We start from the raw sequence: 286,916 nt of genomic DNA on the forward strand, positions 1-286,916 counted from the left end.
GCGGTTTTCCTTACACGCGCAAAAAAAAACTGGCGGGTGTGGCCAGAAACACCCCCTCCCCCCCCCCCCCACTTGGGCGAAGGCTGATCCTGAAATATAATATTTGGTCTTCGCGGCCCTCCATGTGGTCCCCAGTAACTTCAGAATCGTGGTTACGCGCCTGTATTTGCATGATTCACTAAGCTCATTACAAGTACTAGGAGATGGAAATACTGATTATCGAGGGCCTTGAGTCAGCTGGAAATGTTTTGAGGAGGCTGTGGGTGCTTTAAGGAGGCAGGGGGTGCTGAGCTCAGGATTGGGGGTGCTTGAGCACCCACAAAGAGATATAAAGTTACACTTATGGCTCCGATCATGCAAATGTATATAAAAAAGTTTCAATGCCGATTTCATAGTCATCCCTCGGCTCGAACCGCGTTAGAATTAAACGTTCTTCAAATGTTTTATTCTTGGCGGTTCAGAATAAAACGTCTTTATCATGGATGCGTTTCTATCCTATCCCGCCTCACTTTCATTCATCGCATTCCTCATGCGCTTTAAGAATATCGGTAAGTAGATATTGACTCGTTTCGACTTTTATCGATGTTCGAATCTCGCAAAAACACATCAATAGGTTTCAAAATACGAGGCGGCACAAGTGTTCTTCATCCACATCACCGTCTTCACGTCTCTGCCGTCTTTTTCGGTCGTCGGCCGTCGCCGTCGCTATCGTCGTATGCCGTGTCCGGCGGCAGCTGGGCGAGTTTCCGCCCTGTTCAGCTAACGAGCCGCCCGGCCCGGTCCGCCACAGACTCCCATCCATGTTTAATGCGCCGCGATCGTCGGTGACACGCCACCAGCGCCACAGCCGCCGCCGGCGCCGCCACAGTCGGCTACCAACGTCCCATCGCGCCGGACTCAGAACGGGATGCACGCCTCTGAACAGGAGACACATAACCCGCGCCCTGATGGGGGGGCCATTTTGCCCCCCCCCCCGTGGTTTTTCTTAAATAGCGAGAAAACGGCGGCGCGCAGCGCCGCCAAATTCTGGGTACCTTACCGGGCATCAATTTGACACCTTCACACAAAATTTCAAGTCACAGGTCACCTCGGGTCAGGAGTTATTGAGGTCAAACTGAGGTCATGTTCGAGTAAAAATGAGCAAAAAACATGACATCTTAAAACGCTCCCCAATTCTACAGTTAATAAGCAATTTTAAAGTTCTTTAAGTGGTTGTGTAGAGAAAAGACGGCGATACAAAACTGCCATCTCGGAGTTTTGAATTTTTGGATTTTTGGCCCCCAAAAATAAAAAAATTGATTTTTTAGAAAAACTCAAAAAATTTCCGCATTTTTTTTTCGAATTTCGAAAAAAACGGAATATATGTGGTAGTCCCTATGATCTTCGATATACCGGGTGGCCCAGAAAAAACGTTCCCAATTTTAAATCAATATTTCTCAGAAAGTGATGAAGATACAACATTGAAACTTCCAGTAGTCAATGCGACATATGTTTTCAGTGAATGGTACGATTTTTATGTTATTCGGTCAATTACTTTTTGAACGGTTCGTGTTTCTAGCATGCCATGTAAAAATCACTTTTTTGCTCTGATGTTTACCAAAAATGTGAGTGAACGGGCCACTTCCATCTCGGCACCACGGCCTACAGCCATGACTGCTACTGGCAGCTAGTCTCATTGGTGGTTCAGGCCTCAGGGTGACACATTCCATCTAGCTTTTTTCCTTATTCGGTCGATTTATTATTTGATCTTCTTGAAGGGAGGGCGATCAGCAGTAACCCATGCACCGTGCCACTCCTTCGCCTCGAAACAGGACTTGTGTTGAAACGAATGGCATCCATTAACACAACTTTGGCTTAGTATTTGAATATTTGGCACATAAGTGTGACAAAAATATATAAAATAGCAACACACGTGCTGGTATCATTCAAACCGTTTTTTTTTTATTTTTTTTCTAACATGGTACGTCTAAGTCAATAATTACTTCCGTTCAACAACGGCAAAAAAAGCAAAAACGTCTTACTTGATTCAACATAAGATTGCTGGCTTGAAAATGATGGTACAGTGTTATAATTTGGCATACCAATGCGCAAAGAAGTGACGCAAACTTGATGAAAATTTTGCCTCGTTATTTGCACTCGAATTTGAGATATTGGCCTCCAAAGTTCGGAACGTTTTTTTTGGGCCACCCGGTACATACCAAATTTCAGATCGATATCTCTTTTTTTGGCCAAGTTATAGCGAAAAAACTGTTAAAAATTGATGACGTCAAATTTTTTTAACTCAATTTTTAGCAATTCTAGACCACGTAGCGCAAAACGGAGACCACCATTGAACTCCCCGTGACGAGCTGCGTCGAATCGATACCCATTTTATGCAAAAATATCAACTTTAAAATTTGACCTCATTTGACCTGACCTTGACCTGACCTTAACCAAAACATAATCTGAACCGACCCCGAGGGCTGTCTATCCCTCATAATCGCATTTGGCATATAAAATGGACCATAAAACATGCATCACATAATATTTTTAACCCTCGCCGGCACAGGCCATTTTGAGTCCTTCGACGGCACAAGGGTACTTGTACTAGTTGGTACGACCCCCCCCCTCGCGTTTGGCCCCTGATCGAGCTAGAGCTTCGCGGAAAAAAACGAGCGTGTTGCCCGTCACGAGAGGAAGCCGATGATACCCAAGTTTAAGGTCCTAGGTCATCGGGTGACCTTCCAGGTCAGGTCAATGACCCGAAAACCGGGAAAATCGGGAACAGTTAGAAAGTCGTAAAGTGTGGCTGCTATATGTTTTTTCGGGGTGCTGATCACGAATATCGTGTTAGTTTTGATCAGAGATGATGTCTTTAAGCATTTAGACCAGGTCGGGTCAGGTCAGGTCAGGTCAACCAGTACCCAGCCAGCAATTCGCTTGGGCTAAACTATGGCAAACGTCGGGCAGCTTGGGCTTAGCTTGGGTTTTCCCACTTAGATAAAAACCAATGCATTTTTTACTTGGGCTGAGCTTGGGCATGCCGCAGCTATGCCCCAGTGTGACCAGCTGCAGCTCAGCCCGTCATCCGCCCGCGCATCCAAAGCAGGCTCAACTTGGGCGGAGCGCGGGCTGATTAAGCTGGCTGTCTCCTTTGGCTAACTGCAGTAAAGCCAGAGTTTAGCCATGCTTGATCGGCTGTTCACGCATGCGCATTTCTACGCCAGTCACGTTTTGGTCGGGCTTACATCGGGCTACCGCCAATGGTCGCTCAACTAGGGCTTAACTACGGTTGTCCGGAGCTCGCAGAGCGGGCATACCTCCGGCAGAGCATGGGCTTTAGTCGGCGTTTTTGTGTCATACGCCGACTTTAGCCCAAGCCCTAGCCGACTTTAGCCCGACTAAAATCTCGGGCAAGCCGCACTTTAGCCTGCTTGGGCCCGGAGTGAAATTGCTGGCTGGGTAGGGGTTGTGACGGGTATTCGTAATACGTGTCAACCGCCTCGGACAGCTTCGTAACATGTTACGAAGGCACCAAAACTACTTCGTAAATGTTCAAATGGTTGCTAAATTCGAATTCAGCTCCAAAAACTAGCCTAGAAACATGTAAAACTCGAAAAAGTGAACCGAGGTCACCCGAGGTCACCAAAGGTCAGTGACCTGACCTGACCTTCAGGTGACCTTGACACCCACCCTAATGTATGGGAGCAACATCAAATCACATGTTTGAACGTTAGAAACCACGAAAAGCTTGCAAACGCGCGGCTAATGCGAGCCGACATGCGCCGAACCGCGATTTCGGCCAAACATGGTCACAGAAAAGAGGTCACAGGTCAAAGGTCATTGGGGTCAGGGTCATGAAATTTTCAGGGTAGGTGTAAAATTGATCAATGCGAGGGTACTGAAAGTTTCGTCGCGATCGGCCGCTTTTTACGCGAGTTATTCGCGAAAAAACCTTAGGGGGGGGGGTTGCATCAACCCCCACCCTGTGCCGGCGAGGGTTAATTTGTGACCCTCAGTGACCTGACCTCTGTGACCTGACCTGGTATCAGTGACCTCAAATAGCAAAATATGTGTTTGACAAACATTTCCCCATCGATGATTTTCAATGAAATGCATTTTACTCGATTTTACAACGCATTTCTTGAAATGCCTGTAAACGGTGAAAATTCGACCTTTGACCTGACCTGTGACGTCATCGGTTTGACCTAGGTCAATGAAATTCGGTCACAAGGTAGTTCCCCAATGGGGCTATCCAACGCCGTTTGCCGCTTGTCGCTATCTTGCGTGGTTCTCGAGATCTTAGGGGGGGGGCCAAAATCTCCCCCCCCACCCCATCAGACCGCGCGTTGCTCGGCAGACCCCATCAGGGCGCGGGGTAACTCAGAACCGGGATGCATGCGTTCCTCTGAACCGCGATACACAACTTGGAACCGCGACACATGTCTCTGAACTGGGACAGAAGTCAGAAGTCGGAATCGGGATAAATGACTTGGAGCCGGGACACAGATCTTCCTCTGAACCAAGAAGGATAGGTAACTTGGAGTCTGGAGATATAACTCTGAACCGAGAAGCATTCTTCTGAATCGGGACGCGTTCTTCTGGACCGGGAATGGGATACATAACTTTATACTAGGACACATTCTCGAAACCGGGACACAACTCGAAACCAGTTAACACATCTAAACCAGGGTATACCTACTTATATTGGAACCGAAACATATGGCTCGGAACGGCAGCACGTACTTCGGAACCGGGGCATGTACTCGTATGTATGTATGTACAGTCAGTCTTATAAGTACTATTGAGCGCAGAATCCGCGCTCATACCGGGACCGAAGCGGGACAGGTCTGGTGTATCAGAGAGTGTACCGATAGTGCGCTGCGGAACAGTATTCCATCCAGGCGGCTGCTGTCTGGTGAACTTGGGTCAGCCGCCGCACGGAAGGCAGCCGCCCCGGCCTCCCTCCCCCCGAGTGGGGGAGGGAGGCCGGGGAAGCGGCGCGATTCATGCAGTCGCAGCCCGCGCGGAGTTAGTGCGGCAGTGTGTACTGTGTATATTGGGATTATTTCTCCAGCAAAATTTTGGGCTTGCTTGAAGTCCACTGATCACGGTGGCTGTTTACGGGGAGCGGGCCCGGGCGGTGTCAGTAGATAGCTGTTCCCCTACACAGGCAGGCCACAGGTATGGTGAAACGGTGCATTACTGTAATGCGGCCGACCAGCCGGGGAAAGACCCCTTTCTGTAGGAATGCGATTAAAGAGGCTTCTGCGTTTTAAGGTGTGCCGTTGTAGTTTCGGATCGTCCTTAAATTCCGCGCCCTCTTTGCTCTCACCGCAACGTTTTATAGAAAAACTCCTGATGCTTTTGGCCCTGCTCCTTGCTCTTAACCTTGCTCTTCCAGACCATGAGCACACTGTTTATTAACTATAAATGGAAGTTTGCCATGTTTCTCAAAAATGCTCATCTCACCTAAGTAAAAAAAAAAATCCGTTCCTATCAAATAAGTACCGGAAGCACAAATCTCACCGGAAGTCTGAGCCGAACTATAAGCGAAAATGCCACAACTTCCCTATGGCCACCGCCATTCTGTCTGAACTACTTTTTGTTTCTCCAAACTATATGGTAACATAACGTCAATGTGACATAACAATTCACATTTATTGGGCATGCGTCACGAATGCGTGCCCCTCGGTATTACCGTTATGAAAGTTGCCCGAATCGGCGCTTAAGAACTTTGCAATTTAAAAATTTAACCCTCGCCCGTGGACGCCGGACGGCATTTCGCCATCCTTTCCAGTGGAGGGGGGGGGGATACGACCCCTTCTGCCGTTTCGAAACGCGTCGTCGTAGAGCTTAGCGGAAAAGCAGCGTATTGCTCTCGACGAGAGCTCGTGATTGCGCATATTACTTTTGACCATAGGTCAATATTTGACCTAGGTTTGGCAGGTTAAAGATCAAAGTTCGGGAAAATCGGCATTTTTAACTTTGTGCGCCTGTAACGTCGCCGCTATGGCAGATATCATCATGGAATTTTCACTATCGTATTTCTGGATGAATTTGGTGCATTTTGGTGTATAGTTTGTCACATTTTACGCGATAACTTCCGGGGCAGAGCGCCCGGAAGCCGGCGGGGTCGCGTTCGCGCCCCGGGTGGTCGAAAATGCCGTCTGACAGTTGGGGTCGGAAATGTGATCTAACCTGTCGGCGACTTCTCCTTGGCCCTGAGACGCTCAATAAACCAAGAACCCGAGCTTTATTTGGCCGTCAGATTCGAATTCAGGGCCAAAAATTACCGCCGGAAAGTCAAACTTCAAGAGGTCACCAGAGGTCACTAACCTGAACTAGACCTGACCTGACCTTGACCCTACATAGGTCAATGGAGGGTGTGTCAGTGCCATGTCAGTCACTTTTGACCCAAACAATGCCAAAGTGTACCTAACCGATATCATCGTTAATAGCACGAAAAACTACGAGTTCGTGCAAAATCGGCCTGACCTTGTTACCTTTGTGACGTCATAGCTCTGTTACCTGACCTGACCCGGTCATTTTTTCGCCAAAAGTTGCGCAAAGGATGGTCCATAAGGTAGCCGGAAAGCTGGCGGCACTATACGTGCCGCCTTTTTTCGCTATTCGTGAAAAACCTCAGGAGGGTACGACCCTTTCCACGGGCAACAATTAAAATAAATATCACATAGTGCACCAATCTTCCTTTTCATCTTTTGCACAACCGTTTTAGGAATCCTCAATGCAAAAGATGTCGAAGCCGGAACCGTAGTCGGTCGGAGTGAACAGTTTTATTATGTAGTAGTCGGAGTCATTCAAAATTTGTAGAAGCCCTGGGTGCTGATAAAACTCTCGCTGTCAATGAATTAGAGTTGACTAATTCATTATTAGAGGAAATGACTGCAATAGAGGAATGACTGCATGCTATTTTTTTTTTTTATAGTAGCACCTACGTCTAAAAACGAAGCTTAACAGTTTTTCAAATAATAAAACAAGACATGCCAGGAGTGTCAGCTATATATTTCTTCAAGTGAAGTCCTGGGGTTTGTCGGATAAAAGGTTGAGTAATCAGGTCTATTCTCACTGCACATAATCCAGCGATGCTATATACAAGTGCTGCTGATCATAGCACTCCTAGCTCGCACTAATAGTTCAGACGTTTCAAGCCCCCTGAATATCACATCACGAAAAAAAATCAGGCATCAGCCTCTTGTCACTGAGTCACAAGTCACATTTGTACTAATATACATCTTGCACACTAATCACATGTAGGTAACATAAGTAAAATTTATAAACAAAACACTGTTCTTTAACATAAGATGACCAACAAACAGAACGGTTTAGTAGGAGGTGTGGCCGCCCGCTGCCTGGGAGCACTGCTCCAGCCGCTGCCTCATCGAGGCCACCAGGCTCCGGAAGTAGCCGGGGCGGCGGCGGAGCTCCTCCTATTTCGCCAAGACGGCGGCCCAGAGCTCGTCCTGGTTGAGCTGCCGGGCCGGCTGGCGCAGCTCCTCCTCCAGCTCATGAACCATTAGAGACCACACATTTTCGATAGGGTTCAGGTCTGAGCTCATTGAGGGCCAGAGGATGGCACGAACCTGCGAACAAAACCATGTTTGTTACTCACTGTAACGTGATATAGGTTGACACATCGGTCATGACTATGAAGCTGTATGGTGCAACGAATAACACCTGTTGGAAAGTGCTTGATCATTACTGAGCAATTTTGTAAGGCATCTTAAGAACTTTTTAAATAATTGTTTAAGTTATCTCGATAAGTTTATAACAGGCGGGGACGAGGCGATCAGGGGCAAAGCGGCCTTTCGCACATAGCCGTAGGCCTCGCCTCCTCTAATTGGGATGCATTGCTGTTGGGGTGAAAATGAATAAACAGATAAATAAATAAACAGCATCTCAAGATTTTTTTTTTTTTAATAATGCCATCAGGTCACCGGTCACCTAGCTAAACCATACCACAACTTAAGGCCGCCCCACACTGGACCTCGCATGCGGGTTTTGAGTTTGCGGGCATAATTACGAGCGAGCGAGCGCAGCGAGCGAAGCGAAGTCTTTTCAATATAACGGAAAAATCTCAGTATGAGCGGCCCGGCCCGGCCCGGCCTGTAACGCTTTTGAAAGGCTTATTTCTCAGCAACCGCTGGACCGATTGGCCTGCGGTCTTTTTTGCTGGGTAGCCCCATCCCTTCTACCCCGTAATTGACATACTTTTGATACATCTCAGTGACCGTCGTGGCACGTGCCACGTGAATAGTCAGGGGTGTTCAAGTTGTTTTGCAAAAGCAGTGATTTTGAGAGGCTCATATCTCAGCAGCCGCTTGGGCGATTGTCTTGCGGTACTTTTTGTAGGGTATAGCTGCATCCCTTCTACCAAAGGTCGGATACTCTTGATCTATGTGATCACTGCACGTGCAAAATACAAAAAGAAGAGGTGCCACATTTGTTCCCATTTCAATAACACGGTAATTACTGGGGCGATTTCGCTGAAACTTGGCATACCTACTAGGCACCCACCAGGCAATGCATTCCCATGTGTTGCGGTTAGGGTGATACCGCACGTGCGCACGTGCAGGGGCGCTCCCAGATCTCGAGAACGGCTGGGCCGATTACGCTCAAATTTGGTACACGGTTGGGGACCGGTTAGTAGGGTGCCGTGCAAAAGTCAGTTTGGACCCCGGTTGCACGTGCGCACGTGCAGAATGCCGCTTCCAGATCTAAGGAACGGCTGCGCCGATTGCGTTCAAATTTGGCACACGGCTAGCGACCGGTTAGAAGGGTGCTTTGAACAAGCCCGTCTTGCACGCTCGTCTTGACCTAGAAATGCAGAGACAACAGCAACAAATAATAAAAGAAAAGTACGAACCTCCACCATGCGCCTGTCTTCCTCCTCCGTCGTCTTCCGTTTTCTTCCACACTTATCATAGCGCGCTTTCAAACCCCTTTCCCCTTCCTGCTCATAATGGTGTTTCCACCGTCTGGCAGTAGTTAGAGCTACACCGAGAATCTCTGCCGCCTGCTTGACAGAGTGACCTTGAACGAAAGGCAAGATGAGCCTGCCCTTGTCAAGATCACTGAGGTGTGCTATCACGCTCACGTTAACGTCTAGCCGCACACACTCCACGCGGGCTGCGGCCGCATACTGCGGCTCTCCTTCCCCGGCTTTCCGCCCCACTCGGAACAGAAATAGCCAGGTCATGTCATTCCGTGACCCTCAAAGGATACTGTGCCGCATCACACTAATCGGTACACTCTCTGACACACCAGGCCTGCCCCGCCGTGGCCCAGCCTCGGTCCCGGTATGAGCGCGGATTCTGCGCTCAATAGTACCTCGCATCATTCCGGTGGATCCATCAGGCCCGACTGAGGAAGGGCTGCTAAATTTGAGAGTCACCGAACCAATTGACGTCCTCATCCATCCCCCAGGTCAATTGGTTCGGTGACTTAAATTCAGCAGCCCTTCCTTAGTCGGGCTTGATGGATCCACCGCACTTTCAAGACTGACTGTGACTGTCGTGAATAACTCTGAGCCGCGATACATTCCCACTTCTGAAATCAGGACTTATTCCTCCGAACCGATTGCATGCCTCGGAGCTGGAAGTTAAAACACCTCGGTAAAAATGTAATATTCCAATGGAATATCGAATCAAAATATGCAGACCAACAATAAAATCTGCTCATCAAAGCGAAGCTGATCTGTGTGCTCTTTTGTTTATGAGTTCAGTCGTTGATCCATTACAATGCTCTTAGTCACTGCCATATTTCCCAGTCCCACTTTAAAAGCATGAACGAGAGCGTCTAATAAACATTAAACACACTGAAGGGCTGAAGGTAAACAAAGCTGTTACGTCTGATCGCATAAAATCTGTATGACTCATTGGAACACGAACCTTAGTTTAGGTAATCAAACGGCGATAATGGATGTTAAAAGGCTGTCTTATACTCCTGTAATGACCACTTTTAAGAACCTTTACGTCAGATTTTTTGTCACTTTGTGGGATTTCTTTGAACGATGCTGGGAAATTCACATGACTACCAATCGAGCCGCACCAGAGCAAAGCTCGTGTGCAAAGTTTTTTTTTAGATGCCGGGACCAAAAAAAAAAACAACTTCAAAACGAAGTATATATAGTGTGGCTGATTTGCGGATTGGCAGTTGCGGATTGGCCTTTGCAATCGCGCAGCCAAGTTGGGTCCTTCCTCCTTACGGCCAAGTGTACGTGATTTCTTAACAAATTTGTTTTTTGGCAACCTTACAAAATTAAGTGGCCGAACTCCGGGTGAAAATGGATTTGGAGATAGGTTAGGTTCTGCCGGACCCATCCTAACGAAAAACCCAATGGGCAATTGATTGGCCCCACCTTTTAGATGCCCCCAGATCCACCCTTGTCTATAAATCGCACAGGCGCGTTTCACGACACGTGCAAGAGCAAAAGAGCTCACCGCTCTTTTAAGCGCTTACCGATCGCCGCAGAGCGGTCAACATAAGTTGGTAAATGCCATACATGAGCATTGAGCGTAGATACGATTGCGTGAGGGCCATATAAGAGACTACGGGGCTCCTACCCAATGTCTCGGTCCGTGACATATGCAGAGTGTTCCCGTTCATCACCCCACCGCCGCCGCTCCGGTCCCGGCGCGGCGTCAGCGTGGTCCCTCGCCCATTCACCCGTATCCCACCGCGCTGTATACGCCTCGGACACATTACCGCGACCCAGGTCCGTGGCAATACGACCATTACTGACCATTAATGGCGCGGACCCGTGCGGTACTGTAACTGGGCGGTAACGGGGTGTGACGGCCGTCGCGGCCGCCGCACTGAGCCGTACACAATGCGCCTCCGGTCCTTAGCGCTCGTGATACCCACTCGGCTCCATTCAGGGCCGCCGCAGCTGGATCGCCCACGCCCGCCGGCGCATCGGTCTCGTTAGTCAGCTGTGACAGCGTCGCGTGCGACGCCAAATCTGCACCCGTGCGCCGCGTTTGTCATCAACTATAGGGGAGAGTGGGGTGGGTTGTATCAGTTTTTACTCCGAGACCCATAACCTCGTATCTATCCGTGATAAACTCATTATTTCCATACTATCTCCTTCCTTGATTCTTCTGCTTTTTTGTGCCAAGTAACTTTTCCGCTACCTTTACCAGTTTTTCTTCTACGGTCTGCCGAATAGAACAATGTTTTTGATACAACTTGCCCCATGGCTTGGGTGAGTTGTATCACATGGTGGGGTAATTTGTATCACTATTTCACGTTTCAGGGAGTGTGCTTGCTACTGGTTTTGAACATAACAACAACATTAAATGTGGTCAATACAATGTATATGCTCAAAGGCTTCTCTTTTATTGGACCAAACCTAGGTCATGCAAACTGAACGAAACAACGAAACAATTGAAACACCAATTGACTAGAGGCAATACTCGTTCAGCCGAGCATTGCCAAACGCGAACACGAGCCAGAGCTGAGCTCTCGCGATCAAAAGCTCACTTAACCCACACACATCGCTAGTAGGTAAACTCCGAATCCACAGATTCAACAAACGCAAGCCAGGGCTTAGCTTTGCGGAAAAGCTCTCTTAACCCACACACGTCGCTAGTAGGTAAAGTCCGAATCCCCAGATTCACAGTTGTGACAGATGTATACAATGCCATCTGTATTGGTACACTGCGTGTGCGCCCAACGTTTGCACTCCTGACACCTGATCCATTTCTCACCTGGCCGACTATTACCCCACGGTTCAATACAAACCAAGCAGAATGCTTCTTCATCCTCGGACTCATCATCAGAGAAGTTCAGTTTCTTCTTCCCTTTTGTTTTCCGGCCTTTTTCTTGACCTTTACTGCGCGCATTCTTGGCCTTAGTATTTTTTGACATTCGTCTTTCTTTTGCAGCTCTTTGTTCGTCCTCTAGCATGTGTTTCACCGGTGTGTCTGTGAGTACCATCGCCTTTCTCTTCTTCCGTCCTCCCTTTCTCTTTCTAGGAGAAAGCTGGCGCCCCAGGATTGGACGCACGTCTTTCGGCGAAAAGTTGATGTCTTTGCTCGGGCCCGGCTGCTGCTGCAGCGGCTTGGAGCTCGGGCCCGGCTGCTGCAGCGGTGTGGAGCTCGGGCCCGGCTGGTGCTGCAGTGTGGAGCCAGGGTCCGGCTGCTGCAGCGGTGTGGAGCTCGGGCCCGGCTGCTGCAGCGGTGTGGAGCTCGGGCCCGGCTGCTGCAGCGGTGTGGAGCCAGGGTCCGGCTGCTGCAGCGGTGTGGAGCTCGGGCCCGGCTGCTGCAGCGGTGTGGAGCCAGGGTCCGGCTGCTGCAGCGGTGTGGAGCTCGGGCCCGGCTGCTGCAGCGGTGTGGAGCTCGGGTCCGGCTGCTGCAGCGGTGTGGAGCCAGGGTCCGGCTGCTGCAGCGGTGTGGAGCTCGGGCCCGGCTGCTGCAGCGTTGTGGAGCTCGGGTCCGGCTGCTGCTGCAGCGGTGTGGAGCTCGGGCCCGGCTGGTGCTGCAGTGTGGAGCCAGGGTCCGGCTGCTGCAGCGGTGTGGAGCCAGGGTCCGGCTGCTGCAGTGATGTAGAGCCAGAGTCCGGCTGCTGCGGCGGTGTGGAGCCAGGGTCCGGCTGCTGCAGTGATGTAGAGCCAGGGTCCGGCTGCTGCAGCGGTGTGGAGCCAGGGTCCGGCTGCTGCAGTGATGTAGAGCCAGGGTCCGGCTGCTGTAGGCGGTGTGGAGCTCTGGCCCGGCGGCTGCTGCTGTGGGCGGTGTTGTGGAGCTCGGGCCTGGATGCTGCAGCGCTGTGGAGCTCGGGCCCGGCTGCTGCAGCGGTGTGGAGCTCGGGCCCGGCTGGTGCTGCGGTGTGGAGCCAGGGTTCGGCTGCTGCAGTGATGTAGAGCCAGGGTCCGGCTGCTGCGGCGGTGTAGAGCCAGGACCCGACTGCTGCTTCTGTGCGCGGTTTGGAGCTCGGGCCCGCCTGCCGTTGCGATGTGGAGCTCGGGCCCGGCTGGTGCTGCTGCGGTCAGGAGCTCGGGCCCGGCTGCCGCTGCTGTAGGCGGTGTGGAGCTCTGGCCCGGCGGCTGCTGCTGTGGGCGGTGTTGTGGAGCTCGGGTCTGGATGCTGCAGCGCTGTGGAGCTCGGGCCCGGCTGCTGCAGCGGTGTGGAGCCAGGGTCCGGCTGCTGCAGCGGTGTGGAGCTCGGGCCCGGCTGCTGCAGCGGTGTGGAGCTCGGGCCCGGCTGCTGCAGCGCTGTGGAGCTCGGGCCCGGCTGCTGCAGCGGTGTGGAGCCAGGGTCCGGCTGCTGCTGCTGCTGTGGGCGGTCGGTCACCAGAGACGGACTGAAGTCGACATCAGTGAACACTAGGGTTGTTCAAAAAAACCGAATTTTGGAAAAGTATATGGGCTCATGGCTCATGTGGTGCGGTATTCTTTTCTGAGACCAATGATGCCCTTTTTACTGAAAAGTATTAACTGTTAGAGGCTCCTCAAACGGCTTAAAGAGGACCATGTTACGCCCGCCGACCGGCCGGTGTCAATAATGGCGAGAATTCGACGCCGCACGGCGGCGGCAGCGCCTTATCGGCACCGCGCGCCACGACATCTGCCGGGCGGCCGGCTGGGCGGTGGGAAGTTATAAGTGCGTGGTCTTATTGCACACGATCGGGGTGAGCTATCCCATGTTTTCGGGGTGGAAAGTTTCAGTGCAGCATCGGTGCGTCTGCCACGGTGGTCTGTGTCGATGGTATAGAAAATAACTCAAGCAGACTTCAGGAAAGAATGAATGATTCCGGGTAGTTGCCTCGAAATAATCCGTTTCAAGAATACAGCTGCCTTCTTAACGTACCGTATCACTTGTTAATTCTTCAAAAAGCAAACTCTGAGCAATAACACACCTCTTTGCATTGCTGTTGACAATCTACGTTAGTTTTTGACGGTGGCTCGCACCCCAATATGCTGCCGCGCAACTTTATTCCAACGGCGAAACGGCAACTTCGCGAGAATCGAAAATTCACGATATACGTACAGCAGGGGCTGGCAATGCAGTATGCACAAGGACAGAATATGGAGGAGACCCGACAGTCATCGGCCCAAGTTTGGGGGTGGCTTTGACGAGCATATGCGTCACCAATGTCATTACGGAGCGAGCGAAGCGAGCGGAGTCTTTCCTTAGATTAACGGAAATTTCTGAGTATGAGCGGCCGGCCGGCCGGCCGGCCGGCCGGCCGGCCGGCCGTGCGGACGCTTTTGCGAGGCTTATATCTCAGCAACCACTTGACCGATTTACATGCGGTAAATTTTGTAGGGTAGCTTCATTCCTTCTACCAAGTATTGGACTATTCCCGATGCATGTGGGTGACCCCTTATGCACGTGCCACGTGCAAAACGAAGAGGTGTCAGTTTTGTAATTGTTGCAATATCTCGGTAACTACTTGGCCGATTGCGCTGAAAGTTGGCATGTAGATAGGCACCCACTAGGCACTGCATATCCATGTGCCAGAGTTGGGGTGCTGCTGCACGTGCGCACGTGCAGGGGTCGTTTCCAGATCTCGAGAACGGCTGGACCGATGGCGCTCAAATTTGGTACACGATTAGGGACCAGTTAGTAGGGTGCCGTGCATAATTCAGTTGGGACCCATTTTGCACGTGCGCACGTGCAGGGTGCCGCTTCCAGATCTCGAGAACGGCTGGGCCGATTGTGCTCAAATTTGGCACATCGCTAGAGACCGGTTAGTAGGGTGCCGTGCACAAGTCAGTTGGAGGTACCCCCTCGAAATTTCGCACGTGCAAGGCTCACCCTCTCGCTCGCTCCGTTAGTCGCCCCATAAGGCGCTATACTGGTTATTCAGATACGTTGATGTCAGATGCTGGGGCAACAGAATCGACGCCAGGTGTAACTTAGATTAGCGGGTCGAAAGAAAACATAACATGTCTGGGAATGACAGAGTGGCCACCCTGACAGTGTGACGAAGTGAGACATGAGTAGAGACATTAGCCGGAGTACCTACTCATATAAATCAAGCGCCGTTTATCCAATCCTTCGAGCATAAGCGACGCCGGCAGTCCGGCCAGGGCGGCCGTGCCCACCGATGCCGATCAAGACCCGAATCCAGACCCGGCATAGAACACAGCTCTGCCCTGACGTGACACATTACCCCGGTGTGTCACTCATGACGGATAGACCAATGCAGGAGCCTTGCCAGCTCCTGTTGTACCTACTTCGTTAAATTTTCGATTCTCGCTAAGTTGCCGTTTCGTCGTTGGAATAGAGTTACGCGGCAGCATATTGGGGCTGCGAGCCACCGTCCAAAAACAACTTAAATTGTCAACAGCAATGCAAAGAAGTCTGTTATTGCTCAGAGCTTGCTTTTTGAAGAATTAACAAGTGATACAGTACGTTAAGAAGGCAGCTGTATTCTTGAAACGGATTATTTCGAGGCAACTACCCGGAATCATTCATTCTTTTCTGAGCTCTGCTTGAGTTATTTTCTATACCATCGACATAGACCACCGTGGCAGACGCACCGATGCTGCACTGAAACTTTCCGCCCCGAAAACATGGGATAGCTCACCCCGATCGTGTGCAATAAGACCACGCACTTATAACTTCCCATCGCCCAGCCGGCCGCCCGGCAGATGTCGTGGCGCGCGGTGCCGATAAGGCGCTGCCGCCGCCGTGCGGCGTCGAATTCTCGCCCTTATTGACACCGGCCGGTCGGCGGGCGTAACATGGTCCTCTTTAAGCCGTTTGAGCAGCGCCTAGCAGTAATACTTTTCGGAAAAAAGGGTATCATTGGACTCAGAAAAGAATACCGCACCACATGAGCCATGAGCCCATATACTTTTCCAAAATTCGGTTTTTCTGAACAACCCTAGTGAACACGTCAGGGTTGTATGGCACGATGCCTGCGACCTGGAACCCACTGGCTATGTTCTTCTCCGTGCACGCCAGGGGCCATATCTCCCTCAGTATTCCCGGGAGGTCGTGGACAGTCATCGTCCGGCCGCGGTTGTTCCGAAGCCAGTTGGACTGCGCTGATGCTGCGTAGGCCTTCAGGGGACCAAATACGCTTCGGTCCAGCGGCTGTAGCTGATGGCTGCAGTGAGGAGGAAATGAGAGCATCACAATGCCGTTATCCTTGGCGAACTGCACTCCCTCGATCGCCAGATGACTCTCATGATTGTCAAGTAGTAGGAGCGTAGGTCGCTCGGGAGAGCACTTCGTATGCTTAACGAAGTGCTCCAGGAAGGCCTTGAAATTCTCAGCCGTCATCCATCCTGACGGATATGATGCCCCAAGACATCCTGGCGGACCATCCCTCACGAAGTAGTCCTTGTATCGCGCTCTGGGGAAGATCATCATGGGAGGAACTTTGTTGCCGTAGGCGTTGACGGCTGCACAGATGGTTACCAATTCCCCCCTTTCCGCTGACGTCATCGAGCCCACTTGCCTGGTTCCCTTTGGCGCCACCACTTGTGGGGGTTTTTGCACTGTTGTCAAGCCTGTTTCATCGACATTCCATATATCACCTCCGTCAAATTTGTACTTGTCCATCACCTCTCCGAGCTTCTTGAAAAACTCGCCCACGTTCGACCTATTGAAACCGCTCGCTCGGCCCAAGCTTGTGGCTTCCGGTACTCGAATGGACAGTCGCCGTCTCTTTCGGAAGGATCTGAACCATTCTTCCCCAGCCATCTTGTTCTTGGTCCATGACTCCGGCACAGTGATGTCGTGGCGCATCGCACATTCGTATGCGAAAACTCTAACTTCTTTTGGCGTTAGCCCGAAGAAAACATCTGCCGATTCTTTAATATACGCTAACAACAGTTCTTCCTGTTCATCCGTAAACACTCTCGATCCTGAGTTTTGGTACCCCATGTTCGGATCCATACCTTCCTTCTTTTTCCTTACGAACCGGTTCAGAGTTTGGTAGTTTACTCCGTAGTCCTTTGCTGCGCTGCGGATAGAAGCTCCATCATTCATAACTGCGTTGCAAGCCCGCAGAAGGACATCTTTGGGGCTGTTCTTGCGCCTGTCTGATTTCCGGGTGTAGTTCCGCGGCATTTCGGCTTCTCAAACTGAAAACAAGGGCAAAGATACAGCTAGTTAGGTATGTTATGCACTGACTAAATGATTCGCTGAAAATGGTTAGGTGCATGATTGTAGGTGCTAGGTAGGTATTAAGAATAGAATGGATTGCCTGGACATCGAAAGGGGAGGTGGTGGTCGTAGTCGGGAGGGGGGGGGGGTGTCGGGACAGGCGGCGGAGCGGTCAACAGTACCTACTGTCCGCCCAGATGATCGCACAATTTCCAGGCCTATTATACATACCTAGATGCCTATAGGTACGTACACAATGCATATGACAAAACAATGGATAGGCTACTGATGTTCAGCGGTAGCCTATATTGGGGTGAGTTGTATCATATTGGGGTGAGTTGTATCACTGTTACAACATACCCCACCCGGCTCTGATACAACATGTACATCGCCGCCATCTTGGAAAAAACATCCTCGTGCTCAAAAACAGCGGACAGCTGGAGAAATCCATTTTCACTCACGCAGCCTCACAACCTACCCTCACCACCGCTACGGAGATCTTTCAAATTCGTGCACATCTAAATGCCCAAAACACACATTTTCTTGCAACCTATTTTTTTAGAATGACATTAAAAAAACATAAAATCGGCTCTCACCTCGAGACGCGTCCAGCCGGCCTCACGTCACAACATGGAAAGATGGCGCCCGGAAAACCTCGTCAGCTGGTCGTGTCACGAGCGCCATCTGTTGGATAAGTTTGGCACAATTCGCCCTGATACAACTCGGACATGATACAACTCTCCCCACTCTCCCCTACGACCGAGCGGCGATCGCGCCGCTCGCCTATTACCTGCGGCGCACGGCGCGGCCGAAATCGGCCAAAATCGACCGAAATCAGCGGACATCGGCTGGAATCAGTGGCAGATTCAGGGGTGATATCAGCGATAGCGCCGGCTGGCGGAACCGGGTTCGGCCTAAACGTAACGCGATCGGGCCATTTGGTCGGCGCAGCAGCGGCCGGCGCCGGCCATTGGACGCTCCGCCGCCGGCCGTTGATTGGCTGATGGGCCGCCGCGGCTCGCGCGCTGATTGGTCGGACCGTGAGAGCCTGGCGGCGATTGGCGAAGACAGGGGGCGGCGCAGAAAACACCGTGGGAGTTCCGCCGGGAATGGGGAGCGGAGTTTTGTGCGGACACGGGTCGGATTTCGACGCTGCCTGCTGCAGTGGAGAACTGCCGTAGCCATGCCGCACACAGGTAGGTTTACAGCTCTTTATGCAGCTAAGGTAACAAGCATGCTTACGATTTTGGTAGAAATAAAAACTTGATTACCTGATATGACTTTCATAGATATTCATAACCACGCGATCCGAATGCTGAACTCTAAAGCGAATATTTTTGTTCATCGTGTCAGTATGCACCGCTCTCACATTTAAAGGGACACTCCCACCTTAACCCTCGCCCTGGCAGGGGGGTTCGATGCGACCCCCCCTAAGGTTTTTCGAAGATAGCGTAAAAACGGCGGCGCGCAGCGCCGCCAAATTTGGCACAGCCTATGGGGCAACCTTTTTACATATGACCTGAAAATTTCAGGTCCGGGTGACCTTGGGTCAGGTCACCAGGTCAGAAAAACCGGTACAAGGTCATGGTCAAATTTCAATTTTCTTTTTCCACCTGTCCAACTCACAGTTTTGCACTGATTTCCTTCAAACTTTCAGGATGTGCTAAGTTCACCGAGGTGTATAACATATAGTTCGGGTTTTTTTAGGTCACTGACCTGAGGTCAGTTAGAGGTCATTACGTCGTAATGTTAAGCCTATGGGAAAATACTAAATTCGGAAAATACTGGAGATATTCGCTTCGTTCTATCACTTTTGTGCTTTGAAACCACAGTACTTAACAGCAGGTCACTTTGTGCTTCTTTGTTTGGTGTACTTATCCATGGGTCAGGTCAAATGAGGTCAACTGAGGTCAAATGACGTTTTTGCCAATAACTTGGCACATAATGACGCTAGAGCTTAAAAATGGTATCATTGTGTTCCTGGTGATCAGCCGAATCGAATGATATGCGATATGATGCAATTTGGTTAACTTGAACTTAATTTATAAATTTAAGTTTACTTAAAATTTAAGAAAAACTTTAAGTTCACTTAAGCAAGCTAAAAAGTATATCATTCGACGCGCGAAATAATAATATAAGCGATATAAGCGGCATAGCGGCATACCGGCATAATATAAGGGAAAAACTTTTGACCTGTTTTTCGCGAAATTTTTACATTTATACCCCCCAAAACCCCCCTAAATATTGACCTAGAGCAACCAAATTTGCACAGGGGGGAGAACTCCAGGGGGCCCACCTACCTACCAAATTTGGTGTTTCTATGTGCCATAGGAGCCAATCGCGAGGGGGGGGTCGCATCGACCCCCCCCCCCCCCCTGCCAGGCCGTGTTATGAAAAATGGCCTGCCAGGGCGAGGGTTAACATTAGTTTTGAGTTGAGATAGCCAAATTGGTGGCCATGACCTGCAAATACCGGTTTGGGCACTCACAACATCGAAAAATGCTTTAATTCGAAGATATGGAATTTCAAACTTGCAGTTTTCGGATTCTAAGGGGCTAATGTATTGGAATGCCCCCTTAGAATTTGTGACGTCAGCGGAGATCTAACGGTTTTTAAATCTTAGACTAAAACCATCGTTAACACGTGGTGGTATACGCTGCTTTGCGCGCAACGTCTGCCGCACCTTAAGGCTGCCAAATTATTGCTTCCAAATAAAGTCGCTAGTAACAGGGGAGATCCAAAAAAGTAAGCAAAAGTAAAAGCCTAATATCTTGAAAACCAGTGAATATTTTTCGGTGAAATTTGGTAGATATTCGTTTTCGCTCTTTTTGAACCAAGGGACATCACTTTCATGCCAATTCATTAACTTTTTTGAAGGTGGGAGGGTCCCTTTAAGTTCCCATGATGTTGGATGTTTGGATGTTTTCATGACGTAAAGTTTCATGACTACCTCAAAAAAGACAATCTAGTTTCAAGCGAAATGCAAATTAAAAACGTGAAAGGGCATACTTACCAGCATTAGTTCTTCAAAATGGCTATCTTGGATTTTCAAAAAATGTTTTGTTCACCATTTAATTACAAAAATGACCTTTGCTCTACGATCCCTAGCCTGGGGAAAACAAGCTACCCACACTGCCCCCCAACGGTTCCTGGGCCTATGAAAAGTTGTCGGGGCACCGCTCCCACGGCCCCAAAGTTGGGAGGCGGGCAAGCTGTCCCCAGTGCCCATCCGGTTCCCTCGCGTATGAAGGCAATAGATATAAGCCGTTTTCACGACGGCCATCTGGTACACATTTGGTGCACATCTGGTGCAGATTAGGTGCAGATTTGGTCAAATTAGGTTCAGTGTGTCTCTTAGTAGCTATCAGCTAGGGTTGCACTAATTGCTTATAAGCCTGCTTTGTCATATTATCAGAGAGTAGGTATCATCGATTAAAACACTGAAATAAATTTATAAAATAACGATATTCGCTGTAAAAGAGATTAGGTGCAGCAGCGGCGTATTTAGGAAATCGCGAAGGGCGGGGGGGGCAAGGATTTGGAGGGCGCCACCTCATTTAAGGAGGGCGCCATACGGTCGCGAGATAAAAATCCTTAACGATCGCTGACGGGGGTGAGGCGTTTTTTTTTACCACGCCACCAGTTTTTTTTTTGCGTAACTTGGTAAAGATTATGCTGCATTGATTTCGCATCGTGTATTTTTGTTTTTACTCCAGGTCACAAAAGGTCAAGTCACCAGCTCAGCTTAACCCTATTCCTGGCGGGGGGGGCCTCAGGAGCCCCCCCCCCCTGAGGTTTTTTGGTTATTTCTCCCAAACGCGTTGAGCTAGGAAGCTCAAATTTTCTGACTTTTCCTAAAAGGCTTCTACGCAACATGTCTGAAAATTTTGAGTTGATCTGACCTCAGGTCAGGTCACCAGAGGCGGTTTGGTGACCCTACCTCAGAAAAGTTTGCAATCACACCAGAGCTAGAGTTTTTGACCGATCAATTTCTTCTCTTCAGGGTTTAGTTAGGGTACCAGTATGTGCAATTTGTATATCTCGGAATTTTGATATCGGTGACCTAAGGTCAGGTCAATTTCGCGACCTCCCCATTATAAGTCAATGGGGGAAAAATCAACTCCCTGTTTTTACCACTAAAACGGGTCGGAATGGCCCCATATACCATACATGACTTCATATACGATCAACCTTCACTACCTTGAGGTCTGTTTTGCTGTTGGGCAGCTGTGAGGTCATGTGACGTCATCAAAGGTCACCAAAGGTTTTTGGCCAATAACTCCGTACAGGAACAAGATATAGACGCGTGGATGGTCTCATTGTGTTCAGCTCGTCAAGACACATCGAATGATATACATGATGACCTCGAGGTCACGTGACCTGAGGTCAACCTTTGACCTTGACCTTTCGAGGTCAACATATATATCATTCGATGCGGATTGACGAGAGGATCACGATGATGCCCTTAGTTTGTTCCTATCTTGACTAATTCGAAAGTTATTCGAGAAAAACTGTCTCCATATCTAGCGCCGCCATTTTGACTTTTTCGACCCCTGTGACGTCATCTTTGACCTGACCTGAAAATGACCTTAGTAAAAATTGTAGATCTTGGCCGTGCGTATCCGATGCCGTTTACCGCTTGTCGCTATCTTGCTTCGTTCTCGAGATCTCAGGGGGGGGCCGAATCGGCCCCCCCCCGCCAGTTTCTTGTCCCGGCGGAGCCCGCCAGGAATAGGGTTAAGTGACTATGCTTAGAGCTCCTTCTAAAGTTAGGTCACTTGACATGACCTGGTGACCTTGCTTTTAGCGACTATGGTTTGCATTTTTTAGAGCACGTGTAAGAGCAATGCACCAAAAGGTTTGCCCCTCCCGCTCACCCCCTTCCATCCCCCGCAAGAAAAAAAAACAGAAGCTCGTAGTGGCACATTTTTCGGATTTTTTTAACCGCATATCTGAAGAGACGTCCTGGCGCGGGTAAATCTCACACGTGACAAAAAGGTTGCAAGTGATTGGCATAGGTACTAAGTTCCTACTAAGGAAGTGTTCTTGAAATGCTGCGCCGAAGGCGCGCGAAATTTTTAAAACAATCTTTTCCTCCGCTTTTAGGCACATCTTTTATATGCTCACTGTTCAAAGCTCCTCTCGCTCTTTTACCAAATTTGAAGGTGTAAAAATATCTAAAAGGTTCGGTGGGGCCGCTGCCACAAAAACTGTATAGGAAGCTTCGCCCATGGGTGACAATGTAGACATCAGATACACATCAGATCACCGTATCGGATTGACACCGGATCGCGAGATGCGTAAAAACAAGGACAAGCGCACAACGAGAAGGCAGCAGCAACAGAAAGATACTCGTAAACCATAACAGGACTGTTCCTCATGAGATAGATTAGCCTCCTCGGGCTTCTCATCCAAATTACCTCAGACCAGCCCTCATGGCCTTCTCACAGATGCATACAATACATTGTTGAGTACCTACACAACCAGTTTCAATCACCGAAACTCCAGATGCCTGCTGTTGCGGCCGAACCTGTTGACAATACTTAACCCGCGCCCCGCTGGGCTATTCAGCCATACGCGCCCTGCTGGGGGGGGGGGGGGGGCAGATTCTGCCCCCCCTGTCTAACTTCCGAACCGATGGTCGTAGAAAGACGGGGAAAACGGCAATCGAAAGCTCTCAACAAGGCGGATCTTAAGAGCCCAAATTTTTTTGCTTAAGTAGGTCAGAGGTCAGGTCAAGGTCAGGTCAAGGGTACAAGGTGCAAGTTTCTACAGTATCGGCCGTGCACCGTAGTTGCCGAAGAATGGACTGAGACTGATTGCCCAAAACGTGTTCTTAGACTACCAAGACAATATTCGTTGCATACAATGGCATTCAAAGGTCAAGGTCAAGGTCAGGTCAGGTCATGTCAGGTCACCGAAAAACAAAATATAGAAAAGGGCATGTGCGACACATGTTTTATGGGTCATTTTACTCATAGAATTCAATAGGCACACTCAATAAGTGATATGGACTACCTCTGGATGAATTTCAGGTCGAGGTCAGGTCAAGGTCAGGTCAAGTGAGGTCAAATTTTGAAGTTGGTTGTTAAGGCCCAAAAAGGTGTCTATCTGATGCAGTTTTTCACGGCGAATCGAATGGTGCTATTTTTGTTTCCGTACGAGGTCTAGAACTTCCAAAAAATCATTTTTCAAAATTTTTGTGTGTCGTGACGTCATAAAAATTTGAATAACTTCCACATTTTTGAACCGATTCTTCTAAAAATTGGTATGTAGGTGCATATAGACCACTTCTTTGACATATATTCCGGTTTTTTCGATACACTCAAAATTTTGGATTTTATAAATATTTTCCCAAAAAAGTCAGTTTTTTGAAAAAATTTGGGCCAAAATCAAAAATTTTCAAAAAAACGAGATAGCCATTTAATAGACAAAGTAGAATGACGTATAACCTTTTTTGTTACGTCTTGATTCCTTTAAAAATGAAGATGTTAGCGGCGTTTGAAATTTTCCCATTTTTTAGGCGAAAATGGCGAACATGACGTCACTAAAACGTCATTTTCTCAAACATTTTCCGACGGATTTCGCTCAAATTTTCAGGGAACGTGTCAAATTGATGTATGATAAGGTACTGAAAGTTTGACGTCGCTGGCGTAACGCGTTTAGAAGTTATTGGCGAAAAACGGGAGGGGGGGCAGATTCTGCCCCCCCCCAGCGGGGCGCGGGTTAATCGTGATTCATATATTTAGATGTCATGATGCACGCAAAGTAAGCTCAATCCCTTAACCCTATTCCTGGCGGGGGGGGGCCTCCTAGGAGCCCCCCCCCCCCTGAGGTTTTTTGGTTATATCTCCCAAACGCGTTGAGCTAGGAAGCTCAAATTTTCTGACTTTTCCTAAAAGGCTTCTACGCAACATGTCTGAAAATTTTGAGTTGATCTGACCTCAGGTCAGGTCACCAGAGGCGGTTTGGTGACGCTACCTCAGAAAAGTTTGCAATCACGCCAGAGCTAGAGTTTTTGACCGATCAATTTCTTCTCTTCAGGGTTTAGTTAGGGTACCAGTATGTGCAATTTGTTTATCTCGGAATTTTGATATCGGTGACCTAAGGTCAGGTCAATTTCGCGACCTCCCCATTATAAGTCAATGGGGGAAAAATCAACTCCCTGTTTTTACCACTAAAACGGGTCGGAATGGCCCAATATACCATACATGACTTCATATACGATCAACCTTCACTACCTTGAGGTCTGTTTTGCTGTTGGGCAGCTGTGAGGTCATGTGACGTCATCAAAGGTCACCAAAGGTTTTTGGCCAATAACTCCGTACAGGAACAAGATACAGACGCGTGGATGGTCTCATTGTGTTCAGCTCGTCAAGACGCATCGAATGATATACATGATGACCTCGAGGTCACGTGACCTGAGGTCAACCTTTGACCTTGACCTTTCGAGGTCAACATATATATCATTCGATGCGGATTGACGAGAGGATCACGATGATGCCCTTAGTTTGTTCCTATCTTGACTAATTCGAAAGTTATTCGAGAAAAACTCTCTCCATATCTAGTGCCGCCATTTTGACTTTTTCGACCCCTGTGACGTCATCTTTGACCTGACCTGAAAATGACCTTGGTAAAAATTGTAGATCTTGGCCGTGCGTATCCGATGCCGTTTACTGCTTGTCGCTATCTTCCTTCGTTCTCGAGATCTCAGGGGGGGCCGAATCGGCCCCCCCCCCCCCCGCCAGTTTCTTGTCCCGGCGGAGCCCGCCAGGAATAGGGTTAAGACCAAAGACGTTTTTATGCATGGTAGAGCGTAGATAGTTTTGGTATGCTTCATTCATTGTGCTGAGCCTGAATGCACGTTCATTTGTGGCAATTTCCACAGGCAAGACATCAAATATGTGCAAGAGAACGGCTAAGTTGGGAAACATGCCAAAGGAGTAGATAAATGATAGGAGGGCAGCGATCAACGGAGGTCGCCAATAGGTAGAAGGGCTGCGATCGACAGGAGGGCGCTAATAGGCAAAGGAGAGCCCCGATCAACATCCCGAGTTTCGACAGGAGGGCACCGATAGGTAGGAGAGTGGCGAGCAGCAGGAGGGCGCCAATGGATAGAAGGGCGGCGATCAACAGGAGGGCGCCAATAGGACAGGTAGGAGGACTTTGATCAACAATCAACGGGAGGGTGCCACCAGGTAAGAGGGCGGCAAGGAACAGGAGAGCACCAATAGATAGGAAGGTGGCGATAAACAGCAGATCGCCGATAGGTAGGAGGGCGGTCATTAACAGGAACTCGCCAATGAGTAGAAGGGTGACGATTAACAGGAGTGTGGCAATGGTGAGGAGGGCGCCTTTGCCCAAGAGGGTGACAATGAACAGGAGGGCGCCTGTGAGAAGGGCGCCGATCAACAGGAAGGTGCCAGTGGTTAGGAGGGCGGCCCCGATTAACATTCAACAGGAGGGACTGGGGAACCAATAGGTAGGAGGGCGCCAATGGCTAGGAGGGCGGCAATCAACAAGATGGTGCCAAAGGGAAGAGGACGGCCATAAAAATTTCACATGAGGCGCAATAGGTAGGAGGGCACCAATAATTAGTAGGGCGCCGACCAGCAGAAGGGTAGAAATGTGTAGAAAGGTGGTGACCTACAGGAGGGTGCACCTTCGGGTGAGAGGGCGCCTATTTACTAGGAGAGCGCCAATAGGTAAAACTACGCCGATCAAATGAGGGCGCCAGAGTGGGCAGGAGGGTAGCGATCAACAGGCTTACATAGGCGACTACCGCTACGCTTAGACAGCTACAGCCTACAAATGCGGACGCGGTTGGAGGGCGCCCTCCAACCGTATTTTCCCTGTAAATACATTCGCGATTGGGGCGCCCTCCAGTCGCGATTGTTTTTTTTTTTATTCCATTTTATCACAATTGCATTTGCGATTGGAGGGCGCCTTCGGCGCCCTCCAATCGCAAAGGGCGCCTTCGGCGCCCAAGGGGGGGCATGGCCCAGTGCCCCCCCCTGCCTACGCCCCTGAGGTGCAGATTTGGTCAAATTAGGTGCACTCGCCGGATAGCCCGTCTTGAAAACGGCTGTATATTCCAGATACCTGGCTCTAATGTCTTACAGAATCATGGCCATTTTTTATCAGGTCACCATTGAGGTCACTGGAGGTCACCAAAAGTAAAACTGTCACGAACAATATTCCCAACTAGTTGACTATTGTTTTCGAATCGGCGACCTCGGGGACGAATAAAGCTACGGGGCCGTAGTAACGCGCATTCGATAGTTCAGTCATGGATGAGATAATAACAGTGTTATCTATCTCATCCATGGTTCAGTTCAAAGCTGTTTCCGAATAATGTTATCATAATTCAAATTCAACTAAGGATTAACGGTTTAGCCTCCAAGTCCAGACAAGATGTCAAAAACTCAAAATTTGACGTGTTTTGCCGAAAACGTTTTTACGCTGTTAGGTGCTTTTGACAATAAGCTTTATTACGTTGACTATACCGGTATCGTCTCTCGTTGAGACGCGTCAATGAGACGTTGACCTGGAAAGGTCAACTTAAACCACGCATGACTAGGGTATTTTCCATAACGTGGTTGGCGGGGGGGGACTCTACAAAGCCCCCTTCTATCTCCGAAACTACAAGGCCGATTGTCAAAATTCAAACGGCAGCTAATAGCCCTGGACAAACTTTCGAGCAAATCCAAATTTCATTGACCTCGAGGTCACCTATTACGTCACAGGTCAGGTCAAATTAAAAATCATCAACATTTTGGCTTGTTCACAATTTGGGCTCTGGCCGCCGGCTTTTAAGTCCGATCAGGCCCGTTTTTGAGTTACCCACTCGTTGATATATGCTTACGCAACCCTGTGATTACTGAACTTGTAATTCGAATTTTTCAGCTCAAGGCCAGGTCATCCTAGGTCACGGAAATGCTAGGTATATCATATAGGTATCGGTCACGTGACACATGTTTTATGGTTTATTTCAGCCACAAATTTCGTAAACAGTGGCGTCTGTGTCATTTTAGGTCATTTTCAGCTGAATTTAGCTGAGGTCAGGTCACTTCAGGTAAAAAATGTCAAATTTTTAAAATTTAAAATTTAAAATTTATTTTTTTTTTTCAGCTAAAAAGGTGTCTATCAGATGCAGTTTGAGCTCAGGAACACGATGGTGCGTGCTATTTATATTGCTGTACGACGTCGGAATCGCACCAAACATTGGATTTGAAAAATCTATAATTGTGAAATGTTGACTATGATACGTATAACTTGGCCATTTTTGAAGATATCAGGCTGTCTTTCTAGATTAGGTCAACGGTGAGCGTGCTTTTAACATATTCTGGTTTTTCGAAAAGGTAAAAACTTTAAAAAAAAATATATATTTTTGTTATTGTATATGTATATTTTTCCAAATGTTCCAAATTTGGAAAATCCGAGAGAGCAGTTTGAAAGCAACGTCTATTCTCAGTCCACTCATGCAAACAAAAAATCTAGCTTAAAGATTGAGCTCTGGACTTCTTGAGAGCGATTGCCGTACATAGTTCAATTTTAATTATGCTTCAAAATCGGCCGACATGACGTCACTCTGACGTCATTTTCGGCCGACCTCCGCTAGCTATAAATTTGAACTTTAGACACAAGTTGTCAAATTGATGCCGGTGAAGTTACTGCAAGTTTCGTGCCGATATGTCAATGGTTTGGAAGATATTGTCGAGAAACGGGAGGAGGCTCTGTAGAGCCCCCCCCCCCCCCACCAGTCATGCGCGGGTTAAATTCAGTACCTGACCTGACCTGATCTGCCGTGACCTCCCGCAGGTCAGGCCGCTGTGAACCAGCTGGGCGGTGTGTTCGTGACGTTACCTGACCTGCCTTGACCTCCCTTGCAGGTCAGGCCGGTGTAAACCACCTGGGCGGCGTGTCCGTGACCTGCCGTGACCTGCCGTGACCTGCTGTGACCTCCCCGCAGATCAGGCAGGTGTGAACCAGATGGGTGGTGTGTTCGTGACCTGACCTGCCGTGACCTCCCTTGCAGGTCAGGCCGGTGTGAATCAGCTGGGCGGCGTGTCCGCGACCTGCCGTGACCTGCCGTGTCCTCCCTTTCAGGTCAGGCCGGTGTGAATCAGCTGGGCGGCGTGTTCGTCAACGGCCGCCCGCTGCCCGAGTACGTGCGCCGGCGGATTGTCGAGCTGGCGTTGCTCGGCGTTCGGCCGTGCGACATCTCCCGACAGCTGCTCGTCAGCCACGGCTGCGTCTCAAAGATCCTCACCCGGTTCTACGAGACGGGCAGCATCAAGCCGGGCGCCATCGGAGGCAGCAAGGCCAAGGTAGGCCGAGGTCTGCTTAGTAGCCAAACTAACAAAGGCCGAAGTTTGCATGGTCGTGAGGCTAAGGTAGGCCGAGGTCCGGCTGTAGGGCCAATGTAGACCGAGATCTACATAATAGTGAGGCTTAGCTAGGCCGAGATTCGGCAGTAAGGCCAAACGGCGGGCCGAGGTCCGGTAGTGGGCTAAGGCCGGCCGAGTCGTTCTGGCTCTGGCAATACTTTCATTCAACCGTTCCACCCAAGTTTTATCTTAAAAAAGCAGATCAAAATAAGATAGTCAGATGTTATAGCTTTGGTCATTCGAATATCCAATTAGTATGGTATTTTGTATTCTTAGATTAATGAGGAGATGACTTAAGGCTGCAACAGCCCTGCCGTGACACCTTGCACTATGGCGTGCTGGCGCCGTTGATTGTCGCCGCTCGTTCGCAGCAAGTGGCCACTCCGACGGTGGTGAAGAAAATCCTGCGTATGAAGCAGGAGAACCCTGGCGTGTTCGCCTGGGAGATCCGTGACCAGCTGCTCAGCCAGCGGGTCTGCAACCCGAGCAGCATCCCGTCCGTCTCCAGCATCAACCGTATCCTGAGGAACAGCGGCGTCTGGACGCCAGGTCCCGGTCAGCCGGAGCCGGCCGCCGAGCCAGGTAAGTGACGTCATAACAGAGTAGGGACGTCATAGTGGAGCTAATACGAGTCAAGTGGGTGACCGCTGAGGTAGTGAAGATGTCATGAAACACTAAAAGAATTTGCACTTTAAAAACGACCTAAGGTCAGCTAGGGTCACAGCTCAGTGTCAGAGGCCGCAGTTCACAGACCAGCTCCTCGGCTGGTGTCACGGGGCAAAGTAGGGCGGTACTCGGATCCACCTGCCGTGTCAGCCGACCGTGCCTCCTTTGAACCCCGGCGTGGCCGGTCGGAGTGGACCGCCTCGCCGCGCTATCAGCGGGAGCCGCGGTGATTTTCTGAGGTCGCACCTGCCCTCCGTATGAATAGTTGAAGCGGTCCGCGTGGCATCGGTCGCACTTCTCACCTGGTTTGGTGACGGATACATTATTCACGGGCTCCGGCGGCGCTCCTTTGTATGGTAAACGACCTATAACCGCGGCGGCAACCACCTGCCGGCCGCCAGCGGAGCGACCGACGGTGGCACGCCGCGTGAAACAACAGTGCACCGGACCATCGGCCACGGCGGACATCGGCCAACGCAGCCGGGCAGCTAAATGGGGCGCTAATTGGCGCCCCTGTTTGTACTTCGTTATGATAAGGAATAGGGTCATTTGATGTTTAATTGAGGTACGCTGTAAGTTATGGGGTTAACAGTGTTTGAACTCTCACTGTTCCTCAGAGCATCAAATAAATCGATCGTCGGAATGTTCATGTTCATATCTTCGAAATGGGAATGAAGGACGGAAAAATCAACCCGAAGTCACGACGTATGATATAATGTAAATACGAATACTGACAAACCAAACTATGTGCAATATTTTTTGGACATAGCGTACACCAAGCATGAAGCTCTCTTGTCGATGGGTTGAACACGTTTATTACGAGCGAGCGAGCGCAGCGAGCGAAGTGAGCCTTTTCAATATAACGGAAAAATCTCTGTTCTGAGATTTTTCTCTCTAAAAAATCTCTGAAAAATCTCTGAGCGGCCCGGCCCGGCCCGGCCTGTAACGCTTTTGAGAGGCTTATATCTCAGCAACCGCTGGAACGATTGGCCTGCGGTCTTTTTTGTTGGGTAGCCCCATCCCTTCTACCCCGTAATTGACTACTTTTGATACATCTCAGTGACCGTCGTGGCACGTGCCACGTGAAAAGTCAAGGGTGTTCAAGCTGTTTTGCAAAAGTAGTGATTTTGAGAGGCTCATATCTCAGCAGCCGCTTGGGCGATTGACTTGCGGTAATTTTTGTAGGGTAGCAGCATCCCTTCTACCCAAAATAAGATACTCTCGATGTATGTGGGTCACCCCCAGTGCACGTGCAAAATACAACAATAAGAGGTGCCAAATTTGTTCCCATTTCAGTAACTCGGTAATTACTGGGGCGATTTCGCTGAAACTTGGCATACAGGTAGGCACCCACCAGGCAATGCATTTCCATGTGTTGCGGTTAGGGTGCTACTGCACGTGCGCACGTGCAGGGGGCGTTTCCAGATCTCGAGAATGGCTGGGCTGATTGCGCTCAAATTTGGTACACGGTTGGGGACCAGTTAGTAGGGTGCCGTGCAAAAGTCATTTTGGACCCCGTTTGCACGTGCGCACGTGCAGAATGCCGCTTCCAGATCTCAGGAACGGCTGGGCCGATTGCGTTCAAATTTGGCACACCGCTAGCGACCGGTTAGAAGGGTGCTTTGCACAAGCCCGTCGGAAGCACCCTCTCGCCCTTCCGCACGTGCAGGGCTCACTATCTCGCTCGCTCGTTCTTCGCCCAAAAGGCGTTTTACTGGTACATATCCTTAACTAACTGTTGCTTTGGATCGTTTCGCCGTGTCCTAATTCCTCAGCTCGCTAACCTTCCCCGCTCCCGGCAGGACCCAGCGGGTACTCAGAGTCCCCGATACCGTCTCTGTGGGCCGCCCCGTCATCCGCCGGCGGTCTCGGCTCACCCCTAGAGCCCGCCGGTGGACCGCTGGGACCCTCCCTGCACCCGGCCGCCTACTACCAGCTGGCCTCGCGGTGCTACTACACCTACGTGGCCACGCTGAACCAGTCGGCTGCCGCTGCTGCTGCTGCGGCGGCGGCTGCCTCAGCGGCTCTGGTGGGTACCGGGCCGGCCTCGACTGGGACGGACTCCGGCGCGGCGGCGGCCGTGCCGGCCAAACGGCGCTGCGCCTACTCCATCGAGGAGCTGCTCAGGGACACCCGGGAGGAACGGCCAGAGGAGGAGGAGGAGGAGCAGGAGGGAAGACGGGTGGTGAGGACTGAGCGGGAGGACGCCGTACAGGAGTGAGGGGAGTGGGGAGGATGGGTGAAAATTCACCCCCTCTGAGCCCTGGTGGGCCAGCACAGGTCATACAAATAGACTTCAGAGCCGAGAAGTGAGAACACTACAACAGAAAAGGCTTGGCAGTAGGTACCTACAATCAGTGATAGGTCAGTAGGGTTTTGCAGAACAAACTATTCAAGGAGACATGTAAACTTGCAAATGTGTAAAAAGTGCTCAAACATATATCACTAAGGGAGTATTCGTAATTGATTTGTCTGAAGTTGTGATAGTGAGGCGATTGGCTAGATTCTCTCGGATAAAGCTGATTGAAGTACACATGGTGTCATTTGTGTCGTCTTTTTCGTAAAGTTAGCTATGCCGTCATAGGTTAAACCACCGAGTTCCGCTCCGCTATGCTGTTGACAAATGCATGCAGTTCGTCTCTCGCGATATGATACGCAATATGCGTACCTAAGGAGTAACAATGCACTGCATGCGATGGAGGGAGTAACAACTGATGCTTAAATCCTTCAGTTAATGTTAGAGCTATTGATAGAAGTCATCTTGTCGTGACAAACAGTAGAGAAGTCACATTTGCTGATATTTGGTGTAAGTGTATGCGCATAATAATGTCCGTGTGAGTGTATTATGATACTGATGCTAGTCCTTACGTGATCGATACTCACGTAGTCTTGTCACAGCAATGTTGTTATCGATAACCGCTGATGATTAGGTATTGGTGGTCTCATTTCTCAATGCATTCTTTATCATTGCGGCTGTAACTAAATATTGTAAGCGAAAACAAATTGTTCGAGGCAGTACAATTTATATGTGTGCTGCATCTTGTCGGCATTCAATTGTTCTCATAGCACTTACCTCAAACTTGACTGTTATAAGATTAAATTTGTTTCGCGTAATATGCAATCCTCTCGAGGAATCTGACTGGTTTGGCAAGGGCTTTGAAAGTCACATGCTCACATTCAGACTTACTGAACGACGTATTACTGAAATATGGCAATCAATCGCATCGATGAACGAGTGAGTTGCCGTCTTTATTGTGTCTTGTCCAGATAAACCATTAGTTACCATTAGTGAGATAAACCAGTACGTGAATGATGATGTTAGTGATGCTTCAAAGATAATGATGCTAGTCAGCGTGAATTAAATGTAGAAACAAAATGCAGTCATGCTAGTAAAATGTAAATAAATATAAAACAAACACTGTTTCACTTTCAAGAGAATATTCTTTTTTTAAGGTCATAACGAAAAAAGTTTGTTGCCGAAGCGTCATTATTCTTTTCCTCAGGTTAATAAATCTCTAAAAAGTTGATTGTTTTCAAAACGGGCTTCGCTGAGGAAAACTAAATATTATAACCAAATATTTCGGCTTTATTGATCAGCCTTGTTCCAATGATGGAATTGTGATCCATTGATGGATAGAAATGGGCTGGTTCTGATGACAGTGAGGAGAGGAGATGAAATGAACAGCCAATAACTACTCACCTATAAAAAAAACGAGCAGCTGAGGCTCGAGACGACAGACGGCCTTCCAGATCGCTTGGAGACAGTGTGCGGCATTGTGAACGGCACAGGGCACAGCCGCGCTCCGAGCGCCCTCTGAACTGCGGTATCGCCGATTGTAGCGCTACCTAGGCCGGCTAGCCAGATGTGAGCTGGAGTCCAGCGTGACTACACTGTGTTCGGTGTTCCGGCGTTGCCCAGTTTATGTAGTGTGCGGTTGCAATGTGCAAGATCGTTACTTCATATGGCTTCAATTACTTTTTATTTTTATATTCCTCTTACCCACGCTCATGGAGTGCATACATCCTTTTTCTCAAGACCACAAACTTAGAAAGTAGAAACCCCTATCCCGGGCTGGTTGTATATAATTGATCCGACGTGAGAACTGAGGAGACCCGAGACTGGCATCAGGGTGATCAGGCATGGCTCACAATTCACGTGCAGTGGAGTGACTATCGGCCATTAGCACAGCTGGGTGATTTGTCTCTCGTGATAACCGCGCCAGTGCCAGTGCACCACGGTGGCCTCCGATGATCCCATCCGACCGAAAGAACCTAACCAACAGCAAAAATGACCCAGAATAATTGATAAACACATCACAAGCTCAAACGTGACGTATACCTACTCTACGTGGCTAGCGTGGCCCAGGTACCGAGTTAGTAAAGGATGCGTGTTTGAACACCTCCTCCCCCAGCAACAGGGCGTGGAAATCCGGGAACCCCATGGTAGGGCGAGGGTTATCATGAACTATATAAATAGGGGAGACCGAGGCAAAGTAATGCTTTTCTAATGCTAATGCTTTTCCTATGCCGGCGCCGACGCAACTATAAGACTATATTTACTATATTTATAAGAAAGATTCGTCCTATACCAAAATGATTGGTGTTAACCCGCGCCCCACTGGGGTCTGCGTATAACACGCCCTACTGGGGGGGGGGGGGGCTATTCATAGCCCCCCCCCCCTCCTAACTCCGAAACTACTGGGCCGATCGTCAAAATTCAAACGGGGTCTGATAGCCCCGGAAAAACTGTCGAGCGAAACCTAATTTCATTGACCTCGAGGTCACCGATGACGTCACAGGTCAGGTCAAAGTAAAAATTATTAGCATTTTGGCTTGTTCACGTTTTGGGCTCTGGCCGCCGACTTACAAGTCAGATCAGGCTCATTTTTGGTTCACACACTCGTGAACAGATGCTCTAGATACTCTGAGGGTACCAAACTTGTACTTTGATTTTCAGGTCAAGGTCAGGTCATCACAGGTCACGAAAATATTATATCATCCATCGGTCACGTAACACATGTTTTATGGTCCATTTAGGTCAGAGATTTCGAATTTGATGTCGTCTGTGTCATTCGAGGTCATTTTGAGTCAAATTTAGCTTAGGTCAGGTCACTTTCAGGTCAAAAAAGGTCAAATTTTGAAGTTAAAATTTTTCAACAAAAAGGGTATCTATTGGATGCAGTTTGAGCTCAGGAACACGATGGTGCTATTTATATTGGCGTACGATGTCAAATTCATGCTGAAAAATTGATTTGAAAAATTAATAATTGTTAATTTTTTGCAATAATGCGTATAACTTGGCCATTTTTGAAGATATTTAGTTAAAACTTGCTAGAGTTAGTCATAATAATGCGTTCTATAACATATATTCCGGTTTTTTTCGAAAAGTCAAAACATTTTCGAAAAAAAAATGTAAAAATATAAATTTTGAGTTTTATTATATGAAATTTTCGAAATTTTCAAAATTTTGAAAATCCGAGATAGCAGTTTGATAGCGCAGTCCATTCTGAGTCCTCCCATGCAAAGAAATTGGATCTAGCTTAAAAACTGAGCTCTTGGGAGCGATTGCCGCGGTTCAATGTTTTGCGTCGAAATCGGCCGAACATGACGTCACTCTGACGTCATTTACGGCCGACCTATGGTAGGTACGAAGTTCAAATTTTGACACAAGGTGTCAAATTGATGCAGCCGAAGGTACGAAAGTTTGGCGTTGATACGTCAAGCGGTTTGGAAGTTATTGCAGAAAAACGGGAGGGGGGGGCTATAAATAGCCCCCCCCCCCCAGTGGGGCGCGGGTTAAATTGCCTCTCAATTCAACTTTGCTTCGTTTCTAAGGGCGTTCACATGTACACTGATAAAAAATACTGTTCAAATGAAAGCGATCTGGTCTTTATCGTATTGATCTGGTCAAAGACTGCAGTCAAATTGGGTCACTAAAATTCGAAGTAAAATTAATTTCCTACAAGACCAAGTAAATTTCATTCCGTTACCACTACCAGAACTATAACTAGAGTGATAGCCATTTAAAAATCGATGCATCTCATTTTTAACTATATTCGATGCCCTATACCTATCTTAGGGATATGTTATCGAATTTCGAAAATACTTTACGTAAGTTAGTTTTGTTTATCTGTTTTTGAATGACCTCCTTGCTAAATGATAGTTTTCATTCATGTGTTTTTTGTTCCTATGTATTTGATATTTTCATGTATTTCATTCATTACCCATTTTTACACAAAAAATACATGAATGAAAAGTATAATTTTGTAAGGAGGTCATTCAAAAACGATTTAACGATTCAAATGCCTTACATTCGGCAAGCACTGAACTAGTGATGTCAATTACGGAAAATCGGAATACCGATACCAAACCAAATATCAACCAAAACCACGAGAAAATACCGAAACCAAAGCAACTTGGGAAACTGGGGGAAATACCATCTTTTAACCGATTTCTTAGCCTCTTATACATTAGTGAGGGCTTATGATACCAGCACTCAGCAGAATACCAAATACATTACGATTGAAATACCAAATACCAAGTTGGTATCGGTTTGGTATCGGTATACCAAAAAGTTGTTATCCGATTGACATCTCTACACTGAACGCATTAAGTTAGTTTTGAACCATCTCCACTCCTCAACCTACAAATTTTCAGAAAAATTGGAGGAGTTGACGGATTTCGGTGTGCGATTTGACGTGCAATGCCTCTATAGGATCACAAAGGATCATGACTCTCATGCCTGGGGTGAGCCTTCTCAGGCCTGAACTGGGCCCCCTCTCAGACCTGAATTGGGTCTCTCAGGCCTCAAACAGGTCTTCTAGGACCTGAAATGGGCCCTCTCAAGCTTGAAATGGCCCCCTCAGGCCTCAGGCCTGAAATGGGCCCTCTCAGGCCTGAAATGGGCCCTGCCCTCTTATGCCCTGAAACGGGCTTTCCTAGGCCTTGGATTGGTTCTTTTGGGCCTTGGATGTACCCTCATAAACATATAATGGGATGGGACTATAAATCCTGAAGGGGGAAGGGGCTATCAGGCCTGAAAATTGTTTTTCAGTCCTATGACGGACCTTTCGAAACCTGGCAAAATGTTTTTTTTTTAATAAACTGTTGTCAGGCTGCATAAAGTTACGGTTCGAATCGACGGTGGGCCCCAGGGTAAGAGACGGGGGTGATATCTTATCCCTCCCCCTTGCTGCGCCAATGCTGACCTGAAAATGTTGTTGGTGTCACAAGATCTGGCTTGAATAAAATGTCAGGTATGCCATTTTCAGCTCTCCGGTCGCCGGTTTGTTCCCAGCTATAACAAAAAAAAACTAAGGGGGGCATGGTGGCAGCGCCCGCCCCTCGGCAGGCGAGGAATAACCCTCGCCGGCACAGCGGGGTTGATGCAACCCCCCTAAAGTTTTTTCGCGAATAACTCATGTAAAAAGCGGTTGATCGCGACGAAACGTTCAGTACCCCCGCATTGATCAATTTTACACCTACCCTGAAAAATTCATGACCCTGACCCAAATGACCTTTGACCTGTGACCTCTTTTCCGAGACAATGTTTCGCCGGAATCGCGATTTGGCGTATGTCGGCTCGCATTAGCCGCGCGTTTGCAAGCTTTTCGTGGTTTCAAACGTTCAACCATGTGATTTGATGTTGCTCCCAAGTCCCATGCATTAGGGTGGGTGTCAAGGTTACCTGAAGGTCAGGTCATGTCATTGACCCTTGGTGACCTCGGTTCACTTCTTCGAGTTTTACATGTTTCTAGGCTAGTTTTTGGAACTGAATTTGAATTTAGCAACCATTTGAACATTTAAGAAGTAGTTTCGGTGCCTTCGTAATATGTTACGAAGCTGTCAGAGGCGGATGACAGGTATTACGAATACCCGTCACGACCCCTACCGGTTGACCTAACCTGACCTGACCCGACCTGGTCTAAACGCTTAAAGACATCATCTGTGATCAAAACTAACACGATATTCGTGATCAGCACCCCGGAAAACCCCTTAGCAGCCACACTTAACGACTTTCTAACAAGTCCCGATATTTGTTTATTGTTTATTATCACCAAGACACCCACAGGCACAAAGAGCCCAGTTACGGATGCAGTCACATAACTAAAAAGGCAATCGACAAAATGCACGAACACATGCATAAAACTGAAAACAGAGGCTGTAGTGTAGGTATTCAATCAGCCAATGTAGCTGCCCAGAGTACGGGCGTACTTCAAAGCCTCACTCCGAAATGATGCAGACGGGTGGTAAAAGTCTACGGAGGGACTATGCGTCAGGAATTCGTTGCACACAAGAGGGATGCGCGCGGTCAAGCTGTTCTTAACAGTGCTCACTCTCCCGAATGGAATGTGAAAAAGGCCGGTGCGACGGTTGCGCCTCCCCGGTACACTCAAACCAAACATGGAGACCAGGTGAGCACTGTCAATACGATGGTGAAGCACACTGTACAATAACATGATATCGGCATGAACGAGGCGAGCTTTAATGGAATCAGTGTTAAAATGCTGCAGTAAGGCACGATAGTCTAGAGAGGGACAGCGTCTCTGGGTCTTCGCCGCATAAGGAAGCGGTGCTGTAGCCGTTCCAATCGTGCAAGATGGGTTACGGCGGCCCCACTCCAAACCACGCTACCGTACTGGAGGACGGACCTGACATGCGCGTTAAAAACGCTCAACATCGCTTTGTACTCGAAGCGTGCCGCACGAGGACAGTCCGGCATCTGCATGCTCCTCATGAGAAGCCCAAGCATCCGATTAGCCTTTGACATGGTGTAATCGACATGATGACAAAACGTGAGCTTGGAGTCTAATATTACGCCTAGATCACGGATCTGACTACACCTTTCAAGCGAATGGCCATCCAAGTTGTACACAGCGTCAACAGGTGACGTACGAAGGGTAAAAGAAATGAATTTACACTTAGATGGGTTAAGACGAAGTCTCCACGTGTTCGACCAGAGGTGGAGGCGGTCAAGGTCAGCCTGCAGGGAAAGGACATCGGCGGGACTGCTGATGCGGTGGTAAAGCTTGAGATCATCAGCATAAGCAATGCAGTTGGTCTCAATGTGGTTAGGTATATCGGCCACATAGCACGCAAACAGTAAGGGGCCCAGGATGCTGCCCTCTGGGACGCCCGACTGGACAGGAATCCACTGTGAGCGTTTCCCATTGAGGACTACTCGCTGTGTCCGGTTCCTGAGATGGGAGCAGAGCCAGTCATAGGCGACACCAGATATGCCAAAGGAGTGATGCAGCTTGTGCAGGAGTAGGGTGTGGTTCACGCTTGTGAAAGCTGAAGAGTAGTCAGTATAGACTGCGTCAGTCTGCTTTCCTCTCGCAATCGAGGACCAGCAGTGATCAAGGAAACAGGATAGGTTGGAGACGCAGGATCGGTTTGGAAGGAAGCCGTGTTGGGAGGATGGCAGGGCAGGTATTTCCGATTTTTGGGTCATTGACCTGACCTGGAAGGTCAACCGATGACCTAGGACCTTAATATTAGGTATCATTAGCTTCCTCTCGTGACGGGCAACACGCTCGTTTTTCCGCGAAGCTCTAGCTCCATCAGGAGCCAAACGCGAGCGGGGTCGTACCCCCCCCCCCCTGTGCCGTCGAAGGACTCAAAATGGCCTGTGCCGGCGAGGGTTAAAACAATACCTTGTATGAAATGCCTTTCCGTGTGTCACGAAAAAATGGCGACGGCTGACGGGCCAGAATCATGCAGCGCTGCTCATTCGAACAACCGAGAATAAAATTATAGTTGGCAACCATAAACTGGAGCTGACGCCAGTTGTAAAGGGCTAAAAGTGCGGGGTGTCCACTTTGCCTTGGTTGGCCACTTTGCCCCGGTCTCCCCAAGATAATTCGCTCTTACCATATTGGGTACCTTGTTTATGTGCTACCTGCAGTGCACTATGTATAATCCTTCACTGATGCTCAGTAACCATGTGCGCTCAGCAATTAAAGGAAAGTGCATGCAGCTCTTCGCATTATCAGGAAGCAATGGCATACAACTGCCATGGGAATGCTAGATGCGGCCTGGGTCAGATTGTTTGACTGATATTCCGCCAGACAGAAACATTTCAGACATATGATAACGGTTCCAAACGGTTTTAAGCTGTTTTTCAGCTAATTCGTTTGCTCACTCGCTGAGAACTCTAAGTTTTTCAAACCTAAGAGCATGAAAAGAGATGGACCGGTTCACATGGTCGCAATTTCACCACAAAACTTACCAAAAACGCATATCGCACATCCCAATATAAATGTGAAGACAAGATGACCTTTTGTGACCTGACCTTTGTGACGTGGGCTGAACTGGTTACGGAGCGAGCGAAGCGAGCGGAGTCTTTCCTTAGATTAACGGAAATTTCTGAGTATGAGCGGCCGGCCGGCCGGCCGGCCGTGGTCACGCTTTTGCGAGGCTTATCCCGCGCCCTGGTGGGGGGGGGGGGCTATTTTTTGCCCCCCCCCTCCAGACTTTTCGATATATCTCCAGAACCGCTGCGCCGATCGCCACCAAACTTTCAGTACCCTCTCGGACATCAATTTTACACATCGTGACCAAAAAATTTTCCAAAGGCTATGATAGGTTGGCTGGAAATGACGTCAGAGTGACGTCATGTTCTGCCGTTTTCGACCAAAAAAAAGGGTTTCGCGGGAAGAGCTGTCAGGCCTATAGCTTTGCAAATACAGAAAACGATAAAGACATAAAAGATGTAAAATTGACAGGGCTACAAAACTGCTATCTCAGATTTTTGAAATTTTTGGATTTTGACCCCCAAAAATCAAAAAATAGATTTTTTGAATATAATTACCGAAAAATCCAAAAAGTTTTTGGAGTTTCGCAAAAACCGGAATATATATGATAGTCCTTACCGCCTTCTATCCACATACCAAATTTGAGATTGATACCTCATTTTTTGGCGAAGTTATAGCGAAAAAACTGTTCAAAATTGATGACGTCAAATTTTCAAACTCAATTTTTAGCAATTCTAGACCCCGTAGCGCAAAACAAAGACCACCATTAGACTCCCCGTGACGAGCTGCATCGAATCAATACCCATTTTATGCAAAACTATCAACTTTAAAATTTGACCTTTCTTGACCTGACCTTGACCTGACCTTCACCAGAAAGTGACCTAAGCCGTACCTGATAGTCTTATAACCAACACCATTGAGTTGGAAATGAAAAATTGGCCATAAATCATGCATCGCACAACCTAAGTACCTAATGTTAGGTTCATGTGACCTGACCTCTGGGCTCTGACCCTTGGTGACCTGACCTGTGACCTGACCTGGTATTGTCAGTGACCTCTTATAGCAACATATGTACTAGGTAACTGACGCCCTATCGCTGATTCTCGACAAAATGCGTTTTCTTCGGTGTTATAGCGCATTCCCTAGATGACCCGTGAACGGTGAAACATGTCATCTTTGACCTGACCTGTGACGTCATCGGTGACCCCGAGGTCAATGAAATTTGGTTTCCCTCGACAAATTTGACAGGCCTTTCGAACGCCGTTTGAATTTTGAGGATCCGTCAAGTAGTTTCGGAGATACGAGGGGGGGGGGCAAAAAATAGCCCCCCCACCAGGTCGCGTTATAAACAGACCCCACCAGGGCGCGGGTTAAATCTCAGCAACCACTTGACCGATTTACACGCGGTAATTTTTGTAGGGTAGCTTCATTCCTTCTACCAAGTATTGGACTATTTCTGATGCATGTGGGTGACCCCTTATGCACGTGCCACGTGCAAAACGAAGAGGTGTCCGTTTTGTAATTGTTGCAATATCTCGGTAACTACTTGGCCGATTGCGCTGAAAGTTGGCATGTAGGTAGGCACCCACTAGGCACTGCATATCTATGTGCCAGAGTTGGGGCGCTGCTGCACGTGCGCACGTGCAGGGGTCGTTTCCAGATCTCGAGAACGGCTCGACCGATTGCGCTCAAATTTGGTACACAGTTAGGGACCGGTTAGTAGGGTGCCGTGCACAAGTCAGTTGGGACCCATTTTGCACGTGCGCACGTGCAGGGTGCCGCTTCCAGATCTCGAGAACGGCTGGGCCAATTGTGCCCAAATTTGGCACATCGCTAGAGACCAGTTAGTAGGGTGCCGTGCACAAGTCAGTTGGAGGTACCCCCTCGCAATTTCGCACGTGCAAGGCCCACCCTCTCGCTCGCTCCGTTAGTCGCCCCAAAAGGCGTTATACTGGTAATATGAGCTTATAGAGCAGGGGTCGGCAAATGGTGGGGCATGCCCCCTTTGGGGGTAATGGCGCCCTTCGGCGGGGGGTAATGAGGGCCTCTGAGAAAGCCTCATCTTTTTTAGAATTAATGGCTCCCTTGATGGGACAAACATCGCAACTGTTGTGCCCCAGGATTCAAAGATTAGTCGAGGTCAAACGCACAAAGCATGAACTGATTAGCTGGCGCATGCCAATTTTCATGTAGCTGCTCACCATTCCGTACAGTCGTGGAAAGTAACTGTCATGTACCTACGAGGGGCGTTCAAAAAGTTCTCGGCCCGACCATGAAGGAGCAGAGATACGACGTCGACTTATTAGACCAAAAATGTTCATTTAGTCAAATAACCAGCGTTAAGACAAAAATATTTCGCGCAGCGCTTCGCGAGAGGCCTCTGGGTCTCCATAGCCAAGTGGGTTTTGGACGCATCTGGCACGTCCAAGACGGCTGCTTTTGTCTCCTTGCCGTCAGCGAAGTTGCCACTGCTAAGCAATTTCCTTATGTTGGGGAAGAGGTGGCAGCCTGAGGGTGCAAGGTACGAAGAAAAAAGTGGCTGTGACAATAACTCGAAGCCACAGCTCACTGCTTCGCTGATCGTCACCCTGCTCATGTGTGCTGGTGCTTGGTCCTGGATCAGGCGCACACTTTTAGTCAGCTTCCCTAGTCTCTCCTTGATATCTGCTGCTTGCTACTGTTATCGAAGGTAGTTGTAGCATTCATCATTAATTGTGCGCCCCTGTTTTAGAAAGCTGACGAGCAGAGCCCCGCCATCATCCAAAAATGCAACCACTGTCACCTTGCCGTCTGACTTTAACACGTCGCACTCATTTAGTGGCCTTTACTCAGTGTGCTTCCACTTGTGCAACTCGGTCACGCCCTGAGGGTCAATGTGTGACACCCACAATCCCTCCACGGTAACAAGTAGTTCAATGAACTCTTTTGGATCTTCGATATAGGGGCCAAAATTTTCGCGTTACGCCTCCTTTCGAGTTTGCCTTTCCTCTGGAGTCAGCAAACGGGGATGCATCTTGCAGAGATCTTAAACATATTAATACGCTGTCGAAGAATGGCTTTGAGGAACCTGATAGACACCTCCGCTTCTGCTGCGTTGTTTCAGACCAGAACGTTTGTCATTTTTCACAAAGAAGTGCTTATTTTTCATATTTTCTTGAGTCAATGCTGTTGATGGCTGGCCACTGCGGGGGTGACCATTAATGATCTGTTGACCAAAATTGAACAGAGATGCCCACTTTTTGACGCTACTGTAAGAACGACAAACCTCAACATGTGTTGGCACTAGCTTTTCGTGAATAACGTTTGGTGCATTTTTCTGCAATGCATGAACCAAGTCACTGTTCTATTCTGGGCGTCGCCCATTCTGACCGGGAATAGCAAACTATGTTACGATTAATTAGCAGCCTGAACTAATCACAGGGCAGATTGGTTAATGGCTACGTAAGTGGACATCCCAATAACACATCATTGAACTCACCGCGTTGCAGGCCGAAATTCCAACTCCTTCATGGTTGGGCCGAGAACTTTTTGAACGCCCCTCGTACTAGCCGGCGCTCGTCTCACATTGGCGTTTTCACAGTCACTAACGCGAGGGAGAGGAGTCGTCCATTACACCCTGACCTGAGCGTCTCGGTCTCTGAGCTGGAGCTTTGCAGAAAAATTGAGCGTGTTGCCCGTGAAGATAAGCAGCCGCTGCTACCCAATTTAAAGGTCGTTGGTCATTGGAAGACCTCCCATAGGTCAATAACAACTGCCGAGTTAATCGGGTCCTGCTGTAACTTCTTGAAGTGAGATTTTGTGGCCTGCCATGATCCCAAGAAAATCTCACAAATCAACGGTTATTTGGGTTAAGGTCATGCCATTTTCAGGACAGATAAAAATGATCGGCTCGATGGTACAGTTTTTTTCGTGATCCGACCCTTTTAACGTGATCTATTCTCGAAAAATACCCGCTACCCATATACGTATGGGGGTTAACCCGCGCCCTGCTGGGGCTCCTGGATTTCCACGCCCTGCTGGAGATGGAGGTAGAACACCCCCTATTAACTTGGCTCCTGGGTCACTAGCGAAACGCCGTAGTCGGCGATCGAAAGAGCGTAAGAAATGATGAAGAAAAAACTATGGTCACCTTTTAGGTCAAATCAAAGGTCAGGTCACCAGAGGTCATCGAACGTAAAATTTCGCCAATTTCCAGGTCAACCTTTGACAATTTTCGACAAACTGGCCTATAGCTCAGGAAAGGATAGAGCTACAGCGCTGCGGAAAAACGCATTCGATAGCTCTCTTAACGTTTTTTCTGATGCCTGCCCTCAGATTCAACCGAAGGTGGTTTAGCCTGCAGGAGACAAAAGCTACCAAAATGTACGATGCTTGCTGATAGTTTTTCTTAAATAACTTTTCACTCAAAACTTGCAAGAGCTCACTTTTATCAGCATCGTGATCCTCCCGTCGAGAAGCATCGAATGTTTTGTTGCACATCAGTCGATCCGTATCGTCGAGCTGAACACTTATATGGCATTTTCATCGCTCTGGGATGCCTTTATCAAAAGTTATTAGCGAATAGCTGTTAGATACCATTCATGACCTGAAATGACCTCAGGGACATACAGCGGGGTTACGGGTGCAATTTTCCGGTTCAGCGGTCATGTTTACTTGTAAATAAGAGTGTCACAGTGTTAGGAATGACACTGGTCCAAAAGAGGCGCCTTTCAATTTTGTACCATTGACTTTGCGCCCTCTCCGCTTTATAATGGGAGAGGGCGTGAAATTGACCTGAACTTTGGTCACCGACATCAAATCTCCGAGATACAAATTTTGTACATGTTGTTGCCTGTATCAATTCCTGAAAGTTTGAAAGAGATCTGTCACTCAATGCAGCTAAAGTAGGCGTTGCAGTCTTTACTGAGGTGAGGTCACTTGACGTGATCGATCTGGTGACCTGATTTTGAGTGACTCTGGTCTGAAATATTCACAACATGTGCAGAAACGATGTATGATAAAATGTTCCAAAATGGTGGCGCTCCGTGCCAACGTTTTTGAGATATTTGCGAGAAACCGCAGGGGAGGGGCCTGCGGTTTCTCGCAGATATGGTACCTACCCAAAGAGTCACGGAAAAGTATGGAATTTCAGTAACATTGGTTGTATCACCAATGGTGTCTGGTAGGGTGGGGGTAATGGCCCTGCCTGGCGCCAAAAAAGGGGGCACGACCCTGGAGGACCTGCCGACCACTGTTATAGAGGATAGGCTAATCTTTATAAAAAGCAATATCTAGTCGATGACGCATAGCAGAGAGAACGTGCCTTTCAAAATCCCGATAAGTGTAGGTAAGGTAAGGTAGGTAATATAACTGGGCTTATTAACCGGCTTTATTAATAAAGCCACTTGATGTTTCTATTTTATTTTGAGAATTAAAACAGTAGGTTTATGAATTACGGAGTCAGTAAATGCCCGCTGCTATGGCATCAACGGCTCGGGAGGAGTTCCATGGCCTGCAATTGGGAGCCCACGGGCCACGGCCAGGAATCCTCCCTACGGCCTGGAATTGCCCTCCCCGCGGCTCGGGAGGGGGAAGGGGCACGGCCAACGGTGCGCAGGCTATGCGAGAAGAAATAAATTTCCATTTTGTGTACCTTGTAGCACGTTTCAATGAATGTTTCATGGCACCACAAGTTTTGTTTAGCAGGAAACACCTGAAATGCACATTGAACACTACGTGCTAGGAAATGCGCTTTGTTTTATTTGCGTTTGATGACCTTCATTTACCTTTGAGTGTTGGAATAGTACAGTCCAATAGCTGATAACAGATATAAAACCTGTCTAGGAGTCGCTTTTTGTCTGGCTGATGCAATGACTGGTTTTCTCAGAATTAGCGACGACGCGGCATTGTAGGAAGCTCTACAGTGCACGTCATTGCAAAGTTTGGCGTCGATAGCAGGCGTAATCACAGATTCATTTGAAATTCCGATCAAATCGCGCGACCACAGTGACTTTGAAGAATTGATTATTTTTCATGTTTATTACCTATAAAAGATGTGCCATAAACCCGAAACATGTCCACTATGCTAAATATCGAATATAAATTTAATTTGAAAATGCTGTATTGTAGTGATAATTTGAGTTGACTTCGCACTTAAAGAAAAACTTCTGAAGTTTTAACAATAATCATCGCTCATTAGAGCACAACTACTAAGAAGACACCAGAAGAGTTAGACAATAAAACAATGATTCAGTGTTGTCAGCTAGGGTATGCAGATCAAAATGGGTGTCATATTGCATTGCATAATAATGATTGTAACTGAGTGATATACGACGAAACCCCAATGGTTCCCTGCCCCTTCCCATCTTGGAATCTGCAGTGATCTGGATGACGTTCCTTGCTTTCCAGCATTTTGCATTTCAAAAGAGATAATTAGTGTTTGTTAATATCCTAAAAGTCATGGACCATTTCTTCAACATATTTGATGACTCATGTAAACTTTTTATTTCAGCAACCTGTTTTAGAGTGATAAAGGCTATTTTGAGGATTAAGTACAGTCTTTCTCTTTAGGAATTTGCTCTTCCCTGTCTAAGAAACATCAAAATATTTTATAAGAGCAAAATATCTGCCAAATTAGATACCAGCACTTCCGAACACATCAGATACTTAAGATCCACCATGTTCAAAGGCTCTCCAAGGTCATTTGGGGTCATTTAGATTCAAATTTGTTCTAAGACGCTTCCCGGCAGAAGTGCATCATTCGACGCGTCTTCACAGGGTAAACGTGTCGTTACAGCCGCGTTTTGCCAAAGGATGCAGAATTGCTTATGCCGCTGCGGTCTGAAAAATATCACAAGCATGCCATCAACAGTGGTTTGCCTTATCAATCGATCACATTCGCTTCCCCACCCCTGGATTCTCGTGGATTGTGATTCGCGTCGCATCCACACACATGCACTTTTATACAATTGCCTATAACCTTATTGCTCAGTCCCTAGACGGATTCTAATGGTGCCGACTATACCATTGACAGATATCTACTACATCTTTTATCGACGTCATAGCTTTGCCGATGGGCGCTGCGTCATGCCGAGGAGCCGATTGGGAGAGTCCTCCTACGTCGCATCCACGGGATCACCAACAGCGGCGTCCCCCTACACTCTGCAGACACCGGATGCACTTCGCAGGTTAAGCGCATTTGCGCCGCAAACTGATAGCGTCATCAGTGAACTGAGAAGATTCTGAATTAAATATTTATAAACAAAAGTTTTCCTGTACCTGCATGGTAATGAAATATCAGTTGCGTCGTCAGAATTGTACGTTATATGCTTAAAAACTATAATTAAAACAGAAACAGCAACCTAACACATTTAGCATAATTAATATAAATTCTTTTAGCTGTACCTCTAAAAGCATGGTTTGTGCATACATACACACACCTAAGAATGATTCGTGGTGTACTAAAACTAAAACGTTGCGTCTGTGCTTTTGGGCATCTTTCACACAGTGACTTGGTGTACAGTGGGTCTATTTAAGATCTCCAGAGCCACCACGTGGCGCTACGGTCGGGGTAGGGCGAGTCCAAATCCCGAGGGAAGTGAGGTCACCGGTCATTGTGGGGGAAGGAGGGAGGGGGAGTGACGCGGTATCACGGCGCATGGTGCGTGCGTAGCGCCGGGAGTGGGCCGCCCAGGGCCGCCCGCCACTGCGCCGAGGCTGAGGGGAGGGGATGATGAGTGCGGGTGCGTTCACTCCGGTATGGTGGTATCCTGTTCATGTGGAACCAGAAAGAATGCGACTGAAGGGAATCATTATCTCAAACAAACGGACAAGCGAGAGACAGCGCCAGTTCCAGCCAAAATCTTGAACAATGATAATTGAAATCTAGGACGTATTAACAGCATGCAACTATTCAGTCGATAGTTGCATGATGTCTTAAGCCTTTCTTAACTGTTATTTGAGTTCGGTATTTTTTCATTTGGCGCGTTCAGTTTTGGTGGGTTTTATCGGGTCGAAAAGAATCCGAAAAGAAAGAGTTGAAGTGGCTCCAAACAAATGACCAAAAAATATTTTCTTTAAAAATGAAACTTAGCTAAACATGTATAAGCGATAATTTTGACCTTCTTTTAGAGGATATTGGGGAAAGATGTTGGCGAAAGATATCATCGCGCTGGTCTGTGTTGCAGTAGAAGGAAAGGTTTTGGTTCGTATCCAGATAAAACCAGACCCGAGAGTGGGGCTCGAACTCACGACATCGCGTTCAGCTCACAGGTTACCCAACCTTAACGCTACGAGCACCTATCGCTCTGCGCAGCTTGCTCAGTGCTACGGCTAAAGTTCGGCCAAAGTGTCTGACGTCTGTCAATGTCACGAGGCGAAACCCCTAAATAAATGTCCGTCCCGGTAGCTCGGTCGTTAGGGCGTTGGACTCCGTGTGGTGAGAGCGCACGTCCCGGTTGCAAAAGTCCGGGTTCGAAACGCGACGTGTGCTTGACGTTTTTGAGCTCCTGACGGGTCATAGTTGTGGTTGGTGGCAGGCCGCTGCCAGGCGAAGTCAGTAAGGGGACCGGCCGTGCGCGGCTACGTGCGCACGTTAAAATTTGGACTAGTTCTGCCATAGACCAGGAATTGCTTGATCGGAGGGCAGAGGGCAGGGTCAACGCAACAAGCTCAGCTTAGAGGGGACTCTTTCCTTGTGATTCCTTTCATTCAAAAGGTTCGGGCCAAATTTATATTAAAAAAGGGGGAGCCAAACCATGTTGGGTCGGGTTGAACCCGGTTGGACCTGTGTCTTACACGCAATCATGGTCAGAGAAAACAGAGGCCAATTTCGGGTCAAATATTTTTAATAACTGATCTTATTGTTTTCTTAGCTTACACGTATAATAACTTTAAGCTTTTTTTAATCTAGACTTCATGCACAAAAATGTGGCATTCGTCCGCATTTCCTCATCTTCTCTTAGCGACTTGATTTGACCTTAAGTCTTACCAGCAAAAAATAAATCACCTGCGTGATAATTATTTGCCCAAGGGCGCTCTACGCAAGAAACGCCAGCCGGTCAAAAACTGGCGAACGATACGACATTTCTAGTGCTTGAATTATATTCAATGAAAATTTCAGGAGACATAAATAATCTTAATCCTTAGCTACCGGGCGCTCGGAGCATTCGCTAGCATTCCATTGCCAGCTGCATTACCAACATCATACTTGCATTACTTTGGGTTCATCATAGTTGACAGTAGATGAACCGGCCACAGCAAACCCATGCCTCATTATCTTTTCCTTCCAAGCAGCCAAGCTAACCGGCCGCCCCCCGGCCCACCATCGCGATATGGAACAACACTGGAGTGCGCCATTTGCCTGCGGCAGCGCCCAGCTGCGCCGGGGCTGTTTGACAGGTCACCCGCACCGTGACCTCGCTCACCGCCCCCCCCCCCGCCCACCTCCCCGTCGGGCCCAGCTCCGTACTGACCTCCCCTTGAATATGACATGGACTCGACTGAGGCTCAACGCCATCTAGTAACGTCTGGAGATCCTTACTAGATCCACTGTACAGTCTGTCTTAAAAGTACCGCGCAAAGTGACGGTGGATCCATCAAGCCTGACCGAGGAAGGGCCTGCTATAATTTGAAAGTCACCGAACCAATGGAGCTGGGGAATGGACGAGGATGTCCATTGCTTCGGTGACTCAAATTTGGCAGTCCTTCATCGGCCAGGCTTGATGGATCCACCGTCACTTTGCGCGGTACTTTTAAGACAGACTGTACAAGGGAACCAATCTGACGGCAGTAAATGAATATGCTCATAAATCATGCGGAACACTGCAGGTCAAAAAGCAAAACAAATACAGACAGACAAGTAGGCAGTGGTGAGACGAACATAAGCATTTTCTTTTTTACTAGCTGCTCAGGTGCGCCTTCCCAATTGTGAGCGACTATTATAATGCAAAAACAAAAACAAAACGTTCTCTTATAAATGAAGAATAGCGTGTACTATGTAAATGAGAACAATGAAATAGACCCAAAAAATATACATGTATGATTATAGATATTTGTATTGCATTTGTGTCCTAGCCTTATGCATTGTCACTTTTCCCTATCGGTTGATGTCTAAATCATTTTATCATTTCATTTATTTTACATGATGCTATACCATTTTGACCTAACAGTACCACAATTATATTTGTTCTGCTTCCTTATTCTCAACATGGCTATCTTTATCTTGAATGTCTAATCTATAGGCATTAAAGACAGAAGGGACAAAGAAGGACTATAGTCAGCTTATTTTAGATGAAGGCAAATCCAAGACAGGTGATTAAAAAATTTATGAGACGTCTTGGATGATATTCCATGTCATTTTCTGTGGCCACAGTTTTCTGTGCTGACGAAAAAATATTTTGACAGTAAAAGAGACATCACCTTTAAACATACCAAAGTCCCTCGGCCGTCCCCTGTGACCCTCGCGGATGAATGCCTTTATATGAGGGCAATGCCCATGGTGCACTCACGTGTCACCTCGTGGTGCACACGTCACTAAGATGGGATAAGCTGCAGTGGGAACGTGACCGGTCTGTAGACATTGTGCAGTATCGTCTGATCTAGTAATAACTGCTCCTGCAACAAATCCCTCCGGCGGCGGGGCTCAGCCCGGGCTCATCATTCAACCGTCACTTAACGGCGTTACCAGGGATCAAATCGGAGTTTTTTTTTTGTCCCGATTAAATGCATTAAATAATAAGCAAATCTTAGTTGCTGAAAAACGTTGCAGTTGTTGACAGTAGTGATATTTCCATGATTATTTTGGTTATGTTGATTTTTACCAAAATGATCTAGCTATATAATAATTTGACCATGCCCTATTTTAAGCAGAGTGTTTTAAATTTAATTTAATTTAATTTAATTTGATTTAATTTAATTGTGAATGGAGATGATAGTGAGCCTTTACAATCTTTATTTAGATCACTGTAAGGCATCTGTCTCGTCATTCGATATATCCTTCTCCAGCTCACAGCTTACATCTAAACGCCCGCTGTAAGACAGAAAAAAAGCTGCACACGCATTTCTAAGTAAAGATTAGGATGTTCATGAAACCATCTTTAGATATTGCTCTTAGCAACAATCCATGGTGTGCCAGATCTTGCGAGATAGGACTTCAAATAATCTGACAGATCCTTCAACTCAAGCTTCGACAATTTTTAACAATTTTTTTACCATTCTGTTGCCGGATGTCACTAAATTTGGTCTCACAAAAGCCAGTACATCAAATGTTTTTGGCAGTAAACATGGCATTAGCTGGATGCGTTCACATGTGCGTCTCTTGATAATAAAAAAATCCGAGTCATTGTCCCTTGAACCCCTGATATCGGAGGAGTGTGACTGGTTTGTCAACGCAGTCTCGCCGAGGATGTTCCGGTCAGTCCACGTACTTACACCCAGCTAGTCCCGTTAAAAGACGACCCACGGCCAAAGGTCCCCTGGCTAGATTGTTCGCATTGAAACGCTACGCAGAGGTAAGTCGCGTTTAAGGTCATCTCGGCGAGATGTTCGGCGAAATGTCATGAACTTTCATTATCTCTAGCTTATGTGGCCAAGTCATTTTAGCATTGATGTTAGCTTGTAAGTGAAATATGCTTCAGTGAACTATGGTCCAGGCCCCTATGTTCCATTTCTGGATGAGCTAAGGTGTGTTGCACGTGCATGAATGTATGCTGTTAAATGCTCCTTTACCTAATCTTTTAGTTGTGTATATGTTACGGGCCAAGTGCGAAGGCTAGTCCGTTTGCGAACGGACTAGTCCATTCGCGAATGGACTAGGCCGTTTGCGAATGGCGGTCCGTTCGCAAACGGACTAGTCCGTTTGCGAATGGCCGGCCATTCGCGAATGGCCTAGGCCGTTTGCGAACGGACGGGTTTGTGGCGTTGCACTTAGCCGCCGGAAGCATGGATCCTCGGATTGGGGTACGATTCCGAATGAATGGGGGACCGCTGGTCGATGCAGGGGCGTCGCCGACGGGGGGGGGGGGGGGTCGGAGGGGTCCGGACCCCCCCCACACACACACATTCTTGAAAATATGCCGGTCCGACGCCCCCCCCCACACACACACACACTTTTGGCCACGAAAATCGATCAAGAATAAAATAAAATATTTTAAAAACGATTTTGGTGCATTCTCAAAATAAAATTGTCTAAATCCGAGGAGTTTTCAGTATTTGGTGGGGATTACTTTGACTGACCGTCCGACCAGATCCCCTAGTCGAAAATCCGTGGCGACGCCACTGCGTCTATATGTTTAGTTTGTTCTCCGGAGCAGATCTGCGAGCTGGCGCAACTCTAAGGTCTCCACACACCTGGTCCATTCGGGATGCGACTTTCCGCTGAACCCTGCACAACGCGGAAATTATAGCAACGTGTTGCCGCTGGCCAGGCTTCGGCCACCGATCTGGATCTGGGGAGGTCAAATATCCCCGTGACTTTCGAACAGCGGAGAGTCGCGTGGTGTGCGGAGACCATTAGTACCGTGCTCTGGGCTCCCCGCTGATGACCCGACCTGACCTTGGTCGAGTTTGTGGCGCTCGATTCATTCTGCTCTGGTGTGGTGTACCGGGACGGTGCGGCTTGTGTGCGGTGAGTGCGGTGCGGTGAGTGTTCGAAAAACTGTTGTGTTGCATTGCATTTAACCCTCGCCGGACCTATTGGTTTTCTACATACGCGCCGGCCGAGGGGGGGGGGGGCGGGTACGACCCCCCCTCGCCGTTTCGCCCCTGGTGGAGCTAGCGCGTCGCGGAAAAAACGAGCGTGTGCGCCGTTACGAGACGCAGAGATTGGTACCCGATTTTAAGGTCCTAGGTCAACCGGTGACCTCTGAGGTCAGGTCAAGTGCCCCAAGGTACGGTTCAGTTTTTGGTGAATAACTTCGCAAAAAACGGCCGCAGAGCGCCGATTTTGGCAGCATCGTGTTCGTCTCGCTCAGGCGCGTCGAATGATATACTTTTTGTCCGGGTCAGGTCAACTTGGGGTGTTGACCTCAGGTCAAGGTCAGGTCAGCACCCCCAGGTCACGAAGTTGGTCGAAAGAGGTCATGTCGCATATCATTCGATTCGGCAGGTCTTCCTGAGTCCATTGGTGGCTTTCCCGACTCGCTAGCTCAATTTGATCAAAAGTTATTGACGAAAAACTAATATGACCTTGATGACGTCATAAATGACGTCACGCAAGGTCAACATTGCAAAAGTGACACATCTAACCTTGCAAGGAGTGCATCAAATCACGATTCTGTGTGCTTGAGATAGTTGGAGATCGTTCCCGGCGCCAGAATAGCAGTTTTCATTTTTCCCCATTGACTTATAATGGTGAGGTCACGAAAATGACCTGACCTCATATGACCTTTAGGAAAAATCCGAGATATACAAGTTGTGGGACTCATAATGGATACTAGATCCTGCAAGTTTCATTTCCCTGTGACATCTCCTCTGGCAGTGAGGGCGTTGCGAAGTTGCGACATCTGAAGACCGTGCAGAGGTTCACTTATGACGTCATAGGTCAGTGACCTGACCTGACCCAAAAATGCGGTTGGTGTCAAAAGATCCGGCTTGGATCAAAGGTCAGGTATGCCAAGTTTCAGCTCTCTATCGCCAGCGTGTTCGGAGCTATCGCGAAAAAAACCCTATGGGGGGGGCGGCACCCGCCCCCCCCCCCTCGGCCGGCGAGGGTTAGCCCGCGCCCTGGTGTGGGTCTGAGCCACCTTCGCCCTGGTGGGGGGGGGGCCAAAATGACCCCCCCCGTCTAACTCGAAAACGAAGAGGGCTAGGAAGACGCGGAAAAAAGCAAACGAAAGCCCATAACAAGTACGTTCGAAAGTATTTCGGTCATTTTTTCGCTAAGGTCAATATTGAGGTCGCTAGAGGTCATCATAGGTCAAATTTCAGTGTTTTCGGTGTTGCCGGACATATTCCGCTGTAGCTCGGAAACTAGAAGAGCTAGAGAGCCGCGGAAAAAAGCAATCGATAGCTCTTTTCAAGCTCTTTCGCCAAGGTTCGTCAGATTTGACCTCAGCTCAACGGTTTGGCCTACAGAGGTCATGCAAGGTCAACTTGGCAAATTTCGTTGAAAATGTTTTTAACTATAGCATGCATTCACGAGAAAATAGAGAAACGATTCATGCACCATCGTGCTTGGCTCGTCGAGACGCGTCGAATGATATATAGTTTGACCTCGAAAGGTCATTTTGAAAATTTGACCTCAGGTCAAGGTCATGACCTTACCGAAATAGGTCATGCTGCATATCATTCGATCCGCATTGACGAGACAAACACGATAAACGTCGAACGGAGTCTCTATCTCTATTCAATAACAAGTAAGTGCAGAAAAACCGCTGGTGACCTCTGGTGACCAGGGAGATGACCTAGCGTGACCTCAGCGAGGTCACAAGCAAATGGTTTCACATGGGCTGTGATTTGCTGACCCAAGACACTTCAATAACGAAATATAGGAACAATCACGCCCGATTTAGCTGAAAAACAACTACTTTTCGATTCTCCCATTGACTTATAATGGGGAGCAGCGATGACCTGACCTGACCTTAGGTCACATTTATAAAAAATCCGAGATAGCCATTTTGTAGAGCTGGGTGACATCTTCAAGTACTGTAAATTTTACATCGATCGGATAAAAGCTGTGCCTTTGAGAGAGCTTTGAACTTTTTTAGAGGTGGTGTCAGTTTTGGTGACCTTGTGACCTGACCTGACCTGACCCGAACCCCCAAAAAAAGGACATGATGTAAAAATGTTGAATAAACAGCTATACAAAGTTTCAGGGCGCTAACTCAAGTGGTTTCTGAGTTATCGCTGAAAAACCACAGGGGGGGGCCAAAATGGCCCCCCCCCACCAGGGCGAAGGTTAACAATACGCGCACTGCAGGGGGGGGTTGCTTTCAACCCCCCTGTGGTTTTTCACAGATCACGAGAAAACGGCGGCGCGCAGCAAAGCCAAATTTTGTATACCTTTTCTCCCATATTCTGCGCACATTGTGTGAAAATGTTGACTCCAGATGACCTAAGGTCAGGTCACCAGGCCAGGTTAAGTGACGCCGGTTGAGTTACCAATACTTTGCACCAGGGATGCGGAGCCGTGGAAATTTCAGACGGCTCCGGCTCCGGCTCCGGCTCCGGAGAAAAAATCGGCTCCGGCTCCGGCTCCAGCTCCGGGTGAAATGCTATGGCGGCTCCGGCTCCGGCTCCGGCTCCGAGTAAAATGGTCCGGCTCCGGCGGCTCCGGCTCCGACTCAGTACATCCCCTATGCAATCAATTTAATACGGGTGGAAGAAAAAGAGACGTTGCTGGGAGTCGCAGTCCACTGCACTGGCTTCAAAACAATGGCCGTCACCTGATGACCGGTCCTCATGTTCTGGGGATGCAGTAGACGTGTGTGTGGGGGGGGGGGGGAGGAGCAGACAGGAAGTTGATTGCGTACTGTGGGATACTGGGGATATTCGGCTTTTTTCATTCACTTGATGGCCCATGACGTACTATTGGTCTCAAGATAAGGGCCCAGGCGACCTGTAGTTTTGATGCGATGGATACCCTTACCCTCGCCACAACTCGGGCCGAGTGCACCCCTCCTCCCAGCCAGCGCCACCCCCACTCGAGTTGTGGCGAGGGTGAGGGTATTCACCGCATCAAAACTACAGGTCGCCTGGGCCCTTATCCTGAGACCAATAGTACCATATGTTTTACTGCATTGTACTGTCAAACCGAGCTAGGTCAATTATTTTTTTCCTCTTCAAAAAATAAAAAGGAGCCGGAGTCGCCCCCTTTTTTGGCGGCTCCGGCTCCGGCTCCGGCTCCGGGCTATATTGTTTCACGGCTCCGGCTCCGGCTCCGGCTCCGGGCAAAATATGCCGGCTCCGGCGGCTCCGGCTCCGACTCCGGCTCCGGCTCCGCATCCCTGCTTTGCACGCATCATTTCGCACGGGACTTTGCACATGCGAAGTTGACTTGCCAAGTTGGCGTCACTTTGCTGGATATTTCGCACTTGGCCTGACTTCGCACTTGGACTGGGAGCATAAACGCCCGTCCATTCGCAAACGGCCTAGGCCAACTGCAATAACGCACATGGACTAGTCCATTCGCAAACGGCCTAGTCCAAGTGCGTTATCGCACTTGGACTAGGCCATTCGCGAATGGACTAGCCTTCGCACTTGGCCCGCAACATATATAATTTTTACTTTTACCAAATGTGTGACGTTACCAATGACATTTAAGTGAACAAAATTAAGCTTCCTGTGACACTTCTTACGAAGCTACCAAATACCTACCGTTTGAATTTCGAAAATCAGACCAGTAAATTCAAAAATATTTAGGTTTAGGTATTTAGGTATTTAGGTTCTGCATGTAGAGCTCCCCAGTCCCCACCCCTCCCCAGGCAGTCACTCGCGTTATGGAGCTTATACCCGTCCCAAGCCATGCTTTCAGTTTCAGCAGCCCATTCACGTTGTCGAGTTCCATCTTGGGGCTATACATAGTACTGTAAATTAGATAAATCATGATTCTCTTAACCCTCGCCGGACCTATTGGTTTTCTACATACGCGCCGGCCGAGGGGGGGGGGGGGCGGGTACGACCCCCCTCGCCGTTTCGCCCCTGGCCCTGGTAGAGCTAGCGCGTCGCGGAAAAAAAAAACGAGCGTGTGCGCCGTTACGAGACGCAGAGATTGGTACCCGATTTTAAGGTCCTAGGTCAACCGGTGACCTCTGAGGTCAGGTCAAGTGCCCCAAGGTACGTTTCAATTTTTGGTGAATAACTTCGCAAAAACGGTCACAAAGCCGCGATTTTGGCAGCATCGTATTCGCCTCGCTCAGGCGCATCGAATGATATACTTTTTTTTGGGTCAGGTCAACTTATGGTGTTGACCTCGGGTCACGGTCAGGTCAGCGCCCCCAGGTCACGAAGATAGTCGAAATAGGTCATGTCGCATATCATTCGATTTGGCAGGTCTTCCTGAGTCCATTGGTGGCTTTCCCGATTCGCTAGCTCAATTTGATGGGGGGGGGGGGGGTATTGACGAAAAACTAATATGACCTTGATGACGTCATAAATGACGTCACGCAAGGTCAACAATGCAAAAGTGACGCATCTAACCTTGCAAGGAGTGCATCAAATCACGATTATGTGTGCTTGAGATAGTTGAAGATCGTTCCCGGAGCCAGAATAGCAGTTTTCATTTTTTCCATTATTGACTTAGAATGGTTAGGTCACGAAAATAACCTGACCTCATATGACATTTAGGAAAAATCCGAGATATAAAAGTTGTGAGACTCTAAATGGATACTAGATCCTGCAAGTGTCATTTTCCTGTGAAAGCTCCTCTGGCAGTGAGGGCGTTGCGAAGTTGCGACATCTGAAGACCGTGCAGAGGTTCACTTATGACGTCATAGGTAACTATGACGTCATACCTGACCTGACCCGAAAATGCGGTTGGTGTCAAAAGATCCGGCTTGAATCAAAAGTCAGGTATGCCAAATTTCAGCTCTCTAACCCCATCGTGTTCGGAGGTATCGTGAAAAAAAAACCCTATGGGGGGCGGCCCCCGCCCCCCCCCCCCTCGGCCGGCGAGGGTTAAACTAAACTTTTCCACCAAGCTGCCCATTGAGACGACACTAAATGAATGATATTGAGACAACACTGTCTAAATAGGTACATTTTTCTATGGTGATCCTGTGTCCATTTCTGGCGAGCCCTCTCAAACATCTGAATCAAAAGCCACAGATAACTAAAATTGAATCAGCAATAAATCCCTCAACCAGTGATTTCGAGAAGGTTTTCTTGAGTATACCCAAGTGTGAAACATGGATGTTAAAGCGCCCTATTGGGCTGCACTTTGCCTGTCATATGTCGTGGAACTTCACACCCTCAAATTATAGTCACACCCAAGTGTTACAAGGCGTCCTGTATCTGACCTTCAGGCTTCTGGGAAAGATCTCTAACAGTGGTTGGTCATAAAACAGGCATAAGTTCACGGCCAGCCACAAATATGCATCGTCATATGATTTTGTTTGTCTGATGTATTGATATGATGAGAATAAACAATGTCATTCTATGAAAATAAACAAAACCATGTACCATGTAATGTATAGCTATATCAAACCACAGAGTATCCCACGAAATGATCAGACACTCCGGTGTTCACTAAGTTTTTGTCTGGCGATCTATTATGATAAAGGCGAGTATGCGTCCGTTGCCTGCAGGAGGTGGAAAACCACAAGTGTTTGTGTGGGATATGATATCTCCTTCCGGTATTAATGGTTTTGTTTCTTGCTTTATCCCGTATTTTCCTGACGGATGTGGGGAGATAGCAACGCTGCTACATCCAGCGACATAACTCAACTGACCAGCACTTAAAGGTGCAGTCATTTTCCACAAATAACGTCAATCGGACATAGCTTGGGCGTGAGAGAGTGCCACAAGTAACATTATATACACTTAGCCTTCAAAGTCTTCTAGTGAAGCCGTCTTCAGCTAACCCTTAGTCGTCCGGCTGTCCCCACACTGAAAAAAATAATGACACCTAAAAGGGGTGTTTTTTGAAGCGTACCAAAAACGCGCAGTTTTCTGGAGTCCGATTACACCCGGAATCAGACACTTTCTAGGGTATTATGACACTGGTTGAGGGTGTATTTTAACACCGTACGTCGTCAAATGATTCCCGGAATCATACGCCTTATGGAATAAAAATACACCCCAAATCAGAGTCATAATACTCTAGGAAGTGTCTAAAGTGTCTGATTCCGGGTGTAATCTGACTCCTGGAAACTGCGCGTTTTTGGTACGCTTCAAAAACACCCCTTTTAGGTGTCACTTCAGGGAGTAATCGGATCTTGAGGGTGTATTTTGATCCCACACGGTGTATGATTCCGGGAATCATTTGACGACATGTGGTATAAAATACACCCCAAATCAGAGTCATAATACTCTAGGAAGTGTCTGAAAAGTCTGATTCCGGGTGTAATCTGACTCCTGGAAACTGCGCGTTTTTGGTACGCTTCAAAAAACACCCCTTTTAGGTGTCACTTCAGGGAGTAATCGGATCTTGAGGGTGTATTTTGATCCCACACGGTGTATGATTCCGGGAATCATTTGACGACATGTGGTATAAAATACACCCCAAATCAGAGTCATAATACTCTAGGAAGTGTCCACGAACCCTAACTCTAGCCGTCTGTCCTGTCCAGTAACGACCGATAACATTGATATCGACTGTCGGTCCGTGTACAAGAGCAGCTGAGGTTTTCTGTGCGTGCCCTCTGACAGCTTTTCGTTGTTCCCTGTGAGGGTGCTGGGACAATTTACTCAGGGTCGCTGTACAGTAGCAACTGCGGGTCCCCGTACAACTAACCAACATACCCATGGGTATGTTCTGCTTCTGAAGCTTATAGGAACGATTAGCCAGACTGCAACGAGACTTTAAATGTAGCTTACATGTGTCTTCACCCTTGCAGCTACAATTTTATCTATTGACGATGACGTCTTCTTTTCAATCAGTCTTTATACCAGATATTGTCAAATGATTCTCGGAATCATACACCTTATGGGATCAAAATACACTCTCAAACAGAGTCATAATTGCAGTTGTTAACCACGTGACGCAAATAACAATACATGCATGTCATTCTTTATTTTATATGCAACAATAAATTCCAAAACATTTGGGCACGAAATGTATGGCGAAATCTAACGAAAACTTATCGTAAGGCTCATGGGTCCGTGACTCCATTCACCGTAAGGAATTACTCACATTTCAACAATGTCAATGTTCCATCAACCGGTGATTATTGCTACTTACTTAGGTAGAGTTATTCTGCTGCTTAATGACATAAAAACTTACCTCCGTCTCCATGGGGCGTTGCTATCTTGTCCTACTTCAAAATTTCGCCGAGTGCAGGGCGCCTCGTTATTTAAATACGCATGTTGAGCAAACTACAAATAAAATCTGAAGTCTATCGTTAAAGCACTATCACTTGAAGTAAATCTACACTTTAAACAACGTTTGGCGACATTACAAGCGCGTTAATTCAAATAAGTTCCTCTCCCCGCTCACACCACACGCACCCACGTGGGCACACTTCCGGCAACTGAAGTCAACGGCTCATGGGTGTAGGAGCGCCAAAAATATTGGTGAAGGATGCCACCTGAACCTTATGAAAAGGGACAGGACCGTGCCAACCAACACGCACAGTGCAAGCGGGGGGGGGGGGGGGCGAATTTCGCCAACCCCTTGTTTTTCGCAGATATCTTACGCCCTTATCATCCCATTAACGTCAAATTTTTAATGCCTGCCTAAAACTGAATTGTGCATCTTGCCATGACAGCAAGATGTAAATCAGGGCCTCGGCTAAGGAATTTTGACTACTGGGGCAAATGGTCAACGTGTGTTAACCCGCGCCCTGCTGGGAGGGGGGGGGGAGGTTTTTGAACACCCATCCCCCCCTGCGGTTTTTCGCGGATATCTGAAAAACGGCGGCACCTTATCATCTATCAATTTTATACATTTTGTGAAAATTTCAGACCAGGGTCCTTCAAGGTCAGGTCACCAGGTCGCTACAAGTGACCTCACCTCGTAAACACATCATAAAATGTTTCAATGTATGCCATAGCTACACCAAGTGACGGATCGCTTTGAAGCTTTCAGCAATTGATAAGTGAAACAGTATGTACAAAATTCGGAATTTTCATATCGGTGACCTAAGGTCGGGTCAATTTTGCGACCTCTCTAGGTATTATAAGTCAATGGGAGAAAATTCAAAACCTTCTTTTTCGGACGAAAGTCATTCTAAACACTCTCAAACACTAAATTACAAGTAACTTTGACACACTGAACATGAAAACGGCACCCGTGACCCCTGTTTATGCCCCTAAGGTCATCTCAGGTCACGAATGGTGTCTAACAGTTTTTTGCGACTAACTTTTGAAAGAGGCATGCTAGAGCGATGAAAACGCCTTATATATGTTCAGCTCGACGATACAGATCCACTAATATGCAACATGACAATGTCCGGTCAGGTCATGACCTTGACCTGAGGTCAAATTTTCAAGTTGACCTTTCAAGGTTAAGTTATAGTTCATTCGATGCGTCTTGACGAGAGGAACTCGATGCCGGTGACAATAAGCTCGTACAAGGCTTGAGTCAAAAGTTATTGCAGAAAAACTGTTTCCGAAAAAAAATCGGCTATTTTTGCAGTTTTTGCCCCCTGCAGGCAAAACCGTTGACGTTAGGTCAAATCTGAGAGAATCACTCAGAAAGGGCGTTAATAGGGCTATCGAATGCGCTTTTCCGTGGCGCTGTAGCTCTATTGGTTCCCGAGCTATGCGTTGGCTTCTTGGAAATTGTCGACATTCGACCTGGAAATCGGCGAAATTTTGCCTTCAATGACCTCTGGTGACCTGACCTTTGACCTGACCAAAAAAGTGACCGAAGTGATTTCGTCATTATTTTTGGCGCTCTTTCGAACGCCGCCTTCTGCGTATCGCTACGTGGCCCAGGAGCCGAGTTAGAAGGGGGTGTTCAAACACCCCCCCCCCCAGCAGGGCGTGGAAATCCAGGACCCCCAGCCGGGCGCGGGTTAAAAAACAGACATTTGATCAACCGTCGAATCCAGTAGTTCTAAGCATAGGTAGGTGAAGACCCTCCCTTGCATTGTCCAAGATTGGTGAAGGATCCTTCACCAATCTGAAACTTTGGTGAAAGGTATCCTTCACCAAAGAGATACGTTGCTACACCTATGCAACGGCTTTCCTAACGGTTTTCCTGCAAGGTCGAGCTATTTCATCTTCGTGGCGGACCGGCATGGCTAGAACACAAATGACGTCACACGACAATGCAGCTTGCTGATTGGCCGGCCATTGACTCAAACCACTGGACCTGAGCTGTGGTTCGCACCAGGGTTACAGAGTCAGAGTCAGAGTTGGGTGGAGTTGACAGTTGTGGCCGGAGTCAGAGTCGGAGTAGACTTTGGAAGCCGGTACTGGAGTCGGAGTCTGAGTCACCGAAAATCAATTGATACCGCAGCGTATCCGGACAAATCTTTGCATGGCATTTCTTCGTCGCGCAATTCTTCGTCCGCAAAACTTCGTCCTCTCATTTCTTCGTCTCCGCCTTTCTTCGTCTTGCATTTCTTCGTCTCGCATTTCTTCGTCTCGCATTTCTTCGTCTCGCATTTCTTCGTCTCGCATTTCTTCGTCTCCGCATTTCTTCGTCCGCGCATTTCTTTGTCTCGCATTTCTTCGTCTCGCATTTCTTCGTTTCGCATTTCTTCGTCTCGCATTTCTTCGTCTCGCATTTCTTCGTCTCGCATTTCTTCGCCTCGCATGTCTTCGTCTTGCATGTCTTCGTCTTGCATGTCTTCGTCTCGCATTTCTTCGTCTCGCATTTCTTTGTCTCCGTATTTTTTCGTCTCGCATTTCTTCGTCCGCACATTTCTTCGTCTCCGCATTTCTTCGTCTCGCATTTTTCCACAAATCTTCGTCCGCAAATTGACAGTGCAGCCTGCTGATGGGGCTATTGCCTATTTCATCTTCGTAGCGGACCAGCCATGGCTAGCACCAAACATGTGCATGGATCCGAGCGATGGATCTATGATCTCAGTGGATCTCGAAGCAAACTGCAGGTAACAGGTTAGAATCTATGATCCCATCGGATCCGTCGTGAAAAACTCATCTTGGATCTATGATCTCATACGATCTGACGATAAATCAAGAACATGGATCTATGATCTGAGTGGATCCCACCATGCACAACATTTGAAACCATGTTTTAAAGGGTTTCTGTATCAATAAGTGCCACAAAACTATGGATTATGACGTGCGAGCACATAAAATCACTCAAACAGAACGGTTATGCGTTGCACCAAGTGTTTTTTTTTTCTGTGCTGACAAAAAATAAGTGAGGATCTATGATCTCACAGGATCTCAAGCAAAAAATGAGACTCGAATCTGTGATCCCTACGGATCTCTCGATAAATTTGAGAGCTGGATCTATCGGTTCCCCCCCCCCCTTAATTGAAGATGTTCCGCCGCTATACTGCTATCATGAACCCTATGGGTGTCATTTCACTCAGTTGAGCGTTTTTGTAATCCGTGACTCGCTTATTAGGTGTAATTTGACCCTCAGTGGTGCCATAACATTTCCGGTGTCATTTGAACCCAATGGGGCTCAAATGACACCGGAATATTATGACACTACCCAGGGTCAAATTACACTCAATAAGTCATTTGTACGGAATATTATGACACCACTGAGGATCAAATTACACCTAATAAGGGAGTCGTGGATTGCGAAAACGCTCAACTGTGTGAAATGACACCTATAGGATATAAAAACTCCTCATGATAGCGTCAAAAACGCTTAGATGTGTCATTTTACACTGACACCTTGCAGGATCTTTTGACACGACACCTAAAATGGGAGTCAAAATTTTGGGAGTCAAATGACCCTTGGGTATGTGATTCTGACCGAGATCAATTTACACTAAAAAACGGTGTATGGACACCGTTTTTCAGAATCGGATTACACCATGGGTGTCAGTTGATTCCCAAATAGGGGATCGTGATTCCCGGGGGGAGTAGTTATTTTTCTCCGTGCAGTCTCAGCCATTCGAAGCCACGCATTCTGAACACCGAGCCAATCAGCACGCTAAATATTCTACCCACACCAATACCTGAAAGGCAGGACGCATCGACGAGGATCTCGGCAATATATTCCTGCCCGGGGCCGGGATGATTCAATAAATGTCACCGAGGTTTTTTTTAGCGAAAACTCCAAGGGCCGTTAGGCCCGAGGTGCTTTTCGCTAAAAAAGCGAGGTGACATTTATTGAATTCCCGGCCTTAGGGCTGGAAGGTGTTTCCCATACCTGCCAAAAAGCTCACAACTATAATTGATAGTGACGTCAGCAGCCGTGTGGTTCAACCAGGGGGAGGCACTCGCCTTGGCCGTATATGGGCCAGAATGTCTAACGATTTCCGCCATGTTGTGTATACCAAAGTCTTGAAAAGTTGATCACTGCAATCAAACTGCAAGCATGAAGCAGCAGCACTTTTGAGTAGTGTACCTCTCACTAAACTGCACCTCTGCTACCGTACATGCAATTTATATTTCTGGTATACACAACATGGCGGAAATCGATAGACAAAAACAAGTCACCAATGCTCCTTCCAGTATATATTAGAGTTCAGTGGGTTCAACGCGTTTAACCACACCCCTTGAACCACACGGCTGGCAATATTAAAGCACTGCATTAAACTTTGAAAAGTGTGGTACAGTGCACGTGCCATTAAAATGCCTGGATGTCTCGATTTAATCATGCAATGTAGCAGGTATGGGAAAGGGCGGATCCACGAGGCAAAGCTATCTATAATAATCCTGATATATAATAATCCTGATATATAATAATCCTGATATAATAATCCTGATATAATTATATCAGGATTTCGAACATTATAGGATGCACTATGTTGGTACCTATAAGAAAGCAAAAGAGTCATGCGCCGCAGGCTTCCGATGACTACGCGCTATAAAGTCATAGGGAACTGGCAGCAGTTATCTCTCAAAAATATTTTGTGTGGCTTTTAGCACTGTTTTTCAGGTTTCGATTTATTATCTTCGGTTTGGCTTGCTGAGGTGCTATGTTATATGTTTAAGGAGTAACACGAAATATAATTTTGGCAAACATTTACAAAAAGATGGCACCACTATGCAGCTACTGCTACAGGTAGGCACTTTTATAGTTTTTAGAGACGATGCCTAAAATGATACAAGAAATGCTAGTGAAATGTGAGCTAATGTAATGCTCGTTTTCATTTTTGTAAAGAAAATACGACAAAATACGATATGTGGCAGAGGAGCACTATTTCATTCACTCCAAGCACCTCGGTATTCAAGGCTAATTGCCGGTCCCGTAGCTCAGTCGGTGGAGCGTTGGACTCCGCGTGGTGAGAGCACGCGTCCCCGTTATAACAGTCCGGGTTCGAAGCGCGACGGGCGCTTGACGTTTATGGGCCTCCTGACAGGTATGGTTGCGGTTGGTGGCAGGCCGTAGCCAGGCGAAGTCAGTGAGGGGACCGGCCGTGCGCGGCTATGTGCTCACGTTAAACTTTGGACTCTAAATTCTGCAATAGAACCGGAATTGCGCGGTCAGAGGGTAGAGAGCAGGGTCAACGCAACAAGCTTTGCTTAGCGGGGGCTCTGTCTTCGGTGGACTTCACCGGCTTAGCGGGTGAATCCTTCCAATTAAAAGGTTCGGACTAAATTTGTATAAAAAAATCGATGTGGATGATAAAGCTATCAAAATGAAGAAATGGTATGCGGGTAGACTTCCAAATTTCTAGGTATATTATTATTACACTTTTAGAGCACCCAGTAAGCATCTGGCAACTCAACGCACGGCCATTTGATCACTGTAACAAGGCGGTATCACTAAAGTCGGATTTGCCTGATCGCCTGTCTGAACGCTTTAAGTGCACAAATAAGTGAGGCACGAGTCGAACTACTACAATGAATAGAGAGTGGAAAGAAAAATCGAGATTAAGATGAATTTTTCAGCTGACCCTAGGGTAGAGGGCCTTGAGCTGACCAGTGTGGTTGGTATGGAGGCTTCACGTGGGCTTTTCATAAGAGCGATCTAAACGATTAAACAGGCTTAAAAATCGGGCAATGGTTTGATCAGTTTTCTGCGAATTCTTCGGACCTTCAAAGCAGCTTTTTCGTCGTGTTCCCGATCGAAAGCGAGTCTGATGACCCACATCTTTTGCTGTCGATCGCACGCGCCGTGCTGCGTAGTGGTTTAGTAACCACATCGTGTGCCACGACAGCGTGTGTCGCGCCTCTTTTGGCCCGCCAGAGCCCCACTCCGCCGCTCCGCCGCCCGGCAGCCGCCCCGCGGCCTTCGAGTGTGTCGCGATGTCATGTCTTGGCGCGACTCCAGGCGGGCAGCGACCCATTAGCAATGCAGTGCCGCTGCCGGCCGGGGGAGGGGGTAGGGGCTCTGCTGTCTTCCCCACCGCCGTCTGCCCGTCCGCCCCGCGCTCTGAAATGAGCGCCACTCGTGCATCTGATGACTGACCGCTGCGGCCCGGCCGGCGCGGCCCCGTCAGATCCACCAGTCAATGGGCTCTGCAACTGAACTGACCGACACGCCAACTGGGTACAGAGTCAGAGGAAAATGAGGATTATCATGCATTCAAGAAAAACTAAAGGAGGAAGCTACAGCCTAGACGTACTGCTGAAGCTATTAGAGACGCTGAGGCCAGTGCTGATGTGCGTTCAGGCTCCAGACTCCAATGCTGATGTGCGTTTAGACTCCAGACTCCACACATATTTGGCTTCACGGTATCGATTGTTGTCTACTGAGAAGACAACAATACAATGTATGTCTATTGTCTACTGGTCCCAGCTCAGGAAACAAAAACTACGCTAGCACATCCATTGAAAAGGATGCTGTGGCATTGTGTCTTGATGCCTTCTGAGCGTATAGCTATGATATAACTACAACTATCCTTGAACTGCAGTACATATACGCTTTAAAAACATTTTAATGCACATTGCAAAAGCAAGGGCTGGGATAAAGGTTAGATGTAAAAGGAAATCCTAATTGTTGCACTTGTTTTGGCTGCATATTCCCAAGATCTTCCTACTTAGTTATGTAGTCTTCAATAGGTACCGTATTCAGCGGCATAATTTATTCAGCGATTGATCAACTCGAACGATATAATAGTTTAATGTAAACGAACAGATACTAAGTAGGATCACGCCACTTGGCATGGGAATACAATTTCATTGCTCAGTGTTCTTCTGCACGTTAATGCAATGTTCATGGATAGCACTTCTTAATCTGTTTGCCGAAAAATACAAAAAGCTCGCGTATCTTCGCGAGCATTGTGCAATATGAACAGAGATGGAATAGTGTGAACTGATATAAAGCTTGAAACTAGACTAAAAGAGATTATTTAGAAGGGTTTCGCAACTGCTTGTCAAATAATCATCTTATTTCGAAACAATGAAGGTATATAAGACCTGTCAGTTGTGTAATCCCGTTAGTTCAAGCATATAAATTCGTCATTCACGATTTAAAAAGCATCAAAACTCCCCTCAGGCGCGTGCATCTCACGGTATCCGTGGAGACCCAGTACTGCCCTCATTTGCCAACTGTCTCAGTCGCTGAAGGGCACACGACCCACGCGGATCCCACGCGCACGACGTGACCATGTTGCTTCATTGGGGAGCGTCGCTGTGTGATGAACTGACCCGCGCGCGGACACAGACAGAGCTGACACGTCTCAGTGCACCACCCCAGGCCTTATCCGCCCTGCAGGCATGTCCTGAGTTTCGCAAGGCACCAACCGCACCCCATCGTGTATTTCCCTGCATGAGTCGTGAGGGAGAGGCAAGCCGATGCCGCTGTGGGATTGTCGCTATGCGTTTTGGACAAATTGTCAAGGTTGGGTTTATCCCGAACCCCAGAGGAGGGTGATATGACACGGCACGACACGATTCACCTCTCTTTGTTTTCAGGAACATCCTGCCAGCCACCACCGCCCTCACCACCGTCCTGCCGTCACCTAACAACGGAAGCACATCTCCTCCTTCATCACTATATGCCCTCAATGACTCATGATGATTTGTGGGTTGCTGGTTTCAGTTGTTATCCTTTAAACATGATTAGGCTGCCTGTTATAAAACGCTGATGATATAAGATTATAGTTGTAGTACCTCCAAGAACTACATAAAAAAAACATTGAAACGTATGTCACTTTGAAACGCAACTGAACAACATGTCATCTCTAAATTTCAATATTACCAGAAGGCTCGGTATCTCAATGCCCATTCTTCACCCAAATTCTCCTAGTGGGCGATTCAAATGATTTTTTTGTAACTTGGCATTCTTTATTCATCTTCTACGTGTCTGATAATTGCATTCATGCAGGTGCCACCATCCGGTCAATGTTCTATTCAAAATTTAACCCGCGCCCCGTTGGGCTCTGCCGAGCAACGCGCCCGGTTGGGGGGGGCATTTTGGCCCCCCCCCTAAGATCTCGAGAACCACGCAACATAGCGACAAGCGGTAAACGGCGTTGGATAGCCCCAACGAGGAACTACCTTGTGACCCAATTTTATTGACCTAGGTCAAACCGATGACGTCACAGGTCAGGTCAAAGGTCCAATTTTCACCGTTTACAGGCACTTCAAGAAATGCGTTGTAAAATCGAGTAAAATGCATTTCATTGAAAATCATCGATGGGGAAATGTTCTTCAAACATATATTTTGCTATTTGAGGTCACTGATACCAGGTCAGGTCACAGAGGTCAGGTCACGGGGGGGTCACAACATGAAAGTGTCGTGTGATACATGTTTTATGGTCCATTTTACATGACAAATGCGATTATAGGGGTCAGGCAGCCTTTGGGGCCAGCTTAGATCACGTTTTGGTCAAGGTCAGGTCAAGGTCAGGTCAAGGTCAGGTCAAATTAGGTCAAATTTCAAAGTTAATATTTTTGCATAAAATGGGTATCGAATCGATGCAGCTCGTCACGGGGAGTTCAATGGTGGTCTTTGTTTTGCCGCACGTGGTCTAGAATCGCTAAAAATTGAGTTCAAAAATTTGACGTCATCATTTTTGAACAGTTTTTTCGCTATAACTTGGCCAAAAAACGAGATATCGATCTGAAATTTGGTATGTATATAGAAGAGCGCTGGGACTATCACATAAATTCCGGTTTTTTCGAAAATCGAAAATTTTTTGGATTTTTTCAAAGTTTTTCTAAAAAAAATCAATTTTTTGATTTTTTTTTTGGTCAAAAACCAAAAATTTTGAAAATCCGAGATAGCAGTTTTGTAGCGCCGCTTTTTGTCTACTAGACCATATAAAGAACTTTGAAATTGCTTGATAACTGTAGATTTGGTGAGCGTTTCAAGATTGCATGTTTTTTGCTCATTTTTGCTCGAACATGACCTCAGTTTGACCTCAATAACTCCTGACCTAAGGTGACCTAAGACTTGAAATTTGGTGTGAAGGTGTCAAATTGATGCCCGGGAAGGTACTGAAAATTTGGCGGCGCTGCGCGCCGCCGTTTTCTTGCTATTCAGGAAAAACCACAGGGGGGGCCAAAATGGCCCCCCCAACGGGGCGAGGGTTAAATATTTTTTCGTACAAGTTCTTACCAACGTTTTAATTCCAGCAATTAACCATGACATCTGAATGTCTATCCATTTAAATCTAGTATGAATGTCACTGAACATTTGATTTTCAAGGCAAGGAATCTAATCCTTGGCCGGTTTGATTGCGCAAATTCCGACGCACGGGTAAATCACCTGCTAGGAAATTCCGCGGACGCTCAAAATAAGAGCCAAAAGTCCATTCCATTTGGCCTGTAATGCGATCGCGACCATTTGGCCATGCCGGTCAGATGCCAATGAGAGTCATTTCGGCTCGAATCGGGCCCTCATCCTGACCTGACTGGCTCGCTCAACAGTCGTATGTCCTCAGAGCCGCTCGGGATGAAGCACAAAGCCCACTGGAAATAACTCGGCCTGACACACACCTTTTCTTTCTTCTCATCCAAAGGAAATACTCGGGAGACTGCTTGTGATTCATCCTTGTAGGTACACGCTGCAAGTGCACAGTGCACACTGCACATTGCACATGCACAGTGCACACCTGGCGCCGGCACGCCGGATGTCCTGGTGCGCTCATTCGCTCGTACCCCAGCGCCCGGGGCGGCCGGACGGAACGGAATGGAACGCGCTCCCCGCAGTCCGTCTTCGCGTTACGCAGTCGGACGTCCTTCTGACGCAATCGGCGGCTGGACGGGTGGCCCCGGCCACTGCAGACTGGTCCGTGGTGCAGCGTCCGCCGCCGCTGTCTCATCCTCTGGCCACTGTCACCCCACCAGCCACCGCCGCGCCGCGCCGCCGGGATAGAGTCCCGCTCTCCGCAACAGACAGCCATGCACCCGCCGACCCCAGGCAGTCACGTGTAACATCCGCGTGACGTCATGAAATCAGGCTGCGGGCGGGGTCAACCACCGGCCAATGGGAGGCCAGTGACCTTGGGCGCACGCACAGGACACGCACCTGCGTGGCCCCGGGCGCGGAGGGAGGCGAGACGGCGCGGCGGTCCATCCAGGAATCGGCTCCGCGGCAGTATTCAGTACGGCGGAGGGGCTAATTAGCCACGGCGGGTCGGTGGATGTCGGTAAGGAAATGGTCTTGGTACAGAACTGCTGCCAAAATAGCTACAGAGTCTGATTATATATTATAAGAGGAGAAATTTTGCGTTTGCGAACAAGATATTTGTGAATAAATGGTGTGAATTGAGACCAAACAGAGTTAAATAAAAGCTATTTTTACAACTCTCTCCTAAGATAAATTAAACAGATTTGGGTTAAAAAAACATTTAACATTGACCATTAACCCTCGCCCGCACATGGGGGGTGGTTGCCACCCCCCCCCCCCAGGTTGTCTTTCTGCTCTGCACTCAATATTTTTAGAGCTAGAAGGCTGATTTTTCGTATAGCTTCTCCTCTATCCTTTTTTGATGTCCACTGAAAATTTTAGGTTTCTGTGACTTTTGGTTTCGGAGATATGACCTTGTTTTTCAGGTCATGTCATGACCCAAATGGCCAATTCTCGAAATCTTACGTTGGCTATGGGCCTTGTGAGCTTTTGACACCTTGATTTCGGCCTTTTTTACCAGTCTTACCTCCCACCTATCATGGAACATGCATTGTTCGACGATGTACAGATATCAAGGTCAAGGTCAAGGTCAACCTAGGTCATCTAAGATAATTACGTTTTAGGCAAGCGGAATTTGCTTTTTGTGAATTTTTTTGACTGCATTTTTGGTAAAAGCTTCTCAGATCATGATTTCATGTAATATGGACACATAAACAATCGGTGCACACATCAGTATACACACAGACACACACAGACATACAAACACATATAATTGACCTTGACCTAACTTGACCTGAAATGACCTCAGCAGCAAAAATCTGGTCGGGTAGTGTGAGAAAGAGGTTCTAGCTGGCTTGGCACCAGAAAACGGCATCGTCATCGGTATATGATAAGCAGCGCACTTGATATCAAACGGTGACCCAAAACAGCAACATTTTTTAGTTTGACCTGACCTGGAAGGTCAATGACTGACCTGAGAAGGTAAAACTGGGTATCATTGGATTCGTTTCTTCCCAAAGAATCTTTTTGGTCTTTACCGCTAAGCTCTATCTCCAACAGGAACGAAATGGCGCGGGGGGGGTGGCAACCACCCCCCCCCCCCCCCCATGTGCGTTCTAGGATGGGAAAATGGCATGTGCGGGCGAGGGTTAAAATACATTGAATACTTATTACAGAACTTACTGCGCATTATAAGTTCCAACTGTCCAGTAGGTTGGCACTCTTCGTCTCCTCATCTCTTCTCTAATTAGTACCCAGCTCTTTAAATGACATTTTCTTTTATGTCCTTAGTCATACTGTCATCACATATTTAAGTCTGGGCGATTTAAGCAGCTTAAACGTTTCATAATGCTACTCTGCTGCTATGCCAGAATTCGGTCACCGTTGTACCCAGCGGCCGTGGGGACGATAACCTGTCTGCTCAATGCCACCGTCCTCTCTTGTGCCTTCGTCTCAACAAATCATCAGCAATTCTCTCCCGTACCCACGGCGTCGTTAGTTCCTAATGACCTCTTGGCTCCGTGCTTTGACCGACGTCTCTTTAGGCACCCACTCCGTTGTGGCGCAGTAGCATCCGTCAGGGCACATACATAAACACCACAGACATACCTATCGGAATGATCGAGAGCCCAGACTGTCTGACAAAAGAAATATAAAAGCTACAGGGACCGGTCGTAGAGCAGACGACATCCTGCGCTCCGGTTTGGTCAGTGCAGTTCATTTGGTCTGCACTACGTCGCAGCACCATTACGTGTAGCAGCACCCACCTTATTGATGATTTAATGCAATCCCTGATATAATCTGATGCAACAGTGAACTACCCGAATTGCGTCACTTTTATGTTTTTGGTCAGAAAACAGGTAAGATGACCGCTGCCAGAAAGCAAGTGCAACGTGCTTTGTACTTTTGCATTTGTAATGCACGTACGTATATATTTACAAAATCATTTCGAAAATCATGTTTCAGGGCAAGTCAAAAGTCACTAGCAAGGTCACTAAAGGTCAACAATTACTACCTTGCATCACCTTGGATACCTTGCTAACGATGCCACACGCGGCACTAAGCCACGAACCTGTCTGTGACGGTCCATAACTGTCTTGTCGAAAAAAATACTAGCCAGCCGTTTGATCTCAGACTGCGAACTTTTGAGCTTTGAGTGCACTGACCTTCAACGGTATATATTTTAATAAAAGTGAGGAGCATGTGGACGTGATGGGAAGCTGACCTAATCTGACATAGTGCGTGCTAAGCTATTCACGTCAACCATGGTAACATTTACCATGATACCAGCGTTGGCAAATGCGTATCCGAATCAACGGACGATTCCTGCGACCGTCCTACAATGGACTGAAACGCATTTAATTAATCTAAAACAAACATTCTTCATTTAATTGCCTTTTTCTGCAGCTAACTTCGGACAGTGCTGCCAAATCCATTATACGCCATTTATAAGATTGGACCTAGGAGACACAACGTAGCACTCGTGTTCACCGGGTTGGAGACGAACGGTCTAAATGCGCCTAATGCGCAGAGCTTTTTTCTAAGCTGTCTTTTCTACGCTGTCACCTATTGTATTTGGCTATCCGTGAACGCCTGGCTGCTTGATACAAATCTGTGGGACTTTTCCATTAGATGGAGAGTTGAACTTCTCAGCCGCGAAAGTCACGGCGTGTTGAGGTCGAGCATTGCGTTACGAGCTATATTTGGGCCATCTACGTTTGCATGCGTGGGTGCTTCGTTGTCACTTTCTGCGTGGGAGTGTCAGCTGCGTGACACAGTGACGTAGACACAGTGTGTCAGCTGACCTGTGACACAGTGGCGCAGACACAGCTGTGTCAGCTAACCGGTAACACAGTGACACAGACACGGTGTGTCAGCTAACCGGTGACACAGTGACGTAGACACAGCTGTGTGTCAGCTAACCGGTAACACAGTGACGCAGACACGGTGTGTCAGCTAACCGGTGACACAGTGACGCAGACACAGCTGTGTCAACTGACCTGTGACGCCGCGGCTCTCGACCGAGTCTCACTGTAACCAGGCGGCTCCCCGGTTCACAAATCTGTACTTACATCCCACCTATCCGGTGGTGGCCGCCGACCCGACCCCCGACCCCGCACAACCGGAGGAACCAGCCCGTGGCGGCGTCACAACGAAAGTGGAATGAAAGCGGCTCCTGGGCGGGCCCGCCACCGTGGAATCCCCATTCTAGTTAGCGCAGGAAGGCTTCCGCTGCTTCCGAGACGGCGAACAAAAGTTGTAGTACAACTAACGGCGTGGTTGGAGCGTCTTCAGTTTGGCTCTGGTGACCCGGGCGGGCAGACGGTGACACAGGGTGAGTGTCAGTGACACACAGGGGTCAGTGGCAAGGGTTAGTGACACGCAGCGACACGGGGTGATACGCAGTGACGCTTGGTAGCGCAAAGTGAGCGTCGGTTGTTAGTGCACAGTGCTCAGCAACAGCAGTCCGGAGATTGCGCTCGGCTGGCCTTGTTGAGACCCTTTGGGAGCCATTGGATCACCCGCCGGCGCTGGCGAGGTCTGAGGGCTCGGCTCCGTGACGTCAGTCCTAGGCCTCACTGACTTCCTGGTGACGTGCGAATATGACGTCACATTGAGGGGTCACCGCGTGCGGAATGGCGAGCATGAACCCCACCTCTAGGCCGTGACCATTGGCCGGCGTGACGTCACGGCCACGCAACTGACCGTGTTGTGTCATCATCGGTTCGGCCAGCGGCGCATGAAGCACGTGCAGCGGCTGGTGTAACTGCCCTCCGCCCGGGGAACCGTCCACGACCGATGAACTCGAGTGACTTAACCCGCCCGAACAATTCGAGCTGCCTGAGCTTCTGGACTCAACGGCATCCCGCTATGATTGAAAATCTACCTATTTCGAAGATATTCCGGTGAGATTTAGTAGACGATAGATGTTAGGGGTTCAATAGAACGCCTGTGCATCGGGACGAGATGTATAACATCCTAGGGTGTCTTCAGGTCTCCTATCAAAACAAGCATTTATTCAATATACATCCTGATGCTACACAGTAGTTAGTCAGACATGAATGATTTAGCAACTCAAAATGTCAAAATGTCAAAGTGTTCCAATAAAATGTCATTGCATATATTTCCATTTTCCAGGGCTCCTAAAGTGGCATATAAGTACCGTAACTGATCTGCAATCTGTTCCTCCTGCCTATATTAGATGCGAGACTATTTCAACCGGCAATTCAGCCGTTTCACTCCGAGCGGTAAAAGATCGACTGCAAAATGGAAATGCGACCATCAATCTCATCCAGAGAGCTGGATGTCGGCCGCTGTCCGGTCGAAGGTTCCCATCGTCCCATCCATTTAGGATTGCGCTGCTCGGTCAGGTGGCGAACAATCCTCTCTGTTATAGGCGCGTCAGCGGTTATTCTCTGCGGTTATTGCAGCTGCTGGAGCAAACCAGGTCAATCGGACACGGGTCGATCATGAAATACATCTCAACTAGTTTCGACGGGCTGGTGAGTTCACCTCGCCTCTCCAGCGCCTTTTCTAGCTTGCGGTCACTGACTACTCGGTTTTCCTCCACGCATCTCTGCAGAATTGCAGAGGAGTCGGTGGGTGTTCCATTTTCACCACCCGGACGTGGGGTGACGCGTCACCGGAACCTGGGTCATGTCGCGGCGTACCGGACAGGCGGCGGGACCTGTCTGACCGGACAGGGCGCCGCACTGCCTCGGAGGGTCCGGCCGGCGGCGGCGGCGTGCTCTTGACCTTGCCTGCGGCGCCGTGACCGCGCCAGAGCCACGGCCAGGCCCGAGTGAGCGGCCTATCGGCGGCGGCCGGCGCGCCAGGGTCAGCGGTGCCGAGAGGGCTCTGCCGGCCGGCCGGCGCCGCCAGCCGCCACAGACGCACGGCACGCCGCCGAGGCAGTGTCGCTCGCGCTCCCCGACGGGCGCACGTGCGTGAGACCGTGCACGAGTGACGCGGACCAGACGCAGACATGGAGTCGCTAATGTTCTGGAGCCCGCACACGCCGGGCCTGGATTTTCTGGCCAACCAGGGCCAGTGGGCGGAGGAGAGAAAGGAACTGGAAAAGTAAGTTTGCCCGTCTGTGGACGGTGTTGCAGAGGCACACAACAGGTCTGAGGCGCTCACTTTTCTTTGCAGCCTCCGCGCATGTTGCTAACTGTGAGTGCATTTTAGTCTATTAAATGTGTAGTTGTACTTATGGTATGTCCGTTTAACAAAACATCCAGAGCACTGTTTTCCGGATTACTTCTGGATAAATTTGTCATTATGGCTACTGTAGACATTTCTTTTAAAAATGTTGAGCTTTTAATTACATCTTGTCACAAAAATGGAGACAAATTATCATTCTTATGAAAAAATCACAACATTTTCATTTGCATGGCAGTTTTTCAAAACATGTCATTTGTTTGGACTCAATTATTTCACTTGCTGCTTTTTGCCATTTATTCAATCAACCGTAAGAAAATGATGGTAATCTAATTATTTTATTTCAATTTCTGGATCAAGCACATTTATATGGAAATTAACGTAGAGCATTTTGAAATAATATGTTTGAATACATAATCCAATGAAAGTGCAGGGAAAGTTTTGTTGCAACATATGACTTGCAAATGTTGTCACAGTCCAAGTCTTACGCAGAGATATCTTAGCATATCAATGACGCTAACCAATTCGTTGTAGCGACGTGAGCGGAGTGCTATTTAGTGGTCGTATCTGAATGTGCGCCTAAAATATGCAGCTTGAAATCCGGCACCCATTTATTTTTATTGACTCCGCATCGTCGATAAATTGGCCAATATGTAAGGGCCCTGCGCGTGTTCGCTCCGGACCGCCTATACCTTGGAGTGAGCCGGTCCGAAACGGGCGCCGGGTCCAGCGGCGGCTCGAACGCCTGAAGGATGCTGTGCCGCACCACACGGGCCGGCGCCGGGCGCTGACTCGTGCTGCGGCTCATGGAATCTTGTGTCCACCAGCTGGGAGACACTCCGGCCTTCCATACTTCTTGGAATTCGCCGGGAACAGGTTTGGAACTGGGGTAATACCTAATGCTTCATTGGGTGTGATACGGGTGCCTGTATAAATCTTCACCGACGTGGAATGGCTGCCAATGAAAAGCTGGCCACATTTATTATAGCATTTTCATGCTGAGTTTTGCATCAGGTGGGCTTAGCGATGTATGGACTGAACTTGATATTCTCAGAAAGTTCCCGTCACTGTTTGCAGACTCCCGTCAGTGTCAAAGTGAGATGGGTGGGGAGAGGAGTGCAAAGCGACGTCATCAGTTTACATTGCTGTTCAAAGTTCACTCGCCTCGCTTTGTTGAAGGGAATCGAATGTCTGGCTGAAGGGTGCGATTTAAGGCTGAGAAATATAGTACACTGTCCAAACACTGCAGCTTTTTGAAGAAGTATAGCTATTGCTCTAGTGCTTTTTTGAGCGGATATAAACTAAAGCGTTTATATGATCATCCATTACTAAAACGAATATCATCACTAAACTAAAAGCCATTCGATGAGCATTGAAATCAAGCACTCTAGCTTTGTTTTCCGTCTCAGGGCAAATTTTAACATTTGACAAGCTTGCATATTGTGATTTTTAACCCTCGCCGGACCTATTGGTTTTCTACATACGCGCCGGCCGAGGGGGGCGGGTACGAATCCCCTGATGGAGCTAGCGCGTCGCGGAAAAAACGAGCGTGTGTGCCCGTTACGAGACGCAGAGATTGGTACCCGATTTTAAGGTCCTAGGTCAACCCGTGACCTCTGAGGTCAGGTCAAGTGCCCCAAGGTACGGTTCAGTTCTTGGTGAATAACTTCGCAAAAAAACGCGCGGTTTTGGCAGCATCGTGTTCGCCTCGCTCAGGCGCGTCGAATGATATGCTTTTGTTTGGGTCAGGTCAACTTAGGGAGTTGAACTCAGGTCACGGTCAGGTCAGCGCCCCCAGGTCACGAAGTTGGTCGAAAAAGGTCATGTCCCATATCATTCGATTTGGAATGTCGTCCTGAGTCCATTGGTGGCTTTCGCGACTCGCTAGCTCAATTTGATCGGGAGTTATGGACGAAAAACTAATATGACCTTGATGACGTCATAAATGACGTCACACAAGGTCAACATTGCAGAAGTGCGCATCTAACCTTGCAAGGAGTACATTAAATCACGATTATGTGTGCTTGAGGTAGTTGGAAATCGTTCCCGGCGCCAGAATAGCAGTTTTCATTTTTCCCCATTGTCTTATAATGGTGAGGTCACGAAAATGACCTGACCTCATATGACCTTTAAGAAAAGTCCGAGATATATACGTTGTGAGACCCGTAATGTATACTAGATCCTGCAAGTTTCATTTCCCTGTGACATCTCCTCTGGCAGTGAGGGCGTTGCGAAGTTGCGAAATCTGAAGACCGTGCAGAGGTTCACTTATGACGTCATAGGTCAGTGACCTGACCTGACTCGAAAATGCGTTTGATGTCAAAAGATCCGTCTTGAATCAAAGATCAGGTATGCCAAGTTTCAGCTTTCTATCGCCAGCGTGTTCGGAGCTATCGCGAAAAATACTATGGGGGCGGCACCCACTCGGCCGGCGAGGGTTAAATCTCCCGACTGAAATAAAATACACAGTTTGATGGTGTGATCTCCACTGGGATGTTGTCCGTCAATTAGTTTGAAACTACGGAGAATGGGGGTGTCGATCCTTGCGAAAGAAATGGGATATCATTGCATTTGGGGGCCTTATTTAGACACTTTATATCAGTGCAAGCGCCTGACGTTTCCGGTTTTGCCTTTTCCCAAACATTCAAAGAAATCATTTCACAGCAAAAATGTTGCAATTACAGTTTAGCGACTAACTATAGTGCATTTATGCTGCTGTTATCAACGATGCTCTTTTTGGGGTAAAATGTAGCCATTTTCAAGTAAAGATCAAGTCAATATCAGCCTCAGTCAATTAAACAGAGAGAGTAGGCTACGTGACCAATGAATATGTAATTCATTTTATTTGATAAAAATAAAAACCATTTAGGCACCGAAGTGATTTCTTGTGATTTTTGATCGCAACGTTTGCATCATCAGGCATTACTGTTACAAGCATTCATACAACTTTGCAGACTATAAGAATTCTGTGCATACGTCATAGTGCATGCGTCATTTAACCGTATACCTAGCGTTTTGCATACACGTCACGGGCTTTCTCGAGTCATGTCAAATATCCTAATGCATGCACAAAGAAGCTAACGGTTGGATGCATTCGCCCTCTAGGTGACCTTTGAATTGCTGGCGCCTGAGCTGGCGCCTCCGTAAATTATCATGCATAAAATAAATTTACAGCTTCCATGGCTGACTGTGAGCATTTTAAACATTAACCCCTCCGCGACCCGTGTCCCATCAGGACATTATGCAGCCATTTGCGCCGCTTCCGGTGTCGATGCGCTGTGGCTTGCGCACCCACCCACGCAGTGGCCCGTGAAACCGCGACAGCCATTCTTGGAGCCGCGACCTTGCTCCTTTCTGAGGTCTCAGGGAGGACAAGAGAGTGCATTGAATTACATGTGAGGCGAGTGCTAACCTATTTTTGCACATTACTAAATAATGAAATGAATAAGGTACAGAACTATCACGGTAAAATGGAAACCATCAGATTTAAAAAATCAGCTTTTTTAGAACCTACCAAACTCATTGCAAAATAAATTGGTTTTGCTCGAAGACAGTTCTTTTGGGCACAGGTGTCTCGTCATTTTGCCATCTGTTGCAGTCATGGGCCATAAACAGCACACCTGCTGCTACACATGGCTGACTTGTTTCAGCGAATGGTGTAATGACCCGAGTAAGGCATGCATTCAGCATTGTGATTCAGCAAATCATTGCCTTTGCCTCGAATCAATGTCAAGTTAAAGTGAAAGGTGTCCACTCTGCAATATACAAACAGTACAAACAATATATAAAATACAAGTATGGGTATTGGAGCACTGAACAGAAATGGTAAGCTGCTGCTTAGAAAAGGAAATGAAGCAGTTTGCCATAGAGGTACATATATGGCCGTTTATGTCTATAATCCACGTATTTACAATGCACAATGCACGATGCGTGTACAATGTACATCCAAAAGAGTGCATACGAAAGAGGATTAAGCATCCTCATAATTCGTCTTCTGATTGGCCGGTATTCTGTACAAACAGGCCGCAGGTATGAACAAGAGAAAAACGAGCCATCCCGGTTTGTCCCGTTTCGTACATACATACGTCACTTGCTGTGAACATCCTCATCATTTATCATCAACTGTACAGTTAGAGCGATTTTGTCAGCAAATGAGAGAAAATGCATGCTTTAGATAAGGCATTTATTGTGGCTCTAGGACCAGGATAGCTTTCATGCAACACGTCAGGGAATTAAATGCCGTTTGTAAGTCGTGACTCTCTGTTCTTTGGTTTGAACTGTTAAAATTTGATGCAACTATAGATATGCATCTTTCGCTGGGTTTCAGAAATGCAAAAAATAATAGGAAACATGATCTGTCATTCGTTTAAGCATGAATCATTTCTTGATAGTAACGTCATAACTTTGGCGGGCATCAAACGTTTGCCCACCAGCCTATCGACGCATTGGGTGTATTTTTTCCGTCGGTGCGCAGTACGCGCGCCTTCTCTGTGACGCCTGTTTCTACACTGCACTGCGTGGGAGTGACGGCAGTGGACGCAGTATCAGCTCGTCAAACTGGCTCCGTCACTCTCGGAAGGACCGGCGAGGCGGGGTGCTCGCCGCGCAGCTATCCCGAGAGTTCGCTTGCCCTGCTGGTCAGTCTCGCGCCGCCGCGCCGTGTGTCGGTACTTTCTTGTGAGCCGGTGCAGTCTCCATCGGCCCGGCCGGCCGGTCGGATATTCTCTTATGCGGGGGTGCAGTCTCCGGCAGCCCCGAGCCGCCGCCCGCGCGCCGGTTGCCGAGGAAGTGATCACCGCTGTAAATGGTGTGGCCGGCGTGCCGTGCACGCCCCGGTCGCTCTCTGATCCCTGCCGGCAAGGAATCAGCGCAGCCATCCGCAGAAGCTCGGCACACCGCACATGGGCTGAGCCGGAGCATTTGAGCAGGCTCGGAGCGGTTCCGCATTGGGCCGCAAGGACTGCAGCTGCGCGTAGCAACGGCCACACGGCTGATCCCGGCTCCCAGCTGGATCAAATGTCGAATTTCTATACGAATACTCATATTGGTAGATGTCACAATGTGCTGCGGTAATTTAGAGACCTCTCACTTGTTTGCAGTGCATTGCAAACATGAGTATTTTTCCTGGAATTGGAGCATATGTATTATTTGCTACGCAACATGAAGCGATGCGAGCATATGCTTGTGATCCGGTTTGTTATCATTCATTTTCATACGGTTTTGGTTGTTGTATGAGACCTTGCTCTGCACCATGAATGCAATGTAACGCTTAAAACATTTTCAACACAGCTAAGCCACTTAGCTTGACAGTGTCTCATAACCTTCCTAGAAATAATTCACGTGCCATGTTCCGCAGCCAAGCTCCAAGCCATTACGTAACAGGCGCAGTTTTGGTGCTAAGCAAGGAATTTGTGTGGTATTAGGTTGAAGCTACAAGGTTTTTCCTATACAGCTAGATAAAGGCCGTCTATGAACCGGCTTTTAGTGGACGGTACAGTACCATAAATGTACGACAATTCACTCGTCCGTAAAATGGAACAGGAAGTCCTCGACCCAAATGTTCTTACACAAACTTAGGAGAGTGGGCATTTGATTAAATCATTTGCTCATCTGTAGCAGTTTGTTGCATGCCTGTTTATAACAGAATATTACCGTGTTTACTGTTTAACATGCACATAAAACAAACACAACTTAACGGGCATTTATTCAAATGATGTTTCGGCGTTTCGCTTAGTTGTACAATGCCATAACATAGCTATGTATGTCTCGGAGCAAAGGTGACTGGACTGCCAACCAGCAGCAAAAAAAAAAAATACCTTTTAAAAATTTAGAGCTGCTTAATGAATCAGCGTGGCGGAGCAAAAGTCTGAAGGGTTACTTGATTTTGTCAAAAAAAAAAAAACATATCAATACCCTGGGAATACACTGTCCAGCTCTGAACCGGTTATTATTTGTAATAAATCCTGCGAGTTCTTAATCGTTTGTCCTTATATACCTCTGGAAGTAAGTCCACCTTGCCTCATTTTCTGGTTTATTCATCATTCATTGCAGCTTGCCTCATAGTCAACGCTCGAAAGTGCTAAGGCTCCAACTCTCTCGGACTGTGCGTCTGCAGCCCCCAGAATTTCGGTCGCTCGTGGTGCGGTTCGGTCGCTCGCGGCCTCCCTGGAGGACACCATTGCGGCGGTCCTGGCGAGCGCATCTGCATAGGTGTGCAGTGTGCAGCGAGCTGGCGGGGCGCCGCTTTATCGAACCGTCTCCGGTCTGCACGGAGCCCGCTTATGCCGGCCCCCGCGGCGAGGTCACCGGTCAGACTCGACCGGATCGGCCCGGCGGGGTGCGGACGGAGGGGTGCAGATGAGCAGGCGGCGACGGACGGACGTACGGGCGGGGGACGGACGGGGGGAAAGACAGAGGAGACGCGCGGCGATACGCCCGACGCCCGATACGGGACGGCTGGGGGATGAACGAGGGGATGGGCTTGCGGCTCGGTGGAGCACGAACGGGTTGGGACGGTCGGATCGGGCCCAGCGGAGGACGGGGGATGGATGGACGGACGGGGACGGATGGGGGTCAGACGGGCTGGGCCGCAATACTATGGTCCGCCGCTGCGGCTGATGGCTGGCCAAAGGGCAGACTGGAGGGCAAATTGGAGAACAGGAGTTGGAGAACAGACCGGAGGGCAGACCGGAGGGCAGGCAAGTGTGCAGACTGTCACAACCCAGACTGCGGGGCAGGAGGGCCCTCCTAAAGGAATTTCGGCTGGCGGTTACCCTGTGCCACGCCACGGGGCCCGCAGGAGACGCACCCAGGATTAACTTCCAGTAACGCTGCATTCCCCTTCCTCCCCCTCTCAGCACCACGCGGTGAATGGGTCAGCCGGTGCGAGCGGCGGATCAAGCGTCTTCATGCGCAGAAAGGGAGGCAATGGGACGATATGAAACGGTCCGAACGGGCATCGACAGGAGAGTGATCTAAACGTCCTTGTCAGTAGCTTATTAAGTATCCTTTGGTCATCTTTGATGTCCAACTGCTCGTTATGGAAGGCTTACACTGATTTGTTTTTTGCCTTTTGCGCAGATAATTTGCGAGTAGAGTGTTCACTGTTCAGTCATTACACTGTTGAGAACAGAGAAATATAAGGCTGAATGCACCAAAGAGTCATTACTGTGAATCATTGTAGGTCCCACCAAAACCGTGAAATATGCAGCTTATCAGCCACTGTAAAGCTGCTTTCAGAAACCCAACTCAGGTAGCAAAAAGCGCGATAAGTTGAAAGAAGCACGCTTCAATTACATCATGCAGTAGTCACGCAAGCATGCACGGAGCACATTGCACATATAGATTTTGTTTTACATCCACCTTTGTTTACCAAGAATCCTTCAAATAAGCTGCTCAAGCGAGAGTAATGCAAGGTGATTAGATTATAGAGACTTACATATGTGTATGAATCATGCCATGCTTTTAAGTGCACGGTAGCATGAAGCAGGCAAGCTTAAGTAGCATGATCTGAACTCGTATGGTGTAGAGTAAGGTCATCAGACAATTATGATCAATCAGCGAAAAGACATTGTGCATTGAAATGATATCAAGGCAAGGTCTGCAAGATTGTTATCCCAATTTGAATGCCAAAGGCGAATCATTTCCTCTTAGGGTAATCGGCGCCCCTCAGTATATTGTCTAACAGGATAGTGTGTGCCTAGTGCCCACAAATGTAAGTGACCAAATTATGGAATGCCGGAAAAAGTTCAATAGCTATAGTAACTGAAAGCTGGTGTAAACAATGCTAAGCTTACTACCAAGCTTACTACCGGTATGAGCTTACCACCAAGCTTACTACCGGTATAATTCGCGGCATTTTATACCAGTGACTTCAGGTTATTTAATTATAAATTTATCAATTTAAAGATAAATAAAGTGAAACCTTGAAGAGATACGCTTAAACACTCATGGTATGTAAGGTTTGTATGTCTTGAGTGAAAGATGCTTAATAATCTCACTACTGTGGGCACCACATTTCCTCGTTCTTACGCTTAACTTCTGTTTGAGTGCCACAAATCTTACGTAATAAATCCATATAGGACCCATCTTCCTGATGCCTCTGGGCGTTCCACCAAGCCGTCGCGGAGGCTGGAACCTTGGTCACGTGTCTGTTCAGCAAAGCCTGGTGTGTTTGAGTGTCGGTCTCGTGGTGGACGATCAGACCAGTCGGCTTCCTTGGCGGCCGATTAGCGGCGACTTTGGAGGGCCGTCATCCGGCCGCTCGCCGCACCGGATTGAGTACATGGCCAACGGCGCGCGCTAACTACTGTTTGGCACTGGCGCCCCCCGGCCCATCGCCAGCATCGCCCGCTGATAACAGCCGCATCCAGGTCAACTGCACCCATGCTGTGACGTTGCCTTGGTCAAAATGTCCTGATTACATAAGAGCCGTCATATTCCAGAAATTGTGAGCGTCGTTGACTGCTTAGACATTGACCTAGCTCGAGCCAACAAGCTTATCATTACATCTAGACTATTCGATCTGTGTTATCTAGAAAATGAATAGTGTGCATGGCATCGAATGAAAGAAATTATTCCTTTTAACTACCTTTGAAATTGGCATGCAAAGTATGTTAAGTGACGGAAACTATGTATTAAGTGACGGAAACTATGTAAATGCAAGCAATTTAATTAATTTCACGGTAGCTGACCGCTGGCTCTTTTTTTGTACCAACCCTTACTTGTACGACTGAAGAAACAACCATTGATGCAGTGTTCTATTGCGAGCTTAATTGTTTGATGCGTTTCCTATTGCGAGCATATTGACTTTGAACATGCTGGTCTATTTACGAAAAACGTTAAATGCATGTGTGCACTGTGTAGGTATCCTATTTTATTGAACATTTTATGCACTAAACGAGTAACCAACATGTCCTTATATTTGAGCGCATCCACATTCAATTAAAAACAACAAATAGCTCTGCAGCCTTGCATGCATGCCGCTTTCATACAGTGAACCTGGACAAAAACTTAATTTGAGAGTTGTGGAGCAACGAGAAGGTCTTCGACTAGTTATCGCCGTGGCGCCGGGCTAAAAACTGCCCCCGGGGAAAAAGTAGCCCTCCTTGGCAGCGGGGGACGGCGGCGCGGCGGTGGCGGCTCAGAGCGCTGTCGGCCGCGGGAAGGTGCGTGTGCAGGAGGAACAGTGCAGCAAGGCCATCACCGGTACCCGCTGCCACCCATCTTGTCTGACGGACGACCGGTCACGTGATCAGCAGCCGGAAGAGCGCCACGCGCGCGGTCAACCGGTGTGCTGCTCTGCTTCCGCCCCCCCCCCCCGCTCCCCCAGCCGTCACCTGCAACTGCGAGATTGGGCTGCAAGTTTCAGGCCGACAGTTTCTGAAGTGCACATTCTGACCTTTGGAGATTGTATCTAACAGAAGATCATGACCCATGAACCCAGAACTACACGACCTGTGCTCTCAAGTCTCAGTCGTTGAGTTGTAAGCTTGATACTTTTCTTTTGAGAGACATCTGAGTTTATCGGAACTGTGCCAGAATCGATGTTACTACTCGTTGCAGCCACGACATTACATCTAACAGGAAGGACGAACTAAGTCCGGTACATGAAGGAAAGTGTGGGACTTGAATTCTGGTGACAAATTCTTGCCTTGCAACTTCAGCATCGAGTGAAGAGGGCCGTAGTAAAACTAGTCGCTACTTCGCTTCTGTTGGGCCTTCAATGCCAGCCAGCCAATATGAGCGGTTTGTGATTAGTGGTGTTGTGACAACAAACTATCTGGGGCAAACAACACATTACTGCAATCATACTTAACCAATTGGTTGACTCCCGAAGGCCGTTTCTGCATGAAAGAGCCTCTTGTGGTTACGCCGCAGTGATTTTTCAACCAGGCTCCGGTGTTGTGGTCGGTGCTAGGATGCTAAATATGGCATTGGCATGCACTCGCGTCATTGGTGTTTATTAGACAGTTTTAGCTTTGCAGTCACCCAGTTCATGATCAACTCTATTCTGCTAGCGTGGGACTGACGAGCTGCACTCCAAGCTGATCCGCACAGTATTGCCACGGATCATAGAACGGATAGGCAACTCCCCCCGGCGACCTGTCTCCCCTGCCACCTGGTGGGCATTTAGGTGAACTATCTTCACTAAGGACGCGGCCGGCCTTATGCATGTGGGGGGCGTCGTGTCGGAGCTAATTTGGTGATTTTTCTGCGGAATATGGTTTCTCAGCTAGTTTAGAAGATATCTATGATATAAATGAGAATGGCAAGAATCGTTAGAGACGGGTAAAAAATTCAGCTTGTATCCTTTGTCATGAAAATCGTTGTTTTTAAACCCAGGTGGGCGACCTAGCGTTCCTAGCAAACTTGGTACTTTTCCGATCGTTGAGGGCTCCAATGTATATTCCATGAATACATTTTTGATAGATTTTCATCTAAAGATGAAATTTAATCTCTAAATTCCACAAATATTCTTGCATAAAGCCATGCGGCGTGGGTTCTATGAATTAGCCGGCCGAGGGGGAGGGCGGGTGCCGCCCTTCTCATAGTATTTATTTTTTGCGATAGCTCTGAACGTGCCGGCGTTAGAAAGCTGAAACTTGGCATACCTGACCTTTGATTCAAGCTGCATCTTACGACTTTAGTCGCATTTTCAGGTCAGGTCAGGTCACTGACTTATGTCGTCATAAGTGAACCGCTGTACGGTCCTCAGATGTCGCAGCTTCGCAACGTCCTCAGTGCCAGAGGAACTTGCACAAATAGATGAAATTTAAAGGATATAGTATCCTCCAGAGGTCTCTGAACTTTTATATCTCGGATTTTTCCTTAAGTCACATGAGGTCAGGTCGGTCACGTGACCTCACCATTAGGTATGGGAAAAATAGGGAAAATAAAAACTTCTATTTTAGCACCGGGAACGATCTCAAACTATATCAAGCACACGGAATCGTAATTTCTTTAACTCCTTGCAAGGTCCGAAATTCACTTTTGCATTGTTGATGTGACTAAGGTCATAAGTTTTTCGTCGATAACTCCCGATCAAATTGAGCCAGCGAGTCGGTTAAGTCACCAATGAACTCAGAAAGACCTGCCGAAGTATGCGACATGACCTCTTTCGACCAGCTTTGTGACCTGGGGAGGCGCTGACCTGACTTTGACCCGAGGTCAACACCTCAAGTTGACCTCACCCGAACAAAAAAAAAATATACCATTGGGTCGTACCTCCCCCCCCCCCCTCGGCCGATGCGTGTGTAGACAACTTATAGGTCCGGCGAGGGTTAATCTGTATAGGTTATTTTGAAAATTTTACCTCAAAATTTCAGATCGGTCAAAATCAGGCCATGACCTAATCGGTACATAATTTACCTTCACCCTCGCCCGTATATGGGGGTCGAGGTCGAACGGACACCCCCCCCCCCCGAGGGTTAACAAGCCCCTATTCCAGGGCCACTGGATGAGAGGATAGCAGGGATACATTAGAATGACAAAAGGCGGTCCGTGGCTCAACCAGCCTCGGGGCCAAGCCCAAAACTAAGGGGCACGCTGCTACCCAATATCATAAGGTATGACCGCTTCCGTTCATATGGAAACGTAAGCATTAGCAAACTGTTCACAATGTTGCCGTTTTAATGGAAACCGGCTAAATGTCGATACCTTGTAGCGACGGGAAGGAGCGTCTCGTGAAACAGGACCCGTGGGCCACTGAGTCATGTTTATGGCCAGCAAATCCATAGCAGCCACCCTTTACGACGTTATAACAGGTCCCGATTTTCCCGACCTTTGGGTCATTGACCTGACCTGGAAGGTCAACCGATAACCTAGGACCTTAAAATTGGGTATCATCGGCTTCCTCTCGTCACGGGCAACACGCTCGTTTTTTCCGCGAAGCTCTAGCTCGATCAGTGGCCAAACGGCAAGGGGGGGGGGGTCCAACGGACCCCCCCCCCCCCCCGCTTATACGTTCGCGGCTGGAAAAACACCAATACGGCCGAGGGTTAACATTGACATGTTTTAGTAACATTTCAGCTGTTAAAGACTCTCTAATTTAATGGTTCCCACCCGTTTCCCCGTGCCCTTTACATTGGGTGCGGAGACCGGCCGGCTCCCCTCCTTAGTGAAGATATCCGCGCCGCTAGATGGCAGCCCGCTCCGCGGGTACACCGATAACAATGGGCAGCGGGGGGAGTTGCCTATCCGTTCTATGATCCGTGGTATTGCGCAACACTGACCGGTACTAATCCGCGTGACCCAGAAACAGCGGGCGGTACTGCGGAAACGGACCTGGAAGTTGCCGCCGCGCATGGTGCCCGGCCCGCCAAGACCGGACCCCTCGTCCAGCTAACGGTACCGCCACGTCCGGCGCGCCGCTCGAGAAAGCCCCGACCTGATGGCACGAAGAGCCCCTCAGTCGCAGCGTGCGCCCCCCGCCTGCGCAATGGTCCGGCCGGCTTCCGGGCCGCGGTCGTGCGGCGATGGAGGTGATTCGTCAGAGGCGGCAGGCCCTCTCTCTGTCGCTCGCCGGCGGGGCAGTGCCGACTCGCCGTCCGGCACAGTCGCCTGCTTCCCCGGCCGCCGCAGGACCCGGCTCGGCATGGCGTCTGGGACCCCGCTGCGCCTGTACTCGGCCTGTGGTCGCCGGCTGGCCGGCCCAGCGCTGCGGCTGGTCGGGTTGGGCCGGGAGCTGGTCAGCCTGGTGGGCTGCATGAACTACCGCCGGGCGCTGGTCGTGCTGGCCCGCTCGGCGGTGGTCAGCGGCCTGCTGGCGGCGGCGGCCGGCGCCGGCCCGCTGCTGGCGCTGGTGCTGCTGCTGGTGCTGCTGCTGGTGCTGGTGCTGGGCGCGGCGGCCGGCTGGCGCTGGCCCGGCCCGCTGGAGCGGCTGCGGCGGTGGCTGTGCGCTCCGGCCAGTGCTGCTGACACGGACCTCCCCAGGTGAGACGGACCCCCTGCTGGCGCGGCACCCAGCCAGCCGACTGGTCCGCGGAGACCGCTGCTGAGTTACAAACTGGCGAAACTGAACGCGCCAAATCCCCGTACGAGGGGAGCTGCCAACAAAAGTGAAAACTGAGATAATTTTACTAATTTGCTCATTGGAGGGATCCTATTTCTGCTATAAAACAGTGGTGTTCGCCGATTTTCTTTCGACACGAGTCCGCACGATCAACAGCTCATCTTCATACATCATTTTATTTCTCAAGGTTTGGTAGTAAAAAAACATTGAATCTCTTCTATGATCGTTGCATGCAGTTGTATCTTATCTGACCAATACCTACTAGACAAGTGAAAAATCATGATTAGAAAGTAGTCACACTCTTCTTTGTGTTGTGAGCTAGATGGATGTTTGATTACGAGATCAACCAGCATAGGTTCAAGCAAAAGTAAATAATAATAGTACTTCAAGACAGGAAATTATTCGACAACTTTCAGCTCAATATTTCCTGTTTGCGGCGAAAGTAGTCGGTGAAATTGGTCAATGAACCTGTTTGGGTTACAGCACCCTCAGTCGGTCGCTATGGTCAATGGTGACACACTCGCGGAACCAGTCTAAAAATCCAGGGAGCTCAACGCCGGTCTGTGAATAGGCCATAGCTACGGTTGCAAGGTCCGGTACTACTCAACCATTGTTGCAGGATGAATACATTTGTCTTCCCCTTCCTTTTAGCACCGATCGCCAATGGAAGGTTCTCCAGAAGTTCTCGTTGTTTTGTCACTTCACTTGCGCGATTGACATTGCAGAAAAATAATGATCCTATTCCTGGCCAATGACATTAACTAATTTATTTCGTTTGGTTCAAAACGCATTTTGTAGCTTTCGATGCGCATTGAAACATTCTAGCTTACCAGTAATACCTGCTACTTGTTTTACGTAATCTGCTCTCGAGTGATCTATTACATCCAGTCGCACGCAAGCGTAACCTGTACCGTATCAAAATGCACGCAAGCATATGATTCACGGCACTCATCCCGCATGTTTTATGATCATGATCAACATTATTTATTCTCTATCCATTCCTAAGGTATTTGGTGAGATGTATGTCTGTCCTGTTTCTCGAGTTCGGTAGTATTTCCAATTGCATGCACCATCGACAATGAGCGTTCAGTTGTCATAACAGATCCCTAAGCAGCCAAAACGCTGTCATGCCATGGACTGAGTGTCTGTTGCACAGCTACAGACCACAGCTCTACTGTCGTGATGACTGACATTTTCATCTCGCCGCAACGTCCTTGCTCGTTTCATAAGACCCCTGAGAAAGTTTGCGCTCCTCCGCTGCGCTACTCTCATGACGTCCGGTGTGAGGGATCCGTTATGGGTCACAGGTCTGAGGCCCGCTGAGCCGGCGGGTCGTCGGCGCCGCGTCCGTGTGCGTCTCGCAGCCGGTAATGGAAGCACGACCGGCCGGCATCAGTCTGGTTTTTGCCAGGGCGGCACGAGACAGCCTTGTCCCAGTTACCGAACGGTGCTCACCACTCTGCGAAACGCCCGCCATCGACAAGACGGATCTGTGTGATCGGTTGGGATCTGGTGGAAGCGCAGAGGTAGTTCCTATTCAAACGGCCTGTTATGCAGGCACTTATCCATATACGGACACGGGTTCTCCTGTCCGTAACGCTGCTCAAATGCACTCCTGCGTTCGTCGTGCAGGGGACGGTCCTCAATTTTGTAGGGAATTATCATATGCCACGGCCTTAGAAGCTTTGCTTACTGGGTGTGTGTGTGTGGGGGGGGGAGGGGGGGGGGCGACTCGGATTAGGCGATTTTATTAGGAAACGGAAGCACATGCTTATGGTGAACTTGAACAGCAATGCAAAGCTGCTTCAGTTGGTTGACCTCCTTAGCCCATCTATTTACGGTATACGTTAAATCCCCTTGCAATTACGCCTATTTTGAGCTGAAACAAGTAGGTAAGCGTCTTATACGTGTCTGACTCATGTTCAGAATAAAACTGTTGTTCTTGTCACCAGGTTTATCATTTTAAAGCATAATCACACAGCAAAAACAGTTTTACGTCTCAGATAACAGAGATAGTAAGACAGTCACTGTACTTATATGCACAAGGACGAAACTTTGAATCCACAAATACGTAACCATGGAATTTAAGCAGACTCCCAAGCTCCTCACCTTCCCTCTCGTCACAGCCCGTTCGTCTTCTGTTCCGAAAGCAGACCGGACGTCCCGCGAACGACCAACAGCACACTCGGATATCGGCGGTCACGCGTCACTAATTCCCAGCTCGTGGCAGGTTTCATCCCCGCACTGACCTGATTCCCGTGCAACGCTCAGCTTTCTGGAAAATCGGCCAGCTGAGGCATTATGGTTTGTCGAAAGTGAACGTCAGACCCATATAGCGCCTTGAACTGATTCGGGATAGCTCAGCCACCTTTTTGTGTTTTTGTTCGGTTATACCCACAAACATTCGAAGCTGGTCAACTCATCCGATGTTTTCCTATCCGACAATATGTAGACATATTGATGACATCCTTGTCAGCAATCTGTTTTCCCTGCAAAATTGGGTCAATTTTAGTGGTTGAGGTCTAGTTCTATCGCTTTGGGGGCAGGCAACAGACGAGGAAAAATGTTTAACGATGGTGAAACTTTGCCTTTGGCAGGAGACTGCACACCTGGAAAGCTCAAATGACCTAATTAACAAAACCATATGCAAGAGCATATGAGTGATAGCTGAAACAAGCTAAGACTCGGGCTGGAAGAAGCTAATATTAGATCACCGTAGTGTTCTGATTACGGAAAACTCCCGCGCCATTCATTGTGTCATCATAGTAAACGATAGAATCGCGCTGATGCAGACCAGCCATTCCGTTCCATTGTACAGTCTGTCTTAAAAGTACCGCGCAAAGTGACGGTGGATCCATCAAGCCTGACCAAGCAAGGGCCTGCTAAATTTGAGTCACCGAAGCAATAGGAATGCGTGTTTTACTGCTAGTTAATTGCTGTTGTCGTCATTATTGTCTTAGTTTAGTTTTTATGCCCGTTTTAGTTCATGTGCATATGGAAAGTGTGAATGTCTTTTTATAGCACTGCATTTCACAACTTGACTGATGGCAAGGAACAGCCACTATGAGTGGATTTTCCTGAATAAATTGGTATCGGTATTGGTATTGGCAATTGACATCCTCGTCCATTCCTCAGGTCAATTGGTTCGGTGACTTTACAATTATAGCAGGCCCTTCCTCGGTCAGGCTTGATGGATCCATCGCACTGTTGCGCGGTGCTTTTGAGACTGACTGAAAAAGGAGAACGTTATCTTGTTCCCCTTATAGCTGCTCACACTTTCAGATGCAGGGGCCAAGCAAGTACTTCGTCAGAGTCGATGCTGATGTCATAATCCAATGGATCGATTAGTGCATCCGGCTGCATCTGTTCTATTTACGAATGCATCCCCTGCTGTCATTCAGTGACATGTCATTTTGTATACAAGTGCCGCCTTGCAGTGCCGGTCCTGACGGTCACGCCTGGGCCTTTGTGCTGGCCATGCACTGTGTTTATGCACTGTGCACTCTGCAGACCCTGTCCGGTCGATGGGCCCGCCCTGGTCGCTGCTGCTGGCTGGCTCGGCACTAGCCATGAAAAGAGAGCAACGACTGCAGCTCGGTCAGATCTGATCGGCCAATGTCACGCATTGCGCAATGCGGCCCTGCCTCTCCCGACTCGAGGTGTGGCGTGGTGCAATCGGACCGACAGCCCACTGTCGTGGCTCGGCTCGTGGTCGCCGCCCTGCGCTCTCGTTGGGTAACGGCCCGTGTCGATGATCAGCCCTCCAAAGCGCACCTGTTGTCAGTACTGCGCACTGTGCAGCCTCCGCAACGAAAACAGCCTAGCGGCAGGTCAGACCCTCATGGGACCGGCGGCGAGTCTCACAGCGGCCGGCCCGCGGCGAGGGCGCCGAGAACATTAGGCCGACCATAACCAGCATCTATGTGTTGTGAGATGCTACACCGCGCCGGCCCGCGTCGGGTCGGGCCGGGTCGGCGCGCGGCCGGGCCGTCAGCTGCAGTTGATTGCACCGGCCCGGCCCGAGTGGCAAGCACCAATCGGCGTCGCTGGGTCAGTAGGACGTATTACTCCATCGCCGGCGCGACGGTGTAAAAACGCGGACCTTGGTATCGGAGACGGTGCGCGCGCGCGCGCCGCGCCGTGGCGGAGGAGCGGCTGCGGTCCCTTCTCCTGCCAGCGGGTGCGCGCAGTGCGAGCAGACAGGCCGGACGTCGCACGCCGGGAGAGGTGCCTTCGGCCCCTGAGATACGAGCCGGCACGTGGTCGGCGCGCATACCGGCACCGCTTAGCAGTCGGCTGCACCGTCGGACGATGTGGCAAGTGGGCGCTCCCCTGCACCTTTTCTGCACACTCCCCTCAGCCCCCTCTGTCGGGGGGGGGGTCGCAGTGCCTCCAGCCGACCGTGACGCCTATCTGCTGCGTCAATGGTGACTATGACTGCAACTCCCTTGTGAAACGGAGCACTCGGCGTGATAATAGCGCCCGTCACGGTACACCGCTGCGCTCAGGTCCGGTGACCGTGAGAGTTCGTGACCGTGAGGCGGGGGACGGGCTGGTGTCGGGCGTCAGTTGCGGCCCCGGACAGAGGATGACGTCCAAAGGGTGACGTGAAAGGGGAGAAGTTCACCGAATAACGCCCGATCATCGGGAACGGCCGGAGCTATTGCCGCCGCCGGCCCGGGCCGTTTGAGGCAGCTCAGGGTCGCCCGTCGCCCGCAGCCGGTGTTAACCGTAAGACGAACAGGGGATAGAGTGCCAACGCTCCCCAATTATCGTGCAGTGGAGTAAATGGTACGTCAGGCTGTTGAATTTATGGGTATGAGAGGACATAAAAAGACTCAAACGGGGTGGGACTGTCACGGTCAAGGTTCATGAGGATGATGGAAGTTCTGCCTGAGCGTCGTTGGCCTCACGTCATGCGTGATGCAAGGTTTGCTTCGTTAACCATGCATCCGTTTCTGCGTCACAAAGCCAAGGTGAAGACAGGGAAATTTCATGAATTGAACGGAAGCAAAATGATATTAGTTTAAATTTTTACTAAAACATGCTTCACTGTCTCATCTCTCAGCATTTCTCGGGAATGTTGAGTATCCATGACAGATTGGATAATGATGTAAGAAATCTGCATTATCATTCATTTGTCTCAGTGCTTCGAAAGTCGGTTTCTGACATTAACACGGACTTTGCTTGTTTGCAGAGTTCAAAATGTAAATAATCTGAATGGAGAAATACCACTCCTTAAAGTAAACAAACAATATTGTTGACAGTTCAGAGGACATTGGCCTTGAATGTATAGTCAAAGGGAAGCTTATTTTGCCCTTTTTGCCGGTTGTTGTTGATGATGGCATGTCGGAGATGTGTATCAATTTCTTTGTTGGTAGGAATAGGGTACATTTGTGCAATAAATGCGGATTTCATATTTCTTTTTCTCCAAAATAATATCTTTTTTGTTTTAACCGCTACATCTGAGATGCCATAAGGTTATTTCTATCGTAAACCACTCACTTATCAGCCAAAAAAATATTTGAGGTCGATCTCCATAATTTTTCTTTAAACATAAGATGCATGAAAGGATGGAAGGATGCATGAAAGGATCACATGTCTCACCTCTAGCATTAAACGTTATAGTCGTCGGGCCGGTAGACTTTTACCAGCTCAACAACATTAAATCTTACAGGATGCTTATTCGGAAGTTACGATTTAAATGTGACGGTGGCTGAGCCGACCTCAGAATCAGATTGAGACCCGGCTGTCCTGTTGCTGTGTTTGCACTGAAGCTTGCTAAGATCAAAGCAAACAGGATGTCTTGTAATACAGCTGTGAACGACTGTAAAACATAGCCATTGTCCAGCACCAAGTGTTTTAAGCATACAATTGTTCCATCACGGCACATATGTGACTGAAGCCAAGCTGCTGAAATCAATAGAACACTGAGTGAACACATCAAAACACAATCGAGCACTTATTGAATGTATTTTAGCCTAGGCTCATCACTAATGCTGTGACTTGAACGAAAAAGAAGGCTCTTTCGTTTCCTTACGTTGTTCGCATTTGTTCTCATGTGATGGCAGTAATTTTTTTTATATAAATTTAGTCCGAACCTTTTGATGGGAAGGATTCACAAGGACAGAGCCACCGCTAAGCGAAGCTTGTTGCGGTGACCCTGCCCTCTACCCTCCGATCGCGCAATTCCAGTTCTATGGCAGAATTTAGAGTCCAAAGTTTAACGTGCGCACATAGCCGCGCACGGCCGGTCCCCTCACTGACATCGCCTGGCTACGGCCTGCCACCAACCGCATCCATACCTGTCAGGAGGCCCATAAATGTCAAGCGCCCGTCGCGCTTCGAACCCGGACTGTTGTAACCGGGAACGCGTGCTCTCACCACGCGGAGTCCAACGCTCTACCAACTGAGCTACGGGACCGGCGAAATTCAATACTCAAATTCAAACAAATTCGGCACTGCACCGCTTCGGCACTGCAAAAAAATTCAAACAAAATTCAATACTCAGTTACAAGTTACGGGTTACAACAGTTACGAGTGCCTAAAAGAGACCCGTCAATGATATTAAATTAAGAGCAAATACAAGTGCTTTTCGAAATTAGTAGAGCTATAACTGTGAAAAGCAAGTTTTCCGGAAGAGTTATTGGGATGCATCATGCACTTTCTCATTTGCCACATCGACGGGAGTATATGACATGTTCGTGATCAATTCATTGTCATTTTGAAGAAGTTTGTAAGCTTCTAACACGTTCCGTCTGACACACCATTGCGCCACGGAGCCATTTGCTCATGTGATTCAGTTTCGATTACATGAGGTGAATGGACCGCGAGAAATGTCAGCGCCGCAGCGGGACGATCGCGGTTCGACGTTCCGGTATGTCTTCCCCGTCACGCAGGTGTTTCAATACGTTTTCACCGGATCAGTTTGGTCATTGATCATGGATGAACGTGAGCTGTCTGCGTCTCTGCAGACCGCAATCTCACTTCGAACACCGACCAGCGCATACAGCTCTGTGGGAGTGCCATCAGAATGACTTTGCAGAATCTGCTGTCGCCGTCGCAGACTGCCCATCAAGGCCGCACCTCTAGAGATTGGCCACCTGTGGGACGCACCGCTATTCCATTAGCTGACCCTCCCCTGTGACAGATCAGCCACATATCTCTGTACAGTTCGTACCGGACAGTGCCCCGACCTGCCGGAATCCATTGAACGCTCCACTGACCCGGAGGTTCCGAGCGGACAGGTCAACTCTCCAGTCTACAGTCCCGTCGACCGCTCCGTCTGGGTTCATGGCGCTCGGGCGCCCGAGGCCGGCAGAGATGCGTCCGGCGGGCGCATTGATTTGCATGTTTAGGCTCCCGGTGCAGGTTGCAAGGGGACTGGCCAGGGTCGCCGTGTCGCCGGCCGGTGTCCGCACGACCCTGACATTCTTGTCGGGCCTGTCTGTCTCTGCCACCGCGGGGCGGTGCCGCGCCTGGGCTGGGCTCTTCGGACGGGTGCGTCCCAGGCAGGGATGAGGGCGCAGCGGAGAAGCCTGGGCTGGGTTTATTGGACGGGGGCGTGAGAGGCCGGCGGGCGTGGCGAAGCTGCCTGGGCTGGATTCGGTCCAGCCCAGGTCCTGGCCTTGCCTCCGAGACGCGCGGAGGCCAGACGGTGGCCAAACTCATGGCTGATGGGACGCTGGGCATATGAATCGTGTGGTATATCTGCAGCGAGCCATGATTCAATAAACATTGTTGAGATAATACCGTCTCACACCATGGTGTCTTAAATTTTAAAATTGAAATAGTTGATAGGAGCATAGTTGATGGAGCAAATAAAGTGCAGTGACACCTCTTGGCTAGCCTTGAGTTTAAGCTCGATATAGATATGAATACAGCCACGAGCTGGAAGGAGGCACTCACAACTGGCAGTCGGCACCCAGTTGAACAGGGACATGCACCTTGAACAATGGGAATCTGCATCGCAAGCGGAATTGAAGCAAATACGGCTGCATCGGCTGGCAAGTGGCATGTCTACATATATTCGCATCCAATTGCATGGAAGTAAAGTTCAAAGATCACCAGCCCGCTGCCACTGGCCCTAACAGAGGACGCATCTGGAGGCTGTGGAACCCCAGAGCTGAGCCCAGGATCCGCAGCTGGGTTTGGGGCCAGAACTTTGAACGACTGGAACGTCCCACCGGCATCGATTGTTTATAGGATTATGCTGTAGCTTTATGGTGAGTACAAATTGTTTAATTCAGTACTTAGCTAGCCTATATCACTTCTCTATGGCAGTACCATCAAGTCTGCTACTTCGTTTCAGCCTAAACAATCATCCATTCAAAGCATTTACGATGACTCCGGTGTGCTCTGTGACTTTGCCCCAGTCTCCCCCAGCCCCTGGTTTTAATATCTCAAGGGAGCCAGGTTTGGGCCGACCGGGCCCCCTTGCTGACCCGATCGCCGTGATAATAGGGACGCGTCGGCGACTGCTGGTCGGTAGTGACAGCTCGGACTTAGTCTCTGAATGCAGACACAGCACGTGCTCGAAACTGGGGTACACCCTAAAAAGGGCACAACGTTTAGCGGTGTCGCAAGCAGTCTTCTACTTCATAGTCATGGTGAATCAGTTATGTGGGACTGCTTCAATTAGACGAAACAGTCTCCTAGACACCTTAGCTAGTAAGTATTCTGATCGCTGTATTACCGACGTCAATAAACCCATTTGTCTGGGGTGTAACCGCTGCCTTCCCAGTCATGCCCCCCGCGGCACTCCTCCGTCCCCCCCCCCCCTCTGTGTCATCTGCAGTCCATGTGACGTCACAGTGACTAGGCAAGGTGCCTGGAGCCGCTAGCTGACTGGCCCGAGGCCTGTCAACAATGATGACTAGGCACTGCGGCAGGGGCATGAACAGTTTGAGCAAAGTCCGCACCTCGTCACTGCCCGGGATGCATGGGCAAGCTGGACCAGGCAAGACGGGCCCGGTTGGCAGCGCGCCGTTTTGGCTATTTTCTTCCATTATTATCGCATATTTTAGTGTCTACATTGTGCGTAGATACTTCTCTTCGCTCGCACTTCTTTTAAAGTGGAAAAATTCCATTAGCCTTAGTTAGACCAGATAGGCCTAGTCTTCCAGCAAATTTGCTAAGAAGACTAGGCTCTCACCTTGAGGTCATCCACGGAAGATACCCAGCACCTAGGTATACCATGTAACAGTCGACTGGAATGTAACGATAGCGAGTGTGCGCCATTAAACTGCATATAGCTTTAAAAACACATTTTGAATGCCATTCGGTGGACCACCAGCCCCGGCCACAAAAGGCTCACAGGCGCGCTGGCTTGTTAAATGGGGCATGGTAAGGCATCAGCGTTAGCGGTGAGGCCAACAAAAAGCGCCGTCAGGAGTCTCTTGCGACAACTGTGGCGCGTCTGTTGCAATACTGACACGTGACGTCATCTGTGGGCAATGGCAGGATGACGCATGGCTTTGGACCGGTCTGCTTTGTACAGACCGGTCAGCTGGTGGAAACGGATGGAAACCTGCCACTCTGCAGACCGGTCAGTGAGTGGGAAACAGACAGAAACCTGCCACTCTGCGGGAAGTTCAATGAGTACGGACGACCGGCGACGCCTGCTGCCTGGAGCTGACATTGCAAGGCTATCGGAATTTTATGCGCTATTGACCAAACTTTGACCGCTTACCGCTGGAATGGTTCAATATGGTGACAAATATTTCCGAATAAATACTTGAAAATACGAGTCGCATTATCGCTGTGCGGGCGCTACAGTGAACAATGCACATTAGACGTTGCACATTGCACATGCGTAAGATTCAGAGGCATATGACGCGGTAGTCATCCGCAAACTCCAGCGATGTCTGTCGCAACGGCTCCTACCTGCATTTGGTATGTGGATTTCTTCACATGTGCTGGCCTGCCGCCAGGTCTAGGTCCTTCCGGGAGAGGCAGGGAGGTAAGAGCTCACTCGCTCTCACCAGGTGCTGGTGTCAGTGACACCGGCCATATGGAACCGTGTTAGAAGCCGTCCTACTTGTTGAACCTAGACAGACTCGACCCGATATGAACTTACTGACCCGGACCGACCGAACTCGATGCAGCCTATAAACCCGCTACAGCCTGACCTGACGTGATCCAAACCGACCTGACCTGACCCGTCCTGATCGGATACGAGGTCCGATCAGACCTGATCCGTCCTGAGCTGACCTGACCTGGTTCTGACCTGACGACCTGTTTCAGTCTGACCTTCTTACCTGGCCTAACCCGACCCGACCCGACCCTTATACCCGACCCGACCCTACCCTTATACATACCCGACCCGATCTGACCCGATCCGACCTGACCTGACCTGATCCGACCTAACCCGACCTGACCTAACCTGGCACAATCCGACCCAACCTGACCTGACCCGACCTAATCCGACCTGACCCGACTTGACCCGACCTAACCCGACCTGACCCGACTTGACCTAACCCAACCCTACCTGTGTTTCGCCAGGAATGGAGACTCGACTCTGCTGCGGCCACTGGGTTTCATGGAGAGTGGCGTAGCCACGGCTCACACCTACGGCTCGTCCAACATCGTCTACGCCCTGAGGATGCACGGCCGGCAACCGGTGCAAGGAGACGACGTCCTCCGGGCGCTCACCATCATACAAAGGTGAGGAGCAAGCGGGGAAAGGGAAGGAGGGGAGTACAGTGGACAGTTCAGGCCTCGGTTCAGCTGGGGACAGGAGGGTATGGTATAGGCCTGGGCGCCAATGACTGCATTGGTTGGTGTGACCTGAAACCCTTCACTACATCCATCACGTTCTGCTCTGATCTAGTATCTACTCTGCTTTCTCTCTTTATTTCTCTCTTTCTTTCTCTCTCTCTCTTTCTCTCTCTCTCTCCTCTCTCTCTCTCTCTCTCTCTCTCTCTCTCTCTCTGTCTCTCTCTCTCTCTCTCTCTCTCTCTCTCTCTCTCTCTCTCTCTCTCTCTCTCTCTCTCTCTCTCTCTCTCTCTCTCTCTCTCTCTCTCTCTCTCTCTCTCTCTCTCTCTCTCTCTCTCTCTCTCTCTCTCTCTCTCTCTCTCTCCTCTATTTCGTCCGCAATGACGTAATATCTGTTGTTGTGAACTAGTTTATCAGGAAGGAACGTATCTATATGTAGAACTTAACCGATATGTCCGAAGTAAATTACATCCGTATATCCAACGTCAAATCCAATCCATAAATCCATTAGTGTTATGGATAAAAGTTTCGAATAACGGCTCGTTACTCTTAAGCCAAAACAACAACCTCAATGAGCTCCGCGAAATCTCGCCTGCTTGCCATATGACTACGAGAAGACTTGACCTGCCGCTGTAACGGTGCCCTGGCATTCTCTTCCTGGCATATATCTATCAACTTCTTCATTTCGCATATCGTGCTTCACATCGGTCGTTTCTGCATCATGCATTGAACCCACACATTTCCCCATGCACCTGCCCTCCTCAGAGGTGGGTCACAGGTGGTGGGTCACAGACCGACAGGAGGTGGGTCATAAGAGATGGGTCACAGATGCGACCCGATCCGCCGTCTTACCGCAGTCGCTCAATCTCCCTCTCCCCTCCCCGCCGTTGGTCCGGTCCACAGCGGTAAACATGTTTACACCGCCCACTCCCGGCGGCCGCTCCCGAGTGGTCTCGAGGCTACGCACCTCGGTCCGTCGCGGTCGCCCGGGTCACCTTGACGGGCCAGACGACTGACTGTGGGAATCCCTGCCCGATTCCCGACCGATCCGTATGCGGAGTGAGATCTCCGAGACAAAGAGGAGGAATGGAAATGAAGACGAGACAGTGCGGGTGCTCGAATAGGTGGTATTTGTGCAGCATTAACCTGCTGTCGATGAGTAGGTATGTGTTTTTGACTATCCGTAGGCAAATTGTAAGCATTTCTACTATTTATCTTTTTGGGGGGTGAATTCTAAAGTTTTTTTTTATTTTCAGGCAAATTTAACTGTTCGAGATATCCAAGATAATCAATCCTAGCACTCATGTTTAAAAACTTACACGATCAACAAGATAATCAATTGTATAACAGTGCCACTACTTTGCGCACCACTTATCACTTTTTCTACATTAAGCCATCCTTCTCGTCAACCATGGCTCAAACTTCCAGACCATGTATTTTCGTTTCAGCCCGCAGTCTTTTACCGAAGGCCAGCTGACCCAGAGTTGACCTTCCCAGTGCATATGTCTACAGCAGTGTGTGTTGCCCGATCTAATTGTATAGGCCTGCGGCCGGAAACCTTTGTTTGCTGATACCGTCTGAGGCCGGGGCCGTATAGGCGCGGTCGACACATCCGTTTGCCGCTCGGACCGAGCCCGGCTGACTGGTCAGGGTCACAGTCTTGGTGTGGGTCGCGCCCCGGCGGCATCGTATCCGGCTCAGGGGTATGAGGACGGAATGGAGGGAAAGGAAATAAAGCTGTGCTTTGGGTTTGCTAGTCTGATGAGCGCGACGAAATAAGAATTAGATGACCTCATGGGATAAGACAAAGAAGTTAAAACCTTAGTAATAGCCTCAAAGACATTACATAAATTTACAACCTTTCTACAGGGTGTCCCATAAGTTCGTTCTCACCTAAATTTTACGTTTTTAGGCTCTCTTGCTTAAAGGCACGCTGAAATTGGTTCGTAACTGAGCTTACGTGGTTGCCATGGCTGGTAGAAATATGCTCCACAGTAGCTAATTTCTGTAGACAAAATAGTTTTTGCTATAGAGCCCGCTTCCTACAGAGACGGCTAACGCCGCAACCTAGAGGTCTCCGATACGGGTACGTCTCAGTATTTAGTCAGCACGTGACCATTCGCGACGATTGAGGGTGATTGAGGCCTACCAGTCTGTAGCCAATGTCCATCGCTAACTGGACGCACAGTCAGCAAGTGACACCGATGATTTGTCGGGAGTCAGTCACTGCAAGTTTATCCTCTTTCCAGTCAGCCCTCAGGAGTGAGCCAAGTGGCCAAAACTGTGTGGCGCCAAAGTGGCCATCAAAAGGTCAAAGGGTTACAAAGTTGGTAAGCAGACTTTTCAGGATGGATTACCAGCTGTCTAAGAGTGTTCTTTCGGGGTACATAACTCAAGGTGACTTAAGCTTTGCTTACCGGAGGGCTCAAAACAGTCAAAAACGTCTTAAAATGGCCAAACATGAGTTTCGTTATGCCTGAGGCTAAACAAAACAGAGGGCTGATGACATCAACCAGGTCATCAGGACTAACTAGTCCACGTTCGAAAGGAAACACCCGTCCAAACCCCAAAACAACCCCATAAGGGCGAAGGAGGAGGCCTCCGTTTCGTCCCGTTATGTTCCTATGCAAAAGGTCAGGGTCACTGTGTTGTGGGATTATAGGCGTTCTGGAGTTGACCAAGTTGCAAGTGGCAACCCAGAAACATTTTTGGGAAGCAGAATGCTTTTCCAAGAACATCTAGGAGGAGTTTCAGCCCTCAAGCTGAACTCGCGCGAGTATGAACATATTTATAGAGGAGAAAATGGCATCCGGGAGGTCGTAGGCCCATCTTCAGGCAAGACAGTGCATCAGTGCACAGGTCAAGCAAAGCTTAAAAGCGGTGCAAGGAGACTGTGACAGGCATTTGTGGCAAGATCACATGCCAGGCACCTCATTGGATCAAAATTTCATAAAAATTTGTTGGTTATGCTGAAATTGAGGCTCGTCGAAGCGTAGCGCTGTTCCAGCCTCGAGGAGCTCACGGCGCATGTCAAGTCAGTCTGGGTTAACTTTAAGCCTACTATGCAGCCAAACATGCCGGTTGGCATGCTGCAGCATGTATTCATGTGTTTGCCTATTAAATGAGGAGCATATTGAGGGGTCATAAATATATTAAAACGCAATGTACTCTGTTTCACATGCAAACATAATGTGAGAACGAACTTATGGGACACCCTGTACATACTGTCGTTAATTGACGGCTGATCGCATCAAGGGAACAAATTTGATGAATCGAGATCGATATCGTAACCTGCCAATCATCCTGTCCCGTGGACTGACGTCGGCAGCTCCTAACAAAGCAAGGAGGAGTTTGGACTTTATAGAATGCCAATGAACAACAAAATCACATTCCATCTGTCAGTTTATTGCTGGGTGACTAATGCCCCTGTTCGGCATTCTCTGTGCGGGAGCAGTGTTTGTGTTGCAGCCGATGACCCTGGGCCGGAGCCGGCGGCCGACGCCCTGCCTCTGTCCTTGTTGAAGGCACAACAACCAGCTCCTATCCGCGCAGTGGCAAACAAAAGAACATTCCAGCCGGAGTAACCGGCCCCACCGGTGTGACGCTACTTAAATCAACGACAGAGAATACTCCAGTCGGGGGTATATAATCCCGCCAGTGCGCAATTAGGACCGGACTGAATCGGTCAACAGCCGACAGGCACCGGCAGAGCCGTGTGCCGCGCTCGGGTGATCAGATGTCACACTAGATTTGTGGCTATTTTCGTGAGGCCGGCTCTCACGAGTGTAACGGCACGGTGACCATATCCGTATGGCATGCGAGATGCTGACCGAAGCAGATGATGCGGTCTCTCTCTCTCTCTCTCTCTCTCTCTCTCTCTCTCTCTCTCTCTCTCTCTCTCTCTCTCTCTCTCTCTCTCTCTCTCTCTCTCTCTCTCTCTCTCTCCTTTTGTTGCTATTTTTATCATCCACACACATCCCACACACCCACACTCCGTCCCTCTCACAACAATTGACCTTGCCCTTGGGACAACCGACCCAGAGTTGTCTGTGCTGACCTCTGATCGGCGACCATGACCAAATGGCTGTTATTGGGGGTTATGTCACCACCAGCTGGTTTTCCAACCACGACGGCCCGACAGGTTGCGTTATCCACCCAGGACACGACATTCAACGCTCGTGTGACCGTACTGGGTCGGTGGGTAGGGGCATGGGCACCAACAGTCGAGACGGCAAGTCACGCCGATTTTCGCAAGCTTCGGGGCAATCGAGTCTGAACTCGGGAGTGAAGCTGGGTGGAGGTCACATTTAGGGGGTGTTATTGGGAGGATTGGCAGGCTGGGTTTTGTGAGATTGAGCAATCGGACAATTGGACATGGGAACGAGCCACGTGGTATGCATTGTGGATAGCTGACGAAGAGATGATTGGGCCGTTTCAACAAGGGGTACTGAGCTAATTGTGAAATGGTAATTGTGTTAAAATGCGGCGGTGGACCACTTTTCAAGGTCTATATAGACAATCTGAGGCACTCTGGCCCTACAATTTTATCTAAATTTGGGTGACATAAAAGTTGAACCTGTATAATTTTTTTGCCTTTCGTGCTTGCTTCCCTACTGCTTGTGTCCTCGGTAGACATGAGAATATAGTCTGTTTTTTTCCTGTTTCTAGCACAGCTTAATTTTGAAGAAAAAAGAATATTTCATTGAAAAAAATGAATGCAGCTCATCGTTGCATCAGCCACCCCCGGGCTGGCACCTGGCAAAGCGTGTCAGTTACATCAGCTAGTGGTTACCGATAGCCAATATCACTGCGTTGTGAATGCAAACTTCTAAGAATGCGCATTGACATTTTCCTTATTAATATTTGAACGTGTTGCTAGTAAATTAACGGTGCTGGTTGTTACGCCAGCGACTCAGCACTCAGCATCGGAAGGACCCTGGATTACGATTTACGACCCTCGAAAATGGTGCACTGATTCATTGCAGAGTATTTAAGCTGACCGGTATTGATCATGGAAACAGAAGAAACACGATATTTCACCTACGTAAACTATGTTATACAAAGACAGAAATATTACGCTAGCAAATTAGGTACATTAAAGGTCTAATATATCAAGAAATAGGCAATTAGTTCCGCGCTAAATGCTCATGCGATTTGCACTCGTCATTGGCTGTGAAACATTTTTTTTTTAGTTGAACGATCATAATATATGCCTCTCTAATTGAAGTGCAATGCAATGTTGAATATCGTTGGCGTCTTCATTATTATTCCTAGCATACTTATGAATGAAAGATGAAGCGATATGTCACTAGTCAGAAGTCAAACTTGCCGCCCATGTGTTGTCATTCTGACGATGCCGGAAGACCAGTCGTATCCACTGTGACCCAATGTGACTGTGACTGACTCTGACCCCTCTCTGTGTTCCAGTCGCATCCAGAACCTGCGGCTGTGCATCAGGGAGGCGTACGGCCGGCGCTACTTTGCCGAGATGCACCGGCCGCGAGTGCTGTTCACCGTGCGGGAGGCCGACGACTGGATGCAAGAGTACGAGAGCCAGCTGCAGGCCGTGTTCGACACGGCGCACGGCCCGCTCTGGTCAGCCTCACTGCTCACCCTGCCCGGCGTCAACAACGCCAACAGCGAGTCGCACGACGCCAACGAGCCGGGCCGAGAGCCGCGCCCCTACCCCTTCGTCGCCATGCTGGTGCTCACCTTCTGTCACGCCATCAGTGATGGATCGTCAAACGCCGTGTTCTGCAACCAGTTCCTGGACGTGCTGAACAAGGTGGTGGACAAGGCGGAGATCCCCGAGGTGCCGCAGATCATGCTGCGGGAGCCGCTGGAGGACATGCCGCTGGGGAAGGAGAAGCAGTACACGCCGTCCGACGTCGTCAGCCTGGCGTCACACCTCTGGGACCTGGTGTTCGCGCCCCGGAACCACTACCTGGCCACGCACCCGCCGCCGGCCGGCTGTAAGGAGATCCGGATGCGGACCTACTCGCTGGTGCTGAGTGCCGAGCAGACGCGCAGTGTCACCGACAGGTGTAAGGCCGAGGGCGTCACTGTGCACGCCGCGTTCACGGTGGCAGCCTCGCTGGCGCTGCACGAGCTGATCCGGAGGCGGCAGCCAGAGCTCAGTCAGCTGCGGGTGCGCAGCGGCCACGTGGTCAACTTCCGGCGCTTCCTGCAGAAGCAGCACCAGGACGCCTACGGCTGCTACATGGGCTTCTTCGAGGCGAGCGTGCCGTCGAGCCCGGACGGCCGGTCCCGGTTCTGGGAGCTGGCGCGCGACACAGTGCAGAGCATGAAGCACCGTCTGGACACGGAGATGCAGCCGGTGACGTACAGCCGCCTCCTGAAGACGTTCATCAGCACCGACCTCTGGGTTCACCGGCAGCACACCAAGGAGATGCCGCACGTCTCGCACTACTTTGGCACCTCCAACATGGGCAACCTTGACCGGCTGTTCGACGCCACCGGGAAGCACGTCGAGGTCACGCAGCTGGTGCGCACGACCAACATCGGACACGACCTGGGCATGGTGTTCGCGCACATGTTCCACACGCTGCGCGGGCGGCTCATGTACAACCTCGACTACCTGGTGGCGGCGATCGCCGAGCCGCAGGCGCGCGAGTACGCCGAGAAGACGCTGGAGGTGCTCACCACGGCCGCCGCCGCGCCGGTCGGCGCCGAGTGAGCCGGGAGCGCTCCGGAGGCGGAGATCCGGAGTCCGGAGGTCCGGAGAGTCGCCGGGCGCTGCTCCGGAGGTGGATGTTGAGGTTCTGCTGGGCGCCAGAAGCTCCAGAGATGCTCGGGACGGGATGGATGAATAGGCTCTCGCCAAGAGAATGGAAGAGGCGAGCATTGATGGCTAGAGAGGAGCGTCCGACCTACCGCCCGTGGAGTACGGGGGAGACGTTTGAGCCTCAACAATCCGAATATCCTGACATCAAGTAGTTCGGACATCACAGAAACGGTCCCGGACCCCGAGCAATTTCCACCCCGGAGTTCAGCGCCCAAGACGGACGAATGCGCGTGTTTTCAGGACAGAGCACGTGCTCACCGAGCCAGTGAAAGAGAGTGACACCGTTAACCAGGACAGGCACGGGCATCACATGTAGCGTTTAGGTGGGCGGCGCGGGGCGCGCGGATCGCGCCCGCTATGGTCGCGTGTTGCGGCGGGCTGAGTGTATCGCGCGGTCCATCCCAGCGGGGCTGGGCTTCTATATGCTCATGGAGCTCCGCAAGCTCTGCTTTTAATGCGATCCGTCGTATGTCTTCACTTTGTGCCCCTGAATCGGTGACGTTGAATTTGCATTCACTTATGGTTGTGACTTGTGACTTAGCGTGTAATCCTGTGTGCACAGCTCTGTTTTTGGGAAAATGCTGTCATGAGTGTACCGGTTCGGGGTGGGGAAAAAGCTGGTCTGTCATTCTCTGGACGAGTTACGTTTGATGAGGTAGTGGTAATATGTTAGCGTGCACTGGCTGCAGGCGTGTTTGATGCACATTTTGAGGGTGGTCGGGGTTAAATACGTTTGTAAATCGTGTGTATTGTGTACGCATGTCAAGGAAGGTAATTGCTCGCTCTTCCGGTAAATGATTGTATACTTGAAGTGTTCGTTTTTTTTCTTTTCGATCCACAACGAGCACATCGGACGAGTGCGCAACAATACCTCCCGAGTTACGCTGCTAAGGTACCTTTCTACCTCGCAAAACAAGAAAATTAACTGTTCAGGTTCCGTTCACATTGCGATAATGGCAAAATATCAAGTACCTATGTATGTATCTAGTTACCTGGCGTAAAATTTGACCGAAATACCCCACGACATTGAACTGTTTGTTGTGCCTTCGGCGATGTTTCTTCAAAGGTTGTTGTCCGTTAGGCAGTTACGTGCACTTTGAAATGATCCAAAGCCCAGTTCTACGATGTTATGATTAAAATGCACATAAGCGCACACTGTGAACTAGGCAATATGCATTTACTGTTCAGTGTTCTGGGTGAAAATACACGTATTTATAATATTGTGCTCTTTGAGGGAAGACGTATAACAATGAAAATATGATAAAACACTGAAATTGAAATTGATTATTGAAAGGAAATACCTATCACACCTAAGGATGAGCGAATCTGCTGAAGATCTGAGCCTCGAAGTTTGACACGCTCTGTCCCAGACAATAACTGAAGCGGGTGTAGCAGTTTGATATCTCTAACGACTCCGGGTGATCAACAGTCTCATCAAACTTGGCAATCCTTTCATGCGTTTCTCGACCCATACCATTGCCACGCTTGTATGTTGCACGACTTTATTACAGCCAATAAGAAAACAATCGTTGAGTGTAGAATGTAGATTGTAGGTATCAGATCGCTTCGACAGTTCGCCTGCGAGTCATCATCTCGCTGGGAACGTTTCGTGTATTTTAGAGTCCATGAAGCAAAAATATGAGCGTTCATGGTATTTCGCTCTGATGAGTGTTAGACATCCATGTCCTTCTTACCGACAGCTACCAGGGACATTCTGATCCTCCACTGTCCCCTCAGTTCGTGCAAGTCATCGCGGTAGGCAGCACCGGCAGACACATGTTTTGGTGTTTGCAGGTGAGGATAATAGGCTTGCCGCTTACTGTATTCAAGGGATATAGTTTGCTCAGCTTCCGGACTTTAGGACTGATCCTCTCAGGAATATTACCTGTGGTGGGCAGAAGTGACGCGATAAAAGTCCTGTTCTGCATAAAGCTGAGAAGGCTCGCGGAACTTCCCACGTGCGCAATATGTATGTATTTATCAATAGTTCAGCAAGGTGCGCCGTGAAAACTTAGGTAGGTATGTAGCCAGGAGCCTGCCACTAATAGGGTTAATAGATCCCAAAAGGTTATATGGCGTCATTTTACACACGTGGGTGAGCTGATGCACACGTAGTTGTTTCAGCTGCTCCACCGCAGACCCGAGACACAAGCACACAGAGAGGTATTTATACACGACCTGCCGCCCGCACCGACAGACCACAAGGCTGAGAGCACAGTACGGAGCGTAACCGGAGCCGACGGCTTGCCACCGCGATGGCACAAACCTACCGCAGCTTATGTTCAGCTCTCCTTTCACACACAGGCTACAAATACGGGCCCCAATGGACGCCTGCTCAGAAGATTTACGCCCGAGCACACTCAACAAAGTGGTCCACCACTCAGTCGACACTCGACACTGAGCAATGCACAGTTTCGTTCACCAGATCGCAGCCCCGGCCACAGTGCCGCCTCGGGTTACCATGTCTGTGATACCCGAGGACTTGTAATGTCGGGCCTGACGACACAGTTAATGGCGGCACAAGCTCTACTCTTCTGCTACTTCTCGCTTAGTGACGTGTTTTCAGTAAAACATGGTCAAAAGAGAGCCACAAGGCCAATAAGCTAGGTGATTTCTGGTCATTTTGCCGAATATAATACCTTTAAAAATAAAATATGCAATACATATTTGGTCGGCGATTGTAGAAGAAAGTGTGTAGGTATAACATTGAACAGTGGTATTCATCATTTGATGAACATAAACCATTTTCACGACGATCATCTGGTACACAATTGGTGCAGATTACTGATTAGATGCAAATTAGGTGCAGATTTGGTACAGATTTGGTCAAACTAAGTTCATTGTGCATTTCTAAAAAGTTATCAGTTTGGGCTTCATGGAGCTTATATACCTCATTTTTCAATTTATCAGAAATAATTTTCGATTAAAACACTGAAATGAATTCCTGATATAAGGATATTTATTGTAACAGAGATTTAGTGTAGATTTGGTCAAGTTAAGTGCATTCGCCAGATATTCCGTAGTGAAAAATATTACCTTCCTAAGTATGCTGGAAAATAAATGCTTGAGGGTTTCCTTTTCCGTAAAACACCACGATTAAATTATAAAAAATCAAAGAAGAAAAAACGTCAAACAACATTTGTGAAGCATCAACTGACAAACAACTTTTGTATCTTTGGATTCTACCTCATCTCTTCCATTGTTTTGTTGGGTTAGACTCTTTCGGTTTAACGAGACAATTTCAGAGCCGCGGAAGGATGAAAGGAATAAAGGGGAGACATTGGTCTGGGCGGGCACCCTGGTGAGTCGTCGGGGCTGAATCCATCACGTGGACAGGCCACTCATGGCCCCGAAAGCGGTCACTGCACCCGGCTATGCAGGCCTACTCTTGGGGTGGAGCTATACTCGCATGGGATAAAGGTGACCTTCCAGCCCGGATCAGGGGGCTGAGGTGTGGAGGAGAAGGATTTGACTATCCTGAGTATGGAACGATGGAACGGAGGAGGCCTCTATTTCAGCATGTAGGCACATCTATTATTCATGTAGCCTTTTCAGCCATGGGTAGGTATGTCGCACTTAGCAAGGAAAATAATTTGTAGCTTTCGTACCTCAGGGTTTATTTTATACCTACCAATGGACTTATTCTCCATCTCGTCAGCTTCCACTTCTTTATGACGACTGTTGAATGCCCGGGGCCTGGCAGTGCTTTGTTTTAGACTGATTGTGTCGTAGCGAAAGAACTCGAAAGCGCTGTCACCTAAGCGAAGCCACAAGCTAGCACTTGATTTTTCTCATCCAAGCTTGCAAGTGTCCTTGTTCTCGTCAGCAATATGTCTAGAAAAATTAAATGTGTGAGAAGAGAAGTCAGGCTGAAGGTGACCCGGAGCATGATAATAAATATTGGGTGCTGGAAATGACGAAATATTTGTCTGCGATGGACAATGAGTTCCACAGAGTGCCTGCTCGAAGAGGAGCTCCGGCCTCAGCTCACCGCCGAGCAGCGCTGTCGTAGCGCCGACAGGTGACGCTACGAGCCGGGCACCCGAGGAACGACAGTCTCCACGGAGATGGGCAATTTACGGCAGTTACCTCTTGACCGGCTCGTCTAACGTCTTACTTACGTCCTAGCTAAAGTTTGACCTCAGGTCAGCGGTTTGGCCAAGAGAAGACAAAAAAGCCTAAGTAGATGGAGCATAGGCGTCGCCAGAGATTTTCGGTTGGGGGGCAAAATCAGCTTTTGTGTTAAATCTTGCCTTCCTCCAGTCGTTACTCATTCATTTTACATATCATTCAACGCGCAATGGTGCGAGGAATACGATGGTGACAAGGTTTTCCTTGTAGCTATGACTTGCCATTTTTTTTACAGAATTTTTTTTTTAAATTTTTGAACAAAAAACGACCGGTAGAATCACAATGGCTGCGCTTGCCGACGCACTCTGGAGAGCCCCTGTGCAGACGCTCATCGCTCTCATGATCATAAAAAGGTTAAACGCTCAGCTTAAGCGAATCACCTTGCTGAAACTTTCATTCACGCATGCATGCAGAGGTTCTACGTAAAATGCATAGGGCTTATCCCAGCCGCCGATTGAAGCTAAGTAGGGCTTTCAGCGGAGAGTGAATGTCGGAAGTGTGAATCGGAAGTAATTCATCTTTGCTCCAGTGAGAGGAGGTGTAGTGTGAACAAAAAGTTTCTCGTTTTTCGTGTGTAGGGAAGCGCTACAAACGCGAAGAAAAGACGTTTAACGGAACCAAAATTTCGCACGGCATAGCGGCAAGGGATCCTTTAGCGATAGGCTTGGGACTTCCAGGCCATTTTAGGCCACTCAGGGTCAGTGTGGGCTCTCAGAAGCCTGCTTAGGATCCTGAAAATCGGCGCTGGTCACCCCAAATAGTTACGTGTACATACGTGGTGCTTTAGGGCTTTCCGAGCCCAAGGTGGGACCCTCAGAAGCCAGTGTGGGCGGCGCCGGCGGCGGGCGCTAAGAGACCAGGCCCAGGGTGAGCAGGGAGCCCTCAAATAGCAGTGTGAACCCTGGAGGTCTGTGTCGAATCCCTAAGGACCCTACATAGGGACATAAGAAACATGTGCTGGGACCCTCAGAGGCACACCCGAGTCGTGACCCCTAAACTGCAGGCTTAGGCTCAGCAAAATCTGTCGCCTCAAAAGCTCGGCTGAGCTATCAGAGGCCTAAGGTTCTCAGAAATATTTAAAAGTATCCTCAAAGATCCGTGTGGCCCTTCAGAGGTCTACGCATGTGTAAGGTCCTCAAAGATTCCTGTATGGGCCCTCAGAGAATATGAACACCAGTGGGACTCTCAGAGGCCGGTTTGGGCCCTCTGAAGGCTTCTTAGAGCTCAGTGGAGCTCCTTCGGAGCCTGTGTGAAAAGCAAGCAGTCATGAGCCCTGTGGCACTTGAACGGTACTTGAGTCTGTCGCAGACATTTGACGAGAGTTGAGAAAGGCCCGAAGATTCAGTGTCACGCTTTGAACGCAAATTTTGTATCAGCACTTCAAAACTTATGAAAATCAGCTATAAAATGTAATAAAAAACCAACGAGGAACATGAAATGAATCACAGTATTGACACTTCCGAGTCTGGAGTCGGTGTTTTGACGATGTTGGCGACTGCGACTCCGACTCTGGCTTGAACGAGTCTGACCTCACAGGCATTCTCAGAAAGGTACCCCCATTTTTTCCCGACTCCAAAATCTCATCGGATCTGTATCGATCTCAGGGGGTGCCCGGTCCGAGGTTGGGGGGCAAGCTGCCCCGCTTGCCCCCCCCCCCCCCCCCCCGTGGCGACGCTAATGAGATGGAGTGTACATACATACTAGAGATGTCAATCGGATACCAACTTTTTGGTATACCGATACCAAACCGATACCAACTTGGTATTTGGTATTTCAATCGTAATGTGCTTGGTATTTTGTTGGTATCATGAACCCTCACTAATGTATAAGAGGCTAAGAAATCGGTAAAAAGTTGGTATTCCCCTCATTTTCACAGGTTGGTTTGGTTTCGGTATTTCCCCACGGTTTTGTTTGGTATTTGGTTTGGTATCGGTATTACGATTTTCCGTAACTGACACCACTAGTACATACATAGGTACGGAAACAATTTACCAATATGACATTACAATTGTGTATGTGTGTAGGCAATATCTTTTGTATAATATACCTTCAGATTCTATGTGTAGCATTTGCTTCACCACCATCGTGTTTATCTCGTCGCGCCGAATGAATTATGATTTGACCTTAACATGTAAATTTGGATTTTAATCAGGTCAAGCTCATAATACTAACTGAAAAAAAAAAAATCATTTCAAATAGAAATCGACACGTAATGATTTGAACAATGAACACATTCAGGTCCCTTCATTACTGTAACATTTTCTAATAGTCAAGTTATATGATGCATTTTTAGAGGTTGTTTTAAAGGGCGATTTTACCCAGGTAAAATCGGTAAAAAGTATATATACTTATTTTACCCAGGTAAAATAAGTATATATACTTAAAACCAAGAACCTTTGATGTATGATTAGCTATGCAAAGTTTTGCATCGCTGCGTGTCGCATGTTTCTCTATCGGTGTCTATTGGTCCACGAAAGCAAAGCAAACGTTACTGTATCATGGTACTTACATATGGCTCTCGCGAGATTAAGTGGTAGGTTTTGCACTTTTACATTTCCGGTTATATCTCAGAAACTAATCGATCCATGATGAAGCCATTTTACACGATCATGGCCGGCTTGTTATACCCAACAAGTCGATCGCATCTTCAACATCTAAAAGCTTAAAGGGACCCTCCCACCTTCAAAAAAGTTAATGAATTGGCATGAAAGTGATGTCCCTTGGTTCAGAAAGAGCGAAAACGAATATCTACCAAATTTCACCGAAAAATATTCACTGGTTTTCAAGATATTAGGGTTTTACTTTTGTTTACTTTTTGGGATCTCCCCTGTTACTAGCGACTTTATTTGGAAGCAATAATTTGACAGCCCTAAAGTGCGGCAGACGTTGCGCGCAAAGCAGCGTATACCACCACGTGTTAACGATGGTTTTAGTCTAAGATTTAAAAATCGTTAGATCTCCGCTGACGTCACAAATTCTAAGGGGGCATTCCAATGCATTAGCCCCTTAGAATCCGAAAACTGCAAGTTTGAAATTCCATATCTTCGAATTAAAGCATTTTTCGATGTTGTGAGTGTCCAAACCGGTATTTGCAGGTCATGGCCACCAATTTGGCTATCTCAACTCAAAACTAATGTTAAGGTGGGAGGGTCCCTTTAACCCTCGCCCGTATAGGGGGGGGGGGGGTCGAACGGACCCCCTCCCCCTTTGGTTTTTCGCGAATAACTCGCGTAAAAAGCAGCCGATCGCGACGAAACTTTCAGTACCCTCGCGTTAATCAATTTTACACCTACTCTGAAATTTTCATGACCCTGACCCTAATGACCTTTGACCTTTGACCAACTTTTCGAGGCCATGTTTGGCCGGAATCGCGATTCGGCGATTCGCGATGTCGGCTCGCATTAGCCGCGCGTTTGCAGTCTTTTCGGTTTTAAGCGTTCAAACATGGGATATGATGTTGCTCCCATGCATTAGAGTGGGTGTCAAGGTCACCGGAAGGTCAGGTCAGGTCATTGACCTTTGATGACCTCGGTTCACTTTTTCGAGTTTTACATGTTTATGGGCCCGTTTATGGAGCTGAATTCGAATTTAGCAACCATATGAACATTTACGAAGTAGTTTTGGTACCTTCGTAACATGTTACGAAGCTGTCAGAGGCGGTTGCCACCTACAACGAATACCCTTACTGGTTGAGCTGACCTGACCTGACCCGACCTGGCCTAAATGCATGAAGGCATCATCTGTGATCAAAACTAACATGATATTCGTGATCAGCACCCCGAAAAACCCCATAGCAGCCACGCTTTACGACTTTCTAACATGTCCCGATTTTCCCGACTTTTGGGTCATTGACCTGACCTGGAAGGTCAACCGATGACCGAGGACCTTAGAATTGGGTACCATCAGCTTCCTCTCGTCACGGGCAACACGCTCGTTTTTTTTTTTCGCGAATCTCTACCTCGATCAGGAGCGAAACTGCAAGGGGGGTCCAACGGACCCCCCCCCCCCCTTATACGTTCGCGGCTGGAAAAACAATACGGGCGAGGGTTAAGACGGCGAAGATATACCCTGAAGTGTACTAAATTTTCTAGGTGCAAAACCTACCGCTAAAACCCGCGAGACCTCTACAAACGCTGCCGCTTCTCCCCTTTACGACCGGGTCTGTAGCTCTAAATCCGCCCACTCTACTCTGCCGTAGAACCGGTCCGGCCTCAGCACAGCCAGCTGTGTGTCGTCACTCGTCCGTGATTCAAAACAGCTCGCCACTCTGAGAGGGGCCCACCAGGCTGAGAGTCTCGCTTGCCAGCGTGCGTACTGCGTACCTACTGCGTGCCCTGTGTTGGTGAGCTGGCGATCACTTCATCTGGCCACTGAGTCGTCCCTATCGTTGATTTCTATTGTCGAGTGATTTAAAACCTGCAGTGCAGCGGATGCCACTGGTGTCAGGTGATTGTGACTCAAGCCCCGGCTGTCCCGGGTCATATGGCAGGGGATGCAGCTGCCGGCGGTGTCAGCGGCGCCAATCCCGACAGCGCTGAGGCAGACAAACATGCCGAACTCTCGGACGATGAGCTGCTGGACATCCTCCGGAGGCAGATGCGCGGGAGGAACGCCAGGTTCTCCAGCCCGGCGTTCAAACAGAAGCTAGCAGAAGACGCCATGGTGAGGAGAATCGGTAACTTCACGATTGGTGAACGGATTTTTGTTGGATTCTCAGATGCGGAGCTTGAAACTGAGTGCACTTGTGGTGCTCCTAGTCCCGAGCTTTGCAAGGAGGTGGCGTTTCCGATGCATTTTAGCGAGTGCTCCTGTCAGGACCTCAGCGGGCTGGTCATCCAGGGAATTCACCCGTCAGGCAGTAAACGGGAAGGGAACGATGTGAGACTGGGCGGCGGTGATGATTGGTCCGATATTGACGTCATGATACGACTGGGACCAATCAGCATCCTCGGAGATATGGCAGCTCTCCGGACGGCCAAAGGCGCTGAGAAGAAAGGACAAGACAAAATACCGGAGACTCTGCAAGCAGATCAGCCGGGGCAGGAAACGTCGCAACAGGACCAAGGAGCAGCCGAGTCGGCTCGCTTTTCAGAGGATGCTTTGGTCATACGACTGGAGCGGACGATGCAGCCGGGCTTTGTGTTGCTGCGCCACCAGCCCCGCTCCGGCTGCCAGCACGGCGACTGGCTGCTGTTCTCGGGGGAGGCCATCAAGCGCAACATACGCGTCATCGGCAACATCGGCAAAACGAAGCCGCTGAAGCGGCACCGGTTCGGAGCGCTGACGAGCGGCGGGCCGGCGCTGACCAGCTACGACGGTCAGACGGACGCCGACCTGGTGCCGTGCCTTGCCCTCCCTCGGTGGCCGTGTGACGAGTTCCGCCGCCGGCCGCGGCCCCTGCTCCAGCCGCCCCTGGCGCTGGTGGAGCGACTCTGCCGAACGCCCGCCATGCTGGTGCCGATCGGCTTCGAGGGCAGCGCCTCGCAGACTGACCAGTGGAGGTTGTCCTTCTCCCGGCACGAGCACATCATGCTGCAGTCGCTGACTGAGCTGCAGCGTGACTGTCTTGCCGTGCTCAAGCACTGCTGTGCAGTGCTGTTGGGGCCGCACGGCGATGTGAAGGGCGCCTACCTGAAGATGGCTCTCTTCTGGGAGTGTGAGGAGGCCAGTCCGGACACCTGGGAGGCGGAGGGTGTGCGGACGATGGCCCTCCGCGTCCTGTCCCGCCTGCAGGAGTTTGCCCGTCTCGGCCGCCTGCCGTGCTACTTCTGGTCCGAGATCAACATGCTGGCGACTCGGACTGACACAGAGCTGGTTCGTCTCGACCGGGCCGCACAGTGCATCAAGGTGCACCTTCTGACGGCCACGGCTGCTCTCGTGGCCCTCTTTGTAAGGTACAATGACAGCGGAGTGAGCGACCCGCGCCTACCGCGGCGCCGGTGGGACCTGCTGTGGGAGTTTGTGCTGCAGAGGGCGCAACCAGTGCGGCCCGAAGACCCCCTGCTCACGGAGACGTGGCTCAGGAAAGACAACTTCTCCATGCTCATGGGCAAGTCATCGTCCATGAATGCTGTGTACGAGAGAGTGTTCGAGTCGCTGGTCGCCAGCGGCGCAGTGAGCCCCACTGGAGTTGGTGAGGAGCTCACGGACGACTGGCTGGCAGAAGAGTGATATGTTTACGGGTTACGGGTGAATGTGACGCGTCACGTGTGCGAGGGAACATCTGGTGTTATGATATACCTAATATCAATTCCAGTATCAATGTTCGTGCTGTGCAGAGTCATACGTCATTCAGTTGCAATAACCGCGCTATAAAGCATCGGGTTCAATTATTATTGAATTGATGTGAATAAATGGTTATTTTACTCTGATTTCATGGTAATCTATTTTATCGAGCAAAGAGGTTGTTAAGCATCTCTTCAGGTTCTGGAAGAAAAAAAAAGTCTTCAATGCGGCGTATTTAATCACGGATGTTTGACATTTCGCTCGTGTCCCGCAAAGGCAACCATCTATTTATGTGACCGGTTGCCAGCATTTCTCCCATGCAACGAATAAACGGTTACTTAAATATGAATCAGTCATTAGGATTTTACATAAGCACCTCTGTCATATACATCGATCGCCAAGAAACAAGGGCGTTGTGGATGTTATTGAGCATCTGACTGTTTTGCTAATGGAGACATTTCCTCTCCCAGCGGACCCGTGCGCCGCGCCGGCTGGGGACCATCACCGTTTTATAGACGGATGGGCCACAACCGTAAACAATATGACTCGCCAATGAACTCGCAAATCGACTTACAGGCCCTCTGAACAAATTATGGCTGTTGACAGCTCAATTAAGGGAATGTGGGTGTCGCTGTCAGGGTATAACGGGAGTATAAGAATAGACTATAGTAATATGTGCGTTCAACACCGAGCTGGTTATGCCCATTTTTCACAGTGGTGTAACAGTCTTTTCGGTCAACTCTGGACGGCCTGCGCATGTGACGTGATCACACGGAGACGAACAAAGCCCTAGCAGCCGTTTTAGACTCATGACGTCATCGTCCAACGTCTACAGGGGCCCCTCCGCAGCTGCCAGACCTCACCGCGTGGTGTGGCGTGACCAAGGCGTGACGCCCAGTCAGGCCCTTCCGGACCCGGGGTCCGGACCGGACGGGTTCAGAGCAGAGGCGTGCCCAGGTCAACAGCAGCGACTGAGGTCAGGGGCGCGCTCAGAGGAGCCAGTGCCACTCGTGCTCTGCAGCCGACCCTCCCAGGTGTCTGGTGACGCCTCTGGCAGCGGCCGGCGGTGGCCTCAGGGCGGTTCGCACCGGTTTTGAGCCGCCGGCGACCATCGACCGCCGCCGGCAGTCGCGCGCCGGCCGCCGGGGGGTGCGTACTGTCGCCGACGGAAGGACTCGTCGGTCACTCACGGGGTGCTCAGAGGAGCGCCGCAGCTCCCAGAGGCGGGTTTAGACTCGCAGCTCACTGTGGCCCGTCTGAGCTGCCGCAGCTATGCTGACCGCCGGGGTGCGTGTGGCGGCCCGTCGCCGGCCGCGCCGCCTGCAGCAGCTCTGCCGAACCATGTCGGTGGGTCACGCGGGAACGTCCGATAAGTTTATACCGAAGAACCCCGACTTCCAGGCGCGTCACATCGGCCCCCGGGACGGCGACCAGCGGGATATGCTCCACTCGCTGGGATTCCAGGTACGGTGTCGACATATTTCTGTCGGTCATTTTTTTTTAATTTTAAAGTTTTGAATGTGGGGTCACTTGTTTTCTTTTATGGCAAACAAAATGATTGTTACCGATCAGAATTATGCTAAGGTTAAAGCGTGCCTTATGTTGACAGCTCTGGATGCATATGTTTCGTACGTTTTTTTCGATATAATGCGTTTTGTCTTCAATTTATTGATCAATTCCGGTTAAATTCTTAACGATTTTAACCGGTTCCCGTTTATTGGTCGATGCTGAAGATTATCATCTCCTCGCTATTGTGACGGTGAAAGATCTTATTTTTTGCACATATTATATGAGAGAAATCAATCGTTATTAGAAATTAAACCGTTAGCTTTGCCCTCGTGATGACCAGTTTTTGTCCGACGTGAGCTCCATATAACGATAACGTTTTCATGGTTCTTCGCAGACACTGGATGAGCTCATTAAGAACACCGTACCTCAGAATATTATGCTGAAAAATCCTCTCAACATTGAAGAACCCCAGAGTGAGTTCCTTCTGACGATTCTCGCTGATTAAGATCGCAGTTAATCGATCGACTGTCGTTAATTATATGCAACGTGTATGCTTTGTCCTGATGAGTGACGAGGTGGAATGGGAGTTACGTTTTCGAATATTTACTGTCTCATATTTTAACTTGACCTGATCTGACCTAACCTGACGCTGACCCGGCCCATTTCAGGTGAGCACGAGCTGCTGGAGCGGATCCAGAAGATTGCGCAGCGGAATCAGATCTGGCGCTCATACATCGGCATGGGCTACCACAACTGTCGCGTGCCCCACACCATAATGCGCAACATGTTCGAAAACCCCGGCTGGTGAGTAGCGAACCATTTGTTCAGCTGTTGCTTCCTGAATTAATTCCAAAACTTTGACAATGAACACACATTCCTGTTGGTAACAGCATAGAACTGCGTGTTTTGCGGAATGAGAATACGGACTTGCAGTACGGTCTGACCCGTTCTACTCCTTCAGGACCACGCAGTACACGCCCTACCAGCCGGAGGTGGCGCAGGGCCGGCTCGAGTCGCTTCTCAATTATCAGACGATGGTCAGCGACCTGACCGGTCTGAGCACGGCCAACGCCTCGCTGCTGGACGAAGGCACCGCCGCCGCCGAGGCCATCGCCATGTGCTTCAGGTGGGCGGCTCGGGGGAGGAGGGGTGGGGTGGGCGCTGAGCTATTGGAGGAAGGGGACAGAAGCGGTTGGGGATCGATGGTAGCCGATTAGATTTGGGCACAGTCGATCTGGACTGAAGATAAAATACAATGCCGCTTAACCCTATTCCTGGCGGGGGGGGGCCTCAGGAGCCCCCCCTGAGATTTTTTGGTTATTTCTCCCAAACGCGTTGAGCTAGGAAGCTCAAATTTTCTGACTTTTCCTAAAAGGCTTCTACGCAACATGTCTGAAAATTTTGAGTTGATCTGACCTCAGGTCAGGTCACCAGAGGCGGTTTGGTGACCCTACCTCAGAAAAGTTTGCAATCACGCCAGAGCTAGAGTTTTTGACCGATCAATTTCTTCTCTTCAGGGTTTAGTTAGGGTACCAGTATGTGCAATTTGTATATCTCGGAATTTTGATATCGGTGACCTAAGGTCAGGTCAATTTCGCGACCTCCCCATTATAAGTCAATGGGGGAAAAATCAACTCCCTGTTTTTACCACTAAAACGGGTCGGAATGGCCCCATATACCATACATGACTTCATATACGATCAACCTTCACTACCTTGAGGTCTGTTTTGCTGTTGGGCAGCTGTGAGGTCATGTGACGTCATCAAAGGTCACCAAAGGTTTTTGGCCAATAACTCCGTACAGGAACAAGATACAGACGCGTGGATGGTCTCATTGTGTTCAGCTCGTCAAGACGCATCGAATGATATACATGATGACCTCGAGGTCACGTGACCTGAGGTCAACCTTTGACCTTGACCTTTCGAGGTCAACATATATATCATTCGATGCGGATTGACGAGAGGATCACGATGATGCCCTTAGTTTGTTCCTATCTTGACTAATTCGAAAGTTATTCGAGAAAAACTCTCTCCATATCTAGCGCCGCCATTTTGACTTTTTCGACCCCTGTGACGTCATCTTTGACCTGACCTGAAAATGACCTTTGTAAAAATTGTAGATCTTGGCCGTGCGTATCCGATGCCGTTTACCGCTTGTCGCTATCTTGCTTCGTTCTCGAGATCTCAGGGGGGGACCGAATCGGCCCCCCCCCCCGCCAGTTTCTTGTCCCGGCGGAGCCCGCCAGGAATAGGGTTAATGGCTCAAACACTGGGGCTCAAGCGCAATTAACCACCTTCAAGTTAATTCACTGTAGTGTACTTGCATACATATATGTGTCTGGGCTGATTTAGCACATACTTACGCCGTACTTCACCAGTTGAGAGATGGTGGAGAAGAGGCACTGGAGATGGCGACGTCATAATGAGATCGGCTGTTTGTCTCGGCCCGCTCAGCTGTTTGTCTCGGCTCTCTCAGCTGTATGTCTCGGCCCGCTCAGCTGTTTGTCTCGGCTCGCTCAGCTGTTTGTCCCGGCCCGCTCAGCTGTTTGTCCCGGCCCGCTCAGCTGTTTGTCTCCACCGGCTCCGTTGGCAGCCACGCCGTCTCCATTGTGTCAGCAGCTCAGTTAGTTGGCAGCTGAGCTGACATTGGCAGGTGGACCGATTACCTGACCTACACCTGTGGAGAGGAAGTTACAGCGCGCACGGTTACCGAATTAGCCTGATCAGTTAACTACATTTACAGTTACATTGCAGCACATTACATTACAGCACAGCAGTTGCATTGCTATTCTTAAGCACTAGCATACAGAAACGCTTATAGTTTCTTCTTGATTTATCACAAAAAAAAAATATTTTCACCACGGCCCATGAGTTTCACCGAGCAAAAAAAAAAACATGTGCGAGTACCGCGGTAACGCAGAATGTCGATAGTGATGTAGAACAAACCTATCCTATCGTCCACAGAGTAAACAAGCGGCGCAGAGTGCTGGTCTCCGAGAAGCTGCACCCTCAGACCATCGCCGTGGTGAAGACCCGGTGCCAGCCGCTGGGTCTGCACATTGAAGTAGGCGACCTGGCCTCTATGGACCTGAGCGCCGGCGATGTGACCGGGATCCTGTTCCAGTATCCGGATACAGAGGGCTCCATCGAGGACCACTCGGAGCTGGTCAGGCGCGCACACGAAGCGGGGGTGAGTGATATAGCGAGACTGGCCAGAGTGGGGAAGGGGAAGGTGATAACAAACGGTTTCTTAGGTTGAATTTCGTGTCGAATAAGGCCACCCTATTACGTTAATTAAATAAGCGAATTTCAACAGAATAATCTTTCTTCTAAATGTAACCTGTGATAACGCCAAGGATAACGCCCTCATTGCATGGGCCTTCGCTTATCGGATCTTTTTATCTAGTATCGCCTATGACCTTTCACTTATCACATGACCCTGACCTTTGACCCGGCCGCAGACGCTGGTGTGCTGCGCCACGGACCTTATGGCACTGGCCATTTTGAAGCCCCCGAGAGAGTTCGGGGTCGACATCGCCCTGGGCACCAGCCAGCGGCTCGGCGTGCCCCCCGGCTACGGAGGACCCCACGCCGGCTTCTTCGCGTGTCAGGCACACCTGGTGCGCAACATGCCCGGCAGGATGATCGGGGTCACCAGGTCAGTGGGGGCGGGGTCACCAGGTCAGTGGGGACGGGGTCATCTGGTCAGTGGGGGCGGGGTCAGCAGGTCAGTGACGCTGAGGTTATGTCAGGTCAGGGTCACCAGAAAATAGGGGAAAGCTGGATCAAAAATGATATGTGAAGTTTATCAAGGCTACCACGCAAGATGTCGCCATATCTGTTAGCTCAGAGCATGGTGTCCCGACTTTTTAAGTCCATTAGTCGCGTGGGCCTGGTGTTAAAATGGACACCGCACCGGGCGGGGCCAGCTCTCGGGCGACTGACCAGGCCCCTTGGTTTGTTTGTGTCTGCTCAGCAGAACATAAACAGACGCCTCGGCTGACCACGCGTGGATAATGTAACGGTGATGTCCTTAGGTCCGCCGCAGTGCACTGCTGAGTCCTCCGTACAGGCTGCTTCGGAAAGAACCGGGTCTCTTAGAATCAATGACGCCTGGATAAACCATGGACGTCGCTTTGTGTGTCTGGTGTTTTCTTGAATTCGTCTTAATCAAGTCTATCTGCTTATACAACGGCTTATTTTTGTTTGTATTGCCATATCAGAAGGGGAACACCGGGGCACCGTTGGGCGTGCTCCTTGATTTTGCTGAACCATATTGGAGGTTGATGCATTGAAGAGGCGTGTCGGAGTGATGCCTTTTCAAAACTTCCGCTGTAAATGGCTCATGCTTGGTATTGGGAGTATTAATTGCTGTTGCAGCATTGTGAACCGTATTGCTAACCCGCAAACCTCTCCACCACAGGGACGCCGAGGGTAAGGTAGCCTACCGTCTGGCCCTTCAGACCCGGGAGCAGCACATAAAGCGGGACAAAGCGACCAGCAACATCTGCACGGCACAGGCGCTGCTGGCCAATATGTCTGCCATGTATGCCGTCTACCACGGACCGGCGGTGAGAGAGGGAGAGGGAGCGAAGGGAGGAGAGGGGGAGAGAGAGAGAGAGAGAGAGAGAGAGGGTGGAGGGAGGGGGAGGGTGGGAGGGAGAGCGTGGGAGACGCCATAATAGACGGAGCGTTATTTTGAACGGCAGTGGTGGCAACATCCAACGTTGCTGAGAAGTGAGAAGTCGTGAATAAGGTGGGCGGTGGGGGTGTTAACTGACGTGTTTATTCTCTGGAGATGGTATCCAGGCACCGGTTTTCCAAGCAAAGCCGGTTATTTGTACGAACAAATAACGTACATAATGATATAAATGCATTGTTATAATCACTTGAAGGCTTAGACGTTTTGCAAAAAAGGCTTATACAAAGTGACACATAACACTATAAGCTATATGTCACATGTGCTCATTTTTTATCATTTCACAGGGCATCGAGAAGATCTCAAAGAAAATTCACAACGCGACGCTGCTCCTCGCCAAGGGCCTTCGTGACGAGGGCCACGAGATTCTGAACCCCCTGTTCTACGACACGCTGAAGATCAAACCCAAGGTCTCCCACCAGGAGATCAGGGAGCGGGCCATCCAGAAGGAGATCAACCTTCGCTACTACGATGATGGATGTGTAAGTGAAACGGCGACCGAAATATAGCGTGAAGGCAGGGTTACGATGTAATGATTAGAAAATGCACTTTGCACAGCTCATAATTGATGTTTGATGGTTGACGATTGACTTTGACGGCCTAATTGACAGCCTGTGGGCACCCTAACTGTTATCACTCAAAAGTCGAAAGTAAGTCGCTGCTTTCTGGCTCATGAATCTTATTTCGGCACGAATAAAACATTACTTCCCATTTATATTGCGGACGCTGTCGCCAAAATACGCGCCTATCTCCCTTCATCAGGTGGGCCTGTCGATGGACGAGACGGTGGAGGCCCACGACATAGACGACCTTCTCTGGGTGTTCGAGTCGTCCAAGACGGCCGACGACGTAGCTGCCCTGGTGGAGACCGAGCACATCGAGGGGAGTCTGATGGACACCGAGTTCAGGCGCACGTCCACCTACCTGCAGCACCCAGTCTTCAGCGCGCACCAGTCGGAGACGCAGATCGTCCGCTACATGAAGAGCCTCGAGAACAAGGACGTGTCCCTGGTGCACTCGATGATCCCACTGGTAAGTGAGCGGTCTGGGTGTGTTTTGATCGATAGTGAATGACAACAATACTCATTTCAGACAGTACATAGTTGCGATATAAATTTGTGAACTTTCGACATCAGTGGAAGCCGTTTGGACCGTAAACATTGTGCTTACTTTTTGCTTCACCCATAAAAAGTAAAACGAATGAAACTCTCTCTCGGCTTACGCCCCAAACATCCCATGTTTAGATAAGATGCATTTAATAAGAATTTTTAATTCTTCCAGTGCGAACATGCGTACATTGTGCCACCGCTGACCGTCTGATGCCTTTCCCCTTTCCGTCGCCTTGCAGGGCTCGTGTACGATGAAGCTGAACAGCACGACAGAGATGCAGCCGTGCAGCTTCCCTCACTTCACCGAGCTGCACCCGTTCTGTCCTCAAGAGCAGGCGCAGGGCTACAAGGAGCTGTTCGAGGAGCTGGAGCACGATCTGTGCGAGATCACCGGCTACGATAAGATCTCCTTCCAGCCCAACAGGTGGGTGCGGGACGGATAAACTGAACGGGGAACGGGTAAATGTAGCGGAGCTCAGTCAGTGATGATTTGAGTCTGTTTGATGGTCTTCAATTTAACGTACGACATTAAATTGACCCGCTGTTTTTGCGTTGCTATCAATCAGTTACCCTCGTTAAATGACGTTAATTTAACAGCTCCTTGGAGAAATGTGTCCGGCTGCAGTTACCCGATTGTATTTAATTACTGTTTTTCCCACTGATACGAATGTCAAACGATAGATCGTACCCTCATTGAAAATTGAGACTTATAACGAAGGAAGCTCAACTACCGAAGAATAGCAATGGGACTAGAAGGTGGTGTACTGACCGTCTGCGCGTGTGCTCTGCAGCGGCGCCCAGGGCGAGTACGCCGGCCTGCGGGCCATCATGTCCTACCTCAAGGCCAAGGGCGAGGGCCACCGGAACGTCTGCCTGATCCCGACCTCCGCGCATGGCACCAATCCGGCCTCGGCGCAGATGGCCGGCATGAAGGTGCAGGCCGTCCAGGTACTGAAGGACGGCAGTGTCGACCTCAACCAGCTGAAGTCGAAGGTGAGTGAACCGAGAACATGAGCTGTCGAGGATTATTGCTACGTTTTTATCCAAGATTACACAAACCAAACCGCAATAATAACCTATGTAGGTATCCAAAAGTTACTAACAAAGAGTAAACATCGGCAAAGTTTGTCCCAGTCAACTGCGAAATATCGGGCTTTGCGTAACCTATTTACCTAGCTCAACCCGCCTCGATCTGCCACTGCAGTGATCGGTCCTGGTACCGACTGTCCCGAGGGACGCCCTGGTTTGGCTCCCTGTCCATCCGAACGGTGACCTTGGTCTGGCCCGTGTCACTGGGGTGGGATGTTTGTTTTTGGACCGGGCGCCTCGGCCGGACCTCTCTGTGGCCGAAGGACCCTGACAGACGTGGTACGAACGATGTCCAACGGTCAGAGGTGGAGTGACCAGGGGCAGAGTGGCCAGGGGAATGGAGAGAGGGGGTGGTGGTGTGATCGATCACCTAGGTCCTGGCGACAGGGAGGGGTGAAGTAGCGAGAACAGCTGCCTGGTAACAGATGCACAGTATCAATGAGCCGATGTAGCCGGGAAAGAACGATCTTCGTAATTTGTACCCATATTGTTGCCAAAAGGGTGCTATTTCACTTTAACTTGAAACTACAGGGTACCCACTACCCACTTTAAAAACATCTTGCTGACGTCACTACACATTTGTAACCCTGTCCAGTTTCGGTCTCATCCCGCTAACTCACCTTCCCTGCCTGTCCCCAGTTCGATAAGCACAAGGACGACCTGGCCTGTCTGATGATCACCTACCCGTCTACTAACGGCGTATTCGAGGAGTCGATCGCTGAGGTGTGCGCCGACGTACACGCGCACGGCGGCCAGGTGTACCTGGACGGTGCCAACATGAACGCCCAGGTGGGCCTGTGCCGGCCCGGCGACTACGGATCGGATGTCTCCCATCTGAACCTGCACAAGACGTTCTGCATTCCCCACGGCGGCGGCGGGCCCGGCATGGGACCCATTGGAGTGTGAGTGGAATTATTGAGCCCGGCATGGGCCCATCGGAGTGTGAGTGGGGGCATTGGCCATTGGGTCTGGTATGGGGTCCATCGGAGTGTGAGTGGGGGCATTTGGTCTGGAATGGGACCCATTGGAATGTGAGTGGGGGCATTCATGGGTCTGGTATTGGAACCATCGGAGTGTGAGTGGGGGCATTTGATTTTGGTCTGGTATTGGACCCATCGGAATGTGAGTGGGATGAGCCTGACATGGGGCCCATCGGGGTGGGAGTGCGTCAAGTATGGGATCAATTACTGTGTGAGCTTAGAGGTATGGGTCCACTCATGATGGGGACCGATGTCTAAAAGTGTACATTGTCATCGTATACTCGCATGTTATGATCATTCGAAGATGAAGTCTGATATTTAATATTTATTTTGGTGAAATATAAGTTATGCACTAGGACTAGTCCAACATTGACACAATATGCATAATAGAACCATCTGATCTTGTGGCAGCAACAAGTGTGCAGCAGCCAGCCCAGCCGATCGATAGCCGTCCGGGCCGCGTATTCGCCAATTGTATTACACGAATCGGCCGACCAATAGCGTGCCTCCTGAGTGACGTCAGCGTGGCGTCATACTTTCGGTCCTCACCCTTGGTGGCGTCTATTGAAGCTAACTTAATGACATTTAAGCTACCTGGACCATGTTGTCGCCGTGGTGAAGTGGTTAGGGTATCGGACTTGAGATTCAGAGGTAGGTGGTTCGAATCCACTCGGCGACTTCGATTTTCGTGTCATCTGTCATTGTGCGTTTTTTTTTATACATTTGCAACGGCGTGCACCTAAGAAATCAGCCGTAGTCATTCTTCTAATGAATATGTTGCATAAGATAGATATTTGCAGTCCAACCGATTGGTTCGGTTTCGGTATTTTCCAATGGTCTTTGTTTGTATTTGGTTTGGTAGCGGTGTTCTGATTTTCTGTGATTGACATCACTAATGCATAGTGCATACTATGCGAACGTAGCCAATGGAAAGACAAATGGTGCTGGGCGATGGCCATTCATTGATCAATATTTCTCACTGCCAAATGGGTGTTAGCACGCAGCATTGACAGGGGCGGCGCTGACATTTTGAAAGTAGGTGGGCACTTGGCAAGGTAAAGTACCTAAAAAAGTAGCGAAAACTAAGATGGAAAGTAAAAATCGCACGCTGGTAAGCAGGCTATTAGATAGCTTTTCGTGTAAGAATCACCATGCACAAAAAAGTTCGGCATAGCTGTTAGCGTAATCACGGGAAGAGATTATCAGTTTCCAGCCGTTAGAGCGTCATCTATAGGAGCTATGCCCTAACTATAACTTTTACATTTCAGCCGCCAGGGGGATACCTAAGTCCCCTTACTTGGAATCTAGTTAAAGTCAAAAAGATTTATATTAGACGTTTATGAAGATAACTTGGGACTGGTTGTTAAGTTGCATGCTCACGGCGGGCTGTCATCAATTTATCTCTATACATGCCTTATCTGATCGATGAAATCAGGAATCCGTTGTCATTCGAGTGTGTTACTTTCATAATAGCTCTTCCTACTTTGATGAATATCGACAGTGCCGTAACAAAATTGGTAGTTCAGGTATAGACTGCAACTGCAGTTCTTTTGCAACTTATTTCTTAATCAGATGAATACTTGTCAGAGATTTTTGGGCGTACGATATTGGTGTGCGAACGTAGGGGCAAAAAATGCGCGCCTACGACCGACTTCTTTTTAAGAGAAAAGAACCGCTAAAGCAAGATTCGATCCACCGACCTTTCGTCCATCACACCGAGACTCTAACCACTCGGCTACGGCGGCACACGCATGTTTGACAGCCATATACAATTGCAAAAAAAGTCCCAACTCAAATCTAGCCTCAATGCATGCATTGTCGCGGCGGATGGCTATGACGTCGCACTAGAGATGTCGCTAGTTGATGGGCCGATTCGTGTAATACAATTGGCGAATACGCGTCCGGGCCATTCCAGTTCAAGCTTTTCCTGTTTACCAGGTTATTTACAGCTCGTCGGGGGGTGTTGTCGGGCCAAGTCAAGGTCGCCGTGTCTGAATATACTCCCCGTGTTGCCAGGAAGGAGCACCTGGCACCGTTCCTGCCCTCGCACCCGGTCGTTGACCCCATGGCCGGGGTCAAGTACGCCCAGAGTTTCGGCGTGGTGTCGGCGGCGCCGTACGGCTCTGCCCTCATCCTACCCATCTCCTGGGCCTATATCAAGGTAAGGGTGACGGCAACCTGTCCAGGAAATACTGACAGATGTGGTTTGGCCATTAGTACCGGAAACAGTTTTACTTGAATGACTGTACATAAATGGTTACAGTCCATAACAGCATTGATAAAACAAGAGGCAGAAAAGATATCCACCCTCCCGCTTGAGTTATACATTACCAAACGAAAATAGATGAACGGTTCTATGTTTGATATATCGGCCTTCCTTAGCTAAGAGATAAATGTTGTTCTTGATTTACTAGAAGTCAACGCACCGAACTGACCACAGCCCAACTTGGACGCACTAGAGCGGAAAAATGACGGACGCACTGCCCTCCAGATGATGGGCTACATGGGTCTGCGGAAGGCCACCCAGGTCGCCATTCTGAACGCAAACTACATGAAGAAGCGGCTGGAGAACGACTACAAGATCTTGTTCACGGGGCCGACCGGCATGGTGGCCCACGAGTTCATCGTCGACTGCCGCGAGTTCAAAAAGTCGGCCGGCATCGAGGTGGTGGACATCGCCAAGCGCCTACAGGACTACGGTCAGTAAATCAAATGACGAGAGATTAATCAACGATGAATCGTTGCTGAACAATTATTGGTGCGCATTGACTGGTGCGCGCTTAGATGTTTTACTTTTTATCAGTCTTTTCTTGATGGTTAACGGCGATACATTTTACGTAATTTACAACGATATTTTTCGTGTAAATAATAGAAGACCTTCATCCGCGCGCCACGTTTGTCCTCCTGAGCTCCACAAAGCCGTCACAGCGTACACCGTCACGCCGTCACCGCTCATGAATGTTCCGTTGCAGGGTTCCACGCGCCGACCATGTCGTGGCCCGTGACCGGCTCCCTGATGATCGAGCCCACAGAGTCCGAGGACAAGGACGAGCTGGACAGATTCTGCGACGCCCTCCTATGTGAGTCACTCTCTCCCGCCCCCTGCCCTCTGCCCCGACCTCAAAACAGCCCCGCTGGCACCAACCGAATACAGGGCACCTTTGTGTGAGCGTTCATCGGTGATCGTTGTTGTTGCCAAGGCGACCTCGGCAAAAACAATGTTATTCGGAAACTAAGGTCGGTACGGCCAGGCCGCCATCCGATTCCCTAATTGCGTGACCCATATGTCGATCGATTGACGTACGTGAATAAGTAACCGCAAACGGGCGAATGTCATAAAAAACGTTTGTGTTTATACACACTGAGTCGGTAAATAAGTGCTAAGGCATGCACTGCGATAGGAAGCGTGGTTTGACACATTACTGGCACTGCTCGTCCAAAGCGTAGAAGGCAGAGTACTACGTAGATCGGTGATGAGGTGGGCTGGCGACGAGCCATTGGTGTTTGCGACGCGACAGAACGATCCCTGCGCAGGGGCGAGTCGAGATAAACAAGCTCGGGTAGGACCAGAAGTGATACTATTACTTCCCCACGACGCAACAGTTTCGGATAGTCTAACGTTTGTCACGTATCGCACAGGTATTCGCAAAGTTTATCCTTCCATTAAATTCGTATGTTTCATATATCTCTCATGGGATTCTCGTGTGTAAATTTGTCAGTTCGTGCACCAGACCTCTTAAGTTTCATCACTGTCGCGGCCAGTTTCTCGCGATTTTTCCGCCGGTGGTTGGCAGGCTGCCAGCGCCAGCTGTTTGCCCGGGGGTGTGGCTCGTCGTCGGCTGCTGCACCAAACCGTGACCAAACCATAACGACGGCCATTTCCAAGAGCAACATTCAGCCGGTCAGGACACACCCACCGCCCGGGCCGGCGGTGGTCGCTCGTGACAGTGACGTCACTTCGCTCACATGCTGCGTCAATAGCATAAGTAATTAAAATAGACGTACTTACACGATGAGATAACTGCTTCGTTCAAGTTATGAGTCGTTTCGACGGGGGCTGAAATATCACCAGAGCTAAGCCGATAAACGCGTTCTTTCGGCGATCGCGCGAGCTCGGTGCCTTGCGACACAGCATACCTCCAGGCGCTCACGCTGCCGTGCGGTACAGCATACCTTCAGGCGTCCGTCCGTGCTGCCATCTAGGGACGGGATAGTGTACGAACAGCAGCTGCCGGGCTACCGCAAAATTGTTTTTACTTTACTGCGGGCTACCGGACCATTGAGTTTCTCTTTATGATATTAACCCGGCACCGCCTGGGCTATTTCCGTACCCACGGCAGCCTGGGGGGGGGGGGGGGGGTTGGATCCGACCCCCCCTGTTATCTCGAGAACCAATGGTCGTTCGAAAGGTCTCTACGAGACCTTCCCAAAGCACTCTTAAGATTTTGGGATTGAGGTCAACTTTCGGGTCAAGGTCAGGTCAAAGGTCAAATTCAGGGGTTTTGCATGGTTTAGGCTTACGGACAGCGGAATCAATAGCTGCTGCTCGAAACTCACCAAAAATGACCCCAAAGGCCTAGTGAAGGTACCATGTGCGTATAGGGGTCATACTAAGTACGGGTCAAGGTCAGGTCAGGTCACGAAAGGTCACGGTTTTCACTTTCTGCTACATGGGCGTGCGCGGTGCGACACATGTTTTATGGCTTATTTTTCACGCCGAATCCGATGGTAGTGGTTATACGTGACCCCAAGTCACTGTGCTGGTGATAAGTGTGCATTGAAAGCATAAAAAATCGTTTATACCATACATAACTAAACGAGGCCAAGAAAAAGTCAATTTTTGAACTTTTTATTTTTGACATAAAAATGCACTTTTCTAGACGAGCTTTGTCCCAGGAATCTAGTGGTGCCATTTGTTTTCACATGCGATGTTCAGAAGTGCCTCTAAGTCACGAAAATGCTTATGACGTCACCATGCCCTATGCATGTTGGAGCTATTTTTTACAATTTGGGGGTCCAAAATCAAGATAGAAAGTTGAAATTTGGGACATCTAATGTTCTAATAGAGGTCTATAACATATATTCCTGTTTTTTTTTTTGGAAATTCCCAAAATTTTGGATTGTATTAGCTGTTTTCCAAAAAAATATAGTTTTTTGAATTTTTAGGGGTAAAAACGCATTTTATGGAAAATCCGAGACAGCCATTTTAAAGAACTCGTTGAGATGCGTCTATTCATGTCCTTAATTTGCAATTTGCTTGAAATCTCGATTTTTGGCGATTTTATAAACATTTACCATTTTTTGACTGAAAACGCCATGTACCCAGTAAACATGCCGACGTCGGCCCGACGTCGGGGTGACGTCGGCAACTCGGCATCAGCATGCCGACGTCGGCCCGACGTCGGTCCAACCTCGGCACGACGTCGGCTGGATGTCGGATATGCCCGCATGTTCCGACGTCCAGCCGAGGTCCAGCCGACGTCGGGCCGACGTCGGACCGAGATCAATTGCTGAGGTCCAGCCGACGTCGGGCCGACGTCGGGGCGACGTCGGACCGACATCGGCCGCTGTTTTGACCGTTAAAATAATATAAAATACATGTTTCATGTTTCATAAAGAGCTTCTGTATTCAAAATATCCTCAGGAAACTCAAATCTTCCTCCACGCCGCAACCCCCTGATCCGGACTGGACGGGAAACTTTATCCCATTTGCCAGTCGGGCGAGCCCGTAAGCCGAGCTCGCCCGTAGCCGGGTGCGGTGAGTGCTTGGGGGCTGCTCGGCCTATCCTTTGGTCAGGCTCAGCCCCGGCAACTCACCAGGGCCGGGCCCAGTTCATATAGAAAGGCCAGTCGGCAAGTGTCACTTTGCCAAAGTGCCACTTACCAAAGGGACACTTTGGGAAACGTTGGTGCAGGTGTGTAAGAGTGGCTATATGAATCCATTGTGGGGTCGCCCTTTCCAATAAGTGTCACGTAACAGCAATGCGACCAGGGACTATATGAACTGGACCCAGGGTGCTCGCCAAGAAGACCAATGTCTCCATCCTATGATCCTTCCGGCTCTGAAATGGTCTTGTCAGACCGAAAGGACATAAGCCAACAAAACAAACCAAATTCGTTAGCTGGCTGCGTGGTGTAGTGGTTAGCGCACTAACCTCGCATTCGAATGACACGGGGTTCGAATCCCATCGCCGGATGATGCTTTTGGCGTGTTGTCCCAGTAAACATGCCGACGTCGGCGACTGGGGGGCTCGAATCCCGCCGCCGGTTGATATTTTTGGCGCGTTGTCCCAATAAACATGCCGACGTCGGCCCCGTCGGTCCAACGACAAACGATCTCGTCAACCTCGGCAAACGATCTCGGCCCGACGTCGGTTCGACGTCGGCTGGACTTCGGCTGGACGTCGGAACATGCGGGCATATCCGACGTCCAGCCGATGTCGGGCCGAGGTTGATCCGACGCTGGGCCGACGTCGGGCCGAGCCTCGGCCCGACGTCGGGCCGACGTCGGCATGTTTACTGGGTAATTACATCACTAAAATCGATATATCTTAAAATAAATTGAATTTTTTCTTAAAAATTGCACAGAGGACGTCAAATTGATGGGGGAGAAGGTATGCCAAGTTTCAAGTAGATAGCGTAAGCGGTTCATGAGTTATTCAGGAAAAACGGAGGGGGGGGGGTCGGATCCGACCCCCCCCCAGGCGGTCGCGGGTTAAAAATGAAATCTATTTTATGTTTCAAATGCGGGTCGAGAAGATGGAATTGAGCGATAGGTGTATTTACAAAGCATATTGCCTATAACGGTGAAATGCAATGCATTTATAAATAGACTTGGCCTCATCGCCGCGAGCGCATCGCCCAGTCGGGCGCCAAGGGTCGTAGTGAACTGAGAGTAGTTCTCGGAGTTCGGTTAGTTTATAAATAACTGGCGATTCGCTTGATTTCGGCTCTGAACTGCGCAGCCCATGTCTGGTACACCGTGATCTATCTGGTAAAATATTCCATAGCAAAGCATCAACAGTTATGAGACATGTCAACCATATGACATATGACATATGACATAGGGCCGGTCAGGGATGCGGAGCCGTGGAATTTTCAGACGGCTCCGGAAAAAAAATCGGCTCCGGCTCCGGCTCCGGCTCCGGGTGAACTGCCTTGGCGGCTCCGGCTCCGGTTCCGGCTCCGAGTAAAATGGTCCGGCTCCGGCGGCTCCGGCTTCGGCTCCGGCTCCAATACTCAGCACATCCCCTATGCAATTAAATACGGGTGGAAGAAAAAAGACGATGTGATTGGCGCACGTTGCTTCTGTATTTGCATAACGAGGCTATTTTCATATTTTGAATACCGCAATGTTTTACTGCCTTGAACTGTCAAACGGAACTAGGTCAATAATTTTTCCTCTTCAAAAAAGGAGCCGGTGTCGCCCCCTTTTTTGACGGCTCAGGGTCCGGCTCCGGCTCCGGGCTATATTGTTTCACGGCTCCGGTTCCGGGCAAAATATGCCGGCTCCGGCTCCAGCTGTGGCTCTGCACCCTTGGGGCCGGTAATTTCAATACTTAGGTAGCCGTTGCGTTTTAGATAGCCCGAATGACATTACTTTGCGACGTCTTTTTGTAGAATGGAAAGAATTCTACGAGCAGAATTCTCTGCTCGTATTGTGCCATCGATAATGCTTCTTGTCTTCCCTGGGTCGTCTTGATCGCTGTGGTGTTTGCCAGCATCTCCTTCTGGCAAACATATGTCAATGTGTGACGTACCTAACAAACTCCTCTCTCTCCCCCCGACAGACATCCGTGAGGAGCTGCGCGACATCGAGCAGGGCCGGATCCCGGCGGCCGAGAGCGCCCTCAAACACTCTCCACACACCCAAGCGGCCGTGCTCAACGACCAGTGGTCGCGACCCTACCCGCGCCGCCAGGCCGCCTTCCCAGCGCCTTTCGTCCAGCCCGGCAACAAGATGTGGCCCACAGTGGCCCGCATTGATGACATCTACGGCGACCGTAACCTGGTCTGCACGTGCCCGCCCATGGAGGCGTACGACTCGCCGTTTGAGGGAGATGAGCCGGCCCGTGCCGCCGGCTGAGGGTGGAGAGGAGACGGAGGGAGAGACAGGAAGATGGAAGGGATGGGAAGATGGTGGGGAGACGAAGGAAGACGGCGAAGTGATGAGCACTTTGAACTTGCTGTCTGGCACCGTCGATATGATTTTCTGATACTGATGTCTGATATTGATGTTGAAATGGCCAATGAGACGTGCGACGGGCAAAGTCTTTGACTTACAGACTGTTTCAAAATATGCTTGAAGGTATGAGGGTACGATCGAGGGATATGTGCGCGGCGGATATTTTTTGTGGTGTTAGTTCTGAATGAACTACGGGACGATGTGCAATGGACTGATCTGAAATTAATGCAGAGACGTATCTTCAGACTTTTCATATGACCCCACCGAAAACGAGGTGCCCTGGGTTTTGTATGAGTGGTGTTACAGTTCGCTGCGCTCTGTGTCTTATATAACCGTCATACCGCTGCGACGCGATCAGAGTCGATTGTTTATTTCGTCCAGTCGAGTGACGCGTGTCAGTGGGTCATGGCCGACCCAGCACGCGGGTCTTTCGTGTCGGCCGGTCGGGGGTGAACCGCTATCGGCGTGCTTCTGTTTCCGAGGTCGCTTCTGTTTATCATATTGTGTACCATGACTTGTGAGCTGTAACAGTGCTTCAATACAACATTCATCTGACGGTCCACGCTCGAAGCAGGCGCCACCAAGGACCGACTCAACTTGAGCATCACCTCGAGCATCACCTCAAACGCACGGTCTAAATCAATGGGAACTTTATTAATATAACCACAATTTGATACAGTCGCGCGGCGCACAAGTGATGGTACATACCTCGTTCTACGGTCCATTCGACGTTTACACTGAAAGCCCCTCGCCTCACACAAAGAGGCGGAGACGGTCGTCGGCCGACGGCGGCGCCGCTGCGCTGGCCCGGGCGCAGTTCACTGAGAGACTGGGACGGCCCAGCGGCCCGGTCCGGCCCCCTCCGGCCAGTCAGCCACCGGCGCGCTCCGCAGCCCCCTGCACTGGCGCACACTGCGCTCGGCGCCCGGCAGCCCAACAAAAATACCACTGGATTCGGCCGCGGGTCGGCCGGCCGCCCGCGGTGTCCCGCCCCGCTCGGCTGGACGGGTGTCGACGGCGCCGGCTCAGGCGAAGCCGAATCCCTCCGAGCACTCCTGGACGGCCTTCAGAAGGTTTTCGCGCAGCTTGTCATACGTTTCGAACGCTGGCAGGTCCAGCTGGTTGAAGCTGAAACAGCAGAAAACAGGCAGTGAGCGGCTAACATCAGTGAGCATCCAAGCCATGAGTTTTGCCACATACAGCTGTGAATCCTGTATACTGTACTATCCGAATCAAGCCATGAGTTTTGCCACATACAGCTGTGAATCCTGTATACTGTACTATCCGAATGCTGGTCCATTGAATCCAGCTTCCCCAGCCCGGCCCGATCGCCGCCTCACCATGTATGCGCGGACGGCAGTCGGTCGGTAGACCGGTCGTCCCGGTGAATCTGGAACTTTTGCGCGCCGTTCATGCCCTGAAGCTCGGCGAAGCCCTGCAGCGGCACGCGCGATGTGCCCGTCACAAACTGGATGAACTTGGCGCGGTCCTCGTTTGAGAAGGAGCGCAGCGCCAGCCAGAACCACTGGATCTGTGGGAGAGCAGCATGTCAGCGGGTCAGAGGGTCACACATATTATGATCGTCTCTTCGTTCGGTAAAGCGGAACCAGTCTCGAGCCCAAAACCATGCTTTGCTTACTGGCATTATCAGTGTGCTACTTTTTCCGCATTGCTCATCTGGGGACACAAGACACAACCCTGTGCACAACAAAACGATCATCCACATCATGCACGCATAATAAAACGAAAATTTCATCTTCAAATTTACAATACGCCCAGCGGCACATGACAGAGGTCTGATAGCGATACACATTGGTGAGAACAGAGCCAAGCTGTCCTGGCCTCCCGTCACGGACCTGCAGTGAGTTGGGCTGGTACTTGTGGTACTCGGTGTTGGCCTTGAGGTCGTCCAGGTCGATGGTCGGCAGGCCCGACACCAGCAGCTCCAGCTCCTGTTCGTTGAACACCGAGATCAGGTGCTTGGGGATGATGTCGTAGAAGCCCTCCAGGAACGCCTTGAGCTGCTTCTGGATGGCGCCAGTCATCTTCATCTGGCACACCAGCCGCACGTACTCCATCTTATTCTCCTCAGTCACCTTGATGTGGCGGCCGCGCGGCTTCAGGTCGCGCACCTCGTTGACGCCAAACTCCTGGACGTCGGTGCTGAACGTCAGGTCGTAGCCCAGCTCGGAGATGTCGTTCTCGATCAGGTACACCAGACCTGCGAACGAGATGGTGGTACGTCAGAACAGGAAACGGTGCTGGATGGACAAAGTACAATGAGACTCACAAATATCCTTCACGAATTCAATATTCCTGCCGTAAAGCTGGAATATTGAACAACGAAAACCCGGCATTAACTGCGATAGCTATTGAAAATTACGCACTGTTACATCTATTCTATGAAAGACTCGAGATCCCGAAAACTATCAGCATGCAACTAATGCTACCTGCAACTAATGCTATCGACTGGATTTATCCTTCCTTTCTATCAACCCTTTGCATAAGTTGAGTTAGAGGTGCGTTAAGAACCGGATGCCATTAGCGTCAAACTCACCTTTGTAGAACTCGTAATCCTCGGCCTCCATGTCGGTGTACTTGACCGAGATGCCCAGGATGTGCTTGTAGAACGACCTGGTGAAGTAGCAGTCGAGCAGCTTGTTGTCGTAGATGGCCTTGGCGATCACCCGGCCGACGAACTTGAAGTAGCTGAGGTGGTTCGAGTTGCAGTGCGACATGTGATGGATCATGTAGGTCACCCTGTCACCGGGAGACGTGCAGAACAACGCGTACATCGGGTTGAAGATGTCCCTCGAGATGATGATGTACCACTCGCGCAGCAGGCCGCCGGCATCCTGGCCCTCCTCGCCCTCGAACACGATGTAGAACCGGTTCTTCCACTCCTCGGGAGTGCGTCGGTGCAGTTCGCGGTACGAGTCCTCGAACACGTGCGCGCGCCGCACGTGCACGGCCAGGTCCTCGCGGCGCAGGCCCTCGTCCAGTCGCTCCAGCTCCGTGCGGAAGAAGCGCCGTTTGATGTCGAAGTCGAGCACGCGCGTGTGGTTGACCAGTACGGAGAAGGGTCCGTCCGAGAGGTGGGTGCCGCTCTGGCGCAGGATCTGGTTCAGCACGGTGCGGTGCTGCTCGGCAAACTGGACAAACTTGCGCGTGTCGTCGTCCTCGTCTCGTTTGGCGCTGGCCTGCAGCTCCGAGGAGCTGGACGGCAGCGGCGACAGCGGCTGCGAGTCGGCGATGTGCGCCAGCTGCTCCTGGCGCGTCTGCGGCTGCCGCTTGGTGTGCTCCTCGGCGGCGGCGTGCACCAGGAAGAACGCCTCGACGGCCGGCTGCAGGATCAGCACGGCATGCTGGTCGGGCGTGTGCTCCAGGGCACGCAGACACTGGCTCAGCGTCTCCCAGAGCTGCGGCAGCTCCAGCAGCCGGCTCAGCGCCGGCAGCGGCTCCGGCTCCGGCTCCGCTTCCGGCTCCGGATCTCCGTCGTCCTCAGCGGCCGTGGACGCAGCGGCGGCGCCAGCCGTCGCACCTGGAGAGAACATAAGCCATTAACAACGTGGAATAATACAAACGCCACTCTAAATTGTAACAAAGATGCAATTTAGATGATGATGGCAGCATTACTAGTCCCAAGCCATAATTGTTCAATATAATTGTAATTAATTGTTATAATTAGCCATAATTAGCCATAATTGTTCACCATAATTGTAATTGAAAGATCTGACTCTGATAACAAGGAGAACCGGCCACAGATCCATATCTACCAAGTACCGATCTATCCTTAAATCCGTATGAGCTACTCAAATCAGCTGAAATTATACCATTCCCGCTTCATTATCACGCCATTCAGCCAGTCCCCACGTCCCCCTTCCCTCCCCACCAGCCCCGCTCTTTACTCACCGGTGTCGACCTCCATGGCGTTGGGACTGGCCTCGCTGACGGTGCTCTCGGAGCCGCCGTCGGCTGCCGGCTCCGACTCGGCCGCCCCCTCACTGGCCACGGCCACGTCACTGTGACTCTGACTGGCCGTGCCGGCTACCGCCTCAGTCGACTCGGCAGCGGCCGCCCTCGGCGCGCCGCCAGCCGCCGTCACCGGCTTCCCGGCCTTGGCGGCGGCTGAGTTGCGCAGCTGGATGATCACTTTGAGGATGCGCAAGAAGAACTGCTGCGATGAGCCCTTGCTGGTGAGCGCGTTCATGGAAGGCAGGCGCAGCTCCACAGCCGAAGACTTGAGTCGCTTCGATGGGTTGATGACGATGTTTTCGCTGGTGTAGCTGCCGGTGAAACGGAACCGTCACAATCGGCTCTCGGTGCACGTTCATGAATCTCCGTTCATGACAGCGCTCACTTTATAGTACTCATCAGTCATCAGATTCCAGCATCTACTCCCACCTAAACTCTCGCCAGAACTCGGTCAAATATCGACATCCCCCCCCCAACATACTCGAACGCTGCCCCGCATCACTGACCGATTCTGTATGACGCCGTGGTCCATCCTCTCCGCCGTCCGCGGCTCGGAAGTGGCCGCAGCCAGCTCCAGGTCCGTGGGCTCCTCGGCGATTGCCTCGAGCCACGGACACGTCGTGTCCAGCTCGCCCCGTAGCCGCTCGATGTGCTCACAAACGGTACGGCCCAGCGTGCGGGCGCCCTCCAGGAGGAGATCCATCACCTGGTGGGCGAAGAGAGACGGATGTTAGTAAGTGTGAGTCTAGTGTGGGGTCGACCACAAATATAAGTGGGTCTGAAGGGCGCGCGGACTACCTTTGGTGATTGGTCAGCCACCAAACTACGTTGGTTGGTCATTACTTATCGGCACATACCTACCAATTCTTACAAACATAGCCGGTGGTAACGACTGTAACGACTGAAATTTACAGCAATCAGTTATATCTCGTTGGAACTTTGTGATCAAGCGAATAACACAATCTTACTGAAGCGTTTTAGCCAGCCATGAACTCAGTAAGGAATAAACACAAAACAAGACAGGCATTACAAAAACAAGTCATGGGGGTCAAGCGCCGAAGCCCACATGACTCCCATTCGGCAAAGAGCGAGGCCGAGCGACACACCACTCACCATGTTGCTGATCTGGGGCGGCCCGCTGGAGATGTGCACCAGCAGCTTGGTGGCGTCGTCCATGCCCTCCTCAGAGCACGATTTGCTGGTGAGCACGCGCACGGCGCGGCCCAGCAGCGGCTCCATCTGGGACAGGTCGCCCAGCTGTTCGGGCCGGTCGGCCAGGTCACGCACGCCCGCCGACATGAAGCTTAGCAGCCGCAGCAGCAGGTCTGTTAGCTGGGACGACTTCTTTATCACAGGGTGGTCCAGCATGCCCAGCAGGTGGCCGAACGCGGAGGCGGCCAGCCCGGCCGGCGGGGACGCGTCGTCACCGTCGGCTGCCTGGCCGCTGTGCGTTCGCGCCAGGCTCTTGCCCTTGGAGGCGCGGCCGGCCTGGGCGTCCAGTTTCAGCAGCAGCTCCCAGAGATCGGCGTGCCGCCAGCCGGCCGGCCGCCGCTCGGGCCGCTCGGGACGCGCCGCCGGCAGGAAGTTGCTCGGGAAACTCTTGGCCAGAGAGATGAGCGCGTCGAGGGCGTGCCGGCAGACCACGGACGCCGCCTGCGGGTGCACGGTCATGTGTGTGGCGCGCTCCAGCCGTTTGACGGCGCCGCCGACGGGCGTGGCCGGGCCGCTGCGGTGCAGCTGGAAGACGTTGGCGCGGCAGCCCAGCGCCGCGTCCATGCTGATGTTGAGCCAGCTGGGCGCCGCGGCGCCGGTGGCGGCCGGCTCGCGCTGCGGCGTCACGCCCACCACGTCCACCACCTCTGGTGTGGAGGTCAGCTGGCGCCGCTTGGCCTGCCGGCCGGCCGCCGGAGGGGTGGCCGGGGCCGCGGCCGGCAGCGCCGCCGCCGGCGCCGACTGGCTGGCGTCGCTGCGGTCAAGCATGGAGAGCAGCGCCTTGACCACCCACTCGCGCGTGTGACAGTGGTAGGAGAGGTTGCGCAGCACCCGGTGCAGTCGGGACGTCTGCAGCTTGGGCTCATCGAGGAACAGTAACACTAGAAGGCAGGTAATGGACTCCTGGTCCAACAACTGGCGGCCGCGAAGGCTGAAAAATAGAGACATGGCGATTAGATAACAAAGCGGGGAGTCATGATATTAGGCATCATGTCACTAACACCGCGTCCGTAAAGAAAACCGATCACTCGAATCAAAAGAAAATGTAAAATATGTTTGCAAAACAATTAAGATGTACACAAGCCATCTGTCATGACGCTTGCCCTCTGTCGGTCTTGAACTCAATAACTTAAACGACTAGAGGAAGTTCAAAGCCTCCGCAGTAAAAGCAGGTGGGCAGTGAGCACTGACCGAATGAGGTGAGCCGACGAATCGGCGCGCGAGCCGGCGCCGCCGCCCGAGGCGAGCGTGCGCCAGCCGGAGGGCCGCATGCCCGGCAGCGGCATACTGGACGACAGGTGGAACGCATACCGCTGGTTCAGCCGCGCTGTGGGAAACGAGAGTGTCAGTGTGTGTGGGGGGGGGGGAGGGGGGGGCAGCTCACAGCGGCATACTGGACGACAGGTGGAAGGCATACCGCTGGTTCAGCCGCGCTGTGGGAAATCAGAGGCAGAGTGTCAGTGTGTGTAGGGTGGGGGGTGGGGGTGGGTGTGGGGGTGGAGGAACAGGACGAAAGGTGGTAGGCATAACGCTGGTTCAGCCGCGCTGTGGGGTCATAGAAAACACGGTTAAAACGGGGCGGGAAGATGGGGCGCTGGTCGGCAGTAATCAAACAAAGGAGCTGAGACAACAGCACAATACACTACAGGCAGAACGCCTTCAGGGTGAGAGCTGAGGGCCGTCGGGAGGTACTTACAGCGAACAGAGTAGTCGATGGGCTGGTACGGGGTCCTGCCAGTTGGAGGGAGGGACGGACGGAGGGAGGGAGGGTCGGGAGGTACTCACAGCGAACAGAGTAGTCGATGGGCTCGTACGGGTGCTGCCGGTTGCGCGCCTCCCACTCTCGGCGCAGCGTCTGCGCTTCCTCAGCCATACTGGGCGGCAGTACTCCGAGCTGGCTGTCCTCCAAGTCCGCCAGAATCTGAACACACAGCGAACGCGTAAGTCGGCAGTCTCACAAGAAGCAAATCAGTCAATATGGTACATGAGCGAGAGTGAAGATGAAAGGTAAAAATGTGTCAACAACGTTAGTTGAGTCGCGCAATTTATCGAATAGTTCACCCCAAGCACCCGGCTGCCGGACTCATATATCGACACTTTTTTTAAACCCCACATTTGTTCTCCCGTGAAGTTCAAACAAGTTGTTTAGAAACCTTCAAAAAAGGTACAGTCACTCGATTTTTCTCAAGTTTGTCCGTCTTGGCAGATCAAGTAATGCCAGAGCAAGCTTACGAACACACAAATTTGATCAGGATCGGACGATTGGACACTTCTAAAAAGAGGTCTTTCGTGCTTCCCGGAAATTCACCGGAGAACAGATGTGGGGTTTAAAAAAAAGGTGTCGATATGTACTGGTGCTAAAAGCTACGGCTACCATTCAAATTTTGTGGCTTTACCGTCCTGCAGTAAAGCCTTTCAATCACCCCTACCCCGTCCCTGCCGCGCCGTGTCTCACCGTCTGTCGCAGTGGCGGCGGCAGCGTCTGAAGAAAGTCTCCCGGGTCCACCGGGTCCTCAGGCAGTGCGCTGGCAGCCGCCGCTCGCTGCTGCTCCATCCGCTGCTGGGCCAGCACCTCCTCCTGAATGGCCGGCGGCAGCGCCTCCAGAAACTCGGGGCTCACCTGGCAGGGAAGAGCGGACAGAGGGAGGAGCGTCATACAACAGGAGGGAAACGGAGACATGCTTTGTTGTGCAAAGACAGTTGCTCGCAGTGTAAGTAGTGAGGCGAAAATGACTTCAAGGTGGACGCTACTAAGTAAGCGTGATGGCCCATGACTCAATAGTTAGAAGTCTAAAGAAGCGTAGCACCATTCATTTTTCTGCCATTGAGCCAATGCCGTTTTGATGTTTCACGGTCGCCGACGGCCCGCTTCACTCACCTCCATGGTAGGCTGCTGCTGCGAGGTCTGCGCCTGCCGGAACCGCTGGCGGATCCTCTGCAGTCGCAGCTGTTCGGCCACCACCTCCTGACGCATGTCGTCCGGCAGCGCCGCCAGGAACGACGGGTCCACGCCCTCGGGTATCTCCATGTCGCCCAGGATAGAGGAGAAGTCGGCGGCCGGGGCGGCTGTCTCTCCGCCGGCCGCAGGCGGCTCGGTCTCTGTACCGCCGGCCGCCGCCGACTGCTCGGTCTCGGAGGAGACGGCCGGACACGGCGGCTCGCCGGCGGCCGGCGCGGCCGGGGCAGCAGGTTCGGCGCCGTCGGCCGGCGGCTCCGGCACCTCCGGCCGCGCCGCCTCGCTCCCCTGTGTGTCCATGGCGGCCGGCGCGCCGGCGTCGGCCGGGGCACTGCTGGCGGGCGCTGCGGCGGCGGCAGGCGCGGCGGGGGCCGGCTGCGCGGCGGCGGCCGGGTCGGGCGGCGGCGGCGGCAGACTGGCGGCCGCCCCCGCCCCCGTCCGGATACCGGTGGCGCCAAACTCGGAGAGCAGCGTGTCCATGATGACCTCCGGTGACGACGAGGCCGGCAGCTGACCCACCGTGCTCTGCAGCCGTGACAGCGTGTCCAGCACGGACGCCGGCGGCGCCTGAGACGCCGACGACGTGAACGCCAGCATTGCCGGCGACAGGATCGACTCCACGTAGCGCGACACGGAGCTGAGGTGTGCCGGCACGGAGACGCGCAGCCCGCCGCTAGACGAGGCCGTGGTGGCCGGGGTGCGCGCGGTGGCAGTGGCGGTGGTGGTGGCGGCGGCGGCGGCGGTGGAGGCCAGGACGCCGACGTTAACCGCCGCCGCCGTCGTCGCTGCCGTCGCCACTGTTGATGCGGACGCCGTGGACGTGGCGGCGGTCGGCTGACCGGCGCCGGCGGTGGAGACGGCCGGGGTGCTCTGTGAGGCCGCCGGGCCGCCGGCACTCGACGCCGGCGCCGACGCTGAAAACGGAACACGCAAGGTGAATGTATAGTGCACCAACTCTAACCAAAGTATTAGAAAACGCAACAATCACCCAAAGCTAGGCAAAGATGATGCCCAGTGCCCACCCATCTCAACCGGGCCTACACCTACCACCTTCACGTCTCGGCGAGCTCCACATCCTCTACTAACCGGTCTCGGCGAGCTCCTCCTGTCTCCGTCGCTCCTCGTCCTGTTTCCGCCGCTCGGCCAGCTCCTGGTCGCGAGTCGTCTCCAGTAGGGCGAGCACCTCCGGTTTACAGGCGGTCACACAGTCGTACATGCCGACCGTGTCGAGCACGCGCGACTCCTCCGTCCAGCGGGCCAGCGCCGACGGAATGGAGGCCAGACTGCCGCCGGACGGCGCGCCCGACACCAGGCCACCCAGCGAACTCTGCCAGAGGAGCGAGTGCCGGGTCAGTTACAGGCAACAGGGAAGGGCGTGGTACAGATCATTGGGATTTTACTTGTTTTGACATGTCAGACGAAAGTATCTAAATATGCAGGGGTCACCGACTAGTCTCACGCTAATACGCGGCCCCCGCACAAACAGATTACTTCAAATGCGAGCACCCCGTTGACAGCCAAGAAGATACCGCAGATGCGCCTACCACTGACGCCAAGAAAGACGACTGCTTCTAAGTAAGTCTGCTGTAACACACTAGGTAGCTTGGGCGGCTTCATCAAACCCCCAATCTAGGACCCTCAAGACCCCCGCCCGCCCGCCACGTCTCCCACTAGCGTCCTGTTACGTACCGTGAGATCGAGCCAGTCCTCGTCGGAGCGGTGTGTGATGACGCGAAAGTCCTGCGGGTCGCTCAGCAGGAACGGAGGGTCGCGCAGAGAGCCAGAGTTCATCGTCAGCTGCAGCGCGTCGTGCGCGCTAGGACCCAGCAGCCTGGAGAGGAGTCAAAGGGAGCTTTATTAGTACAAGTAAGAGCTAAAACTGGTTATGATTTGGGGACATATTACGAATTTACGTACACAAAAACCATGAAGATCATCAGCATCGAAGGCAACGTCTTTTACACATTCCTCGCATGTCGCGGGTAGCAATTCACGAATATCGGACACTAAGATCTTAGATCAACATGCTCGATCTCGATCCCAATTGGTGCTTGCGATGAGTTGGGCACCGAGCAAATGACGCATGGCGCACTGAGCACATTCGGCACACGAGCAAATCAAGCTTTACTACATTACAGCAAAGATAATAATCAACCCTACATCCTTTCATTCCCACTCTACCACCTATTCACTCGCTCTCAACTGACCGCTGTAAGATGGCGGGCGACTGCTGACGCGTGTTGACCTGAATGTAGCGGTAGCCGCGCTGGTGGCCGGCGCGGCGCGACCGCTGTAGAGGCAGGACGGCGTCTGTACTGTTCCGTACCGTCAGCAGCGGGTGGACGGGCAGCACCTGGCCCGAGCCAGACGGAGCCGCAGGGGCTGCCGGGGAGAGGAGAGACGGTCAGAGAGCTTATGACAGTGCAAAGGAGACAGAAGGTTAGTCGGAGAGTGGATACACCGCAGAGGAGACAGACATATTTTGACAGTCAGAGGGGAGACATGAGGATAGCTGGTCAGTGGAGACACCACGAGGGGACAGTCTAGGAGAGGTCGAGGCGAGGACGGAGCGAGACATGACCGGTACAGCGTCATCAATCACCATACAGAATCGCATTTGGCAAAGTCAGAGTTAAGAGTAGACCACTGTCTTGCTGAAATGACTACAGTACTACACTCCATGTCTATCATGATCAGTTAGTCCTCAACTCAAATAAGACCATTGGCGGCTCCCAAATAAACAACTCTACGATGCATCTGCGAGCCTTCCCCGGCCGGGTATCTCATCCGCCGGCGTGCACCCACTGAATGAACAGTGAGCACCCACCCATCCCCCGTCCCCCTGACTGATCCCTTACCCGGGTCGGCGGCGGCGGCGGCGTCGTCGGCCACGGCCAGCCCTCCGACGGGAGCCATGGGGATGAAGCGCGCCGCGGCCGGCTGGTCGCTGCCGAACAGCACAGAGGCAGAGCCACTCGGCTCCGGGTGCACCATCCACAGGTCCTCCAGCTCCATCATACGGCCTAAAGACACGAGGAGGGACGGTCACACCGAGAGAGTGGCATCGAGCTTCCACTGGCCATACGGCTGGGATAAGCCATCAGATGGTCCGGGTGAGGTCAGAGATATAGGGCCACTATGACCGAGATGTGAGGTCCGATTAAAATAACCTCGGACGGAGTTGATCTCATAACACACTATGCTACCAATACAGCGATAAACCTAAAAAAGCCACGCACATAGACATTCACGCCAAAGCAACTAGCAGCTACTGACCACTGGTGCCGCCCTGGATCATCATCATCATTTCCTCCTCGAGATCGGCGTCGTCTCCGTCCTCGTCATAGTTGGAGCCCTCCTCGTCGTCCTCTTCCTCCTCCTCATCTGAAGAACGGGAGAAAAGACAGTGAAGAAATGCTCATACATATACGGAAACTATACCATCGTCTTCTTACACCACAGGAAGGAGGAGTAAATGTTCTAACTGGGAACGCCTTAAAAGAGCCGAGAGAACCAGGTGATACGCTACGCCACTAAACGCAGTAGGTATCAAAGTAATTAAATAAGTGGTTATCAGAGCTTGCACCGTGGTCCACAGCCAGCCATTTCAAATAATTTCAAATAAGCCAGTTTCGCCCGCAAAGCCCCTAGAAGAGTAATGCGATTCACTAGCAAAGAAAAGACAAATCAAAACCGGGCTGATCAGAGACAAAAAAGCTGTCCTTCAACATGTACCGAAACTAATCGCTTGTGTAACCACCCACCGTCCTCGTCCTCGTCCTCCTCCTCGTCCTCGTCCTGTTCGGGCTCCTCCTCCTCCTCGGCCTCCTCCTCGCCGGCGTCGGCGTCCTCCTCCGCGTCGCTGTCGCGCTGCTCGCCGCCGGCGGCCGACGGCTCGGCGGTGCGCGCGCCCTCCTCCGTCTCCATGCGCGCGCTGCCGCCGCCGCCGCTGCCGCCGCTGCCGTCCAGGATCAGCGCCTCGGCCAGGATCGTCTCACCGGGACCGTCAGGGTTCCTGAAGGGAGAGGGAGGGGGAAGGGAGGGGGGTTACGGGGTGTGGTGGAGGTCGCGACATGAAATGGAGAGGTGGCGTTTTATTCAGTGTGCGCAAACTGTTTACGATGCATGGGGAAATAAGTCAGGACCACAGATTCCATCGACAAATTAGTTTAGGGAGTTTGTAAACTGCTCATGTGCAAAGAATGACTGTATAGCAGCTTTGGGGATAAAACACAATCAAAATACAACAGGATAAACTCTATTGGTATCAAACACCAAACATAGTAGCGATTACGACACAAATTGCACCAAGCAGTAACATTTTTTTTTTCAAGTCAGTGCTGTAATGAAAGACACATGCGTGTGTGCCTGTTGTGGGTTCTCCACTCTTATTATGGATTTTCTAATTGCCATTGTGAAACTCAAGACGATGTCTGTGGCAGCCCCGGGACTCGATGGCAATCAAAACGGCTCATTGCATGCAATATGCATCCTAGGCAGGCGCAAAGCCTTCAATCGTTAATATGAACCCTGATCTTCATATGTGATATGAACCTGATCAATATGAACTTCAGTGCGTAAAACTAACAGTTTGGACCTCCCTCTGAATTGTGGACGGAAGGGGACGGCTCAGGACAGGCCAGGGCAGGGGAAAGGTCGGGATAGGACAGAAGAGTAAGGTGGGCTTACGATGAGTGCGCCCCTGCGCGAGCCTGGGCGGTCGGCCGCCGCGCCTCGGGCCGAACGTGAAACTGGATCTGTAGCGCCACCGCGGGACTGGGCAGGACATCGAGAAACAACAGAGAGAAAACCGAGAACAGGGAGTTAAAAGGAGGACCAAAACTGTTTGTCAAAACGATAGCTGAGCAAAATAATGAGAGCTGATTGTAAAGCAAGAAAACTGACACACCTATCTTGAACCCCAAAATATGAACATCGGACATTCAGGTATATATTTTACATCACATTGGACACAAAGTGGCTGTGGCAAAAAGGCAGCTGGTCACCTGAGAGCTGGTCAGTCCCAGTTAGATGTCCCATACGATCCATCTGCCCAGGCCAATTTCTCCCACCTTCACGCCAGTCAATAATAAGTCTAGACCTCCTCTCCCTCAGTAAACAACCAACCCTTCCAGTAGTATGATCCTGATCTCCATTCCTTATCCCTCACCTCCCCTTCCCGTGTCAGGACCGCCCCTCCCTGCCCCCTCTCCCGTCATAAGACGCACCTCTCGAGCAGCTGGTCCATGATCTCCTCTAAGACCTCGTCCTGGTCCTGATCGTCGGCGTCGGCGCCGTCGGCCGGGTGCGTCTCGGACGTCGCCTCTGTCACAGAGATGTCGTGCTCCGTGTTCTCCGGGTCTTCCAGCATTGACTCGCCCTGTGCGCGCGTCGCCTCAGAGTTGGACGTGGCTGAGGGAGCACAGAGAGTGGAGTCAGTTCCATGGTCGATTCACCACGGGAGAGCCAAGGTGGGTGGGGCTTAGATGGACATATATCTATGCTTCTAAAGAACACTCCCAAGAACTGTTAGAAGACAAAAAAGCGTTAAAACTATGAGTTATAAAAAAATAAAATTGAAATTGAAGTGATGTGTTTCAGCACGGCGATTACAGTAGCAAACATTACTTCGTCAAGTCGAAACCCAGGTGCATGAGAATGGATACATCCGACTTTCCATTATCTAACAGTTGCATGTTTCACTTTCAACAGCTGAAGTTCAGGTGACAGTGCTTCCCTTGCTAAACTTACGTTGACCGAAAACTTCTTCAAACACCACCTAACCGTTCCACTCTGCCCCGATCCCTCCGCGCCCCGCCACTCACGTTCGGTGGTCGGCTGGGTGGCCTCGTGGCTGGCCGAGGTCGTCTTGATCCGGCGCTGAGCCGGCGCGCCCGACGGAGAGTTGACCATTCGCGTCAGCAGCTCCAGAGGTTTCAGCACGGCGTTCACAGTGGCGGCCAGATGCGGCGACGACAGGTCGAGCGAGTGAGAGATGCGGGCCAGGTCCACCGGTAGGCCGCGGCGTACCATGATCTTGGCGATGTTGTTCATTCTGGTGGAGGGCGTGGCGAGTGGGGTCAGAGCCACAGGACGAGATGTGTGGAAGGGTGAAATGTGTTCTGGTGATTGGCGAAATGCGGATGCGTTTATTTTAATTAAACAAGCGAATATCTAAACGTTATTTCATTTTCATTTCATTTATCTGTCACCCTATGAATGCTATGAATATCAACAAAAAGGTGACTATAATTTGGATTGCATTTATACACTCGCAGCCCGTAGGTAACTAAGGGGAAAAGCGATTTTAACTATTGCAAACAAGTTGGCGCTGATTGGCGACTGCAGGGATTATGCCAGCCGCTGAATGAAAGTCCGCACCAGTACACGATTCGGGTATGTGCACTGTGACGCTGCACGCCACGCGGCCTCACCCGAGGTTGGTGGATCGCACGGCGGCCGGCAGGCCCTGTCGGACAGCGGCGGCCGACGGCGGCCCCGAGCTCGGACAGCTGTCCATCATGGTGAACACCAGGCCGGCCAGCGCCTGCAGCCGGCCGTGCTTCTCGGCGCCCTCGGGCAGCTGGAGAGCACGCAGCAGCGCCTGCCGAACCTGCACGGCACACACACGGACCGTCAGATAACGGATAGCGTCGCTCTGGGAACACCGCAGGAGTGGCACTGAAATATCTAGATGAGAAGATGGACTCAATGGTCTACCACGGCGCGCCATACCGAAGCACTAACTTCATTCATTTCACACTCACAGATACGCCACCAATTTAACGTAAGATCACCCAATACTCGCTACCCATGAAAACAATAACGGACAATAACCCAAAACAACATATAATCACTCAAACATCTTTGTAAACTGGTCCTCAATCCTTCAGTCTCATCCATTCGTGTCACCGGAGCTGCCACGGCACCTACCTCGGCCACGAGCATGGTCTGAGCGTCCGGCGAGTGGTTGCACGCGGCGATGGCGGCCACCAGAAGTCGGCAGCAGCTGGCACACTCCTTGTCGCCGCCCGGCTCCGAGGCCACCAGTCGGTCCAGGATGTAGGCCAGCGGCGGGCAGTCCTAGTGTCGGAGAAGGGGATGGTGAAACTCTGACAGAAAAAGGCTGAAAGGTCTACGTAGTACGGATCCTATGAGCTGCCAGATAAACCTCTGTATATTGAGGCACACAACGATGCATACTCGTATGATCCTAAAGATGAGAAATTATCGTAACAAGAAATGATAAAAGATCATGGTGTCCTATCCAGAGAAGTGGTTTCATTGAACTCCTCGAAGCACTCCCATTTACGTTCATCTCCCAGCATCAGACTGCGACAAAAAGTTCAATCCTTTATCTCCACGGAACGTGATGCGCCTCGCCCACCCTGTATCTACCAGAGCTACCTCTCCTCTTCCCTTTCCTCACTCTCACCTCCGTGACTTCCGAGTCAGGCCCGACCGTGTACGTGTACTCGGTGACGATCTTTGCTACGGTCGAATACGAGCGCACCAGCTCTGCCAGCAGCCGACACACAGACGACTTGGCCAGCAGCGGGCGGCGCCGCTTCTCCGCCTCCTCGGCGCGAGTCTGAGCGGCTGTCTTACCGTCCTTCCCTGCAGTGGCCGCAGAAGACGAGGGGCCCGCCTTGCTGGCGTCGGTACTCTGTAACGGGGTGGGAGAGTCCGTGAAATCCTGTTTCGATTGGTCAGCTTCGAACACCATATACTGTGCGTCAAGTATAAACTCCGACATGAACAAGTGTGCCAAGATAGGTCACGGGCTTTCAAGACCAGATGCGACTGAATACTCACAGATCGTTGATAACGGGAAAGCAGGCATACCACTTACCAGTAACCACATCTAATTCGAGCAACCATTGAGAGCCAGCTACCACGTCCTGGCGTTAAGCTCAACGAACGTAAAAGGCTAGGTTGAAAGGCTAGGGATTCTCACCTGATCTGACGGGCCAGCGGTCGCCGCGGCGGCGGTAGCGGTGGCTCCGGCGGCTCCTGCGGCCGGCTCGGATCCCGCCTCGGCTCCCGGCTCCGTCTCCGGCTCCGGTCGAGGTGTGGGCACCACCAGGGCGTCCAGTAGCGCCTCGACCACCGCCTGGGCGCAGGCCGAGGGCGGGGCGACGGCAGCCGCCGCCCGCGCCGGCACCGCCTTCATGATCAGCCGCTGGTCCTCCTCGCCGGCTGCGAGGCGACGGGGTGGGGGAGTTAAGCCAAGAATGGACTATACAGTAAGTATCAACATGTGGGCTGATCTGTGAACCTAATGTAGCCTAGTTTCACGATCTATTTGTGTTATCCTGTACCACAACGCCACAAGACATCGAGTGGCCAAGGAAAAGATCGCAAGAAAACCATCATCAACAGCAACTGAGGAACGCTCGACAGTGCAGTACAGACATTCTTGGCATCTATGTCGAAAGACGAACTTGATTGTAACGTTGTCCGAGCGACAGCGAGTGTCGGCCCCATATATTGCCCGCTGAAGTCCATCGGCCGAATATTGAGTCAGCACACAGAGACGGCCGAGGACGGGGCGGGGCACAACGGTGGCTGCCGCTCAGGTATACTGCTATCACACGGCAATGACTCATGCCCCAGCCATCGCCAACCGGTCAAGTTGGTGGACAAGCGTCCCGGCTGGAGGATCTAAGGACCGTGTACCGTCCGTCTTGGTCCCCGCGGGAACTCACCCCTGCGCGGCGGCACTCCGAGGTCCACGCGCAGTGTCTCCTTGGCCACCTCGATGAAGTCGTCGGGCGCGCGGCAGGCGGCCGGGGCCATGGTGCGCAGCATGTAGTGGAACTCGCGGTAGTTGGTGTTGTTGGCCATGGTGGCGGTGCGCAGAATCTGAGGGCGGTGGCAAAACAAACGACACGTTAGGTACGTTATAAGAAAAACATTTCCGCAGAGTAATGGCTAGAATGTAGGGCGTGCGAACTGACCAGTCATCTAAATATGCCTTTTCGAAGTTATTGGTAAGGTCAGCACACTGAACACTTAACAGACGTACTGTGATATTAACTCTTGTGTAATAAATATTTGGAAAGAAGCCATATTGAAATTGTCTGTAGATTTGTAAGTGCTGCCCCCCCCCCCTACACCCGTGCTATTACCAAATGGTCGCCATACGACAGACCAGCAGCTCCTGTTACACCACACCCAAATAGCCCAGCCGACCCACCTTCTCCATGGTGAAACGCAGCGTGGCCGAATCCTCCATGGTGTGTCTCACCAGGAACGTAGCCAGCGTGTTGAGGCCGGCGAAACTGGACGCCTGGCGGAGCGCCAGCAGATGTCGGATACCTCCCAGCTCAGCAAACCGCACCGCCAGGCTGTGCTGGCGCGTCAGTCGCAGACAGAGCCGCAGCACCGCCTGCAGGGTGTCGGCATCCACACCTGCCGCCAGCAGACCCACGCACGCCGAGAGGATCTCTGAGCACTGGCTGTCGGTCAGGCAGTCCACGGTGGCCGGCGCCGGCGCGTCCTGGCCCTGCTGCGTCTGAGCCGGAGCCGCCGCTGCCGCCGCCGGCTGCTGCTGCTGAGCCGGCGGTGCCGTGGAGCCGTCGGCGGAGGCGGTGGTGGTGGTGGTGGCAGACGAAGCAGTAGTAGCAGAGGTGGCGGTGGAGGTGGACGCAGGCCGGTCGGCCAGGCAGATCATCACTGGCCGACGGTTGTTGGTCTCCTCGTTCACCTGAGGTGCAAATAACAAGATGGCATTGTGGTTAAACATACGGCAAACATATTCAGCTACCCATCTCACCAAGGCGCAGTACCGTAGTCATAATACATACCTAACCCGCTAGCTAAGAGTAACTGCAGCAGGATGACATCTATATGTCAACATCCAGACGGACCGTCAATATTCTTCATAATGGTACCGCACTTTTTAACTCGTGTGTCGACAAGATAGCAAGTTCACCATCACCATCCACCGTCTCGCTCGCTCCACACTGATCGCTTCATACCTGGATCATGGTGTTGAAGATGATGTTGTACTTCCTGCGACCGGTGACGATCTGAACCTGGTTCTCGCCGGCCCAGTACGCGTCGTCGATAGTTTTGTTGTTGGCGGACGGGTAGCCGCACCATTTGCCCGAGCCCAGGTCGAACCAGCGCCACTGGTGGCCCGTGATCTGCAGGGCGGGGACAGAGGAAGGTCATGGGAGAATGAAACAGCGACAAAACCATTTCATGATGGAGGAAGAAATAAGCCATTCCTCAGCTAATGCAGGGGTTCTGTAAGGACGTAATCTATTTAAACCTTACACTGTAACAAGGCTGTTACAAGTGGAGAACCCCAAAGCGTATCGTATTAATTTCACTTCAGGGCGTTGGCAAAATGAACATGAGACGACGATTAATTCATTCACCAGACACCAAGAGCCCAAGACAAATTCACCCCGCGGTGTTACCCACCTGCGCAACGGCGGCGCGGCGCTGTGAGGCCACGGCGATCTTCTCGCAGAGGTCAACAAAGACGACCAGCGGCGCCAGCCAGCGCGGCGAGGCCAGCTGCTCGGCCTGGCGCGGGCAGCTGGCCAGCAGCAGCTCAGTGCGGCACAGCAGTTGGATGCAGAGCGGGATCAGCGGAGTGGAGGTGGCCACCAGAGCACACGGCATGTGCATCTCCTGCCGGGGAGGAGAGGGAGGCATTGTGAAACACTGAGCCAGAACAGTGATGATGGCATGTTACACTGGCGCGCGCAATATACAAACGCTATCCCAGAAATTAAGTTTTGTCGAATCGAATACTGTCTGTCCGAGCGACAGCGAGTGTCGGCCCCACGTGGCGCCCACTGGAGTCCATCGGCCGAATACTGAGTCAGCACACAGAGACGGCCGAGGACGGGGCGGGGCACAACGGCGGCTGCCGCTCAGGTATACTGCACTGCTGCTGTCACACGGCAATGACTCATGCTCCAGCCATCGCCAACCGGTCAAGTTGGTGGACAAGCGTCCCGGCTGGAGGATCTAAGGACCGTGCAATCAAGCGACTGACGAAGCATAAACCTTCTAATTTCTATGCTTCCGCAACATATCCGCAATAACAGCTACCATATAGCTATTGCTTAACGACGCGTCGCATCGTACTTAGCCTACCGCCCAGCAGATACTCATGAATACAACACCGACCATCCGTAATTCGGTTTCTACAAACCCTGACAACACTTCACAATTCTACGACGAGTGAAAGCTTCGTCCGTGCAGTCTCATGATGTCTGTCTCACCATTGCACGTCTTTCTCATCGCAGTGCGTCTCGCTCACCTCCGCACGTTAGCCTCGGAACGGTACGTATTTCTCACCGCGATCTGTCTATATTATTCTCACCTCAGCATGTTTTTTTCGCAGCAGTCTGCACGTGTCTCACATCAGCACGTATGTCTCACACCTGCAGACCTATCTCAGCGGGGTGCATATCTCTCACAAGGCACGTCGGTAACTCACCTCGAAGAGCAGGGAGAACAGGTGGATGCGCACGGCCGCCTTGGAGGCGCAGGGCAGAGTGGTGAGCTGCGTGAGCCGCTCCTCGGCCGGCGCAGCCAGCTCAGAGATCCGCAGCAGCTCCTCCAGGTAGTGGCACACCTGGCGGGCGAGCCGGCCGGTCAGCGCAGGGGAACGAAACGATACGTTCGGGGAACGCGCCAGATACATAGCTTTCGAACATCAAGTCAATTTATGATACTTAACAGGAGATAAACATAAAATGCGATATGTATTAGCCCAAGCGAAGGACAGCATGTTTATTGTGTACCACTCGCCCTAAAATAATTGCAGAGTTTGAATCAATTGTCCGAGCGACAGCGAGTGTCGGCCCCACATGGCGCCCACTGGAGTCCATCGGCCGAATATTGAGTCAGCACACAGAGACGGCCGAGGACGGGGCGGGGCACGACGGTGGCTGCCGCTCAGGTATACTGCTGTCACACGGCAATGACTCATGCTCCAGCCATCGCCAACCGGTCAAGTTGGTGGACAAGCGTCCCGGCTGGAGGATCTAAGGACCGTGTAAAACCACCATACGACTTATCACATATGACATGACATCCCTCAACCTTCCACCACCATCAGCTAACCTGCGAGGCGAGGTGCCTTAGCGTCTGGTCTCGCCACTCTGGCCCGTTGCGCTGGATGCAGGTGACGATGAGGTCGCAGGTGCGGTAGACGGTGTCGCTGAGCGCGTCCAGCAGCTTCAGGCAGCCGTCCAGCACGCTGCTGGTGAAGGTGTCCAGCTTGACGGCCGACAGCGGCTCGTCGTCCGTCACCTGGCGTAAGGGGCGGGGCGGGGTGAGTAACGGAATGAGATGGAATGACACGACGGCCACTCACAGGTCACTGCAATATCTAGTGCGAGTGCCATAGCCAGGAGCAGGCTACAAACCGCAAACGGTAGCAAAAAGGTATTAAAAATTAGCAAAACATCTGCTGAATTCAAACAGCCACTTTCGGAGCTGATGTCCGGTGAAAAAATATCTCCTTAACCTCCATAAAAAGATATAAAATAAAAAAGACAGATCTACAAGAATTAAAATGAGCTGTAAACAAAATGATTTTAGATGAATAGCAAAGCCTATCAAAGGTTAACAACGTTACTCGTTTAAGCAAGGCGACCTCCTCTACCCCGGAATCTCCCGACGCCAGTCCCCGCTCGCCCGTTCGTATCCCGCGCCCTCTGGTGGAGGTGCCCCCCGTTCCCCACCTGACGTGCCCCCCGTTCCCCACCTGACGCTGTTCGGCGGGCGCCGGGCGCTGCTCGCTGGTGTCCATTTTCTCGGCTGTGTCGCGCTCACAGCCGAGCGACATGTCGATACCGCGCCCCACCTGTCCGTCCTCCGGCCACTCGGGCATCACCTGGCGGCAGGACGGGATACGGGGCGGTGTTAGGAGACGGGAGGGGTGGATAGGCACACGCGGTGCCGGTAGGCGACTGTGAACTGTCATGAACGCCCAGCGTATCAGGATACTCAACCAAGATGACGATGATAATGTTTGAGTTTTAAGAGCGCTCGGGCGGTTTTGGTCATCACCGCGGTGATACTAACCAAGTAAACAAGCTCCCAGGTTAGAGCAAATTAAGGATTGAATCGGCGAGTATATATACTCAGCAGTAATATCTGAGCCATTAAGCATGCATTTGTCCGAGCGACAGCGAGTGTCGGCCCCACATAGCGCCCACTGGAGTCCATCGGCCGAATATTGAGTCAGCACACAGAGACGGCCGAGGACGGGGCGGGGCACAACGGTGGCTGCCGCTCAGGTATACTACTGTCACACGGCAATGACTCATGCTCCAGCCATCGCCAACCGGTCAAGTTGGTGGACAAGCGTCCCGGCTGGAGGATCTAAGGACCGTGTAAAACAACCACAAGGTCTACCCCATCAATCGATGAAATTCATAAGCGCATCTCAGTCCCAGCCTCTGCTCATTTCCCTGTCCAGTCGCTCCCGCGCAGTGTGTACTCACCCCGGCGATCTCCGGCAGCAGAGGCGGCGGGTGTGAGAGCAGGTAGTCGGTGGCCTGTTCCACGTTGTTGTTGGTCACCTGCAGTGCCTCGACGCACGCCTGCCGGCGGAATCCCATGTCCAGCAGCTGCTGTAGCTGGTCAGTGTTCACCATCACCACAGCCTCGCCGGCCGACGGGCCAGCTGCCGCGGCCGCCGCACCGTCCGCCGCCGCTCCCGACACCGCCGCGGGCGTCCTGCCGGCGGCGGCGGCGGCGTCCGTGGCAGCCGGGCCGGCGGCGGCCGAGTCCGGTCCACCTGAGGTACCGGCAGCGGCCGCCGCGTCCGCCGCCTGCCGCTCCTTGAGTATGACCTCGCCACGCAGCACGTGCCGTAGGATGGCCAGGATGGAGATGGAGAGCCGGTTACCGTAGCCGTCCAGCGGCTGCCGGTTCCACAGCAGCATCACCGACTGGAACGCCGACTGAAACGCGACAGGGGGGTGACGGACGTCAGACCGGGGCTAAGCGCAGGAATCATCCGTGGTATAATTGCCAATGATTTGATTGGTACGCTGATATCGGGTACATCGGGTAGAATCTATGACAGTCAAAAAGAGTAAAGACTGTAGAGGAACGACACATTTTGCAGCAATGCTTTTTCAACATCGATACGTCTATATTAGCTAAGCTCGGGCAGCCATTTCGAACTTATCATTCTACATTAGCCCTTCCCCTCAATCTTCGTCGCCAGCGCACTGCATCTGACAGCACCCCCACCTTGTGAATGCTGGCCATGAACTTGTGCGGGTCGAACGGCTCGGCGAAGGTGCCCTCGGTGGTGAGCTTGGGCAGCGTGTGCGGCGTCTCCAGCAGCTGTTTGGGACTGACGAGCCGTTCCAGCAGCACGAGCCACGAGTCGAGGAACTCGGCGGTGCCGTCCGGCAGCTCCGGGTGCTCCAGGCCCTGCTCGGCAGGCACCTTGCCGTCCATCGACAGCGCCCACTGGAACGTCCTGTGAGCGCGGCGAGCACCAGAGGTTAGACAGAGTGAGCAAGACAAGACGAACACAGCAGCTGTGCAGGTAGACACTGAACAGGCAGAGCCTAAGGGCTGCCGCGCGCTGCTCTTGGGAACGCACTACTAGAATATGAACAGTGAACAGGCCAGATCGTAGGGCGTACCCACTGCAGAGATAAAAAACATACCGGTAGTCATAAATACACTAGGCATTGTGAATGCAAAACTGAACCAAGTGTATTGCTTTGTCAAATACATGAACGAAAAAAAATACAGTCCATCATAATAAAAACAACCGCGGCGAGCCAATATGCGCTATCGCCTTGAACACCGTCCCGTTCGGTTACGTACTCGAAGAAGGCGTCCAGGCCACCGATGGACCTGAAGAGCTGCAGCATCAGGTGGTAGGGGAGCTTCTTCTCGTCAAACAGCATCGACGAGATGAACCCGACAGAGCATGTGTAGAACGTCAACCTGACGGCACAGAGAATAGTCAGTCAGCTCGGTATAGAAAGCAAACGTTAGTCATGAAGAAAAAATTTAGAGGACAATTTCAATTTAATAAAAAATACAAAAAAAAGATAATATATAAAACACAATGAAAATATTCATCTAAAAATGGCATGAGCAAATTCAGTTATTTGAGGTCTAAACGGTAGTTGTCCGAGCGGCAGCGAGTGTGTGCCCCACATGGCGCCCACTGGAGTCCATCGGCCGAATATTGAGTCAGCACACAGAGACGGCCGAGGACGGGGCGGGGCACAACGGTGGCTGCCGCTCAGGTATACTGCTGTCACACGGCAATGACTCATGCTCCAGCCATCGCCAACCGGTCAAGTTGGTGGACAAGCGTCCCGGCTGGAGGATCTAAGGACCGTGTAAAAACTATATAAGCTCCCAAGAATACTACCATACATCTTAAGCTAACTCTTTTCATTCCTTTCCATTATACATATCACAATCCTTTGCAAATCGATTGCATTACCTTATCACATACGACCACACTACCTGGCCATACGTCCTGCCCCCGTCCGCCACTGACCTCAGTTTGGGCGTGGGCACGCAGCACTTTGGTTTGAAGGCGATGGCATCCGTGAGCAGGCTGTTGATCTCACGCGCCACCTTGCGGGCCGCCGGTGAGACCATCTGGTTCATGTTGTTGAGCTGCTGCCCTCGGCGCTGCCGGATCGGGGAGCCCACACACAGCTGGAAGGGCCGGGGAGGGGTGGTTAGAAATGGTGAACAGCGGAGCACGCACGGTAGTAGGGGGAATGGGGTAATAGGGCAGAGTTCTGCGGCCACGGGGCTGATATCTCGAACCCGACTGAACTTAACGTCAAGCCGGCATACCTATCGATGCGTATACCAACTTGTAGATGGTCATAGGGAGGAAACGATATGCCTACCGATCGTGCAACTACTCCTTTTTCATCTTTGCATAAAACAGAATAGTTGTTTGAAGCAAGCATACTTTCCCAGCACCAAACTCAAAAGCACACAATCAGTGGTAATTATGCCATAAAAAGGCACAAAATCTACCCCGACACCTCCAGCAGCCCCGTCTTGTCGCTCACCTTGACCAGAAGGCCGAACAGGTCGGTCATGGCGCGACCCAGCTTGGAGGTGGATGCCAGGACCGGTTTGATGACCTTTATCTGGTACTGGAGACTGGGAGGCACCTTGGTGTCCTCCACCTCATCCATGGCCACGACATCCGTCTGCTGGGGAGGGACAGACCGGCGGCTGCGTCAACTGAGAACTCACCTCGCAACACGGTGATAATTAATAGTGCCACTAAAGAAACACTTAAAATTGGTGGCATCCTACAATGTCAATAAGAACGAATTCAAGATACGATATTTTGTCCGAGCGACAGCGAGTGTCGGCCCCACGTGGCGCCCACTAGAGTCCATCGGCCGAATATTGAGTCAGCACACAGAGACGGCCGAGGACGGGGCGGGGCACGACGGCGGCTGCGGCACAGGTATACTGCTGTCACACGGCAATGACTCATGCTCCCGCCATCGCCAACCGGTCAAGTTGGTGGACAAGCGTCCCGGCTGGAGGATCTAAGGACCGTGTTATTGAGAACACTCCGGAAAGAAAAAAGTAACCTATCGCCTCCCACCCGTGGTTAACCTTGACCGGGACCAGACCTCTCAAACACTTCCGTACACCATGGCATGCGCTACCGCAAACGACAGCCGACCGTTAGGACCAATTCGTCAGAAATAACCATGACTGCCACATATTCTCCACTATCCATAACAAACCGCTACCTGTCTACGTAAATATACAAACAAACTGACAAACAGCTGGCCGATCCAGCAGCACTCAGTCCCCCCTGCCCAGCCCAGCTACTGTCTCAGCCCTTCCCTGCCCCACTCCATCCTCACCTTGTGCTCGAGCAGTCGGTTCATGTCGTCCCGGGCGAACGCCGTGTCGGCTGGCAGTCCGTTGGGCGTGCACAGCGCCATCAGCACGGTGCTCTCCCAAACAATACTGGTGTAGAGCCGGGACAGGTCGCGCAGCACGGCCAGGCCGCGCTCCGACCCCCAGCTGCTGACACTGACCTGACGAATGTCCGTCTGTGTGGGAGAGAGGGGACGGGGGAGTGTCAGTGGTGGGTACAAAGCATCGCAGTTTTCAATGGGATAAGCCCGACGTGCGCTAGAAGTGTCGTGATATAATGCAACATGACGGAATCGATGCGTTGGAATGTATGTGTTTTACGTTAAACTCAGCATCGCCACTGAACTGCGAGAAAAACTGAAATAAGTTTTTAGAAGAAAGATAAGAATTGATACGCAATTCAGCAAGAACTACAAATAAATTGGTACAATGAGGAAACTTATGTCCGCACTAGCGTGTCCTTATTAGCATAGCAGCCCTCATTATCAAGTGATTGTTCTTCAAGACGCATTGCTCTAAAAAGGCAACAGATATATAATAAAAGTTCAAGCTACGTAAAGCCTTAATTAATGTTTGTCCGAGCGACAGCGATTGTCAGCCCCACAAGGCGCCCACTGGAGTCCATCGGCCGAATATTGAGTCAGCACACAGAGACGGCCGAGGACGGGGCGGGGCACAACGGTGGCTGCCGCTCAGGTATACTGCTGTCACACGGCAATGACTCATGCTCCAGCCATCGCCAACCGGTCAAGTTGGTGGACAAGCGTCCCGGCTGGAGGATCTAAGGACCGTGTAAGCCTCCAACCACTCCGATATCGGCTTTCTCCCAATTTCACCACCCTCCCTACCTGACCGGCTCAGCGGGCGTGTATGGAGGACCCCGTCATCCTATCTTCCCCCTTCCTGACTGGTCCGACAGATGAGTATGGACTGGCGCTTTATCTGTCCCCTACCTGACTGGTTCGGCAGATGTGTATGAAGGGCCCCTATTTCTCTCACCTGACTGGTCCGGCAGATGTGTATGAATGTAGCGATGTAGGCGTGCGCCGCACTCATGGCATGCAGCAGCGGCGTGGATCGGGGCGAGCTGGGTGCGCCCGGCGGCGAGGCCGCCAGCTCGCGCAGCAGTACAGAGGTGCCCGGCTCGGGCGGCGGTACGTGCAGCGGCTCCAGGGCCACCAGCACCTCGCCCAGTCGCAGCAGACCCTCGCGCAGCACCTGACCCTCGTGAGCCAGGTTCTGCGGGTAGAACGGAAAATGGAGTAAGAAGAAAGACCACCCAGCGAGGTTGACAAATCATAAGTAAATGTACAAAATAATGGTGCTTTATGCGAACGTGAGCAGATTATTTGACTATAAGCAGATCTAAAGACGCCCGAGTCGGGAACGAGCAAATGTCAAAGAAAACCGTTACCTACGCAAATCATTGACTTAATATTATGACGTTAGAGAATGACATTATGCTCATGATACAATGAAATAATCGTGAAATAAGTATAAAAAACATATAATATTATATACTATATAAAAATAAAATGTTTGGACTTATTTCACTATCATTTCATTGTATCATGAGCATAAGGTCATTTTCTATCATCATAATATTCATAATCATGTTCAAACTAGCCATAGCTCACCTTCAACGAATCAATGACTTCACCATAAGGAACAATTACTAATGCAATGAATCCAACATCGCATCATCCGATGTTAACAGAATATCAGCTCATGAAAACATCGAATGGAAGACACGACCCAGCAGCCACACATTCACCCATTCGGACAAATTTTAAAAAGCACGCGGAGATCCTTATGTGGCAGTACACCAAACAGCTTCAACAGTCACAACTCCCTCGGCTAGAGAGCTTGTGGAAATGCGGCTCGTTCTGCACAAAATGTTTACGACACGAGCCCACTCACCAGGATCGATTTACACACGGACGCGACTGCCTGGCAGGCCGCCGTCTGCGGAAAGTCAAGCGGCAAGTTGGGCAGTCCCAGAATGCCCAGCAGTGGCGCCAGGCCTTTCTGCGACACGAACTCTCGGCAGTGGTCGTCCGTCGAGTTGTTACTCAGGATGGCGTCCACAAACTTCATCTGAAACGAGACAGAAGCAAGGTAGACACGGGTCGAGGGGCGAGAGTCCAATTCGGCTGATTTACATATGAGCATGGCTAGAATTGTGGAAAAAGCACTTTTGGAAAGTTTCTCCTTTCTCTTTCCACCTAAAAGCATACGGAAATGCGATCATTCCGCGAGGCTACAGGCCAGGTGAAATTAGACGAATGGCCTGACAATTAACGCTAAAAGAATCAAGTTTATACCGGCTGCTATCATTAACACAGACTGCCGAGTTTAGGGCAAGTTAACGATTGCGATCGGCAACCGATTCGATTTACCACAAGGACGTACAAAATTATTACAACAAAACGTCACCTCTTCACCAAGATCCACGACATCCCGGGCACGTCACTACCATCATGCATTAATCACCAGCTGTAGTAAGCTGATAACAACCAGTAAAACGCCTTTTGGGCGAAGAACGAGCGAGCGAGATAGTGAGCCCTGCACGTGCGGAAGGGCGAGAGGGTACTACCAACGGGCTTGTGCAAAGCACCCTTCTAACCGGTCGCTAGCGGTGTGCCAAATTTGAACGCAATCGGCCCAGCCGTTCCTGAGATCTGGAAGCGGCATTCTGCACGTGCGCACGTGCAAACGGGGTCCAAAATGACTTTTGCACGGCACCCTACTAACCGGTCCCCAACCGTGTACCAACTTTGAGCGCAATCGGCCCAGCCGTTCTCGAGATCTGGAAACGCCCCCTGCACGTGCGCACGTGCAGTAGCACCCTAACCGCAACACATGGGAATGCATTGCCTGGTGGGTGCCTACCTGTATGCCAAGTTTCACCGAAATCGCCCCAGTAATTACCGAGTTACTGAAATGGGAACAAATTTGGCACCTCTTATTGTTGTATTTTGCACGTGCAGTGGGGGTCACTCACATAGATGAAGAGTATCCGACCTTTGGTAGAAAGGATGCAGCTACCCTATAAAAATGACCGCAAGACAATCGCTCTAGCCGCTGCTGAGATATGAGCCTCTCAAAATCATTACTTTTGCAAAACTGCTTGAACACCCTTGACTTTTCACGTGGCACGTGCCACGACGGTCACTGAGATGCATCAAAAGTAGTCAATTACGGGGTAGAAGGGATGGGGCTACCCAGCAAAAAAGACCGCAGGCCAATCGGTCCAGCGGTTGCTGAGATATAAGCCTCTCAAAAGCGTTACAGGCCGGGCCGGGCCGGGCCGGGCCGCTCATACTGAGATTTTTCCGTTATATTGAAAAGACTTCGCTTCGCTCGCTGCGCTCGCTCGTAACTACCCCACACCACCCCGCACCCCCACTCACCACATTATGCACATAGTCGATCAGCGGCACGTGCTGTTTCTCCACGTCGGCGGCGGCAGCGGGCGAGCTGACAGCCGTCTCGTCCTTATCGGCGGCGCCGCGCGCGGAGGGCTCCTCACCACCCTCGCCTCCCTCGCCGGCGTCTCCGGGGAGGTCCTCTTCATCGTCCTCTTCGTCCGAGGAGCCGCCCTCCTGACTCATGGAGCGGACGGAGGCGCCGGGCGCCGGCTCCGGTTTCCCGGCCGCCCGGCTGCACATGTACTGCGGGTCACGGCCCATCTCGCACAGTTTCTCCAGCACGCGGATGATGGAGGCCGTGGCGGCCACGCGTAGGCTCGGCTGGTGTCGCATCAGCTCGTCCATGGCGTTACCCAGTTTGGTAGCCGTATCACTCATGGGCTCTGAGCCGCGCCGCCGCCGCATGGCTGGCAGGTACTCGGGCGACAGGAGCACACGGAACAGCCGTTCGAACGGCTGCGCGGCCACGAAGGCCTCCAGTCCGCGCGTGTTGAGACACAGAGCACTGAACACGTTCGGCAGCGAGCTGAGCACCTCGCGCGTGGCCGGCACCTCCTTCACGATCAGCGCGTGAAGCACCACGTCCGTCAGACCATTGTCCTGGAGCGAGCTGAGCAGAGAGGGCTCCTGGAACGCGTACACCGTCACCACGTCGATCGCCAGCAGAAACAGCGACGCGCCGTAGTACTCGGCGTTGCTGATGATGTGCTTGAGCGAGTTGGGAAGGCTGCCCTCCATCAGGTGGCGGATGCTGTCACTGAACGACGGGTCCTGGATGGCCTTCTTCAGGAAGTTCAACATCGACTTGAGTAGCGCGCTCCGCTGAGGTAGGCACGTCACCTCTCCACACGGCGCTCCGGCGGCGGCGGCGGCGGCGGCGGCGGCGGCGGCGGCGGGGGCGGCGACGGGGGCGGGGGCGGCAGAGGGGCCGGGGGCAGTGGCGGGGGCGGCAGCGGCGGCGGCGGAGGGTCCGGCTGACGCCGCCGGGTCCACGTCCATGCTCTCGGGGCTGGCGGCCGGCGGCGCGGCAGCAGCGTCAGCGGCAGCGGCGCTGGAGCCGGCACCGTCCGCCGGGGCGGTGGAACGCGCCGGGATCTGGTACGGCTGCTCACGGCGGCAAATGTTCACCTCCGCCTGAGACAGAGAGGAAACGGGGGTCAGAGTGACAATTCGAATCAGCCACCTGCCTCAAACGATACACATACATAACACATGGGTATGTGATGCAAGATTTAAACCTACTGTCACTGAGAGCACAACAGATGTACGTCAATGTAACCTCGAAATAATCTAGTCTACACCAGCTCACTACATTTGCGTTCGAGACAACGACGGTAGCCGCCAGCGGTCAGCCTCTCTTGGACGAGTTAGTTTGCATTTGTAACTCTACACACAGTTTGCAGTTCTTTGACGCCGCATGATAACGCTGCATCGAGCTGACATATCACGTCGGTACAGTGAAGCGAGGCAGGAATTCTCAGAACCACCCCGCCAACTGCCGCTATTTATAGTCGCGTTACGTCATGATATGTCCGGAGTGTGACAATGGCGTCGGGAGGTAGCTTATGAAGGGGTATCGACGCCATCCTATCGGCCACAAGGGAACACGTAACTCAATGAAAACAATACTTTGGATATTGACATACACTATTGTATTACTGTATTGCCACTGTATCGATCATACGGAACATGACTGTTGATCAAGGACCCATTTCAATTGCTTACGATTCAAAATTTAGAGATGGCCAAAGGAAAAGGTAAGGCGACGTAATGCAAAGAACAAAGTGTCATGTGATTCAGGCAATAAGCAAAACTAATCGTCGAACGTTACTCGAGTTTTCAGGTTCCAAAAGGCAGAGTAAAGGAGGGTTCAGAGAAGCAAGGAACCAATGCACAGAAGACAGAGCAAATTTTGCTGACAGGCACTGGACAGCGGACATACCAATAAACCAACCAACTAATAGAGCCCAGGTGCCGAACAAAGACTAAAAGATTAGTTTCGGCATACACACCTAAAATGATACCACTGAGACATAAAACAAATACGCAAATGCAGCACCGTGCCATAACAAAGCCCCTTAATATGCCCTATCCCAATGTTAGGTATCTTTTCACTCTCATCCGGCACGCTATCAATAACTGCCGGTGCAGCGTCGTTTTCAATTACTAGCCCGCACTATGACTCATGGTTGCCGTCTCCTTTCCCTTCCCGGTGTCGCGCTATCACCCCCCCCCCCTCCCCCCTCAGTCGGAGACCGGGTCGGCGTCACGGACCCACGGCAGACGCTCAGTCGGTGGACGCACACCCCACCGTCCTGACTCAGCGCGTCGGGGAGACGCCGCCGGGGTTAGCCCGGCCGGTCCCGGGCCAACCCAAGTGGCCCGGTGATCTGACCGGAGGGACCACCCTGGGCCGTACCCGGGGTGACGTGTCACGTCCCCGCGCTGATAGTGCCGTCCAATGGCCAACAAAGACAAAGCTAGCGTGCTCCGCCACTGATAGATGTCTACAACAAAGGAACTACCGATGAGAAAGAAGTTAAGCTCGACACTCCTCGCTTCAGTCTCAGATGCTCAAAACAACGCATATCAGAAGCGAGCTACAATGACGACTTAAAATCAGAATGATTCTTGGGAGACTTCCTCAAACTCTAAGCTCTAACAAAACGTGCATAGGAACTCAGCACAAAACTGTGCCATGCCTAAGTCGTTAGTTCTTAATGTCGGCTATAACTTGTGTCACTTGAAAGCTCCTTTTTATTTATTGCGGCTTTAGGGCACAAGCCGAACTTTTGCTAGGAAACAGAATTGCTCAAGCGCCCTTCTCTCAACTTGATTCCGTCACGACTCCACAGCAATTAATACGACATCCACTCAATAATACCAAATCCCTACACAAAAACCGACCAACAGTATGCAATGTTAACAACGTGCTATGACCTACGGAGAATAACTATTCGATGAATGTCTTCAATCGGCAAGCACGTTTAATTTATAGCGCAGTGTATCGTGAGCTGCGGTGGTGATTTGGGTTTTCGGCTGGTTTAAATGCTCAAGCACCCAGTGCCTTACACGCAATAATTGTCAACACACTATGACGGCATATCGTAACACAGATGACTCATGCCTCGCCAGCGACGCGCCTGGAACACGGAACGGACGATCGATACTCGTATTCTCACCTCGAGGCGCTCGACGAACTTGTGAAGGCCGCTGTGAGCTTGGAAGGCTGTCATGTCGATGTTTGTGATGAGGTCAATCACTCGCACTGCCCGGGTCACGAACTGAAACGGAGGAGAGTGGCATGGTACGTCAAAGACAGGAACAATAGAAATGTACGACACGCGTTGAGACGAAACAGACGTCACGAAGAACGTGGCGTCGATTTTGTGGCAGGAAAGGAAAGGATGGTCCGATGAGAACAATGTCAAAATGAATCAGATAACAGAATCGTTCGCTGATTACATATATAGTGTAGATAGTGTACATTTTCTTGAATAAAAAATAACAGGCATCCGGCAAATAACAGCAATGTCAATAAAATGAGGGCGACAGCTCCTTTTTTACTGCAAGCACAAATCCTCAAGTCAAGTAATCAAGCCTAAAATCAAGCCAGAAACGTCAACATCAACCAACCTTGTGGGATCACTCTAAGGCAACTAACCGTGAACAACCACAACAGACTAAGACTTCCTCGTACCTCGTGTACAAAATCTCGAAGACGTCTACCGTTTGAGCACCGAACTCCAAACACTAAGCAGCAGATTCCCGGGACGGCGCGGCCAACGCAGACCAGTCCGGCCCGCCCGGCTCGCTGGAGCTCCGACCGCGAATGACGGGCGCGGGGCTGGCGGCGCCCATATCAGAGCCGTCGACACCGTCGTCTCCTCAGTCGCGGCGTACCGCGCGCGAGCCGACCCGCCCCCGCCGACCGGTGACTCATCACCTGTGCCGACCCACGGAGCCAATCGGGGGCCGCGGCCGGCACCGGGACACGCCCCGCCCGCGAGTTACCTAAGTGTGGAACTACAAGTCGATTCTAGGGCTCTGATTGGTGACTTTGGTCGGGGGATGACGCTTATAGCATGACGTCACTCGCGTACTTGGCCGGACCAACGGCGCGGCGCAGGCGCGCCGAGCCAACCCAGAGGCTCTCAAACTCAATTGTACAGATCCTGCGCATTGAATGGCGAAACTTCGGCGAGTTCGCTTGAGTTTGGAAGCCCCTGCCAGAGAACTGGAGACGGCCGGATTATTTGCTGGACAGTGGGCAGCGCAGATGGCGATTGACGGTGCCAAAAAGATGATAGGGAAAAAGGGGTTGAGACTTGAGCAGTGAATTATAAGCCTGTTGCATAGCTGAGTGGTAAATTGTAAAATACTTAAGGTTTGAAGAGATGCAGTGTAGTTTAGCCGACTCAGGGGCATTCTGCCGAGTTATGTAAGGCGGAAGGGTCGCAACTCGCAAGTCGTTTGTTTTAGATTGCCTGATTAAAATGTAAAGCGTACCTAATGTTTTAATTGATAATACAGCGAGCTTGGGCATCTGCTCAATCCATTTCTTCTCTGCAATAGTGCATTCGCCACTGTAATTCATTGTAAGAGGCACTGGGCTGCGCCGCCTGTTAATTATTCCGAAACCACCAGTGAATTGTCACAGTCACTCACAACAATACGAATCGTTCAGTCGTGCGCTGGGGGTCCGCCAAGTTTGAGTGTGCTGCAGAATGCAGACTGGACCGCCGAGAATATAACACTTCCGTCTCCCTGGGCGAGCGGCGCATTGGAGCCGAAGGAAACTGCTTCAGTTTTTTGTGGGGAAGATATCCATGTTTGAAAATTATGTTCTGAAATGATGCGATAAGGAAAAGGACGGTTTCTTGAATTGAGGGCTGTGGAGAAGAAGCAGATTTTCTCATTTGCTACCCGATACAACGCGAAAAGACGCAAATGTTGCACATTGGGCTTAATAAGTCTAATAAAAGATAAGGGTCAAGGGACTTCGTGAATCATGCCTAACTGACCGCGACCCAGTTATTTGCCACTGCAGGTAGGTACTAGGTAGGTAGATACTCATTTGTAAACAGAGCGTTCCACCAACCCTCGCCAGAAATTCAATCAGCAGTTGCTTATCTTAAAACGTTTGAGTGCACCTAACAACCTTTAAAAATGACGTCCTCCCTTTCAATGGTTCGTTCGAAGACACAAAGCCAGAATCAGCCAAGCAATATCGGAATCCATTGCGCAGTGTGTCGACTGTCGGATGTGCCCATCCACATAGCACACACTGCTAAATGCAGGTACGCTCACCTACACATTAGGTATTCGAAGGACTTGATAGCTCATACACATGGAAGAAACGCATGAAATGTGATTAATAGCTACAGCAGAAGTTTGGCGTCCGATGCCTCTTCGCCAAGTTAAGACCATGCCAATCTCGGCCAGTCTGCCGCCGCGCCGGCACTGGCCGTGGTGTGACGTCATCCGGCCGGCTCGGCGCTAGGTAGTTCCACACTTAGGTAACTCGCGCCCCGCCCTCCGCTGCCGGCCGGCGGCTTCCCTCCAGCGGTTTACTCTGCCGCGGCTGCGGCTGCGCACGTGCATGTGTCGTGTCGGCCCGCTCATAAGCCGGACACCATTCGCTGTTTCGACGGGCCGGTTAGCAGCGATCCGCGGCTATGGCCGATCATGTCTGGACAGGTCGGCCTGCAATTGGGTCAGGTGTCGGCTCCGGCCGTTCACCGGGAGTACCTCGGTGCGGAAACGAGCCACGGTCAGTGGTCACGCCCGGGCGCCGCGTGGTGCGGTGGGGAGACGGGACGACTTTCACTGGACGGCACCGACAGCCGACGGAAGCTGGGCTCCAGGCCGGCCGCTGGCTCCGGCTGCGGGTCCGGGTTCGAGGGGACGCGGGCCGCGCGCTGCCGGCGGGTCACAGCTCGCAGTCGGTAGCTCAACCCGGCTGTACACGCCTCCTTCCGTCGGGGGTCGATAAACAGTGATACGGAGGAGTCCCTCTGCGGCGCTCCCCTCCGGTAAGGAGGCCGCGCGACAGAAGCGGACCGGGGGACTGGCGAGCGTGGCCCTGACCTGTCCCTTCCATCCGCTTCCAGGCTATCTCCTGGCAGTACCGGATTCCACGAACCGCCGCACTAGCTGCAATGGCTGGGGTGCAGTGACCGAGACAGTGATATGCACAGTGGAACGCCACAAATAACGAGGCCATAGGAAAGGGGAAGTGTTTGGAGCAGAAATGCAATGAGGTTAGCCGCAGACCGACTCAAGATAGTAGCGATTGTTAAAGGTAGTGTGCCACCTTTGAAAGATTTCCCATTTTATTTTTCCTAGGATAAGAAGCTTCTGTTTTTACCTAATATCGCAAAAAAAAATCAAAAATGGGCCTGGAATAGTGCCTTTTTCGCCTAAAAGTTTTTCGGTTTTTAGATATGTATAACAACTGTAGTGGGCTCACCTGCAAACAGGCGTCGGGCAACAATCGCGAATGCGGCGCACTTGTGACAATAAGCAAAGGTCATTATAGTGTTACGACCATACGACGTACGGGAATGAGTTATCAGCTGTCTAATCGTAGACAACACAATGTCGAGCCTTGAAATATGATTTTATGTAAAATAATTGATATGAAAAAGCCGTCTTATAAGTTATGACCCCATTTCACCACACGCAAGTGGCAGAAATGACAATGATCAGCTGACGCATTTTTCTTGGCCGAAGTCAGAGCGCGCGGCCCGACGCACCACGCGTATTTGGAAATTCCGACCTCGACGAGCATCAGAAGCCACCTAACAGGCGTGTTCGAAACCGCAGGAGATGATGATGAACGGGTTTATCGAAACTTGATTGGATGAGCATATCGGTAATAGCGATTTCAGTGTGTGCATTTATTGTTCATAGTGGTGTGAAATGTGGTTGGGGTACGACCGACAACCCGTCGGGGCGAATTTCGCACTGGGGTACTCAAAATTTGAAGAATTTAAGACGTTTCCATGAGTTTTGAAGGTATGGATAAGTTCTAAAAATCCGGTTCTCCTTATCAGGGCCATTAACTCCATACGGTCCAAGAAAGCTGGCACACTACCTTTAATCGAACAGATACGTGGAATATCCCTGTAGTAAAACAAACTGACTCACATAATATCGACCGGACAGTTTACAGTAGAGATGTCAATCGGATACCAACTGTTTGGTATACCGATACCAAACCGATACCAACATGGTATTTGGTATTTCAAGGCAAGTGCATTTGGTATTTTGTTGGTATTATGAATCCTCACTAATGTAAAAGAGGCTGAGAACTTGGTAAAAAGTTGGTATTTTCCTCATATTCCCAAGTCGGTTTGGTTTCGGTATTTTTTCATGGATATTGTTGGCATTTGGTTTGGTATCGGTATCACGATTTTCCGTAATTGACATCACTAGTTTACAGCGTCGAATACTTTAAGAGTGAGACGATGAATTTGTACCCGATAAAAGGTTGCTTTTTTTGCAAAGCCACGCTTACAGAGCCGTATAATATGTAGTTGATGTGTATAATGACAATGCTGCATTTCTAATATTACACAGTGATTCCGATCAACAGCGGAAGTCGAGTTTACTGTCATTATGCCCGTAGCACAAAATGGGTTATGAACGTAGTAATGACGAGAATAGCAATCAGCAATCAGCGAACAGAAGAAAAAATCAACTGCTGCAAAAGCCCGCGATTCCACATATCTAACTTTTTCAACTACAAGATCACAGTGGTGGTCTTTTCCAAGATTGATGCAGAATTTGTGACCCGCACCTAAAGGGGAAATGCACGGAAGTTCGCCCATAATCAGCAGCATGTTCGGTAGCCTGGTGACAGACGCCACACTGTTAGGTTTGCGGGCCTGGACACCAGTGCAGAGCTCCGGTGGATCGGGCGGCGTCGGGGACCTGGAGCGTGCACACCAGAGGAACACCAGACGCCTGGCGGGACACCGGACCCCGTCACCCCGGCCACCGTACAGCGGGTTTGTCCACTGCACCCGTGCACACCAGGGAACACCGGACGCCTGGACCGGGCGGCCAGGACACCAGACGCCTGAACCGGACGGGACACCGGACTCCGTCACCCGAGCCTCCGTATCGCGGGCTCGTTCACTGCACCAGCAGACCTGCGGTTCCGCCACTCGTCTTCGTCTCGGGGCATCTTCGCCCTGGCCGTACCTGTTTTCTATATGTCCGGCCTCAATCAAGGATCTTTGGCCCTAACTGAACTAGACCTTCGCCAAAAAAAAACTTGTCAGGTTGTGATTTACAAGATGGAGCGATGGTTACTTCATGAAAAATGAACAAGATAGCGATGATAACTCGGAAGCTTACTGGTTCCGAAAGTTTCATTCCGCTGCTAGACGCACTCGGGCACTGAATACGTCACAAAGTCGCATGTTTCAACATACAGAAGTTCGCTTGTGGTTTATAGGCTAGTGACGAGACCTAACCGGAAAATATCAATGGTGCAATATCCCCAACTTAAATCAAACGTCCGATATACCAGACTTAATTCTCTTTCTGTATCGTACTCCCAGCAATCGCTAAGAAACAAGAACCTTCATGGGTAGCACCAACCCCTCCCTCAGTCGGGGTTCCGAAACGTCCACCACCTTCCCCCCACCAGAGTCCATGCCAGCCTGCAATCAGTCTCGTGACTGATGGCAGCCACAGCTACAGATCTCGGCCTCTGTCGCAGTCATTGGTCAGCTGGGCTGAATAGTGAATATCTCCCCTTGCCGTTGCTTATGTCCGCTCTCCGCGCGGAGGTCCTCCCACAAAGCTGCGTCTCCTTCCGTTCTGGCACGGGTCTTAAGTCGCCCGGCGCGACCGGTCGACAGGTCACGCCACCCCTGTAGGCGTGCTTGTGGTTGGTTCGCTGTGTGGCGTGACCGGGTAACCTGAGATGCGGATCGGGAAGATGTGATAACGAGTCCTGGGCCTCGTTTCATAAAGCGAGTCCGTAACTTACGCCGGTTTTTGGTCTTGCATTGCAAGTGCATGTGAAGCGATGACGATAGTTTGGATAGTGGAATTCATTTATTTTGCAAGCAAGAACAGAAGGGAGATGGGGAAACAAATTTATCGCTTCACATGCGCTTGCAATACAAGCCCAAAAACCGGCGTAAGTTACAGACTTGCTTTATGAAACGAGGCCCCGGTCGGTGCCGATGCTTCACTAGCAGCACGCTGGCTTCTGATTCACCTCCACATCTTCAGTCGCGCGCCTCAAAGATTCTCCCCCACAAACGTTTGTCCAACCATCTGCCCTGCACGTCTTCGTACACCAGGGACTCTTGCCTTTGCTACCATTGACCAATAAACATGCACGGAGTGAAGCCATGGGTGGTAATCCCATGGCATGTCTTCTGGTACAGCGGGACAAGTACGCGGCAGGTCGGTGTCACAAGATTGAATCCTGCGTACAGCAGCCCCGGAAATCGTTTGCGACTGCAAGCATGATACGCATGAGGAAAAAAAAATGTTGGACACAGTGCATGGTGAGAAGATTACTGGTAAGGTTGTGGGTCTGATCATTAGCTGATAATTTGTACCAGATACTTTATAGAAGTTGGTTAGGCATCGGGCTCGACATAAAATTGTCCGAGCGACAGCGAGTGTCGGCCCCACGTGGCGCCCACTGGAGTCCATCGGCCGAATATTGAGTCAGCACACAGAGACGGCCGAGGACGGGGCGGGGCACGACGGTGGCTGCCGCTCAGGTATACTGCTGTCACACGGCAATGACTCATGCTCCAGCCATCGCCAACCGGTCAAGTTGGTGGACAAGCGTCCCGGCTGGAGGATCTAAGGACCGTGTTATTGAGAAAATAATGGTTTAAGAGTAATTCTTTTAAACTCAATTTAAGCATGGCTGCACTTCACTGCAACGAGCCTAGCAAGGTCATATGCGTTACGAGGAATGACAGTCAATCGACATTGCAGTCATGGCAATGACCTTTACTTCAAAAGCGCTTGCATGAAATGAACAAGGAATTTCACAATAGTTAACGAAAGAAGATGAAACTTTCAGAATTTCGACGTTATCAACGATCTTGAGCATATCTCGCTAGGTGGCGACGCAGCGCACACAGCCCCATAACGCACGCCCAGCCGGCGCCAGCGGGCGGCTCTGCGCCACCGGCCACCCCCACTCCTCTCTCCCCTGCACACCATGAGTGACTCTCTCCTGTTCTTCCCTCGCCAGCACTCACCGTGACGTGGTCGGGCACCCTGCCGGCCCAGGAGACCACCGCCAGCAGGCTCTCCATCATGCCGCAGTGCACGAGCGCCTCGCCGCCCGTCTCGTAACTGGCCAGGTGGTAGAGGAACGAGAACAGCGCCGTCGTTAGCACCGACTGTGGGCGCAGAGACGAAGGGATAGGTCAGCGCAGGTCAGACCAGGTCAGGGTACAAAAGGACGAGAACAGCGCCGTCGTTAGCACCGACTGTGGGCGCAGAGAAGGGGACTGGTCAGGTCAGAGCGGTCAGAAGAATGGTTGGCGCCATGCGTCATGGGCAACTCGCGTACTGCTATTTACAAAGGGAATATAGTGAAGATCCATAAAAAAGAGTAGGGTTGATCTATCAAAACAGGTTCATCTCATTCAACCAATCACAACCATTCAGTCACACCATCTACAAGCAGAATCACACGAGAATCTCCACATATCTATGACGACCCGCGGCACTGCAGGTCAATCAGAGTCGCTCACTCAGGATGAACGGCCAATCGGGGTGGTAGGGCAAGCGAAGACACGCTACCAAAGGCGCCGCCGCTGTCCCACACTCACACTGCTGAGCGGGTGGTGATACATGAGCGAACCATACGTCCTACTACGACCGTACTTAGCTGATAGATGAGCGCACCATACGTCCCATACTCACACTGCTGAGCGGGTGGTCGACGCCCATGGTCAGGTAGCTGATACATGAGCGCACCATCTGCGGCAGGAAGCCGTGGAACGTGTTGGCGCCCGTGATCTCGATGATGGTGTTCAACCTGCCGAAGGGGAGGAGGCGGGTCAGATACTGGAGGGCGCTCAGGCAAGGGGAGGCGGGTAGGTGGCGCTGGGCGATAGTAGGAAGTGCCAGATGGCACACCACAGTCAACACAGTGCAACGCTTTACGCTGATTGTCTCAATTAGACGGCCAGACTGCCAGTTTGACGGAGCTTATTCATCTGAAAAGGCCTGTTGCCTTCGTCAAATACATTATCGACTGATGCAAAATCGCAATGGGAATGTTTTTCACGTGTGCAGTTTTATCGTTAAATTGCATACGATGCATTCGATCACCAAATCGATTATCCATGCACTCTTATTTTGTACAGGCACCAATGAAACACCACAGACCTCCAATTATTTCCCGCCCTCACTGACGTCTCCAATCCCTCTAACTGTCGGGTGACCGGACACTCACTTGGGCAGGTTAGGCGTGCGCTCCAGGTGGGTGATGGAGGTGAGGGTGCGCAGCGCGGCCGCCTTGATCTCGACCAGCTCCTTCTCCGGCATCTCGAGGATCTCGACCAGTTCCTCCAGCAACCCGGCGTACACCAGTGTGTGCACAGTGTCCTGGGGAAGACCACATCGGACGGGCGGTCAGAACTGGACCGCACGGCCACAGCTGAGAGAGGCGGTCACAGCTGAGAGAGGCGGTCACAGCGACCAGGTTAAGCCGGGAAGCACAGAAGAAGCCTAATACGATAGTGAGCCCCATGACTATTCTTCAGTACGATCTATGATAGTCATATCACCCGTCACTTTCTGTGTTTCCACAGTGTAAGGGCACACGCTTACCACCCACATCCCCTCCCAGTGTTTCCCTGCGCTCCTTCCTCGCTATATCGTCCTTCAGTTAACAGTCGGACGTTGCACCGCCCTCACCTACGTCCCACTCGCGCCGCCCTCACCTGGACCGTGTGCGAGTAGATGAGGATAGAGATGGCCTGTAGGCGCGCCTGCACGCAGCACAGTCGCGACTGATAGTCGGAGAACAGCTTGGCCAGCCGCAGGTACGTGAACACCATCACCTAGAGCACACAGAGGGATAATTACGGTCAGCGACAGCGAACAACTGCAGCTATTTAACAGAGCCGAGAACTAGCCAGCTTAATGTACACGGAGGGCGATCAACAGTGAACAGCCGCGACGCCACACAGCAGCTAATACAAGCCAATTAATCGATGAGCACAACACCGCGCCCGGGACTAAAAATGTCAACTGATGATGTCATTCGATCAATGTCATTGTTAATCAGTGTCAAATCATCCCATCAATTACTTCGATGGCTTCACAACAGGCCCTATTGTCTGTCGAACTGGTAAGTCTATAATTAGATAACCAAATAACCTGACGACGGCTTAATATTTAGTAGCCTTTATCATATGACTTAACACAACAGTTAACGCTCGCCAACAACTACCTTACCCATCCACAAACACACCAGACCACGCTCCCCGCCCACCCCAGCGCGTACCTGTTTGCTCTGCGGCACTTTGTGGGTGGTCAGCAGCCTCTCCATGACGTGCCCGGCCGTCTGGTCACTGTGCTGGTCCACGCTGGGCAGGTGGATCACCTGCAGGGCGGCGCCCGGCCGCGCGTCCCCCTCCTCCAGGTAGTACTCAAAGTGCAGCGTGGTGGCACTCGGCGACAGACTCTGCCGAGGCGAGAGCAGTGGGGTGTTAGGAATGGAGAGCATCTGAACAATGGGAAGCGTATGCCAGATCGACCGGATTTCAGGATGAATATAGCTATCATTCTCTAACGTTGTTCAGGAGGAGGTCCCACCTCAATGTTGGTTTAATCTGTTTAAACAGGTTTGACGCTGCTGTTGTTGTTGTTGTTGTTGTTGTTCCCTCCAGCCCCCTAGGGGGCGTAGCCGATGAGGCTCAATTGGGCGCGGTAGCCGGCGGCCAAGGCCGCCACCGCGCCGTCGTCCCTTGCCATAGACGCTTCCAGGTGAATATTACCCAGGCGCCGCAGGCGGCGTCCCGCCAGCGCCGGGCATCGGAGCAGGACGTGTCGTGGAGTGTCCGCCTCCTCGCGGCAGACGCGGCATCGTGCAGCAGGGCAGCCCATGTCATTGCACTGCGGGCAGTCGGCCTCGGGACGGCGGCCGATGCGGTGCAGGTACTGCGCCGAGCCGCTCCAGTGTCCTGCTCGGAGCTGGTGAATATCAACCGCGACGGCACGGTCGGCCTCCAGGACGGGGCCGGGACGGCGGTCGGCCCATATCGCCCGGTACCAGCCGTCCGGCCAGCTCTGCTGCCAGGCGCGCGCAGCGTCTCGTGCAACGGCCTTGCATATCGTGCCACCGTCGATCGGAGTGTCATGTTGGGGTAGGGCGCTGGCCTCGCGGGCGAGGGCGTCCGCTCGCTCATTACCGGGGAGCCCGCAGTGTGCAGGGACCCACTGCATGGTTACTGGCTGGCCCCCCTCGGTGAGCGCGGCCAGCAGCCTCCATATATCTGCGGCCAGCGGAGTCCTCTGGGCCGCCGGGCCGCTCCGCAGGAGGGCCAGCGCCGCCATCGAGTCGGTACAGACGACAGTCGGAAGGGAGGTGTCACGGCCATCCATGTTCAGGAGCTCCTCCAGCGCCGCTCTCAGGGCGAATAGCTCCGCGCGGGTGCTGGAGCAGAGGGCGCCTGCCGCGACACGCACCTCCCTGATGTCGCCGTTCGGGGAAATGATGGTGGCTCCTCCTCCTCCATTCAGCACCCCATCCGCGGCGGAGCCGTCTGACCATATCCAGGTCGCCTCGGCCGGAAGCTCCGCCAGACGGCTCTCCGCTGCCTCTCGTCTTGTGTCCGGGTGGCAGTCGCGGCGTCCCCCGGGACCCACCTCCAGGACGATGGTCACACCGGGGACATCGCGCCACGGCGGCCCGGCGGTTGCTAGCCGCGCTTCAAAGGTCAGCGGCGCGCCGCCGCGGCAGACCCGTGCTAGGGCCTCGCGACCGCGGTCCCTCCATCCGGTCGTCGTCTTGAGGCGGCGCGGCGGGGTCGACTCCGCCAGGGCTCGGAGAGGGTCGCCCTCTGGCAGGGACATCGCCAGGCCCAGTAGCCTGGCTGCCACCACCGAGCGGCGCGTGCATGCGGCGGGCATGCCCGCCTCCGACAGCAGGGCGAAGGCGGGTGTTGAGGCGGGGCAGCCGGTTATCACCCGGGCCGCCGCCCGCAGCTCCCTGTCGACCAGCTCCAGGTGTGAAGCGGAGGCCGCAGGCATCCACGCCCCCGCCGCGTACTCTAAGGCCCCCCTGATGTACCCGTTGGCCACCGACCTCAATTGGCGTTCGCCCAGTCCCCAGCTCCTCCCGGTCATGCGTCGCAGCTGGGCGACACGGGGGCGGACCTTCTTGCGCAGCTCGGCACAGTGGGCGCCGAAGTGAAGGAGGCGGTCAAAGGTCACGCCCAGGAGTCTGAGGGAGGGGCCGGCAGTCACCACGGCGCCAGACACCTTGATGCTCAAGCTCGACGCGTCGCGGGCCCATTGGGATAGGACGAGGGCCTGTGTTTTCTCGCCGGCGACCCGCATTTTCCATCTTGATGCCCAGCTGGCGATGATGTCCGCAGCTCGCTGGGCTCGGCGGCCGGCCTCTTCGACGGAGGCGCCGCTGCTGAGCGTCGCCGTGTCGTCGGCATACATGAAGATGTCTGTGCCTGGCACGGTCTTGAGCGCCGTGATCAGGTCGGCCGACCACAGCGTGTAAAGCGTTGGGGCCAGAACACTGCCTTGCGGGAGTCCGGCCCGGAACGGGCGCTCGCCTCCTCGGGCGCCGTTGACCTCGACCGCAGCTCTCCTGTCCCGGAGAAACGCCCATATCCATGCGGACATGCACTTGGGCACCCCCAGGCGGAGGAGCTTGAGGCGGAGCATCTTGTGATCGATGACATCATACGCCCGTGAGAAGTCGAAGGCGAGGAGTACAAACTTTTCCGCGGTCTTGCCCTCTTCCGGTCGTCCTCTCGGTTTCGGCTTGTTCCAGCCATCTTGGACCCGCTGCACCAGTCTTGCCAGGTTCTCTTCAGCCGATCTGCCTCGTCGGAAGCCGACCTGTTCGGGCGGCACGAGCCCATCGCGCTCTACCAGATGGTTGAGGCGGGCGGCGATTAGGCGCTCGGCCAGCTTCGCCAGGTGGCTAGTGAGCGCAATCGGCCTATGGCTGGCGATCATCTTTGGGTCCTTCCCAGCTTTGGGAACTGGGATAATGGTCGCCCGGCGCCACGCAGACGGCACCTGGCCTGTGGACCAGGACAGGTTCAGCAGTCGGAGGAGAGTGGTCTTGGCACCCGGGCCCAGGTGGCGCAGGTGCTCGGCGCAGATGTCGTCTGGGCCCGGCGCCTTCCCACACTTCATGTTGCGTAGCTGCGTGTCCAGTTCCTGAGGCGTAAACAAGGAACAGGCCTCGGTACGGGCATCGGAGCAGACGCAGGGCTCGGCGCGGAGCCTTGTCAGCTCGGACTTCGTCTTGCGGTCTTGGAGCTTATTCCGGACCTGTCGGCTGACACTGGCGTACTGTTTGGCGAACGCCGCGGCCTTGGTCCGGTCCTCCACGGCGCGACGTCCGTGGTCCCCGAGCGCTTGGCCGGGCGGAGCTTGTTCCGCCCCCTCCATCTTCCGGAGAATCTTGTGAACTCTGCCGATGTTGGCAGGCCGGTTCAGCTCCTCGGTCGCGAAGTTCCTGAAAGAGCGCGCCTTCGCCTCCTCCTCGATCTTCGCTGCGCGGCGTTTCGCCTCCACCCAGCGGTCTCTGGCATCTGTCGATCCGGGAGCGGCGTCCAGTGCTGCCCTCGCGCTACGGCGGTCGCGCACAGCCTCCTCCAGTTCAGGGTCCATGGCCCAGGGCTTGGGGTCGGATCTGGCCCCGCGGGGGACATGCAGCACGCTGCACTTCAGCAGCGCGGCAGTGAAGAGCTCGTTGAGTCTTTGACGCTGCTCGACAGGTAGATAGTTCGAACCAGTTGTGGTTATGTCGGAGGACTCAGCTGTGATGCATTTGAACTAAACGACATATTCTCGCGTAGCGTGCACAGTAACATGTCATTAACGTCCTCAGCAGTTGCAATGCGGGGGATTACACTGTGCCGTCCCCCCCCCCCCCCCCCCCCCTGGTGGACAGCCCGTGTCCGGGCGGGAGGCGTGTCGTGCCGTTACGTGACGCCCCGGCGCGGCTCTCCACGCGGCCGTCACGGTGGTGTCGGTGCGTGTTCACCAGTAGTCGGCCGACTCGGCAGATCAATGGCGGTGGGTCAGGGCGGGTCGGGACACGATAAATAGAGCATCGGGAAACCGCGGCACGACATCGCACGGACAGACTGCTCCTGACACAGAGAACACGCGGACAAACCAATACACACAGCGACAGGCACAACTGATAAAGACAGATGAAAAGTCGGTCGTTAGGGTAAAATGGGCAACAGCTGTGGGCCTGTGGCGTTTTGACATCAGATAGACTACAAATTGATAAACCTTGCCCCCCCCTCGCCACCTATATCGCACCCCTCCCCCATTTTCAGCTGTCATAACTCATAAATCAAAGAGGACAAGACACACTTGACACACCTGGCGCAAAGCAGTTTTGTCACACCACTATCAACACCCCTCCCTCCCCCCGCTGCCACTCCCCAGAGAAACCAAACAGTTCCCCGACACGTCAGACAGAGTCAGAGCGGATAGCGAGCGTCGTAGCCTGTCGTTCCGACTGTACGTACCGACACGGGGACGTCACGGCAGCAGTCGGCCAGGCCGAAGCCGTTCTCTCGGCCGCCCCAGCTCTGTGGGAAGACGGGGACGGAGAGCGGCGGTTACGACGGGTACCTACGCAGCAAGGGATATGGTCAGAGACGGGCGGCCCGGTGACAACGGGGATCCGATGGTGGCGCAGCCGCCGCAATGGGGCTCGTTTGTACATCCTATCGACAAGCCTAGAAATCGACCTGAGTGTACTGATATGTAAAAGCGTCGGGTCATCAGATTTCAACACTTATCAGAAGCAAGCCATCCAAACCACCTAAATTCCCACAGGGACCAGTGACTATATAATATCCACACAATTAGCCACATTTAGCTTAAATAGCAAACACGTCTCAGGCCGTTCGCTAAAACAGCGATTGGTTTCGGTCGGCAGTCGGTCTCCTGGAAGTGGACAATAGCCCACTGCTACTCGCGCGTCGGTGCATGGCAGATGAGGAATACTGACCTAATGGCAATGCCCCTAATACAGCCACACAACGTTTTGGTCACATGCCAGGAGTTGGTGCGGTAGACCGCGAGTCGGATGAAAGAGGGCTGGGTGGTATGTTTCAAATTAATGAAATCACCTAATGGAACTTGCAATAATCAGATGGAGAAACGATCACCAGCTAGCGATTAAATCGTAGGTTATGTAACACTTTATCGTACTATATTCTCAGGAACATTACCAGAGCATTTAGGAGCACGACTCAAGCTACCCCAATTAAGATATGGATCAGCTGTCGACGTCCCTAGACGAAATTCATCAACATTCGGGGCGTAGTACTGGCAAAAATAGCCTCCGCCGTGTCTATTTTAGCATAATGATGATGAACGGCGTGGTAATCAGACGGCCGTTTCAGACGGTCCGGGTGCCCGGGTGCGTAGCAAGTCCCCCTTCTGTGGAGCTCTGGAACGGAGGCCCGACGCCCGGGTGCGTGGAAAGTAAAGTACCTCTTCTATGGAGCTCTGGAACGGTCTTTACCGGTGACGTGCCGAGTGTAACTATTAGACGCACAGGCCGGCGAGTACCTATCGCATTACAGGTACGCGCTCATTTGAGCACAATTATGCGCATCGTACGCGGAAGACCCTGACGATTAATAGTCTCTAGGTCACCAGCGGCCTTGTGTGGTAATTTTTGCCAAACTGCGTTTTTGGCTAAGCTCCTGTAATGATTCCACCTGGTGCGACATACTACACGTGACCACAGCGTCACGTGTGTGCAGTCGCCAGTCAGCAACTATGATGCAATTACAGCAGCCCCAGTAGCTTCGTTCCGCGCCACTGGGTATCATTAGACACATTCAGGCACAAAACACGTCCCCAATCACACAGCCCATCCCGCCTGTTACCAGCTCGGTGGGTAGAATACTCCACGGTAACTGTGGGTTCGGTGATATGCGCCACTTCACTCTGTGGACCCGACCTACCTCGGCCAGGTGGTACAGGCGCACGACCAGCGCCTCCCGCCGGTCAGAGCTCAGTCGAGAGATGAAGTTACTCCTCTTGCTGAACATGTAGATGAGGTTGAGAACATGAAGAACCACCTGTGAAGCAGAAGCAACTGCCCAGTCAGAAAAGCACATATTCTATGGAGCGGAAGAAATTGCCCGGTTCGGATATCACGTCGATCTAAACGAGCTCAAGCTAGACAAATGAAAATCTACTAAAACAGACTGAACAATGAACAGGTTGAAGTGTTAACCAAACAAAGACAGTATATTAAAAGGAGCAAAACATCAGGCTTTGTCAATTCAGGCTCCTTCCATACTCAACAAGTATCCATGCTTCGCCAGGTGGAGCGCCGGTTGTATGAGTCACCTGCATATCGGAGGCCTCCAGCAGTTGGATGAGATGCTCCACTGAGTTGTACAGGTGACGTGAAAATGAATGTTCGATGAGGAGCGCGGTGAAATGAAGTGTCTGTAGGAGTAGCTCTCGCTTCTGGAAACGTAAGGTCAAAATAGAGGTGTAAACATAATTTTCCGATAGCACCTATGTATGTAGTACGCGATGTTAGCATATTCTACAAGAGCAAGCAAACTTTCAGATTGATTGATGTTTGAGATTTGTACTGGCATACTATCAATTACAATAAAAAAACAATACCAGCGGCAGCATCGTCCTGCTATACTGCTATAAACCAGCCACACTACGCATCAGACTGCCGAGAACAATAGTCAAATGGTACTATCACGTGAAGTGCGAGACCGGAGCACCAGTTGGTAAAATTGTACCCGGGAGTTGCCGATATTAGTCACGAGACTAGATCGCAGCCAGATCAACAGATACTGTGACCATTAAGAGCTATATGCTATTCGATCTGAACACGCTACGTCAGTGGAAATTATCATGCCATTATAGAGAGGCGCAGAGAGAACTGGTAATTCTATAGGCTGTTACAATACGCATCGTCGGAAAAATATAAATGATAACAATAAAGACATCATTAGACACCGCTGAACCTACTGCGAAAGGTTCATTACTGAGAGCGACCAGTAGTTAGCCGGACAGTGTGCTGGGTGGCGTCGCCGGCGTCGCGTGCACTCACCGGTGCATAGTCGGGCATGTCACAGGTCAGGAGCCAGCCGTCCGGCCGGACTCTGGAGGCCGCCTCCTCCAGCACCGTGTCCAGCACGTCCAGAGGCTCGATCCAGTGGAACAGCTCGCACTTGCCCAGGTTCCATGTCTCAAACTTTTTCAGCTCAGTGAGCAGCTCAGCCTCGCTACAGTTCTTCAGGCGCTCTATTACCGCCTTACAGTCCGGCGGCTGTGGGGAGACAGAGAGCAATCAGACAACACAGCTGCTGCAATCATGGTCAAAGGTGCTCTGGAACATGATGCATAAAACTGGCACAGGTAGGGTACACATTACTGATCTAATATTTACATAGGTATATTGGCTTCGCAGCTTTTATCAAAGCAGTGCCTTGTTGGTCTACAAATGAAATATATCCAAGAAAAATTCAAAGATGTCTAGCAGTTAAGCATGAATATTTGAAGGACGTTTAAATTGAATCAGAAACCATTAAGGGACAAACTGGATCAAACTGCATGCTTAAATTGATGTCCAGTATTTAGCTATTTAATGAGATGCAGACCCTTTTATACTGCAAGGAGGTTGCCTCCTTCCCACCCATAAAGTTATGGGATTCTGCTGCATATGAGAAATAGCATTTAAGAGCTGATACAAATAGGTGTGAAGTTTGACATATTGCAAAGTGCAAACAGGTACCAGATTATAAAAATGATATGGAAGACATCATGGTTGCTAAGACGTTGTTATGAGTTATGACTTATGATATTGTCTAAGCCATAGATTGTGTCAAATGACAGGATAAAAAAAAACTTTCAAAAGAATGCAAACAATGTCATAAAGAAGTGAATGTGCACTCAAGAACACTTGGCATAGGTGATTAAGCAGATTAAGCATTGGTATTTGCAGGCTGGCTTAGATGATGCTCAAGCTGCATAGCCTTTGATATCTGACTGAAGCATCCAAGTTTGAGCCAAGGTTGCTCTTCATAATTATAATACACAGTGACTAGACATTCATTGCTTTAGCACCAAGAATAAATTAAAACCACAGATGCTTTTTGGAAATGATATTAATTTAATGGTAACTGAACAGTACACTTAACTATTTAGATAGTTGAATAATGTTTCAGAAAGAAAAGACATCCTGCATGCAGCTCTATCAGTGCAAGACACATGTAAAAAAAAACAATCAAAATAACAATTGAAGCTTTTTTGATGTAGGTAGTCTTTAAACAATGAACAAACAAAAAATATTAAGCATGAAATGGTTGAAAATAACTGCAGTGATATAGAGAGCCAGGAAATTTTTACTCAGCATAGGACTCAATAGGGAATACTAACACAACATGACATAATTAAATAGAGGATAATGCAAGAACGATAGGTAATCAAATGGTGTAGGTATTATCAGAAAGCAGCCAAATGTAAAGAATCAAAACAGATAGGTAGAAGATAAATACATACCACTTGTGAGCTGCTTTTACGCAGCTTTGTCCTGTCAATCTTCATGGCTGAATAGTGCAGGTTATGTCATGTTTACTTTCTGTAAAAGAAAATAATCAATCATTTCCAGGTAATCTGAAGATAAATGCAGGGGTGCATACTTTTGCCAAGTTGGGTGACACCACTAAACACTACATAGGATCTAATATTTTTCATTATGCCAACTACCTAGGCACTTACAGCAGATCTTATGGGGTGGAATGGGTACAGCAAATCTGCTGTCACCCTAGTGGTAAACTTGACCTCAGCCATCTGTTGCGGCCCCAAAGCCAAGCTGGCATGGAATTGGGGGAAGAACTCGTGCTACCCAACTCAGCACAATTCCACACCACTGGATAAGTTAACATTACAATACAGGATCGTAGTGGGATGTTAAGCAAGAGTTCAGTCAATGACCCATTAGTCCATTGTTTTTGGCCGTCGCAAATTCGACCACGTCACTGACCTGCGCGAGAAACTCAACTGGATGCCGCCCGAATTTATGTACAAACTTCAAACCATGGCCACTGCACGTAAGGCGATACACTACGGCGAACCGGTAGCACTTGCCTCTATGTTTGCCAAAAACCGGGACTCCTCAACCAGGAATAGAAATACACGTCAGGATAACCTTCTCCAGCTCCAGCGTCCCAGACTAGAAACCGGTAAGCGGCGTTTCAGTTACCGTGCCGCCGAGCTCCTAAACGACCTACCTCCCGACCTCTCACAGCTGCCACCCTCTAAATTCGCACGCGCTGTCAAGTCTCTGTGGAAAAACGATAGACCTTCGTGATGGCCTGAATTAGGCACTCGTCTTGTATGTACATATATAAGTACCTACACGGTATGTTAGAAATCGTAGCATATAGAGTCTTCCTGTGTGTGCGTGTATGTGTGTGTGTGTGTGTTGTTGTTCGACTGGTCTCTGTTCCTGCATGCTTATACCCGACTCAGACTCTGGGCAGTAATCGCCACGCCATGTGTGGATCGCCCATGATCGTAAATACAATACAATACAATACAATACATTGACTTATTTCTGCCTTCTTCTTATACCATACAAACATCCCTTGCCCCTCTTTTGTGCTTATATTTGGTTTATTTCCACTTCTTAGCAGGGAGTGTCTCAACATTTATCTCCTCAGTTTTTCTGGTGTTAACGTAAGGGCTCTGTTGTCGCTGGGTTTGAGGGCCGGGGCGCTCCTCCTGGTCACCTGTTCATGGGTGGTGGTGTATAAAAAATGTCACTTTTGTTACCTTTGTTGGATGCAAGTAGAAATTAAACAAAAAATTCACCTTAACACTACATAGGATCTAATATTTTTTCATCATGCCAACTACCTAGGCACTTACAGCAGATCTTATCCAACCCTACCAAATGAATCAGTTCAGTAGTGACTAACAAGTTCTAAGAAGAAGAAGAAGAAACAGAAGAAACAGTGCAGTAGGTTTTCTGCATTGCATGGCATGATTCACTGTACTGGTACCAACATCCTGCTGAAACATAGGTGCACACAGCAAACTCAACTCATTCACAAATCACATGACACACAGGCATGAGGCAGCCCGCAGCAGTCAGCAGTGCTAAGGTATTGAGGCCTTTCTAAGGTAAAATATACCTTTACTTATTTTAAATATCACAGTCATCATCATCATGAAGCTGCAGATTGATATCAGTCAAGGTAAATTTATTATACGGCCCTCGACGAGACCCAGTTTCATCTTTGTACCATTTGTTTGATCAGCACAGCACTTACAAAACCAAACCAGTTGGGGGAGGTTTGGTCAATGGTTGTCATTTTTAGCACATGCCATTTTTGGCAACCATGTGCTAAAAATGACAACGCTATCAGCTATTTTTAGCAACGATGAAGCCGATTTCACTCCTCAGCGAGGAAATCACGATTTTGGAAATACAAGCACTGATTTTGGAAAAGAAGTGCTGCCACCTGGTGCAAGAAGAAGAAACCAGCTTTAATATGGCCGTTGTTTGTATGGTAGTCCAACGTTGAAGTATACCCTTTTTTGTGGCCCGAAGTTGGAACTTTAAATTGAAGCATCCGAAAATGATCGATATTGATCGAAATCATGATGTTGATGAAAAAAATAATATGTTAAGTTGAGAGAGGAGGCCATTTTATCCAGATGCGGTGGTTTACTTCTTGAAATTATTTTTGCTTACGACGACTGCCATGTAATGAGGGATAATTAGCAGCCGTCATTAGCAAAAATAATTTCAAGAAGTAAACTACTGCATCTGGATAAAATGGCCTCCTCTCTCAACTTAAAATATTATTTTTTCATCAACATCATGTTTTCGATCAATATCGATCATTTTCGGATGCTTCAATTTTAAGTTCCAACTTCAGGCCACAAAACAAACTACCATACAAATAACAGGCATATTAAAGCTGGATTCTTCGTCTTGCACCAGGTGGCAGCACTTCTTTTCCAAAATCAGTGTTTATCTTTCCAAAATCTGCATTTCCTCGCTGAGGAGTGAAATCGGCCTCATCGTTGTCAAAAATAGCAGAATCGTTGTCATTTTTAGCACGTGTGACAAAAATAGCACGTGCTAAAAATGACAACGATTGACCAAACCTCCCCCGACTGAAACAGACTTACAGAGTCACCACAAAATATAACTTAAATGTACATGAAGTGAAAATATACCTGCATGCTTTTAAATGGAACACGTAAAATATTACTAACCTAAGCACATGTGGGAGGTCAGCACTTTTTAACAGAGCATATTATGGCGCACTACCTCAACATTCTTTGTTTCAAACGGCACTGATAAATGGATGATAGAACTCACGGTATCGTAAAACTTGCTGATTTTAAAAACCGAATTGCAGGCTTATCCCTTCAAAATACAGTTATAACGAAAAACTAATCGAGAGATCTCCAATATTCACACAAACATCGCATGCATACACAAGAAGATGCAATGTATTTAGGGCCTTGATGCAATCATTCACATTTGTCTCGATAATTCGGTGTGGCAAGTGCTGCTTTTAGGTGAAATTGAACTATACTAGCTTCATTTTCTCAATTTTCAGAATCGGAGCAAAAACTCCTTTAGAAAAATCCTATCTTGTAAAATCTCAAAAAAATGCTCACTTCAAGTTAAAATCAACTGATAATATTGTTCTTTTTTCGTTTAAAACATAGTAGAGTCCATTTTGCACTACCAAAAATTTAATTGATTTTCGGCTTTTAAAAGGCTTTTAAGATCTATTATGCCTAGTTCATCGTTCAAAAATGTGTTTTGTTTTTTAAAAACATGAAATATATAATTTGAAAGAACATTCACTTACTTATGCACATGAAGTATCGGAAGGATAAACATTCCAGAATATATCCCAGAACAGCTGATAGGCTGCAGGTCACGTGACTTTGTGGGCAGTCAAGATGGCTGAGCCAGTGTTTTCAACAAATCATGATGTTAGAAATGGGTCGAGGAGGGGCGTGATGAATAGAAGTATGTCAAAATCTATAGACAAAGAAGATATCTACACCCTGAAGGATGAGGTCAGTCACTTGAAAAGGGTAGACGTAAGGCCTTGCTTTGGGAAATGTTGTGTGCGCTACGTTTGCCACGACTGTTTTTGTCAATAGTTAGGATGGATTCTGGCACAAAAATGTTTATTGTATTGCTGCTTTAATAAGAATGATATCATTGTTTATTAAATTGAGCTGTAGGCAAGGAATCAAGGGCTGCTTACCACCTATTTAGCAAGGCAGCACCAGATAAGATTTATGGTCAATCACTTGAATCATTTAAGTGATTGCCCATTTAATAAGGTTAAGCATAATGTTTTAGATTCTTTTCAGCCAATAAGCTCTTTTGATTTTACTTAATGTTGCTGTTATGTGATGCAGATCAGTATGTGTTCATGGACCAACATTTCCTGACTTGATTTGCTGAGGGCCAGGGCCAATCACAAGATGCCGCACTATTCAATCCAATCATCTAAAGAAGTTTTGTTTATTTGTTTTTAAGTGAGAGAAAGGCTTTTGATTTTTTACTATCCTGTAGTTTTAAGTCAAAGTGAGTCAAGCATATCAGGCATTGGTACAGTCAACTTGTTTCATGGATTGGATCCATGAAGATCCAATCCATGAAGTTTATGTCATGCTGTTTGGGTCCAATAGTTTATGCTTATTTGGGTAGGTTCATTGGCATTTAGTTTTTTAGTGTGACGTTCATTCAATGAACATCTATTCTATATGCATGCAGTAAATTTGAAAGTCATGTATGATGATATTCTCATGTCTTTGGTCTTGAAGAAAGAGTATTTGCTGTAAGTTATTTAGCAGTTAGCACCTTCATAGTTTTGTGATGTTTTGAAACTGATACCTACCTAGCTACTTACCTACTTAGGTAGCTTAGTGCCCCTTCATCAACTTTGAAATGATAAGGCCCATGGACTTGAGCCTAGTTCCTTATCTATTAAAGTTATAACTATTGTTGGTGCTTTTTATAGATAAGATCAAAACTTGTGAAAATGAAATTATGAACAGATGCAAGTGCAACACCTGTCAAAAGCAAGTGCTCTGCTAGATTTCATGTGAAGCTGTTTAATTTAACATATCAGTTCAAGGAACTTAGATTCAATTGCAGCATAAACCATTGAAAAATGATTTTGAGAATTAGGTAGATAAAAGTATAAAGATATAAGATGCAAGATGATTGAATCTAATCATCTTACACCAACTGATCAGAGGCTTGAAGGAAGATTGGTAGGTAATGTTGAAAAGAATTAGTTGAAAATATCAGCTATCAATGATTAATTTCAGTCAGTTTTACCACTCTGTCAATGCTGTCTTTTGGCCATGCTGTACTGTCCTTGATAACTTGTAAGGATTTTTTGGGTGTAGTCATGCTGATAACATGTGAGTGCTGTTAAACCCTTTGCTTTTCTTAACCTGCAGGTTTTGAAGTCATACAGCCGTTTTCTCCTTTTCATTTGTTTTGGTGTTGTGCCTTAACCCTCGCCGGACCTATCGGTTTTCTACATACGCGCCGGCCGAGGGGGGGGGGGGGGCGGGTACGACCCCCCTCGCCGTTTCGCCCCTGGTGGAGCTAGCGCGTCGCGGAAAAAACGAGCGTGTGCGCCGTTACGAGACGCAGAGATTGGTACCCGATTTTAAGGTCCTAGGTCAACCGGTGACCTCTGAGGTCAGGTCAAGTGCCCCAAGGTACGGTTCAGTTTTTGGTGAATAACTTCGCAAAAAACGACCGCAGAGCGCCGATTTTGGCAGCATCGTGTTCGTCTCGCTCAGGCGCGTCGAATGATATACTTTTTGTCCGGGTCAGGTCAACTTGGGGTGTTGACCTCAGGTCAAGGTCAGGTCAGCACCCCCAGGTCACGAAGTTGGTCGAAAGAGGTCATGTCGCATATCATTCGATTTGGCAGGTCTTCCTGAGTCCATTGGTGGCTTTCCCGACTCGCTAGCTCAATTTGATCAAGAGTTATTGACGAAAAACTAATATGACCTTGATGACGTCATAAATGACGTCATGCAAGGTCAACATTGCAAAAGTGACGCATCTAACCTTGCAAGGAGTGCATAAAATCACGATTCTGTGTGCTTGAGATAGTTGGAGATCGTTCCCGGCGCCAGAATAGCAGTTTTCATTTTTCCCCATTGACTTATAATGGTGAGGTCACGAAAATGACCTGACCTCATATGACCTTTAGGAAAATTCCGAGATATACAAGTTGTGGGACTCATAATGGATACTAGATCCTGCAAGTTTCATTTCCCTGTGACATCTCCTCTGGCAGTGAGGGCGTTGCGAAGTTGCGACATCTGAAGACCGTGCAGAGGTTCACTTATGACGTCATAGGTCAGTGACCTGACCTGACCCAAAAATGCGGTTGGTGTCAAAAGATGCGGCTTGGATCAAAGGTCAGGTATGCCAGGTTTCAGCTCTCTATCGCCAGCGTGTTCGGAGCTATCGCGAAAAAACCCTATGGGGGGGGGGGCGGCACCCGCCCCCCCCCCCCCTCGGCCGGCGAGGGTTAACCCTCGCCGGCACAGGCCATTTTGCGTCCTTCGACGGCACAAGGGGGTATGATGCAACAATGGTTTATGCTGCTATTGAATCTTAAGTTGGTACGACCCCCAACCCTCCCCCTCGCGTTTGGCCCCTGATCGAGTTAAACTTCGCGGAAAAAAACGAGCGTGCTGCTCGTCACGAGAGGAAGCCGATGATATCCAATTTTAAGGTCCTAGGTCATCGGGTGACCTTCAGGTCAGGTCAATGACTCGAAAATCGGGAAAATCGGGACCTGTTAGAAAGTCGTAAAGTGTGGCTGCTATGGGGTCTTCCGGGGTGCTGATCACGAATATCGTGTTAGTTTTGATCAGAGATGATGTCTTTAAGCATTTAGACCAGGTCGGGTCAGGTCAGGTCAACCGGTAGGGGTCGTGACGGGTATTCGTAATACGTGTCAGTCGCCTCTGACAGTTTCGTAACATGTTACGAAGGCACCAAAACTACTTCGTAAATGTTCAAACGGTTGCGAAATTCGAAATCAGCTCCAAAAACTAGCCTAGAAACATGTAAAACTCGAAAAAGTGAACCGAGGTCACCAAAGGTCAATGACCTGACGTGACCTTCAGGTGACCTTGACGTCCACCCTAATGCATGGGAGCAACATCAAATCACATGTTTGAACGTTTGAAACCACGAAAAGCTTGCAAACGCGCGGCTAATGCGAGCCGACATACGCCGAATTGCGATTCCGGCCAAACATGGTCTCGGAAAGTAGGTCATAGGTCAAAGGTCATTTGGGTCAGGGTCATGAAATTATCAGGATAGGTGTAAAATTGATCAATGCGAGGGTACTGAAAGTTTCGTCGCGATCGGCCGCTTTTTACGCGAGTTATTCGCGAAAAACCTTAGGGGGTTGCATCAACCCCCCTATGCCGGCGAGGGTTAATTTTAACCCTTGCCTGTGTGCGGCACTTTCCTACGCCCCGTTGGGCCCTCTGCCGCTCGGCCCCTGATCGAGTTAAAGCTTCGCAGAAAAAAAAACGAGCGTACTGCCCGTGAGGACAGGAAGTCGATGATACCCGGGTTTAAGATCCTTGGTCCTTGGTTGACCTTCCAGGTCAAGTCAATGACCCAAAAGTCGTGAAAATCGAGACCTGTCAGAACTCCGTAAAGTAAGGTTGTTATGGTTTGTCGGGCTGCTGATCGCGAGCTTCATGTAAGTTTTGATCACAGATGATGTATTTTTGCATTCAGGTCGGGTCAGGTTAGGTCAGGTCAATTAATAAGCACCCTGCCGGCTATTCATAGTATCTATGGGTTAACCACCACTAATGGCGTTGTAACATGTTACGAAGGCATTAAAACTACTTTGTAAATGTTGAAATGGATGCTAAATTGGAAGTCAGCTCCAAAAAACAACCTTAGTAATGTGTAAAACTAAAAAAAATGTGAAGCAAGTTCATCAAAGGTCAATGACCTTGATTGACAACGTGTCCTTGTCACCCACCATAATGCATTGGACCAACATCTTTTCACATGTTTGAACGTTTGCAATCACAAAAAGCTGGAAACGCATGGAAAATGTGAGCTGACATATGCCGAATCTTGATTCCGGCCAACCTTGGTCTCGAGATATATGTCAAAGGTCATTTAGGTCAGGGTCATGAAATTTTCAGAGTTGGCGTAACATTGATCAACTCGAGGGTACTGAACGCCTCGTCGTGATCGGCCTCTTTTTGCGCGAGTTTGCGAAAAAAGAAATCGAGAGGGGGTCGGATCGAGCCGATCGAGGAGGTCCATCCGACCCCCTTCCCCCTACAGGTGCGAGGGTTAAAGATGGCAATTAATGCTGTTGTACTATGTGCCATAACTATCAATCTGGAGACTGGGAACCTGAAACATGTCGAGTGCAGGCCACATTTCTTACATGATCTATATTATCAATTATCATGTCTTAATGCAAACAGTAAATGCACATTAGTGTTTTGTGGGGGGGGGGGAGGTGCCTGTCCTCTGCGGCTCGCTGGCTCACAGGGCAGCCCGCCGCAGCCTTTTTCTACCGTCCCTCTCCCCTCCCCACGGGGGCCCGCCCGCTGCAGCCCTCTCGTACTGTCGGCCCGCCCGGGAGTCCGGCGCAGTCTCCTATGACTGCCCCCCCCCCCCACGGGAGCCCGCCCGCCGGAGCCCCCTCCTACCCTCGGCCCGTTATCTGGCCCGCCGGCACCGACGGGCCGACTGACGGGCGCGCCTGTTGTCTGGCGCCCGTCTGCCACCGGCCCCGCGTGTGTATGTGTGGGTGCGGCGGCGCTGGGCGGCGGCCAGACTGTCGCACAGCTCGCCGACTGGCTGGCCAAGCTCTCTGTGTTGACACCGGGTACTGGCCGGTGGCCCACGGCCAGCTTGGCTCCGAGCTCCGCGGGCTCCGAGATTGCCGTCCGACATTGTGCGGAATCGGCGGGGAAGGAATGTTGAGGGTCAGCTTAGCTGTTTACACGTGTGTGCACTTGCAGTTTCGTCGGAACCGTGTGTAACTCTTATCAACAATATTCCGCATTAGATACCTCATTGGGCATTGCTAATACCGGACTCCATGGTATCGGATATCTTGTCGTTATTGATGATACCTGTCATTCGATATTCTCATTAATACGCCCGTTCCCAAGGATGGTTTCCACTGGTGTCTTGCCTAGTCTTCCAGCATTGTTAAACGTGACTCCAGTGGACGGGTGCCTGGAGTTACCTGTTCGCTCCCGTCCCTCTCCTTTGAAGCGGCTGCCCACGGTCGCTGTAGATGTAGCTGTTGCTGAGTGTCCTGAGGCTGACCAGCCAGGAAAGGCCAGTGTTTAGAGCAGGAATGGCCGCCGTCCGTCGGAAAACAGGCCTCGGGGAAATGTGAACCCGGCCGCAGTAAGGTCATGTGCCGACCCGTGTGCGCTATGCATTTGCACCGTAACGGTGACGAATTTATTTGTATCGTTTCTTTGTGCCTGCATCGTAGCTGGGCATGACGATAGAACTCTTCCGCATTACTGATTCATCGAGGTTGACGTGGTCGTAGGGTCCGTCAGTCGTCACTTGTTCCACTCCCAGAAGTCTAAAGCACATAATTGTACGGTGAACTATGACATTCCCCCGACGCCTCAGTGTCGATCAGGTGTTGTTCATTACGTCAGCCCCGCTCCGCGTCAATCAGTAACTGCCACAGACACTCTCCGTGGGCGGGTACTGTTCAGCGCCAACGTGCCGGTCCTTATCCAGCTCGGACTGAACACCTTGTTACGCTGGTACTGGACTGCGGCAATAGCCTGCGATGCTGTCACTAATGCGGTGGGCAACGACACGCAAAGCCATCAGTGTGTCCTCAAATTTGGTGTTTATGCGGGGTGTGGTAGGCGGTTTATCGACTAAACTGATTGTTATTGTAGGTGTTTCGGCATTTTATGAGATTTCCTGGTCTTAGGCCCCGGCGAGTGCTCAAAACTCAGTGAAGTTTGGACGAGTGAGGCGCAAGTGTGCAATGATTGTCCCTCCGGAGCGGGGCCATGTTCACCCGTGTCTCTGATCGGTGGAACCGTGCTGTTGTTTACACACGAGTAAGATACGGATGGGGATGAACTGTATACAACGCTCCATGGTCCGGCGAGGTTATCACCTCAGGTTTGGAGTTGCACTCCCGCCGCGCTAGCTGGTGACCGACCACCGTCAGGGGAGGATCAATCCTCTCCGGTACCCCGCTGCAGCTCACTGGACTCTCAGTCCGTCCGTCTGGTGACCGGGACTAGCCGCCCTCTGCGGCCGTCTCCCTCTCAGCCAAGTCCCTGACGATGTATCGCCGCTCCGACGCCGATCTGTCAGCGGTCATGATTTGGCTTACGTTACCCGGTCGGATGAGCTGTTTAACCAGCGCTGTTTGTCCCATGACCGACGATCGGGCGCCAGTGGGAGGGACTTGGGTCTCTGGTGGTCAGCAGCGCGACCCTGACCGGCCCAGAGTCGCTTCGTTCAGCCCCGGTCTTCAGGGTGGTCGCTTGTTCGGGTCATTTGATGTTTATGTGGACCTGACCGGCTCCGTCCTCCGATATGGTCGCTAGGTCCGCCCTGCTGGGTCTGGGAGGGTCGCTTGCTCTAGCAGCTCAAGTAAGGTCGCTTGTTTGGTCCTGCTGAGTCCGTTAGGGTCGCTCGGTCTGACATGCCCGAGCTGGTCGTGTTAGCCCCGTCCCGTAGCATCGCTCGGTTCGGCAGCTCTAGTAAGACCGCTCAGTCGACCTTGCCGAGTCCGACGGGTCGCTTGCTCGGCTCTGTCAGCTCGAGTAGGGTCTACTCACTACTCAGTCGGCCCTGTCGGCTCCGGTAGGATCGACTTGATCGACCTTGTGGCTTCGATGGGGCCCCCGGAGTCCACAAGGTCTCTTGGTCGACCTTGTGGCTGCTATGGGGTCTCTCGGGGTCCGCTAGGGTCTCTCAGTCGACCTTGTGACCCCGGTGGGGTCGCCTGGGGTTCGTCACGGCTGCTCTTTCGACCCTGCTGCGTCCGGGAGGGTGATTGTGCCAGTCCGACGCTCGGTCACAGCTGTGTCCTGTCTGATGACAGGCACGGTGACAGTGATGCCAGTGACGCTGGGGTCCGGGTTCTGATCAGTTTCTGACCTTCCCGAACCCGAACTAAGCTAGAGTGGCTGCAGCGGCTGCATTTGCTTTGCACTTACATACCAGCAAGAGATGTGATTACGGAGCGAGCGAAGCGAGCGTAGTCTTTCCTTAGATTAACGGAAATTTCTGAGTATGAGCGGCCGGCCGGCCGGCCGGCCGTGGTCACGCTTTTGCGAGGCTTATATCTCAGCAACCACTTGACCGATTTACACGCGGTAATTTTTGTAGGGTAGCTTCATTCCTTCTACCAAGTATTGGACTATTCCCGATGCATGTGGGTGACCCCTTATGCACGTGCCACGTGCAAAACGAAGAGGTGTCAGTTTTGTAATTGTTGCAATATCTCGGTAACTACTTGGCCGATTGCGCTGAAAGTTGGCATGTAGGTAGGCACCCACTAGGCACTGCATATACATGTGCCAGAGTTGGGGTGCTGCTGCACGTGCGCACGTGCAGGGGTCGTTTCCAGATCTCGGGAACGGCTGGACCGATTGCGCTCAAATTTGGTACACGGTTAGGGACCGGTTAGTAGAGTGCCGTGCACAAGTCAGTTGGGACCCATTTTGCACGTGCGCACGTGCAGGGTGCCGCTTCCAGATCTCGAGAACGGCTGGGCCGATTGTGCCCAAATTTGGCACATCGCTAGAGACCAGTTAGTAGGGTGCCGTGCACAAGTCAGTTGGAGGTACCCCCTCGCAATTTCGCACGTGCAAGGCCCACCCTCTCGCTCGCTCCGTTAGTCGCCCCAAAAGGCGTTATACTGGTATTTTATACATGGCTTCTTGCAAGCAGTATTGATGTTGGAGTTGGAGGGCATTGTCTTAAACTGAAGCAGTTTCATACCAACTAACACCGTTATATCATTATCGGGTTGACCAAATGGCGTGAATAACAAATTACGCCACTGAGCATACACGGAACTGTTCTGCCGGGCGTGTCGTGCCGCCTTGTGATATCCGTGGGGTGTCCGTGTCGCCCTGTGACACCTTCCGTGATAGCAGCGCGTGGCCGGGGCGCGCGCCTCTTTGATCTGTCTGTGACAGCCGCGGGTGGGCGAAATGAGGCGAAAATGCCGCACTGTTGGCGGTGAGCCGGTTCTCGGTCCGGCCGGCCGACCGGTCGGTCACGGAGCGCGTTTGCCGCCGGCCGAGCAGGCGTCAACAGTGATGAGTCAGACCATGAAACGGACGGCGAACCTCGCATTGACGAGCGCAATGAGCCATTGCCGTGAGCGATCGCCGGCTGCGTTTACATTAAAAAGCGGCTGCGGCTTATTTAACTGGACGTTTATGTTCAGCCTTGCATGCCGTGCCTTGTAGAGAAGGAACAAACGGTGCTTGGTGTGCTCGGCGGTGACCTTTGCTGGGTCCAGGTTGATGCAATATGAACAATTATTCAAGCAGCATAAACCGCAGGCCAAACTCGCCGATGATTTGTGGTGCTCATTATGGCATGTTCAGGCATTACTACAACATTATTTACTTCGCGCTTCCGTTATGTCGTTTTTTTATGTCGGTCAACGCCTCGCCATTTCCCTGTTATGCCGCTTTGGTTTGGTTGACGTAAAATGGCAAAAATTGACATTCATGAAATCGACCTCATTTTCTGACGTCCATGGCGATACAGATGGGGTTTATATTGCGCTAGTAAACGAAAGAGACTTGCAAATATGTTCTCACTTACTGATAACTCTGATATCGGGACTCCGGCGTCCAGTTTTTCCCCTGAGATATGTCCATCAAATTGAGTCACCGCTTCGTGGTTTGTTCTCAACGTTTGATAAAGACGTACACCGAACACTGCCCAAACACTCACAACATCGGCCAAACAGCGCATATTTGCTCAAACTCTCATGACATCAAGAGCACATCTTCCCAAACACTCAGCTCATCATCCCATGCAGCACATCTTCCCTTATACTCAGCACATTAAGCTACTGTGCGGGCTCGATTGTAAAAAACGGCTTTCTTTTTGTCCGCGGTGTAATCATGAGTCAGCCCTGGGACCACGACCTCCACGTGCGGTGACAAGGCGTCGGTCACAATTAGCGTTCGTTTCGTGACGGTATGAGGATGCGGCTTTGAAACCCACTGTAAAGGTCATGCAACTGCCCTCCGCCTCACGATAACTGAATCCATGTTTGTCTCCACGGTAATTGTGCCACGTGTGGTGACCGGCCACCCCGGCCTTTGGACTGGCTCCGTGCCGGCCCGTGGGCAGAAGGGCCCACGGCACGGCGGCCGGTTTGTTTTCGTTGGTCCGCGGCGGTCGGCGGGTTGGCGTCACAGGTCAACCGGTGACGTCCCAGGTCGGCCGATCGGACCGTCGCTGCCGATAGTCGGCCCGGCTGACGTCACGCCGTCGATGGGTGACGTCACCGGACGGCCGTTTGGTCGCTGATTGGGCGCCGGCCGGCCCCTGGTGCCACTAAGGCGTCGACGGTGGTCGGCCGACGGACTGCCGTGCTGGACAGGGACCTGTCGCCGCGCCGAGTTACACCAGCGGCGGTGTGATAACGGGCCGATGACGTCACCGGAGCGACGTACCCGGCGAACACGCGGTGATACTGGTTGACGAGCTCTCACTGGGTCCAACGTAACCCGATACGAGCCTACCGTAACCATGCCACCAGAACCTCGGCCGACCCGCCGGTGTAGCGGTAGCGAGTCGGACAAGGTCGGATCTGGCGGGTCGGCCGAGGTCGCCAGCCTTCCAGCGGCTGGCTCCCCGTGCACGCTTGGCTGCGTGACCGTCGGGAGGCGTCGGGCCGCCGCGCCGGCACCGTGTCGGTGGCCGTGGGCTGTTCGGGCCGGGGGAGAGCGTTATGGGCAGCGGGCGCCGCGAGCCGCGCCGCCGACCATGCATGGCGGACGGCCCAGCCCGGCCTGCTCCGTTCCGGCGGTAATCACCGCGACCCAGCGGTGGCGCTGGCTGCGTCTGAGAGTTCTGTCGGTCAGCGGCGAAGGGTAGCTTGAAGCTTCACAGTTCTGACATGATTTCGTCGTGCTTGTCCGGTTCCATATTTTGTTTGCCGTCGCGAGTCAATCGATTTACTTTGGCTGTTCTTTCGCTCTCCAGTCCGTGCCAATCGTTAATCGATGTCGTTTGCCAAGGTCCTGACTCCACGTATCAATCGTTATGGTTAACCGCTATTTGTCAATCAACATTGCTAGCACTGCTCAGTCTTCGCGTGTTTGAGTGTATACTCATGCCATATTTGCCGTGATCTATCATAGCCGTTTGACTAAGTTGATACTTGAGCGAGGTGAAATCCAGCTGGGGATTTGCCTCGCCAACAAAATGATTTCGACCAGCAAACTCACTTGAGTGCAATTTACAACAAACGTGAACAGCACTTATTGCAGCGAATATTGGCTAGTCCGCCGCGTCCCTGACTCCCTTTAGTCGTTTTACCTCAATGTACCCCTCCCTCGCTAACCGCCAGGATGGGTTCCAGAAGGGTGCAGCCAGTGACGCTTTGAATGTGTCACACTACGCCAACGGTGGACGATTAGTCTGTGTGTCCGTAGGCTTTCTTGGCTTTCCATAGGCTTTGCCTTTCTTGCCGAGAGTGTTTCTTCGCCATTGCTTGTACGTAGATTGACACATCCTGTGAGCCAGGGCAGCTCAGCGGCCCGGCCGGTATTTTTGCACAATCGGCTGCTTTATCCGTCTTGTACGGTGCAGGCGCACAGCCCAACTAGTGCAAAGTGACACCCAGTGGGCTTTTTGTCATTTCTTGTGGACATTTACTGAAGCAGCACCTTCGAAGAAACCGTAACGGATAGTTTATTATTGGGATTTTGTCCTGCAAAAGACACAGTTTAGCACGTGTCCATCCACCGAGAAGCGTTGCAAGGGTGTATAACTGGGAATTACATTTGCTGAATTCCGGTTGCATGTTGTTTTCGTATCGAGTGTAATGTAAATGCAAATTTCCTGTTATTGTGTGTGGCGAGTGTGGTCAATTTTCTGTCTCATCTGGCGGCACGTGCCGTTTGACGGTCGAGCGGTGCAGTGCCGTGACATGACTACACGGGCCGCTTAAAAGTCACGTGACATGATGCCCGAAGGTTGTATGGTATCCACATGACACGATGCCGGAGGGCAGGATGGGGTCACGTGACACCATGCCTCAGGGCAGGATTTGGTCAGTGGACGCGACATATCGTTATCATTTGGGACGAGCTACGGCTGCGCGTGGCGGCTGGGTGCCGGTGACGTGACGCGTGACGGTGGCGGCTCGTCAGTGGGTCGTCACGCTGCTCAGCTGTCTGGCGGCGCGCCGCTGTAACGGGTGTCGTTCTCCTATCCAGGCAGGCAGTCTGGATAAGAGAAAAGAGTCTAGTCTGCCCGCGACGACGCCAAACGTGAGGTGTCAACGCACCCTCACTTTTCCACTGCACGCCGTTTCATGGAGTGATGGTATAAGTGGTGTGTGGCGGTAAACACCCGCGCATGGCGCACATTAAAATGTAATTTGTAGTGGTGGAGCACCTGTAGAGGCGCCGGTACCGAGTCAATCTACCTATTACCGTCATCTTTAACCTGCCCCAAACTGGTCGGGATTCATCTTCGGCCGGCGACGGTGCACATCTTGATTGACATTGGCCTGAATTGGACACTGAGTGGACATTCCTTTCAGCTGGTCGGTCAGACACCGGCGGGCCAGTTCACCGGGGGGGGGGGGGGAGACTGCGGCACAGGCAGTGAGCCCTTTCGCAGGGGGCCGGCAGGGTGGCGGCGCCTCACAGACCGTACGGCTTCCTCACGGCTGTCGGCACTGAGCCAGGTTGACGAGCTGGCCGAGTGAGTGGTCTTTCCGCTCTGGGATCAGCTTGCACTCGGCCTGATAAGTGGTCAAACTGTCCCTGACTGATGGAAGAACAGTGAGGGGAATGACGGATCGCAGATGAGGATTGAAAATCCGAAAACCCGTGGAGTGTTTCATTTGCTGTGTTCGTGGAGTTAGAAATGTCGTGCGTCATCGCTAGATGAGCGTGTCCTGGTGTTTTGTGTCGTGGCATTATAGGGATGCTGCGTCCGTGTTTGCTGGGTCGGAAAGTTGCAATGGGATCAGTCAGTCCAGCCATCCTTCCATTATCACCAAACGTGTCATTAGTCCCGAGCCCAAGAGCTGTGCTCAAACAGAAAAGCCAGCAGATTTTGAAACCATCGCGGGCGTCCATATTCACTGATAATGTTTACACCAAAAGAGTATGCTCCCTTGCGGAGGTCAAACGGCATTATGTGTGATGGGCCGATCACCGTGATAGCCAATCGGTTGCCCATTTTCGAGTGGGAGGGGTCCTGATTGCAGTGAGATGGGTCCAGGGGCCTGCTAAAGCAAGGAACCGCGGAGAGATGACGACGGCCGACCCTCGGGCATCTGTGGCCGGCGCGGGGGACCGACAGGTATTTTACGTCTCTCTCCGGTTGCTCGGAGAGGACGGCTCGTGCCGGTCAGGGTGGTGCGAGCCCTGTCAGCGAGGTCTGGCGAGGACAGCTGACCCATGGGCACCTGGACAGCTGGCCGCCGGGCCGGGTCGCGCAGGGAGGCGGTGCAGGGTCAGGGAGGTGCCGAGAGGACTGTCTGCCGCCCCGCGGGGCACCTGTGGCTGGCCGCCGGACAGCTGGCCGCCGCCGCGCGCAGGTGCGCCAGCTGGCCGGTGCCGCCGGCGGCGGCGCCACGGCGCGTGCCACGGCGGCGGCAGTGGGGCGCCGGCCGGCCAGTGGACGGGGTCGGCGGGCGGCGGACGCTCGGTGCACCGGCCACCATGCAGATCCGAGACGCTCAGTTCGCCTGGCCGTCTGACATGGACGTCAAGGAGGCCATTGTGCAGGTGGGGCGGCCGGCGGGGCGGAGCCGTCATTGGCGGGGAGCTGCATTTGATAGATGAAGTTTTGAGGTCTGAAGGAATTTGCCATGCAGGTATTGGGCAGGACTAGTGGTGTTCATTGGCTTTCAGCATTTTCGGTTGAAACGATGCCAATTCGGTATTTGTACCTATTCCATCGAATAGTTTTGGCATTTCGCCGGTATTCTGATGCTCCTTTAATGCAGTGGGAGTCTGCCTAGAACGTTATTTTTGCTCATTTCTGCATGACTGCTCATGCCATTAATTCTTAGGCCAAGGTCTGCGTTCAGACAAGTCCCTACACATTGGAAACCACACTTTGCCTCCATATTCGCTCGTGGAGGAATTGGTCCATTAGGTTTCTAATTGAAATCCGGACGGTGCCTTACACTGACGTGTCCATTTGTGCGCATGCGAGCTTTGTAAATTGTAGGTGACGACTTATGATATTTAAATCATTTTTGGTTGACATTGATTTGATTCTGGCTTCAGCTTCCAAATGTCTTCACAAGAGCCGACACGTTGAGAACCCTGCAGTGGTCGACTGGTGGCACTTTCAAATGTCTGGCTATTTTGGCCCTGTGGCTCTAAATATCCGTAATATTGAGGCAGGCTCCTGGTTCTCGGATGGTGGATATGTGGCTATCATTGTCCATTTTCTTTCGGGAACATTCCCCTCTCATTTTACATGCTGAAAATAAGAGCAGAGATGAACGGGTATTTTCCTAAGTTGATTGCAAAAGCAAGTGACGATTGAACTCGGTGAAACTGGCAAAAGCGCCGATGAATTCTGAAGTCCGGGTGCCCTGAAAAGGATGAAAAAAAGATAACAAGGAAAAGATAATAAGAAAAAGATGATAACTAAAAGTGCGTAATTTTGTGCAATTATTGTTTTTTTACCAGCCTTTCCTACTAAGTTTTGGACGTTCTTTTTTCCATCAACTCTTAGTATTCATGTCACAAAGAAAAACGTTATACCTACGCAAATAATTTAACGCATTGCTGCCTGAAATGCTCATTTGGTTCTATCGCTTTGTGTTTAAAATATTGCAACTATATGTCGCAACATTCACAAAACAGCGCAGTATATAGGGACGACTTTTCCCCTCAACTTATTTAGGTATTCAGCATTCACTTTATTTCGCTGCGCATTCGCTTATTGTCTTCGGTGTAATTCTGACGCGCGTTCTGGCATACCTGTGGACTGATAGCAGCATTTTGTTGTGAATTGTGTCGTTAGTGGCCAAGGCCCGTGTGGTCTGGAACCTGGTACAGGGTGGAATGTGAAAAGTGGAGAGTGGCGCTGGAATACCCGTCCTAGCCGGATCTGTGGCGGTGCGGTCACCGCCGAGTAGGTACTGACCGGCTAGCGGTAACTACCCACCGATCGGAGCGAACGGTGCGGGGGAATGGACGGGGGACGCGCGTCCGCCGGCTTTTTTTTTATTAAAGTTCAATTGCAAGTCTGGCTATTTTCTTGCTTGCACTCCCTATGCCTAATGACGCTTATTCCGCGCTGCGGCGTACGTACTGCCCTGCCTTCACCTGCGGTGGTAGTATGGATTACCTAATGTGGATCGTCGTGTTGACGTCCCAGCACGGGTGTCCAAACGAGTGCTCACCGTGATAATATAGTGCGGCCGGTCAACAGTGGTGTGTCGGTTCCGCTGGCACGCGACGGTGCTGAAACTGCACCTTCACGCAATGGAAATAGCGCCCTATCTCCTCCCTTTTCGTTCTCGTGTGCCGCTCCGTTTCCATGTTGCGTGCTTCTATGTGTCCTGTTCCGTTCCCCATTTTGTCCCCGTACTCTCGGCCGTTTCCTCTACTGTTTCCGTGCCCAGTGCTGTCCATTTTTCTCGGGGCATTTGTCCTAATACGATAGCCAGTAAACACTGATGGGGCGTTCCACGACAAATCGACAAGTGCCCTGCACCCTCATATTTTATTTTTTGCTTAAAATTGGTCTAATGGGTTGTGATGGGCGGGGAAGCCAGCTGTGACAAGGATTTTTTTCTTCGAACAACGGTTTCCGAGATATAGCCTCGGGCAATTCCTGGAGGTCGCGCTGCAGCCCTATGTTTGGCGGCCTATAACTAAAAAACTATTCGTTTTCTACGATAAAAACTTTATATGGTTCAACTCACAATCAGCCAACAAACATTTTGGCTATCTCGGATTTTCAATTTTTGAAAATTTTGATCACGTGACCTTTTGACCTATTTTTCGAAAAGTGCTCTTGATATTTTCCCCACTGAAAGTTGCAATTTTGTCTGATGACGATTAAAGCCTTATCGATTGTCATTCATATGCGAAAATAAAAAAGTGGATATCGCCCTGCGTTGACCTCAGGTCAGGTCATTTTTATGACGTGTCCATTATTACGAGCGGGAGCGACAGCGAGATCTCGAGAATAAAGCAAGATAGCGACAAGCGGTAAACTGTGCAGGGTACACACGGATAAGGTCTATAATTTTTACTGAGGTCATTTTCAGGTCAGGTCAAAGATGACGTCACAGGAGCAAAAAGGAAGTCGAAATTGCGGCACTACATATATATGAAGTTTTTCTCGAATAACTTTCAAGGTATCCCAGCTAGGAACATACTAATAGCACCATCGTGATCCTCTCGTCGATCCGCATCGAAACATATGTATGTTGACCTCGAAAGGTTGAAAGGTCAAAAGTTGACCTTAGATCACGTGACCTGAGGTCAACTTTTGACCTTTCGACCTTTCGAGGTCAAAATACATATCATTCGATGCGGATCGACGAGAGGATCACGATGGTGCTATTAGTATGTTCCTAGCTGGGATACCTTGAAAGTTATTCGAGAAAAACTTCATATATATGTAGTGCCGCAATTTCGACTTCCTTTTTGCTCCTGTGACGTCATCTTTGACCTGACCTGAAAATGACCTCAGTAAAAATTATAGACCTTATCCGTGTGTACCCTGCACCGTTTACCGCCTGTCGCTATCTTGCTTTATTCTCGAGATCTCGCTGTCGCTCCCGCTCGTCACGTGACCTAAGGTCAACTTTTGACCTTTCGACCTTTCGAGGTCAACATACATATGTTTCGATGCGGATCGACGAGAGGATCACGATGGTGCTATTGGTTTGTTCCTAGCTGGGATACCTTGAAAGTTATTCGAGAAAAACTTCATATATATGTAGTGCCGCAATTTTGACTTCCTTTTTGCTCCTGTGACGTCATCTTTGACCTGACCTGAAAATGACCTCAGTAAAAATTATAGACCTTATCCGTTTGTACCCTGCAACGTTTACTGCTTGTCGCTATCTTGCTTTATTCTCGAGATCTCACTGTCGCTCCCGCTCGTAATAATGGACAGGTCATAAAAATGACCTGACCTGAGGTCAACGCAGGGCGATATCCACTTTTTTTTATTTTCGCATATGAATGACAATCGATAAGGCTTTAATCGTCATCAGACAAAATTGCAACTTTCAGTGGGGAAAATATCAAGGTCACTCTTCGAAAAATAGGTCAAAAGGTCACATGATCAAAATTTTCAAAAAATGAAAATCCGAGATAGCCAAAATGTTTGTTGTCTGATTGTGAGTTGAACCATATGAAGTTTTTATCGTAGAAAACCAATAGTTTTTTAGTTATAGGCCGCCAAACATAGGGCTGCAGCGCGACCTCCAGGAATTGCCCGAGGTTATATCTCGGAAACCGTTGTTCGGAGAAAAAAAATCCTTGCCACAGCTGGCTTCCCCGCCCATCACAACCCCTTACACCAGTTTTCAACGAAAAATAAAGTATGAGGGTGCAAATTTAATTTTTTATTTGTCGATTTGTCGTGGAACGCCCCTGATGACACTTTCCAGAGCTGTGTTGCACCGATGTGATGTCATATTGCACTGGCTCGACATCTAACGGGGGCTCGGGTGCGCTCCCGTTGAGTTTTCTGTCGGTATAGGGCGTTAGTTGAAATCATGGTCTGGTGGATTGAAAAATCTTTCTTTCTATAAAAAGGGTTCTGTAGAAACCTTTTTTTGCGAAAATATAATTTGCCTCAACCTTATGTCCCTACTTTGAAACACAGTGTCTTTTGTCTGGCACTGGCCGGCCATATTCGTGATACAAGCCAAATGATCAATATGTGTGTAAGATTGCATCAAGCATAGACCTCTGTCATCAAGCTAACTGTGATATTTTTACTAGCTTGGCAGATGTCTCCCGTCGAGGACTGACAAAGACTGGCTCGGTTTTCCACCAAGTTGGAGGTCTATTAGATGGCGAATAGATGCGTCTTTTTTCCATAGTAAGAGATCGCTGCCACAAAACAGGCGTTATCAGAATGCTGACATATAATGCCCACAAAAAAAGGCAGAGTATCGACATTAAGATATGTTTTGATCAATGAGGGATGAACAAGTTCCGCACCAATATAGCGTAAATGCCTTGAATTATTTCGCGTTGATTCTACGTTTATCCGTCCGCGGTATGATGACGTGCTGTGGTTTGACGTCATTATCGAGTGACGCCATACTTTGCCTTAGTCTATATCTGGTGGCGTACGCAACTCTAAGAAGTCGATGGCATTAAAAATAAGTCTGTATGTCACTGGCGTATTATGGCATCCCGACTAGATAGCCTTGATCCCGACTTTCATGTCCAGACATGATGCTTTGATGATTTATCCAATGATGCTTGTGTCGCACTAGCATCGCAGACCGTGTCTGTGCTGATATTATTTGTTGTATATTTCCTATTCAGAAAGGATTCTAAATGTAGTGTAATGCGTATTTATGCATTCAGACTGGGCATGGATAAGAGATAGGCACAAGCTGACATGAATGTCTCCCTCATCCATCTTCTGGGTTAATGAGTTGCGCAGCAATGTTTGTAACATCTTGTCCGTTCTGTGTTTCAGTTACAAAACATCCAGAATGTGATACGGTTGAAAAAGGAGAATGTAGACGCGCTGAACGCCAAGTTCGCCGGCTTCCAGCACCCGCCCAATATGTACCTGGATGTAAGTACCGCCACCGGCACTCGCTCGCAGTGGTGTCACCGGTATATACTGCCTTGGTGCCACCTTTAACTATGGTTGTTTCATGTTACCATTTTTGATGGTTTTACAAGCCGTCGGTTATTGTAAGATTTACACGTTGATGTTACGACTTACGAATGTAATGTGTCGTTCGCAATCGCAATTGGTACAAAATGTGTTTGTATTTATTGTAAGCTACCTTTGTCATTAAAATGTCAAAAATTTCTGTTATTTTTTGCAATTTCTCAATTTGTCTTTTTTCGTAGCAGTCATTGGTGTTACTACGAAGAGTCGTCCTGAAATATTTTGAAGCCGCGCAGATGTGCGTTATGCCCGTCCTGTCACCTATTCGGCTACCCTCCGGTCCTCCCAGTCACATCGCCTCCCTGAACGTGCCGCAGGAGTACAACGAGCTGACGCACAAGCTGCACGAGTTCGAGGCGCGCCGGCAGGAGCTGCAGGAGGCGATCGCGCGCGGCGCCAGCACCAACGGGGGCCTGGACGGCGCCGGTGCCGGCGGCGAGACCGTCGAGCGGCCGGTGCCCCACGTCTCCTCTGGTGAGTGACGGGCGCGGGGAGGGGTGCTGACCCGGAGAGGCTGGGGAGTGAGGAAAGAAGGCAGTGGATGTGGTAGTGGGTGGTGTGGAGATACCTTTAGAAGTTGTTCGTCCTACAGCTCGTACAATTCAGTTAGCCTATTTTGATGTAGTTTGTGCCGGGATGTTGAGTGTTGCTTGGTTTGTAGCGCCTGGTGCAGGACTGTGCTGTGGAGGACGACCCATGCCAGTTGGTGCTGAAGTGAATATGAATGTGATACTGTCCGAACTAGGTGGCGTTCGGGTGCTGTAGCACATCAGCTGTTCAGTTGCGGGTAGGTAGCGCTGGAGTCCTGCGGTGGAGTTCTCACGCACCGGCAGTGGACGAGTAATGCGGGCGATAGATGTCGCGGAGGTGGTTGGCTTTGGAGGTTGATTGGCGCAGATGCACTGGTTGCAATAGCTGCCCAATGTCTAGGTGCAACTCCACTGCGCCGGGCCAACAGCTTCGCTAGGCGGTGCCTCTGTTGGTCGTGGTCTCATGGATGTCATCTGTGAAGGCCTTGGAACTAAGGGCAGAAAGTTCCAGGGATTTGATGGTGGAGACACTGTTTTTTTCGGGAAGGGGGTCACGAATGTCATAAAAGGCTGACTGTCCCATTGCTAAGATCCTGCGGGACATGTTTTGCCATTCATAACGGTCCCATTTCGGGTTGACCTGTAGCCTTGACAAAAAAAAATTCGTGTCACCGAAACTTTGAAGCGGAATAGCATGTGCCACGAAGCACCGAGAGAACCGAGGCCAGCACCAAAAGTTTACCTCGCCGGAGACGAATCAAACGGTCCCACTTTCGTCCCGATCGGTCCACCCATTTTGACTCCAGGTCCAAAAAAGCTTGGACAAACTCACTCACATACTCACATACTCACTCACTCACTGACAAACAGGTTCAGCCGAACTTTTTTTCAGCGACCCACCAATGGGAATTTCCGGATGCAAAAGCATGCTATCGCATGCTTTTGATCCTCCAATCACGCTACTCTTGACAGGCAGATAGGGGCTTTCAAAAATATTTTCCCAATCCAGCAGCGAATTCTGGCGATGTTCAAGAGAATTCGCTGCTGGATTGGGAAAATATTTTTGAAAGCCCCTATCTGCCTGTCAAGAGTAGCGTGAATCTTGGTCAAAAACCTGCTCAAATGCAGTTTCAGCTCTCAGGAATTAACTTATCATTAGTCTCGCTCTAAGAACTCGGTGACACGGTCGAGTGGCGGTCACGTGGCATTCAGGGCTTCTGAATCGGGTGCATAAATTCGTTGCTGGTTCAAAAAGATCAGAAATGCTATGGATTCTTGTTATCGCCTTTCAGCATCATGGCGAATTTGATTGAACAAAGCCGAAAAAAATATTGCTCATGCCGAATATATAAGCACCCGACGAATTATGTGCACTATGTCTTATATGATTGAAGCTAAGGCACCCAGATGAAGCATTAAATGCCCTCTACCTTTTGCATCCAGAGCAGTGCAGCTGGCTACTTGACTTTTTTGCGTTGCTGACTGACTACGAGTGTCATTGGAGGCTCAGGTAGCGTGAAATGTCAAATAAAAATTGTTACTACTTATTTATGCAATGCCGTGTTACTGAACAGTGCCTAAATTACATGCGGGACCCCGAAATTGAAACGATCTGACGAATAATGTGCGATATGTCTAATATGCCTGAACCTGGGTCACTTTAAAGGTAGTGTGCCACCTTTGAAAGATTTCCCGTTTTATTTTTCCTAGGATAAGAAGCTTCTGTTTTTACCTAATATCGCAAAAAAAAATCAAAAATGGGCCTGGAATAGTGCCTTTTTCGCCTAAAAGTTTATCGGTTTTTAGATATGTATAACAACTGTAGTGGGCTCACCTGCAAACAGGCGTTGGGCAACAATCGCGAATGCGGCGCACTTGTGACAATAAGCAAAGGTCATTATAGTGTTACGACCATACGACGTACGGGAATGAGTTATCAGCTGTCTAATCGTAGACAACACAATGTCGAGCCTTAAACTGTAAGCCTGTATTGGTATTGTTTCTTAAATTTGGCTGTCGAACATTAATTTGTGGTTTGAAATATGATTTTATGTAAAATAATTGATATGAAACAGCCGTCTCTTAAGTTATGACCCCATTACACCACACGCAAGTGGCAGAAATGACAATGATCAGCTGACGCATTTTTCTTGGCCGAAGTCAGAGCGCGCGGCCCGACGCACCACGCGTATTTGGAAATTCCGACCTCGACGAGCATCAGAAGCCACCTAACAGGCGTGTTCGAAACCGCAGGAGATGATGATGAACGGGTTTACCGAAACTTGATTGGATGAGCCTATCGGTAATAGCGATTTTAGTGTGTGCATTTATTGTTCATAGTGGTGTGAAATGTGGTTGGGGTACGACCGACAACCCGTCGGGGCGAATTTCGCACTGGGGTACTCAAAATTTGAAGAATTTAAGACGTTTCCATAAGTTTTGAAGGTATGGATAAGTTCTAAAAATCCGGTTCTCCTTATCCGGGTCATTAACTCCATATGGTCCAAGAAAGCTGGCACACTACCTTTAAACCTGCACTATGACGAAATGGCTGCAATATGGCGAATATCGTGCCGCGATTCAATATATCAATGCACTATGCCGTGCTGTCGAAATCGCCTGCACTATTTTTGAAATGTGTGCACTGCCGCCTAAATTGGGCCTTTTCATTACATTCATTAAAATCTCGTTAATTTTTATTAGCAGTAAAATTTCAATAATTTAGTAAAATTTCATTAGCAGCTTGTTTGAACGGCACCACGCTACACTTGATGAACAGCAAGAGCGTTGTCAAAAATATTTTATAGATGGGGCACCGAATTCGCTTGAAGGTTAACTAAATTGCTTTGCGGTACGCCGAATACCAATGCATATGACGAAGCAATGCACTCTGGCGAAACTGAAATCGCAACTACTGAAAATGAATGCATTCTCCTTTAAATTGCTTGCACTGTTTCGGAGCCGTGTGCACTATTACTGAATTTCATGCACTCGGCTTAAGAAGCGGTGCACTATGCCGAACTGTCGAAATGGTTGCACTATTTCTGAACTGTGTGCACTATTTCTATATTTGGCCGTAAAAAGGTGTAGTTGAACAACGATAATTTGCTGCCTCTATCGCAAAGGGAACGCCGTCCGTTTTGCTTATTGAATTCATTCAAAGGCTCAGACTCAATAGTCGTTCAGATAACAGATTCACAAAAGCCTGACAACTGAGCAGCACTCATTGCCCAGGTTGATGCGTGTCGGATGCTTTTGAAAAGCGGAATCATTGAGCTTCGAGGCAACATTTGCCTTTCCAGGATTAGTTTGAATGTGCGGTACTTTCCCCAAAAACACATCGTCTCTGTATCCAAGTATCTCCTCCTCCTCCCCCCCCCCCCCACACACACACACACTCGCAACTACTGGTACTCGTGCCGGAAACCCGGCTGAAACTGAATGTCTGCGTGCTGGGTGCGAGTCGTCTCCAGATCCGGCTGCAGCCCTGCCGGTAATGACTCTGGGTTCTTTCTGCGCGCTGAAGACGTGCGCATCCCTCCGGTGACATCCGGGTGGCTGCGGTGTGTCGTGACGCCACTGCGGCTCCCGCGGCTCGGCCGGCACCTAATTAGTCGTATTGGCACCGGCTCGGGGACTATGGGCGGCCGCGCTGTCGCGACGAGCGTCCCCCTTTCAGCGGTATTGCGCCGTCGCTGGCGCCTTGGCTCACGGCGATTAATTTAAACCGGCCTAGTACGCCGCGGTGGGCCGGTGATCATTTCGGGCTCGGGAATGAATTTTACGGTGACGTAGGTCCTGTCCCCGCCGCGCCGGCTGACGGGCTGTCCGGGCGGTGTGGGGTCCGTCTCGGGCTGCACAGACCGTCTGTCTGACCGAGCAGAGCCCCGCTGCCGGACGGTGTTGGGGTAGGACGACCTCGGCTGGTCTGTTTGGTATGCGGGCGGCCGCCCGGAGCCGATATGTCAGCCGGCGGTCCGGCCGGCCCGCCTGTGCATGAGTGTCTGCCGGCGCGCGGCGTCTGTGTCTATTTCGGGCCGTGTTTGGAGCGTGCCGTCGGAGCTATCGATTTGCCGGTATTTGCCCGCGACCCGGCAGACCCGCCGCGTATGTGTGTGTGCCGGCGTGCGTGTGTGCTGATGCAACTGCTCCCGTTTCGGCTTGGCGCGTAAACGACCCGGAGCCACGTGCGTTGCTAACATTCACCGCTCGCAGTTAGCTCCGTGGTGACGCGGATGTGAAAAAATGACACGCAGTTGACTATGAGAGCGTCTCCGAGCTGCCGGAGAGACAAGTGTCCTACGTCATACTGTGATATTGTATAAGGCTTGTGGGTTTCACCAGTGTCTACTTCGTAGCATGTTGAGGGAATGCGGGGATTGTTCTTTCTGTGACCTGTTGCCGGACCTGGTGTCGGGGAACGTCTGTGGTGCTGATTGAGATAGTTGTTTGTTGCGCCTCCGACAACTTAGGTGGAAGTCTGTACCCGTGTGTGTACTGTATCCGCTTGGATAATCAATGTATCTGGAAAGACGCTCCGTTAGGTGGCTGTCCAAGCGGCGTGTCACTCGTCTGCCAATCATTTTTAATTATTCTGCCCTTGCCGTTTTGGACCGCACCGCCCGATCGGACATCCCATCCTCAGTCCCACTTGCCATCCTAGAACGCAACAAACTAGTCGACGCGCTTCTCGGCCCCATTTAACCTACCCCTCCTCTCTCTCTCTCTCTCTCCCAGGAGTCAGCGTGGGCAGCTGCGGCTCGCCGGCACCCGTACCGCCGTCACCTCTGAAGGCCTTCATCAGGGCGCACCTGCCCAACCAGCAGCGCACCAGCGTCACCGTCCGGTACGGCGTCACCGTGCGAGAGGCCCTCTCCAAGGCGATGAGCCTGCGCAAACTCACCCCAGAGACCTGCGTGGTGTATCAGTGCTCGAAACCCCAGGTGAGCGGTGGGTGGTGTACCAGTGCTCGAAACCCCAGGTGAGGGGGGGTACCAGTGCTCCAAACCCAGGTGAGGGGGGTACCAGTGCTCCAAACCCCAGGTGAGGGGGGGGGGGTACCAGTGCTCCAAACCCCAGGTGAGGGGGGGTACCAGTGCTCCAAACCCCAGGTAAGCGGTGGTGGAGGGCGGAGGGGAGAACAGGGGAAAGTAGTAAATAATAAAAAGTGAGTGCCCTGTGGAACCAACTGGGGTTTCGTGAAATCAAGTGTTCTGTTCGAAAGGTTCCTAATAGCGGAAACTTTAGATTGCATTTGTTTGAATTACTACGATGAACTGCAAATATGGCAGAAACTGCTGTTGTGTGCTCCTCAAAAGAAATGGATTCTGGTTTCGTTCTGTTCTGGTTCACTGCCCGATGTATGTCCCTGTTCTTAGGGGGCACTAAGTACATTCCCGTGCGTTTTCGTTTGACTGACTTCACCGTCCGTCAGATCCGGATACCGTGGGACGCGGACATTACGTCTCTGGATGTGGACGAGATTCGTGTGGAAGTGATCCACATGACCCCAGTCACCACCAGTATATCGCACAACTTTGTGAGTACCGCCGGAGGGCGGGGGATGGGAGGGGCGGCCGCGTTGAAACATGTGAAGAACGGGGGATGATAACGCAGCTGGTTTTTAGTTGTTTGATTCGATACTTTGTTGGTGGAACCACTTAATGATATGTACGACGGAATGATGTACAACGTGGCAAGCATAGCGGCAATGTATTTGCTGTTAAGTAAGGGAATAGAATATGGCTGTGATGACTAAATGGTTATATTGTACTTCACAAGCTTTGCATAGTGCCACCATGTAGTTTTTATTGTTAACTACCGGTTATTACACGGTTACTAGAAGTGGCCGTGACAGCTGTGATCAGCCAGTGTGCTGTGATAAGTGTTGCTGGCTGATGACACATGTGTCTCCCTTTAATCACCTGTGCTACACCGGCCGCCTCGCCTCCCCGAACTGTCCTCTGACCATGACCTCTGGACGTCCGCAGGTGCGCAAGACGTTTTTCCCGCTGGTGTTCTGCAGCTTCTGTCGGCGGGTGCTGTTCACGGGCTTTGTGTGTCGCACGTGCGACTACAAGTTCCACTCGAACTGCTCGGAGAAGCTGCCGCCGCTCTGTCAGTCTGTGGTCAACGTCAATGTCACCAACTACCAGCAGTGCGTGGCGGGATGGGATGGGAGGGGAGACGGAATGGAGGGTGGGAGAGAGACCGTAAAAGGAGGGAGACCGAACGGAGAGGGCTGGCAGACTATTAGTGGTCAGCTGCGGCACGCCTTGCAGTCTGTCCTGCAGGTGCATGCTAATAATGTACCCGAATTCCAGGTTATTTTGTTCTCACATGGTCTTTATTCCTCGATTGTTTGAGCGCTTTTTGGATAGGGATGTCAAGGTACGGCTATCAGCTCTGAATTAATATACCAGCTATCAGTAAAATCTACCCTTCATCGTCATTATCATAACAGCTCGCCCCATCACTGATCTTCTTGCCACAGTTGATCTCTTTCTTCCGACCCCTTTCACCCGAGCTCTCTACCTACTTGTGACCCTTCTTATCTCTTCCTTGTGACTTTTCTTGCTCTAATCCTTCCCTTTCTATCACTTTTCACCGCAGTTCCTCGCCCCTTTATCGCCTAGGTATCCCTTTAGCCGCAGCTTATTCCTTCCTTCTGAACGGTCCTTCTCGTCCCATCCCCCTTCCCTCAGACCCTGCTCACCCTGCTCGCTCCAGCTCACCCGGCCTTCTCTCTGACCCTGCAGCTTGTTGGCCAACAACTCCGCCGGCATCCTGTTGGCTCCGTCATACCTGCGCGGAGGTCGGCAGGGCGACCCGCGCCTGCCGGGAGCGGCGCCTCTGGCGGCCCGTGAGCGCAGCACCTCAGCACCCAACGTCAGCAACCACGTGGACCCGGCGGCACTGGGCATGGACCAGCTTCGGCGGGCCTACCCCGGTCAGTGGACGGGACAGGGAGAGAAGTGTGGGGGGGGAGAGAGCGACAGGGAGACGCGCAGGGAGGGGGTCAGCGGACTGGGGAGTGTAGCGATTTTCAGTGTCAATTAAGTCGTCAGGAAAGTAGTGAGGCCGGTGCTCGGTTTCCCGAATGTCTCCGTTGAGAGCGATAGTGAGCTCCCCGGGGGCGGTGCTGGGTTCCTGTTAGTGCTCGCTCTCCTCGCCGTGTCCCTGATAATCAATTCCCCGTGGTAGCGCAACCGCCGGCGCTGAAACTAATCACTCGCCGCCAGGGTTTTCCGCCTGGTAGTTGTTATGACGAGTTGTTCGGGACCAGTACGCGCGCCTCCGCCAATCAACAGGTGGTCCTTAGGTGGCTGCTCCGAGGCGGGTCTTGGTCAACTATCCAGGGGCGTTATTACGCACTAGTGCCGTCCGCGAGCGCCTGTGTCGCACACTAGGAGGGAAGGTCCTGCCACTCAGCAATCCTACTACAATATAGGAGCGGCCCTCCATCGTCCCGCCCCACTCCCCCGTCCCTGACCCGGGCCCCTGGCAGCCGACAACAGAAGCCGGCGCACGTGTTTGTGACTGGCGGCCCATTTAGGCCCGTGGCTGCCACAGCTGTCGGTGACGTCACTGGCGCACTGCGTGACGTCACCGGCGGCCGGCCGCAGCCGGCACCGGGTTGTTTTTAGACACCGCGCCGGTCGATGATGTTTTTCTGACGCCGTGTGTGCCGTCAACGTGCATGCCCGGCGTATGGGCCGGGGGAGGGGCGGACACAGATAGGACAGCAGCGCATTCCCGTGTAATTTGCGCCGGGAATGTTCCACGTTACGTAAAGCGTGCGCCGTTGAAATACCCGTGTGCCTGCCGATGACGATGTGACTCCGAGACGGACACTGTGTTCTGACGCACTCGCTGACGCTGCTCACGGTCGGCTGAGCCGCCTTATTGTGCGACACACACGCGCTCGCCGTGACGCCCGCGTGTCAACTGGCGTCACGGTAGTGCGTTGTCGGCGTACGCGTCCGCGACTACGATTGCTCGTAATTTCAGTCCTTCCCTGGCGAGCCTCGGCCGCCTGACTCCGACAAACGCCTCCAGCATGTTGTGTTCGGTCCTCACTGCCTCCCTCTACAGCTGGTGTTGGTTACTGGTTATGACTGTGGTGATTGGTTACAACCGACTAACCCCTGGTGGTGGTCTTACTCGCATGACCTTTAAAACAATGTGCACTTTGATGGTTATTTCTGTTTCGTTTGCGTATTTAAGCTTCTCTCGTAGTCTAGCAGCTACATATTTGATGTTTGATGTTTGATGTTTAAATGAATGTGTTAAATAATGAATGCATAGCTGATAACCACAATTAATCCCACTGAGCTGTGTATAGCACTGAAGTCCTGGTAGCTGCATGCAGTATCTGGTTTTGGTCTGACTGTGGCCTGTAGCCTCTGCTGACTAACCCGAGCCGTGTAGGTGTAGCGGCGGCGGTGGCGGCGGCGCCGGCGGCCGGCGGCGACTCACCGGACGGCTGGGGCCATCTGCTGGCCGGGCTACTCACCACACCACGACCTCTCCGGCGCTTCCGGCCCGGGCACGCCGCCACGCCCACTACGACCGCCACGCCGGCCACGTCCGCCACGCCCGGCCGGCGCCGCAAGTACGCCACTCTGGAGAGACCGCCGCGGCGCACGGCCAAAACGGCGGCGGCGCGACTGGCGGCGATCGCCGGTGGGTGAGCGCGTCCCGCCCTCCGTCCGTGCCTCTGTCCCGCCCTCCGTCTGTCTGTCCCTCTGCCCCTCCCTCCGTTCGTTTCTTCGTCCATCCATCTGTTCATCCATCCATCCGCCCGTCTGTCTCGGCCGTCCATCCGTCCCTCCTTCCCTCCGTTCGTCCATCCCTCCGTTCGTCCATCCTTCACTCTGTCCCTTCGTCCACCCTCTGCTGGAGGTCTGTGGAGGCCGGATGGACGGCGGAACAGAGAGACGGGTACCTACTGTACCGCGAGCAGACAGCCAGGAGGCGCGACCTGCTTGGTAAAATGGAAACAGCCTTGAGTTTGTCTTGCCCGATCGGCAAATGCAGTTACAGTGTATTATCTTCTTGCTGTTGATGATTTAGCATGCACTACATTTAGCATGGGAACTACGTGGCTGTTCAAAATATTTGCCTTTGGTGTTGGTTTTCTTTTGCTGCCTTTTCCACTGTTAGGCGTCGTTGCATGAAATGTACCAGCACACGTGTTGCATCTCATTCCTCTAAACCAACAACTAACTACGTGCCAACCGCCCATCCTGTGGGCGGAACTCTGACTGACCGAAAGCCACCGACTGACGTAAAACCAGAGTTCATCTCCCTGCAGACTTGACCCACCCGCCGAGGCTGACTCGCCCCTCTAATCAAACCCGTCCCGGTGTCTGACGCCGCGCGCTGCTACCCTCACCAACAGGTCCTGGCGCGGCGCTGGTGCCTCCCGGCTCTCAAGCACACTCGTCGCCCTCCTCCTCGCCGACCAAGCTGTCCCACTCACACTCAGCTCATGGCTCGCCGACCTCCATCCACCGCGGCACCCGGCCGCGCGCCCGCTCCGCAGACGAGTCCAGCAACAAGAAACTCGACAAGAGTCGCGTGCGAGAGTCGTTCGACGACTGGGAGATCTCCTGGGAGGAGATCCTCATGGGCAACAAGATCGGCTCGGGATCGTTCGGGACGGTGTATAAGGCGCACTGGCACGGCCCTGTGGCGGTGAAAATACTGAACGTGAACGACCCCAGTCCGGCGCAGCTGGCGGCCTTCAACAATGAGGTGGCCGCCCTCCGAAAGACCAGGTGGGTGATGAGTTAGGGCGGTGGAAAAGTCGGGAGGGGCTTTGGTTGGTTACGATTTCACATTGTTCATAGTTTCCTCTTTCTTTCTACTGAATTTCGCTTCTTACTGTACTTTGTATATATGTAGTATCGCCAAGCGCGAGTCTGAAGAATAAGATAACGTGTACCCACTTGACATAAGAATGCCGCCAGCTGTTGAACTCCTCTATTTGGAGCCCTTACGATATCGTAATGTTGACCTTACCTGGCCTTTCCGTCAGACATGTAAACATTCTGCTCTTTATGGGCTGCGTGCGGCGGCCAAACCTGGCTATCGTCACTCAGTGGTGCGAGGACTTTAGCCTATACAAGCACATCCACGTCTTCGAGACCAACTGGGACCTCGGACAGAAGCTGGACTTTGCGCGGCAAACCGCCTGTGGCATCGAGTAAGTGGCGGGGGATGTTCAGTTGTGGGTGGGAGCTTGAGGCTGGGGTGGGGAGATTGGGCAGAAGCGCGAACTAAGATACAAAGTTATGATGGTAAAAATTGGATGTTTGGTTGGTGTGATTTCCATGTTGAAATGGGGCATGTCCTTCATGTGAATTTAAAGCGAGTTTTTGATCATTTAGTTAGGCGCAAAGTTGAGGGGTCTCACTGTATTCAACAATACATGTTCGACCGTTCCCATAGAGGTCGTTAACTGATGTTCCCGTTGAGTCGAGCGGTACGCGCCTACCTATTGCAGGGCCTCACCAGGCGCGACAGATGACTGTACGATTATGCCGACTAAACGTCCACCTCCCTACTCGCAGGTACCTCCACTCGCGTGACATCATTCACCGGGACCTCAAGTCGAACAACATTTTCCTGCACAATGACTACACGGTGAAGATTGGCGACTTCGGACTGGCCACGGTGAAGACGCGGTGGTCGGGCAACCAGCAGGCCCAGCAGCCGACCGGTGGGTACCGACAGAGACGCTGGTCGTTGCTGGTAGCTAGCCACGTCTGGTTGCTAGCCACGTCTGGTCGCTGGTCGCGGACCGAGATGGCTGGATGGCACCTAGCGTTGATATGTCTACGGGAGACAGCGGTAGGGCTGCCAGATGGCGCCTCCTTCTGGGAACGTGGTGGCTGTTTTAGATACCGCTCTGATTTGGTCGGGGTTGAAGTGACTTCATATGCATCAATATTCAAGGTGTTTGATTATTTGGGATGAATTGGTGCGTCAGTTTTGGTGGCGACGCGAGATGTGAAGACTCAGCTTTGGGCGTGCTCATTGCGGATTTGGTCGCCATCCACTGTTGTCACGGTCTCAGCTACTGTGTATGTTTGTTTGTTTTGTTTGTTTTGTTGGGTTAGGCCCTTTCGGTCGACAAGACCATTGCAGAGCCGGAAGGATGATAGGAATTAGGGGGAGACATTGGTCTGGGCAGGCACCCTAGAGAGTCGCCGGGGCTGAGCCCGTCCATAGGACAGGCCGACCAGCCCCCCAAGCACTCTCTGCACCCGGCTACGGGGTACAGCTCCCTCGGGAGCAGCGGTGCCGCTCCAAGGGAGCAGCCCGCATGAGATAAAGTTGCCTGTCCAGCCCGGTAGGGGATTGTGGCGTGGAGGAGAAGGATTTCAGTATCCTGAGGATAGAAGCACGGATACTGTGCATGTTACACTGACGCCATTGTCGATATCGCCACCTTCGGAGTGCATCGGACCTGATGTAGCCGGATACGGGTCTAGTAGTGCCGTTTTGGACTGCGTTGACTGCCTGGCCTCCATCTGCAGTGAGCCCTTTTTGAGCCCTTTTGACCCCGCCCTTCGCTCGTTCCGTTGACAGGGAGTATTCTCTGGATGGCGCCCGAGATTATCCGCATGAAGCAGGAGAACCCGTACTCGTTCCAGAGCGACGTCTATGCCTTCGGTATCGTGCTGTACGAGCTCTTTGCCTTCCAGCTGCCGTACACGCACATCAACAACAAGGACCAGGTGAGGGGGGCTGCCGGCCGGCGGACTGGAGTGTAGGGGACTCGGGAACGGTCTGAGAAGGTGGGCTGTTTCCATGTCGGATTTTGTAGTGTGTACTCGTAGCTTGTTGGTATTTCGGTAGGGTCGTGTTCAAAATCGTATCAGCATTATAAATGGGAGCATTTGCCTACTTAAATGTCATACACATTGATTGTTGGCTGGACTTGGTAAATGGTAAGTCCATGCGATTTTGTCAACCACAATGCTCGCTGTATGTAATGAAGAGTGCCGACTTATTGTTTGGTGCTGAGATTCAGATGTGGCTGGGTGTCCACGCTTTTGACGCATTCTTGTCTCCGGCAGATTCTCTTTATGGTGGGCATGGGATTCCTGAAGCCCGATCTCTCCAACCTGACCGAGTGTCCAAAGCTGATGAAGAAACTCATCACAGAGTGTATCAGCTTCAAGGCCGATCTCCGTCCGCTCTTCAGACAGGTCAGTTCGGATCGGCAGTATACGGAAATAAGAATTTAGACCAACATCATTGCCTTCAGTATGGATTAGGTAGCTGCTCTTAATGGTCACTTCAGCTGGCAGTTTTTTTTTCAAATTTGAAGCTTCATGTGCACGGTCCATAAAGTAATTGAACTGAGCTTGTGACCAGCAATTTTGTAACCAATGATGCACTGTGGTTTGAAGTGAATATCGGTGCTTTGCATCCTAGTGCACCTGTCAATAATTACTCAGCTCATCACCACTACAACTCATTATCAGTATTTGATGTGCTTTGTCCGCTGACCGTTCCCTCCCCCTGTCCACAGATCGAGGACCGGATCGACTCGATCCTGCAGAACATTCCCAAGATCGCGCGCTCCCAGTCGGACTCGTACCTGCCCATAATGAGCCGGCAGTACGAGACCGACGAGTACTCGCTGTACCCGCCCTACGCGTGCCCGTCGCCGCGCACGCCCGGCCACGGCGGACTGGCCGCGTTCGCCTTCCACCACGCCGGCTAGTCCCGCCCGGCCGGCCCGCCCTGGCGCCCCTCTGCCCGCCGCCCCGTCCTCCGCCCTCTGCCCGATCCCGCCCGCTCCCTTCGCCCCGGCCCGTCCCGGTCCCTCTCCCCCATCCGCGAGCACCAAGATGGCAGGTGCTGCTGTTCGTTTGGACAGTCAGTCTCAAACTTGCAGACGCTGACGGCATTCGTAAGGTCAGCGGATGGTGCTTGTGATTTAGGTACCCCTCTCCCCAAAAGTGTGGGATTTGCATGTGATTTTCTAGAGGGTGGTATAGCCATACCGCATACGTCGTGTCTTTCTGTTGTCACTTGCATTTTGAGTCATTAAGTCTGAGCTGAAGTTGATCATGATTTTAGCAATAAGTGATTTCGTCGTAATGGCCTGTTTTGATTGTCTTTATGATGCCCAATCTCAATCAATTTGGCAAGCCAGGAGCTGATTTGCATATGATATCTCGATTTTATTATTGAACCGTCTCTAGCCATCGTTTGGTGGTTATCTCATTATCCGCCAGAAAGATGCTGATACAGAAGCGTTTCGATCTCTAAAAAGGTCGTCCAAAGTAGTGGACTTTGCCTCCCATCCTACCCCATTCCACTTGCTTTGTTGAGTAGGTACTAGTTTACCGCTGATATCACAAATCGATTACAAACCACTTCGGCCTACAGGGTGCTCTACGAATTCATCCTAGTTCCAACACCCGGCTGGGACGTGTCGTAGAAATTGTGGCTTCCCGCGGCGCGGCGCACCCCTGCCGGAGCCGTCCGCGCTCCCCAGACTCCGTCTTCCTGTCACCGCTGCTCCTGTGGGTACCGTCCATGCGCGACCTGTTCCGGCGCTGATCTCCCCTTCTTCCCGACATCTCTGCCCTGCTGCCGCCGACACGTCCTGCGCCCGGCGCCCCCTCCTGCCCCCTCCCCTCCCCCGCCCATCGGCGGCGGCGGCGCGCTCGGCCCGCCGGCCCCCTGCTCCCCCGACGTACATGTGATACAGCGAGCGGGCAGGCGGGTGCCAGCCGTTCAATCTTCTCTAGTCGGCGTCACGCGGTCTCCCAACGGTTGTGTTACGAAAGCTGCACTCATACGCGATTCTGTTGCACGCATTGTCATCGTCATTATGTTCTGTTGATGGTTTGATGGCGCAGCTGCGACCTCCCGGCTTGTGCGCGTATGTCTGTATATAGTACGAGCGAGACGAGGTAAGAATATGTGACATCATGACTGAAATAAATCCGATATTTGAACGAAATGTATCTAATTATTGTGAAGGAATATTTCAGCAGAGAACAGAGGCTGGTGCGCGGTTCCGTTGTAACGATTCAATGACGTACAATCTATCCCGAGGCGGGCTATAATGTGCTTCCATCGACCGTGCTTTCATTGGTAACTCAATGTACGAGAGGTAGGTTATCATGGAACATCCAGGCAAATGAATTGGGAATATATCGGATTTGAGCGGGTTCATGCATTCCCTGACGACATCAAATGATGGTCGTGGCCCCTTTTTAACGACCCAAAACAGCTGGGTTTGAGATTCCGATCAAACTTTGTCGGTGACTGAGAGAATTTCTCCAATATGAACGGTAATCCAATACGCGTCTCCGCCTACTTCAATTGACCGCCGGACTTTCCAACAAGCAGGTATCAGCTTATGCGAGCGATGTTGGCGAAACATTCTCAAAGGGGTGTTACTTGGCATTGTTTTGTCAGGAGAACAAGTTGGTTCCATGGCGCCTCTTGTTCTCTGGTTTGATGCACTGTTATCCAAGGACGTTTGTGTATCGATTATTCATTGGATCGGCGGTTGCCCCGGCTCCAAACTGAGCTGTTTGCCCTCCTGAACCATGTCCGCGGGGATAGAGAATGCCGGCCACGCTCCGGTCGAGTAACGACATTGAGCTTGGCAGCAGTAAACCCATGTAGTAAAAACATGTAGGGCCCGTCCCGCGGCCTCAGTAGGCGGTAAAGGCGCGTGGTGGCTGGTAGGGACGGCATGGCTTCGGTGCTCGTGTGTGTCCTGGTAGCGGTGCTGGGCGCGCTGGCAGTGGCTGAAGTGACTGACGAGGTAACGGTGATTGATGTTTTAGGAGGTCCCGTGTTGAGCAGACATGAACGGGACGGCAGTGAGCCAACCGAACGCAGATTCTACAATGAGACTATCTTTGGTGGTAAGCAGCCGGAGCTGACCTCAGCGTTGCCGGACCGTTTTGAGAAGGTACGGCTCAGTCATAAGGTGGCGGAGGGAGTGCGGCCGACCATCACCGACGACAGTCTGGGCGGCTGGCCGGAGGACGGCGACAGCAGCTTCATCTCGCTGCTGCAGCACCTGACTTCCCTCCAGGACGTGCTGGTGGTCCACCACCTCACCCAAGAGCCGTCTTTCCTGTGGCAGCGTCTCCACCAGTTCACCCGCACCCTGGAGATCAACCAGCTAGAGCTGCCTCCGGGTGCCGTCACCACCTTCCACCAGACCTCCAGCAAGGTGTGTCTGTACCTGGTGCACGGGTCTGGGTGGCGCGGCGCCGACACTCGCCGCTCCGTGCGGCTCCTGGATGCCTGGAGTGACCTGTGCACGCGGCTGCTGGTCGTGGAGCCCCTGCAGCCGGTGGAGCGGTCGCTGGCGGCACGACTGGTCCGACACGAGCAGACTCTCATGACGCTATCCATTATGATGGAGGAATACTATGGCTACAACGCTACCGAGAGCGGCAATGACACCGTCGGACAGAGCGGCTCCATTCAGCGAGTGTACGGCTTCGAGCTGGAGTGTTTCCAGCGCAGGGTGCGGCCAGAGCTGCTGTGGGACGCCGCGTGGAGCAGACACCGCGTGCGCCGCTCGCAGCGGGACGGCCAGGGGAATGCCACCTTCTTCCAGACGAACGTGCCGCACTTGGGCGGAGAACATCTGCGCATTAGTTCCACGGCAGCCGGAGACACCTACTACGCCTACTATCCCGACCCGAAAGACCGCTCCCACTTCGCTGGTGTCGAGAAGAACATGATAGACGCGGCGGCCCGCCACCTGGGCTTCACCTACACGCACACACCGCCGCTTAGTGACGAGGGTGTCTACGGCTCGCGGCTGGAGAACGGCTCGTGGACAGGCGTGGTGGGTATGGTGGCCCGCGGCGAGGCCGACATCGCCATCGGCGACATATCGGTGACGCTGGAGCGGCTGACGGCCGTCGACTTCACGTACCCGCACCAGGTGGAGCCCAACTCGTTCATGATGCTGCGGCCGGCGCCGGTGCCGCGCTGGCTGGCCGTGGCGGCTCCGTTCGACCCTCCCACTTGGCTGCTGCTGGCACTGGCGCTGGGCTGCGCCCTGCTGGCCGTCCAGCTGCCCGGCGTGCTGGTCGACACGGGCGCCGGCGGCTCGCGCGCCCACGCGCTGGTGCTGTTTGGTGCGCTGCTGCACCAGGCCGGCCAGCTGCCGGTGCGCGGCGCCGCCGGCCGTCTGCTGGCCGTGGCCTGGTGGCTGTTCGGGCTCACCATCGCCATCAGCTACCGCAGCCGGCTCATCTCACTGCTCTCCGTGTCCCGCTACCCGCCGGCCATCGACAGCCTGGACCAGCTGGCGCGCTCGCAGCTGGACATCAAGGCGTACCCCCAGGTGGCCGTCACCGAGTACCTGGAGAGTTTCAGCGGTACGGACTCGGCGCTGGCCGGCCTGGTGCAGCGGCTTTCCTTCCTCCCGGCCACACAGTCGCTGAATGACGTCGAGCTGCACCCGGACACGGCCTATGTGGAGGAACTGGCCCTAGTGCGGCGCGCTGCCAGCCACCGGCCCGACCGACACCTGCTTTACGTGTCACGCGCACGCTTCTACGCCACAGGCCTGGCGTGGCCGGTGCCGCACGGCGCCTGCTACAAGGGCCCGCTGAACACCATCGTCAAGCGCCTACTGCAGTCGGGCCTGGTCGAGTTCTGGCTGCACAACGAGGGCGGCCAGCCGCCGCCGCCGCGTCCGCCGCCCCCGCAGCGGGCGCTGCGACTGGCCGACCTGGCCGCCGCCTTCCTGGTCCTGGTGGCCGGATCGCTCGCCTCGGCCGTCTGTTTTCTGGCAGAGACGGTGGTGGCCGGCAGGCAGATCCGTCTGCCCGGCGCGGCGCACGCGTACCGAGCTCACGTGTGGTGTATGAGGTTTGTGGGTGGTATGCAGGGGTGATAGCTCTGGTCCTGCAAAGGGCTGGAGATGTGATATTGGTCGATGTGCCGGTCACCGAGGCGCATCCGCCACCGTCGGCTATTGCAACAGACACACCATGCTGCGTCACCTTGCACTTAAGACGTCACTGCCTCTATTTTTTTTTTCTATAAATTTAGTCCGAATGGTTGAATGGGTGGATTGAGGAATCAGAGCCCGCACTAAGCATAGCTTGTTGTGCTGACCCTGACCCCACCACCCGATCGCGCAATTCCAGTTGTATGGCAGAATTTTGTCCGAACGTTTAACGTGTCCTCACGACTGGACACGGCCCCCTCCGCTCACTCACGTTACCTGGCTTCTGTGCGGCCCCTGCCACAGACACGCACGCCATTACACGTAGGAGCTAAATGTGGCCGCCCGCACCGGGGCTTGAACCGGGCTCTCACTACCGGCTAAGCGTCGGATTCCGGCGCTTTAATCCACTCGGCCACGGAGGGGCCAACGGAACCCATCTTAAAATTATCTACGACACTGATAATGTCAGTGATCAGTGTCGTCCTTTCCCTGACTATGAAGTGCCGTGAAGGTCACTAAAGACGCTTGACGTGACGTAGTACAATTCACTTAACCCTCGCCCCGTTGGGGGGGGGCCATTTTGGCCCCCCCCCCCCTGTGGTTTTTCCTGAATAGCAAAAAAACGGCGGCGCGCAGCGCCGCCAAATTTTCATTACCTTCCCGGGCATCAATTTGACACCTTCACACCAAATTTCAAGTCTTAGGTCACCTTAGGTCAGGAGTTATTGAGGTCAAACTGAGGTCATGTTCGAGCAAAAATGAGCAAAAAACATGCAATCCTGAAACGCTCACCAAATCTACAGTTATCAAGCAATTTCAAAGTTCTTTATATGGTCTAGTAGACAAAAAGCGGCGCTACAAAACTGCTATCTCGGATTTTCAAAATTTTTGGTTTTTGACCAAAAAAAAATCAAAAAATTGATTTTTTTAGAAAAACTTTGAAAAAATCCAAAAGTTTTCCGAATTTCGAAAAAACCGGAATATATGTGATAGTTCCAGCGCTCTTCTATATACATACCAAATTTCAGATCGATATCTCGTTTTTTGGCCAAGTTATAGCGAAAAAACTGTTCAAAAATGATGACGTCAAATTTTTGAACTCAATTTTTAGCAATTCTAGACCACGTACGGCAAAACAAAGACCACCATTGAACTCCCCGTGACGAGCTGCATCGATTCGATACCCATTTTATGCAAAAATATTAACTTTGAAATTTGACCTAATTTGACCTGACCTTGACCTGACCTTGACCTGACCTTGACCAAAACGTGATCTAAGCTGGCCCCAAAGGCTGCCTGACCCATATAATCGCATTTGTCATGTAAAATGGACCATAAAACATGTATCACACGACACTTTCATATTGTGACCCCCCCGTGACCTGACCTCTGTGACCTGACCTGGTATCAGTGACCTCAAATAGCAAAATATGTGTTTGAAGAACATTTCCCCATCGATGATTTTCAATGAAATGCATTTTACTCGATTTTACAACGCATTTCTTGAAGTGCCTGTAAACGGTGAAAATTGGACCTTTGACCTGACCTGTGACGTCATCGGTTTGACCTAGGTCAATAAAATTGGGTCACAAGGTAGTTCCCCGTTGGGGCTATCCAACGCCGTTTACCGCTTGTCGCTATGTTGCGTGGTTCTCGAGATCTTAGGGGGGGGCCAAAATGGCCCCCCCCCCCAACCGGGCGCGTTGCTCGGCAGAGCCCAACGGGGCGCGGGTTAATGTACATTTATCACTAGTCCTTGGATGCATCCTCGCCCAACCACGGGCAGCCCTCGAGATGCTGGTTGGAAAGCTGATAACCCAGCAGTTTAAAGGCCGCCCCACACTGGAACTCGCATGCGGGTTGCGAGTTTTTGGGTTTTCGGGTTTATTCAAGTTCAAATCATACAATCTAAGCTGAGTGAAACACACTACCATCTAACAGGCGACTCTGCATGTTTTTAGCTTACGAGCCACCTTGCATCGCATTCCAAAAGTTTATTTTGAGTCAACTTTCGACTTTACTCGCTGCGAGGTCTGCGAGTTTTGCGGGTTTTTCGTTGGAGTCGAATTTTGGTTCTTTGCGCTGGTATTGCGACTATATGTAATTTTCTGAAGGTGTACCGGCTTCACTGCATTCATGAAGTTACCATAAAGGAACGGTCTAATCACTCTATGAATTAGTATTATGCCCGCAAACTCAAAACCCGCAAACTCGCAGCCCGCATGCGAGGTCCAGTGTGGGGCGGCCTTTAGGCAGAGACATTTTAGAATGACATTCGGCACTTAGTGCGAAAATATTCGCTAGTCTCCTAAACATCGCTCATATTGAATATGCTTTTCTAAACCCGCTTTACAACAATATGCGTGTATTATGTTCAAGTCATTCAATTTCGTGACAGAGTTGCAGTTCATATTATGCCTGGCCTAGTCGTTCCAGCCTATTAATGCAACAGCACCGAGATGCTAATTAGCGACTGGTCACTGGATACATTTAGGTAGGAAGCTTCAATCTCACAAGCTGTTAACATTAATGGCAAAACAGCTCATGGTCAAAATGCCCGTCAAAGTACAATTACTATCAAGACACATGGATAAACATTATCAAGCATTATTGTGAATCGTACGCTTGTAAGCGGTTGAGACAATCATGTAAATAAATATATAAAAAGAGGACGTTGCATGCTGTGCACTGTATGGTAAATACAATCGACACGTCAATGTTATGTTTGTTCACATGTTTGCTGGAACTACGATAAGAATACACAAAGCACACCTCGGCCACGCAAAATGGTCCCTTATCAAAACATCTGACTTCACAGACGTGCGTAAATTATATCATAACCCTGAGATCGCATACTTTGGAAGACTGGTTGATCGTGCCATAGCACAAAACGGCCTTTCCAAAAGGCACATTGTCTAAGAAACCATTGGCATTTGAGACTTGTCCTTCCACAAACATACAAGCAGAAGGCATTGTTGTCAATTTGCACGCATCTTACCTCCACTCACAGAATCATAGCAGACTGTACACAGCCCAACTAACCGCATCACGTACCCCTCATCTCTAACCCTTCAGATTCTCTCCCTCCCCTCCACTCTCTTCACCCCTGTCGGAGCATCCCTCACCGTCTCAGCGCCCGGCGGACCAGCACCTCCTGCTGTTCTGTCAGCGTGCTCAGACGCTGTGCGGCCCGAGACAGGCTGGCAGGGGACCGCAGCGGCGCCGGCGACCCTCCGCCCACCGGGCTCGGCCGCGTGCGGAGGTTGTACCGGCCCGGAGACGGCTGTGGACGAGAGGGGGTGTCAATGACAAGGGGTAGACGGCTGTGGATGAGGGAGGGGGTCAGTGACAGGGTTGTAGGCGGGGGGGGGCGAGAGGGGGAATACAACGACAGGGCAGACGGTTGTACTTGTGGACGAAGGGACCTCAGCGGCAGGGCTGAGGGTAGTGCTGCGGACTTGAGGACACTGATCCAGCAACTGATATATTTGAAGCTTGAACATGTAGTTCAGCAGTGTTGACGGTGGTGACCGAGGTTTGAACACTTGCGTTTTTCTGGGCTTGTAACTGATGTGTACTGTACAGTGAAACTTCAAGTTCAACATAAGGCTATAGGTAGTGGCAGAACAAAAATATAAACAGCACATTACTTAAAATCGTCATAAACTTAAGTTGCAAAGGACCGCAAAGAGAAAGCTTTGTACAAACTACAAACTCCCCGTCTCCCAACCATACCGACCCGTGAACGGTGGCCCACCTGAGGTGTCTCTGATGGTGAGCTGCTCCCCCGTGAGGAGGAGGCGGCCGACCTCAGGGCCGCTCCCAGCTCCAGCGAACTATCACCCCGCGATGCCGACCTCAGTGCCGCGCCCAGCTCCAGAGACCCGCTCAGTACATCCACCAGACTGGGCCGCCGCCTGCGGGGCGGGTCCTCGGCGGCCGGCACCGACACGGCCCGGCAGAGGGACGCGTCACTGGACAGAGAGACGGAGTCCGAGCCGCCCTCCTCGGCAGGCGGGGAGAGCTCTGCGGGAACGACACAGGCGGTTATTAGCATGGCAAGGATAGACAGGAACCAAAGACGATACAGTCAGCGTGGTAAAGGTGTCATATATTGACAGTATCACCAGAGCATGGCAGAGTTGCAAGCCATGCGCAATTGCATTCAGCGATTGCGAAGCCACTTTCACTTCATGGCATCGGCGAAGCCAACCGTGAAATAGATCCAGAAGCACGCATAAGCATTAAGCACCCAGTAACAATTAGCAATGACCTGTAGCTCCCAGCGGCAGCACACAGGACAAGGAGCACCCCCTCCCCCCATGACACCCCCCCCCCCCGCCAGCGGGCCGATCCTTACCGCGTAACACCGGCCCCGCCGAACCTCCTCCATCCGTGACGTCTCCGGCGGCGGACACCGCGTGCCGCGACCCCGACCTCTTCAGGTCAGCGGTCCTCTCCGAGCCTGACCCAGCCAGTCTCGGGGTCAGGTCAGGGAGGCCCGTTAGTGACCGCCTTGGCCACGGGGTGGCGCCACTCCGCAGGCCGGTGAAGACACCCGGTGAGGTGGTGGTGGCGCCATCTGTAACGTCGCTGACCGGCATCCCTGCTCGAGGGCGGCGGACAGACAGACAGGCGGACGGACGGACAGGCGTTATTTTTGGCTGGCGTTAGCGTTGTCATTCATTCAGCCATGGGATGGAGCGATTTAGTACGCAGCTGGACAAAAGCGGGCTGGTATTTAATGCATCCGTCAAAGCTGTGAGCTGCTGAGGCTGCCAGCCGGTGCCATTCTGTCCCATTTTCCGCAAAGCACTTTCATGACATCATGCAAAAGTGACAATCACAGTATAACTGGTTTATGGTATAGGCTCGTACATTAATAAGCGAATTAGCACGTTCATCATTTGAAAGCACAGAAAAGCTGCGGAAACATATCGTAACTAAGCTCGATAAAATTATGGACAACAACCAGTCACGGTTCTCACGGGAATAGGGACGCTCTGACAGAGGACAGTCCTTGTTCTGAAGGGGAACGGCTGCAGTTCCCACATGGGCAGTTCACAAAGTCAAAATTATCACAGGGAGAGCCGTGATTCTGACATCAGCTCACATCATTACTCATTACTACAAGGACATCCACAGTTCTCAAAGGGGCAGCTATGGTTCCTAATAATTTCATATGCACATCCAAGGTTCTCGCGGGGATAGCCACAGGCAGCCACAACTGGACAGTGGCATAGTTTTCACATGAACAACCACAGTTCTCACACGAACGGTTCCAACTCTCTCCACGGCTCTCACAGGGACAGGTCACTGTTCTCACGGCCACAGGCACGTCCCACTCACCCTTAGCGGCGAGGTAGGCGCGCAGCTCGCGGTGCTGCCGGTGCAGCTCCAGCAGCAGCTGGTTGTTGGCCGCGTTGAGGTCGCGGTAGCGGTACACGGTGCCGGCCAGGATGAGCAGACAGACGGAGACTGCCGCCCGGCGCAGCAGCCACACCGAGCTGTCCAGCAGCGCCTGAAAACGACGACAACGGTGGGCATGTCAGGGCGAAGGGCGCGGCATGTGGGTATGTATTGTACGGTGGATTGGTGTTAACTGTTACGTTTCACCGAGCTCCGTAGGCCCTGACCGTACATATTACCGTAGCTGCGTTTATGATACGGGCCCCACCATACGGCTGCGTCTGCGCATGCGGGAGCCGGGAGGGTAGGCTGACCCGCATATTGCCTGAGGCTCAATGTGGACGAGCGTGTCGTGTGGACTGGTCTGTGGCAGTGACTGACTGGCGAGCGACCAATACAGGTTGACCTCTGAGCACGAGCGGTCTCTACACTGGCGACGAGGATTTGAACCGGCGCGGCGGGGCGACTTCTACGGCCATGGATGGGGCAGCGTCGGCCACCCTGCAGCTGGAGCCCTTCAACCCGGCGACGGACTCCTGGAGCCAGTGGGAGGAGCGTCTGCACTACTTCATCGAATGTAACGGCATTCAAGGCGAGAGCAGGAAACGCGCCACGCTGTTGACGGTATGTGGGAAAGAGGCCTTTTCGCTTATTTGTAGCTTGATAGCACCGTCTAAGACGTCTGAGAAGTCGTTTGATGAGCTTTTGCAAGTAATAAGGGAGCACAAAGAACCCAAACCATCTGTCATTGTGTCGCGATTCAAGTTCAACTCGTGTCAACGAACGGCAGGCCAATCCGTTGCTGATTTTGTTTCTGTGCTAAGGAAGGCTACCGAGCACTGCTGTTTTGGAGCCACGCTTGATGACAGACTCACTGAGCAGTTTGTTTGCGGCATCAGGGATCCTCGGATGCAGCGGCGGTTGCTGTCAGAATCCAGCCTGGACTTCAGCTCAGCACAGAGGATCTGCCTGGCGATAGAGGCTTCCAGCAGAGACGCTCACCTGATCTCCGGCACACCGGGTACAGTGCCGGCAGAGGTATGTGAGGTAAGGGCGCAAGGCTTGCCGTCAGGTCAGTCAACTCGTCCAGGGGCTCGCTGTTGGCGTTGTGGCGGGAGGACCCACTCACCTGATGTGTGTCGTTTTGCGTCGTACAAGTGTCACAACTGTTCGAAAGCTGGACATTTGGCTAAAATGTGCACAGTCAGAAAGACGACAGTCAGACCTCGGAGGCAGCAGGGCAGAGCAAACGCCGTTGAAGCAGATGAAGAATGGGAGGCGGACTACACGACAGATGTTGGCCGTGCGGAACAGGATGAAGAGATCTGCAGAACGGAAGCGGTCCATCGGGTGAGTGTACCTCCCATTTCTTGTCTGGTTCAGTTTCAAGGTACAGATGTAGATATGGAGATTGACACTGGTTCTAGCGTATCGTTGATTGGGCAGGATACGTTTGAACAGTTGAACAGAAAACCTAAACTCAAAATGTGCTCATCTCGTTTGAAAACGTATACGGGTCAGTTCATACCATTGTTGGGAGAGTTTCAAACAGACGTGTGGTATGAAGGCAAACAGCACCGTGCCCTGACAGTTGTGGTGGTAAAAGATGCCAGGACTAACCTTCTAGGACGAGACTGGCTGGAGCACATCAACCTCAACTGGCGGGCAGTGCACGCCATTCGAACCAGTTCCTTGCAGGGCCTGAAGGAGAAGTATCGGCGCCTCTTTGAGCCTGGCCTGGGAGAGCTGAAGGGGGTAAAGGTACGTCTGGACATTGACCGTACTGTACCACCGAGGTTCTGCAAGGCCCGCTCTCTGCCCTATGTGTTCAAGGAGAAGGTGGAGGCCCAGCTCCAGAAGGACATCGACAGCGGCGTCCTGGAGGAAGTGCAGAACAGCAGCTGGGCGGCGCCCATTGTGCCGGTGCTGAAGAAGGACGGGAATGTCCGAGTCTGCGGCAACTTTAAGTTGACGGCCAACCGAGCGGTGAGGTTGGACAGATATCCATTGCCACAGGTCCCGGATCTGTTTGCAACGCTAGCGGGAGGTACCGTATTCTCGAAAATTGATCTGGCTTCGGCCTACAATCAGTTAGTTCTTCACGAGGACTCTCGAGACATCATGACCATCAACACCTCACGAGGTCTTCTCAGATTTTCGAGGCTCCCGTTCGGCATCAACAGTTCTGTGGGTATATTTCAGAGAGAGATTGAAAAGGTTCTCCAGGGCATACCCAACGTCATTGTTTTCCTGGATGACGTTCTGGTGAGTGGAAAGACACAGGCCGAACACCTGACCACGCTGGAGAAGGTGTTTTCTAGGCTTGAAGACGCGGGTCTAAAAGCCAGAGCAGATAAGTGTAAGTTTTTGGTTCAGCAGGTTGAGTACCTGGGTCACGTGGTCAACAGGCATGGAATTTCCCCGACTTCTGAGAAAACTGAAGCGATCAGGTCAGTGCCTGAACCTAGGAACGTGTCTGAGCTGAAAAGCTTTCTTGGGTTGTTGACTTACTACTCCAGGTACTTACCAGCGCGCGCTCAGAGGCTGGCTGCGCTGTACGACCTTCTCAAGAAGGACAAGGACTGGATATGGGGACCAGAACAGCGGAAAAGCTTCCACTGGGCCCAAAGTGTCCTTACCTCGGACTCTGTTCTAGCTCACTTCGATGCGGCGAAGGAGCAAGTGCTGGTCTGTGACGCATCGTCTCGAGGCATTGGAGCGGTACTGGCTCAGCGTGAAGTGGATGGAGCTGAGCGTCCTGTCGGGTACGTGTCAAGAAGTCTGACCTCTTCAGAGCAGAAGTATTCTCAGTTGGAGAGGGAAGCTCTCGCGATCGTTTTCGCGGTAGAAAAGTTCAATCAATACTTGCTGGGTAATAAGTTCATACTGGTCACGGATCACAAGCCGCTGGTAGTTTTGTTTGGAGAAAACAAAGACATTCCGGCTATGGCGTCTGCTCGCATTCGTAGGTGGGCATTGAAGTTGTCTGCGTACCAGTATGCCATCCAGTTTAGGCGCACGGAAGACATGGGTAACGCGGACGCCCTCAGCAGGCTTCCCCTGCCAGTTGCAGATGGCTCTGGCCAGGAAGATCTGGTGCTGCTGATTGAGGATGCTGTATTTGATGCTAAGCAAGTAGCACGTTTGACAGCTCGTGACCCCGTTCTTTCCAGAGTAATGAACCTGGTGCAGAAGGGCGGGTGGCCCGAGATAGCTGACCCGGCATTGAAACCGTTTTCAGAGAAACGCTGGGAGCTGTCTGTGTGTGCAGGCGTGCTGCTGTGGGGGCACAGGGTCGTGATACCACAGAAGGGCCGCCAGTCTGTGATTTCAGAGCTGCATTCTGCCCATCCAGGGATCGGCCGGATGAAATCACTGGCAAGGAGCTGCGTCTGGTGGCCCCAGATTGACGGTGACCTGGAAATGGCGGTCAGACGATGCTCTGCGTGTCAGGAGAGTCGTCCGACCCCTCATCGGGCTGACCTGAGTATGTGGCCCTGGCCGAGACGCCCATGGTCAAGGGTTCATGTGGATTTTGCGGAACCAATCAAAGGCAAGTACATTTTTGTGGTAGTGGACGCCTTTTCAAAGTGGGTTGAGGCTGAGCCGTGCTCAAGTGTGAGTTCGCAAGCAGCCATGGTCAAATTGCGACGTATGTTTGCAAGATGGGGCTTGCCTGACATGCTCTGCTCTGATAATGCTACGACGTTTACCTCACAGGATTTTCAGCAGTTCCTGGCGGCTAATGGGGTTCAACATAGAACGATAGAGCCACGTCACAGTCAAGGCAACGGGCTAGCAGAGCGGGCAGTTCGTGACGTTAAGCAGGCTCTTAAGCGCAGTGGAGATGGGAACTGGGAGACTGTGTTGGCTGAGTGGTTGCTGTATCAGAGGAAAATCCCTCACTCAACTACGTCTGTGTCACCCTCAGAGCTGATGCTGGGACGAGTGATCCGGAGCCGGCTAGACCTTCTTCATCCTGACCTGCAGAGCCGTGTTCAGCGGAAGCAGCTGCAGCAGAAGCTGAATCATGACCCTGCTGTACCCCGAGTGTTACAGCTGAACATCGGGGATGCGATATATGCTCGCAATTATGGTGTGGGACCCACGTGAATATCAGGTGTAGTTGTGGGTATAGATGGATCGCAGTCATATGTGGTCAAATTAGAGGATGGTAGGATCTGGCGTCGTCATCAGGATCAGTTGATGCGGAAAACTGACGCAAACTATCCCGTCACAGGACCTGCTGCTGATGTAGCTGCTCACGAGCAGCTCAGCCCGTCGGAGCAGCTGACGGCCGCACCGGCTGCCGAGGCCGTCTGCACTGGTCTGCCCACCGTACCGGAGACGGGGTCGCACCCGGCACCGTTCCCTGACACCGGTGGCTCGCTGACGGCTGCGGCGACGCAGCCGACGGGAGGGTCCTCGACGGTGCCCGGCACGAAGGATCTGCCCGCGATGCCTCTGCCAGCTGAGCCAGCTCTTCCGAAGTCTGTGCCTGCATCGGCTACGGAGATGGCTCCGCGAAGATCATCTCGCGTGCGGAAACAAACTGAGTTTTTCCAGGCGTAACGTGTGTTTTCGTTATCTAAACTTATTTGTTAAAGGGAGGAGAGTGTATTGTACGGTGGATTGGTGTTAACTGTTACGTTTCACCGAGCTCCGTAGGCCCTGACCGTACATATTACCGTAGCTGCGTTTATGATACGGGCCCCACCATACGGCTGCGTCTGCGCATGCGGGAGCCGGGAGGGTAGGCTGACCCGCATATTGCCTGAGGCTCAAAGTGGACGAGCGTGTCGTGTGGACTGGTCTGTGGCAGTGACTGACTGGCGAGCGACCAATACAGGTTGACCTCTGAGCACGAGCGGTCTCTACAGGGTACCACCGGACCGGGTTATCAGGTTAGGCTAAACTAAGCTGATAATGAAGCAAATGAGGGTGGATACTTCGCAGTTTCAAGTTATCCGCAATATACCTACTTCATAATCAAAGCAGCTGTCATAATTCGCAAACGACAGTAGAAAACAGAAGTAACCCCCAGCCTCACACATATGTAGAAACCTGAGCAGACAGCCCTGCCTGCCACCGTCGCTGGTGTCCAGAGCGCCACCTACCAACTGTCCCGGGCCCGGTCACCGAGACGCACCCTAGTCAGTAAGGAGGGAGCCGAGTCTGTCCCTGTAGCCCCGACCGAGTCTCAGCGCTATCTGCAGGGTCAGTGGGATAAACCGTCCCACATCCCAACCTACCAGTCTCATCCACGGTATACAGAGGGACAATGGGACAAACTGTCCCACCAGGGCCATCGCTCCTATCCCACAGAGTCTCACCCCCGTCTGCTGAGCTGTTCTGGCCTCCAGGGGCGACTCGGCCGATATGAAGTAAGCCGCCAGTAGCCGCTCCAGAGCCAGGTTGGTCGTCAGCACCAGAAACAGCCACAGTCTGGGAATGGTACAGGCATGAGAAGCAGTCAGCTTGGGAAGCACAAGTCTACAATCGTGAGAAGAAACAAACGCAGCGCCTAGCGAAGTGCGCAAGACGTACTTTTGAGTGCGCAAGACGTACTTTTGGTTTCCAGAGGTTGAAGAGTCGGTACAGCCCACCGCTAAAGTAATGTAGGGTTTTACCAATCTCAACGGTTGGCTTTGACTGGCGATTGTTTAATGCGGAGTGATCGAAAAGAAGATGTCAATAGCTAAAGTTGCAGCTGCAAGGGTGACGATACATATAAGCTACATTCAAAGTTTCACTGTAGTCTGGCTAATCGTTCCTAAGCTTCAGAACCAGAACATACCCATGACTGAAACCCCACATTACTTCTGCTGTGGACTGTACCTTTCTTATTTTGTAAGGGACCAACAGCTGCTAATAAATTTAGTAGACAACATCAGACAACATACAGTTAGCAAGGTGAAAATAAAACAATTATCCAACCCTCTCCTGACCTGGCGCCGGCGGTTCTCGCTGTGGACGTCAGCAGGTAGACGAGCAGCACACCCGCCACATAGTGCGCCAGCGAGTTGAACCAGCTGAAGCGGTCCAGCACCAGCTGTTGTAGAGACGTCAGGCGGTCAAACACCGTCAGGATCAGGTCGCGGTGCTCGGCCGTCTGCTCCCTGGGGGCGTGAGAGGAGCGTGAGTCAGCGCAGAGCAGAGCTTCCCTCACTTTTGTGACGAGGAGCTCATAGACGCATGATAATCCGATGACTAATTGCCAAGTGGAACTGGTAACACGCCGAAAACTTCACGCACGCATCTGGGTTTTGGTAAATAAAAATCTGAGCATCTTAGGTTCTTGGACATATTCTGGCCTTAAAGGCAATTTTGATCAACAATCAACTGCTGAATAATTTAGCCGCTGTCAAAGAAGCTTTGCCTACCAATGGGTTTTACGTTGCTATGAAAGGTTGGTGAGCAGTTTCCAGATATTTCCACTGGGACTTGCTTCAGCGGAACATTCCGTTCCACTGTGTTTGACCCGTCGCTCTGATGACGTCATGCAGACCACACACTTGATCATTGGAAACCGTTCAACACACCTATCCATCACCACTGCGGGTGCGTTGAAATGTAGCGAAACAATTCACATAAATCTGCTCGCCACTGAATATGATCGGTTGACCTGCATTACGTGACGTCACCGGTAATGACGTCACTGACCGCTGGGTATCGAATGTCGTGAGCAACACCGAGCAATGAGCTTCACTGCGCACCGATCAATGCGTCCTTAGATACAGCAAACTGGAGCGAGATGACACGTGACCGGGGCGCTATCCGTAGTTTCCAGGAAAGGACGCCGTAAAAAGTCGCAGTTGGGGCAACTAGACGAACGAACGGCTAGGTCAACGGCGGACGCCGCAAAATAATGGTCAGCAGTGAGCGGGTAGTAGGGCAATTGAATCGATACCTGAGCTTAGTTTATGAAATAAACGAAAGGGTGAGTTCACCACCAGGCTGCTGCAGATTAACAGAAATTTCCCGCAGCGACACAAAGATAATTGCAGCAGAGGTCACAAGAAACTGCTAACATTAATGAATGGCGACAACTGATCGGCATTAGGCTGCTACCTCGCGGTAACTTTGCGATAGGTGAGGAGAGTAGGCGGCCGAGGTTGGGGAATATCACGCACTGTGGTACATTGACCTCATTACCGACAGATACAGTATAACTGCAGAAAGGCGGATCAAGGCAAGCGCTGTCGCAACAACTGAAGATCACATGGCTATAAGTGAGAATGCCACATCCACATCAGTAAAGAACAGAGACTAGCTCAGCAAGTCTGATGTCCTTCCATCAAGCCGCTCACTCACCTGAAGTCCTGCACCATGAGCTGCATGTTCTCCCTCCACGTGTCCACGTCCCTGGACATCCTGTGGCCCTGGTCCATCAGCTGCTGCTGGTTGCCCAGTGCGCGCTCCTGAGCCCGAAGGATGTCCTCCTGAACGGTACCGGAGCGCTCCAGGCGCTCGGCCACGGCGGCCGCCTCCGAGCCCAGCCGGGAGATGAGACGACCCGTCTGACGGTTCCACACCTGGACCTGGAAGGGTGGGGAGAGTCAGAAAACATCTCGTGAGGAGAGGGTCAGAGATTGGACTTGGGGAGAACGACAGGGATGGGGTCACACATTTACAGGAAGGAACTGTTACATAGATTATGCAATTTCGTTGGCTTACCTAATAGACGCGCCCCCGAATGCATTTTCATCATCTGATGGTGCCATACTTGGACCTGGAGTTGGGATGGATTGACAAGGTTTGCTGGTGTCACATCTGCGCCTGTGGAGGGATGAGTGGACAAAGTTCATTGGTGATACACCCCCAGTTAATACCTAAGGCAGAAAGATGGCATAGGTTACACCGGAGGTTACATTGAACCATTGTCCCATGCATAATAACTAAAAGACAAAATGTGAGATGCTGGGCTTGATTCGTTGACAAACGACACACCGTGAGGCGTGAATAATCAAATAGACATGAAAGCTCATTTCGTAGCACACCTAGAAACACACATCTACATTTCAGAAGTGAAAGTCTCGTACCTGCAGAAACGAGCACATGTTCTGTGTGTGGGTGAAGAACTCGCGGTAGCTGTCAAACTGTCGGTCTGTCAGCCGCCGCAGGCACGGTCTGACGTCATCCATCTCCTGGCAGCTGATTGGCTGCAGGCCCGAGGTCTGCAGGAAGCAGGAGGCGAACCGCAGCGCCAGCCGCGCCTGGGTGACGTCATCCAAGTGTCGACAGTCCCGGCGCAGCTCCTCCAGTGCCGCCGTCCAGCACTCGCCTGAAGGGTCACAGCCGCTGATCAGTTACAGTTACAGATACAGATCAGTAAATTTTAACATAAGCAAGAAAATTGAGGTCCAAATGCCATCCATAGCATACATGGCATAAATGAGGACTAACAAAACAGAAATGCACAGGACAACTGGAAAACAGAAAAGTACAGTGTCAGTAATTCTCTCAGACCAGTTTTCTTAAAATGCTGGAATATGTATTTTGTATAAGTTATTTCAGAGTAAATAATGGCATATATGATAACCTATCACCAGAATTAAGAAATAAAAGATTTAAGTGGGCATATATAACAAACAACTATGTACTGAAATTACTGAAATGATCAAGTAGCTTCAGATAATAAAGGATCTGCTTTAGATGCTTTCTTTCTAAGAATGAATCTAACGATGAATTTCAACATTTATGCAGCAGTAAAAAGGAAACTTACCAAAATTAGGTATCTGAGCTTTCTGTGTTAGCATTTCATACTGTTGTTTTCCTTCTTCAATGCTTTGTTGGCTGGGTTCCATCTCAAGAGCAGCAAAAGTCACTGTGATTAGCCACAGCAAATCAGAAAGCAGCAGCTGCATGTTTTATATAGGTACTACTCTGAAATAGGTACACAACATGATGAATTGCACTTCACTGTCACATACCAATTAAATGGACACATTTTATATAGCTTAACAAAGGGCAAAATGCAAACGAGGTACCCACTTAACATGCTACTCAAAGCACAATTAATAAGTAAAGTACTGTTCTCACTTCTCTCCACAGACCACTGGCCACTGGGTACTTGCCACAACCGTGGGGCAAGTCAGATGCTCAAAGAGTATTAAGAATTATGCACAGATTTTAAGCCAAATCTTCATCTAGGATTTCCGGTATTTGTTCAGAAAAGGTTCAATCTACAACTGTGACACCCTTGATACATAAGTGCAACAAAAGAAATGTAAGGTTAGGTCAGGTTTGATTATGTTTTTTCCTTGTATTTGGGCCACATGTTAATGTACCTAAGTATCATATTTGGATTCAAGATGTCAAATAATGTAAAAATATGCAAAATTCACGCTTTGAAAATGAGTTGGGCTTTTTAACATTTACCTGATTTCCTTGTATGGCTATTATCAACCAGAATAACTGGAATGAATATACTAATCTAATATGACATAGCCTTTCCTGGCCTGACCTAGTTTACTCTAACCTTACCTATCATACCACATCATAGCCTAAGTTTGACCCAACATGATAATTTTAAAAATAAGTACCTTGGGATAACATAGTAACCTTGGGTGGGTGCGTCAAGAGTTGTACTCAAGATACCTATAAGAAACGTTGTGCTGGTTAATTTTTGTCTATTTATGTTGAGAAGGTAGATACTCAAACTGGTGGCAGGTGGGCTGTACTATTTTCTGGATTACAATTATTTGCCAGCTGGCGCCATATGGTGGCGTGAGCAGTGCTTGTTAAATATCATTGCTAGATTTTCATTTAAACGAATAAAAATCCATCCATCAATTTTCTATGAGTGCCATTTTACGTGTTCATGTCCATCTAATTCTACTACCCTGTTATATCAATAAAGGCCATAGCTATCACGTATGTCACCAGCTGGCCAGCGAGCTGATTTTATCCACTTGTTAGTCAGGCCCCAGATTTGGTAAGGCCCAAACAGGACAAGCTCAGCAAAAAAAAATGATATTGAAAAAGTTCATACCATGACACATTTTATTTAAGGAAGCAATTTGTGGTTACGAGTGGCTAAATTTGAGTAGGCAGCAGCAAACCTGAAAATTCTTTCAGTGAAGGCATCAACTGAATTTTTTACCTAAAAAACATCATTTATCACACACGGACCAACAAAACTTTATTTGCAACCACAATATTAATATGAACAGCCATTATGATTATGGCAAAACGTGCAGGAAACGCGAAACTCCAGCTCCAGTCTAACAGTAAAAATAATGTACCAAAAGGAAAGGTGTACTAGCCAGGCGCGGATCCAGGGGGGGGCGACGGGGGCGGCCGCCCCCCCCCCCCCGCCATCCGAAAAAGGCGCCCATATCCCGCGGCAGAGAGGGCGCCCCGAGCAGAAGAGCGGCGACACAGCAAAGGTTCAGCAGAAATAGGGCGCCTCCAGCAGAAGTTGGGCTCACCAAGCAGGAGAGTGACGCCCAATTGCCTATTCCCAGCAGATGAGAGTCACCCTAGCAGCAGATGGGCGCCCCCAGCAGAAGAGGGCGTCTCGTTACAAGAATATAAAATACCTTCTGTTCAAGAGGGGCGCCCCTGGCAGCGGAAGGGCACCCTTAGCAGGAGACGTGTCCCCCTGAAGAGGAGCGACGCCCCAGCAAAAGGAGAGAGGCGCCCCCATTCCGAGAAGAGGGGCGCCCTGACAGCAGCTGGGCGCCCCAGCAAAAAAGGACCCCCATAATAAGAAAATGGGTGCCACTGGCAGAAGAGGGGCGCCCCAGCAGAAGAGAGGGGTCTCCAGTAGGAGACGGGCGCCCCAAGCAGAAGAGGGGCGCCCCAGCAGAAGAGAGGCGCCACAGCAAAAGTTAATCAAAAATAGGCAGCCTCCAGCAGAGATTGGGCCCGCCAAACAGGATATGGGCGCCCCATTGACAATATCCGGCAGAAGTCAGACGCCCCAGCAGCAGATGGGCGCCCCCGGTAGAAGAGGGGCGCCCCATTACAAAAAGAAAAGGAGTATATTCTACCAAGAGGGGCGCCACTGACGACAGCGGAAGGACAACCCCAGCAGAGGGGCGGTGCCCCAGTAAAAGGAGAGGTGTGCCCCGTTCCGAGCAGCAGAGGGTCGCCTCGCCCCAGAAAAAAAAAACAGGAGCCCCATAAGAAGAAAAGGGGTGCCTCTGGCAGAAGAGAGACGTTCCCCGCAGTGGAAGGGCGCCCCCACAAGAGTGGCGTCTCCAGCAAAAGAGAAGTGCCCCCTGTAAGAGAGGGGCACCCCACCAAAATTTGGGCAGAAGTGGGGCGCCTCCAGCAGAATTTGGGGTCGCCAAACAGGAGAGGGCCATCCTATTCACAGTAGAAAAGACTCCTCAGCAGCAAAGGGGCGCCCTAACAGAAAAGGTGCACTCGTAGTAGAAGTGGGACGCATCAGGAAGAAGAGGGGCACTTCTAGCAGAAGATGGGCGTCCCAGATAAGTGGGCCGCCCACAGCAAATTGGTTGTTCTTAGAAGGAAGAAATGAGGCGACTTAAGCAAAGTGGGTCTCTCCATAATGGATTAGGCGATCCAAGCAGAGGTTGGGCGCCCCCGGGAAGTGAGGCATACCAGCATAAGTGAGACGCTTCCAGAAAAAGGAGGGGGCATCACCGGGAGAAGGAGGACTGCACCAGTAAATGGAGGTCACCTTTTTCCTAATATCTTTTGCTAGGGTAGCGGTGCCCATCTACGACTTTTAACCCGTGCCGTGCTGGTGGTCTGAGTTTTCCGTGTCCTGCTGGGGAGGGGGGGGGCACACTCCCTCGTCTAACTCGGCTCCTGGGCCGCGTAGTGACACGCGATAAGCGGCATTCGAAAGATCGTCAAAAAACAAGACGAAAACAAAACGGTCATTTTTTAGGTCAGGTCGAATGTCAGGTCACCAGAGGTCATCAAAGGTAAAATGTTGCCTGTTTCAACATTTTTCCGTTTTCGAAGCAGCGGCACATAACTCGGAAACCAATAGAGCTATAGCGCCGCAGAAAAGCGCATTCGATAGCCCTTTTAAAGGTGCTTCTGCGAGCTGCGCTCAGATTTGACCTCAGGTCAACGGTTTAGCCTTCAGAGGGCAAAAGACTCTAAAAATAGCCTTTTTACGAACAATGTTTTCCTGCAGTAACTTTTGACTCAAGAGAGTCTCGACATTACGTTTGCCAGCATTGCGTTTCTGTCGTCGAGACACGTCGAACAAACTAAAGGGTGACCTTATGAAGGGTAATTTTGAGAATTTGACCTCAGGTCAAGGTCATGACCTGACCGGGAAAGGTCATGCTGCATAGCAGTCGATGCGTATCGTCGAGCTGAACACAGCTGAGGTGTTTTTATCGCTCTAGCTTGAATCTATCAAAAGTTATTAAAAAAAAAACTGCTGCGGACCTTTCATGACATGGCATGACCTCTTGGACCTAATGAGTGGCCACACTAGGTGCAATGTTCTTATTCAGTGTGTTAATTTTATATGTATCCCAATGCTTGATATTGTCTAGAATGGCGCTCGTCCAAAAGAGATGCCTTTCAGTTTTCTCCCAAAGACTTAATTATACCTCCCTACCTAATGGAGACGTCGCACAGCTGACCTGACCTTGGGTCACAGATATCGAAATTCCGAGATATACATTTCATGAATAGTGTTGCTTTCATCAATCGCTGAAAGGTTCAAAGCAATCGTTCAGTCGGTATAGCAATGGTAAGCATTTGAACTTTTTCTTAGGCTAGGTCACTTGGCATAACCTGGTGACCTGACCTTCCATCACCCGCGTCAGACATTTTTACAACATGTGCAAAAAAAGATGCATGATAAGGTATGCTGAAAATGGCAGCGCTGCGCGCAGCCGTTTTTCAGATATTTGCGAAAAACCTGAGGTGGAGCACGATAACGCCCCATAGCACGGCGCGGGCTTTTGGCTCCCGATTTTGACGGTTTGGCGCCCCCTTTGTATGGAGCGCCCCCGGATTGCCAGGTCGCCCCTATTTCGACTTGCCGCCCCCCCTCCCGAAAATTCCTGGATCCGCCCCTGGTACTAGCATTGGCAGCCCCCACAAACACACGAAGTACCTACCTTTGAGTTGTGTTTTGATATAAAAGCAAAAGAATGCCCCAGATCAATGAAACAAACAAAAAAAGGACACAGACAAAAAAAAATCACACAATAGTGGTTGCGCCAGAATTGAAACGAAATTTCAAAAGCGCGCCATAAATTGCGCTGCTTTGAGACAAAACAGCTGCAACAAACGGACAACACCACCCGACCGCACTCTTGCAGCCACGTAGCGCAAATCAAAGACCACCATTAGACTCCCAGTGACCAGCTGCATCGAATCAATACCCATTTTACGCAAAAATTTTAAATTTGAAATTTGACCTTATTTTACCTGACCTTGACTCTGACCTTCCTGAGTAATGCAACCTAAACAGTGGCCCTAAAGGTCGCCTAACTCACACATTTGCATTTGTCATGTATAAGCACTAAAGTAAAATGGACCATAAAACTTGTAACACACGACACTTTCATATCATATTGTGACCCTCGATGACCTGACCTCTCTGACCTGACCTCTGTGAACTAACCTAGTACCGGGGTAGGTACTGGTGACCTAAAATAGCAAAATATGTGTTAGACTATCCATGCTCCATCGATGATTTTCAATAACATGCATTAGCATTTTACTCGATTTTACAACGCATTTCTTGGAATCCCTTTAGGTAAACGGTGAAAATGCGACCTTTGACCTGACCCGTGACGTCATCGGTTGGGCCGAGAGCAATGCAATTGGGTCACAAGGTTCGATAGCCCCAGTAGGGCTATCGGTATAGGGCTATCGGTAGGGCTCGATAGGGCTATCGAACGCCGTTTGAATTTTGTTTAACATTAATTTTACACTGTGTGGAACGGCCTATAGAAACGAGAACGACTTGGCGAGTCGGGCGACTTGCAGTCAGTTGGAGACCGTAAGAACGGTTTGTTGTTTGTTCAGGCCAGCCGACAGCAACTACTACTGGCGAAAGAGGATTTCTCGGACGGGCTACGCCGCGGCAGCTAGTGGTCGTCCAGGCCAATGCCCCCTTCCCCTCCCCCTGATCCTTTTTATCCCGTGGCTCTGAAATGATCGTAGTATACTCAAATGGCCTAGCCCACAAAAAAAGAAAAACCACCATTGCCTGATGCAAGTTTGTATGCAACGATGCCCGGATGGTAAAAAGACACGCAGAAAAAGAAGAAAGAAATAGGAGAAAACCAGGAAAACGGCCAACTATGAACGAAGTACCATTCGTACTAAATTTATGATAGCAATAGGAAGGCAACTATGGTTGTAGAGCTAGCCAATAGGTAATAATTAATAACACCCCGCTGGGCTATTCAGCCATACGCGCCCTGCAGGGGGGGGGGGGCAGATTCTGCCCCTCCCCCGTCTAACTTCCGAACCGATGGTCGTAGAAAGACGGGAAAAACGGCAATCAAAAGCTCTCAATAAGGCGGATCTTAGGAGCCCAATTTTTTTGCTTAAGTAGGTCAGAGGTCAGGTCAAGGTCAGGTCAAGGGTACAAAATGCAAGTTTCTTCAGTATCGGCCTTGCACCGTAATTGCCGAAGAATGGACGGAGACTGATTGCCCAAAACGTGTTCTTAGGCTACCAAAACAATATTCTTTGCATAAAATATCATTCAAAGGTCAAGGTCAAGGTCAGGTCAGGTCAGCTCAGGTCACCAAAAACAAAATATAGAAAAGGGCATGTGCGACACATGTTTTATGGGTCATTTTACTCATAGAATTCAATAGGCACACTTAATAAGTGATATGGACCACCTCTGGATGAATTTCAGGTCGAGGTCAGGTCAAGGTCAGGTCAAGTGAGGTCAAATTTTGAAGTTGGTTGTTAAGGCCTAAAAAGGTGTCTATCTGATGCAGTTTTTCACGGCAAATCGAATGGTGCTATTTTTGTTCCCATACGAGGTCTAGAACTTCCAAAAAATTCATTTTTCAAAATTTTTGTGTGTCGTGACGTCATAAAATTTTGAATATCTCCCACATTTTTAAACGATTTTTCTAAAAATTGGCATGTAGGTGCACATAGACCACTTCTCTGACATATATTCCGGTTTTTTCGATACACTCAAAATTTTGGATGTAATGATTATTTTCCCAAAAAACGTCATTTTTTAAGAAAAAATGGGCCAAAATCCAACATTTTCAAAAACCGAGGTAGCCATTTGATAGGCAAAGTAAAATCACGTATACCTAACCTTTTTGTTGCGTCTTGATTCCTTTAAAAATGAAGATGTTAGCGGCGTTTGAAATTTTGCCGTTTTTGAGGCAAAAATGGCGAACATGACGTCACTAAAACGTCATTTTCTCAAAAATTTCCGACGGATTTCGCTCAAATTTTCAAGGAACGTGTCAAATTGATGTATGATAAGGTACTCAAAGTTTGACGTCGCTGGCGTAACGCCTTTAGAAGTTATTGGCGAAAAACGGGAGGGGGGGGGGCGGATTAAAAAAGAACAAATAAATATATTAAATGAAAATTGTTACACCTACTGACCCCGAACTAATGCTGCTGGTCTCGGAAGGCTGGTTGCTTAGAGGACGGCATTCTTTATGTTTGCTTGCAATCCTACAGGAAGGTCTTTTCGCAATATAGGTACCTAATCGAGTCCAGTGCAGCCTCATCACTCATCATAGTTTTACGGTGACATCGGCAATAAGCGGCGGAACGGGGAGGGCACCGGGGCACCGTGCCCCCTTTGATTTTGGCATTTTAACATTAGCCCTATATGGGCGTTGCATGGAAAAAATGTGACCAAAAGTCGGCAGTGCCCCCCCCCCCTTAATTGAAGGTGTTCCGCCGCTACTGGGCAAGACCGCGGTTAGTAAACTTTGAAATTCACTTCAATAAACAGGAACGTTTACAATTTAGGTACCTACATACATCTATCTTGTAGTTATTCCTACCTACTCTATTAAAGTAACCATCCCACCTTGACATTAGTTTTGAGTTGAGATAGCCAAATTGGTGGCCATGGCCTGCAAATACCGGTTAGGGCACTCACAACATCGAAAAATGCTTTAATTCGGAGAAATGGAATTTCAAACTTGCAGTTTTCGGATTCTAAGGGGCTAATGCATTGGAATGCCCCCTTAGAATTTGTGACGTCAGCGGAGAGATCTAACGATTTTAAATCTTTGACTAAAACGTTTGGTAGCACGCGGTGGTATACGCTGCTTTCCGCGCAACAAATGCCGCACTTTGAAATAAATCGCTAGGAACAGCGGAGGCCGGAGATCCCAAAAAGTAAACAAAAATAAAAGTCGTAAGAAAATTAACCTCACTCTCATTCTATCTAAAAGTAAATTCCGGATTCGAAATAAAACAAACTTTTTGAGAAGCTTTCGGCATTGCGCCATAGAGAGCTGATGATGGCGCAATGCCGAATGCTTCTCAAAAAGTTTGTTTTATTTCGAATCCGGAATTTACTTTTAGATAGAATGAGAGTGAGGTTAATTTTCTTACTAGGTATTTGTTACAATGTCTCTCAAGTTAGCGTTGAAACATATTCAAAAATAAAAGTCTAATACCTACCTATCTTGAAAAACGGTGAATATTTTTCGATGAAATTTGGTAGATATTCGTTTTTGCTCTTTCTGAACCGAGTGACATCACTTTCATGCCAATTCATTAACTTTTTTGAAGGTGGGAGGGTCCGATGTAAAAGTCGATGAAAAGGACGGAAAACAGGGGGGCGCAGCCGGAGCTGGAGCTGGAGCCGGAGCCGCCGGAGCCAGCATATTTTGACCGGAGCCGGAGCTGGAGCCGGAGCCATGCAACAATAGGTACAGCCCGGAGCCGGAGCCGGAGCCGGAGCCGTCAAAAAAGGGGGCGACTCCGGCTGCTTTTTTGAAGAGGAAAAATTTATTGACCTAGTAGGTATGGTTTAACAGTACAAGGCAGTAAAACATGTGGTATTCAAAATATGAAAATACCCAAGGCCCTAAAAGCAAAAATAGCCATGTTATGCAAATACAGAGACAACGTGTACCAATCCCATCGTCTTTTTCGTCAACCCGTATTTAATTGCAATAGGGGATGTACTGAGCCAGCCGGAGCCGGAGCCGAAGCCGCCGGAGCCGGACCATTTTACTCGGATCCGGAGCCGGAGCCGGAGCCGCCATGACATTTCACCCGGATCCGGATCCGGAGCCGATTTTTTTTTATCCGGAGCCGGAGCCGGAGCCGGAACCGTCTGAAATTTCCACGGCTCCGCATCCCTGACGGAAAGAAAGACCTTCAGCTTTCAAACAAATCGTCATTCCTTTATAATATAGGCCTTGCCACCTTTGTAGGTTACTTACCTACCTATAGGTATCGAGCCGAGGTCTGTTATACCTACAGATTAGAGCTAGGTGCGTGTACATACCTACAGAGGTCAGAGAAGGTGACTATATAAGCATGGGTGTCGATTTGTATACATTTGGGGGTGCTGCAGCACCCCCAATGCTCAAATGAGCACCCCCAATGGTTTTCCGGGCACCCCCAATGGTTTTGTCCCTCAATAACTCCCACTAACTCTGCTTGAGGAAAATAATTGTTCTGCAGTCTTTCACTACAAAAAAAATAAAACAATTACGCAATTTACAAGGCATGAAATAAAGATGTAAAGAAAAGAAAAGTGAGTTTTAAGAAGAAGGGCGAAAAAAAGACGTTAAATTGCAAAGACACTTATTTGGGTCCGTCGTACACGGGTGTCGGACTCTTAGAGCTGCTGGTGCGTACCCTTTACAAGCCGGCAGGGGGCTCCAGAGACCGGCGACGGGCCCTCAGAGGCCGGCAAAGGGCCATCAGAGGCCGGTGGTACCTTCAGAAACCCTGTGGGGTCGTCTTTAGAGACCGGAACGGACTCAGACGCCGATGGGGCCCTCAGAGTCGCCGGTGTGGGGCCTTCAAATGTCACCGGTGGCAGGGTGGCCGTCACATGCGCCCTAGTGGGGCCTTCAGAAGCTACGATGCTGGGCCCTCAGAGCAGCCGATATAGGGCCTTAACCCGCGCCCCGTAGGGGGGGGGGCCGAAACGGCCCCTCCCTGTCCTTTTCGGTCGATATCTCCTAAACGGCTGGAGATATCGCCACCAAACTTTCAGGACCCCTCCGGGCATCAATTTTACACATTGTGACCAAAAATTTTTCCAGAGGCTATGATAGGTTGGCCACAAATGACGTCAGAGTGACGTCATGTTCTGTCATTTTCGACCGAAAAAAGACCTTCGCGAGAAGACCTGTCAGGACTACAGCTTTGAAGATACAGAAAAATGATCAAGACATAAAAGGTGTAGAATTGACAGGGCTACAAAACTGCTATCTCGAATTTTTGAAATTTTTGAGTTTTGACCCCCAAAAATCAAAAAAGCATTTTTTTGGATATATTCGCCAAAAAATCCAAAAAGTTTTTTGAGTTTCGAAAAAACCGGAATATATGTGATAGTGCCTACCGTCTTCTATCTACATACCAAATTTCAGATCGATACCTCGTTTTTTGGCCAAGTTATAGCGAAAAAACTGTTCAAAAATGATGACGTCAAATTTTCAAACTCAATTTTTGGCAATTCTAGAACTCGTAGAGCAAAACGAAGACCACCATTAGACTCCCCGTGACGAGCTGCATCGAATCGATACCCATTTTATGCAAAAATATCAACTTTGAAATTTGACCTAATTTGACCTGACCTTGACCTGACCTTCACAAAAACGTGACCTAGGCTGGCCCCAAAGGCTGCCTAACCCACATAATCGCATTTGTCATGTAAAATGGACCATAAAACATGTATCACACGACACATTCATATTGTGACCCCCGGTGACCTGACCTCGCTGTGACCTGACCTGGTATCAGTGACCTCAGATAGCAAAGTATGTGTTTGACGAACAATGTACCATCGATGGTTTTCAATAAATTACCAATTTACTCGCTTTCACAGCACATTTCTTGAATTGCCTGTGAACGGTGAAAATCTGACCTTTGACCTGACCTGTGACGTCATCGGTTTGACCTAGGTCAATGAAATTTGGTCACATGGTAGTTCCCGGGTGGGGCTATCGAACGCCGTTTGAATTTTGAAAATCGGCCGGTAACTTTCCGAGATCTTAGGGGGGGCCGAAACGCCCCCCCCCTACGGGTGGTAGGGTCCGCCGGTAGCCCTACGGGGCGCGGGTTAAGAAGCACTAGTGTGGGGCCCTCAGATATGACAATGTGGGGCCCTCGGACTGGAGGCGCCGGTGTGGGGGCTTCGCAGTCGCCGGTGACGGCCCTCACAGGCGCCGTTGTGGGGGCTCTCAGAGACACTGGTTTAGGGCCATCACAGGCGCGCGTGGGGCCCTCAGAACTGCTGTTACGGAACGGACCCTTCATAGGCCGACAAAAAGATATCAAGAGGTCACCGGTGCCTTCAGGAGCCTTGAGGGGTTCTCAGAGACTGGCATGGTGCGCTCAGACGCCGCTGGGACCCTCCGAGTCACCTGTGTGAGCCGTCAGGGTCGCTGGTAACTGACAATGGCCCTCAGAACCGCCCATGTAGGGTTTTTAAAGGCATTGGTGTAGGGCCTCAGAGTTAGGGGTGTGGGGCCCTCAGGGACGCCGGTGTGGCGCTCAGGGGCGCCGGTGAGGGCCCTTACAGTCGCCGTTATATGGGCCCTCAGAGAAATGGGTGTGGGGCCATTATAGGCGGGTGTGCAGCTCCTAGAGCTGGCCCCCTATAGGCCGTTTAAGACCCCCAGAGGCCGGCAAGTGGCCCTCAGAGGCTGGCTTGGGGCCCTTATGGAGATCTTAATGTTGGTACTTGTGGGCCCATGAGGTGTTCTTACGAGCCCTGTGGGGCCCTTCTGAGTCTAAATATAGCCAACGTGGACCCTCAGCGGCCAATTGGCGCCGCAGGGCCCCTCAGGCCCGAATAACCCGATGGGCCCCTGAACCTGATGGGGGGGGGGGGGGAATCCCGTGATTATCAGTACCTTATGGGGATACCCAACCATGCCTTGCACGGTTGTGCCCCATGGCAAAGCTGCAATCTTTCACCCGGTGCAGGGGTTGAGCACCCCCAACCATTTTGAAAAATCGACACCCCTGTATATAAGTCAATGCTTTAATCAGTAACCGCTATACACAAATCTCTACCCGGTCATCTCATTTGCTCTGTTCCTCCATCCTCATCTCCGGCCGCCATGTTGGATCGACCTATCCTCCGTAACTCCCCCGCGCCTCCGTCCGTCGCCGACGGGCGCGCCATATTGAGCAGACCGCTCGGCGACCGACGCTCGTCGTTCCCGGCGAGTGATAATTCCGGCCGGCACGTCCGGAATCCGGGGAGCCCATTACACGAACGAGCAGCGCCGCACTTGTCGCGCTTCATCGCGCCCGCTGCCAGACAAGCTGCAAATTGAAAACGGTCGCCGGGCTGCGAACACGCCGAGGAAGGACGCGCGAGTGATTGTTTTTTATTGAATGCAAGGATATGATAAAACGGCTGATTAAACATCCCAAAAACAATACTAGGGAGAAAAACGCTCAAAAAAATGTTCCTCACAGGCCACAGCGGTGATAAAAAGACCCAACCCAAATTGCTCTCCCGATGAACACCGCATGTGGGATACACTAAAGTAAGATGCAAGTTACTTACAGGGGCCGCTGAAAATTCAGCTAAATGAATCCGCAGCTCAACACATCCACTGATATCTATGATTATGCAATGGAAAGTGACTGTTATTGTCCCTGTTATCAAAATTATTTTATCTTTTCAAGATGAATCAAATTAGGTATCCATCTTCCTTCACTCACTCTCCTCACTCTTTCTCTCTCTCTCTCTCTCTCTCTCTCTCTCTCTCTCTCTCTCTCTCTCTCTCTCTCTCTCTCTCTCTCTCTCTCTCTCTCTCTCTCTCTCTCTCTCTCTCTCTCTCTCTCTCTCTCTCTCTCTCTCTCTCTCTCTCTCTCTCTCTCTCGCTCGCTCGCTCGCTCTGTTTCCGTTCCCCGGCCGTGCCCTCCGTGCCCGCCTTCCGTTGGCGTGGGTGTGAGCCCCGCTGACGGCCGCATCAACAGACCATCGTGCAACACCAACATTGATTAATGCCCGGCCCAGATGCGGTTTTAACACTTAGAAAATGAAAAGTGGCCGTGGTCGTCCATCGGCCGGCCGGTGTTTGGCCGCGGCCCGCTCTCGCCGCGGGGTGTCCGGCCGCGCCTCTGTCGGCCCCTCTCCGACCGGCCGCCGGCCGCGCCAGCGCCGTAAACACAAATGAATAATGCCTGCATACAGACGACACAACGATCCGAGAAGTAACACGTCATTTAAACAATTTGACCGGCCTCTGTCGTCGCGCCGGCAGCCGTGTTGAGGTTAGCAGCGAAACACAATGGATGGCGCGCGGTCCGGGGCGCTCGGGGCGGGCCGGCCGCCTCTCCGGAACGGGAGAGCCTCCGCGAGGCCGCCACCACCCTACACAGCGAGGACGAACTCGCGGCCTCTCCGAACTGCCTGTATAGGCCGCCAGCTCCATGCAGAAGACGCCTAGTTCCCTAGATATGGTGTGGAAACGGAGCCGAGAGAGTCTCACTGAATCAAACGGTCGCAATATGTCTTGGGCTGCCGATGTTGGTGGGTCAACCAAAATCAAATCGGCATATTCCATCATCTGCCTCTGACCTGATCCGTGGCATGTCGCTAACCATAACCATGGCATGAGCAGGACTCGTGCTCTGCTGCTAACCAGAATAAATAAGCGGGATCCGTGACCTGCCGGATACGATAGGCGTTATCACAAGTGTATTCGCGGCCATTGGGGCGACGAAAGAAAAGAGGAAAACAACTGGCCCCAGGAACTTTAAATTATCAGTTAGCATGCATCTTTTCCTTGATATGTAGATAACTTACCATCAATTGTTAGAGAAAATTGCATATAAAATCTTCCATTTATGCTTTTTTCATCGTTTGCATAATATGTTCTTTTACTAAGCTAGAAACACTAATTAGAAATAGTTCCCGCATCATCGTCAAGAACAATAGGAAAGGCTTGAAGTGAATACAATAATCTAAATGGTTTTGTAATCTATGTGAAGACACTTCTAAAATTGCCTGTAGAAATATTGAAGGCAAAAGTTCAACTTTTTCACAAGACGGATGTCTATAAACTTATTCAACGTGTGACAACTCAGCCGGTATTTCGTCGCCTACAGCCAAGCTTTCCCTAGTGACCGATAGAGGCGCTGCTATCGATGTCCGCCCGTGCCGCCTAACGATCAGCCGAGTGAGGATTCATGCATCAAGATGAGCGGGATCCGTAACCTGTCGTTTAACTAGATACATCGGATTCATGACCTGCTACCAGCCAACTGATCGGGATCCTTGACCTGCCACTTACCACCGAGCGAGATCCATGACCTCCAGCTAACAAGCTGATCGGTATCAATGACCTGCTGTTAACCAGCCGATCGGGATCCATGACCTGCTGTTAACCAGCTGATCGGGATCCATGACCTGCCACTTACCACCGAGTGGGATCCATGACCTGCCGCTAACCAGCTGATCGAGATCCGTGACCTGCCGCTAACCAGCTGTTTGGGATCCGTGACCTGCCGCTAACCAGCTGATCGGGATCCATAACCTGCCGCTAACCAGTTGATCGGGAAGTATCCATGACCTGCCGCTAAATAGCTGATCGAGATCCATGACCTGCCGCTAACCTGCTGCTTGGGATCCGTGGCCTGCCGCTAACCAGCTGATCGGGATCCATGGCCGGATGCTCGCGTGTCTCGCCGTACGTCAGAGGGCGCCCGCCATGGCGCCCGCGCCGCGGTCGGACTACTTGTCGGTGATTATTTAGTACCGGCGACTGTCAGTCCTGATTGGTGAAGTTTCCCCACACTTTGCTATCTAATTTAGTTGTCAGGTGAGGTATTGTTCACGACTAATGGATCACGGAGGTAATTCGGCTCGCCGCTGGAGCTTCCTGGTCGAGTGGCGGCGGCGGCGGTGGGCTAAGGGCGGCAGCAGCGGCGGCGGCGGTGGCGGCGGCGGCGGCGGCGGCGGGCTGAGGGCGGTGGCGGCGGTAGTTAGGTACGGCAGACACCACCCTGGCGAGGCAGAGTGACGCACCCATCACCGCTCGACAGTTCAGCGCAGCCCACTCGGGAAGGCTGGAGGTGTACTGGTTTTAATTGAGGATTGCAACATTGAATGCGATGCATCCGAATGATCAGAACTAATGAATTGAGCCAATGCTGATAAACCTAGCTGTACCTACTTGCTTATAGGTGCTCGTGAACTGTGGAGTCGTGAATTAACCTCACGTAAATTGAGACGAGTCAAATTGTTGTTCAATGACGTTCTTGTTACCTTGTCTCCTGTGGCGATAAAACACATTTTTAAATATAGTTTCATCAACACTGAAGATTGAATTTACCTATTTGCTAATTGAGCACAACCCGCCAGTGGCCATTCGCAAATCATTTTAAAGTGTAATGATTCGATATAACCTATCAGAAAAAGGATACCTAACAGTAAACACCTGCTCTGGCATGGACATGGTGGCGAAAATGCGCAATGCGCATAGACATAACAACGTAACTGAAGAACACACTTTACTGTCAACCCCTAGAATAGGTACAAAGCTCAATAAAATTTCCACTTAAGTCAATTGGAATTCGAAACAATAGTCACCATCATAAACGTAATTGCTCCACCACCTTATTGGACCTTTTTGGAAGTTTGTGGTTGGTCCTCAACCGGATAGCTTGTGTCAATTACTTTCAGATTGGGTCTATCCGGTAGTCAAGAGGCCCGAGTATGGCACAAGCCTGACATAAGAGACACATTGACGAGGTTCAGCACTGGATTCAATTTCGTGTCGCCCGTCCACCATAAAAGAGAGACTTTATGGCGCGATTAGGTGGAAATTGATTTTGAGTCGCCGCGCCGCTGTCGGCCGAGTGGTGCTGGTCGTTCACGGTCCGGCGGCGGGCTTTTGTGGCGTCGTTCACTAGTTTAGCGGGTCGTTTGGGACCAGTATCACCACCGCGCCGGCCTCAGAACAGCGCGACACATTTCTGTCCGCCATGCTGCTCGCATGAGGCAAAATGAGACAAAGTCAATGCAAACCATAGAGCCACGCCATCCGGCATAACAGACAGTAATAAAAGAACGCTGAGCCAGGGTATATGATGCTGTTTGGTGACGTATGTATGCCAATGCCATGACTTGAGACTTGAGAGCAATTGCTTAGATACCTATCCGGATATAGAAATTAACAGAGAGTCGGGTAATACCCGCAATGATTGAAGAGGATTGATGTGGACAGTGGAGGGGTAATACGACAAGATCTAGCAAGCTGTATTAACATGATTAGAAAATATTCTTAATCATGATGCAGAAAGCCAAAAATATTGTAACGACATAAAAGCAGCGAAATATCCGAGTAGGGTGACGCTCCGATCCGTCGATTCAGCCTCCTGTTTCGCCCAGACTCAGCCCATCACCTGACCACGTCGTGGGTGGCGTCCCTCCCTCATCCCGCCTCCTCTGTCTACCCGGTGCTTACCCACCACTCTGCCCCACCTGAGAGCTCGCCCACTGCCCAGCGGCCAGCACACGGCGCCACAAAAACCTCAGCGAGCGCGGCTCGACAGCCATCTCAGCTGAACGAGTGCGGCTCAATTTCCCGAGTAAATGGCGTCTGTGTGATTGGCGGCTGACCGAGCCGAGGGCCGTAAACGGACGACCGACGACCGAGGGCGGGGTGGAGACCGACGACCGAGAGCGGCAGTCGTGCCGACGGAAATGGCCGGCGGAGAGGGATGGAAATGGTGAGGACCGGCCGCTGCGGCGGGGTGGCTGGGGCATTGGGATAGATGGGAGAGACAGGGAGGTTAGACGAGGAGCGTTCTAGCTTTATGCAAGAGCTTGTTCTATCGGACTAGACACAGCCTTAACTGTCAGAGTACAGCTTCAGGCAAAATCAGGGGTTATTGTTTTGTAAAAGAGTTAAAAAATGATTAAGTTTATATTTCATTAGGTATCAAGCAGATGTATTTGAAAACCGTTATCTAAACGTAAACTCAACAGGCCCCGACCCACAAATCACTGCGCCTTCCGTCGTTATGGACCGCTCTGTCAGCCGCCGTCGGCCACCGACGGAGTCACTAAGCGGCGTCATCTGTCCATCAGCCGCGGCGGCGCGGTCACGGGCTGGTGGTAGCGCGACTTGCCGTCACCGCCGTCCTCCCCGTCCCCTCCACAGCAGCCATCTTATCGGCTGCCATCAGCCCGGTCTGTAAACAGCGCGCCAGCACCGCGCCAAACGACGCTTAGCAAGACAAACGATGCCACGCGCGTGCTCGTAGACCGAAAAAATCCAGATTAACGCTCGTATTTCTCGAGCGTCGCTGCCGACGGCTCTCCGTCGGCGGCGGCGTGGCCGACGGGCCCGGTGGCTCCGCCAGTGGCGGCGGCGGCGGCTCAGTTAATTGGTCCCAGCGGCGCAGCGCAAACACGGAACGGTGGGCCACTGAGTGGCGACATCGGCGACTCGTGTCGACGGTAGGCTCGACGACAAACATCGGGCTGTCACACACGCGCTGACATGGCCAGCTCTGCGCGTGCCGGCAGCGGTCGGAGTGTCAGGCGCCGCGCCGGCCGGCCGTCAGTGGGTGCGGGAAAAACGCCGCCCCCGGGGAACCGGCGCCATCGGCGCTCCGTTATTGAAGTCACGGATGTTTTCCGTTTTGGCGCGCTGAAGGATCGCGTTAAATTAGAAAGGGGCTCCGTGAGCCGCGCCGGCGTGCGTGAGCGATCGGCACAGCTGAGCGCGTGGAGGGCGGAACCGCCTACAGAGCCCATTAGGGTGTTTTCACTACGGGCGATTCGGTGATACGGAAGGAAACTTTTTAGTGGCAATTGGATAAGTACAGGAGAACATGTTCAATCGACTTTTGGCTCTTAATTATAAAGGATTCTTCCATTTGTTATTTACCTACTTATTATGCTCAGGCCTCAAGCTAGCTTCACCAAACCTGTATTCCTCTCAAACTAACGTAGTAACGTACCGTTAACTTTTACTTACCTAACTTGTTTAGGCTGTTCCGGCTCCCAGATAAGACAGAAGGCCTAGTCAGCGTGATCCCAGCGCCGGTAATTAAATCACGTTTCCGATAGGGGCCCTCACACCGAGCCGTTGACCGGTCGTTCAGCGTTCTGTTGTTGGTGCAAACGAGGCCGGCGGCGGTTCGTGGCTGATATGACAATCGGCGGTCGCCGGCCAGCGCCAGCCTCGTGCTTTCCGGCGATGACACACACATTTGTCGTGACCCCGTGTTACCCGCTGGAAATTCAATCCAAATAAATTAGGATTCCTGGGAAATCGAGCGTTAGTGGTTAATTGGCGTAATTCTAATTACTTGGGCCAACAAACCGGAAAGGTCCATTACGACCCGGACTATTTAACTGGGTAAACTGCTGCCGGGACCGCTGTCGATTGTCCCGGCTGTCGGCTGTGGCGTTTGTCCGTTTTGCAAAAGGCCGTTATAATTAACCTTTTCAATGTAGGTTATGTTCTAATTGTTGATGACCAGAAGACGGCAATACATAGAGCGAACTTGTTCTTTTGGAGAAGAAAGGTCCTCTCTCAATGCTTGCCACAGACCGGACAGCTCTTCGCTCGCCTTTGTTCTCACATCTCTCCCCAGACAGGAAGCTGTGCATTGGTGACCACCTCTGCAGACCTGCGGTGCCGCGCGGTGGCCGCTCACGAGCCCGGCTAGGTGTCAGTTGTGGCCGACTAATGCGCCACGGCCAATCGGTGGGGACGCCACTGAGTTCTCGGCTAATAACACGGCACGGGGTTGGTCACGGCAGTCGTCACCACCGTCATCGTCATCGTCACCGCCCCGCTCATCCGCCGCCATCACCCTTTCCGGGGTCACCAAGGGGGTCTCCGAACACGCACAGTTTGCCCGCAGGCCGTAACATAATACCCTCACCAACCATCACATAATGTCAGAGAGCGCCCCCAAAGTGTAAATTCCGGCCCATTGCCATCTGTGCCTGTCATATAATCACCTGGAGGATTCACTTACCATACTTATTAAAAAGCATATTAACTTACGTGAAACTGCAATGCGGCCGGCAGTAAATCTAGCTGAATAGATGCTAATCACGTAGGTCGATGCCGCTACCCACGAATGTGTGATTTATTGGGGCACCGACTCGACGGCCATCTATCCAAGAATAAATGACACTTTATAGCGGCGGCTTGCGTGGCTTGTCGGATTTTATCGCGGCGGTAATTTGATATCGGTATGACGGCAGCTCGGCGGACACGGGGTGAACCATGTCCGCGGCGGCGGGCCCCGCCCGGTGGCGCCCTCTCTGTAGAGGCACCCAGGTCCCACAGTCCCGCACCCGTCGGGGATGGACACCCGCGGCTTCACCCATGTATCGCATAGTACGGTACGGCGATTCCGCTGCGATTTTTATAGAGGAAACTCGTTTTTTACTATTAATTTTCGAGAAAAAAAATTAACTTTTGGAGTCGCTACGAGGTACCCTCCCAGGACTGAAGGAGACTCTAGCAAGCGATCTCTCCCTCCTAGGATCTCCCTTGACCGACGCTGCGCTGCCTGTCGCCACCACCAGGGCTGCGGCCGTCATAGACCGGATGTGTGCCCGGATCAGCAACCTTGACGCTCACTCCGGTCTATTCCTTTTGGCACACTACACGGCAGCCCCCCGGCTAACCTACCTTCTGCGGTCGGCGCCGCTGTATCGTGAGCCGGGGCCGCTGCTGAATGTCGACAAGACAGTGCGGGAGACCCTCGCCACCGTCACCAACGTCACCATCAATGATGAAGCGTGGGAGCAGGCTTCCCTACCACTGCGTTTTGGAGGACTTGGAGTCCGGTCGGTGATGGCATTGGCCCTGCCGTGTCACATGGCATCCCTCCACGCTTGTCTGCCACTGACGCAAGAGATTCTCCATGCCACCGAGCCTCGCCAGCCGACCCAAGCACTCCAGCGTGCCAGGGCCGATATTGTCGCCAAGCTCGGTAAAGCCGCTCGTCAGGTGCCCCAGTCAGAAGAGTGCAAACAGCGTGCTTGGGATGAGACGTTCTGTAAGATGTCTCAGAAGCGTCTGCTGGACGGGGCAAACCAGGTGGCCCGGGCGCGTTTTCTGGCTGCTGCAGAGCCCCACACTGCCGCTTGGGTGCAAGCACTCCCCGTCACCAGTGTGGGACTCCATCTGGATGATGAAACTGTGCGGGTAGCAGTGGCGCTGCGACTCGGGGCGTCGGTATGTGAACCGCATAACTGTCAGCTCTGCCATCGCCCTGTTGACCGACTGGGCCACCACGGTCTCTCCTGTACCAAGAGTGCTGGCCGCCACGCGCGTCACGCTAACCTCAATGACGTGCTGCGGCGGGCACTCAGCAGTACAGGGCTCGAGAGTGTTTTGGAGCCCACCGGCCTCGACAGAGGTGACGGTCGACGTCCTGACGGGATAACGCTCTTCCCTTTCAGCCGAGGAATGAGCCTTATATGGGACGCCACCTGCTGTGACACCTTCTCAGCAACTGCCGTCATCAGCTCTGCCTTAAATCCCGGCAGCGCCGCCCGCTGTGCAGAAGAACGCAAGCGCGCCCGCTATGCCGCTCTCCGTGAGAGATATGTGTTCATTCCTTTTGCGGTTGAGACTTCTGGTGTCCTGGGTCCGGCGGCCACAGGTCTCATGAAGGAGCTTGGCCGTCGGCTGACGTGCCGCACCGGGGACAAACGAGAAACAGTCTGGCTGGCACAAAGGGTTTCAATCGCAGTGGCAAGGGGCAACGCTGCCTCCGTGCTGGCCACAGCTAAACCAGCAGCGGCCAACAGACCGGGACCGTCACCGACGCCATCGTCCAGGCTGACCCCGAGCATGAGCACTCCGTCAATCGAGGCACCGGATGACGAGTCTGCTGCGGGGCCGCCGCTGGACTCAGTGGCTGACCCACCGGACCACCCACCACCACTGACCCCTGCGGACGGCTGTCGAGAGGAGCTGCGCATGACACGCTCGCGGTCCTCTTCCCTGTGCTGTCCCGGAGCGTGCGCGTGTCCGACTCTCAACAGCAGGTCCAGGATTTGAGCGGACCGTGGCCTGCTCAATGCTCATGTAAAGTGTGAATTTTGTATGCGTTCTGCTCTACACGTAGGCAGTTGATCGCTTTAAAGATGTTGCTGTGCCGATGCCGAATGGATGGGCTCATGCTTATATGATCAAATCAGTCGACGGTCAATTTCCAGTGTCCATGTAATAAATGTATTTTTCTCAAATACAGTGGAAACAATTCGCCTATTAAAACTAGTAAGTTTTTTTTGGCAACATACCTATCCTCTACCCGTCGTATGTAGAGGAGGTCGACATGGCGATTGATGATGCATATTGGAGCATTGAACACGGTACGCTGAACAGTATACTGGAAACATTCATATACTGTGTCACAGTACCTACTGACGTCAATCGTCATGGATGTTGCTCCCACGCCGTACTGCCGACAGCGTTTTTTGTCTCTTGTCAGTTGATCGCGTCGACCGGCAGCTGCTTCGGATGAAGTAATCTCACCTTCAAAATTTGCGTCAAACAACAATGTGGGTTTGTTACGGAGCGAGCGAAGCGAGCGGAGTCTCATACTGAATTAAGGGAAAATCCTGAGTATGAGCGGCCGGCCGGCCGGCCGGCCGTGGGGACGCTCTTCAAAAGCTAATATCTTAGGAACGGGACATCCAATTGACAAGCGGTCTTCTTTACTGAATGTCACTTGGACGTAAAAGTTCTGTGGTGTGATGGCCACCATGCGTTCTTGCCAACCACCGCACGTGGCGCGTGGTAAAGTTGGACATTTTTTTAAGAACCCCCAAAATTGCAACCTCAATAACGGCACAACGGTTGGGCCGATTGAATTGAAACTCGGTACACAGTTAGGTCTCCATCAGATAATTCATCTGCATGTGTTAAGGTTGGGGTGCTACAGCACGTGCGCACGTGCAGGGGGCGCTCCCAGATCTCGAGAACGGCTGGGCCGATTGCGCTCAAATTTGGTACACGGTTGGGGACCAGTTAGTAGGGTGCCGTGCAAAAGTCAGTTTGGACCCCGCTTGCACGTGCGCACGTGCAGTGTGCCGCTTCCAGATCTCGAGAACGGCTAGGCCGATTGCGCTGAAATTTGGCACATCGCTAAAGACCGGTTAGTAGGGTGCAGTGCACAAGTTAGTTGGAGGTACCCCCTCGCAATTTCGCACGTGCAAGGCCCATCCTCTCGCTCGCTCCGTTGGTCGCCCAAAAGGCGTTTTACTGGTTTAATTTGTTCAATAAAACCGGCACTTTTAGATGACTTCTTTCGTCAGCCCGCCTAAATGCGCTATCTATAAATTGTAAACATATGACCGAAACGTAATACATTTGTGCATTTATGCAAAGCATTTATACGCATTTATCTTTGCAGAGCATTGGCATTATCCTTACTTTCCCGCATTCTTTGCATTCTTTTGCTATGGTCACCATCCCCAGTCTCACCAAACTCAAATGCTCAAATATTGTACCTCAAGTGACTTAGGTTGACGTGTGAAAAAATGTTAAAAAGTGTCTGGACGGATTTATATGAAATCGCCTTTTGATCGACAAATTAAGGTAGTTATGAAAAGGTTACGCAGTAACTATAACGAAAATAAGATAGATAACCGCTAAAGGACCACAACATTCAATATCCGCTAGTAACGGGTTTGTATGCAAAATGTAGCCACAAACCTTTGTAGACCTTTCTAAGTCAAAAGGTTGTACCTACCTACTGATGCCAAATCTTATTCTTTTATTCATCCAAGCATCCACCATGTGCAAATTTCAAACGGATCACGGGTAGGTATTCCGAAACCGAATCCGGAATGATTCCGGGGGGAAGAATATATGGTTTTTACCTTCCATGCTGGCCAAGCCAAACGACTCGAGGTCACATTTTCACTAACAATTTACCTGGACAGTTGCCACGAGCGCGAAGCATAAGGCTTTCAAATGGTGAACTTGTGATCGCAATTTGTCTTCTCCGCTCAGGATAGCTATTCAAAATATGTTGTGCAATGCAATTAACTTTCGATTTGATTCTGCACGTGACCTGAAGGGGTGAAAATGATAACAGAAGAGTAACTTTAGATCCAGGCGAGACTAGGCGAGATGATGTCTTTTTAACGCCTTTTTTACAGCATCTAGCCTTTTTCAATTTACCAGTTTATTGAGCAAGCACATGAAACAATAACATAAGAAACAATAACATAATCACCGTTATATAATGTCCGGCGTAACTTGGAACAGGCCGTTCTAAAGCACACACCGATTCTGGAGTAGCGCCGGCCGACTAAAGCAACTCCTAAACACATTGTAACCTCTCAGCACGAAACACAAAATTGACCAATGGGGCACACAGTCGACGCGAGAGCACCGTCCGCAGCCACCGACAAAACATGGCAGACCCGCAGCTAGCATCTATTTTAACGCCTTAGCTAGCATGCAAATCCTGTTTTTTTTTTGTACTATTAGATAAATATATTGTTACTTTTTGCTGCGGCTTGAGTCTGGCTAGAAGAGTCACGCTCATGACTCAGCCGAGGCGAAAATCATCAAATATCATCGGTGACGTATTGGAAGAACAGAGTTGGGAAGGTGAGAAGACTCGCAAAGGAAAAGAAACATCCGCTCAGGCGTCCGTTAAAAGAGTTCATGGGACTTTGGGACATGGGACTATTAACATGGGACTTTGAAGTTGAGCTGGGACCAGCACAAATCAGAAGGTTTTACGGCCCAACGATCACCCTAGGCAAAGATATTCCATTCCTCGTTCCGAAAAGAGGAGTGTCCTAAACAGGAAAGTGGTGTCCTATTGAAGAAATACCCATAATGCAGCCACCTGAGCCCCAGCTTGGCGCCAGCCAATCAGCATGCTGCTTACAGCCAATGGCTTTGTACTTCACAATATGATTGGTCAACGCGTAATAAGCTCCCGCGTCAAACAATATTGTATGTAGAATATAGGTAGTTCTTCCTATATTAACCCCCGCCCCGATGGGGGCCATTTTGGCCCCCTTGTGGTTTTTCTTAAATAGCGAGAAAACAGCGGCGCGCAGCGCCGCCAAATTCGGGATACCTTACCGGGCATCAATTTGACACCTTCACACAACATCTCAAGTCACTGGTCACCTCGGGTCAGAAGTTATTGAGGTCAAACTGAGGTCATGTTCGAGTAAAAATGAGCAAAAGACATGACATCTTGAAACGCTCACCAATTCTACAGCTAAAAAGCAATTTTAAAGTTCTTTATGTGGTTGTGTAGAGAAAAGACGGCGCTACAAAACTGTTATCTCGGATTTTCTAACTTTTTGGATTTTAACCCCAAAAATAAAAATATTGATTTTTTAAAAGAAAAACTCAAACAATTTCCAATTTTTTTTCGAATTTCGAAAAAATTGGAATATATATGATAGTTCCTGCGCTCTTCGATATACCTATATACCAAATTTAAGATCGATACCTCTTTTTTTTGGCCAAGTTATAGCGAAAAAAACTGTTAAAGATCGATAACGTTAAATTTTTGAACTCAATTTTTAGCAATTCTAGACCACGTAGCGCAAAACGGAGACCGCCATTGACCTCCCCGTGACAAGCTGCATCGAATCGATACCCATGTTATGCAAAAATATTAACTTTGAAATTTGACCTAATTTTACTTGACCTTGACCTGACCTTGACCTGAACTTCACCAAAACATAATCTCAACTGACCCCAAGGGCTGCCTGTCCCGCATAATCGCATTTGGCATATAAAATGGACCATAAAACATGCATCACATGATATTTTTAATTTGTGACCCTCAGTGACGTGACCTCTGTGACCTGACCTGGTATCAGTGACCTCAAATAGCAAAATATGTGTTTGAAGAACATTTCTACATCGATGATTTTCAATGAAATGCATTTTACTCGATTTTACAACGCATTTCTTGAAATGCCTGCAAACGGTGAAAATTCGACCTCTGACCTGACCTGTGACGTCATCGGTTTGACCGAGGTCAATGAAATTGGGTCACAAGGTAGTTCCCCGTTGGGGCTATCCAACGCCGTTTGCCGCTTGTCGCTATGTTGCGTGGTTCTCGAGATCTTAGGGGGGGGGGCCAAAATGCCCCCCCCCCCCCATCAGACCGCGTTGCTCGGCAGACCCCATCAGGGCGCTGGTTAAAATATAACATTTTTTAAATAAAAAGGCTTTATTTTCTTTGCTGATCGCTTACAGCATGAAAATCAAAAATCCATTGAAAAAAAACTGATTTCGCTTCGCGGAAGTCAACTATTTCCATTTAATGTGAAAGGTAATCCAAATTTCCGATGTTCAATCAAAAGGTCATTTGGGCAATCAATGCAGGAACCAGCTCTGCTCAGCTACTCACACATCTGGGATCTTCTAGCGGCCCAACAAATTTACAAATTACCTTTTTAGCCTTTCTCTGCCATACCCATCCCCCTCCCATGCCCCACAGACCGCCCGCCCGCCTACGGGCCACCCCAGAGCAGCCAGTTTGTGCGTCTACCGTGACCGGTCAGCGATTAATTACAATTCGACGGCGCTGCTCCATCGGCTGATGTATCCGACGCTCACGCGGCGGCCAAATTCCTTATTAACATTCCGTAATGAAGGCGTCAGCCGGTGTACGTCTTCATTAGAGCGGCGACTTTTAGCGAGCGGCGCGGCCGGCCCACACTGGCGGCCGCCGCCGCCGCCGCCGCCGCCCGCCGCACACACGCTGTTATTAACCTGGCGTAATTTATACCTGGGTGCCGACATCAATCTCCGCGTTAGCGCCCCTCCCCGGGCCAGGGCCACGGGCCGGTGGGCACGCCACGAACGGCGGAACGGAGCCACACCGACAGCGGATCGGGCGGAGCGGGCGCAGCGGAAGGCTGGAGCGGTATACATATGTTGAGCACCGGTTGCCAAGATGGTTGAACCGAGACAGGGTGGCATGAGTTGCTGCTCTATAACTGTGTGCACTGTGTATGCATCATATCAGTCAACATTATACGACTACGACGGAGTCTGTGACGTCTTTTTGAATACTAATTGCAAAGGGCTGACAAAACAGCTGGACTTTATTGTTTTGACATATTTGATTCTAGACTGAGTTTGAACTTTTGCGTACCTACATTTCCGGTATACATCCAGCATGCAGTCCCTATTGGACTATGCAATTGCACCATTTTTCCTTGCATGATTAAACTACCGGGCTTCTCACAAAAGTCAGACGAATTTATAACTAATATATTTAAGGGTCTATCAGTGTAACAAAAAAGAATTGGGTATCACCTGAAAGCCTCATCGAAGACATTTCGTTTGAGGGGATTTCGATCCTCGGCAGTCGCCTTTCTGAGCCGCGCCGAGGTCATGTTCGAGATGACTCCCTTTTCGCTCGATGCACAGTTTAGCCCGGCGCAGCGCGACCTCTGCTGCAGCACGACCCACGGAAAGCTGCAGACGGCGCACCGCTGACTTAACTGCATCCTTATGATCTTCGGAACTTTTTGGGTGGTTTCGATACACCTGGGACTTGAGGTGGTCCTATAGGAAAAAGTCCGGTGGAGTTGAGTTCTGAGAATTCGCCGACCACACGGGTGTGTCTCGAACCTCGAGATCACGCGCTGCCCGAAGCGCTCCCACAGCTCCTCCCGGTTTTCTTTAGCGGTATTGGCGTGGCACCGGCTTGCTGGAACCATCGGATCTTAAGCGTTTCCGGAACTCTGCTCATCCTGATACTGCAGAACCCTCCAAAACGTCGCCAGAGCCACCCGATATCGCTGACCATTGACAGTCTGAGTCGCGCATCTCTCACACGAGTGGTGTTCGCCGTGAGCTTTTGATTGGGTTTATGGCGGCTACTGTGTTCCTTGAATTGCGTGAGCCTTTTGTTAACATTTCCTTGAGCCAGAAACTTCCCAAAAATGTGGAAAATGTTGGTTTTAGATGGTGCTTTCTTTGCCCTAAAGTGTTTGCGGATCTTCCGTTGTGTCGAGCCGACCGACTTAGTCTGCGAAGTCATAATATCATGAGTTTTGCTTTTACTTGCTAAGACCACGCCTTCATGTTTTAAGCTCAACAACCATGATATCATAGATCTACTAAAAATTCTCCGTTTTTCCACGGGCATTGATTTTGCTTAAATGTTGTCAGGGGTCGTCTATTCGCAAAAGAAATCCGTCTAACTTTTTGAGAAGCCCGGTACGTGGACAACAAACTATTCCACTTTTTTTAGTCAGAACCTGAGTATCACGCAGTTGATGCGGCTTCCATGTCGCAACAAACCATCCGTCCCCTTTGTTTCTCTACAGCCATTAGTTTCTCACAGCTGAGCGCAGCTGATCGCTGAGAACCGCTGACGAATCTGTCACGAGCTCCTAGGCAGCGTGACTGATAAGTACCGCTCAGATCGACGTGGCGGGCCGTCACTCACCCCCCCCCCCCCTCCCCGCCCCTCGCACCCCACCCCATCACCGCCGAGCGCCGCGGCCGGCCGTAATTTGGACGTTAGCAAATCAGCAGGATCGGCTGTTTGCCCGGTGGGCCGCGCGATGGCGGCCAAATGACCTGTCACGGACGTCACGGCCGGCGAAAATGAGCTGCCATATAGTTTGGCAGCACGGCTGTCGGCGGGTTTCGTGTTGTGGTTGTCAATGGCTGTGGGCGGTCGGCCTCCGCCCCTGCCCCCGCCGCCGCCCCCGCCGCCGCCGCCGCCGCCAAATCGATGTTTAGAGATATCATAGCTCAGACGGAGCGGTTGGCTCCTTTCACGCAAGTGTCAACTTACCACATTCATACCGTTGATAAACTAGCCATCCTGTAGCGGACCTTCAAAGCGCCAGCATGTCACTGCGGTACCAGCGCTGATAAATAATGACCGATATGAGAGGTGCAATGGTCAGTCATTCAGGCCAAATAGACCGACTGGCCAGTAGTTAGTTGACGGAGCTACTAGATACACACATGCAGAATACTTGTGTCAAACGTGAATAGATGTGGTATGATAAAAGGAAATTTTTGATACAGATAAATTTCATTGAATTTGATTCAGCGCCACCAACTTCAAAGCCAATGAGTTTGGCCGACATTCGAAAAGGCTGCTGCACCAAATGATTTATACTTACAATGACAATTAGCACACATCCGTGCATAAGTCCTATAAATACAATAGTCGTTATTTAGAAGATCCACGATGGAACAACAGCCAACACCTGATGCAGGCTTCTTATAAAGAGGCCAATCCAACCATAGCTCTGACATAGCGCTGTGGTTTGCGAAACTCGGTGGTTTAGAATGACATCTGAATTTGTAATAATCTATCAAGCACAAATGTTTTTTTTTTGCAACAAGCGTGATACTAAAATGCCAGTGAAATATAACTTGTATTCTTAGGCAAGACGTGCATTGCCAATAGCAATAGTAGAATTAATCGAAACTCAGCTGGCAAACGAATTCAGCACTTTTTCTTTACTGCTACGAACCGTGGAACCATGGCAACCACATCGCATTGTATCTTAAGTGTGTTATTTTGTTTAGATAAATAAAAAACATACCCGACCGTATATGTGTTTTCTATTTCAGTAGCGGCGGGACACCTTCAATTAAGGGGGGGGGGGCATCGCCAACTTTTGGTCCCACTCTTTCCATGCAAAGCCCATAGGGCTAATGTTAAAATGCCAAAATCAAAGGGGGGCATGGTGCCCCGGTGCCCTCCCCGTTCCACCGCCTATGTAATTAATCTATTTCCGATGTTACGTGCATAGCATGTCATGCCACTCCTCTAACCTCGCGGGTGAGGACGGGATCGCTGGCTGTAACATATATCGAAAGTAACCCCGCGTTCGATGTCTCTCGGACGGCGAAGATTCTACGTCGTCCGGCCAATCCCGTCCAAGGTCAGCGGGGGCTCGGCTGCGGTTATGGAACGTGATTGGCCAGACGGCGTAGAATTTTCGTCGTCCCAGAGACATCGAACGCGGGGTAAATAATTCTATCGTGACGTTCAGATGTTGAGGTGTTGATCAGACCAATCATTTAATTAAAACGTTCGCGAAAGAACGCTCAGAATCTGACAGGACAGTTGGTATTCGGACAGACTAGATCATGAGAGTTTGTTGACAAAATAAGCACCCTGGCACATCAGACACATGCACGTCCACTCTCCGAGAAATGTGTTTACTCATGTGCTGATTTGCTTTTCTTGAATGGTCAATAGATTTGGTTGTTTGATTAGTTCGGACTTGTGGTATTCAGTGCTGTCCTATTCCAATAACATTTTTGAAGTACGATATGAGCCGGTTACGGTTATTATGATGAAGCATTTAAAAAGCATCATAAGAGCAAGGTTGACAAATGCTGTAATGCATGCATGCATGCTGCAATGGATGTATACATGCTGCAATGCATGTACGACCGTATTGTTGCTGCAATGCTCAGTAACAATGGGCGCGTATCACCCAACTACTTACCGCCCTGCCCATAACAAGCTTGTTGTCGAGTGTTCACACATGTGGTGTGACCCAATCGACAATACATGTGTCAGCACAGAGCTCCGTCATGAAATGACACGTGAAACCTGTGATCAGCGCACTGGACCGAGCATACCGGGGGCGCTGGTCCGTGGACGAGTGGGGGGAGGGGGGGGGGGGTGCTGGACCGCCGGGACTGGGCGGAACGAAGGTTACGGGGCCGGGGTAAACCACTGTCTGACCAATTATAGTACAAGCTGGTGTAATAATCTCGACTGCGATTCCACGTATGTGGCGCGATCACTTTCTGTGTGTTGAAACAGCCTGAATGGCTACCCACGTCGCCTCCAGTACCGTGCTAACTTGTCCGTTCCTTGTGTCCTGCCTCGTGTTCTGTCCCCTCGTTCATATTCCATACTCCCACACTACTCGTATGTGTCCCGTGTCCCTTGTCCGTGTCGGTCGCGCCGGTGGCCGGTCACCTGATTGATAGGCCGCCAATCTGGAGGTGCTGTCGTGCTGGCGGCGGCGGCCAGCCGTGCACCGTGTTATGGCCACCGGGCCGGCGACTATTACCGGGTGCCGGCGGCGACAGGCCGCCCCCGCCCCCGCCCCCGCCCCCGCCGGCGGACTGGATGATTGGCAGCCACCAGCCGACCCGACGCCTGTCGACACAAAATGGACGCGTCGCCTCGGCGCCTGCCGCGCTCCGACCCTGGGGAGCGGACCGTTTTCAGCGGCGCACTGCAGGAATGTCCCACTGGCGTATGTTAGCCACATTCATATTGCTCGTAATGACTGCATGGAGTGCGTCGTTGAAGTGAATGTTAATCGATTTTCTGTGGGGCTCGACAAACAGTGGCGACCATTGTCGACGAGGACACGGAGCGGCTGACCAATAGTTGGACGTGTATGACCGTTGCTTAATGGCAGCACCAGCAAAGAACGACGGTCGAATGGACAAAGAACTGCCCATCGTAAACGAATTGTCAACTGCTGTTATATGGGTCTTGTTTCCTCCGCAGTACCGCCTGTTGTGGCAAATAAATTATTTTAAGTGTTCCAGTCATTCATGGTTCAAACTTTGTCGCCATAGCATATGTATATAGGTAATTATGTTTTTGAATGCTAGCCTTCTCTTTCTTCTTAAACGTAGTGTACGCTTGATTTAGTTTAACCCGGCCGGGCCCGGGGGTAATCCCAACCACCGCAGCCCGGGGGGCGTTTTTCGCCCCCCCCCCACCTGTCTAACTCCGTAAATAAGGGAGCTACGGAAACAAAAGCGGTACCAAACAAAAGGTCCTTACGAGACGATTCTGAAGCACCTAAAATTTTTGACCTCAGGTCAATTTTCAAGGTCAGAGGTCAAGGTCAAAGGCAAAAACCGGCACATGTGTAGTGATCTCAAAGTAAGCTTTCTAGAAGACGGCAGGCGGCATCAAACCGGCAAAATTGGGTGTCAAACGAAAGAAGATAATCTGAGGATTCTGAAAATGTGCTCAAAGTGAAAGGTCAAGGTCAAGGTCACGCTCAAAATTGACCTCAAACTTGGCACTTTTTCGCACATCTTGCGTGCTAACTTCCAAGATGTTTTGAAATGTTTTGAGGCTTATCAGTTCTTTATTTGTGGTTCATCTTACGATACAAGGCTGCTCAAAGGTCAAGGTCACTGAAGAGTATCCCTGCTAGAGGCTATTTCACTAATTCAAGTTAGTAATAATAAATAAGACAATTTTGCCATCCGGAAGCTCTAAATGAAGGCTTAGAGGAAAATAGATGCCAGATTCGTGATCAGCGGGTAAAAATCCATCATAAACGACCTTTCATGTGTCAAGGTCAACCAGAGGTCATTCGAGGTCACATGAGGTCAACATAAAACTTGACCTTTTCCGAACAAAATATATATCATTCGACGCGGCTTGACAAGGCCAATGCGATGGTACCACTGCCGTAGCTCTAGGACCATTTTTGTCGAAGTTATTTGCGAAAAACTAAAACCACATTTCGGGGTCGTTGACCTGACCTCTGACCTCAGGTCACCAAAACTATTTTTCTATTTTTTTCTAGGTCAAACGCTACACAACCGTGCTCGTAATTTGTCTTTATCTCTAAAACTCTATTTTTAGCAGCTCTTTGAAGTTTGCGTCTGTGACGCCGAAGTTTGCCGTGCAGGGGTCTAGAAAAATGGACTTTGTGACGTCATCAAGGGGGCTAGGTCCAAATTTTTTACTTCAGAAGATGTCAAATTGATGGGAAAAAAGGTACTGAAAGTTTCACTTTCCTATCCCTAAGCGTTCGGGAGCTATCGCAAATATTCGCCAGGGGGGGCGAAAAACGCCCCCCCCCCGGGCCCGCGAGGGTTAAGTATTTCACATAGTCCCATCCCATTCTTCTGATTATTCTGATGTTGTTGAATCGTTGCGTCATTAACTATTTCAAGTGACGAAAACATATGCCGTTTATGTTTTTATCTCAACAAACAAGCGGATGGAAAATAAATTTTATAGTTAGTCCAATTCATTAGTATCGGTAATCAAGCAAACGTAGCTACCGAGGTGACAAAACTTGTGTTCAACATCCCGGAAAAAAAGTGATTATATTACAACAAATAATAATGTGCAGTGTGCACACCATCGCCTATCATCACACACCATCGCCCAGCACTGCCCAACACTGAACACCATCGCCCACCATCGCCCACCATCGCCCACTGTCGCCCACCGCAGCCTCATTCCACTGCACAGGACCGCTCAGTCAGAGCCGATGAATATTTATCGTCGTGATCGATTGCCGGACTGGCGACCGCGAATTACCGCTCGTAATCTGTCACACCAGCCGCAGGGCACCAGCACCAGCCTGCGGCACCAGCCCGCGGCACCAGCCCAAGACACCAGCCTCGCGACTGCACCAGTCTCGCGGTTTGGCCGTGCGGCACCATCCTCGCGGCACCAGCCCATGGTGATCGTGAATTACCACCAATTCGTCACTACCCCGCGGCACAGTAAACCACTGCATCGCCAAGTTGGACCCACCCAGCCGCCGTGTGTGTGTTTGTATGTGTGTGTGTCCGCGTGAGGTAACGCACCTATGCTAATGGGCTCGGATAGCGGGTCATTAGGTGCGCCGATCGGCCAGCGTGTGAGACACCTCGTCAATCCATCACTGGCGCCGGGACGCAGCCGGCGGAGGAGCGTGGCTGTGGTCGCGGAGAACGGTCCCGGCCACAGGGCGACGGCCGGCCCGCAGCGGCCACCGCCGCCCCGCGCGCAGGGTCGACTCTGAACCGATACACTAGCCGACTTTATACTGTCATGGGCCGGGGACTCAACCCAATAGGCCATCGATTCGCTCAGAGAGGTTTGTAATTGCTAGAGTTTTCACAATATTTTGCATTTTCTAACGTGACACTGCTACCTTTTTATATCATTTTGTATTTGATCCAGTTAACGTTTCCACTCACATATTTATTCAAGTTTTTTTTCGCATTCGTCTTCACAAAATATCTACCTACAATTAGCTATTCAGTGTTTCCGTCTATCACAATTCACATCAAACAGTCGTGCATCACGTAGGTATATGTTATGCGATATGTTTTGTTGTTGCGTTATTTTTCAATTTACCATTTATTTATTGCTCGGTGACTGAAATTATATCCTTTCCCCATTATGCTATTATATTTTTCTTTTCTTTTTTGTGTACTGATTGTTATAATTAATATCAATAGTTCAGTTAGTTTTTTCAATATAAAAAATAGTTTTAGTTCCCTTTGAACCGTCAAATCCGCCATGTGTGGGCGGCCAGCAGCTCAAAAGTGCTGGCCGTCGCTGCCGTCAAACATCCAGCCAAGATCCAGACCTGGAGCATGTTCAGCTGCTTAGCGGTGCTCCAATTGGATATCATAGAATACCAACATCAACGTCAAGTATTACCGGAGCCACATCCTGGCCAACTATATTCAACCATCCCTCCCATTCCTCGGCTCTTTCTTCTGTCGAGAGCTATCCGAAGTGCATTTCGATAAGAACCCCGGTAGGTGTTAGGTACAAGATGTGGTTCATTGAAAACATCTGATCGTAGCCATACCAAATCCACAAAATACGCGCATTCAGACATCAGCGTGTAGCACAGCTGTGAGCCGGGCGATTATTGCGCCCGCAGCGGAAATGCCGTGAATTTAATCCTCCTCAATCAAAGGAAGCCAAATGTGTTTGCAGTTGACTGTGAAAGGTGCATTCGGCGTCGTTATCGTAAATATCCTGAAAGCTGGACGAAACGTCAAGGTTTACTGCTGCTGTAAACTCCTCTCTGATAATATTAGCCACAGCATGTTCGCAATTTAGCGTAAATTGCATGAAATGGCTGATCCTATTTCAAACATTCGTGAACACGAAACGAGCCATAGGGACATACATCAGTCAAAGTTTGGCCATTTATGTAACTGATGGCGACCAGCCCTCGAAGCGACGGCGACCGCTAACATTTAATTGCAATTTCAGCCAGCAGTTGTGGACACGCTAATGGAGCGCTGCCTTTCCATTCGAGCGGCGGCCGAAGTTAGTCAGACTAACACCTTGCAAACGAGCGCTAATCAAACAAACACGGCAGTTAGCGGTGTTGGGCTGGCTCTACAGACGTTTTTATGTGTTCGCGGGAGAACAGCCGCCGTTCGAGTTGGTAGCAGGTATTATGGCCTCCGCAGGAAATGGGCAGCGTAGTATTATCCATTTAAAACAGTGGTAACTCAGGGGTGTTGTGAATTAACCCACTCCGAAATAAAGTGGAATATAAGAGCGTTTCAAACGCTCTCCAACTACTTCCCTTATTGTTCTCACAGATTAATTTGTTTCGGCAACACTTTGCACCCAGTTGCTAGTTCGAAATAATTTGGCTCGAAGCATTATGACTCTAAAACAAGTTAACTATGATGCCAATAAATTTGCGCTACTGCAGGCATTCTAACATTTATCACCTGCAGCAGGTGGCACACTGTCTGTTCTGCCTGTTATAGCCCACTTGGATCCGGATTCCGACCCGATACTGATAAGGATTGGGTCAACCACTGACCTCAGTGAGGCCTCTATAGGTCAACGGGGCCACTGACAAACCATTACTCCACTGCCTGGTGATCTCCGCCAATGGACAGTTCGACTGGCCGATTGTTTTAGCAATGACTGACTGCACCGTGTATCGGTGGGCGCTCAGTTACTGGTTTCTTACTGATTGGTCATTGGCTACTGCATGCGTCACTGACCAGCGTAACATACCATTGACCAGCGACGCACCACTTCATTTGCTCTCAGCTGTCCGTCTGTCCTGCACTTCGCGACGCTTCACTGCTGGCGCAAATGAACACGTCACGAGTCGCCGCGGTGGGTTGTCTCCCCGAAACAGCTGTCTCCCCACCACCCTCCCCGAAACTCCCCCCCCCCCCCCCACCGGCACCTTGTCATCGAGACACGAAGGGGGTGGCTCCTCGCGCCCCGCCCGGCAGCCGGGGTGCGAAGGAGGCGCCAGTGAAACCGCACATTTGCGCCCCGCTGCCGACCGGACCTTTCGGTAAGGCGGCGCTCTAACTGCGTGTAATCACCGGCGAAAATACGGTGACGCCGGCCTGCCATCTGGTCACAATAAAAATGGTGACACTTCCGGCGCGACCGAGGTGAGTGCGCTGCCAGACGGCCGCCCGCCGTCACCAGGCGGCACCTTTGTGCTGCCATATAAGGCAAAGTAATTGCCTCTTGAGGCAAAAAGAAGGCGACATTTGTCTTTCTTCGATATAAAACCTATTAGAAAAATAAACGGCTCAATTATCGCGGCCAAACATCACCTCTAACTGCACATTCCTCACCTCGGTACACCAATTACAGAGAGCCGGCCGGCTAAATTATGTTATTGGTGGGTAAAATTGTCCATCTCTGGCGCGGGATGCTGGAGGCGTAATGGGCCGTAATGGAGAGCCGGGCCGAAATTGGTACCCTGCGCTGGCGGACACCCACCCTGTCGGCCGGTGGGGTCCCGCTGCGGGCGAGACCGGCCAGGCCACCTCCGACATCAGTCTCTGACGTCTGACACTGCCACCAGAGACAGACACCAACTGTCCTGTTTCTACCACCAACGACTGACGCATTTTTACTGCCTCTGACGCTAGCCAGCCTCTTTGATCCTCGTGAAAGGATCTCGCAGAATTAGAGTTCACTGCTCAGTGTTCATGCAAGGCATGATCCTAGCACGAGCACAACTTCTTAGGCCGGCCGATTTTTTATAGCGCCTCTCTCTACATTAAATTTGGCTAAAAAACACTCTCGGTGATACCTTTATTGCAAAATAGGATACATATAGCCTTTTTCACGACGGCCATCTGGTACTTACACATTTGGTGCACATCTGGTGCAGATTAGGTGCAGATTTGGTCAAATTAGGTTCAGTGTGTCCCTTAGGAGCTATCAGCTAGGGTTGCACTAATTGCTTATATGCCTGCTTTGTCATATTATCAGAGAGCATCATCGATGAAAAAAATGAAATAAATTAATATACCTAATAAAGATATTTGCTGTAAAAGAGATTAAGTGCAGATTTGCTCATATTAGGTGCACTCGCCGGATAGCCCGTCGTGAAAACGGCTATAGTTATTCAGCAATGAAGGAGCATGCACAATGCGCATGCAATGAACAATGAGTGATTCGCCATCGCCTACCTACATCGCAGCTCGTTATGAGTTGATTACAACGCTCATTAGCTGCAGTGCCGTCTTCCGGCTGCGGGTCGGCTACCACCTATTACGGCAGCACAGCCTTAGTACATCAAACGGGCGGCCGCCGCCTTCATGGTCCCCCCTCCCCCCCAAAATTACCATTCACGCCTGCACTGCCCCGTGACGCCGTCAGCTGTCCGGCCGGGCAGCGAACAAAATACACGGCCCCAGAACGCCGCCTAATTGATATATGTTTGCGGTAAATCAAATTAATTGTTCACAACTGCACCTTAATAACCGAAGTCATTCCTTACGACCTATCTCATTTATCTCACGTGTACGAAGCGGTATCGAAAATCCACTTTGCAGTCGCAATAAAAGTGTCCGGGGTTAAGTCGGCACGACGGGGCACATTAGTCTCGACTCCATTCGAGTCGGAGTCGTGACAGCCGATGACGCGGCACCAGGTCGATTAGAATCGGCGCCGTCCCGCGGCACTGAGTCACCTAATCGACTGTATGAAATGCAGCTAGGCATTTGCAATGCTGGATTACTTCCTTTACTTCCTGCATTTGCACTGTAATTATTGCTATTAATGTTATTATATTAGTGGAGATAAGTTACGAACCACAGCCCCAAGTTTGCACATCTATCCGTGTGTGTGGGCTGTGAGCGGCGGCTTTCAGCTCGCTCGGCGGCTGTCGGGACAGCGCCGCGCCAGCCCGGAATGTCGAGTAATTAACGAGAGGGCGAGCGAGCGCGAGCGAGCGAGCACCGGCCGGGTGTGAAATTGACATCCCGACCAATCGGCTTCAATCTGTCCGACCAATCCAATAATTCGCCGCTCCCGTCGGCAATACTGATAAATGATGGCGGACAAAATGAAAAACTATTACCTAAAAGGCTGTATCACTTGTAAATTAAAAGTTATCATTTGTTTGCCGGAGGGTGTGAACGCTCTGACAAGCCATTAGCAAATCGAGTCGAACGGTGATGTTAATTAGGAGAGTTTGCGGCGCGAGTGGCTGGGTGGTATGACTACAGGGGGCCAAATTAATCACCGACAATCACGACCGGCCGTGGAAATTATCTACATTAACTACGTCTAATGTGCCGTCCAAGAAAAATGATCGCCAATATTGATGAGTTACCTGGGTAATAGTGTCTACATCTCTTTTAGCCGCGCCGTGACTGGCGGCTGGCCGGATTATTATTGATTTCGCCAGTGAAGAAGGTGAGACAGCTGGAGAGCGCAGTTGCGCCCCAGGGCCTCGGGCGTAATCCATTACCAGAGCAGTTTTATTGTCACCGATTTAGGTGCGTGAGCAGCAAAGGAAGGCGACGTCACAAAAAGGACGACAAAATGGAGAAAATTGACCGTAATTGTTAAAATGGAGAATAAAAAGGAAGAAAACTGGTCCAGTCGCCGGGAGAGCCAAAGGGGTTGCCTGGTCTGGCGAATTAAGTTACTTCTGGTTGGCTGGCGGAGAAGATATAGAAATAAAGTTCAGGAGCTATCAATGGTGTCATGAAACGACATTTCACATGTATGCCTATATTCAAACAATGCAGTGCGTGCCGTTTGCTGTCCAAATTTCTTCTGCCAGAATATAAAAATCTGAATTCCGAGCGCAAACGTTTACCACGAAGACGAATATACGTCAGGCTGGTGCACGTCAGGGGCTGAGCAGTGAGCAGTGAGCAGCTGCTGACGGGCTGGATGGCCAGCTGATCCGCTGAGCAGCTGCTGACGGGATGGTGGCCAGCTGATCCCCTGAACAGCCGCTGACGGGATGAGTGGCCAGCTGATCCCATGAACAGCTGCTGACGGGATGGTAACCAGCTGATCCCCTGAACAGCTGGTGACGGGATGGTGGCCAGCTGATCCCCTGAGCAGCTGCTGACGGGATGGTGGCCAGCTGAACCGCTGAGCAGCTGCTGACGCCTGACGGGATGGTGGCCAGCTGATCCGCTGAGCAGCTGCTGACGGGATGGTGGCCAGCTGAACCGCTGAACAGCTGCTGACGGGATAGTGGCCAGCTGATCCGCTGAGCAGCTGCTGACGGGCTGGTGGCTGCGGGGGCGGCTGAGCAGCTGCTGATGACGTAGGTGGACGGCTTACAGCTGCTGAGGGACTGGCTGAGTGCATTGGCGAGAAGAATGAATAGGTAGGTGTTGACATGGCCAGACTAAGCATATATTTCAATAATCGTTTTCACCAAAAATTCAATAGCTACCAACACTCCCGAAGGAAATAGAAGCAAATTACAGGCGAGCTGCTTTACGATGTATGTGTTTCTTTTGTTCAATACCCACAACATAGATCCATTGTGCCCTGGTATGCCCTTTCTAAGTAGATTGTAGGTTACACGGCATTTCCCTGAGCACATTATGTGCCAGAAGGGTATTCTGCAGTCTCCGGCGCGGTGGCTTACCTCTCTCCGCCTCACTCGGCGGCCAATGGGGCCGCAAACGGTCGTGTTCCGATGCAGATTGCAGCCGACTCCTCCCCGGCGGACAAAGCGTTCACCTCATAAATCGGACAAACGTCCGGCTAAATCTGTGTCGGGCCCGTCTCCACCCTGTGCGCCCTGGTCCCTCCCTCGGCGTGTCGCCCGCGGCGCAGGGCGGCCGGCTGCACCGACTGTCTCCATTAGTGAGCGCGCAGCTCTAATCACTTACCGTTCGCATCATTAACTCGTACACTCTCAATATGTGCACTTCATCCGATGACCTTTAATTAGTGGTCCATTCTCCGTCGGCGGCGTGGCGCGCCGGAATTGGCCGGCAGCGGCGAACAATGGCGCAGCCGGCGGCGCGCCGCTCGGGTGTGTCCAATGCGGCCGGCTGGGGCGGCCGAGAAGCGCCGCCTTTGTTACTCCTTGCTATGGTCGTTACAGCTCAACAGGCGTGTCGTTACTGAGCGCCAGCCGTGAATTAAGTCATCAGCGCCGCCGCCCGGGTGGCAGCCGGCCGCTGCTGACAGGCTGGGTGGTCAATGGAACGGCTGAGCCGCTGCTGACAGGCTGGGTGGCTGAACAGCTGCTGACAGGCTGGGTGGTCAAAGGTAGGTACGGCTGAACAGCTGCTGACAGGATAGATGGTTGAGCAGCTGCTGACAGACTGTGCAGCTGAGCCGTTGCTGACAGGATAGGTGGTTGAGCAGCTGCTGACAGGCTATGCGGCTGAGCCGGTGCTGTCATACTGGGTGACTGGCAGAGCACTCTAGGGCAGCTGCACTGTAAAACCAGCTGAACTGGATGGCTTAGTTTGAAAATTGAAGGCTGTTAAGTTATTTCTTCTGTTGCTCCAATGTCGCATTTGGGGAAATTCTATGAATAACATGTTCATTCCCGCGATTTATTTTGCCGTAGCCTGCTCATGCGTTTACGGGATCATGAACATAACTGTGAGTTGAACGCGACGGGAGCTAATTGTAAATGCATTTTTCGCTTTAACCCGCGCGGGCCTGGGGTCTCCAGCCGAACGCGCGGGGCTGGGGGGGGGTAAATTTTACCCCCCTGTTATCTCCCGAACTAATGGTCCGATTTGGAAAATTCAAACGCCAATCGAAAGCTCTCATCACGAACTACTAAAAACATGTACTTAATTTAAAGTTTGAGGTCAAGGTCAAGGTCAGGTCAAGGGTACAAATTGCAAGTTTCTACAGTATCGGCCTTGCACCGTAGTTGCCGAAGAATGGAGTCATGGACTGAGACTGATCGCCCAAAACGTGTTCTTAGGCTACCAAGACAATATTAGTTGCATACAATATCATTCAGAGGTCAAGGTCAAGGTCAGGTCAGGTCAGGTCAGGTCACCAAAAAACAAAATATAGAAAAGGGCATGTGCGACACATGTTTTATGGGTCATTTTACTCATAGAATTCAATAGGCACACTCAATAAGTGATATGGACCACCTCTGGATGAATTTCAGGTCGAGGTCAGGTCAAGGTCAGGTCAAGTGAGGTCAAATTTTGAAGTTGGTTGATAAGGCCTAAAAAGGTATCTATCTGATGCAGTTTTTCACGGCGAATCGAATGGTGCTATTTTTGTTTCCGTACGAGGTCTAGAACTTCCAAAAAAGTCATTTTTCAAAAATTTTGTGTGTCGTGACGTCATAAAATTTTGAATAACTCCCACATTTTTGAACCGATTCTTCTAAAATTTGGTATGTAGGTGCACATAGACCACTTCTCTGACATATATTCCGGTTTTTTCGATAGATTCAAAATTTTGGATTTTACAATGATTTTCCCAAAAAAATCAGTTTTTTGAAAAAATTTAGGCCAAAATCCAAAATTTTCAAAAAACCGAGATAGCCATTTGATAGACAAAGTAAAATTACGTATAACCTTTTTTGTTACGTCTTGATTCCTTTAAAAATGAACATGTTAGCGGCGTTTGAACTTTTGCCGTTTTTTAGGCGAAAATGGCGAACATGACGTCACTAAAACGTCAATTTCTCAAAAATTTTCCGACGGATTTCGCTCAAATTTTCAGGGAAGGTGTCAAATTGATGTAAGAAAAGGTACTGAAAGTTTGGCGGCGCTGCGCGCCGCCGTTTTTGAGATATCGCAAAAATTCGCGAGGGGGGGGGGGGTAAAATTTACCCCCCCAGCCCCGCGCGGGTTAATATAGTATACATAGGTACTCTTGGTATCATTTTTTCCTGCCTGACTGTAAAGAATCTTCCTGGGCACAATTTTGATCTTTTCACTGACCATAGAACGCTGTGTACCTACCCGGTATACATAGCCCCATGCACCGACAAACTCGAACCCATTTGTGACGGCAGCCACCTACCGAGACCGTCTATCACTGAACTGAGTCGCTGAACATGTTTCCCTGCCCGCAGCTATAGCCCATGGCGCAGCTGCACCTGGGCGGCGTCGGCGTCGGTAAGTGGCTCGCCTACCTACCGCGCCGCAGGAGGGCGTCAACTCATTACCGGGTAAAAAGTGATGAGTGTTTGTCCGACGCCACAGCGGGCAATGGACCGCACTTTCTCTCCGCGCTTACAATGGCGCCATGTTTTGAACCCGTCCATCACAGACATGGACGATTTCTAACAATATATCGCTATAAAATACCTACTTTCAGGTCACGGCAAGGCATATAAAATAGCACTACAATTCACGTTTTCATTTCTAGTAAGCGTGTGATGCTGTTCATTTAGTTCGTAATCGCCAGTGATTGTTGCACAGCATCCAACGAATCAAATCGATCCATCGATTCATCAGCATTTTTCAGCTCAATCGATGAGGAAGTAGGTACGGTAGCTGATTATATGCTAACTTATATGAAAGTGGTCGTTCAAAATCAATGTTGAGAATGTTGAATTCCTTAGATCAACAAGCGATTCATCAATCTTGGTCGGCCCTATGATCAAAAACACTTTACATACCTCGCTGACGAAAACGTTACGTCACCATTAACGTCATCGAGAGGTGGAGCACTTCCTTGTAGGTTTCATTTTCAATGATCAGCCACATCAATTGGAACACCTCTGGGGCCGGCTCTGTCAGTTGCGATTTCTCTTCTCTGACAGATACTCCCCGGGTCATTTGTCAGCCGGTCAGCCGTCTAGGAAACTGGCACGATTACGCCGGCACCTTCCGTGAGCCGAGCGACCGCTGACGGTCGGCGCTGACGGGCCGCTGACGAATGAACAGGTCAGCGAGTGGCGGCGCGCTGATGCATGCGCCGCATATGTCAGCATCGACAGGCTGGTTCGCTGGGAGCGCACCTGGCCTCGGCAGTGCTGATAGACGAACCGCTGGAGGTGGAGCCATCGGCCGGCGCCGTGCAGCCTCGGCCACACCGGACGAGATGAAAATCAACGGCAACAGTTAACTCCTCAGCAATAAGTTGGAAGCTATGGACATTTTGAAAAGCAAGTATCCTAAACTTTTGCCATGAAAATAATTGATGTGCTTTACTCCTTCTCTATTAGTCGTCATCGTCCCTTCTCAAGTTCAATATCTCCCGCCGTGGGCGTTAATTCGGCGCTGGTTTTCACCTCTGTCCCGGTGTGCGGTGCAGACGCCGGCCGCGATCAGCCGTCCCCCGCGGCGCCGCCGGCTCCCGGGGAAGGACGGGTTTTAATCAGCGCCGACCGACCGATCGGCTCCGCTCGCCGGGCGCCGCAGCCCCGGGTCAGGGGGAGGAACGGCAGGTAGCACCGACACCGCTCCGCATTAGGAAGTCGCCCGCGGCAGGCGGCTGCGGCTCTTTGGCGACCGCCATTTACGGTGCCCATCGTTTATAATTATGTGTTTTATTATGTCACGTTGTAATCTGTATGCATTATGCGATGGATGGATTGGTCAGCAGTGACCAGCACATGTTCGAGAATTGGTCAGCCGTCAGCTGTTGGATTGGTCTATCCTGAGGTGAATCATGAGCATGGGTGGAGTACGATGACCGTCACCGGCCCCCATGTTAGCCCGTGGGATAGCATGAGAGGATTGATCGGAGAGCTTATGTTATACATGTTCTGTCCTGCCTATATAGTGAAACAAATATTCCACTTATTAAGTAAAATTTCGTGCACACAGCAATGACTGTAAAACAAGCGATTCTGTCTAACTGCCTACCAATGACCGACCTCTCCCTCCCCCCCCCCCCCCCACTGACGCTGTCGACGTGGGCTGGCGGCCGTGGCATGCCACCACGCCTCACAATCGATACTCGGCCCAATTGATTCCAAACACAAAACAAGGTGCGAAATATGGTGGCGTAACGCGTGGACCGCCGGCCGACCACGCTCTTTGTGTCGCTCCGTCTGTGATGCATTGCTAATTGGTGGGCAAGGGCGGTGGGGCGTACGGCGGCGCGGTGGTCGGGCGGTGGTCAGGCGGTGGGCGGTGGGGGCGGTGGGCGGTGGGCCATTCAGGCGGTGGGTGTTGGCTGGTGAGACGGTCGGGTGGTACGTCGGGGAGCTAGTGGTATGGCGGGGTGGTGGGATGGTGGGCTTACACAGATAAAGCAATGGGTTTAGTCGAATTATAAGTTAGGGATTTTCGGTCGGACAAAATAGCGACGTAGAAGACGATTTGCGATGCGAACTAGACGAACAATATGTGGGAGCGAATATCATTCGAATTGCTTCAAATACCACAAATGAGAGTAGTCACTTCGCGGAACTTTATGGTTTCAAATAGCCAAGTGCAATTTATGCTACTGAATTAGAGTAAGAATCACTCAGTGCTTCCTTAATGATTTTTGTTCGCCTTTATGGATTCAAGAGACAGCCGCCTCTGTTTTAACTAGATTAGAGTTGAGTTTCGTCACCCTCACTTACGATCACGAAGTAGTCGGTTCGTTTTCGTGACGGTTCACTGCCGAAAGTGGTGAGGGTGCGGTCTTCGAAAGGGGCGAGTGGAGCGGCCCAGCGGTTTGTCCAGGGCGGCTTAGGGCGATATACCTGCAGGGCGGTGGAAGCGGGGCGGTACTTAGGACGGTAGAGGCAGGACGGTCGTAGAGAGGGCAGGCGGTAGGTACAGTCGTGTACAGGTTGATGGTCCCCTACTCTTTATCCACCGGGTTCCTATGGCTCAGCATTGGCAGCAGCCGCCTGGTACCGGTAGGCTGTGCCGCATGACCCGAGAGTGAAGCGGCACAGTCTACCCACGCCGTTTGACATCGGCTCGGGTCGCCGGGTCAGGGTGGAGCGCTTTGTAGACCAGCTGTCGCGTCAGACCAGCGCGGGGGAGGGGCTCGTCTCGGTGGTTGGCGTGGGCTGGCGAGTGATGTGGGGCGTGTTGGTGGACCATGGGGGCTGGGCGGGTGTGTGTGGTCACTTGCTGCATTGCACATTTTGCGTCGCTTAACAATTGCATTCCTGTTTTTGCTAAGCACAATGCACGGAAGACCAAGCGAATATAATTTACTTGTGCATTGTGCAAAACGTGATTTGGCACGGTATCGAGGCAACCATAGGTCTTGTGCCACATATATGCATTTTAGGCAATACGCTTATGAAAATGGTAGATTGATCGGATTGATCCTTGATGTTAATTCGTATGCTAAATGTCGACATGTATTAAATGAACGAATGAATGAATGAATCAATCAATCGACAATCGACATGTAAATATAAGACCGTATAAATGGCTCGCAACCACTAAAATCAAACCAGATCCTAACTCGGAAAAGTAGCCGGACCCCGATGAGGCTCGAACCGGGACTCCACGTGGAAAGTTTTGCCAACGATCCATCATCATTCCACCAAGCTAGAGCGACCGGCACCCGAAACCACATAAAAACATTCATTGACATTGCTGCCGACCTCCCGGCCCCGCCGCCCGCCCGGCCAGACTTTGCCCCGGTCGTGGCCACCATCCGGTGTAGCTCAGCGTAGGAGTGCTAGACTGTCAAACTGACCGGTTGTGAGAGGCCCGGTTCAAGACGCTTCGCGTGCTGGATGTTTATTTCTGTGTCCGAGGCTATGCGATTAGTCCACTTTTCAGAAAGATTATTTGTTGACAGGTCTGTTTTCTTTCTTTGCTGCAATTCATGAGAAGACCGTATGGACCGTTACCTGTCCTTCCGCACCCCACTTGGGAGATGGGTGTTTGAACCCCCCTGGGTTTTGTGAATATCTCTAAAGCGAATTTTTGGAGGGTGGATTACGATCGGTTCTATGCGACAAGTGACCACACACACCTAGCCCCAGGTCCGCTCACTCCCTCCCCACATCACCCCCGCCCCACACCACACTCCAGCCCGCCTCATCCACCGAGCCGAGCCAAATAGACAGGCCTGACCTTTACCCTCCCCCCTCCCCCCAGCCGGTGTAACGCAGCGTCCGGTCAAATCGCTCTACCAGGCGACCCGAGCCGGTGTCATACAGTGTGGGTAGGCTGTGCCGCTTCACTCTCAGGTCATGCGGCACAGCCTACCGGTACCAGGCGGCTGCTGCCAATGCTGAGCCATAGGAACCCGGTGGATAAAGAGTAGGGGACCATCAACCTGTACACGACTGTACTATGGGGAGACGGGAGGACGTGAAGCAGTGAAGCAGGCTGGGACAGATATGGTAAGGTGCTGTGTGGGGTGGTGAGAGCGATATGGTTTGCCATGGGGTGGTGTGGGGCGGTGAAGGTGGCGGACATACATACAATCTACTGATGAATTATGGAGAAGATTAATTAGTGGTTACAGACGCAAGAGATCAAGAACTGCTTCGCTGCAAGTGAAAGCGACATTTGAAACATTACCCAGCGCAGTGGTTTGGAACTGCAGTGTGTGAAACTTGCATCATCTTTTAAAAATAGAAGGCAAATTATTCTTTGATAGTGCAAGTAGTCCGAAGAAATCACATTTCCTATGCAGGTTATCCACCGCCAAATAGATTTAAAGTACTGTTTTTGTGTCAATTTCTGAGACCAATCAGCTTTATTGCCACATGGCGCAGTTGTGGTTAGCGACAGCCACGACACTTCAACTATACCTCTCGAGCAGCGGCGGCGGCTGACGCCACAGCTCACAGCACCGGCACAGCGGCCACCGCTGCCGCCATGGCACAATGATGGACGATATCGGACACGCCTTCGAGCAACCGCACTACGGTCGCATTAGGCCCGGATTCTTATTAATAAACGCCCCTAATGACGGTTATTGATAGCGGCCGGCGGGCTCATTTTGATGTGTTAATAGAGCACGGTGCGCGCCTCTTACCTGACCGGCGGTCCCTGTAATTAACCCCGGCGGTGGCGGCGCCGTATTAGAGGGCGGCGCCGGCTGAGGTGGTCGGCGGTGTTCTCTCTGCAGTGATATCAGAGCTCCCTGCAGCCGGCCGGCGGCGCTACGACACAGCCGAGAGTGGGGCAGACAGGCCGGCCCACCTCCGCTCAGGTAAAAAGTGCCGCCGGACCCGGCTGGCCGAGCTCCGGTCCCGGGTATCCCGGCCGCAGCTCTGCCAGCCGGCACCAGACGCGCGGCCGGAACACCCGTGTGTTAGTCCGACTGAGGGGAGCGGGGCGGCTGAGACATTAGCGATCGCAGCTGACCGAGATCGCATTAAAAGCGTCTAACGTCTTCAGCGTGATAGTCGGCCGTTTTTATCGCCCAGCGGATTGGCTATGATCGCAGAATGAAACGGTGCGCTGACGATGAGATGTGTTCGAATTTGTCCGGCCAGTCATCTCATCAACCGGAATCGCCGTATAATGCGCCTAATGGCCGATAGGCATAATTGCATCGGCGTGGCGTCCTCATTGGCGCGGCTCTGGGCGCGGGCAAGCCTTTCCGACAGGTGGCGGCAGGCCGTTCCGGGAAGGGAGGGCCATGGAAGACCAGCCTCGCTCAGCAGCGCCGTGCGAAATGTAATGCAAGCTTAACGGTGAGTATGACCCTCGTTTGTGAGCATTTTGCAACCCATACCTATAATCACTGAGGGTCGGTTTCACACATGCTCGCCCTAATGACAGAGCGGTGCGGCTCGTTACCGGGCTTTTGGCAACATACTTAGCGCGACCCGGACTGCTGTTTAACCAGCTTGATTACAAGGTGTTCGGGTTGACAGGCTCTGCAGATCATACCGCTTTCACCGCACGCCAGTTGCTGATGAAAAGCTGCCTCGAGCGGCGTGCAATTCGTGCCTATTTTATATCAGACGTGTGCCGGCTGCCACGTCAACTGTCTCCTCTCCCAATAAGAATAAAGGAACGTCCAGCAAATAAATGGACGACCGTTTCCACATCGTTTCTCGTAATGTCACGACACTGTATCGGTCATCACGGCAGCCCTGCGAACCGGGTATGTGTCGGGTAGGTCCGGCGGTCACGGTGATAGGCGTGATACAAACTCCGGCCACGCCGGCCGTTCGACTGCGGCCCGGCTATAAAACACGCTCCTGCGCAAATCATTGCAAGCCATACAGTTAGCGTTCGGTCGTCAAGCGCTACAGTATCGGCATTTTATAACTTTCTTAGGTGGTTTTTACTACAACGGAGACCGCAAGTGCGAAATGTACAGTAAACATAAGTATATGACTCATTAAGTCATTAGCACGCAGTAACACCGGGCCGTAACTTGTACTGTAATAACCCATTAAACATGAAGTGAGATGGCGGCCATGGGATGGCGGAACGTTTCTGGGGCGGTTAGCGCCAGTCTTTTGAAAATGTCACACCTGCGCAAATTGTTCTGTGACCTGACAGGAACGCGTGGCGTGTTCGGGTCAATGATCGTGAGCATTTGTCACATAAGGCACGCCTGGTCAAGACAGAGTAATAAAACTAAGTGGCTGCGGCACCTTTTGCAGCGACATGCTCGCTACAAACGGTGGGAAACGGGTGCACGCATGACAGCCATGGTTTCCGGCTGAGTTATGAATCCGACCTCGCCAGGTTACCGGCCTAACTCGGCCGGCCACTACATTCACTCCTTCCCCACAATACCGCAGTCGAATCGACCTCTGATCACCCCTATATACTTTATCACTGCCCCATTCGCAGCGACCCCGCTGCTTTCGCGTTACGACCCAAAATCACGCCCCAGTGCCCGACAAAACCCAGCTCCCCACTCCCCAGCCCCTTCCAGCATGTCCGGTGCCCTTCCAGCATGTTCGCGGCGCCCTTACAGCACTCCCCGGCGCCCCTACTGCACGTCCCGGCGCCCCTGACCGGCCACGGAACACACGAGCAGCCTCAGTCGGAACTGGTCCGAATGTGCTCGCCTCACGCCACGCCGGCGGCGCGCTGGAACTGGCCGCCGCCGCCGGCCCGTCTGCGGTCGACCGGCCACATTAGGTCTCGACTGCGCCGCGTTAGCCGACCGCTAGTGACGGAGGCGGAGCCGACTGCACCGGGCCGCGCCGGTCTTAATTACTCATAATTCGCCTAATGTCTCAATTTTCGCGCGCTGGCCGCCTTTACAACTCGGCGCGATGCAGTTGTGGCGCGCTGCAACGCGGCACAACGATTTATCCGCGTATTCATATTAGAACACGGCACTTTTCCAATTAGGTGCCGGAGTGTGGCATGACCGACGCCAATGATCGAGCGGTAATGAAGGAGCGGCGCCGTCTAAACTGACTAAATTATAGTCTAAATTATTGGCTACGTGCGAATCGGGACGCGGCGGTGCTTGTTATCTTACTGCACATCTCAATTACGTGGGCATGCGGGAATAACTCAATCTGCACAACGAGAGCATAATTTGCCAACTAATAAAGGTAACGAGCGGCAACTTTAATGCAGCAGGTGGAGGTGCCGGCTGCCACATCGGACGTGTGAGTTAGTGCGCGGCGCGGCGCGGCGCGGCGGGCGCGGCGCGCTCAGATATAACTCGCCGCTCGCTCAGATAACTCGGCCGGTGGGACGGCCGGCCCGGCCCGCGCGGCACATCAAGGCAGACGCTCCATCCAGCCGCGATTTACTGCTGAATAGAGAGATGCAGCAGACGGCGCGGCCGCCGCCGGTCTGATTGGCACACTCGCGCTGCATACGGTGCGCCCCGTGCACGCGCCCGCTCAGCGCGCGTGCACGAACGACGCCGACGATCGCTCCTCTCTGGGCTAGGAGGGCGCCGCTCCGACCGGAGTACCTGGGCACCCCGCTCAGCGGTAGTCCGCTGCCACAGCCGGCACAGACGCCGGTAAACAGGGGTAATTGGAAGGGATAAACGGCGGAAATGGTTCACACCGACGCGCTAATATCGGTTCGGTCGGCGCGCCGAGCGGCACAACAAACGACACTGGGTAACCTTCGGCCGACCACATCCGGGTGCCGGCCAGCCGACCGGTGGATGGACGTCGCCGTTACGGCTACTATATTGCTAACAGGGTGTGATTTGTTTTAATTACTTTATTTTTGGAGTTATTGAAGCATGAAAGGTAGTGACACAAGTACCTACACACACCTCACCAGCGCAGTGTTGTGGTGGGGATGGATCAAGCCCTTTTACATCAATAGAGAGCGCACATCTTATCACAAAGTGGGTCAATTGCCATCAATGTTTGGAAATTAGATCCGTAGTATGCCTACCGGCTCCCGAACATACACAGAACCATGCGCCACACGGCGGCGGCCTCAGCTTGAGCTGTCAATCCACATCATAATTTGCGATTTTTCTTATGAAATTGTAAAAGAGACGGAGCACGACTGACGACATTCCTTGTTAAACCTCAGAACATTGTGTCTCAGTTGGGATTCAGTAACAGCCCCTTACATGCTTGCTGCTGACCGGGCGCATGTGATTCAAGGTTCAATTCACCCAGGCTCTGGCTCCCGAACTGAGAGACCTGAACAGTGAGCATCCTGTTTCGCCGGCCGGTCACGTTTCCGTCCGTGCCCGCAGTGCCATTGTGCGCTGACAACGGCGACTGTGGCGTCGACGACCGGCTCTTTCACGGCACTTTACGTCGACTGATTAACAAACCGACACATCAAGACGGCATTGCGGTCACACCAGGCACCGGTTTACTGGCTGCAGTCTAATTTGTTCGCGGCTCTTTAGCAGTCATGGTGTGACTGTGAAACCACGGCCAGTCAGCTATAGGTAAACTGCAAACTAGAATAGTAGGGGCTCTATATGATGTGATGATAGAGTGTAGATCTGCGACTGGTTGGCATCAATCCGACAGTCGCTGACCAATTTTGTCAGTTACTTTCAGCACCACCAGCTTATTACGTGAGAAAGGAACTTTCATTGGCCTCATACCAGCGTGCATACCACAGCGTTAAAGGAGCAATTATATTGTTTCAGTTCAATGAATCGACACTTCAGATGTGCTGGAGTATATAACTGCTTGATTAGAGTGTGTTCTGACAATCACGTATAAAAGCCATAGAGGACATTTTTACTATGTTGGCTTCTCTTGTCTGCTGCATCAAGGTCCGACACACGCGATGGGGCTGCAAGGCTGCCTGGAATCGATTATGTATTTGCTCATCACTAACGTGTTCGTCAGAGCCGCCACCGTCCCTGACGCCGCCCTACCGAGACCCAGTCCATCGCTCCGTCTTGGTGTCTGGCCGCACCAGAATCGACTAACGGTCTCATTACACCGAACAGCCGCCGACACGGAGCGCCATTGGGACGACCACGAAAGGTACCGCGCGCGGAGCCACCACCGCATTACGCTCAATGTTTCCCGGTAGGTGCGGCGAGGGCGGCGCAGTGCTGACGAATAGAGCCGCGGCCGTGAGCCGGTGTTCGCAGTCCGGCTGGCAGTGCAGTAGTGAAACGGAGCCCCGGCACGCCAGCCGCAGGGAATATCACGGGAGGCGGTGTGATTATATTCGGAGCTGAATGCGGCGTCGGCACACCGCGCAATTTGTTAGAGTTTAACAGAGCGATCATACTGCCGCCGCAATGGAACTGTAGAAACGTTAACGACAGCTGGTGAGCCAGTAAAGGCTCGTAGATATGCTAATGTTTACTAGACATTTTTTTTTTTGCTTAACAGCGCTCTTCTCATGCCTTGTTGAGTGTGTGTCATCATTTCATCACGTGGTGTTAACGTTAAGTCAAGTGTTAAGCTAAGGGCGGAGGGCGGTCATATTTGCATACAAAATAATACCTTATGCGTTCTTACTAAGTCAGATATTTTGTTACCTTTTAAGCTCCTGCAATGGTCTCATTGGATATGGGGTTGCATGCGAAGGGCAGCTCTGTGTCCAGCTCCCCCCCCCCTCCCCGATCCTTCCCCAGGAGATATAATTATCAGACCGCATCTACCTACGGAGCGTGTTAATGGGCAGCACACTTACCGAAAGGGTCAGGTAAAATAATAGCCACGCTCGCCGGCCGGTAAGGCCACGCGAGAACGATCAGCGTCCGCCTCTCCATGTATCGCGGATGTATGAAGGTGTTACGTTACCCGTCCGGCGCTGAATAATCGCGTCTAATGCGGCCATAATGGGCGCGCTATCTTTGTCGCCTGTCGACGGGCGGCGCGCGGCCGCGTCGCCACCGATGACGGCCGCGCGCGCGCCGCTCAGCCAACGATGCCAATTGCCGCCCACCAGAGCGGCTCGGGGGACCACGGCGGCGGACAGACGCGGACAGCGCGGGCCTCTCCTGGACACTGATAGACGCGCCGCCGGCCGGATGTGTGGTGATTCGATCCTAATGGGACGTGTGTGGCGGCGCTGGGTGCCGAGCGATCAGCATCCGGCGACCGGCCGCGCTGAGCTCGTGGCTCGGGGAGCAGGGTTTATACTCACTGCTAACCGCGACCAGGAGATAAATGAGCGACTCCGTGACGGGTCGGAAACGTCGAACGGGTTGATACGAAGACGATAACAATAGGGCTATGGTTTGTTGATACGCTGTCCTGATGTGGTGACAGCCAAACGGTGCTCGGTGAGCCCGCTCCGCCCTAAGAACACAAATCGGTGATAGATAGTCCGAGTCTGCTCCAGGCTATGTCACCACTAAGCATCAATAGTTATTGCAGATATCGCTGAACGTCATCAGGTCCATAGGTAACACCAACAGTCCGCCGTGCACCACGGGGCACCAGCTGACAACAGGGCACCAGAACCTTCACCACACCCCACTCTGGCTCGCGGCAGAGGGAGACCTGTAGTCCCGCCTCCGCGCCGTGCTGTCTAGGGTGTGCGCCGTGCGGCAGGGTCCCTGCTCGCCCATACATCCCATCCTGTCCAACCGGGCCAACTCGACCGTCCGACCGCGACCAT

At 51.0% G+C, this 286,916-nt stretch overlaps 6 protein-coding genes and 8 non-coding genes across 16 annotated transcripts; 4 read left to right on the forward strand and 10 right to left on the reverse strand.

The window, feature by feature from the left end:
* The first annotated feature begins 18,202 nt into the window (after nucleotides 1–18,202).
* On the forward strand, nucleotides 18,203–31,340 carry LOC122389263 (paired box protein Pax-1-like). The gene is made up of 4 exons (XM_043381122.1): nucleotides 18,203–18,259; nucleotides 28,173–28,393; nucleotides 28,825–29,035; nucleotides 30,922–31,340. Exons 1-4 carry the CDS (start codon nucleotides 18,247–18,249, stop codon nucleotides 31,338–31,340), a joined length of 864 nt encoding a protein of 287 aa, XP_043237057.1. The 5' UTR covers nucleotides 18,203–18,246.
* A 42,950-nt stretch (nucleotides 31,341–74,290) lies between these two features.
* LOC122389265 lies at nucleotides 74,291–106,485 on the forward strand. 2 transcript variants are annotated; one of them, XM_043381125.1, is made up of 3 exons: nucleotides 74,291–74,653; nucleotides 98,250–98,411; nucleotides 103,890–106,485. In XM_043381125.1, exons 1-3 carry the CDS (start codon nucleotides 74,559–74,561, stop codon nucleotides 105,157–105,159), a joined length of 1,527 nt encoding a protein of 508 aa, XP_043237060.1. In that variant the 5' UTR covers nucleotides 74,291–74,558; the 3' UTR covers nucleotides 105,160–106,485. The 2 variants fall into 2 exon arrangements, with proteins under 2 accessions (XP_043237060.1, XP_043237059.1); XM_043381124.1 differs by lacking the exon at nucleotides 74,291–74,653 and adding an exon at nucleotides 86,996–87,667.
* Nucleotides 106,486–116,338: 9,853 nt separating this feature from the next.
* On the forward strand, nucleotides 116,339–133,750 carry LOC122389261 (glycine dehydrogenase (decarboxylating), mitochondrial-like). Its single transcript, XM_043381121.1, has 16 exons — nucleotides 116,339–117,087; nucleotides 117,527–117,605; nucleotides 117,801–117,936; nucleotides 118,094–118,258; nucleotides 120,096–120,321; nucleotides 120,593–120,789; nucleotides 121,555–121,702; nucleotides 122,118–122,312; nucleotides 122,593–122,862; nucleotides 123,179–123,363; nucleotides 123,731–123,932; nucleotides 124,668–124,930; nucleotides 127,025–127,169; nucleotides 127,500–127,707; nucleotides 127,981–128,088; nucleotides 132,799–133,750. The coding sequence occupies exons 1-16, from the start codon at nucleotides 116,896–116,898 to the stop codon at nucleotides 133,092–133,094; spliced, it is 3,015 nt and encodes a 1,004-aa protein (XP_043237056.1). The 5' UTR covers nucleotides 116,339–116,895; the 3' UTR covers nucleotides 133,095–133,750.
* Nucleotides 133,751–133,828: 78 nt separating this feature from the next.
* LOC122389264 (E3 ubiquitin-protein ligase HUWE1-like) lies at nucleotides 133,829–185,448 on the reverse strand. The gene is made up of 53 exons (XM_043381123.1): nucleotides 185,269–185,448; nucleotides 182,433–182,511; nucleotides 180,982–181,200; nucleotides 180,252–180,374; nucleotides 179,861–179,977; nucleotides 178,406–178,468; nucleotides 174,172–174,351; nucleotides 173,606–173,725; nucleotides 173,116–173,267; nucleotides 172,581–172,695; nucleotides 171,908–172,051; nucleotides 164,840–164,941; nucleotides 162,576–162,791; nucleotides 161,640–162,542; nucleotides 160,147–160,323; nucleotides 159,226–159,465; nucleotides 158,211–158,402; nucleotides 157,389–157,535; nucleotides 156,857–157,020; nucleotides 156,166–156,288; nucleotides 155,575–155,809; nucleotides 154,818–155,279; nucleotides 154,076–154,204; nucleotides 153,430–153,618; nucleotides 152,801–152,938; nucleotides 151,771–151,983; nucleotides 151,320–151,487; nucleotides 150,536–151,045; nucleotides 150,045–150,201; nucleotides 149,294–149,535; nucleotides 148,772–149,002; nucleotides 148,270–148,419; nucleotides 147,771–147,949; nucleotides 147,162–147,391; nucleotides 146,565–146,748; nucleotides 146,026–146,112; nucleotides 145,101–145,351; nucleotides 144,613–144,720; nucleotides 144,195–144,359; nucleotides 143,544–143,718; nucleotides 143,026–143,167; nucleotides 142,423–142,663; nucleotides 141,259–142,250; nucleotides 140,836–141,000; nucleotides 140,166–140,301; nucleotides 139,572–139,707; nucleotides 138,282–139,311; nucleotides 137,675–137,874; nucleotides 137,106–137,479; nucleotides 135,751–136,734; nucleotides 135,050–135,414; nucleotides 134,534–134,724; nucleotides 133,829–134,321 (listed from the first exon to the last, which is right to left on the reverse strand). Exons 2-53 carry the CDS (start codon nucleotides 182,475–182,477, stop codon nucleotides 134,219–134,221), a joined length of 12,804 nt encoding a protein of 4,267 aa, XP_043237058.1. The 5' UTR covers nucleotides 182,478–182,511; nucleotides 185,269–185,448; the 3' UTR covers nucleotides 133,829–134,218.
* Nucleotides 149,900–150,014, reverse strand: LOC122389288. The gene has a single exon (XR_006257947.1). It is a non-coding gene; the product is annotated as a small nucleolar RNA SNORA53 (small nucleolar RNA).
* LOC122389290 lies at nucleotides 152,173–152,339 on the reverse strand. The gene has a single exon (XR_006257949.1). It is a non-coding gene; the product is annotated as a small nucleolar RNA SNORA53 (small nucleolar RNA).
* LOC122389287 lies at nucleotides 153,142–153,364 on the reverse strand. The gene has a single exon (XR_006257946.1). It is a non-coding gene; the product is annotated as a small nucleolar RNA SNORA53 (small nucleolar RNA).
* Nucleotides 154,595–154,709, reverse strand: LOC122389292. The gene has a single exon (XR_006257951.1). It is a non-coding gene; the product is annotated as a small nucleolar RNA SNORA53 (small nucleolar RNA).
* On the reverse strand, nucleotides 156,581–156,695 carry LOC122389293. Its single transcript, XR_006257952.1, has one exon. It is a non-coding gene; the product is annotated as a small nucleolar RNA SNORA53 (small nucleolar RNA).
* LOC122389289 lies at nucleotides 157,783–157,897 on the reverse strand. Its single transcript, XR_006257948.1, has one exon. It is a non-coding gene; the product is annotated as a small nucleolar RNA SNORA53 (small nucleolar RNA).
* Nucleotides 158,907–159,021, reverse strand: LOC122389295. Its single transcript, XR_006257953.1, has one exon. It is a non-coding gene; the product is annotated as a small nucleolar RNA SNORA53 (small nucleolar RNA).
* LOC122389291 lies at nucleotides 171,400–171,514 on the reverse strand. Its single transcript, XR_006257950.1, has one exon. It is a non-coding gene; the product is annotated as a small nucleolar RNA SNORA53 (small nucleolar RNA).
* A 358-nt stretch (nucleotides 185,449–185,806) lies between the features above and the next one.
* Nucleotides 185,807–218,595, forward strand: LOC122389260 (raf homolog serine/threonine-protein kinase Raf-like). 2 transcript variants are annotated; one of them, XM_043381120.1, is made up of 13 exons: nucleotides 185,807–185,984; nucleotides 203,869–203,970; nucleotides 204,390–204,546; nucleotides 209,340–209,545; nucleotides 210,037–210,141; nucleotides 210,593–210,759; nucleotides 211,361–211,551; nucleotides 214,006–214,384; nucleotides 214,645–214,812; nucleotides 215,180–215,328; nucleotides 216,201–216,349; nucleotides 216,692–216,823; nucleotides 217,150–218,595. In XM_043381120.1, exons 1-13 carry the CDS (start codon nucleotides 185,865–185,867, stop codon nucleotides 217,342–217,344), a joined length of 2,220 nt encoding a protein of 739 aa, XP_043237055.1. In that variant the 5' UTR covers nucleotides 185,807–185,864; the 3' UTR covers nucleotides 217,345–218,595. The 2 variants fall into 2 exon arrangements, with proteins under 2 accessions (XP_043237055.1, XP_043237054.1); XM_043381119.1 differs by lacking the exon at nucleotides 185,807–185,984 and adding an exon at nucleotides 198,682–198,953.
* Nucleotides 218,596–223,924: 5,329 nt separating this feature from the next.
* LOC122389284 lies at nucleotides 223,925–240,165 on the reverse strand. The gene is made up of 10 exons (XM_043381176.1): nucleotides 240,045–240,165; nucleotides 235,706–235,866; nucleotides 235,023–235,264; nucleotides 234,295–234,521; nucleotides 232,929–233,099; nucleotides 232,314–232,425; nucleotides 226,921–227,092; nucleotides 225,932–226,177; nucleotides 225,329–225,597; nucleotides 223,925–224,854 (listed from the first exon to the last, which is right to left on the reverse strand). Exons 2-10 carry the CDS (start codon nucleotides 235,845–235,847, stop codon nucleotides 224,693–224,695), a joined length of 1,743 nt encoding a protein of 580 aa, XP_043237111.1. The 5' UTR covers nucleotides 235,848–235,866; nucleotides 240,045–240,165; the 3' UTR covers nucleotides 223,925–224,692.
* Nucleotides 240,166–286,916: the final 46,751 nt, after the last annotated feature.

The sequence above is a fragment of the Amphibalanus amphitrite genome, unplaced genomic scaffold, assembly GCF_019059575.1.
Source record: "Amphibalanus amphitrite isolate SeventyFive unplaced genomic scaffold, NRLGWU_Aamphi_draft 000352F_arrow, whole genome shotgun sequence".
Classification (NCBI taxonomy): domain Eukaryota; kingdom Metazoa; phylum Arthropoda; class Thecostraca; order Balanomorpha; family Balanidae; genus Amphibalanus; species Amphibalanus amphitrite.

What these genes read in the sequence shown, in the direction of transcription:
- LOC122389264 (XM_043381123.1), bottom strand. Translation starts at nt 182,477, where the DNA reads ATGAAGATTGACAGGACAAAGCTGCGTAAAAGCAGCTCACAAGTG. An exon ending in AAGTGCCGCAGAGCAAACAG is followed by an intron (nt 173,726 to 174,171) that starts GTACGCGCTGGG and finishes TGTGTGCTCTAG; the next exon opens with GTGATGGTGTTCACGTACCT. An exon ending in GGCCTGGACGCCTTCTTCGA is followed by an intron (nt 155,810 to 156,165) that starts GTACGTAACCGA and finishes CCGCGCTCACAG; the next exon opens with GACGTTCCAGTGGGCGCTGT.
- LOC122389261 (XM_043381121.1), top strand. Translation starts at nt 116,896, where the DNA reads ATGCTGACCGCCGGGGTGCGTGTGGCGGCCCGTCGCCGGCCGCGCCGC. An exon ending in AGGATGATCGGGGTCACCAG is followed by an intron (nt 120,790 to 121,554) that starts GTCAGTGGGGGC and finishes TCTCCACCACAG; the next exon opens with GGACGCCGAGGGTAAGGTAG. An exon ending in TCAACCAGCTGAAGTCGAAG is followed by an intron (nt 123,933 to 124,667) that starts GTGAGTGAACCG and finishes GCCTGTCCCCAG; the next exon opens with TTCGATAAGCACAAGGACGA.
- LOC122389263 (XM_043381122.1), top strand. An exon ending in TCGGAGGCAGCAAGGCCAAG is followed by an intron (nt 28,394 to 28,824) that starts GTAGGCCGAGGT and finishes GCTCGTTCGCAG; the next exon opens with CAAGTGGCCACTCCGACGGT. An exon ending in GGAGCCGGCCGCCGAGCCAG is followed by an intron (nt 29,036 to 30,921) that starts GTAAGTGACGTC and finishes CGCTCCCGGCAG; the next exon opens with GACCCAGCGGGTACTCAGAG.
- LOC122389284 (XM_043381176.1), bottom strand. Translation starts at nt 235,847, where the DNA reads ATGCAGCTGCTGCTTTCTGATTTGCTGTGGCTAATCACAGTGACTTTT. An exon ending in AGCTCAGATACCTAATTTTG is followed by an intron (nt 235,265 to 235,705) that starts GTAAGTTTCCTT and finishes GTGACCCTTCAG; the next exon opens with GCGAGTGCTGGACGGCGGCA. An exon ending in GCGAGAACCGCCGGCGCCAG is followed by an intron (nt 232,426 to 232,928) that starts GTCAGGAGAGGG and finishes TACCATTCCCAG; the next exon opens with ACTGTGGCTGTTTCTGGTGC.
- LOC122389260 (XM_043381120.1), top strand. Translation starts at nt 185,865, where the DNA reads ATGGCTGAGCCAGTGTTTTCAACAAATCATGATGTTAGAAATGGGTCG. An exon ending in GCCGCCCTCCGAAAGACCAG is followed by an intron (nt 214,385 to 214,644) that starts GTGGGTGATGAG and finishes CCTTTCCGTCAG; the next exon opens with ACATGTAAACATTCTGCTCT. An exon ending in CAAACCGCCTGTGGCATCGA is followed by an intron (nt 214,813 to 215,179) that starts GTAAGTGGCGGG and finishes CCCTACTCGCAG; the next exon opens with GTACCTCCACTCGCGTGACA.
- LOC122389265 (XM_043381124.1), top strand. Translation starts at nt 87,126, where the DNA reads ATGGCACGAAGAGCCCCTCAGTCGCAGCGTGCGCCCCCCGCCTGCGCA. An exon ending in GCTGACACGGACCTCCCCAG is followed by an intron (nt 87,668 to 98,249) that starts GTGAGACGGACC and finishes GTGTTTCGCCAG; the next exon opens with GAATGGAGACTCGACTCTGC. An exon ending in GCGCTCACCATCATACAAAG is followed by an intron (nt 98,412 to 103,889) that starts GTGAGGAGCAAG and finishes TCTGTGTTCCAG; the next exon opens with TCGCATCCAGAACCTGCGGC.